The sequence below is a fragment of the Oreochromis aureus genome, linkage group 4, assembly GCF_013358895.1.
Source record: "Oreochromis aureus strain Israel breed Guangdong linkage group 4, ZZ_aureus, whole genome shotgun sequence".
Taxonomy (NCBI): Eukaryota; Metazoa; Chordata; class Actinopteri; order Cichliformes; family Cichlidae; genus Oreochromis; species Oreochromis aureus.
Genome location: NC_052945.1, coordinates 18,028,446 through 18,316,803, shown reverse-complemented (window position 1 = coordinate 18,316,803; position 288,358 = coordinate 18,028,446). Strand labels below are relative to the sequence as shown.

Genomic DNA, 288,358 nt, shown 5'->3' with positions numbered 1-288,358 from the left:
CTAACAGGTGCTACTACCTGGCACCTGCCTCTTAATCCCAACTCTGAGTACTGTCCTGGTTTGGGGGGATGGTTTTCATTGCCTATTGTTCTGTCTTTGTTGCACAGACATGACAAGCCATGGTTTCTCCTACCTTAGTAAGATTATTGTTCATGAAGCCAGTATCAGAAAGACACTAGACAAAAATGGATGGCAGAGTGGTGCGTTGAATTCTGCCAAAATGCATCTTGATAGTACTCAAACCTTGTGCTCTATGGAGATGAAATGAAAGTTCTTTGGATACGGATACGGTAAAAATAACATTTTGCTGGGGGTGGCACCGTAATGTTGCAGGGAAGCTTTTCTGCTTCAGAGCCAGGGAGACTTACTATATTTTGCAGAAAACATGAATTCTCCCTCCTGCCAGAAAATCCTCGAGGTGAATATCATGTCATCAGTGTGTGAGTTAAAGCACAAACAAGTTATATGGCACAGAAATAATCCCAAACACAAGACTAAGTACATGTCTATATGGCACAAAAAAAGGTTTAAACTAAAATTTTCAAACCGAAGAGTCAAAGTTCTGTCCTGAAGCTGGACCTGAAAATAACAGTTCACGCTTGCATGGCCCAAAACTCACAGCAAAGTCAGACTGAAAAGTGTTTTGTTTAAGATGGTCCTGCTGCTCAGTTCCAACTAAACAACTCATTAAATTAAGTACGTAAATAAGTTAAGGCGAACATAACTTTCTCCACAGCCACGATTTTGTATTGAGTTCACTTTTAGCTTCACTAAAATCAGTTATTATTTAAACCCTGATTTTTCATTTCCCCAGGTCGCCTTTGTTTTATGTCAGAATTTGTTTGAAGATCTGAGAGAATTCCCCCTTCACTACTCTCACAGAGTATTTTGGAAAAGCTAAACTCCTAACTATAAGAAGAGAAGTAAAAGTGACAGGTGTGTGCAGCTTTTGCTGTTGTTGTGTATGAGCTATAGTTTGTTATTGGGGTAAATAAAAGTAGGGTGCCAAAAAAGATTAATGTAAGGAAATGTGAACATCACCTAATGATTGTATTTTAATATGTAGATATAATTTAAAAAGTCCAGACGAAGCTACTTTTGGCTGTTCCCTTATGACCCAAGAGATCTCTGCTGCAGATGGATCCACATGTTTGACTTGGCACAGATTTTACATTGGATGCCCTCCCACTGCTCCAAGCTTGTGACAAGCACTGGGAGTACACTATTTCCTTTGGTCTCCTCTTTCGGATCTTTCATATATCAATGAAACCAGCATTAAAAGATCAAATGTGAATAAAATCAAGAAAAGATCAAGGCTTCCTCTGTATCAAAATCATTCATATATAGTTGAAATTACATCTAGAGGCACAGTTTCTAATAGATGTGTTTGTATGTAAATACAACTTCATGGATATAATAACCTGGCATATTGCGAGAAGTCAGGTATGCAGCCATTCCAGTCTACATTCAGGGCCGTTATCTTCCATGTCCACTTTCTGTAACACTTTAAGAGACAAGCATGTGAAATGATTCATTTTAAAGCATGTGTATTCAGTGATGCAAGAGCTTCTCAATCTGTGAGTCTCTGCAGCTGAAATGGCGGGTTCAGCGTTAGCGCAAACAGTAGAGCCACAATAGCCACATTTATGCAAAATACTGTGCGCTAAAATGAAACCTAATGGCAAGTGTGGAAGGGCAGAAAATAGTTCCTCAAATGGCTACTTGATGCAGGCTTCAAAGGCAAGTCAATACTCATATATTTCCATGTTAAAATGCTCAGATTTACCGAAGAAATAAACATGTTTACAGCCTGGTTGAAAAAAATAAAACTCAGAAAAAAGGCTGTGTGACAGGTTAATATTCTGACACCTGGCACATTTAATTTATACTAAGGTAAACAGTTATGTCTTATTATAGACAGAATCATAAAATCTGTGCTTCTGAATTGTTTCACAACCAATCATTGATGTAGAGTCCACCAGTCAGACCATTTCCTGGGTTTTCCGTTGGATTTTTATTAGTTTATTTTCTGCTGAAAAGTAAGCATTTGTGTATGTGAGCGGTGCATAATTGTAACGTTTAAGCATTTTTAAATACTTTGCAGTGCATTTTTATGCTACTGAACAGTTGCCTCAAGGTGTTTTATATTGTAAGGTAAAGACCCCACAATAATACAAGTTGTTGAGCTCCAGAGAATGAGATAAACATCTCTGTACTGTAATACTCAGGATTTTATGGATTTTAAATCTGTACTGTACATTAAGTCTAGGGCAACGCCTTCAGGTTGCATATAATAAGCACTCAAGCAGTCACTTTTCCAGGCCAATTCCCACAGCACCAAGGAGTTTGCTAGGTCTGTCACGTCAACGGTCACAGCTTCTGTCCTAATGTAGCCAAATAAAAAGCTTGACTGCTCACCAGTCTGTCCTCAGCTCATCCTGTCAATTAAGACTACAAGCCTCAGGGAACTCGTGACAAACAAAAGAATCTGTGCTGCTAACAGGCTGTCACTGAAAAACAGCTTTTTATGTAGCATCTCAATCAAAACGCACTTTAAATCTCATCTCGGCAAAAGTCTTCTTTTTGTCTTTTTTCTTTGTCACATGAAGCTTGGGTCAAAATGTAGTTAATCTTATCAGTGACTAAACACTCAAATTATCTTCTATTGTACCGACTGTAAAGGAGGTTAACAATGTCTGACATTTCAATGGGAATGTAATCATATATTACATATGTAAGGACAAATCAATCAAATTGTGAGAAATCTTTGGAAAAGTGATGACAGAAATAAGCTTTTGTGGGTCAAGAGCATATTTTGGGTTTCTCTCCAAAGTCTGTTATCACAATATATTATTTTTACTTGAGCACATCAACACTCAGCCCACATGAAACCTCTGGAAAAGATAGAGTTTAGCAATGTGAACTCTTCCTAGGGGTGCATTCAGCGAAGACAATGAAACCTCTGTTACACAATTGATGCTAAAATTGCAAGTAAAACAGTCATCTCCCTGAGGTATGCATACTTTCCAGTAAATTCAGCACTACAGCAATTATGTCAGATTAGCACAGTCCTTGAAACAGCTGGATATAAAACCTCATGAGCTTTAGGAGTTAAGTGGCTAGTTGTCCAGCACCATCTCACCCTACTACAGCTACCAAAACATAATTTAAACATAAACCTAATATGAAAAAATGCTTAAAAACAAACGTAACTGGTTTGTCTTCATTATCATTACAGTGGCTCATGTTGACAATGGGTTTATCTTTTTTTGTGGTGATTAACCCAGAGGTGATTAAAGCCCAACTATCAAGTTCTCCTCAACTCTGCAGAATGTTTTAATATCTTTTATCTAACTGTTTTGCTTTTCTGTCTCACAGCTTCTCTGTTATGGTTCACCTTTACCGCTCCCATGGCTGTATTTTCTACCCGAGCAGGCAGCTGTGTACACATCAGCTAACTGTCTGGAGTATTTAGCAGTTAAACCACCTGGTATTTTCTTCCAGAGCTGACTGTGACTAAAAGAGGATGAAAAGAAGGAATACTGTGATTAAATGTTGCAGTTAACTTGAATCTGCCCTGTAAATGATTTACAGTGTTGGTCTGTGATAGGATTTCTTTTTCTTTCTTTCGAGATTTTCTGCAAAATGCTTCTTGAATATCTGGCACATTTCCACAGTTTGCATCTTTGTTGTTAATTCTTTAACAAACTCAACATGTGACTATTGGCACTCATTGAGCTAATACTAAGATGCAACTGACTTTTGGATAAGTGTCTGCTCACTTTTGCAGTAATATCCAAGTGGGAAGAACGTGAAGCACCAGAGTGAAGTATTATTGTATGTAGTTTCCTCAGGTTACATTTCCCAAAACTAGCTGGAAGTTAACCTTAGCGAATCACCACCATATCGTGGTGGAAAGGCTTGTGTGTCACAGTGATCCCCAGGGCCTACAGTATGTTATTGGACTTCTGTGATAATCATGGCCATCTACTGATCACCACCTGGTGGTGATGGTAGAGGTGGTGATCTGGTGGTGGAGGAGGATGCTGGACAGGCCTGGTGCACCCAAACATATAGTGACTGAGCTGAGAGTGCCTGGCAGAGGCCCCTGTCTCTAAGATCTTTACTTCCCAACTCCAGCAGAACTTCAACAGTATTCCAAGAGAGGATGAGGACATTGCATTCAAATGGACCATGTTCTGCCCCTCCATTGTTGAGCTGACTGCATGGAACTGTGGCTACAAGGTGGTTGGTGCAGGTCGTGGTGGACATGAGAGGTGAAACAAGCCATCAAGCTGAAGAAGGAGTCCTACTGGCCTTGGTAGGGATCAGGTAACGGCAAGAAAAGTAGAGTGTTACTCTGGCAATAGCTGAAGCAAAATACTGGTGTATGGGAAGAGTTTGGTGTTACAATGTAACAAGACAAGACTTTGGTTAGCTTCAAAGCAATTTTGGCAAACTGTCAGGCAACTCAGGAGGGGGAAGTGGAGACCCACTTACATGGTGTGAAGTGCAGGTGGGATGCTGTTGACTTCAACTACGGGTATAGTCACGCTGGCAAAGGAATACTTTGAGGACCTCCTTAATCCTGCTGTGGTGTTATGCTGTACACACCTCTGCAGTATCTGGAGAAGACATTCGACTACCTTGGGGTATCCTGTGGGAGGTGCTTCGGCAATATGGCGTCTTTTACTGGTGTCTGACCCACTGTTATCAGCCATTTGGTCCCTGTACCACAGCAAAAGTTTGGTTTGAGTCAGACTGCTGGGTGACTCCGGGTGTGTGTGGGAGTGCCAGGTACCACTTGCCAACCAGTCAAGGAATACACAAATGTCCCTGCCGGTTGTTATCACATCTGCCAGTTCTGCTCTTGGAAGGCTGCAGAGTTCATTTGCTTGACTGTACCTTTGTTCACAAATCAGTGTCGAAAGATCACCTGCAGAACTTATTGCTCCTATTGTAGCATCATTGAAATTTCAACATCAGGCAAATTCAAAATGAAAATTCCATTTATTTGCTTAAATTAAGAAAGCCAGTAAATACCAAAACATATTTTTTTTCTTTTAAAATTGCAACACTGCCATTTTCATAGAAACTGGTTAGCAGTTATATTTTTTTAATCAAAATAGAGACCTTTCTCAAGACCTTACTACATGTCAGTGTAAGGTTTTATCTTCATTTTAATGTTGGATAGTTGATAATTTAGGGATCAGATGTGGTTGGGTTTTTTTTTAGTAATCATAAATTGCTGTGCCTTTTGAGGAGTGCTTATTGCATCTGCCAGTAATGACAGCCGTCACAATGCAATGCACAAGAGGGCCACTGGATTATTTATATACGTCTCTCTAAGTGGTGTACTTGCAAGTTGATCTGGTGGAAACTGACTTGTTCTGACAGCCTCTTAATGCGGCATCACTCAGTCATCAGGGAATGTACTGACCACATAACAACAGGACAACGCTGCCAGCAAGAACTTTATCCTTTTCTGGCTAATGCTATTTCTTTTTCTTTTTTTCTTTTTCATTTCTGACATTGAGTTGTTTTTGTTGTTATGCTATTGTTTTTGCATTAATACAAAACATGTTATAAAGTGCATGTACCAGACTATATTTTTTTAAAAAGAAAAACTTTTTTTTTTACTTTACAATTTCATTCTGAGCCAGTGTGAGTCAATAAAATGTCAAACTAGCATATCAGTCCCAAACCTATGTGTCCCTTGAGGAAACGCCTCACCTTTTATTTTGAGGATACACCTGAAGTGATTGGCATGTCAACACCATTTCCTGTCTCTAAAGACTCTGACTGACACATTGAGAACAGAGAGACATCCATAAATAAAACCTGGTCATCGTCACAATTGTTTGTGCGTATCACAGCAACTTCCTTTGTTTATAAAGACTGATTCATCTGATCTTCTCCCTCAGATCTCTTTTCAACTCTGTTGGTCTCCTGCATTGGTTTGTACATATCAAGGATGCAAGGTTCATTTATACCAGTGTGAATATTTGATGGAACTGATGAAGGAAAGACAGGAGAGAGCCAACCAAAAATAATGCAAACATTTAAAAATAGAAACGAGAGGTAACATGTTCAAGTTTCTGACATCCTTCAGAACTCAGCTACTTACTTTGGCTTTCATGGTCTAACTCAAACCCACATTCAGTTTATTTTTTATCATTTTTGTATTTACAGGCACTTTTACAGTTCCAGCTCTCAGAGGCAGAATTAATATTTGAACCTCTATGCCGCTGTTCTTACTTTACTGTATATGTGTTAGGCCATGCGCAGAGCACCCTATTTCTTTTGTGTTGCAAGGCCTTCTAGATGAGCTGTCGCCTCCAATACTATCAGAAATAGATGACAAGTTCAGTGGGATTGGTGTACTGAGCAAAGACCCGCACACAATTTCAAAGTACAGAAAAACATGAATTCATAAATGACTATCTGAGCCTGAGCAGGGAAGGAAATTTCCAGATTGTCAACTACTGTACATATGGCTTTTATTGCGCATTGGAGTAATTATTCTTTTTTATTTGCTTTTGTTTTTAATGAATCAACAGATGTTTACAACCGTGCCGTCACCTTTCCTTCTAGAAGAACGATTTTTCAGTCGTGCACTTCAGAATGTTGACAACTCTCAGAGAACACATTAACGTACAATTTCATGAAATTTAATAAAGTCTTCATAAGAAAAAAAAGAAAGAAACACATCCAAATCTTTTTTTGTTCATTGTGTACCATCTGAATGCAAATGAATAACCACTCTTTGGAGAAACAAAATAACTGAATAAATATTAAAGTACATGTAAAAATCTTTGTGAAGGAGGAGAGGCCCACTTCTAACTCGTTACACACTTTCATCATGCTAAAAATGCTACTTGACTTTTTCCAACCCTACATGTTGAAGCTGAAAACAATGACGTGGGCAATTCTTAATCACTGCTCACGCGTGACTGATTAGTATTTTTCATCAGCATGAGGTTGTGAAAGGTCTGATAAACAACTCCTTCAACAGTGCTGTCATACCTGCAGAGTCATATCTTGCATTCTAATTAATGGCACTGCAGTAGTCAGGCTGCCTACCAAGTACAGAAATAAAAAAGGGGCCAAAGTTTAGTTAACTGGGGTGATATCATAAACTGATATTCAGTAAATCAGTTGTACTTTCAGATAATTACTGTATGTCCACAGGCTGTTACTGGTGATCCATGAAATTAGATTTATCTTTTTAATTGACCAGTGAGCTAAACTAAGGAGTTTAATCATTTGAATCAGTGGGGTGGCAGAGAATTGTCATTTAGCTTTGAAGAAATTTAAGTGAAATTTGACTAGACCCCCACTGGCTAATTGAATATATGCTTCTGTTTAAGTGCATGTTAATACAATGCAAACAGTGCATTTAGGCATGTAGGCATGAAGTTCAAACTGAGCATCTGAATGGGGAAGGCTGCTGGCTGGTCTGTATTTTAGAGACTTCTGATCCATTGCACAGCCATCTGTAGGGTTTACAAATAATCTTCCCAAAAAGAGATGTACTTCATAAGGCATTTTCTCCAATTGTCTCCAGAGAGCAGCAGTTCTCTGTGAGAAAATATCTTGTTGATGTCAGAGTTCAGAGGAGAATGACTAGAGGGCACAGTAACCTGTAACACTCATTACAACCAAGTTAAGCAAAGGAGCATCTCTGAAACACAAAAGCGAGTAAGTAAGTAACTGAGGATACAATTTAGGCTAATCAATATTGGACAATAGAAGAGACAATAGACCAGGGGTGGGGGAACTCCGGGACTTAAGGGCCGGTGTCCAGCAGGTTTTAGATCTGTCCTTGATCCAACACAGCTGATTTCAGTGGCTAAATGACCTCCTTAACATGTCTTGAAGTTCTCCAGAGGCCTGGTAATGAACTAACCATTTGATTCAGGTGTGTTGACCCAGGGTGAGATCTAAAACCTGCAGGACACCGGCCTGGAGTTCCCCAGGCCTCAAAGGCTGTAACTGATAATAGAAGAAAAATGCTGTCTGGTGTAACGATTCTCAATTTTTACTGTGACATTAGGATGGTGGGGTCAGAATTTGCTGTAAACAGCATAAAAGCATGAATCCTTCCTGCTTTGTATCAACAGTTCTGGCTGCTGCTGGTGTTGTAATATTTTGGGGGATATTTTCTTGGCACACTCTGGCCCTCTTAGTACCAGCTAAGTAAACACCAAAGTATTTCCAAGTATTGTTGCTAACCTTCTGATATCTGTTTCCAACTGGATAATGTACTATGTCACAAAGTTCACACTATCTGAAACTGATTTCTTGAACATGACAGTAAGATCACTGTACTCTAATGGCTTCCACAGTCACCAGATCCAAATAGCACCTTTGGGATGTCCTGGAATGAAAGATTGTCATCAGGATACATTTGCCAACAAATCTGGAGTAACTTATGTGAAAATGGACCAAATAACAATAATAACAATAATAATAACTTATAAAATAGATATTTTTGCTTTCAACAGTTAGTGCATCAGTGGATATTGTTGTGCTAGTCTGCATGAAAAGTTTATATGCTTCCTTTTTTCTTTAATTCTCCAACAGTTTCTTTTTTTCTTAATGTGCTTCAGTCAAAAGCAGACAGGGGACTGGATAGAAAATGTAGTAATTATCCTTAAGTACATAGCCCCTATTTTGTGCTGATCAATACTGAGAAGACCAGTCATCCATTAGTTGATGGAAAATAGCACAATAATCAAGTAAAACCTAGAACATTTTACTCTGAATAAAGTGTATTATATAACATATAACGTATATTTCTCTTTAAATGTGTAACTTTCAAATTACTCTCCAGGTTTTCCCAGTGAATGTAAAGTGTTTTACTAAGCACAACAATCTACGAATGATTTTAAATAATGCTCTTCTGGTCAACATCAGTGGATTCTTTTAAATCTTCACTATCACTGTGCTACGGCTCTATACTTGCTACTCAGTCACTTTCACTATAAAGCAATAACTGTTCCGCTGAAGCTCTTGAAGGGTACAGCGTAGTACTTTTCATCTAGTGGTCATTAGACTTTCAAATAATGTGCTTGTTTATCATAATAGCCAAGGAGGACCCGGTCAGACAAGCTTGTTTATTTCTCCTTGTCTTTGGCTGAGTGTCCTCACTTGATAAATATCCCATTAACTCTTCTGTTCCACTTAGCAGTCTGGCCATGTGGGACTTCTGGTTGGCCACACACAAACACAAAGGCAGTTTAACATGTTCACATTTACGTCTGCCACATGGGCCAGCTGCATCTATATTATTAGCTTTTGCTAATGATATAGATATTTGATATTTGTTTTTAACCGCACAGCCACACCTGGCTTTGCTTAGGTATCTACTTTGCAGCATTGTGTAGCACCTCACAAAGGAACACTACAGCAGTGCTCTTTTATCATCTGAATGAATGAAAGAAAGAAAGAAAAGTGGTAATTTACCTTTCATTCTACCCACAGTTTTGAAATATAACGAGAAATTAATTTAGGCATTCTGTCACTTAAGTGCATCAAAGTCAGCACCAGCAGGAAATCTCATTCATTTATTCCATCTTTCTAGTTTCCATTGTGTTTCAAGAAAAATGTGTAGTTGTGGTGGGGGGGATGATTCCTGTCAGGAAGAAACCAGGAGTAGAAATCTTTAGTTATTAGCAGAGAGAAAACAGCACAGAAATGTCAATATTATGTTTCATAAAGAATGGTAATATATAGACATATGTTGCATAAACTCTACGGGCTGTGGGCTTGACTTGGGTGTGGGTTATTGTGTTCCTGATGAATGATTGTTCCCTGCTGCCAAACAGTAAACTCTGTGGCTACCAGACGCAAACAAGGCTGAGTGGGGAGGCTTTCATCGGACTGTGTGTACTCAACAAGAATCAACAAGAGCAGCATTCACCATATTTTACTGCACATGAACAAAATAACAAAACCACACTGGGTCATATACTGTACTGAATATTTGCACTGGTGCCAGTGCACCTGTGTGTATAAATGCAAGCTGTTCAACTCTTAATTTATGAACAACACCCATCACACCCATCTTATCTGTTCATCTTGAATGTTTTGGAGATATCAGTTGTTGAAATGTTTGCCTTCTCTTGGACATAATTGAACCAGATTGCACTTACAGTCAATATCACTAAAGCAGGAAATTTACACCAAAATAATCCAAATAAATAACTAATAATAAATGACTAACACTAGTGGCAAAGGAAGAAAATTTGATTTTAGGTTAAGCTAACCTTTTAAAAGTGAACCTCTTAATGACAGGAACCTCCTGGCTCCTAAACAAGCCAGATTCAGTCCGGAAATGATTGAACCGTATATAAATACAACAGTAAACATATAGGGTAAGAACTGTTTATGGTAAAAAATACATCTACCTTCAGTACATCTATTCGCTATCATACAACAGCACACGTTTTCATTTAATGCTAGGCAATGCTCATATATTACAGCATATTTTGTTCAACATATTCAAGTTCAATAAACACATAGTGAGAGGGCATATAAGCACATCTGACTACTTAATTAGACCATTTGTGTACTCACAGTTTAAATTTTAGCACCAGCTAAATACTTAGCTTGTTGTAGTAAACCTGCACCTGTCTCACAAACACTAATCTAAAAGCTTTACACGTTATGGTGGTTCAGATCTGGCTGTTATAGCTCGGATACCAACAACAGATTATTTGAAGGGTTGGGGGTGAGACCTGATTGCTAAAAGGAGCGCTGCATTGGTCTAAACCACTCAATTTAACACATGGGCAGCAAAAATGTGCAATTTGAGCTGTTTCACAGTGCCACTGTACCTGGTTGATATGACTACACAGTTATTGGCATGTAGTGCTGCATGCTGTTTTATGAACAGTAAATATTCTCTCCTATTTAATTAGTGTTAATCAAAAAAATTTGTAGGTGTTTTCACACTTAAAATGAGCTTAGACTGAGGTGGATATTTACATTTGGTGAAAATGAAATCATTGAAATGAAAAACAAAGCTCGACTGACAACCATCTTTGTCAAGAAACATCATAGGACAGTGGTGAGTTTGAACTCTTAGTACACATCACATGATCATGATCTCTAACCTGCAGGGATCTCTTTGAACTGAGTCTAGCGATTGGGGCGGACAATTCAAGTTATATAAGGGATGAAATATTTAGTATTCTGGGGATGTGCCATCGCAGTGGTGGTGTCATGCCCTGCATAGATGCACAAAGTTCACACAGACCCACACTGAGAACACCAGTGAAAATAGAAATGGAAATGCAATCCTACAGATCATCAAGTGCATTCATGTCTTCACTCTAGATGTGACTGAGCCGATGCCCATATATATTATTGTTAAAGCTGCAGCTGTAAACATGTAAGGATGAATTTGAAAGGAAATGAATATTTTAGTTCTGCTTCCACACTTTGTCAGCACAGAACCAACTGTGACATTGGCTCCTTGTGTGACAGTTCAGCCTGACAGATGTGGTCAGCATGCTCGGTAATAGTATTGATCTGATTGCATTTCCATTGGGCTGATGGCCATCCCAGTAAATGTGCATGTTTGGTTTTTTTCATGGAACTGCAGCAGCAGATCATTAGACCTCTCAGTGGGGCACCAATGCACACAGACTCTGCCAGCAGAAGATTCTGTCACATTTCACACCAATCAAAAGCCCTTTTTTTGTCAAATTAATTCTCTGACACCACACTGTCTTACCAAGTTTGAAGAGGTATGTGGACAAGGAGGCATCAAGATTAAATAAGAGAAGCATTGGCTCGTTTCAAAGAAAAGCAGGATACAGTACAAATCCATATTTAGGGACCCAAAATAAATCCATCAAGCATAGATTACAAATCTGCATTTAAGCACATCAGAGATTAATTTCATAGGCAGGTGCAATAAGGTAAAGAGATGTTAATTAGCTTCATGCTGCCTGTTCATACTCCTGAATTCATGTGGCAAGCTTTCCCTCCTGAGACATTTCAATGTGTTTTTTCCATGAGCCATAGGTATTATTAGTAGGTATTATTATTATTATTACAGGATTGCTAGTATTCCATTTATTGCCAGTAAGTAGGCAGGTTGATGGTGATATTCTGAGCGTGAATCAAGAACATGCCATCAATAAAGGGCAAAATGGTGTGCATTCTTAAAACACATAATTATCCCAAGTTTGCCTCATGAACGTATGATAGCAACTATATTCTTTAATGATCAATAAAGAACTGAATGCAGAAACACTTTATTTTTACTCTTTGATGTGTTAGTAATTTAGACAGTTGAAATGTTACTTAGCACAAAACCATGCATTGTGAGGCAGTCTAGTGCAGTGTATAAACTCTGAATCTGCACCATCTATGCAGAAAATGATGCACAGTGAAGTGGCAACCAGAGAACATAGAAAACTGACTTTAGGTCACTTTGAAAAAAAAACTGCTGGTGACAGAAAGTGGGCACATCCTGAGATGCATTTTGTCAAGGCAGGTGTTTGAAATGACCAATGAGAGCGCATGATAGTGTAGACTGACATACGACAGGGTGGCATATACATTACAGGGTTACCTAGACGGCTGGAGCCTAGAATATCTGCTGGCAACCAATCACCAAGTTCAAACAAGCAAATCACTGCCTTTGTGGACACAACTTAACATTGTGTTTGTAACAATTACAGTAAACATGTAAGTGCCACATGATTCAGCTGTGCTCTTCCCATTCAGTTTGTGTGAGCACTGTGCATGCTGTTTTGCAAATGTATACGTGGTTTATAACATTCACACTGCGGAGCTACAGGCAACTCAGAGAAGCATCCCTCCAAATTTTGGATATGAGGTGGTTAGCTCTAAACTGCACTTCCAGTTGCCAAAATACAGGGATGGCTGTGGAAATTTCACTTAAAGACAGGTTCCAATTACCAAACAATACTTTCAGCTCCTACACCCAATTGCACAAAAGGCAAACTGAGTAAACAAGATATTTCAGCTGGCAAAAAAACAGCATTTCAAGCTTTTCTATGAACTCTTTACATTCTGTCATAGCAATACAAAGAGTACAAAAACTGTGCTCACAGATAACAGTCAGAGATCATGCACTAAAACCAAACAGCTGCTGCTCTGCATGGTTGATTACAGAATCTAGTCCCAAATGTTGCTGGGGAATGCACATCTCCCTGAACCAGCAGCAGAGAACATTAAACACTGTTGCAGAGAATACTTTTCAGACAATACTTTTCAGAAGACATTTGTGAAGCACATGGAAGGTGTGCCAGCATGTAGCAACTCCAGTCTCATGGGACCTCGAGTCAACTGATGGTGCTCCATGTTTACAATGTAGACTGCAAAACACAACTGTTGTGGATTGAAGTGAAAAATCACAAGTATGGTGCAACATGGACTGTTTACTCTTTCACCTCGTGCACTGCCAGATGAATGTGATCAAGACTAAACTGCATAATGAAATGAAATATAATCTTTGAATAAATATACTTCAAATGTGGGACTGCAGAAGAATGGAAAATGCTGGTCACCTAAACAAAAGATATTGGAAATAATAAATAGTTCCTTTGAAATTAGTTTTTTTAAAGCATAATAAAAAAAAAAAGGTGGGGCACACCTAGACTGCTGACTGCTGACCCACATTTTGCCCTAAGACAACAGGGGTAGTCTCCAGATCCCCCACAGCCCTGAACTGGATAAGGGAAAGAAGGTTTGGCAAAGCAATGCTTGGACTTTGAGGGCAGTGCAGACAGATATTTCAAGTTCTGGTAATCAGCTTTGTAACTTGTAATGGAGAGCACTGTAAATAAATTATCTACCTGTGGGAAATCTTTATGTCTGCCTACCTGCCATCTTCTATGCTATTCAAGCCAGAATATTCTACACAAGCTCACAACAGGAATAAATACGATACAACCAATCCTCTGCACCAAATGCACACTTGTCACGTCCCCAACTACCATACAGTCTTGAGAACAAAAGATAAATTGGAGCAATTCTTCAGCTTGCACAGACTAGGTGTCTGAAAGAGTCAATAGCCTGCTAATTACATGGTGTTAGAAGCCCAGGTCTGGCACTGTGGGTTTGGCTGCAAGTCATTATTGGAGCCTCCATGTGCCACAGATCTATTGGCATGTCGGCCTGACATGGGGATTAGCTCTGAGTGCCAGAGAGCCTGTGAACACTGGAGAGTTGTAGGTTACAGGACTGCTATATTCTCTGGCTAGAAAGAAGGAAAATGTAATTGTGCTTAGAGGCAGTCGTACACAGGCTGTAAACCCCATTCACATGATACAAGGTATACCTTTAAGTCTAATGCAGTCCTGTACATTACTAACACATAATAATCCCCAAATGATAATGACTGTAATAACTGTAAATACTAAAAAAACATGCTATTTGTGATCTGATCACATTTATTATGTAACATAAATACTCAACACTAGTAGTTCCTTAAGAAATTGATTTAAAGATCTATATGTATCTAAAAGCCATGAATCATGTCTAGATCATGTCTAGATTTAACACATGGTGTGTGTCTTCATCAATAATTATGCACATTAAGTTATTTATAATGTGAAAAAGAAATGCATGCTGCTGCTGTTGCTTTTAATGTCATCACATGAGTTTCTGTAATGATTTCAAATCTCTTTATTTATTTTTTCTACCATTAGAAAATTTCTAAAAAGATTTTCAGCAAAACTGAAGCGATTTTTTTGTTCTTCTTCATCTTCCAGCAGCTTTACCTTCCACTACATTTTCTTTCATACTTTTGACTGTTGCAAAGAAATGCTGTTATATCCAGTGGGCCATCGTAAGTAATGTCAGTTAGACTGGTAATCATTTTCTCTGAAGTCATCAATCAGTGACCATATGATCAATCACATGTCAGCTACACCTTAGCAGGTGTCACCTTATTGGATCATCTATCACATATAATTGTATCCAGTGTTGTGGTCCATGAATTATCTGTAAAAAGTCCTCTGAGATGTGACAGAAAAAGACAAAACTCCTAATAGTGTGTTTTCTTTTATTGTTTTTTTTGTTGATTTTCGTATGGATATCGAGTGCTTTGGAGATACAGATGTAGATGTCTGTGTGCAGCGACTCCACCGCAAATCCTCTTCCACTGCAGGGAAAGTAAAGTGATCAGCGGCTGAAAGATGGAATACACTTACAAAAAAAAAAAAAAATCAAAAAAGCAGCAGTGGGATGGAATAAAGGTGGGGGAGGTGTGGGTTAAATTCATGCTCACTGCCCCAGAGAGTAGAGGAGAAGAAGAGTGGGAGGACTAATTGTCTTTGTAGAGGCTCATAAAGTGTAGGGTCATTAGTGTTAATCACACCGTGCTGTCACCTAGGCAGCTGTGATTATCTGACTTCTATTGTTGACGTTGCTGATCATCCTCCCCACACTGTAAGTACTATCTGTCTCTTTGTTCCCTGGTGTGCCTGGACCTCTCTCCTTTCTAACTGTCTGTCTGGCTCCCTTTGTTGTTTTTTTAGACTATCAAGTCTGTCCTTTTTTTCGCAGCCTCACTTGCCATTGTTACTTTGTGAGTTCTCCATCTCCCTTGGTGTAATTACATTTCAGCCTGAATGTCAGATAAATGCACAGTAGTTGTTAAACATTTGCATTGTTGGGTAGGTCCAAAAACACTTGTCTGTGGCTTTGTTTATTCTGACTTTCCAAGTGATTACACAGTGTGTTAAAGTTTTCAAATCTCCAAGTACGCAGGGGTCCATTTGGGGCTGAGTGATGTCAAATTCATCATTGAGCCCTCTAGTTTGTTGTGACTATATATCATTCCTAATTATCCTCAAGAAAGACTCAAACTGACTTGAAAAAGCATAAAAAGAACAACTCATAAGAATAAGGATAAGAAACACTTCATTTGTTCAATACTTTGGAGATTATTTTGTTGAGAATAGGCTACATTTTGTTCACTATACATATATATATAAAAATGCTAAAGTAAAAACAAAATGTAATTTTGCTTCTGTACACCACCAAACAACCAATATATGATTTATGTCATTTAAAAAAATTGCCTGTTTTTTAGATAATATTTTTAATATTATAATATTATTATAATATTATAATATTATATAATATTATAGACTTAATAGATAAGATACAACATCTCAAGTTGAAGGTCCTGAATGTATTTTATTGCCTTTCACTGACATTTTAAATGTGAAGCTCAAACATATATTAGAGCAAACAAAGGAGGCCATCAATAGGTTAAAAGAAACAAAGTAAATGTCTCAGAGAGATATCAAAAGTTTCAACAATCGGCATCAACAGTCTTTTACTTTCTTAAAAATAATCAGTGCAATGGACAGCTCAGCAAAACCAAAATTCCTGAAAAACCAGAAAAGGCAAAGAAAATGTTTACTGAGAGAATTATTTTCATGTTTTAGATAAACAACTTTACAATGAGTCAAGCATATTATTGCCAAAGTCCAGAATCAAGAGACGCCTCTATCAGTGTAACTACAAAGGGTTTACCGACAAGGTGCAAACCACTGGTTACACTCAAGAACAAGAAGGCCCCATTAGACAAAAAGACATCTAAAAGAGGCTTCATAGTTCTGAAAAAACTTTGGACAAATAAAACACATTAAAGAAGGGAACAGCTCATGATCCAAAGCACACAACACCATCTGTCAACATGATGGAGACAATCTTTTTCAATTCAAACACTGTTGTCACCATGTTGACAGATAACGTGGTGTGCTTCAGAACTTCACTAAACTGAATTGAATGTTAATGGCATGAACATGTATGGCTGCCAGTGGAATCAAGCCACTAGTGTTTATTGATGTTGTGACTCCTGATAGAAATAGCAGGATGAATTCTGATGCATACAGGGCTGAACTCTCTGCTCAGATTCAGCTAAATGCTGCAAAACTGATCGCACAGTGCTTCACAGTTCAAATAGATAATGACCCAAAGCATTCTGACAAGACCCACAAACAAGATCTGACTGAAGGCGGCTGCACTAAAGGCCTAGCAGTGCCTTTTAAAGGAGGAAACACAGCATTTGGTGATATCTATGGGTTCTAGCCTTTAGGAAGTCATTGACTGCAAAAGATTTTCATCTAAGCATTAAAAAAAAATCATTATATTTAAAATTATGTCAGTTTATCCGTACTTTGAGTCTCTGAAAATGAAGGCTGTAATTGTAAAACCCACTGAATTAGAGCTGAAACTGTGCACTTCAATTACATTTTGATTGCTTGATTTTAAAACTCACTGTGGTGGTGTACATACAGAGGCAAAACTGCAAAAATTATGTCTTTGTCATAGGTATTCAGATGAATTCCTAGCAACACTGCAGCATAATGTCTGCAGCCAATCTACACCACAATGACTGAATACAGATAAAGTCCACCTGTCTAGCGTGACTGAATTCCCATAGCAACAACTCATTATTTTAAACATATCTTCAAGCTGTCTACCTGTCCAAACTCCCTCCATGATGGTGTTGTAGTGCATCATCACGCTGTAATTTTTACCACAGCTTCTCTTACTGCTTTTTAGCCACAACTATTCCCAACTTGACTTTCTTAAATATGTTTTTATGAAACCACAATCACGTGTGTGCAGCACACAGCTTGTGTCACTACTTCAAAACACCCAATCCCCACAGCAATAACTGCACGCTTACATGTTATTGATGATGTCTTGTCTATTAGCAAAATACAACCTTAACGATATTGACAACCTTCTGTCTGAGAAACAATTAAACCACCATTCCAATCAATAATATTGAACAACAATAATAAATGTTTTTACCAAGTAAACTCTTCTTGTTCAGTTTGAACCACACTCAAAAACAGATTAGAAATAGCTTTTGTTTTTAGAATTGATTTAAAATATAGTTCTGATTTTGATTTAGAATTTGTGTGTTTTAATTTACATATAAGAATCGCCTCAGCCAGAGGCAAGAAACTCTTGGACCACGTTGTTGGAACTAGACCAATCTGCTGAGAGCCAAAACTACTATATGAAATAATGAAAAGTCAAATATGTTTGATTTGAGATGGTAAAAAGGAATATTTTTATCTGCTTGGCAAGACGTGCAAGTCACACAGCATGATTGATAACCTTAAAGTCCCTTTGGCAAAAAGACCTGAACCACAAACGTCTGCTCTGCTCCAGCAGACTCATAGTTCCTTTGTTCCTCTCCCCCGGCGAGAGAGCTATAAGCTGGAGACAATAGGATTTAATGGGATTATAAAGGGCATCAGAAGAGTTTCCATGGATCACAAAGCTCACAACAGATACACAGGGTGAGTACCAATTGAATCAGTCAACATGGTGAGATAGTTCTCTGCCTCATGTAAGAGTACGCTGACTGTCCATCTTGTCTGGCTGGAGTAAGTAGCCGAGGGATCCGGGGACCTGCACCGAGGGTCAGGAGGAGGGTCTGGGTCGATGTTCTGAAGCCCTGAACTGGAAACCCAATTATCCCTGCATTTCAGTCAGGCCTAATTAGGCTTGTCAGATGTGCTCCACATTCATTATGTTTCTAATTAAGTCTTTATCAGCCTCATAGAAAGAATGGCTTTTTAGTCCATCAAAACCAAGGTGCACTATGCTGACACGATTGCAGAACTATCCTTTGGCAATCTTCCTGAGTGGGTGGTCACATGGCAGTAGCTCCTGCAAGCGAGGCTACTAAAGACTGAAAGTGGTGTAAATTGCAACAGATGCCCTGATAGCCAAGGACAATTACATACGGAGATGTATACAATACATTTCAAAAGAGCTTAGGTGATGTTATGTTATACCTTTGTATCTTATAATAATAATATGACTTCTAATATAAAACACAAGGTTTAGCTGTGCATGAAAATGTACTGTTCTGAAAGTTTTCAGACAGATTTCAATCATTTCATTTTATCTCATGCATAATGAAATGTGATACTTGTACAAGTCTCATGTTTCACATTATGCAATCATTTTGAAAGTTTGCAACATCTGTATGAAAGCAGACATCATTGTGGGTTATGTAAGACAAAATACTCACACACTGTACAGTACAAAGCCTCTGAATTTTACATTTTAAAGATTGCACATTTTAAAAGCCACTATTCGACCCGTTACATAATGATTCTGCAACTGAACGGCAGATAGCTTGAAACGTTCGCAGGAGGAGATTAGTGAGAGAGGATAAGTCCTGAATATTTGCTTTATTTGAGAGCAACATATGAGATGTTTTAAATTTTAAAAAAAGATTTCGGTTTTACACTTCGAGGAAAAACCAACAAAGTGTTTGCAAAAAAAATTAATTAATTAAAAAATCACTGACTTTGAGTTTCCAACCTTTTGTTATTCTGTTCAGAACACAGACCTATTCATGTGCATTCACACTGAAATGCATTCATACCACAATGGGAGCCCCTCAGCAAAGATTTGAAGCAGTATTGGTAAACACACTGCAAAACATGTCACTACCACTCAAACAAAGCAGCATAGCTAGTGGGGCTTTTGGCCTTTATCTCCTTCATGAATTTATGTGCTACTCAAGAGAAAACAAAGAGAGAGTGCTTTGATTTAGTTAAAGGCTACAACCACAAGCAAAGCACAAGTTTCGGATGAAGAGCTACTAACCGATGATGATTTAAGAGGATGAGGCTTATACTCCAGGGGCAAGAGAGATGAGGAAAACATTTCGCTTGCAAACAGAGGGATGTGACATGTACAGATGCAGTTTATGAAAAAAATATTTGAGAACAAGAAAAGTAAGCCTCAAATTATAAAAACAAATCTCTCACTATAAGTGGTTTCCTTTTTTCATTTATGTATAATACCAGCTGGATTCTGAAGTCGCATTTGTGTTGAACCCAATACAACAGGAGGGTTGTGTTTTCTTTGTTTTATTTTTTTTTTCACCTGCACATCCTTATAGTTCGGTGGCTCTGTTGAGATGATATTGTCATGGTCTTGAACCCACAGTTTTCACTTTCTCTTGCACCCAGAGTTTCCTTTCATTTCCTATTTGTTGGTTTCTTTTTGTTTTCTTCCTTGTTCTTATGGTCCCTTCATATAGAAGACAGTATGTGCTGCATTGGCTGATAGCCTGAGCGGATGGCCCAGAATTTGTGCTGTGCTGACCGCTGCATTCTACCAGTACTGTGTCATTTATTGTGCTGCTCATAGTCTTTATGTGTACGATATGTACCTGGATGCACCTCACACTGACACATGCTCCCCTGATGGCATGTTTGTTCAACACAAACCATTCATGCATGAAGCAAGTCAGTGGTGAGCAATGTACCAAAACTGTATCACAATATTTTTTAAAAAATCTATAATAATATTTAAGAAAATATAGAAAAAGTACTAAATAGCATTTGTGCAGTCCGCGTTTATTTATTAATACAAACAAAATGAAGGGAATTTTACGTCATTTTACATGCAATTTTCCAATGAACCTACAGCAGTCTACCTAATGTCAATTGTGAATCTATTGTCACAATATGCCCGCAGCGGCAGCATTATAGTGGAATAGTGCATAAACCAAATGTAAGCACAAAAGTAGCCTAGGTGGTGTTTCACCTGGAAATTTCAAGTACAACATACTTAACACTTTAGTTTAATAATAATTAAAGTAAGTTAACCTTGTAACACTTCAGGAGCTGCACATATTGTCACATATAAAAACTGAAACTAAAAAAATTGAGATTTTGTATCTTGGGTAAGGTTTTTTTAACCAGCTGCTTTAAGCCAATGGTGTTCGATCAGGACAGCAAATAAACATAAAATATCAAAGTCTGTTAAACTCAGACAGCACTGTTATAAAGCTCCTCACCTGTTAATTAATGGGTGCATCCATCCTTAACATTACTGCCATCTTGTTCCTGGAGGTTTGCACATTATGCATTGTGGGTAAACCCCTGGTCTTTGACAGGGGAGACCAGAGTGCAAGGGCAAGCTTCTGGTGGTCTGCTTTCACTGTTCTGAGATCAGTTACTAATCCAGCTTCATATGGAAAAACAGCTAGCATTAGCAAGTAAAGGAGCTTCAGTGATTTAGCATCATAACATTTGAGTTTCCTCCTGCTAACAATGGTCAACTGTACTACATTAGCAAGGTAAGCAGTGATGATGATGGAGACGGGACAGCAATTTTAACCTTGTCCAGTCTAATAAAACAGCTAGTTGAGCAGATTAGAAAGCTAGCAGCACTTTCAAATTAGCATCTATGAGAATGTCTGAATATATTAAGCTTAACCAGTAGTAATATTTTACAATTCTTCAGCCAGAAAGGAGTTCAGAAAGGTGAAGATGTTCATGTAGAGTGCACAGACAGCACAGTCGGTATTTTTTAATCTGATCCAATTTATCTTTTAAACTGTTAAATTGTGGAGGAAGGTGTTTGTGTGTGTGTTTGGTGGGGGTGGGGGTAATGTGCACAGTCTTAGTACAAGCTAAAGGAAATATTGGAAATACTGATTGGTTGCTTTGTGGTTCTGAGTTCTGAGTTTTGTTTATGGTGTAGTTTTAATTTATGTTTGTTCGCTACTATCCTTTGTCTTCAGCTGCTGTTATGTGTTAATTAGTTACTGCTTATATTTAGAGTGTATCAATTCCCTCAGTGTTGCCAGCCATTTTATCCTTCAGTGTCCTTCTTTTGGTAAGTTCAGTCATGTTTCTGCATTTCTTAGTTTCAGTTGTTGGTTGTGATGTTGTTATCCACTTCCTGTTTAACTTTGACACTTCTTTATCTCATGTGTCTTGCATTTAGTTTTACTTCCTCTACTGGGCCATTGTCTTAATTAGGTTCAGTGGTGTCTCATTACCCTCCTGTGTACAATTCCCTGATTACCCTTTTGTGTGTAAATAGCTCTGTGTGCCATTACTTCCCTGTGTGTTTCCCTACTGTTCATTAGCAATTGCTCAGAGGTTGTGTTTTGCCTTTTGTACTATTTGGATTTTGATTAGCCTCAATAAATGGCTTGCTTTCAAGTCAACCTGTCTGTCTCCAACATCTGCATTTAGGTGCTCTCACTCCATACTTCACGACAGACATTGTGACTTTCATGCATGTGCTACTTTTCCGTTTAGCAGAGGAAAACCTTTCTTAGACAATTACTATGAAGTCAAAATTCATCTCTGATATACAGTGTCTTGCATTGTTATTGTACATAATGTATTCACATGTTGTAAAGGGTTGATGTGGTAGGCCTTTTTTCTTTTTAAACAGATCTTTGACTTTGTAAGGAAATAAAAGAGTCACTTTTCACATGTGAAAAATGACAACTTTATTATCTGTACTTTGGCACGTTGAACTTCCTTCCAACAAGAGGCTGAGTTCTCATAAACCTTCTGCTGTTTCCACCACCTGATAGCACCTCCTGATGTTCGTCACGCAAACAGTATTGGTGGCCAGAGATTCAATCCTATTAATTGGCCACACTTACTTGCTCTTGCAACCCTTGTTTGCACGCTCCTAGCCTTGCCTAAGTAAACCCTGTGGTGAGCAAGTGCTGTGTACTGTTGGCTACACCACTTTGGAGTCACCCAGTGTGGCAGAGGAAAATCAATAGTAATATGGCTCTTGCGATAGTGACCAGTGTTCCAAACAAGTTTCTAATAATAGGACCTTTTCTGTAGATCAATGGTACATAGTTATGACAAAAAACCTATTGTTTTTTAATGCCCAGTGGACATTGTGGTGGAATATACCTTATATTATTTACTATGATTTTTTTTTCTTCATATGTCATTAGTGTTCTTTGTATGATCACAAATATCACAATCAGCTACCTAGAATAACTGATCAAGGCCTCTGTCAATGTACACATACAAACATTCATTCATATTTATGGGTAACTAAAACACTCATGTCATAGCCCAGGTAATATATATATACACAATCAGCCCATTGTAATATATTTTTACCGTGGTCTGCCATGATGATTGACTGGTTCTTTCACACTTGGAGGGAATAGATCATTCAAAAGCTGAGTTTGGCATTCAGTGAGAAGAGTCACTGTGCCTTAAATTGTAAATCCTTCTTGCACTGCACTTAGTTCTGTATATCTGTGTGTACATGTACGTTTGTGTGTGTGCGGGTGTGTGCGCACGTGTGCAGCTGGCAGGATTTTATTTTACCGTCCAGTGGAGCAGAAATATGGGAGCCAGTTGGAGAGCAATGCTGCTGGGAGACATTTAGAGGAGCTCTGCAGGTTCCTCTTGGGGATAATAGGTGCTGGGAAGCAGGTGATTGCCTGGAGAGCCCTAAACTGTTTGTCCCAGTCGAATTATGCTTTCTTCCTCAGTGACAGCACTTGGTAAATGGAAGGACAAAAATAAGCTAATTCTGGGTTGTGTGGTTTATACTTAAGGGCACACAACACACAAAGGCAGTGCAACAAACTCTAACAATAACTTTTCTTTTGTAGCTAAAATATCTAATAGTGCTCGGTGTATAGTGTTGACAGAATATGTTCTCTTTGGTCAAATTTTGTATGTTCAGTAGGATGTCATCCTTCATTTTTCATCTTTTTGATGAAGGCCTGGCACTTTTTTGAGACATTGTTTTGAACTGTCACTGTCAGCATGCACTTTATTTGACAGAGAAACAGAAAATGCTGGAGGCAAATAAATAGCTTTTCAATGAGTCACACTCTTGAGAGGTAGATTTGATTGAATCACTGAATATTAAAAATGAATCTTTCTGATTTTTGACAATATATACCCATTTCAAAAACAAAAAAAAATTAAAAATAAAAATACAAAAACTATGGATGTCCTCAAATGGAAAAAATCTAGCTTGATATTGGTAGATAGTTCTAACAAGAAGAACAAAAATCTTCCTCCACTGTTTAACAAGACAAATTGGAACAGATTTTTAAAAAAAAAATTTCATGATTTGTTGCTGTCTGTCTTTGATTCTTTAATGCTGGCACATTTGTGCATCTTGATGCACTCTGCATGGATGTCTTCATCTTTCTACACTCCTTTCTGACTGAAATATTGTAAAGTATTCTACAGCTCTCATCCAAAGAAAATACTGGTGAGTATACATTTAGTCGTACCCAGTGATTTCTCAGAGGTGTTAATCTGAAATACATCCATGCACCTGTCCAGCTTGCCTATTTTATCAAATAACATATGGCAGGAATGCCTTTCTCCATCATCAAAGCTTTACTTGATAAAGGAGTTATTAAAGCCCACAAGTTGATCCACAGTGCACACATGCAAACAGCCAGTAAAAGCTGCTGACATCTCAGCTTGACAAGCTCAAGCTTTTGTTTAAAGTATACGCATAACAAAGCTTGAGACACTGCAGATTTCAGCAGAATCAGAGTTAACCAAATGTAAGTCTACTTCCACAAACAATAGCCAACTAATGCCACAGATGACAGTAATTTAAAGGATGGATACAAAAATGAGAGAAGCTTTATGACAGCATAAATAGAGTGGTTGATTTAAATTTGGTGTGTTTTAACTGATATTTGAAAAGTAAATATCTCGTTTTTGATCTATTTTCACTTAGGAAGCAGTGCCTGCCTTGTTTCCCCTGATGGAATATTGCTACGATGCAGTATTTGGGACACCTGACACTTTTAAGTAAAAACTTATATTAAACTTTAATTTATTAAATAAGAATTTACACAATTTGTTGCTTGCATCACTATTGCTAAATAGTGATGCATTTATTCCTAAATAGGGGCTAAGTGAAAACAGTCCCATTCTGAGGATGTAATGGAACTTCTAAAGCTCAAAAAACACAAATATGACATTGCCACATCCACTGTGGCCCCACACTAAGCCCTGAACCAGGCACTATTCCTATTTTACTACAGCATTTTTACAATTGAAGATTTAACCAAGATTTACAAAAAAAAACAAAAAACAATGTTCAGTAGCACTACATTGGTTGTTTTGTTTGAAAAGAAAGCTCATTCATGTTGCAGCAACCAAGATTTGCAATCTACCAGGGTTACATTTCAGGAGAAAAGCATAGCCTAATTGTTTCTTTTCAACATGTCACTGGTCCACATTTGCAATTTGTGGGAAGCTTTCACTCACCTTGGAAATCTTACCCCTGAAAGCACAGAAGGTGTTTCTCATTTTCTTTTCCAGTCAGCATTTGACATAGAAAAGAAAAAAAATCACATTTCTAGGTACTGACCACAGTCATTCCCCATCTAACACAAGCATTAAAGAAATCACAAATACATTGGAGCTTGCCAAGTTATGGTTTTTCGATAACAGCAATTTTACACCCCAGCCTTGGTACAGTTGTCCCTATTGATTTCTGTAATGGTGAGGGAAAAATGTTCCATTTCTTTAGAAATGATGTATTGAAGCTTATTAAATACGACATGACTTTTATGTTGTGGAAAAATCTATATGTAAGTACTGTATGCATTGTAGATTGACTGTATTATGTATTATATATATATATATATTACTTGCCTTCTGACATAGTTATGGCAGTGATCACACAAACCAAGATTCACTAAGCAAGCACAGCTGCTGTTTTCTCATAAAGTCGAGAAAACAAACCATATTCCATTTCATTTTATACCTCATTTAACAGACTATGCAGATAACCCATTATTGCCTGGTGGCTGAGGACTAGCAGGCCTCTGAATACAACACTGCTTGGATGCTGACAGAATTAGCACAGCTAAGTGTTTCACACTCGAAAGGTCAGGAGCTGGCGGTGATTGAATATTAGCTTGCGTAGTGCCAATGAAATCAATTAACTTCATGCTTCATGAAGGGAGATCAGAATACAGAGAGACATAGGAAAGGTAAATCTGATTATGAAAGCTTTTTAAACCAATCACTCCATCACACATCCAACATTCTTCTCAATGTTCTTCTTCATTCTTCTCCTCTTCACACTGATTACTCACAAACTCAGGTTATATGCCATTATTTCTGCTCACTGGTAGCTCTGTCTTTTGACCCTGCTAATGCTTGTCTTTAAAAACATGAAGTGAAATGGATGCATCTGATCTACCTAAAGCCATAAAGTTTGCACATTCTGTTTACCAGTATGTTTGCACCAGATCTGCTGTTATGCATTACGGCTTTTTAATTCAGAATTTTTGTATTTTTGATTGCCTGTCTTTTTCTAATAATTGTGGAGCTTTTGTGTTTTTTCTTCCCTTTTAGTTTTCCCGCATTCTTTCATGTCATTTTCATTTCATGCATTTTTGTGTTACCTTTAATGACATTTTTGTCTGCTTTGCCTGCGTGAAGTGCTATATAAATGAATGTAGCTTGCTTCCTTATCTGCTAGTCATCAAACTTTGAAAAAAAGCTTCAGAAATCCTGAACAACTATTGTTTAAGACCACCTCAAAAATTAGAAGAAAGTCTGGCTGCTGGCTGAATAAAGCTCAACGTTAAGAAATATGGGGTAGCCCAAGACTTTTGCACAGTGCTATAAATAAAAAACCATCTTGTTTTTAATGTAGATAATTTTTTAGTCTGTTTTTTAGTCAAGTGTATATAAAGTTAATGCATAGCATAGATTGATATTGTATGACATTCTAATGCTGTCGTAGTGCTATAATAGTGCACTAAACTGTATATTCGCTAAGGAAGCAAACCATGGTTTTTCAGCCGCCCTAACGTCAGATCACCTTCATCTTCTCATCATCCTCGCTTATTTCACAAATTGCATTGTTTAACTTTTGAGTACTTTATAAATATGTTTTAGCAAATCAGTTACAATTCAAAACAGCCCCCATGTTACTCCAAATGACCTACTTTGTTATATTAAGCAATTACCCTTGACACACTAGCAATTGATTCCAAATGCACTTTTTCGTGCTGTGTTCATTTGCTTCAAAACCGTACAGCTTTATTACATGACAGGAAAAACGAAAGCACACAGTGATGTAGATGTTTATTATGGGTGACATTTTCATCCACCAGCAGCAGTCGGGTTTTGCACACTTCACTGGAGATCTAAATGATCATTTTTATGCTCATACAATAGAAGCAGAATATTACAAATTGGTCAGAGCAAAACAAACAAAATGCAATGTGACATGGCGTACAGTTACATTGATTCCATGGTCTGTCAGTTACACCAGGTCCCAGCAAAGCTCCTCCACCACACTACAGACAATTTTATTGTATCAACCTACATAAAAATAATGTAGATCCATGTTTTTTTCACCTTAATTTGCCCAGCTAATCATTATTTTAACTCTTGCTTTCTTCTTGATTAACACAGTTATGATTTGAGCAAAGACATCTCAGCAAGAGGCAAGACATGCCCAGTATAATTTGCCAAATATGAGGGAAATATGAAATGTTCTGTGTTTTTCAGAATAATGATGCCAAAGATATTTACAGTAGTTTACTCTCCCACAACAGAGCAACACATTAAAAACCTCACAACTGAGAAGTTGAAATCTAAAGTTTTTTGGTGTTTCTGCTTTTAAGATGCCAAAAAATGATTCATCATTTGCTTCTAATTGACTTATTTTTCAACTAGTTGAAAGTAAATAGATATTTTCCAACAATTGGCAATGGTAAGAGCAGATTGTAAGACAAAACATGTACGATCTTAAATTTCACTTTCTTGATGACTGCGAAATGCCAAAAAAATGTAATCCACACTGCTGTGCTGTTGGTAGAGGGACGAAATTCCTTCATCTTCATAATAATCATGCTATTTGTCTCTATATATGTCACCCTCCAGCAGTGCTTTGTAACAAACATTACTGTGTTCAAAACATGCTGTTGTGACCTCATCAAAATGTTTTTCTCTAAATCTACCACATGCTATGGATAAAAACATTCCTGTTCTCATCAATACTTCATCCTCTCTTAAAATACAGATGAACAGCACATTGATGAGATCGACCTAACAAATAAAGACTATTACTTGACAGTTTCTCAACGTAATTTGCTGAGAATTTCATTAAATTATATAACATATACTACATTTTCAGTGAGCTAACAATTATCTTCAAATGTTGGCATTCATGATGCCATCATTGTTTTTCCTTTTTTATGGAAACACCTTTATGAAAACAAATGAGGGCAAAGCACAAATCAGCAGTACAACAACTGATTTGTTCATTATCCATTCATTGGTCATTGTGTTTGAAATCACTAAATGGAATTTAATTACACTTCTCCAGGCTCGTTATTAATTATTTTCTCTTTCTGACTTTTTGTGTAATTGAATATCTCTCTGCTAGTGTTGCTCATAAAAAGTAGCTGCTCAGTTCTCAAAAGGGTCAATTTATATCTCCAGATAACAGATCTTGTAAAGGCTGTGATTTTATTCCAAACCTGAAAATAATTTGTTACGTGAAAAAAAATCCTGATAAGTTAATTAGTCATAAGTTAGCCCAAAGATACACAAGACTACAGACTGGTCAGTGATCTCACGGTAACCACAAGCCACTAAGAAAAAATGTGTATTCCCTAACCAGTTGTTTAGTGTCACAAGATAAAATTGGCCACAAAGCAGTATATAGTGTAGCATTATCCATCCTTTTTTGGAAAAGACTTCACTGTAGAAACTTCTGTACATGTGTCAGTTTTTATAAATGCTTTGAGCTGTAAGACTACAACCAAAACTACTGTTACAAGCACCTTTATTAACATGGATGTATCACATAGAGTGTTTAGGCTCTCAGACAAGCCGCCATGCTGAGCTGCAGCACCAAAGGAGATGATGAGGCAGCCAAATATAGCCACTCCACAGGAGCTCCATTCTTTCCAGCTTCTCATAATGCTGTTTCAAAACCAATGAAGTGCATCGCATTTTTATTGCTGTATACTTTGACGAAGAGGCTAAATGTAATATGAAATCATTTATGACAGCAAATACTTTGAGATTAATGAACTGAAGACATATTAAAATGAAAGGACATCCATTTTTGTAGGGAAACAAAGTTCATATCTCACACAGCTTGAGTTAGTCTAAAGCAAAACATCTTTGGTTAGTGTCCGTATATATACTGGCCACTTCATTAGGTGCACTTTTTATTCAGTTCAGTTCAGTTGTATTTATATAGCGCCAAATCACAACAACAGTTGCCTCAAGGCGCTTTATATTGTAAGGTAAAGACCATACAATAATAGATATACATGTTCAAGTGCTAGTTGAGAAAACGATCTAATCAGCCAATGACACTGCAGGAACTAAATGCATTTAGTCATGTAGGCAACCTGCTGAATTTCAAATTGAACATCAGAATGAGAAGGTGATATAAGTGATTTTCAACATGGCATGGTATTGTTGGTCTGAGTATACTGGAGAAAATACTCTGGAGTTTCCAGATCATGGTCTGAAAAAAATAAAATATGCAGTGAGCGGCAGTTCTCTTTGTGAAAATGTGTTGTTGATGTCAGAGGTCAGAGGAGAATAGCCAAACTGCTCCAAGTTGAAGGAAGGCAACAGTTCCCAAGGTATGCAGAAGAGCAAATGACTACACCAGGTACCACTCCTATTAGCTTAGAACAGGAAACTGGACAGTAGAAGACTGTAAAAAACATTGCCTTGTCTGAAAAGTCTATCTCTGCTCCAACATTTAGATAGCAAAGTGAAAATTTGCTGTATTCCAGATGGATAGCGTCTCACAAAGCTCAAATCATCTTACACTGATTTTTTTGAACATAACAGTGAGTTCACTGCACTCAAATGGTCTCCACAGTCACCAGATCTCAATCCAACAGAGCACCTTTGGGATGTGGAAGAATGGGAAATGGATGTGCAGCCTACAAATCTGCAGCAGTGGTGATGCTGTCATGTCAAAATCTCTAAAGAGTGTTTCCATCACCTTGTAGAATCTATGCTATGAAGAAATAAGGCAGTTCTGAAGGCAAAAAGGGAATCAAGCCTGTTACTAGCAGCTAGAAACTGTAACTAACAGTGTGCCTGTGGATGTAGTTTTCAATGGTGAAGATGAGATCAGCTTGTTCTTCTTGTTTTTTTGTTCTTTTTAATTGCAGTATTGCTTTTAAAGTAGCAATTAGTTGCCCAAAATAGACAACAGTTAAATCCACTAGTGCACATCAAACAACTCGCAAAACAAAAAATGTAAAATACTGGTAAGTTCAAAGCAATGAAGTTTTCTTGAGTATATATAAATGGTAAATGTTACCTTTCACCATACCTAAGTAGAAATTACATTTCTTCTGTAGAAATATATATAGAGAGATGTTCAGGGTAATATGTGCATAACAAATTGCCAACATTCCTCTTTTATGAAGGTTGAGTACATGCCTCCTGTCTTCACTCCTTCCCCTGGAGAGTTAGGTCTGTGTACCTGTACTTGGAGGCGAAGTGGCAAGTGTTGATAGTCTGACAGATCTGATTTGTCAAGCCATTGCCCAGGGTATGTGCTACGCTGGCTTTGCCAAGCAACGCTACTCAATGAAATAAATACACATTAGCCTCTGTCTCAGCCCACAACATTTCTCTCATCGTTCAGCGCATTCTTGAACCATGTGCAAATTACTCTCAGTCAAAAAGGCACAGGGGAGAGCTCTGCTCAAAAACTGGGATGAAGCATGAAGTTGTGGGGAATCATGGTGAAGAGGCATTTTCCAGGAGTACAAAAATACTTCAGCTGTGATAAAAAGCATTAGTGTACTCAATGGGGCGGAAAAAATGTGCGCATGTGTGGAAGGTGTGAAGCCCATGGATGGGAGAGCAGAAAACACAGGTTAGGCTCACAGTCACATAAGGGCAACAAATGAACCACAACTCAATGTTATTATGCAGATTCAGAAATAGGTACTATACACAGACACACTATGTATATATATGTATGTATATATATATATATATATATATATATATATATATATATATATATATATATATATATATATATATATATATATATATATATATATATAAATACATAATTGGGAATATAGCACCACACATTATATTTAACCTAAATACTTAGTTGCTGAATTTGTCCAGCTTTAGGCAACCACACAGCAGTGAGCCTTGTTGGCATGCGTCACTGTCACATGGGCTCTGCTCTAAGTGAACTTTGCTCTCCATGTTCATTGAAACAGGAAAAACCACAAAACACAGAGTCTGTGGTGTCTCTTCTCCATGTGACTGATGGCTGTGAAACCACAGTTCTGGCTTGTGACACATGTCAAGGGCCTTAATGATGCTGTGTGCATGCATGTGAACAAAAAAAAAACCCTATGAAAGGAGGTGACAAAAATCTGCATGATCATGCCAGTTGTGATACATGGAAAGAAAGAGGAAAGAAAAAGCAGTCCCATGTTGCTGTTATTTATTATTAATATTAACATGTTATCTTTATATACACTGTGTATGATATAATCCCGTACGCTCATTTGGGGGCAAATATTTGTGAGGATGTGGTGCTATGTTTAGATTTTACAGGGCCTAATGAGAGCCTTGAGTATCTGGGATTGTGAGAGTGGCAGGTTGCTGCTATTTGTGTGGATGTGTGTGACGTGCAGTCACAAGGCTGTGCAGACTTGATGTGTGTTTGAAGTAAAGCTGTGGAATTCAGACGAGTGGGTGTGTGGTCAGCTGTGGTAAAACGTGGATTTCCCCCCAGTGGTTATGGCCAAACTGGGCTGCTCAGAAACCACTGTGACTGTTGTTGGACACTGGCCACTCAAAAGGAAAAGCAGAAGAAAAGCTCTTGCTGTGCATGAACAAATCAGAGTTTCCTTAAAGTCCCTTGTAGGTTGCATGGAAGGAAAAATGAAATCACTCAAACTGTATTACACTTAAATGCAGTGTTATTGCCAAATTCTATTTGAGGACCCATGTGTCATATGTAAAACTTGTTTCTGTGCTGAGTGAAGAGTTTAGTGTGTGGCTGTGTATCAGCTTATGAAATCAAAAATAAGAATTCAGTTTTAAGTTTGAGGGTCGGGAAGTCACTCCCACTCAGAGACAATAAAACGGTGAAATTGTGACGTACCACCTGACTGATTGCTGACATTTCCACCCTTCATTCATTAACAGTCCCTGGCTGGCTTTCACAGCTGACCCTGGGCCTGCAGAACATAGGGGCCTAAATGTCACGGTGCCTTCTTCTTCACATAGGTGAGACAGCAGGGCACCCTAAGTGCTTGCATACCCACTCAACATCCAACATTTAATGCTTTTAGAGGAGAGAATGGACGGTGAAATTATATGAATTAAAGCATTTTAAATATGAAAGTTTCAAAATGGCATTGTCCATAAAAGCCTTTTACCTAAACATGATGACACCAAGTGTCACGCAGCTTTTCTTGTGGAAAAAAAAGAAGAAGAAAAAAGACCTGCTTATGTTGTGTATTTTCACACAGACTTACTTTTTGATAAACCTTTTGAGCTTGGTAGAGTTCCAGTACATCACCACGGCTCTGCTGATCACAAAACATACACATATCATCATGTATATTGCCCCTGCTAACCTCTACAAAAACCTGCCTCCATTTAAGGTCCTCTTGGGAAAAATTGATTTTTGTTGCTCTGAGTTTTCCTCTACTACTACTTCAAATCCACAGGAAGACATTTGTGGATTTTAGTCTGAACAGCTCTTGGATGCATTGCCTGAAATTTGATGCACAGATTCAGGCTCTTTGGGATTAACATGTGCAGTAGCATTACCACTATCAACTTCACAGCAAGATTTTTTTGTCTGGGATCCGTTCTGTGTGGAGTTGCTTGGGGGTACTTGAGCATGAGATTCTTCAGGCTACACTTAGAGTCCAAAAAGATGAATGTAGGTTAATTAGCCACTCTAAACTGGCTGTAGGTGTGGATCTGAGCATAAATATGCTGTAATATACTGTCATGTTTGTTTGTTTTTTACTCTCAGAGTATCTATTAGGCCTATAGTTAACCCCAAAAACACAAATTTCAATTTTTTTACTGAGCTGCAGTATTTGAGAAAATAAATCATATTGAAATGACTATACGAAGCTACTTTATGTCACAGCAATATCACTGTAACAATGTTTACAGTTTTTCATTATAAATCAGATAATAACCTCCACCTACTGCAAGTGGCACCCATTACTTTACAGGTATTTTTGTTTGGCTGTTTTTTTTTTTTTCTTGGATTGATCTGTTTGGTTGTTTCTGAGTGTGTAACTGTGTGTTTTATCCCACTGACACAATTTTGTTTCCTTGTTCTTTTTTGGGACCAAGAAAAAAGCATAATGCTTTAATATTACTTATATTAAAACTTAATCTAATGTATTTAGAATAACTTTAAAAACTTATGGATAAACAAAAACATAGCTGTAGTGCTTTTAAATTTCAAAGCATGTTTTAAAGTTACATATGTACATATATATATATATATATATATATATATATATATATATATATATATATATATATATATATATATATATATATATATATATATATATATATATATATATATATATGTAACAAGATATATATATATCTTGTTATATCTTTTACTGGTTATATATCTGTCTGTGTCATGAACAGAAAATAATACATTATCAACCAACTAAAAGGTGTACTTTGAATAGTATCACATCTATTATTTATCATATGTTATGATGCTTTGCTTGCATCAACTTCAAAATATCCTTAGATGACAGAGACATTTCTCTGTAGAGTATAGGGTAGGGGTTCCAGTCCTCGAGGGCCGGTGTCCTGAAACTTTTAAATTTGTCCCTGCTGCAGCACACCTGAATAAAATTAGTAGGTCATTACCAAGATACTGTAGAACTTGACTGCATGCTGAGTTTGCAGAGTCTTGCTAATAACCTAATAGTTTCATTCAGGTGTACTGCAGCAGGGACACATTCACAAGTTTCAGGACATGGGCCCTCGAGGACTGGAGTTTGACACCCCTGCTATAGGCAGTCTGTTCAAAGTTCACAGTTCAAGAGTCCTAGTTTAAAACATTTCATATGACATATAAAATTAACATTTTACATTCATTTTTATCATTTAAATGTTTGTTTTTTTAACTGAATATGCACATGGAGACAGTAATTCTACATTTATCACACATTCAGATCAATTTTTACATGACGACATGGAAAAGATGCATATTTTTGATGATTCAGACTGGAAAAAGATTAAAAAATCTCTGAGAGAATCATCAGTGAAGACCTCAGAATATGGTGAAAACTGTGAACTTAGAGAGAAAACTTGATCTGCGGAGAAAGAGTGAGAGAGCACATGAGCCACGTAGAGTAAATAGAGAGCGGCCCAGAGAGACGAGACAAACCGAGTGGTGGAAGAGAGCAGATGGCAGGGTAATACTGCTCTGCTCTCATTACTTTTTCCTCCCTGACATTATTGTTTGGAAAATGGATATTACAGCGGACATAATAGCCTTTATCTGCAATTTTCTCCTGCATAATTCCCTTGCTTCTGCTCCTTCAAAGGGAGATAAAATACTCACCTGATGAAGGCAAAGAAGTGGCCTACAGTAATGTACTCGCATGGACAACACGTGTTTTATTTCAGCCACCTTAGGTGCACTTCATATAAAATCACTACTCTAAAACTGCATGAGAAATAAAACACTTCTCATGGATTCAAAAACTGGTCATATTCTTTACCGGACTGTTTGATGCCATAAATATAAACCCTGCAGTGCTCCAAAACGCTTATGACACCACACTGTCCACTGGTTAAGGAAAGCCTCGTCTTCTCCTGCATCATATTTTTCAACTTAATTACACCAAGAATATCTGAAACTCATACACTGTATCTGTGTAGATTAATGATAATCACTACGAGACTTCCGCTTCCGGCCGATGGAGTAAGTAGCAGCGAAAGGCAGCTCCGCTAAGATTTTTGATTATCCAAACCTCCTGGGACACATATTGACTTTGATTTGAACCAAGATTCAACTGTACAAACTCCTCCTGAACAAAGCGAGTCATGAAGAGTAGTCGGAAATACACGCAAAAAACTTTGTCGTCAATTTCTGCTACATCTAGCGGCGAAGAGCTACAACACGACATGGCGGACGAGAACTCACCAATCTCCGTGAGGATCCTTCGGAGCGAATTGCAAGCCTACCGAGACGGTATGATGAACGATATTAAGATGCAGATAGAGAATATGGATGAAAACTTACGTGAGGACATTTCCTCGCTAAGAGAAGAAGCTAAAGCAGACACCAATAAGCTTCGACATGAGTTATCACAGAAAATAGAGGCACTGCACGAAACTCATGCAGAAACAACAAGTATACAGAAGGACATGGAGCGGGCCCTCTGCGACACTACAGACAGGTTAACAGCCTTGGAGAAAGATCACGAGTCCTTAAAGAAAGATTACAACAAGCTGCACGACAAATCCCTGGATTTAGAAAATAGAAGCCGCAGAAAAAATTTGCGTGTGGTGGGCATTAATGAGGACGCAGAGGGGGGAAACCCCAGCCGTTTCATGGCAGAGTTTTTCTCAGAAGTGCTCGGGAAAGAAAATGATGATTTGCTTATTATAATAGATCAAGCCCACAGAACCCTCGCCCCGAAACCACGGACAGGGGAGCGCCCAAGAGCCATGATAGTCCGCCTGCACTACTACACCGACAGAGAGAAGATTCTGCGATTGTCCAGGGAAAAAGGCCGCCTCTTCTACAAAGTATCACCTGTACACATCTTCCCTGACATGAATCCCGAGGTCAGCAAACTTCAAGCGTCATTCAACCCCGTGAAAGGGAAACTGCGGAATGCTGGCATCCCGTACAGTCTGTACTACCCCGCGAAGCTGGCTATAACGGTGAACAACGTTAAGCACTCATTCACATATCCGCGCGAAGCAGAGAAGTTCATCAGTACCCACGTCCAGAGTCCAGCCACATCTACCGCTTAGGAGGGATAGTGGGTGCCATCTCTACAAACAACATGACCCAGGAGGGAATAGTATATAATAATAGACAATCTTAAGGAGTTTAGTGGTAAGTCTGATGTCTACAGCCTGTAAAAAGCTGGACAAAAATTGTTTTTCTTTTCTTTTCTTTTCCATTTGCAGCTCGTTTTTGCTGCAAATGAAGAAAGGGTTCTGGTTTGAGTTCATGAGGTTGTTCTTTAGTTTGGTTCAAGAAAGTTGTGAATTTCAGAGGATCACATTTAGAAAGCTCAGAGTAAGATCCATCAACCACTCAGTAACAGTTAATAACTATTGGCACCTCTACTGACAGAGCGCCACAAAATCTTGTCAACTTTGTAACATGGAACTGTAGGGGACTCAGGGGACCAGTGAAACGAGGAAACATTTTAGCTCACTTAAAAAAAGTAAATGCGGATATAATCTTTTTGCAAGAAACGCATCTAAAAGTAGAAGACCACAACAGATTACGATGCAAATGGATAGAACAATTATTTCACTCTACGTTTAATGCTGGAAGCAGAGGCACAGCCATACTGATCAAAAAATCAGTACCATTTACGGCAGCAAAAATACTACCAGACACTCGGGGTAGATATGCTATTGTAACTGGCAAACTTTATGGTCATTTAGTTATGTTAGTAAATATTTATGCTCCAAATGTGGACGATGAGCAATTTATACGGTCGATAATATCAAAGCTTCCGGATATCGACACTCATCAATTAATCATAGGAGGTGATTTTAACTTGGTGTTAAATACTAACCTCAATAGATCGTCGTGTAGACCAGCCAAAATATCTAAATCGGCAAAGGCCATCCAGGAATTTATGGGAAATTATGGAATAATTGATCCGTGAAGAGTTCAGAATCCTAATGTGCGACAATATTCATTCTATTCTCCAGTCCAACAGACATATACCAGGATAGACTTTTTCTTAATCGATTCTAAATTTCTACCGTCAGTAAAGCACTGTGAATATGGCACAATAATGTTGTCGGATCACAGTCCCTCCTTTTGCAACTAGCCCTCGGGTCAATCACACAACAAAGATATGGAGATTTGATAATAGTTTATTATCAAATAAACAGGGAATAGAAGACATTAAGAACCAAATTGATTTCTACCTGTCAATTAACAACACTCCGGATATTACCAAGTCTACCTTGTGGGAAGCGCTAAAAACGTACATTCGGGGGCAGTTAATTTCGTGGAAGAGTCTAATGAATAAACAACAAAGAGAAGAAGAAAGTCGTATAAAAGACAGGATACAGGAAGTAGACAGACAGCACACAGCGCGGCCCTCAACAGTCTTGCACAAGAAGAAACTGTCCCTGCAAGCTGATTTAGAATTGATGTATACTACAAGAACAGTTAAGCTTCTAACCAAGGCAAAATATAAATATTATGAACAAGGGGAAAGGATGGGTAAAGTTCTAGCACAACAAATCAAGAGACAAGCAGCAACAAGATTGATCACAGAAATTCGCACCAATACAAGACAAATAACGAGAGACCCAAAGGAGATAAATAGTATATTCAAAAGTTTCTATGCAGACTTATACACCTCAGAATCAAAAAAGAACCCCGCACTATTTGAGATGTTCTTCAACAAGTTTAGTGTACCTGTTCTTCAACCCAGACAAAGTAGAACAACTCGAAAAAGTCTCCGGGTCCAGACGGTTATACTTCGGAATTTTACAAGGCCTTTAAAGACCATATCTCACCCCGTTACAAGAAGTATATAATGAGGCGCTGGACAAAAAAGCCCTACCGCCGACTCTATATCAGGCAAGCATCTCTTTGATCTATAAAAAAGAAAAAGATCCTTTAGACCCGGCTTCATATAGACCGATCAGTTTAATTAATGTAGATAATATGATTCTTGCAAAGATTTTGGCAACACGCCTGGAAACGGTTCTGCCAACGATTATATCTCAGGACCAAACAGGATTTATTAAAGACAGGCAGCTGTTTTTTAATATTAGAAGACTTTTAAACATTATCTATACGCAAGACAAGCATAATCCTGATCCTGAAATTTTGCTTTCTTTAGACGCGGAGAAGGCCTTCGACAGGGTCGAGTGGGATTATCTCTTCTCGACCCTGTCGAGGTTCGGATTTGGCCCTAAATTTATATCTCAGGTTAAACTACTATACATCCAACCAAAAGTGTCGGTACAAACAAACAATGTCCACTCCGACTACGTCGATCTGAATCGCTCAACAAGACAAGGGTGTCCTCTTTCACCTCTGCTTTTTGCATTAGCAATTGAACCTTTAGCTCTTCTACTACGCTCAACAGATGAATATACAGGGATCAGAAGGGGAAAAGCAGAACACAAAGTCTCGCTTTATGCAGATGATTTACTACTGTGTATCTCTAACCCTGCAAAATCAGTCCCAGTCATCATGGCAATTTTGCAGAATTTTGGAGAAGTGTCAGGATACAAATTGTAAGTGTGCTGTTCCCAGTACACTCTAAAGCAATAGGTAACCCAAGTAGTTTCAATACCTTACCATTTCGGGTTTCTAATCAGTTCCAATATCTTGGAATAAATATCACTCAGGCTTATTATGGTTTATTCAAACATAATCTCTCTAAATTATATGATGAAACCAAAAATAACATAGACAAATGGATTAATCTACCAATTTCACTAGCCGGGAGGATAAACACTGTTAGAATGAATATTCTTCCCAAATTCTTATTTTTATTTCAGTGTATCCCTATTGATTAATAAAGCCTTTTTTAATAAATTAGACTCCTTAATATCCTATTTCATATGAAACAGAAAGAATCCAAGAATCAAGAAAGGCTACCTGCAGAGACCGACATGTCAGGGAGGGATGGGATTACCATGCTTCCGTCTGTATTATTGGTCATGTAATGTTCGTTCCATGTCATTTTGGTTGCGCACTAAGGGGGCCGACTGGACAGCGATGGAAAATGAAAGTTGTTACCCCTCTTCATTAGAAGCTATGATCTATTCAGCTCTCCCTATCCCTAAACATGACTTGCACAGTAATGACTTTTTCAAATACTTACAGATCAGAAGCTTTGTAAGGAGGCTTTTTCCATCTTTTCCAGATCAGCCCCCAGACTCTGCCTTAGATAACTTATTTCAGTTTGATCCACTCAAGAAAGGACTAATAACAAAATTCCACAATGCACTGTCACAACTGGATGGAACTATCACACTTGACTATCTGAGAGAGGCCTGGCAGTGTGACCTTGGTATGAGAATTACAGACAATCAATGGACAAAAGCCCAGGAAAGTGTACACTCTTCCTCTGTTTGTATTCGTCATGGACTCTTACAGTTTAAAGTGCTACATAGACTCCATTTATCAAAGTTGAAACTGTCAGAAATGTTCTCCAATGTGAACTTGTCCTGCAAAAGATGTAATCAGCAACCTGCTTCACTGGCGCATATGTTTTGGAATTGTCCCCGTATAGCAACATATTGGAATAATGTCTTTCATATCTTGTCTAAAATTCTAAAAAAAACCACTTAAGCCAGACCCAATCTGTGCTTTATTTGGAGTGAAGCCGGTTGTTGTAGACCTATCAGCCACCCAAACTAATGTGATATGTTTTGTGACACTGCTGGCACGCCGTTTAATTCTACTAAATTGGAAACAAAAGATGCCTCCTACCACATCAGCGTTAATACAAGATGTATTGAGACACTTGCAGCTGGAAAGAATTAAACTCCTATTAAGGGGGAGGTTAGAGGAATTCCATTCAACCTGGCAACCTTTTATAGATCTCTTCAGTACAGTACAGATATAAATGATCACTGAGCCTCATTGGTAGTTCGATCAATAACATCCTCTGTCCAACGTTCTTTTGTTGTTTGTTGTTGTTTTTTGGTTTTTTGGTTTTTTTGTTTGTTTGTTTGTTTTTCACTTTGTTTAATTTTTCTTGTATATATGTAATCATTTATATTTGAATCTGTGTTGCCTTTATGATGATGAAAACTGGAAAACCAAATAAAGAGATTTGGAAAAAAAAAAAGATAATCACTACTGGTAAAAGAAGTGACAAATGAAGATGCAACCATGCTTTAGAAACAATGGATATATGAGTAATGTTTATGGCTTTGCTACACTTCTCTTTAAACAGCCTAATGAATATGTATAATATACAACTGCAGCAGGTTTTTTTTATAAGGAGGTTGATAGGCTTCATAAGTTCTTTCATCAGCAGACTGGTGCGACCAGAACGCGCTGCAGGCCTAATTGGAATAATTTAACTGCTTACTTTGAAGTGTAAAATATGTGTGCTAGAGAAGAGGTTCCTAAAAGGTCAGCGCTAGAGGCGGTACACGTTGATGCTTTGAGCTGTCGAATGGAATGTAGAGATGATATCGTTATTTGTGTTTCTGTTTGATTTGTCAGTCCAGTTCCTGAAAAAAAGAGTGGTAACTTTTTAGGCTTGTTTTGTTGATGTTTTCATAATTCCAGCCCTGTCCACTGCTTTGGTTTCACTGTTAATGGCAATAAATAGGGGAATAAAATCAAGACTTGAAATCATTAGAGATATGACGTGAGATGTGAAAAGTGAAATATGCTGTTGTGCAAAAGTCTTGAGCCAATTCTTGTTTCATTATATTCTGGAAACAGGAAATAGCATCTACTATTTATTTAAATGTGTGAAATACTGTCATGATTGCAGACTGACAGAAAGACCAGACTCACCCTTGCAAAGCAATCTAAAGATTTTATTTCCAAACTTAGGATGGAGTAAGTCCGTTCAACTGCAAATGTTGATTTGGAGGAGTGGGCAGGCAGGTAAGTTAGAGGAGAGCTAACGGTTTTAAACCTGTTAAATTCACTGAAGCTGGAAGAGCAAGTTTCTGTGTCAGACTGGAGTTAATCCACGAGACAAGATTTCAGTGAAACGGAAAACTCAAGAGCAGCACAGTGAGGGAGAGGAACTGAGACGAAGGTGTGAGTCTCAAAAACACCCTGGAAATGATTCCAAACATTTAGATATTATCACTAAAGCACGATGAACAATTGGGTAATGAGTGGAAGGAAAGCCAGGACTTAAGAACTGTAGTTACAGTTTTTTTCTGAATGCTTAAACCCTAACTGTGATTCTTATAGCACAATTTCTAAAACTATTAATACTTATAGCAAAACCACTCACTGAGTTTGCAAAACTAAAAGCGCAAACACTGCTTTGCACTCAGTTTGCCATTTTGTAACACACACTTTGCAAACCTGTAGCTACAATCCACTGCACAGCACTCTTTTTGCAGAACTGTAAACACAACTCACGGCTTTACGCTCAATTTCCAAATGATCAACACACTCCTAGCAAAACTATACACATTTATGGCCATTATTTACACTATTTTGCCAACTGTCTGGCACACTGTCACATGTGAAAACTTCTTTAGATAATTAGTTCACTTTGCAATCAGCCTAAGCACTATAATGCAGGTAAGCTGTCTGTGTGGAGTACAGTGGAGGGAGCAGGAAGAGTGAGAAGTAGAGGAGGCCGAGGAAGAGGACGTGGAGGTGAAGAAGCAGGACGAAGAGGACAACAAGGACAAGGAGGAGCAAGAGGAGGACGAGGAGGGGGGAGAGGAAGGGTAAGAAGAGTAAGAAATAGAATTGCTGATGACATCAGAGCTACAATAGTGGACCATGTAATCAACCATGGAATGACCCTGAGGGAAGCTGGCCAACGGGTTCAGCCTAACTTGAGCCGCTACACTGTAGCAAGCATCATAAGGACATTTTGAAATGAGAGTCGGTTAGTACAGTCACTTTGCACTAAGATTTGTAGCACTGCCATGCTAATGAGAAACACAACAATACCATAGATGTAAAATTCCAGAAGATATTTTTCCCCGTGCCTTGGACTAGAGCAGCGCTCCCCAACCCCGGGACTCGGACCGGTACCGGCCCGTGAGTCGTTTGGTACCGGGCCGCGAGAGTTGAGGCTCAGGTGTGAAATGTATGGTTTTCAGGGTTTTTATCGGTTTTCAGCGTTACTTTGTTGTCGTTTTTATCGTTAACTCGCTTTTCCTGGGTCTTTTCGCGTGTGTTATGAATAAATCTTCTTTTTTTTGGTACCGGTACTAGTTTTATTTTGTTGTGTTTATCCGCGACACCTTAAAGGCCGGTCCGTGAAAATATTGTTTGGCATAAACCGGTCCGTGGCACAAAAAAGGTTGGGGACCGCTGGACTAGAGGACATTTCATGTGATGTAGACGAAATTTTGTGGCCAGATCCACAGAGACGACACAATGTAGACTGATTTCTTTTTTTTCCTCAGTGAAATTACTATTTCGTTTTGACTTGGAAATAAACACTTGTGTTTCTTTTGATGTGTGTGAATAAACACCAGTACTTGAAGTTTGGATCCCTCTATGCTTACGGATCTATGACAAAAGTATGAGCTCAAACTGACATAGCCTACCTTGTGCAGAGAAAGCAAAAAGCCAGATGTGTTTTCATTCATACCATCAGTGTGTAGTTGGTGCATTGTGTGCTTATTAATTTGATGGCTTGTGTTTACTGTCTGATACAAAATACCATTTTACAAAGGTGTGGTGAGTAAAGCAAAGGTTATTCGCTTTTACAAGAAAACTACAATGTTTTGCTGATTGGGTGAAGAGTTTTCTTATTTGTGTGTAGAGTTTTGCAAAAATAGCCAATAGTTACAAAAAATGTGCTCAAGCCATCAGAAAAAACTGTAATAAGGTAATGGCACACAGATGTGGCAACCAAGCTGCTGCACCACCTGAACACACCTCCCAAAAACCCAATCATGCAAATACTTACAGTTTTTTCTGATTGCTTAAGCACATTTTTTGTAACTATTGGCTATTTTTGCAAAACTCTACACACAAATAAGAAAACCTGTCACCCAATTATCAAAACATTGCAGTTCTCTTGCAAAAGCGAACACAGCTAGATTAACTCTTCACACCTTCGTAAAAATGGTGTTTTCGTATCAAACAGTACACACAAGCCATCATCTACTAAGCACACAATGCGCCAACTGCACACTGATTGTATGAATACAAAACACATCTGGCTTTTGCATTCTCTGTGTACAGATGTCAATTTGAGGTCACACTTTTGTCATAGTGTCATGTAAACATACAAGGATCCAAACTTCAAGTATTGGTGTTTATTCACACTCATCAAAACCAAGACAAAGTCAGAACACAAAATAGGAATTTCACAAAAAAAGGGGGGGGGAAAAAGACAATCAGCCTACATCATGTCGTCTTTCTGGGTCCGGCCAAAAAATTTCGTCCACATCGCATGCGATATCCTCCAGTCCAAGGCACCGGGGAAAATATCTCCTTGAATGCCGTATCCAGGCCTGACATGATGCCTGGTCAATATCTCCACATGCCTCCTCCATTGCCTGTAAAACGGCTACCTGTTGATGAGGATGACGGTCGTACACTTTCCAGCGCCAGGCAGAGAAGAACTCCTCGATGGGATTTAAGAATGGAGAGTATGGAGGGAGGTTGAGTGCCATGAAGGATGGGTGGTCTGTAAACCAGTTGCGGACCAAAGCAGCCCTATGGAAACTAACATTGTCCCATATGATGACATATCAGGTCTGCTCTGGTCTCTGAACAGTGAGCATGTCATGCAAGGTGTCCAGGAATGCAATAATGTGTGCAGTGTTGTATGGGCCTATGGTTGCATGATGGTGAACAACACCATTTTGGCTTATAGCTGCACACATGGTTATGTTACCACCACATTGTCCTGGGACATTGATGATGGCACGGTGTCCAATAATGTTCCTGCCACGTCTCCTGGTTTTACTGAGGTTAAAACCGGCCTCATCCACAAAAAGTAGCTCATGTCCCATTGCATCTGCTTCTAGTTCCATCACTCTCTGGACAAGACAAAACAAATGCAACACATCAGGCCCATGCACAGCACTACAGTTTGCATGTATGGTACTGTTGTGTTTCTCATTAGAGTATGGCAGTGCTACAAAGTACTTACCGATTCTCATTTCGAAATGTCCTAATGATGCCTGCCACAGTGTAGCGGCTCAGTTTAGGCTGAACCCGTTGGCCAGCTTTCCCTCAGGGTCATCCCATGGTTGATGACATGGTCCACTATTGTAGCTCTGATGTCATCAGTTATTCTGTTTCTTACTCTTTTACCCTTCCTCTTTCCCCTCCTCGTCCTCTTCTTGCTCCTCCACGTCCTCTTCCTCCAACTTCTTCACCTCCACGTCCTCTTCCTCCAACTTCTTCACCTCCACGTCCTCTCCCTCCAACTTCTTCACCTCCACGTCCTCTCCCTCGGCCTCCTATGATTCTCACTCTTCTCACTCTTGCTGCTCCTTCCATTGTACTCCACATAGACAGCTTACCTGTGGCCTGTTTATAGTGCTTAGGCTGATTGCAAGGTGGACTAATTATCTAAAACAGTTTTCACATGTGAAAGTGTGCCAGACAGTTGGCAAAATAGTGTTAATGATAGCCATACATGTGTATAATTTTTCTAGGAGTGTGTTGGAAATTTGGTAATTGAGTGTAAGCAGTGAGTTGTGTTTACAGTTCTGCAAAAAGAGTGTTGTGCAGTGAATTGTGCCTACAGTTTTGCAAAGTGTGTGTTACAAAATGGCAAACTGAGTGCAAAGCAGTGTTTGTGCTTTTAGTTTTGCAAACTCAGTGAGTGGTTTTGCTATAAGTATTAATAGTTTTAGAAATTGTGCTATAAAAATCACAGTTAGGGTTTAAGCATTCAGAAAAAAAACTGTAATATATAGGCTTGTACCATGTCTATCACATTTTTATATATTATTGTCAGGATTTTATTTAACATTCTTCCCACTCATGTTTAATGCCATATAAACAAACATCTGCACAATGTTAAAACACACCTTGACTAATATACATTGCAAAAATAAAGCATATAATTTAAAAAAGTGCCCACTGTCAACATTTCTATACATATCCTGTCAATCTCAGCATTGACAGCACCTAAAGTCATTGGCATAAAAACACCTTGCTGCACTCTCAGCTCTCTCATTTGGATGTGGTTCAACATTTGGAACATTGTCATGTTCACTGCTCTCTCACCAACCAATCATTACTACTGCTTTTTAATACCAATGTGTGAACTCATTTCATTCTAACTTTTAAAAAAACAACTCCCCTGACTATTTTGGCTGCCTTTAGCAAGAGAAATACAGAGGATTTGCTTTCTGTCAGCATTTCAATACAGAAATTAAAGGAATTAGTCAAATTATAGATATACTTAGCCAACCCCATCTTTCAGCACAGTTTTCAGCACTTGAGTCAAATATAGTCTGAGTTTATTAAATAACAAATTAAATGTAAATGGTACATTCTATCTATCGATTAGATCTATTAGTTAGATAAATAAGTCACAGTTGTGTGAGAAGGGTTGGTTTTTTGTTTTTTTTTGACAAGTCCTGTGATGCCAACTTTTTATAGCATTAATCAGACGCAGGGCTCTAAGAGAAGCAAGAAGAAAAGAAACAAGGACAACTGTTTGCTGGTGGTAGAAATTTCAATATAATTCAAATTTAATTCTACACTAATATTAGAGTCATGGCGCCCATACAAAAATATGACCAAAACCCCTAAAAGATATATGTGATCAAAATGTGAATTTTCAGGATTGTCAGTATCGGGATGGCAGAATGGCACTGCACTGCAAATACTAATGAGCCGCAGTAAAGTAGATGCATATAACATGTTGCAGACCTTTACAAATCCCCATGTGTGCTTTCAAAAAACCAATTCCACACTGTCCTTCAGAGGGTATTCAAATGCTGAACACGTCACTCTAGATATTTTCATTTTGGATTGCTCTGTATCTACAAAACGAGACTCAGTGCCATTTGGCAGATTGTCATTAATTCGATGTATAGTTTTATGATTTGTTAGTCTAATTTCATACAGTTAAGTACTTGATTTTATTGTAAAAGTAAACCATAAACATCCTCATGACACAGTTGCAATACTACACCACAGCATTATCATCTTCATGAGAGATTTTAAGTTAAAATGTTCCTCTTATCATTCCTCTCCTCAATACTGTGTGCGCTGTTCAACAGCTGTAGAGTCATGCACTAATCGCGTATGTAGTTATGGAAAGTATTGACATTGCCGTCACCAGTGTTACACCTGTAATTTGTTTTTATTTATGGTTTCTGATTTGATGTGGTGGTGTACAGAAAAAAAGGCAGAAAAACGCCTGACAGACTGAAACGGCTTGAATTAAAAACAGTACAAGTGATGATATTTGTGTTTTTTCCTAAGTATCATAATGCCAGCAACTCAGAGACCAGAACAGATAAGTTATTTCCTCACAGGAGCTTTGCAGGGATTTCTGCTAAAGAGGAGAAAACAAGTTATAGCTGATGTGAGGTCAGACAGAGGTCATGTAACAAAATAATGTAAAAATAAATTACAACTGGTTTATTTAGAGATGACTGTGATTTCACTGAGTGTGAGAAACACATGTACCACACAGACTATATTGCAGTAAGGTTTTAGGTTTAAGTGTTAGGTCTAAGGCAGGGATGTGAGACTCCTTTTACATCGTGGGTCACATACAGCCAACTTTGATCTGAAATGGGCTGAACCAAAGAAACTCCCATTTTTGTTGGTGTGAAGGCATTCAACCCTAAGAGAAAGAAATGTAGTTTTAACAGTTTGTCTCAGTTTTGCAGTTTGGTAACAAAATTTTGCTGATAAAGATAATGAAATGAAAGAAATCTGCCAGAATGAAAAAGTAAATTTCCAAATATACAGAAAAGATCTGGTAGCTCATTGCTCAGGCTCTCCTGTTACTAGTTTTTCATTAATTCACAAGAAATCTTCATTAATTTATTATTGTTTTAATGTGGCTCTCTTATAAAATAAATAAATTAATTAAGTAATTAAATAAAATGGGACTATCTATAGCCAATAGAAAAAGAAACTGATTCCAGGGTGATTCCAGCCCCCGGGGCTTATATTGGACATTCATGGTTTCAGGTCTGAGTGTTAATTAATGTTGAATAAATAGAATTACAGGGATTTTTTTTTCTATAATACAGCATTGAGGATATTTTTAAATTGTAGTAATGGTTATCGATGATTGCATAATAAGTTCAAGACCATTTTTACTTTCAATAAACTGTATTTTAATCATCATGGCTATTATGTTTTCATGTCTTGAATAAAGCAGGACATGATAATGTGTTGTAATTAATGTTTTTCTCCAAAACATCGAAAAATTAAAACCTCTTCCAGCTCTCTAGTGCGTTTATTGATGATTAATCATCCATGTACTAATGTGAGGTAGGTAGATCTGTTGTTCAAAACTGGGTATTGGGAAAAGTATTACCAGTATGTAAAGGTAAAGATTTTGGTATGATTTTAAATCCAGCCCTCAAAGGGTTGATGATTTTGGTTTCCATAGACTGTTCCATCATTTTGTTTTCAACAAATTATACAATGTATGTCAATAAACATTTTTAATGTCAATATATTTTTTGAGGAGTATATTTTATTCTCCAACACCTCATACCTGTTTAGTGTGAATACGTTTGTGTGAAAAATATGTGATATATTGGCAAGTATTTTTTTTTTCATTATTATTCTCACACAGTTTTGCTACAATATCCTTGAGGTGTTGTGCTGGGGACAATACAAATATGCTTTGAAAAGAAAAAGTAGCCTCTTTCTCCTGAACATTAAAGCAAACGAAGCTGCAAATTTACCTCTAGTCCAAGTATATAAGTAGAACAATTGTCAGTTCTTTCATAGCACATGATTTTCTGAAAGATTCTTGTACTGATGTTTACTGGGAAACTAAATCGAGCGAGAAGTTTGAAGCAGTGAATCATGTTGTCATTGTACGTTGTGTTCCAGCTGCAAACAGATTAAAAAATCTGCATTTTCCTCTGATGATGTGGTTAAAATACCGGCAGTGTTGACATCTGATTTAAATCTGGTAATAAAAGATATGTGGTGTGTCTGGGTCGCAGCTTCAAAAAAATACACATGCTGTAAAGTCAGGACAGAGCCAGACATGATAACACACATACACCTATAAAATTTCTCTTCCTGCCTCATCCCACCATTTAGCCTGATCACACTGCCTGTCAGACAGTTTCTTAAATGTGAGCTGCTTTATCTGTCTGACATTTGCAATGACTTTTAGCTGAAAATGTTTGCCGGAGCTTAATGGCTGACAAATATCCGTTGATTTTACTGAAATGAGCTCATCTCAAAATATTGACTACTGTGTTTGGGGAATATTCTGTATTATTCTTTTGAGACACGTTTCTCTTTCCTGAGCTGCGGTGTAAGGAACACAGGTGATGAGTTCAACCGTCAAATTAATATAATAAGTCAGATTGAAAGTTATGAAGGTAAGATTTCACCTCTGATGGACTGCCTGAAATAACTTTTGGAGCTTTGGAAAGGAAGAAAATAGAGCATTGAAGAGCAATTTCAGCAATTCTGTCCACTCTACCACAACCCTTGTAGTCATGTTTTGTGTCAGTATTTCTTAAGACTAACCCCTCAACTAAAGTTATCCCTGGCATCAATCACCCTCACTATAACAGTTTGTGTTCCTTCTTGCTTTTTCTGTTTCCTTCTCCTTCAGTTTCATCAGCCAAACTGTCAGTCATGTATCTGTTCAATAATTCAGAACTATATTTTTCTTTCTTCATCTGATAAAGAGAAACCACAGCCCACTGCTGCTGCGGAAACTGCCTCAACCTGAGACTGGGCCGTGAAATTGGAGTGCCAGACAGGCATTAACCTGGCTGGGTATGTACATATTAATATGCTCATTATCGGCAGCATGGGGAGACACGTGGTTTGTGGCACACCAGTGACATTGAAGAGGACACAATGCAAAGGCACACGCGTTTGCACTGGGAAATATGCTTGTGCCACCATACAATAAATATATTAAAGGCCCAACACACAAAAGACACACAACCCAGCCCAGTTTTACACACCCACATTCATTTTCAACATTTTTGCGTTAATTCCCTTAGCAGAAGGTGTAGGACAGCATTATTAATCATGTGCAACTTCCAACAAAAAGCCAGCCAAACAACCCCAGGAAACAAATTGTGACTTGTTTACGCAGAAAATTAATTCTCTGTCATGCGCATCTTGTTTAAGAATTAAAGAAATTAGCCTGGGGTAAAGACATATCCATGGTGCATGTTTGACCTTGTTCTCTGACTGCCTGTACAGGCCTATATAAGGCTGCTGTAATAGACCAAAGACAAAATGAGTGTATCATGGTATCAAAGGATACAAACTACTTATCGGGCATAAAGTAGCGTGGAATCGACTTTAAAACACAATAAATCATTTATGAATTCCCTTGAGTTTCCTAAGACACTGGTTTTTTAATCATCTTTATGTACTTTGACATTAATACTGTTATTAAATTTGTTATAGGATTATTAATAGCGATATTAATAATAGTAGCAGTTTTGAGGGGTTTGTTAAGAGTTAACACCATAAATGTTAATCAAATCATTGGAAAATGTACTCAAAATTCTGCAGTCAGAAAACACAGTGATCTTAGAGTTGATGATTAACTTCTGACTCATATCTTGCTATCTAGGCTCAGGCAATAGTTGATGTCCCATAGAAAAAAAATAGGTATTTTCTAGTTAAAGAGCACTTAGTTCACTTACAATTCATTCCACTATCATGAAACACCACTCATTGTGTGGCCGGGTTCTATAAGTACACACCGAAGGCTTTTGGATTAGCATAATGACCAGCTGCAGACTTTAAAAGCTGTAATCAAGTTCCTCAGTGAATCTATAAATGCTAATTAGACTCATTGAAAACCCCACATTCAAAAAAGAAAAACACAATTTAATGTGCCTTCCAGCACTGTTTAAGTGTCGAGTAAGTTGAACAAATGAATCTGAAGAGGCCGGCTTACTAGAATTCTCCTCTTTTATCTCACTTTCCCTGCATTTTCTTATTCTTTATTGAGATATTACTGCTCTCCAAAATGTCACGGAATACTTTTTTGATTATATTGACAGAACTGAAGATCTCTGGTTGTGTTCTCAGTGCATTTACAAAACACATTTTCTTATAGGCCAACTCTTAGTGCAGTCTATCAGATTTACTCCCAGGAGACTGGAGAAATATTAGTGCAGCTCACTCAGCTTTGGGCCAGGATAGGACGGATGGGACACAGTGCATGAGGGTAGCCTGTGGTGCTGATGAATAAATGTACTGAAAGATATATTTCTGTAAGAGAACCTGAGGGGTGGTTGTGGGTGGAGGGTATTTCACATTTTCTCAGCATGTTTCATAAACCTAACCTGAGACACTCCACATTAGTTGTATTAGTGAATGGTGTATATGAAATACGTAGGAAATTATGTGCAGTCATGTTTGACATTTTAAAACAAGACTACATAGCATGTGTTAAGCAGTGGTAACAGTGGCCTCTGTGGCTAAAAGCGCAACAAATGCAGGACTCTTAAAACCCTTTATTAGGCAGAGAAGGTAAAAAAAAAAGTCCACAGAATAAAAATGAAATCTGAATCCTAATTTTTTACAAGATGACAAGCATGAGGCTATGACAACATGAGGGTTTGTAAACAGACACTCTGACAAGATTTCAGGGGGAAAGCAGGACTTGCACACAAGGTCATTACAGAAGATCGATATGGGAGTATAACAAAACACAGCTGCTAACAATCAAGACCAGAGACGGGACGTAAACCTAGATCCAATACACAAGAGACAACTACTGAAGTCAAACAGGAAATAAGAGCCAAAAACTAACAATAATAAAACTCAGACATTGAAGAAAAAGAGAGAGAAAAACTGGGGACATGAATAAATTCAAATATAAGCTGTAACTGGAACAAAGAACTAAAGACTCAAAACCCAAAGAAAGTACATTAAGGTGAAAACAAACCAAAAGCCAACTGGAGGATATTGGATAACAGAATACAAAGTCCAGAACTCAAAACTCAGGATCAAAAAACCCAGAACCGTGAAAACAAGTGGGAATTACTGGATTCTGGTGTACAAAATTCTGCATTGCTAAGCAACCTACTGTAGTACATAGCAAGCACAAAATCATCATCTCTATAGAAACCAGCAAATCTACCACTCACATGAGCAGGTAACTCAGTTTTACATGTGCCTAAGCTGAAAAAATGTGTTAATTTACAGAACATTCACTCTCAACATTCCTCTTAACTCTAGGATGTTGAATAACAGCCATTCGCAGCAGTAAAATAAAAATCTAACACCCACACACAACTATCACTTTAAGCCAGTTAACAATATGTAGTAAAGGAAAATGTTAAAACTAATATTCTGGCTTGAGTAAAGCAGATTTTTTTTTCTCCAGTAAGCAACTATGGCAACGTCCATCCATCCAAATTTCTACCACTGATACAATTCAGGGTTGTAGTGGAGCTGGAGCCTCTCCCAGCTGTCACAGAGAAAGAGAGGCAGGGTACATTCAGGGCAGGTTGCCAGCCTGTTGCAGGGCTAACAGAGAACAATTCACATTCACACCTAGAGCCAACTTAATATCACCAATTTAACCTAACACAATCCATATCTTTGGACTGTGAGAGGAAGGTGGATTACCTGGAGAGAACCCACACAGCCATACCCACACAGCCATAGGTTATGACATGCAAACTCAACACAGAAAGGTCCCAGGCTGTATTCAAACCCAGGATCTTCTTACTGTGAGGATAAACGGCTAGCAGTACTAACCAGGCCACCACTGTGTCCCCTGCTGTGGCAACCTCCAGAGCTCAAAAATGAAGCTTTGGTAAGGTTCCAGTTCCTTAAATGGCCACTCGAGGCAGTAAAAGCAAGTTAACCCTGATACGGCACCACCTCAGCCTGGTACAAAAAATGATTTTGGTTTGTATAACTTTTTCTATTCTATGTATAACTTAATATTAAGCCTTTACAATTTAAAGGTAAGTATCAGGAGCACCGCTGCTTTTAGTGACAAGTGAGTGCTATTTTGTGTAGTGCTTTGCTGTTATAGGACAATCCATGAATAAACTGTTTAGTTTATTCGTTTTCTCACCAGCCAGAAGTATACAATTTGATCATAGTTGATAATAAAAATACTTTGCTTGTTCTGCCATTAATGAACCATTTCTACCTTCTCATTCATAGACAATTTATGAGCAGAATCTTTTTGAAATGGACTTGGCTTATCATCAAAAACTAACAAGAAAACTGGCAGCTGTCAATCAAATGAAACAATGTAAGACAGAGTATTTAGCATAGGATCCTATGTATTCAGTTCTTATGCTGTATTCACACTGGAATTGTATGTGTTTGTTCAACTCTTTATTCCCTACTACAAGGTCAGGCATATCCTGAGCTCTACTTTTAGAATCCAAGTTTGCTTGGATTGTATGTTTGGTTGGGAAGTGGGAATAAAAGAGATACCACTTATCCTGTGAAAAAACAATCATAATTACACAAATTACTGTAATACATACAACAGATTAGAAAGGAGAAATCAGATCCCTCTTTAAAGTGTATTAGTGGCAGCAATATAAGTCGGACTCTAAAGCAAGACCTAACAGGCATTTTTAGGTTGAACAGATTTCTTTTTACTGGAAAATTCTGCACAAGAGGTGATGCCAACAAGGAGTGTTCTGGGGAACTGCGCAGGAGACTCAGTGAGATTTCACTGGGAAAGTGCAGAGGTAGGTCAATCCAAGTAAGGATATTTGAAGATATGTCACAAAGTAGTTCCAAAGGTAGGAAGATTGAGTGACAGAGATCTCTTTTAGGTGTCAAAGAGGATACTCTAAGGGCCGCTGGTTACTCTGAGTTGGCAACAGGGGGCATACGAGGTTGGGCAGGCAGACGGGTGGTTATGGAGAGTTTTCCTATGAGGGATTCTAGGGGGAATTAAACAGCTCAGCATCAGCAGGTAAGTTGGTCTGGGAACAGAGCTACTCCATGGCTACGCAAGAAACAGTGGAATGCGGGGAGCCAGCGAAATTAAACTTTGGAAATTATGGGAACACAGGAGAGCCATAAAAAGCCTGATTAGTAAGCAGGAAATGCAGACAATCTGGCAGGGACTGGATACAGGAACTGTTCCTTAAGTGCAGGTGGATGACGAGGCTGATGTTCCACAGGTGTGGTGTCTGAAGAGCAGGAGTGCCAACAAGAACTCAGAGAGTTAAAGCATCAAAGCAAGAATAAACTATATTTCCGTGACAAATACAATGAATGTTTTAGTAGAATTTACTTGCAATTTTTGATTTTTTAAACTTAAAATATTTTTGCATTTACAGAGTTGGATCTCATTTTTGAAATAATTGAGAAGATTTGTAGAAAATCACCCTCCTGTGTATATATTGTCTGCATCTCTCTCTGTTCAGTGTTCTCCCTCATGGTCCACGTAATCTCTGTCATTCCTTCCCGACCAGGTAAGGTTTTGTATTTTGCCTTTTTTGCCAGCAATAAAGCTGTAAGTTCAGCATGTCCTGTCCTGCATTGGAGGCCCACTACCCATTCGCCACATGCCCCACTCTACATGACAAAAACAAAAGAAGAGCTTGCTCAGGGCTAATCATGTAGAATGCATGTGCATTTATTGGCAAATTAAATGTTACAATGAACAATTAAGCCCAAGTAATAACTGAAGATGTGTACATGACATGAAGAAAAAAATTTCAATATAAAATATTTCATTTTATATTTCATTACCACAAGTTTAAATTGCTAGCTAACTAGTTATTTTGACTGAACTAGCTAGATAGCTAAGTGAGATAGATAATCTTGTGAACTCTCAGGACTATTGAGCCTCTATTGATCCCCTTTAAGTTGTGGAGTAATTTCAAATCTTAATCTTATCACTCTGCACCGAGTGTATTCTATTGTTTTTGTTATTTTCAATTTTATTTGATGTTTATATAATTCAAGATGGAAGGAAAGGAACTTGAAATATTTGAACCATGGTTGTTTTGTGGAGACAACCAAGCCTTTGGAATGGATTAGAGGTAAATATTAGTATTTTGCTGATTAAGGCTTGAGTCAAAACTTATGAAATTGTCCATTTCCTTTTCTGCAACAGCATCATAAGCAGTTGAAAGCAGATGGATAGATTAGCTTGGGAGGAGATTGTACATTTGCTTAACATTTTGCTGTAGTCCTATGAGACCTCTGATCTAATGAAGACACACGATAAGCCAGGCAAAAGTTGGCATGGGACATTTTGGCTGAGAGAGGAAGTCAAACAGGGAGCCAGGCCCTGATATTTACTGTAGAAGACCAAATGCCAAGATTAAATGGATCGGAGCCATTTGTCTGCTGGATTTATAATAGAATCTAAAAATCCATCTTAAATAATTTACAACGTCCACTGTTCATTTGTTAATTTTAATCCAATAATTGACTGTAGTTTTATATTTGAGTTATAAACATTTTCTATACTAATTTGTCTTATTTTAAATATTCACCTCTTTTCTTTTTCTATGTAAAAACTGATTCAGCCTGTCTGAAAGATTTGAATGGAAACAACACAAAGCAAAAATCAAGGAGGCAATTCTAGCTCAGCTGTGTCAGGAATAAGGCTGCATGGAATGATGCCTGTTTGGATTGGAAAGCTTTTACTCATCACTTCCTGTCATCCTGATTGCATGTACCCTCATGAAATGTTTCTTGGGGTGGAATTTTCATATATAAGAGGAAGACACATGTCATGATTTTCATCAAGTTTTAACAAACAGATTGACATGGGGACACTCATTATGCAAATAAGCCACCATGTAGTAATTCCCTAAGTTGGCAGTGTCATACTTAAGATGATTATATCAAAATCATTCTGTCTATTTGAATTGCGTGTTAATTTGGGGATACAGAGCTCATTTCGTCCTTTGCCACTGTAAAATAAGAATATACATGGAGAACAGTTTAATACAGTAATATCTTCTGATAGCGCTCTAATGTGTGCCAGTGGAAGTGCTGAAAAATGATATTGATGAGATGTGCTTAAACAGCCATCCCACCCCCAGCACATAGAGGCCAGAAGACTGTCTCCAGTAATATTTCATGGTAACATATAACACAAAACATAGCCCCCAGTTGAAATATGAAGCAGTCCATGTTTTAAAAAAATAAAACGAATAAAAATAATTGAAAAAAAAAAACCCTTCAGGAGACAGAATACAATGGACATATCCAAATGTTTAAAACTTCTTGGCACAGACGCACGCATGTATGCCCATGCAAATACACGCCCTGCTGCTGGCTGCTCTGAGCCACCCCCTGACTAAAACCACTTGTTTACTCAGTGATCCCATGCTGGCTTCCAGACCACAGTGACCTGGGAGCAGGGCAACTTTCAGCGGCCTTGCCTGCCCCGTAGCCGCTGTCCCTGGCTGAAGATCAAGGCTGTCTGGGTTTGCTCAAAACACAGCCACTGAGAACCCAGACTATGTAGGAAGGAGAGAGCGAAACAGGCAGTTGTGTTGACAGGGCAATTAAAACACACAAAAACATGTCTATAACTGTGCTCCTGCCTCGTGAAAATCGATTGTTTCTAATGAATAATACACTGTTATTTAGTAGTGCTCCAAAGAAACATCCAAAAGCGATTGCTTGTTGTTGCTCGTTTTTAATCAGCATGTCTTCTGTTGTTTTTCTTTTTATTAATAATTAAGTCTTTTCTGCAGTTCAGTGCAAAACTGATTAGGTGCAGGATGATAAATATCATCAGCAGAACAGAGTCAGCAGAACAGCTATATTGTACAAGTTAGCACAAGGATTCTATCAATATTTCTCAAGAACAAAGTGAGAGATCAATGAATTCATAACACACAGGACACCACAAAATCAGCCCTGACATTGCAACTTTAAATAGGTACTGACAGTTGCCCAAAGTAACCCAAAGGTCACCAGTAAACATTCTGACCTTAATCAAATTTACACCTAATTTGTTGTGCTTGGAAAATCTTAAGGAGGATTCTCTGTGGCAGCTGCAAAATGTAGATAAAAAGAGTATTTAGCTTCTTAGCAAACTCCCATTAAACATAGAGACAAATTGCTCTTTTTTTTTCTTTTTTTTTTTACAGGAAACAGTGTTTGCATGTTAAGCAACTTTCTGAACATTGTGGTGTAAACAAGTTTCACACCTGACATGTTGCAGTCAGGATAGGGCCAAGTGGAGCCATCAATATGCAATTACTCTAATGCAATTAAACATGACTCTTCCTCTGCTCTTGTAATCGATACCGATCATTTCCTCTAATCACAGGAAATGTGTCGTCAAGGTCCAGCGGGGGTGTCATTCCTGTAATTAAGCATCTTGTCACAAAAACCACCGAGCAAAACAGGCCACTCGCTCCCACTCTTTAACCTCATCCTTCCTCTACAGTATCCGGTGCTGTCTAATTATGGGTTTCCAGGATGAAAAGTCTTGGCCAAAAAACATTTTCCACAAACAGGAGAGCCATCATCACAAACAAGGTGGCACTGTAATGAAAAGGGAAATGCCTGCCTGCTTCTCAATTAACAAGCCAAGTTTTGTATGAAACACATATAAACTGTGTGTTTTCTTATATTTGGATGTCTGCCATGACTTTTAACGTCTAAATTTTGGAGGTCTAGCCAACGCCCTACAATGACCCATGTGTGAACATGCGAGTGGGAGCAGAGCAGTAACAGGATGTGGCCCATGAGGGATTAGAGCCATGCCAAACACTTGTGTAACAAACAGCCTGTTAAACAGTCAGAGCCAAGAGGAGAGAGTGAGCCCCAGTGTCTACCATACACAAAACAGTGAATAGAGCCACATCATCATACTACCCGACTCTTGGTTGCCCTGGTGACCTGTAACATGTCATGCTAACCTTGCACTGTGGGTAAAATAATGTTGAGGCTGAGTCATCCCAATAAGAGGCAGAGCATAGCAAGTCTGTTTTATAAAACCCAATACACCGCATCAATTTAATGATCTTATGATAAATTATGATATAGGTTTGTCTCTTTGTCATCTTGTTGATCCATGTAGCAAAATTTGACATTGCAAACATTTATAATGATTTTTAGCGCCATTTTTAGAGTCATCTTCAAATTTGAAATAAAATTCAGCAATAGTTTGGAAATATTGTGAGACCCTGCTTCCTAATCTCTTAGGAGTGTAAAAATATGTATACATTTACTATTGAGTCATCATAAACAATGGGATGGGTGTGCACAGGTGTCACACCAGCTATAAGGGGAAATCATACTATACAACAGTTTTTCCATGTTTACCCTGCCTACCAGACAGGGTCATTTCTACTCGCTTACTTTCAGCCTGGCAAATGTGGGCTGACCAAGTCTTTAGTTGTATCTCCACAGCTGGTTGTGAGAATGCCAAAACAATCAGCGTCTGGTCTTGTTTACTTAAAAATTACATAAATTATACAATTTTCTCTAAAACTATAGTGACAGAAAGATTTCAACAAGAGCTTCATATTGCATGAAATTAATTTACTTAAATTCCTCTTAGAGTGACATAGAGCATTACAAATGACAGCTGAAAATACATGAATCTTATGATGTTTCAGACTGTCACTGATTTAGATAATGAAAGGTTTTTTGTTTTTGTTTTTTTATGTGAGGGAAACATCATACGTTGGGGTAAAATTGGTATTCGCATAGGAAAGCAAAACTGGCATTTTATTATGGATTTTCATCATTATTCTTGCGATGATAAACATTTGGTTAAGGTTCGCGGTCATGTGTAAAAAAAGTTACACCCAGAGCTGCCACCACGATTTGAGGCCCTTGCTGAAACAACTGCTTTTGCTGTTTTTCTTTTGGAGACTGTGGACTTCCTGCAGAGGTTGGGAAACAGCAGTCAAATATAGTACTTCGTGGTCCTGTACCTTGAAATTAGCACCGCTACCTTAAGTATAGGACCTCAATAGCCTTTGATTAGACCATGTCCCCAATATCAGGGACTGCACACTCTATAATGCATTGATCCATTAATTACCTGTATCTTACACTGACATCGATCTGACAACAATTTTCTTGCTGGCCACAGGGAGCAATTTATCTTTCTCTTCAATGCGCTGGATTTTCTCTCCACTGTATCCTAAACCAAGGCAGAAGTAGTTTGACTCCAAGGCTTTGTATGGCAAGCTAAAGGCAATATCCAAAGCTATAAACAAAAATATATTATTTGAAGTGACACTTCACTAACAATATCATCATTATTCACTTGTGCACATTACTTTTGTCTGGTTGAGCAGCGATCCAGCTTCAGCCCTGCTGGAGGAGATACAGCCCTGCGATATCCCTCTGAGGCATCACATCCCAATGTCCAGAGAGCTAATATGACAGCATATTACCACTGCTACATAGCTAACCAATAACCTTGCTGAAATATAAGCCTGTGCTTGCTACAGTCAGCAGTCACAGGCCTGTCCTCTTTCATTGTTAGGACATTGTTGTCATAGCTTTGGACAAGGTGTTAATTTAACCTTCCAAGCCACTGAATGTAATTTTCAGTGATTGTTATTTTTATGTTAACAATATGCATTATAAAGAAGCCACAGCTGCAACAACAATAAATCACATTCTCCTATGTCCTCAAGTGCAAAGACACAAAACAAGTCTCTGTGATAAGCATAATAACCAGTGAGTTGAATGGAAATTTTTTTACTATGTGTTCATATTTTTTTTGTTAGAAGCTTAATAAAGCTTCTAAAAAAGCTCTAATTTCTTTGTGGTGAGAAATAAGATTCATAAACAAAAGCATGCACACACACACACACACACACACACACAAAAGAGCCAAAAAGGGTGAAATCTGACCTCTGCACACCAAGAAAACAAATCTAACACTGTCAAAAGTTATAATGAGACGTGGCCTTCATTGTCATTAGTCTGCTTCTCCTCAGGTACTTGACGTCAGTAGAGGAAAGATGATCTTCTATCTCAGATCTTGGCATTGTACAGCCTCTGGGCCACATCCGCCCCTTTCTTTGTCCCTGACTGGCCCACATTAGGTCAATGAAAAATTAGGATTCAAGCGTAAATAACTGTGCTTAGTTTGTGCAGAGCAGATTGCTGTGTTTCAGGATTATACTTTGAATGGTCATTCTGAGAATAAACATGCAGAAAAATACAAGAACTTGACTGATAGAGAGCAGGAACGGATATCTGAACCTTTCCTACCAAAGCTTTCCACATTAAGGGATGGAGCACTCGAGACCAGCTTAGGTGATTTCCCACCGAATCACAAAAAAACAGTAAGCCATCCTCTGATGGTCTGATCATCTTTGTATTTGAGATAATAGGAGAGTTTTAAATTGCGAAGGAGCTGGAAACAATGCTCTCAATAAGAGAGACTACAACAGACAGTGAAGGCTGGGCCTGAAATGGAACAAAATACAAGGTGTTACAACCAATGGATTCCCAGATCTGACAAGGAAAAATGTCTTGTTTTTTGTTTTGTTTTGCTTTGTTTGGGGGAGGGGGGCCATTATAATGTACAGCTGCAGGTGTTGTGTAAGTTGTGTTAATAAAATGTATGAAAAAATGATAAACCATGCTGTTGATGTTGAAATTAAAATAGTTAACTTTAGCAGGGAAAGAGCACTGAATTACAGAAAGCTTGTTACACTTTTGGAGGAGCATGAGATTAAACATGATGACATAGGCTACCACACACCTGTCCAGTGGCTCAGCCTAGGCAAAGTGCTAAAGAGAGTATGTATCCTGAGAGCAGAAATGTGAGTTTTCTGAGAAGAAAGGCAAGAACATTCTAAAGCTCTCACACTAAATGTAATGCACTTGTTCAAATGTTCTGTTTTGCACAGGTCCAAAACAGAAAAAAAAATTCTCTTAATGAACAAGAATAAAATACTTGATAACTAAACTACAAGGAAAAATAGCAATTGCACTTTATATAAAGTTAAGTCTTTGAAATTTTGCAAAACCCTGTACATTTTGTTTATGATTGTTTTGGGGAATCTTAATTAAATTGTGATAAAATGTTTGCTACTATGGATTTTTTTTTCTATGGCTGTTTCATATTTGCATATTGCCTAATTGTGACATATACTCTTACCAGCAGCAGTAAAATGAATACTGAGCATAATAGAGTTCAGCTTATTGAAGGATACCTCCACAACACTCCCAGTGTCTCATGTGGCTCTGTGGGAAATGAACTGCCCACCCCTGCTCTACCTGGTAATTAATCAGGTATTGGACACAACATTGAAAATTAAGATCTTCAGTTGGGAAAACTCCAGCCAACAATTGGTCTTTAATTGCCAAGGTTGTGGGAAATATTTCAATTAAATTATTTATGAAAATAAGTAGGGTTTAAGTTATCAAACAGTGGGAGCAGAGGTATTGTACAACAACAAGAAAGAGCAATACAGTTTCAAATTCAACAGCTTTATTTGCACACTTTGATATGTGTGCCAGGCAGGGTCATGGATAGATAGGATGCATGCAAAGTACAGGACACCAGAGCTGGTATTCGTATCCTAAATGTAGGTTTAGACGGCAAAAGCTCTGTGGTCACTTAGAGAATGTGTTGAATCATCAGCAAAATATTTAAGCAAGCCACTGAAAAGAAAAGAATACAGTAGGCTTTCTATTTCTTGTACAGTTAGGCCCGGATTTTGTTATTTTTCTTCTCTGCATGCCGACAACAATTGTACATTACTGTAACATCAAAAAGGCCCGAAAGACCACATAAGACTACTAAACAGCATGATGACAGAATTCTTTTCCTGGTTAAGAAAAACCCCTTCACAACATCTAACTTGATTGTTACCACTGTTTACACTCAAGAACAAGAAGGCCAGAATAGCTGCCTGAAAAAAAAAAACTTTAAAGCAGTCTGCATAGTCCTGGAAAACAATCTTTGGACAGATAGCACCAAAATTAGTTTGTATCAGAATGGCAGAAAAGGTATGGAGAAGAAAACAGAGAGAAACAGCTCATGATCTGAAGCTTACCACATCACTGCTAGAAGCAGCAGAATGAATTCTGGCCTACAGAACAGGGCTATACTCTCTGCTCAGAGTCAGCCAAACTGATCGGACAGCAGTTTTTACTGATGACCCAACAGCATAACGAAAAAGAAAGGCCAACCCAAGAATTTCTCAAGGCAAAGAAACAGAATAGTTTTTCAAGAGCCTGCCAAAGGTGTTGGCAGCCTCGCACAGCATCTCAAGGTGGTGATGTCCACACACACACCTTTCATCAATTTGTGAAAAAAGGTCCATGAAATACTTTAGTCAATGACTTTGGGCAGTCCTTGATTAAAGGATTTTTATCCAATTATTAAAAACAACCCTAATATTTAAAATTGTTATTGTTTGTCATCTAAATATGAGGAACTATCTATAAAATGGCTATAACTCCTAAACTATTAATATAATACTTGTGTTAAAAATACTGAATTGAAACTGAAAGTCTGCACTTTAACCTTGATGTCTGATGTTAAACTACAAAAAGTGTGTCCTTGTCTAAAAGCCTATGGCCCAAACTGTACCACTGGTGCACTTCAAGAACATGCTTCAAAAGCATGCAAAATAACAATTATCATAAAAACTGAGTTTGTTTGATATTAATAAGTATAAAAAGTGGAAAAAATGGAGACCTGTCAGCTGGCCTTTGTATGAAGTGAGACCTTAAGTAACAACAATACTTTTTTGATCAACGATGGACAGTTGAGAGTCCACCGGTCAATCACTCTGATGACAGATGGACCAGTGGCTGTTGTTACCTTGTCAAGTCTATTTTAGGAAATCTATCCATGTACACCTACCAACTCACACAAAACATATATCCTTTCTATGACTCATTTTCAAGGTCACACGCTTTTGTTTTTCAAATTGAAAATCCCTGAGCTCAGTTTTACCCTGTGAGTCTTTGAGATAAAGAGTTCAACACAGCGGGACCACTGTAGAGCTGCTCATGGCACCAGTGGTCTCATTATTCTAATTCTGCAGCGTGCTGTGATTAGCAAAGGGTCCAAATGAAAGATGTAATGTGACCCGTGTGGTAGAGTAATGTTTTATATAGAAATCCTGCACATTAAAACAACCATAACATGAATGCATTCACTGTATTCCATTTGACATTATTTTGCAGTAACTGAAATTGAAAGCATGTAATAAGGTTCAATTTAAGGTCGCGTACTTAGACACAGACACACACAAACACCCTACAACAATTTATTACTGCTAAGTTAGAGCAAAAGAATTTTATTAAAAATGGGTCTGACCAAAAACAAGTTTTACTGAGTTAGTAGGTGGAATTATTTTAGCCTGAAGTACAGACGCCTACCCTCATTAATGGGCCCTTTTCACACAATTTTCCTCATATGTCCCCAAAGAAGACCATTTTCAACCTGTTTTCAGTCAAGTGAATAAATGTGCCATTACTCAGCACCCACCCTCACAATAATTTTCTCTCTTTCCATTTCTGTCAGCAGCGTTCAGATTCCCTCAGCCACGCCTTCCTTTCTTTTATCCTGGCAGCAGTGTTCAGTGACACGCCATTTGTCAAAACAGCACTTTTATTGCTTTTACTTGGTCACATTATTCTCTAATTATAATCTATACTTGTGACATTTGCACAGCCATTTCTCCCTCATCTTGATATTAGCTGTGTAACAAATCATCAGGCTCATATAACTGCCTACCAGGGTTATATGGGACTGAACCTACCTGTCCTTTTATGGATAGCAGTAATAAAAAAGATGTATATTTATATAAATGGATCAGAAATGTGTTTTGCCTTCATCCAGTACTAAAGTTATAAAACCCATGTTGTTAAATAACCAGATTAATTTGATGTCAGTATAGTCTGGAAGCTCAAGTTGAACTTTGGAAAGTCTACTTCCAACCCGAGGAACAGCCGAGCCCTACGGTCAAATATTCAGACACACAGACAGAGAAAAAAAATATATTCATCAGTGGATTCCAATGGACCACACTAGACCAGACTATGCATTGATTTTTTTTTTTCCATCTGTTCCCTCCCTCTCCTTCCCTTCCTTCATTTTAAACATAAGGCGATTCATTCTTCAATTCCCAGAGCTAATCAAAATGTTATAAGACCAGCTTCCAGCATGACTGTGGATCCCCATGTAACTGAACTTCTCCATCTTCAGTCACTTTTCCTTCTTTGGGTCAAAGGTTACCATTATTTCCACACTGTAAAATATAACTTGTTGTTTCAACTTAAAAATATGAGGTAAAGGGCTGCCTTAAAATTTTAAGTTAAGTCAAGAAATAGAGTTTGTTCTTATAACACAACCAGTTGTTATCTTAATGAAAAATCACATGTTGTCTAAACTTTCGTCTTAGTTTAGTTGACTGAGATTTGTTAGTCAGTTCAACTCCTTTAATTGTCCTTTTTACTTGGGAAAACATTTTCAGCTAAATTAAAATAATCTATTGTTTAAACTCTTGTCCTAGTTCAGTTGACTTGGGTTTTTTAGTTAATTCAAATACTTTAGTAGTTCTTTTAACTTAGGAATCTATTTTAGCTCAACTAACATAATCTGTTAGCTAAGTTGATTTAAGTTTATTAATTACCGGAGCTCCTTAAGGTAGCTGAGTGAACTTGTAAATCAGTTTCATTTTAATTATCAGAGTTGATTGACTGGATGTAAAGAAAAATGTGTATTAAACATCTTAAGTTTTGTTTTGTTTTTTTAGCTTTCTAACATCCATTTCAGCAAAACTACCTGTTAGGTTTATCTTAGATCTCAGGTTTAAATATCTACATTCCTTTAAATTAATTTTCTGTTGTTTACAGAAAAAAAAATAAAACCCCACAGATTCCATTAAAGTCTATCTGATCATTTCATACAGAAAGTTTGTTTTAAGAACATGACAAGACATTTACTCATGAGCACCCAACATTCACCATTTATTGTGCCATCTTAGTCATCTGAGAAACAGAAAAATCAGTGACGTAGCTCATCAGGCTCACAATCCATCAAAACTCAAAGGCTGCTCCTGTGAAACAATAAATTTGAACTTGGTCTTGAGCCCAGTTTGGGTGAAGAGTAAATTCTGACCAATACTCTAGGAGCAGTAGTGATTCTTGTGAAGTAACAACATAAAGTCTGCATTAATGTAATGTATCAACGGGACACTTGCTATTTTAGAAAAGTTATTCTTTACATTTGCAAAATTTTTAAACTTCATTGTGCTCAGTCACACCTGTTAGCATAAAACTTGAAATACTAAAATAGTACAAAACCTTTGATAAGTGACAGTAAAGATCAGTTTATGACAACTAAGACATCAAACTCTTGTATTTGTCTTCGTTTACAATTGCAACAAATTCCACAGAACCAATATCTCTGAAAATGAGTGCATGCTTCTGAAACATTTGATAATATGAATATTTCAGAAACATCAGTTTGAGTCTGCTCAATTGCAAAACAAAGGAAAAACTACTGACTTGCATGAGACAAGCATCTGCAAAGTCCACCATTATATTGTTGTTCACATAAGTTTCTTAAACCATGAACAAATGAGTAATTGTCTAATCTGGAATGTAAAGTGTAGTCATTTAGTGACATACAAAAGTGAGAATGAAAACTTGCAAGAATAAAAAAACAAACGGTAAAATAAAACTGTCCTTAACACTAAGGATCATACAATTACAGTTCTGCATGGCTTTCTGCAAGAGTCTGTTTCTTAGACCATGCACTAGTGAGATGCACTGACTTCCACCAATGTTCATTAGGATGTTCTGAATGACTTCAAAGATGTCCTTAAGTTCCTTTGGATAGTCTATGTTGAGGGCAAAAAGAAGGCCCATCAGCATGGAAATGGCACTTGAGACATTCCTCAGATTAGACAGGATTACTGCCGCCTCAAGGACAACCAACACATCGATGATGTCTTCTTCTTTCACCATCGCAATGCCAACTTTCATCCTCTTAGAAAACGTGTCTTCAATACCTGTCGGCTATAAAAGGGTTCAAAGACAAAAAAAAAAAAAAAAAAAATTACACAATTACAATTACACAATATCCCTTGTGCTTAACAATTCATGTCTTTCCAAAGAAGAGCCATACTGATGCCTTGGATGATGGTGATTGGCTTTGGGTAACACTTATTAGTTGTTAAAGTTTTTCAGAATGAGATATGCACCCCATGTTACAAATCCATTTCTTGCTTTAAACAAAGATCATGTTCATAAATAACTGAGCATGTCTTCAATTGCAGAATTCAAACAAAATTTTCAATTTAAATGGTAAATGGCCTGTGTTTTTGTATAGCGCTTTACTAGTCCCCTAAGGACTCCAAAGCGCTTTACACATTCAGTCATTCACACACATGGGTGGATGACTGAATCGTGACTCAAGAGTTGACAGTTCGTCTTATAATTGGAAGGTTGCGGTTCGAGCCCCGGCTCTGACAGTTTCAGTCGTTGTGTCCTTGGGCAAGACACTTCACCTGTTGCCTACTGGTGGTGGTCAGAGGGCCCGGTGGTGCCAGTGTCTGGCAGCCTCGCCTCTGTCAGTGCGCCCCAGGGCGGCTGTGGCTACAATGTAGCTTGCCATCACCAGTGTGTGAATTTAAATCTACTTATGCTAAATATTGGCTGTGCTCTAAACCAAATCTGGCTGAGAATACATGAAATGTGCAAACTGCAGCTACACTACAGGATCAGATTATGGCTCCATAGACAATGCTTCTTTAATCAGTTTATTGATTAAAGTTTATTTTTCCCCTATATTAACAGCATGAAAAAGAGCATATAGACATGGCTGAACAGGTTGCATAATTGGAACTGAATATCAACATCCACCTTTACCCAGCTGCCCAATGACTCTCGGCCAGTAACCTTTAATTACTTACCCAGTCTACACAGTCTCTTTTCCAGGGTCCAGGACATTTCACCAAAGTATTGCCCCCACAGCTGTAGCAGCCACTGCAGCCCCTTAAATATCCTAATATCTCTGCCATTACAATATACAATGTGAGAAATCAAACGTAAAGCTGAAGTGAACAGTACAGCAGCGAAATGTCAAAGACCCTGGTGAAGACATGAATAAACACAAGACACTAATAATATCAATGCTAGCTTGCCAGTTAGTTTCTCTGAAACCCAGACCAAATCCAGTGTCAAAGATCTTGTAATAATACATTTGGTGAGGAAAAAGTACATATGTTATCATGTGGCATCTATTGTTTCATAGATGCCACATGTTTCATTTAAAATCCACTGTGGTGCTGTCATTATTAAATTTACTAAAAGAAACAATGCTAACCTTCACAGTCTTGAAAGTGTGTGAGGGATCTTCCTTTAGAAAATGAGGTCCTCTGTCCTCTTCCTTTGTGTAGGGCTCTGGTCAAAGAAGTCAAAAAGAAAACAAAAACACTTTTTAAACAGTGTTTATAAAGCATGTAGACAGCTCCAAATTCACAGCTTTTTGATACATAATTCCATCAATATATGATTATCATTGGAGATTTTGAATCAGGCTTATCAGGACATTCAAGTAGAATATGATATCCAACCTACCATCAATATACATAGATTCTGTAAAAGTTACCACACTAAATGTCCAGTTGTGAAATATGATGACAGACTTTACTTATCAGCTTTCTTTCAATGAGTTCATCAGTTGAACTGGATAACCTAAAACTTACACAAAGGAGAACATTTCGCAGTTGAACACTTACATCATCACCGAAGCATCTTATGAGCCTAGTTAGCCCTCCTATGCTGCTCTTGATTTTGTACAGCTCCACGAACCTCTCCATAATGGTCAAGCACAGCAAAAGGAACCCTTTCAGGTCAACAGATGTAAGACGGGCAAATTCTGCTTCAACCTGAGCAATAGAAGAAGAGGGGTGGAGAGTACAGGCAGAATAAAAAAAAGATTCTTTGAGACCCAAATTTAAGCAAACGGTCATCTGAGGCCCATTAGAGAAAACACAAACACACAAAAGTAAACAAACAAAAAGATGCACTTTACCTGCCGTTCAGCAAACAAGGAAGTTCAGAGAACAATAAGCTCTGTCTTGAAATCTTTTAAAGTAGAATGATTGTGAAAATGACTTATGTGATGTAAAACTTTAGTAAACGTGCGATTAAAAGAACACTGAGTAAAAGGACAAGTAACAGTTTCCTTATTCCTCAGATGTTTACCTTGATGAGCAATATTGTTTTAGTCCAACTGCCTCATTAAAGTTACACAACAGGCTTTTTACATTAAAGCCAGCAAGTCCATTACATACTCCCTTTTTAGATCTGAAATACTGTGCACATTCTGTGTATATGTAGTGGACAGCAATTTACCCAAAAGAGTGCAAAGTTTGCAAGTCCACCTCATTTAAATGACAAAGTCAGATGTGATCATCTAGACCTGTGAAAATAAATTAATGACAAACTTGCAGTTATGGATGTTATTACAACCACAAGAACCTAAACAGTCTGCTCCATTGCTTTTGTTAATGAATCATTTGTTGGTAGCACGTCTGAATATTTAGTTTATGCCACCTGCATGCGATCATCAATAGTGCCATATTACTTCTTAAGAAGTACCCTGACACTACAATCTTTATATCATTTGTTCTACAGAGCTATTAAGTTACAATATAATCTGTGGTGTTTACAGTATGACAAAATGCACAAATTGTAACTTACCATTTGACTCCACTGACAAAAATAAATCCCCAGCATCAAGTTTTGGCTTCACAGACCTAAAATAAGTAAAATAAAAATATATGTTATAATTATATTGTTTTCGCCATTTATTCATGTTTGCTAATTTTCTGACATATAAACAATGTTAGTTTTGTTACAATACAGAGAATGCAGTTTAATTAAAAGGTAAATTATGCAAAAAAAAAAACAAACTTCTGCAGTATACCATGCCAAAAATCAGTGTCTCTGATGCCAATTATTTTATCACTACAGCTCTTTTAGTATGGAAACTCACACAATCTAGTCATACTGATCACAAGAGTTCAAAAATAAGTTAAAATGGTGAGCTGTTGTTAAGCATAAAGCATTTCAGGGTAACAAATAACTGCACAATATAATTAAAGCAAAAAATAAACACACTGGAGGACTATCTGATAAAAACTAATATAATGCTGGTTTGTAGACCATATTTTGTCTCAATCCTCAGTGCACTCTTGCAGCTTAGCATGCAGCAGTTAATAACAACTTAAGTGATTACATAGGGGTAAACAGATGACAACAAGCATCGGAGTCCTGCCAAAAGTTCTTTTGAACCCAGCCAGTTATTTGAAATATTGCCAAAATGAACTTCCACCAAAATACAACAGCCTGTGAACTTGAAAGAAATTTACAAGTACAGAGACAATTTGAAATAAGCTTTATTAATTAGCCGAGTTAGCTTGCTAATATCGCAACAGTGGTTGAGTGCACAACCTTAAAGCTAGCGGCACAATACTTGTGATTTAGTCAGTGCCACATTAAACCCATAAAAAAGGCCATGTGTCAGTTTATTAGGTCAAGTTTGGTCATGACACACAAGCTGGACCTTGTCGGCTAAAGTTACATTAGCTAAAGCAAACATTTCGGTAAAAGAGAAAAACACACATCATGTCATAAATTCAAAACATGTTCCAACTTTTGTAGCTCTCTTTCCTTATAGTTATAACCAATGTTACTCACCTTGAAAGCATATTCCAAAGAAGACGATTAGAAAACGTCCAAGTAAAGTGAGCATGTCGTTAACCGCCAATTCCCCATGATGCACCTCGGTAGCAGTCACGTGAGGCAGTTTTGAATCCTGCTGTGCTCAACTTACCCACATTGTCAAGTTCACATAAGTTGCTGATTTAGCTGGACTTGAGTTTTCAAGTTAGCTTTTTTTGGTGTAATTGGGACGTTTTTAACTTGTAATTCTATGTTATAACAACAACTTCAGTCATCTATCGTCAAACTGATATAGAATAATATGTTGAAATAACAAACAGCTAGAATTACATTTTACAGTGCAGAAACAAATTAGATGCAGAGAAACTGCACTGGGAATGATGCCTCAGGACCAAGAAATATTGTATGTGTAACCTGAAAAAACTGCTGCAATATTAGTAGCTTTAGGAATGAATTATTATAACCTTAAAAAATATATAACTATTATAACCTAACACAATAGGCCATGTGAAAACCTGAATAAATTGCTGCTAATTCTTATTATAGGTCATTCAGCTATCTTGCCTTTCCTTCTCATATCTCATGATATTATTGTTGTAGTAAGTATATTACTATCCTTCACTGTGAGTTATTTGAGAAAACTAATGTCACAAAAGCCTGGATGTGCTCGTGAAACTGGATTGTTTTATATAGCAGTACACAGACTATTGTTTGTTGTTGGCCATGACAATAAAATGGTGCAATGCTTTTATAAAATGTTCTAGGTGCATGAAAGCAAAAAACCAAAAAAACAAGAGGCACTCGTAGCTGACTGCTACTTACGTCATAATAAGCTGTATCACCTATTACTGAGCTTTTGTGGATATAAATGAGACGCTATTGTTGTGAAAGTAAAATGATAAGACGTTTTCGTAGGTGCTGTAGGTGCGTAAAAGCAAAAGAAAGGGAATATTAGCTTGTTGCTTCATGGTTGCCAGGCAACGTGATGGCATCATGATATATCATGAATAACTGAACTTTTGTGGATACAAATTAGATGTTCATGAATAAATGATATATGATATATGAAAAAAATGATACTGCGCTTTCATTAGGAGCTAGATATGCATAAATGCTAAAAACAGGTCTTTTTAGCACATTGTTAGGCGGTTGCTAGGCAAGATGATAATGTCTGATATAGCTGATACACTGCACATGTAAACCTTCAAGGACCAAAGATGTGCCTGTGTGCAAATTTTTCAACTTCTGATCATATACAAGGACCAAAAAAGCAAATAAACACACAGCCAAAGGGATTTCCTTTATTACACTAAGATACTGAACCAATCAGGCATAACATTATGATCACCTGCCTAATGTTGTGTTGGTTCCCCTTGTGCTGCCAAAAGAGCAAAAAAAACAACCAGCAATAATTTTATTTGGCAATTTAAGCTAAAGTCTTTTGGATCGGACCACAAGAGTCAGCCTTCGCTACCCACATGCATCCATGAGCCTTGGCCCGCCCATGAACCCATCCATAGTTGACCACTGTCCCTTCCTTGGACCACTTTTGATACATGCTGACCACTGCAGATTGGGGAACATCCCACAAGGTCTGCCGTTTTAGAGATGCTCTGACTGAGTTGTCTAGCCATCACATCTTAGCCCCTTAATCATACATATCTATATGCTTCCCCATTTTTCCTACTTCTAACACATCAACTTTGATGACGAAAATGTTCACTTGCCCCCTATTATATCCCACCCAATAAGAGGTGGAACAATGAAGAGATAATTAGTGTTATTTACTTCACCTGCCAGTGGTCATAATGTTATGGCCAATTAGTGTATAACACATCAGTGTGCATCAATTACTGTTTCTTCAAAAAAAAAGGTGGACATTTTATCTTTTTAATTAGTTTCTTGATATTATAATTCCACATAATGTCAGGTTTTAAAACGGCTTGCAATTTGAATATCTTCCTAATTTCAGTGGATTCTTATCATGTGTGCACGTGCCAATTTGTTTTGTTTGGAGCATGAGATGAACTGGGACAGCAGGCCTGCTTTGGGGGAACAATTTGTTTGCTTGTTAGCTTTAAGATCTTGTTTTATTTAGATGCACAAATCTGGCAGTGGCATGAACTCCAGCTCAGTGCCTCTGGGAAGAGGGGCACACGCCAAATGAAGCTCTTCCAATTGAGCCCGCTTGGTGAGCCTTCTACACCATTCAAGCACAAGCCAAAGAAATATGTTTAATTTGTTCAATTTATTACTTTGTGTATTTTTTACTGCTAAGGACTTTGCTTTTTGCTTTTTTTAAATCATATAGCAAGGTTAAATAGAACATATTTCTCTTTTATTCTGTCAGTCAAAAAGTACAGATTTTACAACTTGAACTCAATAGCACCTTCAAAGTTGGGGAGAAAGTCTAGTCCCAGATATAAGTCCCAGTTGCAGAAATTGCAGTAAATCTTATGTCCCTGTGAAATTATAAATAAAATATGTTTCACTAAATAGAAAAAAAAATCACCTCTGAGAAGACCAGCTGGTGTGTTTTCACTGCACAATTTCCACAGCTGTGAGTTTTTATTTCTGGACAATAAATAACCAAAACCTTTTTGAACATAACAAATTAATCAGGGGATGAAAATTGCTACTCTCTAAAATAGAATTTAAGGGAACATAATGGAATAAGAACAGGCTTGGTTAATCCTTTAACATCACAACTCAAAATTACCCCATTACAAGTCAGAATGACATTTACATTGGTCATCAAGGGAGGATCTGTGAGTGAGCCAGCAGGGATCTTCCACTGATCTGTATGGAGCCTGTGATGAACCAAGTGGAAATTTAGGTTAATTTCCTTGCGATTCATGATTCGTGTGGCTTGCATGTACCTAAATATGCATAAAAATAGATTTCTGGTAATCAAACAAACAATGCATGTAATTTGAAAGCCTAAAATGTCTGCAGCTATGTGCAGCGATTATTTCTTTCTTGTGATTTTATGGGTTTTATATATAGTATAATTTACAAATCCTGACAAACAAGCTATTACTTGCTACTTGCTGTTTGCTTCAAAAGCAACATGCTGTCAAAGACTCCAAATGTCCAAGTGCATTTAAAAAGAAATAAACAAGATGGTAGCTTGATAAATATGCTGACACATCTGGGCATTATGTGACTTTTCTTTTATTATGTGAGAAGTACATTTCTAGCAGATTTGAATCAGAATTTCGAGGAAGCAATTTGGGTTGGATTTTTTTTTTTTTCCTCTGATGCCCGTAACCAAAAACAGAGTTACAGTAAATGATGACTTTATGCTCACGCTTCAATTAAGGTTTCCATGGACACCGCTCCAGCTCCATATTACCCTATGACTCTTGGATGTCAAAGCAGGAATTTACAAGCACCTTTTCTTGACTGTAACAATGCCACTGCAAGACTTCTGAACTCAATGACAATTTTCCATATTTCTATCAATTTTATAAGAAATAACAAGGACTCACCCACTACCACCTCAACAATAACAACAATAATAGTAATGGCTAATTCACAATTAAAATTACTTTCTTGTATTCCTTCAGTTCGAATAATGTTTATCTAAAACACTCATTCCTTCATGCCTCTATTGAATGTCCCAGTTTAAAATACCCAATTCCTTATTTTGATAATGATCCAAAAGGACACATCAAGCACATGCAGTAGGAATACATACCCATTGCCCTCCGTGTGATATAGGCTACAATCTAGGAAGCACAATGTTTCAGGTAGTTCCAACGCCCTCTGGCTGTTTGCGGGAGACTTGCAGCCTTACAGGGTTTCAGCATACAGCTTTTTATCCCCGAAGCTCGCCTTTCATGTCACTAGTGCTACTTGTATGTGCAGACGCAGCCAATCTCTTCCTCATGACGCCACCGAGGTTGGGCTCAGAGGGCTTCGATCATAATATTTAACACACCCACCCTGGATGGACACTTGGAAGGAAGACAAGGCAGTGCTGAGAGGAGAAAGCACAACCAGGATCCCACACACCTGCCGGCCAGCCTGCCAAGCCAGTCTCTGATTTGACTTCAGCGACGTTTGCAGACAGCAGCAGCTTTGTGAAGAAGCGGGGCAGCATCCAGGCATCTTGCAGCGGATCACCTGTTATTTTGGGGGGGGTTTTGTTTTTGTTTTTTATTATTATTGCTATTATTATTCCTCTTTCTGCTTATAAATTAATCGTAAATGTTAGGAAACGTGTGCTTTTGTGGACTGCGTTATATCAGTGTCATGCTGTTACTTTCCTCTGAAGACAGTTATGACGCGGTTGACATCTCACTCCGTGCTGGCAGCGACACAGGGAAGCAGATTTGAAGAAGACTGTTGATGCTTTTAGCAGGACCCCACTCCCTTCTCTTAGCCTAGGATACATCTTCGGTGAGATTTATTTAGTCACTCGTCCTACTGACACTATAGGCTATCCTGCTCAACAAGGCGATGAATGAAGAGCACTTCCTGAGCCAGCAAAGTGTCCGGGTTTTCACAATGTGTTGGTCTTTCCACCTGTCTGGGAATTAATCGTCGGGACTGTTTTAAATATTAAACACCGCACATAAAATGGGCTTTTTAAACATAGGCTGACGCTCATTATGTGTGGAGCGATCATAGAGAATTCCCAAAGTAACATCGTTGTCTCGTCCTCAGAAAACAGTGTTAGACACTAATGTCGGTGCTGTAGCTAAGGTGCGCTTAAAGCTTGCTATAAAATATATATTTATAGAGGCAAAACATGATCTTGTTTCGCAAATTCAGAGTCCTGATACTTATGGTGTTTTTGGTTGCGTGCACCATGCACATCATGATAGACTTGTTACCAAAACTAGAGAAGCGGGCGACGGGAGCGGAGAGCGGGGACGGCGGCTGCCAGTGCGCACACCACACGGGCGGGGAGTCGCAGGGCTGGGGGAAGCAGCGCGCCAGGACGGCGGCTGAAGCCGGCTGGCCTAATAAGCACACGCTGAGAATCCTGCAGGATTTCAGCAACGAGCCGAGCTCCAACCTCACATCGCATTCCCTGGAAAAGATCACCACCGCCGGGGACAGGGCGGACTCTTTCCGGCGGATGAAAACGTCGGCGGGGAAGGCAGATGACCACAAGCCGCTGATGGGAGACGCAAGCGGGGGTCGGACCGTCCCTTCCCGAGCTGTCTCACGACTTTCTCGCCTGTTTGAGCATCCTCTATACAAGGTTGAGCTTCCGCCTCTCACGGACGATGACACTTTGTTTAACGTCAACAACGACATCAGGTTTTATCCCAGAGCAACAGGGAACCAGGGATGGTAAGCCGACGAGATTTAAATTAAACTTGTGTGATTTAAACGGGACCACGAACAGCTAGAGTGCTCTGACTTTAACATGTTTGCTCTATAAAGAAGTCATTTTGTCACCCAGGTCTTTTGCCTTTATATAACATTTAAAATGACTCCTGTTCTATTCTATGCTGTCCATTCAGACCAACAAATCTATTTTATTTCCTTATCAGTCTTCACTTCTCTCTATATCTATTTTCTTTGTTTGAGCACCCAACTTGGCCTCTGCTTTCCATCATGCTGGATTTTGTTTTCTTTTCATTGTCTTGGATTATCCATAGCCAGCCAGGCAGCATTTTTCTTTTTTGTTGTTTTTTTAAACCATCTGTTATAAGCTTGTATTGTTCTTTGTCGACTCCTTCACCATCACTTATACCTTCCCACTCTTCTCCTCACTTGCTTGTCAGGCACAATGAGGACGGAAACGAAGACGAAGAGGAGTTCTCTCCAACTGAAGAGGTGACGGCAGAATCCTACCCCAACTGGCTGCGATTCCACATTGGGATCAATCGCTATGAGCTCTACTCCAGACACAGCCCTGTGCTGGATGCCCTGCTGAAGGACCTGGTCACACAAAGGATCACCAGCGTAGGTGAGTCAGTCAACTATGCTGAAAAGGTGTATGTGTGGGTGTGTGAAGTTGAGGATTTGATGGGGTCTGCAGTTAAACTCTTTTATCTGGTCTGTGTTGATCAATTTCTAACTATTAGATTCTGGCCTGTCATTTTGGCCTACAGCAGCAATGTCCCAACTAACTTAAAGCAATGTCCAAACTAACTTCCCTAATTATACTCAAGGTTCAATATTATACTAATGTGTGAAAAATGCAACTTGAGAAGGCTTTTTCACCTTGGCATGAACAAAAGAAATAACTTTGGCATAAATTTGAAAACTGTAAAAAGTGGAGTGCCTCTGGACCTGCTTGTTTTTGTAATGACTGCTAAATTATTTGAAGTGTAACAATTATATAATCAGGATTTTTGATAGAAATTCATTCAACACTCTTACACTAGAAGGATAGTGTTTTATTCAAATTCCCTTTTGTTTTTTGTTCCATTCAATCACAGTATGTCACTGAGATCTGCATTGTGTCACTAAAAGTTAAAGTGGAGTGCCAGGAATTTTTTATCTGGGGAAAAATAATAAATAAAAAGTTGTAGTATTTTTTATCTTAAATCAGACAAGCTTAATAACTGGGAAAAACTGGAAGAAACATTTGAGGAGAACTTCCTCCCCATCAACTCTGAATGTCACAACATTGTTTTCATTTCTAAACACCCATTACTCTCTTTTGGAAATGCTTTTCTTTTAAAGCGGGTTATAAATGAGCACAACAGTAAGAGCTGCTAAAAAAATGGTTTTCTTTTTTTGTAATGAGATCAGATGTTATAAGGCAGATGTGCATTACATTGTTACCACTGTGGCCAAACTTCCTTTGAGTAGATGTGAGTAATAATCATGACCACAATCCCAAACTGAGACCGTTTGTTCCCTTTAGGATGAAAATTTTTTTCAAGGTGTTTCTGATGTTTTTGTTGTTGTTTTTGTGGGGAATGTTGGTTACTTATGCCTATTTAGCCTCCAGTACTTATTGTATTTGTCTGGTGTCTCAATATTACTACATCCTTGTTCTCTCACAGAAAACTCACAATTGCTCGCTCTACACATCTCCTTCACTTTAGCACTCTCTCTGCCTTTAACCATTTTTTTCTGTTTTTCAACAAAAAACAGTATAATTGCTAACGGCCAGACATACCTACAAAGATACTGTCTGTCTACAGCAAAGCAGTGCTGCATGTCTATGTGGCTTTATGTGTGTTAATATGTCTGTGTGTGTGTGTGTGTTAGCGTGCACGCCCTGGAGGCATGCATTAAAGCATTCGTGCCCCATAATTAGCACAAACACTTAGCTGTCTCAACAAAATGACAAATCAGACACAGCATTAGAAAGTTTTCTTCATCAGCATTTTCTCCCCACTAGCCCCCCCCTATTTTTCTTCCCTCCTTTGTCTGTCTCTCTGTTGGGGCAGGCTGTGGCCTTTTGTTCAGTCTTCAGCTGCACTCATAAATCATACGCACAGTAACATGAGGTGATACAGGTGAGAGCAAGATGGATTTATCATTGCCGCATGAGAGGGGGAATCTCAGACCGTTGGGCGAGGCCTGGAGCATATCTGAAAGACCTGCGAGCAGGAAGGTGTAGAGAATAAGACAGGGACATCGATTCATTTGTGGTCTCCTGGAGAAACAGAGCAAGATAGATGGTTAGATCAACACAAATACATACTCTCGGGCACAGCCACCGAGACAGATGGGAGAATCTTAAGAATGTTTTGTTGTGGGTTTGTTGCTGTTCAAGTCATGTGTGATTGCATGTCAGTGCAGAGACAATCCAGTGAAACAATCAGCCAAGCTTTAGCAGGATTTTTCACAGGGGATTACCTTTTTCTAGTTTTCGATTAGAAGGTAGATTTTTATGAAGGCCTGCGCTGAGCGATGAATTCAAGAATTGTGGCTTATGTGTTCAAGGTCATGGCATTAAATCATAGTTCAGTCATTTGCAATCTCTTAAAGGTTTTAGATTCGTTGTATAGCTGCACCAAGTTTGAGGATTACTCTAGGGTGCTATTCACTTGACCTGGCTCTAGCAAATCTGTCATATGTGAAGGCCAAATGCTCTCAGTGTATTTTTTTTTAGCTTTGCTTTCACTCAGCATTCATCCTCTGTCATAAAGAAAAGGCACTGACCTGAGGTTATGTAGGTTGTACTGTTGTGTGCAACAGTGTATGTAAAAATCCAAAAGCTTTTGAAAATGAGTCACGGTAAATGGGGAGGCTTGCCAGCACTGAGTATGATGAATTCAGACAGACAGAGCATAACAGAGAGAATGTGAATACAAGGATGACATATCCAACTAAAAAGAGAGGGAAAAAAGCAGAGGAACACACCGTGAGAGCTCTGAGAGAAACAACAAGAGAGTCAATGAAGACAAAAGACAGCTCGGTGCAGGGGGTAGAGTGCAGTCAGCTACTCAGCCAGCAATCCAGTCAGTAAGTGGGTCCACTACAGGGGGCTTATGTGGATATTGGGGTTAGGCAGAAGTGCTGTGTTGTGTAATATGATCAAGTTAATGCGCTGTAATAAATGGGCAAATACCCGAAAGCTTGTCCATTGTGACAGAAACACAAAGCAGTTGGACAGGCCTGGCGGTCTCTTTGTTTGAGTCGAAGGAAAGCAGGAATCTCACAGTGAGCCTCCATCACCCTCTGGGAGACACCATGGACATGACTGATAGTCAGTGACATATGCCCTGGCTCATCTCCCTGAGTACAGGAGGTTAATTTGTGGGAATGAAAAGGGAAGTTGCTGCAGTGAATCCAGTGTGCACAAGAAACTTGCTGACAATGTGTTCAATTCATGAAGGCTTACAGACAAACATCTGGTGAGACTCATGTTTCTTATATTATGTAGCTTGTAGCTAAACACACATGGATGGAAGTCTACATTTAGGTCACTTTATTGGACAAACAGACAGATAGTGAGGGGTCGATTGATATGGAACAACAGGTTCAGGCATCCTGAAGTCAAACCATAATAATGTGGTATGTGCCTAAACTATTCTCAGCAATGTGCTCCTGTTGAAGCAGCGTATGTGACATTTATGTACTAAAATTGAGGGGGCTTCTTTTCCTCAATCACTGATATTTTGTCATTCTCAGAGCACCATGTTCTTCTAACGTTGCATGCATGCTGCGAGAACACACAGTCACTCTTTTTCATTCAGATAAATTGTCCGTTTCATGTTCAACCCTCAGATGCTCTTCATGCCACTTTTTGCGCTCGGTCACACAGGCTCCTGACTGGTACGATTGCATTTACAGCGTCTAGGAAATTGGCCGGCAGATATGATAGCTCTATTATGCATTCATGCAAAATTACATTTTTCCATAATGGCAAATAACAAAACAGCTGTGCGTGTTTTTTTGTGTTTTTTTAAAGTGCATCCATGTATTTGTGCATGTATGCTTATGCCTCAGACAGTTTAGTTTAGATGCTGCTCTAACAGCTCATTTTGTTTCCTCCCAGCCATGAAATCTGGAGGCACCCAGCTGAAGCTGATCATGACTTTCCAGAACTATGGACAAGCGCTGTTCAAGCCTATGAAGTAAGTAACACAGGAAGTGACTGCATGAAAACACAGGTAAACTACATTAGGGGTAACAATTGTTCCTGGAACTTTCTTATTAAACATCTAAATGCAGATTATACTTTTATACAAGTTTTTCTATAAAAAGTCTGTTTGATACACTCAGTTTGATTTACCAGTTGCATATGTTTTAAAGAGGGCAAACAAAGTCTCAGATGAATAAGTGCCAAGCACTGTCATCGCATCTCGCTGCGTGTTCACCTACACATCTCCCTCCTCCCTCATTTTTTTGCGATCTTCTCCTGATGGGGAATTGTCTGTCTTCTTTTTTAATTAACATCAACAGGCTTATGTGTTAATTAAAATAAGCATTGAGCCATCGTGAAGGCGTCTTTGGGGAGGTATACATACTGGCAAAGACACATTGCGTTTGAAAAAGAAATACCCCCACCCCCCTCCCTCAGCTGTCTGAGTTTTGCCCAGTGAATTCCCATGGTGACATGGATAAACAGCGTCCAGGCCAACTGGGCTACGATCAGAAGTAATTGCTCACGAGCCAGGTTTGATTGCTATGAAACGCTGAATTGTTTTCTACATGAGAGCCTCAGTGGAGAGTATTAGATTTTGAGAGAGAGAGAGAGAGAGAGAGAGAGAGAGAGAGAGAGAGGGAGGAAGGGAGAGAGGTAAAGCTTTACAAGTTCATATTGTCATAACTCAACAAATCGTACGGGTGTAGATCGGGATAGTTCTTTATTTCAGTTGTACCAAGCCCTTTACCACATAAGCCAAAGTCACATAAATAAGAGGAACAGTGAAGGATTAGGATAGCAGACATGTGAATGCAGTGCTAGCTTGACAATGAACTGTGAAAAGTTTGGAACTGTTTTCTTGGACTGATTTATGGTGAGAGAGCCTGCAACGTGTTTTCAAAGTTTATTCAGCGAGTGCAGGTGTTCAAACTCTTCATTTGTCTTCTTTTTACATTAGGGTAGTGGCACTCTGTGTGCTCAAACAACTCGTCATTGTGTCCCAGCTTGCCAAATTATTTCAAGGTCAATTAGTGGGTGAACTTTAGAACATGTGGCACTGTTTGCAAAATTAGCCTCAGAGAATATGTGGTTCAAAGCACAGCGGTCTGAGTATGTATTTTAAACACAGCAGGAGCCAACACCCAGCAGGCATCATCTAGTCATAGTCAAGTAAACTAAGTTCAGTGATTACCCTGGGTTTCTATGTGTCTGGCTGGGTAAATCTGATATTACTGGTCTAATCATTCAGGGGCTGCTGCTAGGCAATACGGGCGCTTGCATGGGTAGTATCTAAGTTTAATGAAGTAATAAGTCAAAGGAAAGGGGAAGCTTAAATATTGTCAGCAGGGATTTGAAATCTAACTCCATCCACCAAACTTTAAAATGCTAAAGAATCTGTGATTTCTTAAAATAGATAAGTAAAGCAGTCAGTTGCCATCAGAAACAGTTTTCACAGTAAATAAATGTCAGTTTCGGAATCACATGCTACCGATTCCCACGGCTCCTTATTTAGCCTGTCATATTTTTTATTCAAGCCTCTTGCTTTGACTGTCACAAACTGTCTCAACTGTTTACAGATGTTATACAAAATTCCACAGAGCGGAAATACAAAAATATCAGTGCTTACTGAGAGTCGTAATGTAGAAACATAACCTTTGTCTCTGCTTTTGTTCAAGCACGTTGTGGCATTTTGTTGTTTCTGTCAGTGCACTGATGTGTCCCACTTTTATTTTAGGAACCGGTGCATTCTGGGTACAGTAGTTCAGTGCTTTCTTGTGTTGACTTGTTTTTCTTCACCTGTCCCTTTGTGCAGCATCAAGTGGTGCATCAGAGAGACTTTGATGTTTCAGGCGTCCTTTGAGCCAAATGCAAATTTCTACACTGCCATAGGCCAGGAGCTTGCACAAGCTGACAGCTTGCCAGACACCTCCACAAGATTTTTTTTTCCTGTGCAGAAAATTTGTTAGAGTTTTTTTTTTTAATCTGTCTAACTGACTTTATAATTATGTTTGGTGATTTAAAGTATGATCCCAGATTGGAGTAGAAGGTGCTAATTTAGTCTTCAAACTACAATTTGTTTTTCCCCACAGAAAGATATCATTACTTTTCCCTTCCAAGAATCTTTGACAAATGTGTGTAATATCCTGCATTACCAAGCATGTACAGATGTCTTTGGTTTGGGTTGTTGTAAATCATATCTAGAGCCAAATGGATATTTAAGGGCGGAGTTTTAAGGTCGATATTGATATTAGTATTGGGTGATTCCAACACATCGGGAAATATTTTATTCTTTAAACATAAACAGATTTTTGTAACATTTGTTATGTGTATTTATTTATTTACTTGTTTACACTCTGCTTGACTCTGCTGAGCTGGTTATTGTGGTTATACAGTAGCATACCAGGCAAGTTGCAGAGTGCCCCCTGGTGGACAAACTCTGCAACGTCAGCACTAATAACGTGGTTGAATGGTGTTTCTGCCAACTCATCTTTACTTTTTAAATTTTCATTTATCAGTCATTTTAAATGCCGATACCAATAGATCGACAAATATGGGTTGATAATGTTGGCTCACGTAGTCTTTTATCATATTCAAGATGTACTTGTCTCCAAACGGACATGTCTCCAAATAATTATGAAACGTATGAGTCAAAAAGAGTCAAATTTTGGTGGTGTAAATTTGTGGCCATCTTTCCTGTAGCCACTGAAAAATGATAGAAAATAGACTAAAGAAACTGAAGTTAGGAATATAAGATGGTTGTCAGAATGTTCTAAGACTGTTATGGAAATAGGGGAAACTGGCTTGTGAAAAGACAGAGTACCAACAATGGAAGACAAATGAGTAGTTGTGGTAATCCAGAGGGTTGGGGCGAATTTGTACTGCCAACCTGTCAAAGAACTGGGTCTTCCAGCTGGAGCCATGTTTACAGGCTGAGAGAAAATACTCCATGCCAAACCTCCATGTCTGTCTGGTTTATGTCCCTGGTGCCTATCCTTCCTATTCCCTGTCAAGATCCCGGTTACAGTGTGTATACAGAGCTATAATGTTCATGTAATGCTAAATAGATTTGTCAAATGGAGGTTTGAAAGTTTGAGAGAGGAGGTAAAAGCCTCTGATATGCAAAGAAAGAATTGATTTCTCCTTCACATCCTATCTGACAGCTCTGTTTCCACTCTCTCCCTTTGATGTTGTTGATAGTCTCACATTTCAGAATGGTTTCAGAATTGCAAGAAAGATACTGATTACCTTTGATAATGTACAAACCTCAGTCCTGTTGAGAGCTGTTTTATGAAGGCATAAGTTTCACTACATGTCAACACATGTGCTACAAGATACTGTATATAGGACAGGCATTCAGCAACCACGGGGAATCTGAATATGTCCTCATCTCCATGAACTGAATCAAATTTGACAAGCTTTGGCTCTTAGCGTTAGTAAAGCCAACATGGTTGGCTCGGAAGCCTGATAGCTGCAACACCCAAGAGGCTGTTTGGTTTTTATCATCCAAAGGCTGTTTTATAACCACAGGTTCATTGTAGGCCATCATCATCATCATCATAGCTGCTGTACGCCTACTGTTAAGTTATAACTGATATTTCTCTATAGATCCTCTCTGTAGATGGAGAATTCTATTAGGGCTAAATCCATTTAATGTCCTCTAAAGAAAAAAAAACTTCTTGCTGCTCTTGTTATTGATTTGACTGCAAAAGATGAATAATTTTACTATTGATTTACATGTATTCTTGTAAAGTGCTGAAGGGTACTGTTCAAAAAGAGATGGCTTGTCATTGTTGTGGGAGGTTTAATGCTGGACACTGCCTATAAATAGTTCCCTTATACAAACCCAACTATTAATAGCTATTATAGCTATTTTCTGTAATTTAAACCAAAAAAAGACAACAGTTATGTTCATTGACTCAGATAATGAGCATCTTTATACCAACTGACAGTTCACTAGCAAGGACCCCGACCACAGATGTGGATGACAAAAGTTTAATAATGATTGCAAAGAGCTAGGCCTGAAGCTGATGTTTGGGAAAGGCTTCATTGAGGATCGGGGCCAGGTCCTGATACATTTGAGAGAGTCTGACAATCTGATAACAAGGAGAGGAAGAGGGGACCATGCAAACAACAAGAAATGGGTGTGTGGTGTAAATACAAGTAGGAATTTGCAGACGCATACCCAGAAGGGGGGTTTTGGGGGTGCAGTCCAGCTCCTGAAATTCAGGTAAAGTATTTTCAACAAATGCAGGTTAATAGATTTGTTTATGCTTGCAAGCATGAAGTCAAACGGCACACCTGTAACTATGAGCATAAACACAAAAAACCTTCTGTAATTCAACACCATGACTTAACTGAAACCTTTTCCACAATTTTGGTGGAAAAGGCAAAAAACTACTTTTGAGATCTTATAAAATTTTCTTGGTCTTGGGTTGTTCCTTTGTAAACATATCCACTGTGGGCTCGAGAATACTGCTGGCTCTAATAAGATTGACAGATATTAAGAGGTGCCATCTGAGCTCAAGGTTGCATGAACAAACACAAATCAGGCATGTTACTACAGACAGATGTTCAGATAGCTGTAGCGCACACACACACACACACGCACATACGCATATTTACAGACAAGCTGCAAAGAGAAGGACTCTGTGGGGGTTATAGAGTTCGTGCTCCTGCCATCAGCGACGGCTGGTACTGGAAAATCCGCGAGCAGTGAGCCAAGCTGCAGCTGTAGCCACTCACTCAGAGCTGTGGGTATATTACAGAGAAGGTGATGACTGCAAGGCCACACTCTGCCTGCACACACAAAAGAAAACTAGCTCATTCACTTCCTACCACTCACCATTTAGCACTCCCCTAATGATTTTCACTGTGACAAGTCAAAAAGCCTTGAAGCACAAAGAGAGACTTTAAATGTGATGAAACGTCAAATCTTTTCACATTAACACCCCTGTCGTCTCGTCCGTGATGAAGTTTTCCATGATGATTCTGACCTCAATCTTGCATATTATGAAAAGCTTCAGCTGAGTTGTCAAATCTATCTTTTCACTTGCTGATAGGTTATGTAAACTTTAGCTGCATGATTTAGTGGCTTCATCAGCCCTTTCATATGAAGGGCGCTTGGCAGGGAGGGATTCATCAGGTTTTCAGCTGCCCCTGCAGCGCTGTCTTAGGTGCCAGGGGACAGAGCAGCAACTCGGGATGCCAAGTAATTTGTCTGACTGGGATGTTACAATCAATGAGAAACTGAAAAGAGCTACTGTGGTTAGATTATAAGGGAACAGAAATAGAGGAGGCTATACATTTCAAGTGATGTGTGACGTACGCCCACTATGTAGTTTGTTTTGGGGGTTTCTTTCTTTGCTAAGTGTGTGTATGTGTCATATATGTGTAATATTGAACAAACTGATATTCAGAAGTGTGTGTGTGTGTGTGTGTGTGTGTGTGTGTGTGTGTGTGTGTGTGTGTGTGTGTGTGTGTGTGTGTGTGTGTGTCAGAGGAAACACTATGAAAAATAATGTAAGATTTATGTGGAAAACCTGATTGCATTGTGTCCAGCCAAAGAAACAGTTATATGTTGCGCAACATTGTTTCCCAATGAAACCCACCCAGTTGTGTTGACATTTATGTTGACGCCATTGCTTTTTTTGTAATGTTGTGAAATTGGTTAGTTTTTTTTAAGACACATTGGAGTGCTATTAGTGTACAGATTAGTTTTTAAAGTGAAAAATTAAAAGCACTGAATCTCATTGTTCTGGTTTATTGTGCGAGTATTAGGCAAGAACTAGCTTCTGAAACAGATTGAAAAAACAGTAGTAACTATTTTAGCACTTAGGGTCTGCTGTAGTGAGATTTAACGATGCATGTAACCCAATTTGTGTATGAACAAAGTTCCATTTAATTTAGCAATAAATCAGCTTGCCTCTTGCTGATTTGTATAATTGTCCACGAAGAGGCACAACACAACACAACATAATAAAATACAACAATCACAGTGTTGCCCTCTGGCACATTTGCATGATCACAAAACCACTTAGCTCTTCACTAATTAAAAGCACAAGTAACTGATCAACTTTCTCCCACTTCAAGCACTAAATTGGAAGGCAAATGCAAAGCTCCACCTAGTGGTTGGAGGTATTATCGGAGGTATCGCTCCAGCTGCAAGCAGCCATCTACTGTAGAAGTGGCAGTAAGTGTGGTCTTGTGCTGCTGTAGCAAAACTCCATCAAGGTTCATTTAGAGATGCTCTTCTGCATACCCTGGTTATAATGAGTGGGTATTTGACCTCTGACATTAACAAGGCATTTTCACTATAGAACCGCTGCTCACTGGATATATTTCTATACCACCCTGACCGTTCTCTGTAAACCCTAGAGATGGTTGTTTGGGAAAGACTCAAACTCACCTGGCACCACCAACCATGTCAAAGTCACCTAAATCATCTTTTATCTTTTATCTAACTTTAAATATCAGCAGGCTATTTTAACTATGTCTGCATGGCTAAATAAATTTAGCTGCTGCCATGTAATTGGCCTATTAGACATTTGTACTAACAATCAGTTGAAAAGGTGTACCTAACAAAGTGGCCATTGAGTGTATATATGGGCGTTTAGGAAATAGTGGCATAGGACATTGAAAAAGATTCCAGGTTTTGCACAACAAGCAACGGTACTGGGAATAAAATGTACTTTTTAAGCCTATTTTACCATTAAGTGACTGTTGTCTAAATGTATGTACCACTGAAGTAGTAAATGTACTTGTAATTTCTTCTGCTGTTATAAAACTTTACATTATTCTGTGTCATAAGCTGAGGAACTCAAATACAGAGAAATATATTGTACGCTGCAAACGACATCTGCTATCAAACGTTATCTGGAGGGTACTAACTGTCTTTTATGTTTCATTGTCTGCACACACACAGATATACACACTCAGTATTACCGTGTCAGGCATTCACAACATCTGTTTTTCATGCAGCTTTGTACTCGCAGCCAGGCAGCCAGCAAGGGCCTGAACCCAGCGGCTCTTCTTTAGGCTCTGAGCATGTCTGACTCCTTCTGTAGGTCTTTAAGATTAATTTGTTCTTTAAGCCATTTTAATGTGGCTCAGGATTGCTTATATTACAGAGGTTTTCTCTGCTTTCCCTTTCTCTATACACCTCTTTTATCCCCTATCCCCCCTTTCTTCATTAGATGTTGTATCAAAAACTAGTCAAGCTTCGGGCTGATAATATCATAAAAGTTAATACTAAACACAGATTTCTACCTCATACATACATTTCCAGTATTTTTCTTTTGCGCTCAGATGTGCTCTGATTCATATTTTTCTTTTCTATGAAAGCAAAACCCCTTAAAGAAATTCTCAGTTTCTCAGCTACACACTGTGTTGAAGCAGAAAATGTGGGTTATTTATATTTAGACATTCGAATTCAAAGTCTCTCTCTGGATGTGTGTCTGTGTGCTGTGTAATCAGTGTGTGGGCTCTTTGATAGGTTGACCTTTTGTAGGCTGTGAGATGAGCTGGTTAATTAGTGCTGTACTTTAACAGCTGTACAGCCACCTGCCTTCAGTGATTTATCACATTTTCCTAGTCATCGGCACACACTATAAGCGCTGTTTGAGTTGGGAATGTAAGATAGCTTAGTGAGGTCTTAGCAGAACATTTACTGTGAAATGATTTGATTGAAGTGTCAATCATTTCTGTGTGTTCTGCTTATTATCTAACCATGTCCCACCATTAAAGGAAGTGTTTGGGTGCCACAGCACTTGCGGGTTTTCTGCATAATTACCACTGAGTCACTTATTTTTCCATTTGTTTGCTGGATGTTCTCAAAAGAATCCACATCTTTTCATCTCCCTCGTTTCTTCTCGTGTCTCGCTTACTTCTGGGTTCTGTCTCACTTCAGTGTCTATTCTCGATTCGAGAGGTCCGCAGTGTAGCAGCTGGCACCAAGCGGGCCTGCATGTCATCTCAAATCTCAAGTAACTTATTTATTTATTTATTTGTTTTGATAGGCGCACTCTTGTAGGCTCCCAACACAGACACTGAAACGCAGAGGACCGTCTTATTTTAGACTCCCGAGTCTTAAACTCCCTCCCCTTCACGTCCTCCCTGCTCACGCACACACACATCACATAAAGACTTCTCTCATGAATGTTTTACTAGGTCAACTCCTGAGGAAGTCTTGTTTTCATCACCATCTCTCCCTCCCTCCCCGTCCATCCCTCTCTCTGTTTCCACCTTCCATCCGCACTCCTTTTTGGACTTGTTTGTTTGATTCGCTGAGGCAGTACTAATCCTCGGCTTGTCACTCGCCTCTGTTTAGGGCCTCGCTGCTCTGTATTTTTAGGTTCTCTCCATTTTCTCTCTCCCTCTCTCTGTTTAACAAGTGTTTAGGCACTCACAGCGTAATGAGGCAGAGCTGCGAGTAGCCTAATCGTAATGCGATTACAGGCCAGCCGAGTTGCAGGAGATGACTGATGTTTGATTGCTTAAATGGTCATGTGTTGTTGTTTTTTTTAACCACATTGCAGCAACGGCACATTCTCAGCTGTCAGCAGTTAACTCAGTGACTACAATGCATTACCATCATCCAAAGCCACGCTGTGAACACATTTACTCACTGTTACACTTCCTCATGAGACAGACCCTTATTTTTGACAAATAGGTTTTAAATTTAATGTGTAGATTTTTTAAAAACAAAGTAAATATTTGAATTTCAGACCTACTACAAGTACTTCTGCATCCTTGCCTCTAGGTTCAGCCAGTGCATGTGCTATACCACATACAAGCATATCATATTTTTGTAATCATGTATTCTTGTTGTGGCTCCTGACATTGCCACTGCTGTGCATGGCTATGTTGATCATGTGTGCTAGCATATCATTATAGTCCAAAATACTAGATGGGGGGAATTCCTAAGCTTCCCGCTAGGAATGTCGCTGCCGCATTTGTCTGGAACGCTGGAAATTAATTTCCCTTCAGGAGTTGATTTCTAGACATTCCAAATAAACATTTCTTCGTGAAGGAAGAAAAGCGGGCCAGGTGCTGAGTTGCTGTCGGGGTGCTTATTGTGCTATGAGCAGGAATAGCTGTTGAAATTACACAAAATTGCATTGTTTATCTTAATGAGTATGCAGGAGCATGGTGTTTGATTGAGGGAGCTTTGCAAGAGCTGATTGTCAACTAAATGCTTTGGTGACTCCACAATCTGTGACTAAGACCCAGCATTTATCTTAACACAAAAGACAACCACTCGCTGTGTGACATAAAATCTTCCAAGCCTTAATATTTTTAATCTCTGGTTTTGCTCTAATAGGAGTAATTGTTCAGGCTTAGATAGAAAGAGGACTATTCTTCTTCTGTTGTTTTCTTTTTTTGTTACAGCTGTTGGTGAATGACAGAGAACACATGCTTCATTCTTACTTTGTCACTAACTCAACTGTTGCCCTTTAACAATGGGACCACATGCACCGCGCCACCCCTTACAACCGAGCACTGTGATTAGATAACGACCTTTCCCAGATAGATCTATCACAGTCCACCTGAATGCCTCTCCGAACTGAATGAATGAAACAGTTCTTCAACAGAGAGACAGAGAGAAAGCACTATAGCTCTGTAACTTGGGCCTTTTGTAATAGCACACACAGAGGTAATGCATCCATAGTGGGTAAGGCCTGTGCTTGTCTGGGCCTCTGCCATGCAAGGTGGCAATTAGACCATGTGTGACTCCTCTGTTCTACTGACAGAGGTCAGGAGAAGAGGAGGAGAACGTAATCATTGTTTATCAATTATACTAGAGGAGGGAAGGAGGGTTCTCCCTGCCTTTGCCCATTGTCAGAGCAGGAAGTGGGAGGGGCTACAGCCAGGTCTGGTTTCACCAAGAGGCAGGAATTTGATCCAGGGGTTTCCTGGGCTTCCTCCTCCCTTTTCACCCTCTTACCTTCCTTTTTGTAGCTTTGGCAGCGGTGATGCAAACAGAGGAGTCTCTGTGCTAAAGGTGCAGGGAGACTGAGGCAGTGCTGCTGCTAGAAAGATTATTCACACAATGACTGCAACCTTAGATATCTGAGATCAGTCACTCTGATGTTTGTGTATGTGTAAACTTTTGTATTTTACTTATTACTTATTATTTATTAGAAAATAACATTCGCAGCTGTTTAATCTCCTCATGTTTTACATCTTTTTGGGAACAGAGCATCAGTAAATATAGACAGAGACTTGATGTATCCACAAACGGGGGCAGACTGACCATTTATCATGACAGCTGACCTCCAAGTGGATCCATCAGCTCGTGGTGCTTTGAGCCATGTCAGCATCCTAACAAGCTCATATTGACATCATAAGATGCCGACATAAGCTGCTGATAATTGGCAAGTATGGCATGCAGCTTGAATAAAGACACTATGTAACCAGCACAAAACAAAAAATACAGTAGTGGCTGGTGAAGGTCATATTTTGCCTTATAATGGCACTAGAGAAAACCGAGTCCACCCGGAGGATGTGGTAATAGTCTTCACTATTAATTGTTTGGAATTATGTGGACATTTTGCTTATAATGGATGCAGTTGAGGAAGAATCCAGGGATAATCAGAGTGATTAGGATTCCTCCTTTAGGCACCTTCTGCTGGGTATCCCTATTATCCTTCATGGCATAGTATTGAGTAGTTCTTAAACAACAAAAATGTAAAATAAAATAAAATAACCCCTGATTATGGAGGAGCTGATTGACTTTGGTGTCTGTCTGGCCATAAATTTTGTAACTCTCTGCATTCTGTGCAGAAGTGTTTTTTCAGCCTGGGAGAAAAGTAAAGCAGGGTTCTTTATTGAACTTAGTAAAGGCTGTGTTTGGGGGTTTGGTGGTTGTGTTATTAAGTTAGTAAGGAAAATGTATTTATATAGCACTTTTCACGGATAAAAATCACAATGTGCTTCACAATAAAAATGAAGAAATAAAGATATAACATATCCTAACAATGTAAAGCACCAGAATACAACATAAAACAACAAATTAAAAGCTTTTCTGTATAAAACATTCCTTCAAATGCTTTTTAAAAGAGTCAGTGGAGTCTTTAAAGCGTAAAGCCCAATCCCCATGAGTTTTGCACTGAGTGTGTGGGGCCAGCAACAACTTTTGATCTGTTCTGATCTTTTGTACTTTCTTCTAAGCTATATAGACAAGAAAGACCAATTAATGCTCAGAGAACACATCATTATCACTAGATGTTGCATTTGAACACAACTTGCAAATAACACTCACTTTATTAAAAGCAAATATGATGCATGAGCAGTAATAAATAAAAAGAAAGTTTTAGAATATCTTGCTGTAATTCTTTCATTTTTACGTTTGAAGTCCTCCACTTCTTTTTTTCTCATTTTCATTAGTCTCATAAACCCATCAATGTCTCACTGGTGCACTTAAATATTTTGTTGTGTATCCTTTGAGCAATGTTTTCACTAGAAACTGAATATACAGGGGTCTATCCGAAACACGTCCTTGGTTTTAGTGTGACATCTCCGCCTCACTCCTTTCACATATAAATTAACTCTTTTTATCCTCAAGTGTTTTGGACTTGGGCCATCCCACTTAGCTCGTACACAAGGATAAAATGCAGCCCTTGGAACTGTTTTTCCAGTCCTTTCCCCACTTCCTCTTTTGCCGCTGTCACCCACTCATGACCACAATGACATCTCTCAGCCACCACTTAGCCTCTGATAGATGGTTTCTATTTAGGAAACGACATCTGACCACAAACCACTAAGCACAACAAGACTGTTGACAGGTCTAAATAGAAAAGTTCAGCTGTGGGAAAAACAAAGCACGCACACTGTTGGCTCGAATCGGGGGCCTCACCCACAAAATAGCTTTCCGGATAGACTTTTTTGATTGCTTTTTTCGGCGTAGGTATCAAAGTTTTTAGCTTTATGTAGTTAGGTTTCACTCTGTGGTGGAGAAAGCACTGAAAATGACTGATATGACCCTTAAAAATTGAGCTCTTTGTGATGGATGAACTGTTGGGGCTTGTAACTTTTAGCTCTGAACAGAACAGGTTGTTGTGAATCCCCCAAAGCTTCTCGAGTAATTAACAGTCACATTCATTGGGGAACTGAAAAAAACAAAAAACCATGAAAAAAAACCATGACACTACTTAATCAAATCACATTCACGATCATCCATCACTAACAAACCTCACATTGGACTAATTAGGAGAAATAGTACCAAATCCTTCAAGCTGTTATAGACCAAAGTCTTCAGAGATCATCAAAAATAAACCGATGCCAAGTTTCTCTGTGGGTCTGCTGCTGTGTGCATGCATGTTTGTGGCTGTTTTAGTGTGTGCATACATGTTATCATCCAACAATCTTTGTGGTGTGTTCACATTCAGTTTAAGTAAACACAGATGGGAAAGGGAGTGACTGGCCGGCATCCACAGTGTCCTTCAGGAGAAAATCAGAAGACGGAGGATGAAGAGAAAGAGAAGAGGATGATGGAGATGTGTTTGTGGATACATGGATATTTGGGTTATAGCCAGAGCACCTTAGAGGATAATTACATTTTATTTCAAACCCAAGTGTATTTCCCACTGCCATCATGTGGCTATTGAGCCAGCATAGCTAGTGTGTTCAAATTTAGCGAGTCCCACAGAGCCATAATATCTTGTGGGTCATGCCAAGTTGAAGTAAACTCATTACCCTTTAAGTAGAGATGGCACGATACCACTTTTTTATGTCCGATACCGATACCGATATCATAAATTTGGATATCTGCCGATACCGATATGAATCCGATATTGTGTTTTTTAATCAATAAAACTGTTTTTTTTAATATCTTGCTGCATTTTGTATAAGTTCATACTCAAGTTTAAATAAACAACAACACTAAAGCTATTCTGTTATACCTGTGTGTAAAAAATACACTGCACCCAAAATATTTCATAGTTCAGCAACACTGATCAATCTAATAAACCTTACCTAACTTAAAACCTAACTTAAACCTGCTCCATCCTCCCTATTCTGGTATTTTAAAGAGTGCTTAGCAGAAATATTAAGCAACCTAACTAATAGGGTTGCAAACTCCCAGCAAAAAAAAAAAAAAAAAGGGAACCACCCCACCCTCCACCTCATGATGCTTAATCGATGTAATCAACTTTAATTTGATGCAGGGTGAAAAAAAATGCACAGAAACAAATTATTTTTCAAGAATAATTAAATAGATTCAAAATCTTTCTTCTACAGAATTGCAGAATTCACAGACGGTACGTTCCCAAAGGAAAAAGTACTATAGCTTACTAGGGTATATAGACTTAAGAGTTACTATATATAGTAATGGACTTCTATACATTTTACATCAGATTAAAACTTTGGGTGTAAGATTCAGATAATTATTTATTAAAAGCTAGACATTTGAAATGAGAATAAGAAAGAAAAGTATGTCTTTGTGCCCCTTTTCCTGTTCATGCCCTATCGGCCCCTGGCTGCACTTTGCTAGATCCGCCCCTGCACAGTTACCAGCCGTCAGCTACGTGAAAAGGATCCTGGTGTAGAAAGTAATATTAAATAAATTCTAACAACAGCTTATCAAGCTTAAACGTGCTGCTGTTGTTCAGCCGCTGGTTTCCTCTTTCTGGCGCGAAGTGGGCCAAAAACAAAGAAGAGAGACAGACTCGCGACAGCAAAGCCGATCAGCTGATCGTTAAGCAGTTTCACAATTGAAGTAGCAGCAGGAGAGGGAGAGAGAGAGGCAGTCGCTCCATATATCGGTTGTTAAGCTTAACGCGGGAACGCTTTACAAACATTCAGAGATGAACTTACACACTTGCTTTACTTCTCTCTGGGATAACTTCCTCGGAGATGAAATGCTGGTTTGGTAGCGAGGCTACAAATACACACAGCCGCTCTATCACATGAGGCATACTGCTGCAACGTCCTAGGGTTATGAGCCGAGTTACGCCGTGTCGCAAGTTTTGTGAGATGCTTTTTTTGATATTTAATGGATCGGAGTACATTTTTTATTTTTCGCCGATATCCGATCCAGTAATTTAGGTCAGTATCGGACCGATACCGATACGTAATATCGGATCGGTCCATCTCTACCTTTAAGGTCATCAATTTTGCACTTTGACTGATAACAAGTAGAGAGGAAGATCATTTTGTGGCAGTTGAAGGAAGATCTGCAACTGCAGCAGGTGATATCAAATATAATTTTATACAAAGAGTGAGTATGAGTGTGTATTCTAATCTTTGGGTCAAGATAACGCGATTGTTTTGGATATCTCTAGATATTCACCCCTACAGATGATAAGATAGTGGACATCCAAAATGCTTAGACAATCCAATTAGCTTGTCTTGGCCAAGCCACACAGGCATGTCCTAGATGAGAGAGTTCGTGCGTGTATGTGTGTTTGTGTGTGTGTGTTGAGGGGGGTTGTGTGGCTTGAAAATTAATGCTTCCCAAGATTTAACATAATTTTCTCTAATTGCCATTTGCTGTTGAGCAACTACTTAGCAATAATCAAATAAATTCTTAATGGTTTGTACTGCAGGCTACTCAGGAGGATGGACCAGCTTGCCTCTAGGTGAATGATTTATTTGGTTTTGGAACGTATTCCTTCCACTGCACTTTTTCTGACTCCGTCACATGCCAGTTTGCAGTCAGGGACTCTGCCTTGAATTTTGTCTGTTTTTATTCTGTCAGAGACGTTTTCTTTCCCCTTAAATAACCTCAATTTGTTTTTATGAATGCTGACATGCAATCATCAAGACCTTTCCAGTAAGACGCAGCATCAGGCAAAGTAAATAGGAGATAATTCACATGGTGAATTGTTGCTGCTCCCTGTATCTTTCTCAGTCTTTCTTTTCGCTAACTCTGCAGTTTCTGCACCTTACTGACACTCTCAGACTTCAGAGCTCCAGCTCGTATGTCATGCTGAATACTGAGGCTTGTTACTCACTCCCTGTGAGATGAAGACTTGGTAATACCCATTGATTTTTTTTTTTTTTTTTTAGTTGCCAGCATAAACAAAATCTTGCGCACACATGCATACAAGCAAAGCTCATAAAATCCTCATCGATCCCACCAGGCTATCCAGTTTGTTTTGATTATAGAAGTAATGTTGGACTTTGCTGTTAGCTGACCTTTTTTTTTTTTGCTTTAGTAAGACCAGAGTGTCAAGACTTTACCACATCACAGAGTTCTTTGAAGCTTCAGTCCCTCCCTATTCTCATCTCCTCTTTCTTCACAATTTCTGAAGCTCTGAGGGATAGAGACAACTGGTAGAGGCTTGAGCGGGAATTTTCTGCTGGAAGACTGTAAAGGGTTTGTAAGAATGCTCTTTGTGACTTTTTAGGGTGTGTGTGTGTGTGTGATATTTGCAGTGTTGTGAAGGGAGTGTTCTTACTGTTCCTAGTCAGTCTTTACATAAATCATGTCATGGTTGATACAGATGCAGTTAGGTATAGCTGTCAGCGTCTTGAAAATGTTTTTGAAACAGGTGGTTTTGGAGCTGCCGTTCAATATTCAGCAAGCTTATTTATGTAAAAAACATACAGAGGAAGGTGAAAAGCAGATTGTCAGTATGCAGTATCAAAATACTCTGGCATATTTTGAAGCTTATTGTTCTAAACCTTCCCACGCTCGTGCTTTTGACATCTAATCACTGTTGACCCAAGAATACCCTTGGTGTTTGTGTATGTTCTGCATAATTCATACTTCATATTCTGTGCAAAGCCTGTCATAAATCGCACACCCCGTGAAGGATTGCCTCAGACTTGTGCTATTGAAAAGAGCTAATCCACTGTGGATGGATATGTAAATATAGCGAAGTGTGGCCCTGTGCTGCTGGAACACTGCTGATTGTTGAGGATTGTTGTGGGTGATGGTGTGGGAGAGAGACGAAGAGAGGGACAAAACGAAATGTAACTATAAGCATAAAGACCTGTCCTTTGAGTAAATAATCCACATAGCTAATATGCAGCCAACATACATAGTGTACATGAACAAAAACAGTCTTACTCCAGTATATGAATCTACAGTAAGAGCAGAGTAAATGTCATGTTACGCCATTAGATTTTCTCTTTATAATCTTTATATTGTTTTTAAAGACATATACACAGATGATAGTTGTATTTAGGTAGTTTTTGGTCCTTTTACTCAGTTATTCCATTAAAACAACTATGGAAATAAAATTCCAAGAAATGAGGGGAAGGGTGCCTCAGCCATAACAAAACTTGGACATGGTTACAGGATGCAAACATTACAACTGCTGAGCAAATTCTGAATACAATTTGAATGTGATAACTGATCAGACCCGGGTATTTTATAAAGCACGTTTCATACACAAATTCCCTCTGTGGGCCATAAAGTCTGTGTTGCCCTTTATTCAGTGTCTCTCCTAAATTTTAAACTCGTTTCCCTCAGTTTTTGGCCTTTTCAGTCCAAACTACACCTCATGTAAACAATACAAGTTGTCTGTTACAAGCTATGTTTGTATTGATAAAACTGCCTTTCTTGTGGGATTTGTGGGTTGTTTACTGTCAGTCATCATCGACCGGTTGTGTGTTGTGCACTGTTTGTACTATTGCAAGCTTAATGCTCATTCCTGACAGCAAAAGGTTTGAAGAAATGATCTTTGTCTGTCTTTTAGGTTACAGCTTCTCTTTGATTTTCTTTCAGATACCACTGACCAGCATAGCGATGTCACTAGAACTTTCTTTTTTGACACCAAAATTCCGAGAATGCAACAGTACTTGTTTTTAATAGGTCAGCAGCATATATACAGAGGTTGCAATTCTTCTTCTGGTGACTAATTTGACAGTCATGCAAACTAGAGAAAAAAATGACTTGACTAATCAACTCTCAGAACACATTTAAAGCACACACACACTTACTTTAAATGGATAAAAAACGAATGTTAGCTAAAGAAATTGGAGCTATATGAAACTGATTGGGTTTCTAGTGAATTCAATCATGTTTTAAATGTTACTGAAATATACACAGCGCAAAGTACTGTACAACGTAGCAAGCACAGTCAGATTAGTTTGCAGAGCTTTGCTAACGCTAATGCTGCTAGCTAAGTGCTAGCAGCAGTAGCTTGGTTTCTTTCACGTTGTTCAGTCCACAGGCCTGTACAGAACATGGTCACACATCTGCTTGGTTATATTCCAATTTATTCTAACAAAGCAGACATACAGGTGGTAATTCTTTAAAGAGTTGTAGAACAGCGCTGGTTAACACAACTGTCATCTGTTTGTTTTTTTCCTGACTTAGTTATGACTTCCATTCACAGACAATGCGTAAGAGAGGGTTGGTGTAACACCTTTAAACTGGTAACTGCCATCGTATATTAATAAAATAGCATTGTTTAACTGGGTATTTCTGGTGGTAGCTGGTTAAGGAGCAACGTTTAAAAATGTAGTCAAACAAACACATATATCTCTAGTCTATGCTTGCATGCTGAAGAAAAAAACGAAAGATGTCCACAAGAGGAGGAAAAGCTACTTGTGGAAAATGGGGACTAATTCTGCTACTGCAACAGCTCATCCCGGACTCATTGATAACAACAGAAAGTCAGGCAGGGAAGTACTTTGTGTTTGAGGCAGGATTAAAAAAGGCAATATGCAAACAATGCTTTTGTGCTTTTCAGAGCAAGGGAGGAAATACTTTCATATAAATATTAATGCTGATGTATTGCAAATATCATTATACCTTGACGTAACATTAGTCAGCTATTCAGTAACCACTCTCAGGTTTAGATCTGTTTCCTGTCAACAAAATATAAAATTAACATTTTTGTACTATTTTTTTTTTTGTACTGTAATTTTGCTGGTAATCATAATGACTGCTCAATTTCTAGTACTGTGACATCTGTTGTTCTCATCTGAAACAGGAGAACAACAGGCTATGGTATTTCAATGACAATAAAGCCTTTTTGTATGACAGTGACGGTTTTAATTTGCATATGGAGGTATCTTCAGGCCTGGATTTATGTTTTAAAAAGACACCACATATCTCTCCCTGTGTTCACCTACTAAGTATAGGTCATGATGCCGTGCATCATGCCTACAACACAACATGCAAATTTTTCTAAATCTGATGATGTCACCTGCCTTTTTTTTTTTTCAAAGCAAAAGTTCAAAATTCACTATCTCCACAATGAAAAGTAAAAACATTAACAGTTTTGAAAAGGTCAAATTTCCATAAATGATATATTTGAATTTACTCTGGTTATTTTTTTGGAATAAATTTGTTAATGTACAAAATCTACTTTGGGGCTTAAAGTATGACTTCAATAGTCTTTTTGTAAGTCTGATATGATTCATGTTCCTGTAGAAACTGGTATATTTGGTTATAAGTTCAACTTTAAAGTTTTAGAAGGGGCACTAGTGAGCTGTTTTGCTACATTTAACTAATACCCATGAAGCACTTCTGACATGTAAGCAGACAAACATATTCAAACATATTTCAATCAGTTTATTCAAGAGTAGAAGAGAAGAAGAAATCCTTCAGATACTACCAAAGATACAAAGGGAAAATGGCATGTGTTCAAATACATGTCTTTGACTAGATACTAAGAAATCTCTGAAAAGCTGTAAAAATCTGTTAATCAAAAAATCCTAACTGGTGTTTAATATTCATCGTGTAAAGTGATATAACGAAGAAAAAAAAAGGTGCCAATTATTGCTTTATGAGAGTGACAAAAATATTCTTTTATCGCCGATATCTGTCACTGAAAAAACAAAAACAAAATCTTCTTGATGTTGAGCTCTGTTAATATCATTAAAAAAAATGTACGTAAATTATTCTGAGCGAAAGAAATGCAACAGAAGCATTTGAGTCATCAAACATTTATTCCACTGATATCACGAAGCTGCTATTTGGTAGTTTTCTTATTGAAAAGCACCAGTGAATATACTTATCCATTAACAAGTACAACAGTCTCATTTTGACACAGAGAAACATTCCCCTAAAATGGATTTATGAAAACGAAAATAACAAAGTGATACTAATAAGATTTACTTTTCTTTCCATATATGTTCCAAGTCTGCTTACAACTCAGGGGAGCCCGTTAAGATGATAGTAGGGAAGTGATCCCAAAATGCTCAGATTTAGTTCTGCAGCTTTGCGTCGGTTCTTCAGTGATTTCAGCTCTTTAAACACTTGAAGCTCTATGAAGCAGTAAGCTCAGGGGAACAAGGCTGAATGTGTCGTGCCAGTCAATTAAGGTTGGCAGTTAAAAAAAATAACTCATGCCCAATTCAAAAATAGCTCTAAAAGTAATGTGGAGCAGAGTAGACACTGAGACTCAGAGACTAAGAACATGAGGAAAGCCTGAATTTTTTCAGGACCTTTTTCAACACCACAAACTTCAGAAGTCGTTTTGGTACCCCTATTGTACCCACTGGACCTTAGTACAGCAACAAAGTATTTTTCTGATCCCGTTTCTGTTACCAAGGTGTTTGTTAACCACACAGGGTTGTTGTCCATGAGCTGAATCCCTGACCTGGAGTTTCAGGGATCATTTTTAGTATGGCCTCTCCCCCCGGATCTATCCAACATGTATGACCCTACCAGGAGCACTAGGCTCCCACCAGTATAGCGCTCAGGTTCATCAAGGCATACGTGCCCTCTAACCAGCCCAAGGTTGCAATACTCTAGAGAAAGCAGCCCTAAAGGGAAATAACCCTAGAAAAGGCATGTAAGATTACTGATTGGTTAAACTTTGAGAAAGGCCATCTTTGTGGCAAAGAGCAGCAGACTGGTCTCTCAAACATCACAATCAGCACAGAAAATCTACTGTATAGACTAACAAAACAAACACTACTACAGCAACCTTTTTGAACGTCATTATTAGTGTCCTTGTTGACTTTTGGGGAAAAAGGTTTGTGTTCAACACTTGTTTCATATTGTCCTTTTATTGATTAAAAAAAAATGAAATAAAATACTGTACTTGATTTCGAAAGAAGTAAGAACACCGAAAAGGCCAAACCCCAGATTATTTTTTACTATCTTAGTGAGGGAACAAACTACAAAGGAAGCTACTCAGATCACAAGGTTTTAATGACATTAGGGGGTAGCAAGGTGAGGTTTTGAAAGTTTCACATATTGCATATTAAAACACTTTGACAGAATTTACATACATAAGCACAAATAGCTAAAAAATGTTGCTTGTATCTAAGAAAAATAGGCTCTGGTAATACTAGTATGTGGAGAAAACAATGTTTGGCTATCTTTATACAACAATTTAGCAGCCAGATTTGCTGTCAAGCAAATATGATTGTATCACAAAAAACAGACATGCCTTTAACTTGTTCATAATAATAACCTGATTGGTATTTGTTGTTGTGCCTGACTATGTGGAAACAGTGTCAACATCTGCCCATCTGCAGTTCAGTTTTTGATGTGATGCTACATCCCAATTGGGATTAGAGTGCAAGACCAGCTGAAGAATATCAACCAAACTGACTTCACATTGCTTCCAATACTCACAAACTTACTACAAATCAACCGGTTAGAAAGCAATGTGTGTTTTTCCAGGAAATGCACAAACCAAACGCTGGTAGAGAAAGGGAGAAAAAGTAAGGAAGTTGGAAAGCTGACTTTTTCAAATGTAACAGCAGTGCAGATCAGATATGTCTTCTCTGTGCAATCTATGCCACTGACATCGATTAAGATGAAGATTTCATTTCATCTATCTGGTGCATTAAAAAATAACAGTGATTTTGTACAATTATTGTTGGAGTCAAATTTAGCTCCATACAAATATGAACACTTGAAGTTCACTTTAATTTTTTTTTTAAATGGCACTAAATCACAAGAAAAGTCCCCTTGATGCACTTTATATTGTAATGTAAAGACCCTACAATAATACAGAAAACACCAATAATCAGACAACCCCCTTCAAGAAAACACTTGGCGACAGTGAGAAGGAAAAACTCCCTTTTAACAGGAAGAAACCTCCAGCAGAACCAGGCTCAGGGAGGGGCACCATCTGATGTGACTGTGAAGCGTGACGCATTGGGCTTCACAGTGGAATCTTTGATTTAACAGTTATACATTTGAAATGAAGAATGCTTAGCCATAGACCCGGCCTGGTCAAAGATGATGATGGAGTAGAAATTTGGGGGGAAATACATATCAGATGCAAAAGTAATATAGGTATGTGACCCATAGCAGGACAAGTGCTTAGTTTGTTTGTTAAGTTAATTTAAGCTGATGCCCTGATGTTTCCGGAACATTTTCCTTCCTAAAACCTCAATGCAAAGAAGTTTCCATTTGACATATTACAGTGAAAGAGAGAAATGTACATCATTTCTCTCTTTCACTGTAAAAAAAGTCTTTGAGAAGAGAAACTGTAGGAAGGGATTATGATAAAACTCATTTTAAATTGATGAAGTACTTTGCTGTTAATGTGCTTAATGTGCCCTTATTGTATGTGTACTAATCCTCCTCGGGGCATTAAAAGCTTTTCAATCATTGACTGTCAAATTTTGTTAAGAGCTTTTGTTATATATTAAAGTTGTACTCCAGTTGTTAACCCTGATTCCCAGCCTTTCACGCAATAGTTTGTGTGCTTTATTTACACGCATCTGTACTATGTTTGGCCTGTCTTGTTGAACTGAATACCCAGAAAGTAGTTAGAAAGCAGCAGGGCTTTGCAAACCTATAAGCCATGGTGTGATCCCTGACACATAAGCCCTTATCAGAGATGCACTCCTTTCTATTAATCTGGCAGCAACTGAATGTGTCTGCTTAATGTCTAAATGAGCAGCCTTTTCCATGTAAAAGTCACAGTAATCAGCAATTAGGTTTGAACAATATGGTCGAACTTTTTAATCAGTCCATCATTGCCGATACAGTCACAGAGGTGTGTAAAGCTAGGATCATTTTTGTTTTTACCAGGACAAGCCAAACTTCAGCAAAAAAAAATACCTTCTGCTATTTTAAAGAACTAATAGTTGGGATAATATATGCTATTATATAATCAGTGTGTACAGCCTGTAATTCGCAACGGTTAATGTAGAAAAAAATAGCAACACATGGCTAATTTGCCCAGCATGATATCTAGGATAGCTTGTTAGGTCAGTAAATTATCCTACACAGGAATAAAGATTTGCACATGGGTGCTTTCTTCTATGGTGCTTAACACTGATGTGTGAACTGCATCCACAACATGATTGTTTGCAGAATGCCCTTAAAATTAATCTCTTTTTAATTTGCAATAGACATTAGCCGTTGTGTGGAACATACAGAATGACCCTGTGCTTAGTGGCAATGTGCAGAGAACAAAATGTGGTGTACTTGTCTGTAGCACATTTGTCACATATTGCATTGCGTACAGTGGCTCTCTCTTTCAATCTTGCGGGCATGTCTGAATGAAAATGTCAAGAACATTAACGTGACAGTGACCTACGTCCGACTGATCGAATGCTGTCACTTTAACAAAGTGATGAAGCCAGCGATGTTACATATCCTCTGTCTGCAAAGGGCTGCACAGACAGAGATTTGCAGTCATCTGGTCAGATGAGATAGCCGGACAGACGCATTCGCTCCCTGACTCTCGGTCGTGACTCAACCGCACACTCATGCAGACACACACGCTCCCTCTAACTCACAGACACGATGTACACTGGTTCTGAGGGGTTCTGTCATCTATCTCAAGGGTTGCCAGTGAGCTCTGGTGGTCACAGATAGTGACCTAGCCCACAGCTATGCAGCTTCCCTCAAAGCCCCACATTTAGAGTTTAATTTCAAGGGCTCACTTCATGCTTGGAGCTTTTAATGTAGACAGAAGGTCAGACATCGATGAAAGAATGAGGGAACTTAAGGCAATTGAGGAAGGAGACATGACATAAAGTGAAGACACAGAATAATACACACTCTATAACTTTAAAAGGTTGCACTAAAGATGTTACGCTAACATTTGAAACTCAGTAACATACTTTAACAACATGCTTTTAGATAAGAAGGGATTTACTTTTGAAACTTAAATCACCTCAGTCAGTGTTTTTTTAGAAATGTTTAAGCATGTCATTTGAGAACTTATAAGTGTTCTGAGCTACGACAGACATGTATGCCTGCTAAGTAACAGACTAATAAAATATCAGCCTAAAGCACAAACTTCTTCCACAGCCCATACCAAACACCAAGCAATATTATTTGTAACATAAATCCAGTTAGCAGAGGTAAGGGTGCAGCTCCCCGTACACCTGTCACACGACTATTTTCAACCCTCACATATATCCAAACAGGTGAGTTCACCCCACAAACAGCTATTATAAAGAGGGAAGCTAAGCTATGGAGGCCAAACCATTTTTCCACCAGCTGTAAACAGGCTTTTTTATGCTGTGCATTTGAGCATTTTAACACTTGGGTCTACAGGGAATAGAGCCAGCTTTAAGTGGCCATTAGAGAAACTGCACTTTTTGGCACTTATGCACCGGCTTCATTTTTCTGCCCTCGGGGCTGCTGCTTGATGGCACATCAACTTTGCACTCCCTACATTTAAAAACAGAAGGGGAAAAAAAGACAAACACATACACAGTTTGAAATCACAATGGCTTGGAAGCAAAAATATTGAGTTTGATCAATCATCACTGCTGATACACAGCTAGGGTAATTAGGGTATTAGTATTCATATGACTTCTTTGCAAGAATTTTTGATAAATGTATAAATAAAAAAACAAATCTTAATAAATCACTTTTTTTTTTACAGCTGATAGGTTTAAACTCTGTCTAGTAAACCACAGGCTGAGGAGCTTTTGACCAGTTTTTAACCCTGTTCTCTCAGCCCACACAACAATACAAGTCCCATGGTAAACATTTTACAGACTGCAGTAGATGATGATGCATATTTGAGATCAAAATAGACCTTTAAAGGTAACATAAAGGGGGAGAAAGTATGCTGTGCATGCAAACAAGTCGATTTAAAATGCCTGTAATATATTTAAAGAACTTTTTTTTAAGAAGCAAACATATAACTGTTAATCATTAGGTTTCCTCCCGGTGAACAGCATACACCAGTTTGGACAACTTGACAAATAACATGCATCTTTCCTTTTGGTAGTTCAGTGGATGTTTAATAAAATGTCCATGTGTAGTAGAGTGTCTCATTTACAGCTGACTCGACTCCACTATTTGAATAACCTCTAACCCTGCATCAACACTTTGGGCTCCAGAAACCTAATCACTGAGAATTTCAGTCTTTGTGTTAATTCCACGCTGTCCCACCTTGCGAGTATCTAATAACTTTGAAAATGAAGCATTGCTTTCAGGGTATCATCCATCTTCTTCAAGTCAAGTCTTTTCCCCAGCATTCTTATGATAATACCACACATACCACTTCCCACACATGCAGATGACTTGCCTTTCCCTCCTGGCAGTGTCTCACCCTGTGTGTTGAAAATAGCTGAGGCTGGAACACAACTTGTGTAACATTGATTTGAAATTCAATCTCGACAGCTACCTTGGTGCCCTGGGCCGATTCTTTAGATCTCTCGCCGATAGCGGTGGTGGAGGAAAATAGAGAGAAAAATGCAGACACTGAGTCAGGAATGCACAGAAAATGTATATATACCCGCAGAGTAAGCTGCTGTTTGCAGATGTGAAGAACACACACACAGAGCTTCGACAGTGTTCTCTCTTCTGTGCGCAGTGCTGCTGACAGACGAGCACACTCTGACACAAATCACCAGGCTGAAGAGGTTTTATCTCCCAATCTTTCATTCTGGTCCTCCATTCCTCCACCTGTCTGTCACCTTGAGAGGCGTTGTGAGTACTCTTCAAGGTGCCATTTACCCAGGAGTGTCCTGAATACGTCACGCTAATCACTTGTATACCTCGAAAAGCCTCGTATACTAAAAATACTCTATGTGGACTGTTTTCATAGTGAATTAGGCATTCTGTAATGCAGCACTTTTTGAAAACATAATCCCAAGAGGGATGAAAAATAAATGTGATTTGTTCAAATTTGCTTGTGAAACATCAAAATAGGAGGAGAAAATAAGACAAATAGCAGAGATGAGATGAAACCTTAGACGTGTATGGGGACAAAAACATGTTAGGAGAAAGGAGAAAAGCTGCAGGATCCTTGATAATTGGAGTTAAGTAGGGTCAGGGTAGCGAGAGGGAATTGGATTTGGCTGCATGGTAACCAAACAATTGGTAAATGAAAGCAGGTTAGAAAACACTTAGCAGGGTCTTCTTTCTACTTTTCTTCTTTGAAGCACTTGAGATCATTCTCAGGTGCAGTGATTGTTAGGGTTTTTTCCAGTCTTCTTGGTATATCCACTAAACTACTGCAAATCCATATCTGACTTGGAGGATTTAATAGTAAGTACGCAAGCACACAAAAACAAGCAAAAAGCAGCAATAAGATTTAAAGTTAAATCCTTAGAACAAACAGGAATCTAATGAGTTAATAATTAAACCAACAACAGATCAGCAAAAATGTGAAAATACAGGTCTTAAAACCATTAAAAGAAGTAGAAATTCAATCTTAATAATAATCAGCATCACCTCCACCACTACTTATCATAACCACAAAATTAGAAATGTAGTTTTGGCTGCTCCCCTATTTCCCAAGAGGTCCAAATATTTGATTTGATAAGATGAAACTCTGAATGTCATTCCTGATGTATTTAATGCGGCTTGGAAGAGCAGTGGGAGAACAGTAGCTTGCAACCCCCTAAGAGTGTGTTTATGTCTCCCAGGGACTCTTTTGCATGTAAGGCAAACATGCTAACCTCACAAAACTAAACCAAAATTTATAAAACAAACAGAAATTAAATGTAATGATAATTAAAACTACGAGCTAGACTACCAGCCACTATGCTGGCTGTGGTTCAGGAGGTAGAGCAGGTTATCAACTAATCAGAGGGTTGGTGGTTTGATCCCTGGCTCTTCAGTCTGCATGCTAAAGTATCCTTGGGCAAGATACAGAACTTTGAGTTCCTTATGCTTTCACTGAACTGCGAATGTTAGAGTGAATGAGAAATGATGTATAAAGTGCTTTGAGTACCCACAGAACACCAAGGCCAGGGGATCTAGCTTGTTTATACATAACCTATGTGTTTACAGGTTACACAGATGTAAGAAGTATTTCTTAACCACGCAGAGCTTTAAAGATGACCTTTAAAATTTAACAATCTATTCTAAATGTAACTGGAAGCCAATATAATGAGTCAGTACAGATGTGGTATGATCATAGTAACAGAAGTAACAGAGTAACAGAAGTTGAGGTGCTTAAGGTGCTTTTTTTAACAACTTTTAAATATGCTGCTGATGCAGCTTTGGAAAGTGAGGTTAGCATCTATGATGACACCAAGGTTTCCAACCAGTGGTGTGGAACATTTACAGAGACAGTTGTACCAATTTATAAAATATTTCCAGTCTTCTGTATTGCTAAAATATAGCTCCGCTATTTACAAGGAGTCACCACCATGCTGGATGTCCTTCATGACACAACTCCAAAGGGATTCGTCTCCTCTCGGGATGAAATTGGGGAAGTATCACTCGTTTAAACCACTACATTATCGAGCTACTCTCTTTATTTCTTTAATAAAGATAGTTATTATCCATATAGTAACCAGTGTCCTTTATACAGTCTGATAGTATGTGATAGGGCTGGTACTTACATAGTGCCTTTCTACTCAATTTGAGAACTCGGAGTGCTTACTTACAAAAAGTCTCCTTCACCCAATCACACACACACACATTCATACTGCACTTTTATCTGTTTTTAAGTGTTTTTTAGTCTAACGTTCACACACACACTCACACACCAATGGATGCATCTGGGGCAACTTAGGGTTCAGTATCGTGCCCAAGGATACTTCAACATATACACTGAAGGAGTATCGATACATTGACCCTCTGACTTCTAGACAGCCCTCTCTACTACAGCTGCCCTAATTGAGTCTGTTGTGATCCTTTCTCGTTACACTTAGCAAGATATTTAATTCTGTACAGTTTGGAAATCTGACCCTGCTTATATGAATAAGGTAATGCTTCATTTGAAATTGGACAAACTCATAACTCAGTGCTCGAATAGTTAACTCCATAAAATGTGGCAACTTTTCCCGATAAACAGTATGTTTGCACTAAAACATGTATGTTTTCTCCTCCCACATAAACTGTTATTATTCATAAAGAATTCATAAAGAATGTGAGATATTTGAGCTTCACACGTACCTACTGAGGCTCCTTTCCTGTGTGAACTGATACTTTTTTTACTCTCATTCATAATCTGACCATTTGTTCTTTACTTCTGCACGGACCATTCACTCTGAACTTCCAGAGTTGATAGCCTCTTTAACTTTTTTCCATTCAGTAGTTTTTATTTTCTTTGTGAGTCCAGAAGAAAACCCTAGAATTAAATCACGGTTCTCTGCTTTTCACACTTGGCGATGTTGGGCTCCTGCTTCTTTGCTGTTTTTCCCACCGCCACATCTCATAACTTGTGATGTAAATAGCATCTACTTCCATTCATAGCTAAAGAGGGGAGGCCTGTGCATATGGACACAATTTCATGATGATTGAAATTCATAAAACCCAAGCGTCTGTAGGCATATTTAAAGAAATATGACCAGAAATAATATGTGTATGCACATTACTTGTCTGCTACCAGTTTTACTCATGAATTTACAGTGTTGTGCCCCTGGCCCTACAGTATAATGTTTACTTTGGGCTCTGCAAGACATCAAGTGTGTAATATAATTGACAGCAACATAAATTTCTGTTTTATTAAACATTAATATTGGAGTATTATGACATTTTTTAACATTGCATCTTGTGTGTGCTTGTATGTTTTAAAGCCATGGTCACTTTTCACTGGGATCAGATATGATGTAAAATAGAAACTTTAACACCCAGTGAAACCTTTGATTCAAATACAATCCAACTACTATGAATGTTTGTAGTCTGATGCTGTCGAATGCTTACATCTGACTCAAAAAAATACATACATTACATTCAATGTAATATGTGTGTGCTGTACCATTAATCCCAATGTGTCTCAATGGCAAAGCCCTGTCCATGTCTTCTTAGCCACCTACCCACAGGACAAAGGGCAAGACAGACAGACAAACAAGCCTGTCAGAGGAGGGCTGAAATCTGCTGTGGATTACCAATAGATGACAGATCTCCCATCCATCCTCTCTCTGTCTCTCCTGCTCCTTCTCCTATTCTCTATTTCGAATCAGAATCCAGCTAACATTACAAAACCAGATTAGTGGGGGTATATGTAACAGTTGCAGTTGTAAATACAGACAAGATATTACTGTGAAGTTGGTGTTTGTGTAATGAAAGCATACATATCCTTAATACCTAGATTAAGTGATTTTCTCACAGGCGTCTCACAGTCTCTCATACACTTTGCCATTTTACAGCTTATGTGCAAAATATTTGAGCTTATTAAATATTCTGTGATTTATGTGCTACTTTCTTTGAGTTTCACTGCTTTAAAGAAAGTGTGATTCAACTGTTCACGTAACAGTTTCTGAACTGAGATTTGGGTGACTTGGATGGAGGTTCGAAAAGCTTGTTTCACTAGAAAATTTAATGGCTACCATTTTCTTTACAAGTAACAAAGCAGAAGCATCTACAGCTGGACTGTTTTAACCTTATGAGACCCAGTGTCCTCATATGGAGACATTACATTTTGACTTTTCTACACCTTATAGTTCATTCAGCTCAGGGAAGTGTTTTATCCTTTATATGGTGCTGGCATTATTGTGTTGTGCTCTAAAGGGCATACTTTCTAGAAAAAAGGTCATGCTTAGTTTTTATACTTTATCAGATCCAGTTAATCCCAAATAGCTGGGAGAAATTAAAAATGCATCACAGTGAAGAGTGCAGACCTCAGGAGGATATAGATAGTTTCACAGAAACATTCATCACTCAAAAAGTTCTTAAATCTATCCCAGTTTTTTATGTTTTCATCAACTTTTAAGCACTTTTTCTGCAATCTGAAGTCTCTTAATGATTCTGTACTTTTTGTTCATGCCTTCAATGAAACCTTCTTTTTTTTCCTCACTTGTTCTTTTCAAACATCTGATTCCCCTTTGATAAATTTCTCATTCTTTCATGCCAAGAGTCCTACACTTGCATATTATCTTTTATATCTAAATGTGAATCATCTTGCGTGTTCTTATTTTAGCTTCCAGATACCTTTCAAATAATTCAGATCATGAAAGGTTAACTTGATTTTAGAACATTGCGGTAGCTTCACATACCAATAAGTTATCAAAAACCATAAAAACAGCTGTAATAAATTAGATTTAAATCATGACATAGCCATTTTGCAAACTTAGGTTTATGCCCATTTATTAATGTTCTTAGAAAACACTGTATGTGTAAAGCCTTACACATGTAAGTTTGAATAATTTTGATTGTGGCTGCATGTGGGGTTTTTTCTATTTGTGTCTGTAGGTAGGTGATGAAGATGAATCATACCTAAACATCCTTTTCACTTTGCCTACACCTGGCTTGTAAAAACAAGCTAAACACTCTTTAATCTTTATTTCACAGGAAAATATGAACAGAGCTGTTTATTTCCTCTCATCAGTTTAATGGTGCTCCAGGTGGTTGAGTTTCTGTCTGTGGGTTTGTCTCTACTGCCCTCTGTCTGTCACAAACATGCATCATCAGCCTGGCTCTGTCCGTGTGTGAGTGTGAGTGTGTGTGTGTGTGTGTGTGTGTGTGTGTGTGTGTGTGTGTGTGTGTGTGTGTGTGTGTGTGTGTGTGTGTGTGTGAGTGTGTACATGTTTAGACATCTTTGTGCGGACAGAAAAATGGCATGCCACGATACTTGTGGGGACCATCAGTCTCTTATGGGGCCAAAATGCCCGTCCCCAAAAGTTTGAATTCATTTTTGAGGCTCAAAATGTGGTTTTAGTGTCAGGGTTACAATTAGGTTATGGTTAGGTTAGGCATTCATTTTTGATGGTTAGGGTTAGGGTAAGAGGCTAGCGAAAGCATTATGTCAATTAAATGTCCTCACTAAAATGTGAAAATGTGTGTGTGTGTGTGTGTGTGTGTGTGTGTGTGTGTGTGTGTGTGTGTGTGTGTGTGTGTGTGTGTGTGTGTGTGTGTGTGTGTGTGTGTGTGGAAAAAGAGTCTGGGACACAGCTGTTCTTCTCACCCCTCCCTCTCCCATCTTCCTCTAATATAACCCTCCACTGTGCGGGCCTAAGCTCATGAAAGAGCATTAAAACGGTTGAGTCAGCACAAACTGAGTCCACATAGGCAAGCAGTTCAGCTTCATCATGCTCACACATTCTGCTGAACTGCATACAGTAGGTCTGCTGTAGCCTAATCACACAAGGCTTCAGATAAAAAGCCTTTTTTATTATCAAGGACACTCAGTGATAAAGGGTCTACACAAGTGTGAGAGGAAATTTGTTTGAGATTTTGAATACTGTTTGCGTATGCAGATCTGTATCGGTGTATTTGTGCCCTGTGTTATAGGTTTTCCATCACACACCTACCATAGCCTTTTATCAGAAATGGTTTTGCAACTCGGCGATGAAGTAATACCCAACAGTCGGGTTTATGTCACAGTTGTTTTTTTACACATGGCGGAAAATGAAACCAGAAGCAGAAATATTATGCATACTTAAAAAGCTTGGAGCAAAATATATCTTCACGGCTACTGACAGAAGACAAAAGGCTCCCTCGCTGACTGCCGATAGAGCAGAGCAACTTACTGTAGTAAAACTTATCATTTACATCTCTGAAGCGCAGCTTTCTGGGTTCCCAAGCTGTGTCCACAAACCTGATTATCTATGATTTTATTTAATCCATATTTAGCCAGGAAAAAAGTAAAACTGTTGAGATTAAAAATCTCTTTTACAGTAGTGTAAGTGTATGGATACCCATCCGAACACAGAAACAACCAGAATATACACTTGAGTATCAATAAAAATGAATACTTTTGTAAAAGAAATTGTCTAATGCCAGAAAAAAGGTAATAATATTATTACTTTTGGTAATTATAAGTGTATTCAAGTCATTTAAGTCCGCCTCAATTGCAAAATATTTAATTGACGTCACATTGAAATCAGTGTGATGACTCACAGGGTCACCTTTAAAAACCAAGACTCCTGCTGCTGTTTATTCAGCTCCCTCTCCACTTACACGGTATCTTTTATCCCCCGCCCTGCACCCTGAAAATGAAAACACCATTACTCCCCTCCCTCCTCCAGGTTGGAAAGAAAGCATTACAGTGGCAGCAATTGATTTATGGGTAAATGGCTGCTTCCCTGAAATGTAAAAGAGAAGGAGGACAGGTCATTTTCTGTTGTCACCGCTTTAGATTTTCAAGAAAATAGAAAGGGTGGAGCGGGGATAATGTGACACTCTGCCCTTAAGTCTGAGAGGAGACGAGAAGAGAAAAAAAACAACAAGGCAGGGCAGAGCAGAAAGTGGTAGCATTCGCAAGTATGTGCGTGTGTCGATTGTGCAAGCAGAGGAGTTATAGCACAGGCTGTTGTCAGGTGCGTCAATATATGTGTGGTTTGGGAGAAAAACAAAGAAAGTGAGTGAAAGTGGAGAGATAATATTCTTCTCCCAGACGGGTGAGCAGACAGTGAGAGCCAAAGACAAAGACCGGCACAAAGAGTCTTCTAGCATTTCCTGACTCAGATCCATGGCTTGCTTGGCAGAGATTACGAGTTTTTTGTGTTTGCTGAGAGGAACTGAAGGAAGCGAGGGAGAATCTCGTGCAGCTTCCCTTCAGCAGCCTTGTCCACACAGGCTTTACAGTCGTATGAGTCAGATTCTGGCCTAGAAAGGGATGCAGAGGCTTAGTTTGGCCCTGCAGGAAGCAAAAATCTGATGAAAGTTGAAAAGATTTGCATAGACGGGAAGAGAATGTCACGAATCAAAAGGCTGCATAATTCAAATTAAAACACATCTGATTCATAAACTGACTTGTTTATAAGATCAGCCTCCTGATGAATTATCTTGAAAAGAAATGAAAGCAGGGGTTGATTTTTTTATGCTATTTGTCGTTCAGAATTTTTAATGCACATCGTCATGTTCCTAAGCAAAAATTAATTATATATATATATAAAATATATGTGTGTGTGTGTACACATACACGCACACACACACATATGTATATACATATATGTATATATATATATATATACATGCAAGGAAATCACATTTAAAAAGCAACTGCTTTTGATTTCTCCTGCTGATGCGGTGCTTTATGCTATGTTTTATCTTTCAGGCAGACGCGGGAGCAGGAAACGCCTCCAGATTTCTTCTATTTCTCCGACTTCGAGAGGCACAATGCTGAGATCGCTGCTTTTCATTTGGATAGGTGAGTTTTCCATCTTTTACCACTCAACTATAAAAAAAGAAAAGGAAACATACATGTGGTGCCAGAATGTGACCCATGTGCTTCCCTACTGTGCCCATTTTCTAATCATCCCTCACAGTCTGTTCCAGAAAGAATGACGGGTCACACCAACAGCGACTTTTACCCCATTATAAACCGGAGGTGTGCCATAATGGACTTAAACTGTGAAAATCTGAAAGGGATTAAGTACACGAGGGATTAGATAACACGCCAAAAGCAGGGATCATCTCCTCTAGTTGGTGCTGAGTATATTGATTTCAGCATGATCCCTTGGCTCTGAGGACTTAAGCTGACAAGGTAGAAAAATATATCAACAGAAGAGCACTCAGATTTGATCATTTGGGATTCTGGGACAGGATGATAAATGGACTACTGGGCATCTTAGGATTTCTTGAGGGTGCGGTAATTATCTGACACATGCTCACAAACACGCAATCTCGCTCTCTTTCAGATGAGATCGCCAACACATGTTCATCTGGGTAGGCAGATAGAGCCAAATAGGAAAATCGCAAACATGCCATTACACCCAGAACATGGTTATTTGCTGCAGGGAGGTGGTGCCTGTGTTACCCTTAAAGAGCTGTTTGTTTTTAGGTCACATTCACCATGTGGGGCTGCCTGTGAGTTATAGTGCAGCTGCCCGACCACTGCAGCCTCTGGATACCAGACTGAGCTACTACTGTTATATTACTTTATATTGATGCAGAGTAGGAGGTTGTTTGACTCTGCTAAAACTAGACACTTCTTCCAATTTGTACCACCCTGTCTTGAAGATACTAGGAAAAGTAACCGCTTTCCAGTGATTACTTTCAAACCTCAGGGGGATTTGTCCACTGGTTCTTTGCCTACTGTCGTGCCATCTGTTTTGAACAATGTATGACTCAAGGGTGTGTAAAAGGTGGAGTGTACACGAATAAAAGCTTGAGTGTGCTCTCAAAGAGACTACACACTGGCACACACATGCATGTAGAAGAACAGGTGCTCTTTTGTCGTCACGGCCCAAAGTGACGGTGCATTTTGTCGCTCCTGAATGCTCTCCTCTGTGGGCTTAAGTTTCGCCAACTCTGTTCCACTGAGCCTGTCTGTGTGTGTCTGTCTGCTCCCAGGAGGCTTAGCTTTAGTTTCAAATAGATCAAGATCTATTAGACGGCAAACATATAATGGGAGAGGCTAAACAGGGGTTGAATAGGTGCCTTATGTGACATAATATAAGAAAAGAAGAGATTGAAAGGTGGAGACAGAAAGGAAGAATTGGGCCAAGGAACGTAGAACTACCCTGATCTGAATACTGGTGGTGAGAAAAGAACGTGATCATGTGAATGGTCTGTGTATATCTTGCATTGGAAGTTAAATAAAGACAAAAAAGGTGTCCATAGGTTTAAATAAAGTGATTTTGTTTTGGTGCCATTCACAGGGGGAAACAGATTGTACAGTAAAGATGATTAATTTATTGCTACATCTTGAATGCTGAAGTCATAAAAATGATGTCATGTAGTGTAAAATTTGACTGGAAGTCACTAAATATAATATCAAAATATAGAAAAACTCCTGATGTTTCACTTTGCCCTTTTTATTCATTCACAAATGGACTTGTGTGAAGGGACAGAGCCATGGAGTGTCTCTCACAACCCTCTGGTCAGCCCCACACAACCACAGGCCCATTAGGGACCTCGTGCATATTCATAGAACCAGAGTTACATCTAGTAACAACTGCTTTTTCTAACTTTTACAGTAGTTTTTGCAGCATGTATGACACATTTTAACCACCCATCTCAGTTGTGTTTAAAAACAACTGTCGCCATCTAAGTGTTTCTTATTATTATATATTAATATATATGAGTCTGCTTCTACGAGACACACCTATGTAAGCAAACAATAAGTGTGAGTGAGCCTTCAGCAGTTTGTTATGGAGACAGAGAAAGATTCTGGCTACACGTGTGCCTCAACTGCATGACAAAATCATTTCCTGTCCCCACACAAAGACGGTTTATGCACACAAGCTGATCCAGACTGGATGAGTTTTATTAAATTATAGTTTTTTTATGTGTTTTATGGCAGCAGTTTATAAATGTTTCAACCTACCTTTTTATTTGATCGAGCTCATAGTATTAATCTGCAGAATGACGCCTTCTTACATGAAAATATTTCCTTTTAAGCCTCTGTTGGCATGCGTGTATCAAAGATAAAGTGCAAGCAGGATAAAAGAAGAAGTTCAAAGCTGTTTGTTAAAACAAAGCAGGTGCTCAACGTTCAGAGCTCCCTTGCTTTGCTGGAAATACTCAGCACTGCCTGGAGCACCACAGGAGAATGAGCTGCAGGCTGAAGTTGCTCTGTAGCATCATCTGTTCAGCACAAAGTAAATTTTGTCAGATGGTTTAAAGGCAGTAAAATGTGGACCTGGTCTTCCAATTTGCCACTATAGCAAAATCTGCTTCTGTGCATCATCATTTGTGTTTAAATACTGAATGATTTGCTTTTTCTGCACTTCTTTCTTTTGCTTTATAGGATTCTTGACTTCCGGAGAGTTCCCCCAGTAGCAGGACGACTGGTGAATATGACGAGAGAAATCAGAGACCTGACACGTGATAAGAAGCTGTGGAGGACCTTCTTCATCTCACCAGGTAGAGACTCTGGTGGCTTCTGCAGCTTGGCAGAGAGATGCAGCTACTTGACTGCATCATAAATCCAACTTGGAAACAGCACAGAGCAACCCTAACTCAGTGACTTATCTAGTAAGACTTCAGTTAAACTGTAAACTGTAAAGTGCAAACTGGAGTACGTACTTGTAGCTTAGGGTAGTGTCAGTCACTGTGCCCTGGTCTGCTCTTTAAAGTAATGAAAATGCCAAGAGTGGAAAAAATAAAGTAATATAAAGCTATAGCCAGAACTCTCCACATGGTGGCACTGCAAGACAATACACAAACCTCATCAGTGCAGGAATTAGGATGTTTTTTTTATAGAAACACTCCAGCATCTAAAAAAATAAAATCTTGAAAAAGTCAGTTTTTATAATTTAATTTAAAAAGATAAACTTTCACATTTTCTGTGTTCATCACATGTAAAGACAAATATTACAAGACTTTTCTGAGATAGTAAGCTAGGTTTGGAGTAAGCTAGAGGTCAGTGCTCACAAAGTGCTATAGTGAGGCAAATTAAAGAACCAACACATGTGTACTTCAGATGTTTGGTCACCCAGAAAAAAGTAGGGTTTGTTGGTTCTTTTTTTTTTTAGTTTAATTTGTCAGTTCCCTGTATCTTGGTCATAGTCAATATTAAGTTATTTAAAAGTAAAATGTTTAGATTAGAGACCTTTCTTAAGAAACATCTTTTCAGTAAACTGTATCTAAGGCAAAAACAAAAACAAAAACATCACACTTAAGTGGCTAAAATCAGAAGTTGTGATGACAGAGCTGGCATTGTGTGTAACGTGTGATGTAGTGTAAGAATTCATTGTCTGTTAAACTGCAAAAAGGCTTTCTTTTGAAATGTAGAATGATTTATTTCTCCTGTTGTGTTCACTGAACGGCACACTTGGATACAGTGAAAGCAGAGTGGTAGCCTGTGGTCTAATGCTTATGCTTGTTTACATCCTCTCAGCATGAGGGCGTGAATAAAGTTTTCGCATGTTGTCTTTGATTGTACCGGGGTCAGCGGTTCCTTATCGCCGCCATTAATCATTTTCTCCTCTGTGTCTGCATGCGAACTAAATCAGCATTTCTAAATCTGTGCCTTCACTTTTTCTTTTGTCAGCCAATAATGTCTGCTTCTACGGTGAATGCTCTTACTACTGCTCCACCGAGCACGCTCTGTGCGGCAAACCGGACCAAATTGAAGGCTCACTCGCAGCCTTCCTCCCAGACCTGAACCTAGCCAAACGCAAGACCTGGAGAAACCCCTGGAGGCGCTCCTACCACAAACGCAAGAAAGCAGAGTAAGAAAACTATACTGAGGCACTACATTCATATATGTTTGTGATCACAAACATGCCTTTAGCCAGTCCAAACATATGACTAATTACTGAGTCATTAAAAACAATTACTCATTAAGTATTAAGAGATTTTCTGCATATTCACAGGTGGGAGGTGGATCCAGATTACTGTGATGAGGTGAAGCAAACACCCCCGTATGACCGAGGCACTCGACTGCTGGACATCATGGACATGACCATCTTTGACTTCTTAATGGGTAAGGGGAAAACCGAGTAAACATTAAAATGATAAAAAGGTGTATTTGTGACTTCTAATGTGTCATATCCCCCTGTGCAGGTAACATGGATCGCCATCATTATGAAACTTTTGAGAAGTTTGGAAACGACACCTTCATCATTCACCTTGACAATGGAAGAGGGTAAAGATAGTCAACTAATTTAAAAGGGTCTGTCTTGGTAACCGGCTTAAGTTTGATCTACTTCGGCAACAAATGAATGAAAATATCGTTGTTTTGCTGTTAGTAGCAGATTATAATCAGTAATTAAGATAAATTTGCAGTATATGTAACTTTGCGCATAAAGTTACATATATATTCTGCTTGGTCTTGTATGTGTGCAGTTCCAGCACACACACAAGTACTCAGATTTAATGCCCAGGATTATCACTGCTCATCAGAGCTGGGTCTGAGACAATGACCCAGAAACCAAACAGCAATACGAGTTCACAGCTTCCAAACCCGACAGTTGTGTATCAGGTCAGGAGCCTAAAGAGGAGGATTCCAATATTTTTTTCTGAATTCACTGGATCGTGAGCAGTGAACAGAATACATGCTGAAAGAGATACAGCACAAGTGCACAAGGGAGTCATCTAAAAACTGGAAGCAGTGGAAGCAATACAGCTCCACCTTCTGTGACTACCTAGGGTGTCTGCAGAGGTAGAGCAGGTCATCCAGTAATTGGAAGGCACCGGTCTGCATACCAAACTATTGTTGAGCAAGATACTGAACCCCAGTTGCTCTCCGGTGGATTCATCAGAGTGTAACTGTTAGATAGAAAGAACTTAGGCATAGAAAATAGTGCTTGTGTGAATGAGGCATGTTGTATAAATCGCTTGGAGTGCTCCAGTAGAGTAGAAAAGCCTACAAGATTTAAATCAAGTATGTTTTATTTTTATTGTTATGGTCTAGCTGCAGAACTTTGTGACCTTACCTCATAATCGTTCTTGTCATTATAGAATGTTTTTAAAACCATTTCAAGAGGACATTTTCACAATTAATAACGAAATAAACTCGAAATTTGTCTAACAGACAAAATCCACCGTTGTGATAATTCATTCTTTTTTCTTTATCCCCACACTTGCAGGTTTGGAAAGCACTCTCACGATGAGCTCTCCATCCTGGTACCTCTGAGTCAGTGCTGCAGGTAAGATTTTAGTTAGTTAGTGAATGACAGTCATTTTGATAGGTTCCTTCTTCTCCTCCTCCTAGCTTTAGGACTAAAGGGGGCTGATCGCCCCTTTAAACAGTCATATTGTGGATAAAAACAAACAGGTATTGAGGTCAAATCCAGAGATCCACGGTCCCCGTGGAATAAAAGTTCAGTTTCGGACACACCATATGATTTGGTCTAGTGGCACGCTGAAACAAATAGGTTTGTTAGTATGAAATAAACTTTTCACCTTTATTCTTCCACAGCATGTCTTTGGGTTTCTTCCTGTTAAAAGGGAGTTTTTCTTTCCCACTGTCACCAAAGTTGTTACTCACAGGGGGTCATCTCATTGTTGGGGTTTCTCTGTATTACTGTAGGGTCTTTACCTTAAAATATTAAGCACGATAAGGAGAGTGCTGTTGTGATTTTGTGCTATATAAATAAAAATCATTTGAATTAAATTGAGAAAAAGTACTAGTTGGTGGGTTTACTAGATTCATGTGTTTTATGATCATCGTGTGAAAGATAAAAAGTTTCTATTTTCTTAAGAGATGGACAATAACCCTTTTTTTCTTTTCCACCCTTTCAAGGATGAGGAAGTCAACTTACCTGCGTCTCCAGCTGCTGGCCAAAGAGGAGTACCAGCTGAGCTCCTTGATGGAGGAGTCGCTGCTGCGTGACCGCCTAGCCCCTATTCTAATTCAGCCTCACCTTCAGGCCATGGACCGCAGGCTCCGGCTGGTGCTGCAGGTCGTGGCTGGCTGCATAGAGAAAGAAGGATATGTTAATGTTGTGGAGGAAGATCTAGTTGGGGACACAGCCACCCACAGGGGCCCGGGCCACAGGTAGTGAGTGCAAGGAGCTGACACCAATGGACCGTGGCTGTTCAACTAATGGGATTAGACACACAAAAAAAAAAAAAAAAATCCTACTTCTGATATCAAGCTGAATTCAGTGAATTCCAAGACTTGCCATCATTGCCTATATGGAAAATGCTTTTGAGTGTGTTTATATGGAAGAAACTGTCTACAAATACCACAAAAGACTGTCCACACACAGCACTTTGTATTTGTTAGATACAGATGTATTTTTGTTCTACCAGATGTTGTATGAGACATCAAGGAACCACTGCTGTGTTCTGACTTTGTCCTGTTTGGCCTGAGTATGGAGGGCATCGGTTTGCTTTGTGTGTTTTATTATATTAGAACATAACCAAATGAGAACCTACACTGACTAGGGAATATATGGTCAGACAATAAGCTTTATGAGTTATGACGATGTATGAAAACGTTTCATTTTTGCAAAATGTGTCAGAATTCAGTGTTTTACATTGAATGTTTTCAAGTTTTAAGTCATTCCTGGCACAAACGACAACCAGGAGAATATCAAGTTTTCCAATAATCTATATTTATAAGGTTTTTGTCTTGGCAGAAGCTCAACAACATAAGTGCAAGTATTTCACACTGTAGTTCAAACAGTACCTTCACATTGCCTTATTTCAGCTTTGTGTATTTTTTGTCACCCCCTTCCTCCCATGAAAGTTAAGCTTGCACTACGTACAGCACATCACTACAACAACGCAATATTTACCAAAAAACTTCAAATGTTAAGACTCGGCACCACACTGACATGATGGTCACCTACATCAAATGAGCCATTAATGGAAGCAACATCACAGTTTCTGTAATGCAAACTTGTTACAGATTTTGTGTTCAAATAGCTCTCAGAGCATCACAAAAGCCTTTTTTTCCATCCTGGTTTTGCTTCCTGTTGCATTAACCAGGATACTTTTGCATTTGGATCCTATTTAAGTTGCTATTGTGTGGTTTTTTTTTTTATGTTTTAAATGATAGGAAAAACCAATCAAGTTGCTGACGTGGGACCAGTAGAATTTTCTCTTTCCTTCTAAGAGTCCTCTGTATTGGCTAACCCAGTACCTGTGCAATGACAGAAATACAGTACTTGAATGTTTTGGGGTTGGCAGTACGGACCGGATCTGAGTGGCTGATGTCAAGTTTGGAAAACGCTTGGCAGGGATAGCGACGTTAAAATGCCAGGGATAGACACGGGGACATCGAAGTCCTTTTTTTTTTGTATTTTCATTGTAAATACTTTGAAGATCTATCAAGCTGCACTGCACAGTGGTTTGCTTCTGTTTTCTGCTCTTGCATTGTTACTGTGAAGACCTGTTTACTAAATGATTTAAGTGTGCAATAAAAGCAAAAAGTAAGGACAAATCCCTGTGTGTCAAGAGTAGCAATGGTGAAGAGTGGACCATGAAGTGCAGGAGGACGAAGTAGAATGAGCTCTTATTGGCCAACAGCAACAACTACTAGTAAAACTAGTAAAACTAAACTCACAAGGAAACATGCAGAAGTAAAATAGTAACAGGGAGTAGGCAGCCAACTAACTCGGGTAGCCTAAGCAGAAATCCTAACAGAGGAAAAGACCAGACTATACACAGACACAGGTGGGGACACTTAAAAACAGGTATAAACAGTGAGGTAGGTCCAATCACAAAGGAGGCACATGCAAATAACAAAACAGAAAGTAACCAAAAGACTGAAAGAGCCAAACCAACTGGATACCAGGGTCATGATAGCGTGTGCATGTGTTTGCATGTTTCTGCAGGTGTGCAATTTATACTGCTCTTTATTTTACGCATGGGTGGATGTAAATATGTTTGCCCGTGAGGACTAACATCCTCATAGAAACAAGGCTGGAATTACTCAAGAGTTTCCAGTCAGAACTCTTCAACCTCTGAATATTAAATGAAAAACTGTACATTCATCATGGCTGTTTAACCACTTAGCCTTCAAGTGACCAAGTGGTGTCATTTAGGACTCGGGCTGTAAGGATATTGCCATATAAATAACTGGCTACTGTGATATTTAAATTTTAAAAAAACAACTTACATTTTTAATGTACTTCTACAAGTTGTCAGTTTTACTTTTACAGAAATTGGTGTGGCATAGATAACAAAAAGCTGTGCTGGCTCATCTATGAGACTTTTTTTGTTTTGTTTTTTTCAATATTTTCTTTGATTTAAATGTAATTTATCATTTCTAATAATGACATTTTAATGTTTGCAGTGAACCACAGCTAACAGACCTCGAATACCAATATTTACTGCTGCAGACGGGTTGAGCCAAGCTCTAACTAATCATAAAAATGATTGAAAACTATAATTAGAACCATTGGCACATTATAGAATATCTGTCACATGAAGAAAACAGTGTGACAAACACAAATAGAACCATTAAAAAATATTAATAGCTCATAAAGTGGGATCATAAATGACCCCACTTGGTCATTTTCATAATATAGGCTGGCAGCTTTAAGGGTGAGCAGAGTCAAATCCATACACACAACTACAAACAATTCAATTTGCATTTATGACGGCAGCATTTCACTTACAATATCCTTTTTTCTTTTTTGATACAAGTGGCAACACAATCCAAAAAATAAGTGCACAAGTGTTTGGGAGCTGAAACTCATTTGTGTAGTTTTGAAAGTTTAAAGGTTCCCCACTCGCACCTGATACATAATTCCAGCTGTCCATCTGTTGTTCGGGGCATGTTTTTTGTATTTCTTTTTTCATTGAATAATGCACCAAATGTTTTTAATGGGTCCCAGGACTGAACTCGAATCTAGATACAGCCTCTCTTACTTACAGGTTCATGCAGCCAGAGTATGTGTAAAGGTTTGGTGCTGAAATAGTACAATATATGTCCAAAACCTGAAAATAATGTTCACCAATAATGGGGACTTCACTTGCTACAGGCACTAGGTTTACCCCATACCCAGACAAATGCTGACTTATGAACTGTCCAGATTTCCATTTTATCTCAGTGAGTCTTAAACGAGACTTGGCACAGATCATGTTGGTACATGTTATGCCAACCAGATTAATAGTAACAGTAACAGAAGGAGGAGTTCTTTATTAGCATCTGACTACTCTTTCAGTCTTTTTGTTGCCCCTCCAGCAGCATTAAAAAAAAGTGTAACTGGCGCTAAATTCAAATTATGCTTTGCCTCTCTTTTTTTATGTAAGCTTCAAATAATCTGCAAATCATTGTTTTTCACGGCATCCTAACTTGTTAACTAAAATGTATATAGCTTCTCTATCTCTGATATAATAAAAGCAAACTTACATTTATTTAAGTGAGACAAACCCTGAACATCACATAATTTTATGTCACGTGTAAATCTCGGCTCAGTCTCTCATTCCATAGAGCCTGATTCTCAGCCTTTCATTTAAACCTTCAGTTAGAGAACGCTTTTAGTCTTTAAAGGCGAGAATATCGAGCTTTGCATTAGTCGTCCGAGCATACACAAACATACATGCACATATCCCAGAGCGCTGTTGGTGTTAAAAGGTACTAAATTAATGGTGTGCTTAATAATGGCGACTGAGGCGCTGTCCGTGGTGCTGAAATTACTGCCGGTGTAATCACAGCAGTGCGGCGAACAGCACCGCGGACAGCGCCTGGTGTTTATGTGGGGCAGCGGACGTGCAGCCACACTTTTAGGAGGCGAAGACGACTGGAGCCTTCTAGCGGCTGTGAGCTTTATCTCTGGACTTTTCTTTTAGCTGACGGTGAGTTTTTACTTTTGCCACATAACAGGTTGGTGTTTTTAAAAGTCGCAGTCAAAGGCAGATGATGGCTTCCGTGCCCGTTTTTTTCGATGGTTACTTTTGTGCGCTGCTTTCCTGCTTCGTTCACATTAAATAGAAGTACACCGATCACTCCCCAGCAGAGGGCGCAAGTGGGCAGTTTATCTAATCAGCTCTTCCCGGTCACATTTCAATAGGTGGCGCTCGAACCTCGCGTTCACGTTTGAGTTGTTTACGTCTGTGTCGTGGAGGTGACGTTATTTGTTGTCCTGGGTTGTGCACGCAGACTGTGATGTGTACACGCGTGCATGAGTGCTAGCTGCGCTTGATGAGCTCGGTTTGATTATAGCTTTCGTGACCTTCGCTGTCCCTCAAAGACACATAGGCTACCAACACTGGACAGCGTCAGTCGGTTTGAAGGTATAATGACACGCACACACACACACACACACGGTGTCGGCATGACGCCACTCATTTGTTTGTGAAAAGGGTTAAAGGAACAGCTCCCCCCAAAATTAAATATATCCGTTTTCCCTCACTCTGTGTCCTGTAGTCCTGTTTAACCATCTAGATTGGATTGATGGCAGCAGCCCAGTTTCTCTGCCCTTTCTTGAACAAAATCGCGTGATGCTACAAGTGTCAAAATTACATTTGAGGAGGGGCGGAAGAACATGCGTTAAAAAAAAGCACTGCACGAGTTAACTATATAAGTAATTAAATAATAAAACAAACATCAAAAGAAGACAGATGCAATTTGGGTGTGTGTGTGTGTGTGTGTGTGTGTGTGTGTGTGCGCGGGGGGGGCGTGAAAAGCTATTTTAGCCATGTTGTTGCAATTAATAGCACTGCCACTAGGCTGGGATTAGACTGACTCGTGTAACTGTAAATAGCTGTCTGTTAAAAAAAAAAAAAAAAAAAAAAAAAATCTCGAGTCTGCGTTTGAAAAGGTCAGATTCTGGGATTTGTTTATTTATTCATGAATATTTATTTAATGAAACATGGCACACACAGACATACACACACGCACTTTACCATATTACTATTTGCAGTTTCACTTGACCAGAGGGAAATAACCTAAACAGAAATATTTAATGTTCCCTCACTCTCAGCCCTGATGTTGTTTCCCCCTCCACAGCAGACCACCCCGCTTTCAGAATGGCGGCCTCTCCTGCCTAGTAACAGTATCCAACACCACTGTCCTCCCGTCTCTATGGCAACAGAGAGCCACCCCTTTCCTGTCCTCTTTCCCATTGATCCAAGTTGATCCAAGGTGTGTGCGTGTGTGTCGATGTGAGTGTGGCTGAGTCCTGGATGACCGTGACCCTTGCATCACCCGTGCTTTTCCCCCGTCAGTGAACTTGAAGTATGGCCGATTTGGCATTTCTTGAAAACCAAACTTTTGAACTTCTGAAAGGAGGAAAAAAACCAACCACAAAACTAAACAAAACGATGATAAACACCATTTAAAAACGCCGATATCCACCCGTGAGATCCACGGCTCAGTGCTGCAGACTGACTTATTATTATAAGCAAAGAGAGCTGCTTCCTCCCAGATATATTTGACTGGTAAACAAACACACCGCTCTCCCTTCAAACTGTTCACACAACCCAGCTCGCAAGTGTGCGTCAGAGCGTATGGCGAGCTGAGATGAGAGGCGCTTTCAAACGCGGCTTCAGAGGCACTCGTTTCTAACCCCTGTCCATCTCCACTGATGTCAGCGCTGTAGGCAAAATCACGCTCCACTCAGATCTGCACTGATCAAAAAAGGAAAAAAAAGAAAAGAAAAGAAAACAAATGCATCCCCAGGAGGATAAGCTGCATCGAATGATTCAGGGCCCTGCGTGGTTTGGTTTGGCTCTGCGCGTCCAGTGGCATCGCCTTAAAGGTGGACGAGGCCGAAATGTGTCACCTGCATGTCAGATTAACATCTCTGTGTCCCATTTCACCTTAAGGGAGGGAAGGAAGGGGGCATTGTTGCTCTGTGAGCAGCGGGGCCTGTCCACGTTGTTTTTCACTCGGCTGAACAACAGCCTGGCGGTAGCTTACGCGCTTGTGCCAGCAGCAGGAGGACGCTCTGTGTCTGAGCTCATGAATGATTAAAAGACGGCTATTTCGCGGCTGCAGCTAAAATTGGGAGTTAGCCCTGCCTTAGCTATAATTAGAAAGCAGATGGAAAGCGTTCATTTATAAAAGCGCATAGGACGGTTTAGACGTTTTCAGGTGACCATATCCCGTGTGTGTGTGTGTGTGTGTGTGTGTGTGTGTGTGTGTGTGTGTGTGTGTGTGTGTGTGTGTGTGTGTGTGTGAGAGAGAGAGAGAGAGAGAGAGAGAGTAGAGGGGTCTGCGTTGGGGAGGTAATGTAAGCGCGTGTCCCGAAACTTCCCCCACCCCCGCACCCCGTCTGCCGTCAAGGTCAGACGGAGGCGCATCCTTTTGCGTCAAGAACCCGGTGGGGAGAAATTAAACTCCAAATCAATCGCCCTTGAGCCGAAGGCGAGCACGCGGATACGCCCGCGTGCCACTGCGTCTCGTTTGTTTTGTGAACGTGTGAAAAAAAAGAAAGAAAAAGCAGCCGAGCGTGGCTCTTCTCTGCTCTTCTGCTCATCTGTCCATCCTGGCGCGTGCGTGCCAGGAGCAGATCACGGGCCATTGCCGTAATTGCACAGCGAGCGATATACGGAAGAGAAGGGTGGGAGGAGCAGAAGGAGGGGGCATTCTGAACCCGATGAAGCGCCCTTGGCTGCACGGGAGAAATTCAAGAATGACCGAAATAGGCGAAGCTCGAGCAAAGCGGAAAGAAGAGGAGAAGACGCTGATTACTGGCGCGCGCCCGGGCACGCTGCCGGCAGCGCCTCGTCTGTCACTCAAGAGGGAGAGGAAAGGAAAGAGAGGAGGAGATGGCTGAATGGGAGGAGAGTCACAGTCCCACTCCCTCCTCCCCCTCCTCCTCCTCCCCTCCCTTCCTCCTTATTTTCATTCATGGCACAATCAGTGACACATGCCTACACATATCTCCCCCATGCAGTGCCTGGCTCGCTCGCTCTCCATCAAAAGACCGCTCTGTCTCTCCCCTTTACACACAAGCGCACACACGCACACACCTTAGCATAGGGGAAAACACCCCTCCCCTTTTTTTCATTTGTTATCTAATTTTCTCATAAACACCAAAACACACTGCAGCCCCCCCCTCGTCTCTTCCTATCACTGTCTTTCACACTGGGATTTCGGTCATCTCTTTTCATACGTGAGTAAACACAGAGAGTATGTCTCTGTCCCCCATTCTCTCTCGCTCTCTCTTACACACACGCACACACACACACGCACACACACACACACATATTCCAGATAATAACAAACGACAACAAACACATCCAACCCAAACAGGCTAAACAAAAAAGAAGGACACAACAAAACAAACACAGACACGGGCAACTGCACACTGAAAATTGCATATTAAATTCTCTCTCCTTCCCTTCTGCACACACACACGCACACACATACACACATACACGCATGGTTGTCTTTCCAGACACACATGCAGCTTCCTCGCCACCCACTCAGAGAGAGAGAAAAGTGAGGAAGGGTGGGAGCGAGGGAGGGAGGGAGGAGAGCAGAGGAGGAGGGTGAGCGAACCTGAGAGAGATGGCTTTGAAGCTGCCGCTCGCCCTTTCTCTCTCCTGCCGAGTACCTCAGAGTGCAAGAGAGAGAGAGAGAAGCAGGTGGTCCCACAGCTCAACCACTCCTCTCCTTCCTCCCATCAGCACATCAGCAATCTCTCTCTCCCTCTCCCTCTCCCTCTCTCTTTCGCTAGTCCTGACACACAAACACACACATAGGACGATAGCAATCACCCCACATGAGCACACACACACACACCCATCTGCTCTCCCTTGCGCACACATTTCTGAGTGGTGACTGTCGGACAAGCTCCTGGACTCCCCAGCAGAGGCTGCAGGACCACGCACCCCAGTGCCCCTCTAACCTCCCTCCAATGCTCACCATTGACACCCCCCCAAGCTAATTCCATTATACATTCCTGACTGGAAGGAAGAGGGCCGTCTTCTAATTGCTTTCTTATCCCCCTGAGTCCCCCTCACTCTATCCTCCACCACCACCACTACCCCCCACCCCACCAGCCTCCCCCCTCTCTTCTCGGCCCGCCCCTCGCCCTACGTGCACTCAACATGGCAGCAGACAAGCAGAGGAGGGAGGCGAGCTAGAGAGCAGGAGAGAGAGAGAGAGAGAGAGAGAGAGAGAGAGAGAGAGAGAGGAGAGAGAAAGAGAGAGAGGCAGGCAGGCTGCTGCTATCAGGGAATACTGGTGCCATTTTCAGCATCGCAGGCTAAAAGGATTGAGCCTCGCCGCTGTACGCTTGGCTCGGCTCAGCTCAGCTCACCTCAGCTCAGACCAGCTGAACAAGAGGGGGACTGGAAGGGCCAACAAAAGAAGGAAAGAACGGCTGACCCCTAACACAGGTACCACGCTTTTCCCTGACATTTGCATCTCTTCTAAGGCAGGATACAAGTTAGAGCACAGCACAGTGCAGATGGAAGTGTGAGCAAGGTGTATTGGCCAAGGGGGTGTGTTTGTGTCTGTTTGTGTGTGTTTTGTCGATGTGTACATCTGTGTGTGCGTGTATGAGTGTGTGTGCCTGTGCATGCTGAATAGAGGACAGCAGGGTCTCTCGTGGGACTGCGTTCTATTTTCATTTGCTGGGTGTTTTTTTTGTTATTTTTTTCAGAGAGGAAGAACATTTGCCTCTCACATAAACACACACTCCCAACACCTGCTTCAACCCTGTTTTCCACCAGCATCTGTCCAAACAACAGGCACCAAAAAAAAAAAAAAATTAAAGCCATATCTGCCTGCAAAACACATGGATAACAAGCAGCGGAGGCATGAGCTGAGACCTCTCTTTCTGTTTGTCTGGGGTTTGTTTGTTTTTTTTTTTCCTCCCTCCCAAGCTCCGTTCAGCATCCTGCGCCTTAGGATGTGTTACGTAGTCTTCTAACAGGACGCTATGTCAGAGCAGCGATGTGTCATAGCACGCTGTTTACTCTGCCTATTGCATAAGGACAAATCCGAAATACACACATCGATATTAATCTTGTGAAACCAGTGATGAGGTCAGATTGTAAAATGTGTTTAGTTTGGCATACAGATTAATTTTTCTAGATCTTTGTATTTTGTTTGTGTGTCTGCGTGGAGCTTAGGCACAGCGTGTTAAAGCTCATATGCTATTTTTAGTATGGCATTGGCTATTTCCTGGCCCTGGATATATGCTGTACGGTAAATATGCACACTGCCTCTATATATGAGTGTTGCACGTCCAACATGCTGCATAAGCTCACTTCTGAGGTGCCTTTACTACAGCGTGTCATTAAAAGATGCACCGAGACTGCAGTGTCACTGCTGACTGAAAGTGATGCTACCGACAGCCTCGCTCGCCCCAAGGAGAGGGAGAGACGGGATGAGGTGGACAGAGAGTGTGCGAGGGAGGGAGGGAGGGAAGAGGGCTGAGGGAGAAGGTGTGACACACAGAGAGAGAGAGAGGGAGAGTAAATAAAGCGAGGGGGGAGGCGGAGAAAGATACGGCAATGTGTGTGTGTGTGTGTGTGTGTGTGTGTGTGCGTATAGGTCTGTTTGTGTTTATGTGCTGGGATAGAGAGGGAGGGAGAGAGTGCGCACAGCGGGGGAGGAGGGGTAACGACGCGATAACGCAGAGAGGGTGTAGAGAGGTGTCAGGGAGAGAAAACAGAGGTGAGATGGAAAACAGCAGTGGCGTGTGTGTTTGTGTGTGTGTCGGGAAATATAGTGACAATGTGCACACAAGAGGAAGAATAAGAGAATGATAGAGCGGGAGAGGGGAAGTGATAAGAGAAGGAGTAAAATATATGAATGGAAGATGAGGCCGATCCCCTATATCGATGCAGCGGCTTGATTGTCGTCAAGCCCGTAAACAGTGTGCGTGTGCAGAAATGAATTTTTCCACGTAAAAAAAGTACAATAGCAATGAATGCACCAGATATCTACAGTTACAAATCTCTTTTCCAGCAATACGTCTATAGGATTCTGAATGTGTGTGTGCGTGTGTGTAAAAGAAAAACGTAAGTCAAGAACTGACCCACTGCTTTGCCAAAACATGGCAAGGCACTTTCTCTCAAACACATAATCGCTGCTAAAGAGACGGTGGGCTGTTGCACGCAATATGCAGAAACACACGCGAAAGCACACAAATCGTCTGCTCTCCTTCTCCTCTGACTCTTTCTCCTTCACACGCAGACTATACAGTGGCTTTCCTGCATGATGCAACACAATGAAAGGAAGCTGATTATCATGGAGATTGGGAGGCATGTGGAGAGCAGGTTTCTGTGTGTGTGCGTGTTTGTGTGTTTGCGCGTGTGCGTAGGTGTGTGCATGATGGCCTGTAAAGGGCATACTGAAATTGGCAACTCATTGTTGTGGTGAAATGAAAGGTGAAAGCTTCCCTCTGTTCTGTGTCCCTCTTGCTTTCTCCTCCTCAGCCCTCCACCCCCCTCCCTGTCTCTCAGTCTCAGACCAACACAAATATGTGAGGTCAAAGAGAGGAGAGGAGACAGAACGGGTAACAGAAGCACAGATTAAAGGCACATACCGAGGACGACAAGACACCATCCTTGTTAAAGACTTAAAACACCCAGCGGTTGTCTTTCTCTTCTCAAAGTTTCTTCTCCTTAACTTTTAATCTTTCTATCTCGGCATTGATCCGTCGCTTTGTTTACATCGGATGTCTCAATTACTCCATAACACCATTTTTAACTAGGCTGTTTCGGTGTGCACGTGTGTCTCTGTGAGTTTCCAAGCAACACACTATAAGCCCCAAGTGCCCGTCTAATTGCCCCGGAGGCTCATGGTTATTTACTGTGAGGGGTTATTAGGCAGACACAGAGAAAGAGAGAGTCGGGGAGAGAGAGCGTGTTTGTCCCTCATTAAAGAGAAGAGGCACAAACACAAGCAGGGCTGTAGCAAGCAGCCAGACCACAGCACCATCATCAGCTAACGAATGTGGACACTCCACCTATGATTCATATCATGTCATTTGTATTCATACTGAGTGACAATTTCTGTTTTCTCATATGAAACAGCGGTAAATCTTCCCTTAACCTTCCCATTGCTGTCATGATTTCTGTCAATTATCGTCAATGATTTCTCAAACACGATGTCCTCTGTCAAGGTCTGCAGTAACTGTGTGTTTCAGCAGCACCTCGGCAGCTTGGCGTGAGCACAGTGCACACAGATGTTGTGCGCAGGGATGAAATTAAAAGGTAAAGCTAAAAAGCTAAAGGTCGCAAAAAATGAGCTGCAGGTCCCTACCCACTCTATCTCTCACATGCATGTTCCCCTACTTTGCCACTGTGTCACAAGCTATTCACCACACTGCAAGAACCGCAGGGTTCACTGTTCAACGTTCAGGTTTCAGACCAGGTTTACTTAATATGTAGTCGCACATTAAATAATCGCACCACAAATCGCATGTTTATGAAAATTAATACGCTACCTGGTGGCGAGTTGTTTGCTATTTTTTAATCTGAAACTTCATAGCATGAAATCACGCTTGTCCTTTTGTACACCTGATTTGATCCCCCGCAGGCTCTCTAACACATGAAGCACACACACGCAGAAACACACATGTGCTCATGAAAGTATAGACACACGGTGTGCAACACGACGCCGCTCTGAAAGCCTAATACAAGTTCAAACCCAGGCGTACGCTTCCTCTCATCACGTCTGTTTCTGCACTTACACACAAGCTTGAAAAACTCTGCCTGCGTGGACATCATTAGACCTCACAAACACACACAAACACACACTGTGTATTTCTAGGAGCTCAGTTTGAGTGCAGTTTGACGGGGTGGGTACATGCTGTTCCAGTGAACATTATACGACTGCTGCTAACCTAGATCTGATTACACACAGAAGCTCGCTATATTCACAACTGTGTGTGTGTGTGTGTGTCTGTATGTATGTGTGACTTACACTTGGGCCTAATGGAGTTTGCAGGTAATATGTTTTTATTGGAGCAGCAGCTAGGACAGTGTCAGTGTAGTGTGTTTGTCGAGCGATGGCTGATGTATTTCTCTCCACGCGAGTGAGGAGCATCAAGAGATAGAGATGGAGAGGGAGGAAGCTGGGGGGGTGGGGTGGAGGTGTGTGTGTGTGTGTGTGTGTGGGGGGGGGGCAAGAGGTTACTGCAGGAAGAGAAGACAGGGGTTGTGATGAGAGAGGGAGAGCGATGGCAAGGAGGAGGGGGAAAGGAAAGGCTCATCTGTATGCTGCTTACTGTGAGCTGCTTGTTTGATCTGGAGGGAGTACTTAGTGCTGGATGGTGGGATGCTGCAGAGTAGGGAAGGCAAAAATAAGGTTCCTGCAAATGCGTGTGTGTGTGTGCATGAGAGAGCAATTGAGATAGAGAGAGAGGAAGAGAGAGAGAGCGTGTAATTATGTGTGAGGTGTTGGGTGCAGCACTTTGCTCATTAAAAGGATCTGGCTGCTGTCCAGCTCCGCGCAGTTTATCAACTGTCCTTCATGTCTCTCATCCTCCTCCTCCCCTCTCTCTCCTTTCCTCTCCTTCCTTCCCTATCCATTTCTTTCCTGCTCTTCTCTTGCCCCTTTAGCTTTCTTCCTCTCCCTTCTCTGCACTTCATCCTCCTCTTCCAGGATTACTGCAACAAAACGCTGCTTTGCAATGGTGCCGCTGATAGCCTGAAAGGGGTGAGTGGGGGGGTGGGGGGTCTTTCATCACTGATGGATGTTTGTGCCTCATTAGAGATGAATAAAAGTGTCGGTGGAGCATCAGAAATGAAGACATTTACACATATAGCGTGAGAAACATATATAACTGTAGGAAAAAGCGTTTCGTAAAAAAGGTGAGACCGACAGCTTGTTAGCACAATACACCCATGGGGCGACTGCTAAACATTTAAATTCACATTCAAGAAAGAATCAGCCGTCTGCTGCAGTGAGAAATAAAACACTCTTGTGCGTTGGTGAACACCACAGACCGGCGCCACCTTCTGTACGTGCCCCACTAATGGTAAAGAAATGCATAATCAGGGCTTTCTCTCAGCATCAGCGAGGGTAGGGGTGATTCTGCTCGCGAATACAATGACTTCACTCACACCTTCCTTTCTGCAAGCATATGGAGAATGATATATATGCTTGTTATTATTAAAGTTTTTGGGTGAGTTTGCAATTGTGGGACTAAGTTTTCTTTGCCTGCACAGCTGTTCAGCCCTGTGTGTCCAGCAAGCAAGGCCTCTGTTTTGGCTGGAATGCATATTGTGTGTGTCTGTGTGTACGTGCAGGTAAACGAGTGCTGCTGCTGTTCAGCTAAGACGCGTAATGAAAAATAGAAGAACCAAATCAGGCAAATAAAAGATGACAATAATGCTGGAAAGAGTAAAAAAAAAAAGTGAAAGAGGCAGATTGAGAAAACAAGAAAAGAGGGAAACAACTGAAGAGTGATGCTAAAGCAGAGATCAGGGAGACGTAGAAACAGAGGAAGACAGATTAGGGAACGGTAAAATGAAATGATAACCATAACGCAATATGGAACACTTGAGCAAAGTGGAGAAACGGCTACAAGTCAGGCGGGGAGATCGGTCGCGTGTGTTATGCGAGAAGGAGGAAGAAAGCTCATGAGATGGGACCGGGCGATTGTCAAGTATTGTAGCGGAACCAGAAACTGTCACCCGTTTCTCTCCTGTGTTCTGATCAAGGAGCGAGAGACACACTTTGAAAAGTTTTCTACCCACCTACCCCCTTCCTGCGTCTTCAAACAGCTGCTGGAGTTACATAACAGCGAGGTGAGAAAGAACGAGAAGCGTGAGAGAGAGAAAGGGGAAGAAATGACTTACAACGCAAAACTCACACATGCTTACCTAATAGCCTGAATTAGGATTTATTTGTCACATGAACACAATTCTTTTCCCTTTACTGTTTTGACAGTTTCTGAAGTATCTTTGCTAAATTTGTGACAATGACAATTAAGAAAGACAAGGATAGAGAAAGAAAAGATATAGGAGAGAGGTGGATGTGTCTGTGAGCATACTGCAACTTGAGTATATGAACAGAGTGTATTTAGATTAAGTTGAATGTATCAGTGATGCCTGTTGTTGGTGGTAAATGTGGGTTAGAACATAGAAGATTCTCTGGGGTGAGAACTTAAGATGCAGCGCACCATCAGTCTGACAGAACTTCATTTCCCAACATTCAGTATAACAGACAGCACACAATCTAAAACATTACTTTGGAGACATATTCCTGGATCGCTGTGAGATGGGTAACATGAGCTAAATTCTTCGTCATCTTAAAGAACAGAAATAAAAGCAGCACGTTTAAAGTGTCTCAAAGTGAAAATAAACCAAACAGATCATTTTTCTTGCAATTCCTGCCTCTGTATAATGATAACGGAGGATATCTTTTATATGGTCATCTCACCTTGTGTGCACAGGGGCCCAACCCACCTGCTGCTCAAATCCTTCTGTTTATGCGAGGCAGCCAATCAGAGGAAAGCTAGCTTAAATATAGATAAATAAAGAGAGATGAGTGAAAATGGCTTAAGTAGCGGGGCGGGTGGGGGGGGGGACTGCACCGATTCGCCCATTAAAAGGTGAATAAGAATTATTTTGAGTTGTGAATCCTGCAGAGCTACTTTTGTAGAGTACTCATAGTCATACTGATTCACACTTGTATTTTATTGCTAAACCTCTTCAGTTCACCACATGCCATCAAACAAATAACCATGTGTGGCTGAGGAATGCAAGCTGAAGTGCCTGCATTCATCTACTCAACAGGGTTAGGTTCAGCGGGCTACATCACTTAGGTGCAAAAGCATGCTTCCCACACATATAGTACATATACTTATGTTTCAGCGATGTTGGGCCTGTCTGACTGATTGCAGCACAGCAAATTGCAAAAGCAGGTAAAAAATAATGCTGCGGCTCCTCTCCAGCGCCCGTTGAGTACATCAGCCATGCCCCGCATTCACTGCTGTTGCCAGGTTGCATGCTTGTTTGCTTACACGCACGTGTGCGTGGCTGCATGTGCCTGTATGTTTTGCTTGACTGCCTCTGTACTATGAACACAAAGTGAGTTCTCTGCCTGTGAATTAGCCTCCATAGCAACCAGTGCCACACAGTCAGCCAGCCAGCCAGGCGGTGCAGTGAATGAACGCCATTCTGCTTGCGCGATCAGAAAATGGGTACAGGCCTGGTGCCAGATCTGGGTAAAGCGGGCACGTCGGTATGCCGATGTGCAGAGACAATGGGCCATTGCTCTGGTGATGGGAAGGGCTGGTCGGGTAACAATGAGCACTGGTATGTGGATGACAAACAATGTCAACAGCAACTTTCAATCACTTTGTTTGTTTTCCTACTGTTTCCCTTTTCGTCCACCCCTATTTTTTGTTTGTTGCTCAGCATCTACCTACCTTTCATCCCCTGATCTCTCCCTGTTTGCTTTCCTCCTCTCTTCTTTCTCTTCTGTCTGTGTCTCTATGAGAAAGAGGTTGCGGCATTGCGGAGGTGGGTGTTGAGCGGGGGCATAGGAGAGTTTTTTTTTTATCAGTATGTTATTGTCAGAGCCGTCCCATCACCTTGGATACACACACACAGACATATATGCGCCCACAAATACAGACACGTGAACACACACACACACATCTTAGACGTCAAACACACGTCAGATGCTAATAACTGACAGTCAAGCTCAGAAGCGGTACACAACTCACATGGCAAGCTGTGCTAAATTGACCAAACTGTTCCAGACAAAGATCTAAGTATAAACAAAACAATCATGGCACACACGTCACACATACGCTTTATGCTGTTTCTGATCTAGATGGTAGCCACGTCCCAAGGTGCGCTGTTCAACCACCAGGACAGGATGAGGGTGAGCAGGGGCATAGTTGGGACCTGGCTAATTGCTGATGTTCTCATGCAGAGAAAACATGAGGGAGATGCTAATGACCTCTCACTCAGATGTGTATCGACTGGCCCAGGCGTAGCCATGGTAGCCAGCCAGAACACATACACATATACACACACAAAACGCAAAATTACCTGAGGCTCAGATGAGGGATAAGTGTAAGCCAAATTTTTGAAATTAAATTATAATTTGATATCATCAATTATCTGACTTGTTAGGATGTCTTACTGCTACGTCGAGCTAAACATAATGAGTGCTGAGAATGGAGCGACTTTGCTGTACTGCACATTGATATTGCCTTTTATTATTCCTACCATTCTGGAGATAAAAAACCTGTTTATTGAGCCCAAAAAAGGATAGAAAGAGAGAGACGAAGGGAAGGAGAGTGTGAGAGTGAAGGCTGCTGAACAGCCGACGCACCTGGTAGAGGATAAGACTAGTAATCAATCACGCACATGCACACGCAGAGGCAAACATGTACAGAGCACAGCTGGGCTGCAAAAAAGCCATCTGTATTACCACAATATAGCACTCAGTGTGTATGTACTGTGTGTGTCTCTGTGTGCATGTATACGGGTGCATGCAAGCAAAATCGAGATCAGCTTCCTATTCGCTCAACCGTGTCTGTCTTTACGATGGAGAAACACACTTGCACAAGCCGGGATTAACATGCGTGCTCACTAATATATGCAGACAACCCCGCCCCCCCAACACACACACACACACACACCTTCACACAGAGACTCAAGCGGAAGCACTGACTTTCACCTGCAGCCATAGGCTACATAGCAATGCATACTAAAAAGACCAGGATAGAAGAGGGGCAAAGTGCAAATAGAGAGATGGATGAGACAAGTAGGGGTGGGAGGGGTGAAGGATGGATGGGTGAAAGAGGGGAGGCTGGTGACGGGGGTTTGTCGAGCCGGGGAGATCTGTAATGAGATCTCGGTGAGTCAGACAGGATGCTAAACTCTTATTCTGACTGGATAACCAACAAGCAAAGCGGGAATGCATTAGAAAGCATTAGCCTAGCTGGCTAATAGCAAGATCTGTGTCAATGGTATTAGAATGAAGTAACATCCACGGAATCACTCTCGAAGCATCGATCTTCTTCTTTTTTCTAAAAAAAAAAAAAAAAAACAACGAGCACAGGCATCCGGGCGGTGGAATCAGCTAAGGCTGGCAACAATTCACAGCTACCTAAGCAGTTTTCCCCTCAGCATTAAATTAGAATAGCTTAACGTTGACCCACAGTTGCTTTTAGCGCGTTAGCTTGTATCAGAGTGTGAGTCATAAGCTTTGCTGGGAGAAGCCACAGCACAAATTTAAACATCAGAGCAGTCCACAAACCCTGGGCTATCTCCGTGGCCATATTTATTCATGCGGTGTGACACCCATGAACATGCGCGCACGCACACACAAAAACGCACACATAATGAAGGCACATGCTGAGCTTGGGTACAAACTAGAGCAAAATAAGCAAATGCATCAGATTTATGTAGGACAAAGACGGCGGTATTAGATATTTTTCTCACTGTCAACAAATCCTGCATAAAAGACCCGAGAATAACTTGGTCCAAAAGGCGAGCGTTTTCTGTGCACCCAACACCAGAGAGCTACGGTGGTAAGAAACTATTAAAAGCGCATAAATGAGCCACTGTGTTGCATCGGGTGACACTTTACTTCATTATGACAAACTCCAGGCTAGTTTATTTTGAGCGAGTCTTTCATATACTGTCCTGCTGCAATGAATATTAATGCGTATTAATCCGCAGCGGAAAATAGACCCGTGATAAATGCAATCTTTAGTTCCAACTGGGAGATATTGTGGAAAGGCTACACTGCCCAGCAGTTTCAGTAAATTATCTTTGCCTTTCTTAAAGAATAAAACATTATAATTGTGAGCAGCTTTAAAAATTTACATTAGCTGAAAAAAAAGTGCTGCCCTTTCTTATCCTTTAGGACAAGTTAGTAATTCAGAAGTGGCAGTAAGTTATTCTCTCTTTTTCCATGTTTTTCCTCTCTCTCTTCCTCCTTTGAAATTTCTCTCCATCCCTCTTTGTACCTCCATCTCTTCTCCGTAACTGCTCCATCTTTCAATAAAGCATTCTGCTTTGCAGCTTCCTCCCTCCTTTGAGTTATCCCCATCTCACTCTCTTTATCTTCTCTCAGAGCCTCCATCTTTCACTGTTTCTCCCTGCCTCTTCCGCTAGCCATCTTTCTCTCCCCGGCTCCCCTTTCTTTAACCTTTTATGCTCTCCACTTACTCCTCTCCACCTCTTTTCACTCTCTTTCTCTCGCAGCGTGTGTGTCAGCTCCCTGTTTCAGTCTTTCCATCACCCCCCCTCCAACCCCCCCACTCCATCAACATCCTATACACCACACCTCCTCCCCTCTCACTCCTGCCTCTTTCTCTTTCCTCCTTCCGCCTTTTTCCATCTTCAGCACACATCTGCTAGTCTAACACCAATCGTCTCCCTTTTCAGCATGCTATCCTCACACCCATTACACTTCATTATAGGGCCTGTTCTTTTTTTATCACTCTTCCCTTCTCCACCCCTCTCTCTCACTTTCGGGTTTATGACGTGTGATTGCATATTCCTGCCTCATTCAAGCAGCCACATGCTCGCACATAGACACACGCACCTTCATCCCCGTTAATATATTCAGTGTGTATAATGTCATCGTCAAGGTTAACAGCTGAGGTGCAGTGGTAAGAGGAGCCAAGGGTTACTGGCAATGTAGGAGCCACATTGTTGTTATGGGGTGCTCTTACTGATTAATGAGTTTCACAGCTCAATAATCAGCAACATCTAAGTATTTTAGGGTAGAAATTATGTAATCCAACGACCTTTCATATACATCATCAAGGAATGCATTGAAGGATAATTGAAGATCCTCTAATCAAATGGTAATTATTGTCATAAATGTTTGGAACTGAAGGCAATCAGAGAATTTCATGCTGTTTTAGCCTCAGCCCCCATCCTCCATCCCCTCATTTATGTTCATTAATATGAAGGACTGCCATTGTTCCATGGATAATTCATTGACATGCATGGCGGCAGCGTCCCCGTGTTTGTTTGTGTGTGCGTGCGTGTGTGTGTACATTCACCGCGGCGGGCGAACAGATGCAAAAGGCATGACAAGAAAATAACCTTCCCTCCTTCGTCTCTCGCGTTGACGAGACGCCTCTATTGCGCTCTCACCACCCCACCCCACACCCCACGCCCCTCTATTTTTATCATCTTTGCACGGTCTCTCCGTCTCTCGCGCTCGCTCTTTTGCTGTCTGACTCGCACTCTTTCAGCCTCTCTGTCCTTGGGTGTCTGCAGCCAGCTGTGTTTTCAGGCCATTAGTGCCCCCCCCCCCATCCATTTTCCCCATCACCGATTCCTCCAGCAGACCTCACTCTCCTCCTGCCCCCCCTCCATCTCACTCTCCCTCTTCCTTTCTCTTCCTCCTCCTCTTCCTTTCGCACTCCTCTGTCCCCGTGACCACTGGGGCTCCATTGTCAAAGCAACTGCTGATAACAGCCTCGTCTTTGGCCCAGCGTTCTGTTATGCCACTGCACCAAAATATCAGATGTCTGCGCACAGACACATCTGTAAACATCCACATCCACAAGATAGATATGAATGTGTGCTTGTAACAGAAAAAAAAAATACTCAATAAACGCCTGCACCAGCAAACGCACGCATTATTTTTATACATGCATGGCTGTTGCAACATTCACACACCCGCATACACCAACAAATCTACCCAGTCAGCACCTTCCCCTTTATGTAAACATCTTGTTGTGCTGCTAGCCTCTTGCGGCTGTTTCCCGTTATGAAAAGTTATTGCGCTGCATAGTGCCATTTACTTTTCTACACCCACCCTAACTCACTCATCATAATAAAAATGTGATTAATCTACTTTCCTGGTGGCTTGCTGATGCTTAGAAAGTCTGGCCTTCGAACGCACAGCGGAACAGAGGGAGCGAGAGAGAGAGCAGGTTGTCTTTGAGAAAGTGGGCCACGGATATCGCATCCCCGGTGGATCTGTGCGGTCAGCAGAAGAGGGCTGGCCCAAGTCACTCGTGATGCGGATGATGATTACTGTTTCATCTTCTTTTCCAAGTGGCTTGAAATTAGTACAGAATCCCAGTAGCTTCGATTCCTGGATCACCAAAGTAGGGCTGGGGTTAAGAAAGAAGGGCGTTAGTCTAGAATAGACATTACATGACACTATAACACATAACGCAGCTGACTCATGAGGCTTATATCACTAGTTTCCTATCTTTCTAACTTGAAGTCAGTTACAAATAAAGCTAGATCTATTTGCTCAGGTTGCTAATAATAGTCAAAGCAATATGAATGTTCCAACCAAGTAAATATAGCCTGGTAGAGCACACATATAAAAAGATTTACAGCATCACATCAAAATATACCATGCATCAGTAAAAAAATAATCTCAAACCAGATTGGATCGTCCTTTTCTGACTGAAGACAATCAAGGCACTTCTTTTTTGGCCTATGCTCATTTTAAGAGTGCCAAACTTTTGATCAACAAAGCGTAGATGACACCTTTTGGGTTTTCAAAAGGTTTTTGAATTTGTACTACCATGTTTCTGCTATGCCACTGTGTCTATGTGTGTGTGAATGTTTGGTGTGTGTGTCACACACACCAAACATTCTCACACACACACACGGAATCCATTTTCGGTTCCCTTTAACCACTAGAGGACAATAAAAATGGGTCGTCCTAAAAGAGGGGGACATGCACACACACACATATACACAAGATGATGGCCCGTTGCATCATCTGCATCTCGTCTTCCTGTCGGCTAACACTCCCTCCTCCTCCTCCTCGTCCTGCTCCTTCTCCTCAGTCTGTCCTTCCTCCCATCCATTATGCGCGCCCCCTCTTCCTCCCCCACCACCCCCACCACTCTATTGATTGAGCCATTCAATTTCCGGCCGTAATTCAACTACACTGTTGCACTTGAATATGTAAATGAGCCCATGGGGGTTGCTGGTGCTGTTGTTGTCATGGAAACCTCTCATCAAACGCGCATGAGAGACACGTGCGCACTCCCGCACGCACAACGGCTTCCTTCGGGGGTTAGGAAGGAGAGACAAGGTGAAATGAGTGTGTGTGCGCGCGCGCGCTGTGCTCCTGTGAGACCTAAACTTTGACAGGGGCTGAAATGACCTCACCGCACCCTTGCTTGTGTGTGTGCGCGCATGTTGGTAGGAATCCTGGATGTACCTGTAGCCTTACGCGTTTTAAGACACCCCCCCACACACACACACACACACACACACACATACACACACCCACCATCATCTCCTTCACCTCCCTTTAAATTCCCTGCCCTATCTCCCTCTCTCTCGCTCGCTCCCCCCCTCCCACCATGTTAGTGCAGCCCTCTAATCGCACTGACAGGAGAACAGCGCTCTGTGTGGCTTCTGCCACCATGCATGCACTGAAACACACACAGGGAGCATAAACACATGCAGAATTAATACATCCTCCGTGTTTTCTCTTTCTAGCTCATGCACGCCACCGAAAACTTCCAGACACGAACAACCGCGGTGCGCATCACTCACAGCCTCTCGTTTAGTCTCGTGTGTCATTAACGTGCTCCTCTCCCTCTGTGCTGCTTCCTGCTCCTGTGTGGTAGCTTTTGGGACGTTTTGGGGTCACGGGGATGCCATGCCGATCTCTCGGTGGGGTTTTTTTGGGGGGGGGGGGTTATGTGTGTGTGTGTGTGTGTGAGGGGGGTCGGGGAGATTCAGGGACAGTCTGTGATCATTGCGATATATCTTTGCATTGGTTATTGTGTGCTTGAGGCATATGTCTGTGTTTTTGTGCATGGAAGACATGGGAGGAATTAATTTTAAAGCCCCTGAAAAACACCCACAAGTTTTTGTTTGACACGGAATAAAACATTCAGATTTAACCGGCAGTGCAGCCAAAGCTGAGCAAACAATACACTTCAAACACTTCTGTGGCTGCTGCACTAAAGCATGTGACATCACCTTTTTCTAGATTAGCTAAGCCCACTTTAAACTGGCAAAAAAAGGAAAAACAAAACTCGTGTTTTGTTTTTTTGGTTGTTTTTTCCGTAGGTTTGGAGTGTGTGTTTTTCCTCCTTCCAAATTAGTACAACAAAATGAAGGCAGCTGTTCAATTCATCACTGCAAAGCTTCCTACAGATAAATTATTAATGCAAGTCACCCAAGCAAGGGCATTTATCCGAGCAATAATAAGGCATTTGATGATGTGGTCGGGGTTAAAGTGTTCAGCTGGCAGTCGGGCCGCATCCTTGTCATGAACAATGACACTTCAATTTGGCAATGAATCAAGAGGGAAGCATTTTCTTACCCCCGAAAAAAATACAAATCCAACAAATGTCTCCCACAGCGGTTTTGTTTGAACTCAATTTTGGTGAAAAGTGGAGGGCCTAGTGGGCATATATGAGTGAGGGCTTGCTCGTGTGTTCACGGGCATGTACGTGTGTGCGTATGCATGTGTGTGCACACTGCTAGGCAAATGAGCTTGTCAGTATGCGGCGCAGGCCTCTCTCTGGTGGCAGGCAGATGACAGTGCAGTGATTGGGCTGATTTCACTGAGGACGTGAGGGGAAATCTGAAGGCTGCCTCAGGGCTCAGGTGCTTATCACCTCCCCGCACACTGACACGCACATGCGCACACGCTCGTGCACGGATTCGGACGCGTGCACATACACACAGAGATGTGCGTACGGCTAACTTTTACAGCCGTCTCTATAGACACACGCGCACATACACAGACGCATGGACAGACGCATGAAACCAGAGACATGGACAAGTGCTCACCTGGGTGATACACACATGTATGTACTTACATGCACTCTGTCTCTTCTACTTTATTACAAAGTTAATTATCGAAATCTCTTGCGAGAGTGCTGCACCATACCGTCTGTGTGTCTGACCACCCAGTGCTAGCAACACACACACACGCACGCACACACACACATCTGCAGGATTCTGTGCAAGAGAGAGCAATAATTATAGCCCAGGGCAGGTGGAAAAGGGGAAATTAGAGTTTGTGTGAAGGTCTGCATGCACTTCCTAAGACAATAATTGACAATTTATTACTGCACACGTGGCAGTTGGCATTTTACAATGGATTTTTTCTTTTTTTTTCTTTTTCAAAGGAATGGCTTTTTAGATTTCTTTGCATGTCTGTTGATAGCATTATCTGATAATTACCTTTCAAATATTTTTTGTCATAGAAACAGATTGTGTTTTGACTGTTTTAGTCCCTTTCTAGTCAACGGTTGCAGTTCAGTGGTAACTGCTTGGTTTTGGTCATTTTGATTATCGTGTTGTGCCCAAGCTTAAATCCCGAGCATCATATGAGTCAGTGTATGTTTTGCATTTCACATTTCTATATGGTTTGTTCAATAAGACAGAGATAATGAACTTCAAAAGCAGCTGTAGACACAAATCACTCATTTACACATTTACAAAGGCCCTTTGCTAAACAGTATCATTCGATCTTAGTCAGAGTCTTGTTGGTTCAATTAATTTTCAGATCTGAACACAACATAATCCAGGTTGGTTAGCACTTTTGTCTCACAGCAAGAAGGTGCTGGGTTTGAATGGCTTCCTCCTACAGGCCAGAGAAATGCATGTCGGTTAATATGTGGTTTTAAAATGGTCATAGGTTTGAACAGTTGTCTGCCACTGTGTGCTAGACCTCTGATAGATTGGTGACCTGTCCAGGGTATAGCCTTCCTCTCACCCTATGACAGTTAGGATAGGCTCCTAACTGTTGTGGGATCTCAATGAATTGGGTAAGTGGAAGAAAATGGATGGTTGAACACAGCAATAAGACTAGGGTCTTGATCTTGTTACATATGAAATCTGTATTGGTTCATTTTATGATGTAATCTGCATGCTTGCAGCTCTTCTAGTCAAGCGTATTCTGCACACTGAGAAACAGATTAGCAAAATTAACAGCTGCCAGCAGCAAGCTGGAGAATGAATTGAGGTCTGACCTGGACAAGCAATGAAGTACGTTGCTTCCTCCATATGTTAGACCTTATTTGTGTGTTTATTCCTCTTCCCTCCCTCCCAGTCCCTAAGACACCGCTGCGTGGCTTTAGGTGATGCATTATGGTTCGTTTGAAGTCATTTCTGGTGCAATGCAAAAACTACTGCTGAGAGTGCACTAGCAGCTGAAGTTATTATCTCTCAGATTAAATGTCGTGCCGCTCTAAACTGGGTATGCGCTATAATTCATGTAGCATTGCCGAGATAACACGAGGACTTGCAAAGCTAGTAGCATTAAACATTACACGGTGTCCTCCTCTTCTGTCACCTGAGTGATTTTAGTGTTTCGGCGGATTATGTGCAACTATATCTGTTGACTGGGGGTTGTTTTTCATTCAGCTCCAAAAGCCATTCAGTAATGGTAACGTGCCCAAACCAATGCAACAATGCCATTTTGCTTCAGTTCACAGAGGTGCAGCAATTTACAATGAATTACCTTTGATAGTTCACAAAAGATTGAAATGGGAAGTGTGAAAGAGGGTTACGGGAAAAAAGTACTCACAAATGACAAAAGATAAATTGAGGGTAAGGGACTGTGAGAGGTTCAAGTCTTTGGTGTCACTCCACTTGGTAAAAAAAAAAAAGTGGCTCAATAGCTGCTGTCAAAGAGAAAGAGATGTTAGACAGCCTTTCTATTTTCAGTTTGTCTGTCTGTGTGTTCGGCTGTCTTTCTGCATGTCTGTCCATGTGCATGTTTGTCTCTACGTCCGTCCTTCTGTCTGCCTCTCTCCGTATATTTGTCTTTCTCCAACCTCACAAATCTGTCTGCAGCAGGAAAGACTGTAAATTAAACATCTGAGATTTTCTCTCTCTCTGTCCTTGGCTGTTATCCCTTTGCTCTGTTCCTCTCACCCTCCTCCCCTGTCTTATGCGCTCAATCGGCCCTCCCTGGCTCGCCCCCGACTGTATTTCTTCTCCTTCCTTTCATCTCTGTCCTTCCCTGCTCTTCTCTCTGGGCAAGATAGAGAGAGAGAGAGAGAGCGAAACAGAGAGCAAGTAAGGGATGGAGCGTGGAGGCGGAGGACTGGGGTGGGTGGAGATCATAGAGGCGATGAGGCCGTGTGGAGCGGATGGATAGACAGATGCATTGATAAGGGCTACCGACTCCACAGCGCACTTGCTGCATATCCAATCTCTCTCGCCCTGTCTCTCTCTCTCTCATCTCTCTTTTTCATTTCAGGACTAATGCTCCCCTAGCCTTCAAATGTCAGTTCAGTATGGCAACCTATTAGATGGTTAGCCAGAGTGGCTGACAGCTCTCTCCCTCCCTCCCATTCTCTCTTGGCTTCTCGCACACATTCAGGACAGAATTATTGTCTGAGGCTTTTGCAGTCTTTCAGAGCTGGCAAGAAAGACATGAGACAGACAGATACTGAGGGAGTATTTGCATCTCAGCCGCTACTCCACCTCCCCGCTGCTGGAGTACATTTCCTCATATAGGTCATTGTATTTAAAGCTATGATAATGAACATTAAATACCAGCCAGTGACGACATGACTACTTCCTTGTGAAAGAAAACGGCTGTCAACCCACCAGTTTCCTTCGGCTTTATGTTTGAAAGCTTATCGCCGTAGTTTTAGAGCCTGAACTTTACTGTTTGTTTCACTCCCATCATTCTAGCTGCCAAAAACTTATTAGGAGGGGTTTTAGTTAATGTGACTCTTTTGATATACAGCGCTCCAGCCAGGATCTGTTCGGCCATAAGTGGGAAGAGCCGCAGCAAGAATCCCCAAACACAGCAGGCATCAATGACCACAGACGTGGCACTGATTAAGTCAGACACAATCTGAATGGAGGGATGAGGTGGGTTGCAAAGCAGCTTACAGACCAACTGTAGGCTGGCTAAAGCAACGTAACGTAAACGTTACATGTGGAGAAGGGTGTCAGCTGTGCCATCAGCTGATGTGTGACGGCATTAAGATCAGCTTCCTGTCTCGAAATTTAGTTTCTTTTTTTCCTTATAATTTGCTACATTTTAAAGAAAAAAAAAGACATCTAATGTGAACTTTTGCTTTGGATCATTTAAGTACACCCAGTTCATAAAATTACAAATGAATAACTGATAAGAGTAACTGATATTTTCACTTATGTAAAAATGTAACATCTGAATACTTTTCTGAGCCATCGCAGCCCCACTGTGAAAGCAAGTTTCAGCAAAAGAAAGGTAGAGTGAGCGAGGGAGAGAGAGAGAGAGAGAGAGAGAGAGAGAGAGAGAGAGAGAAATATATAAATAAACCAAAAAAGAGAGACAGAGGAGAGGCATGAAACAGAGGATTAGGGGCTTAGTTAGCCTGCATGAAATCCCCTTTTCCTCTCGCGCCCTACAAAGGGAAGAAGGCAATTGGCCACATTATACAAAAAGAGAAGGCGAGGGAGGCGTGTGGGGGGAGTGAGGAGGGAGATGAAAGGGGGGGAGAGCAAAAAAAAAAGCTTTCTGAATACTTTGCTGTTTTTCACATCTCCAGTCTTTCCACAGTACCACTCGGCATGGCTGCCACCCCACCTGTGACATCACATATAGCAATACAGGAAGTTTTTTTAGGTTTGCCGTTTTTTGGCAAGGTGGGGAGGTGGGGGGTGTGACATTGGCCTTGAAACCTGCTATGGTCTTGCCTCCAGGACAGACAGCCAGGCAACTCAGTAAGAGAAAGAGAGAGTGATCACAGTGAGAATGACGGAGAGTTGGGAGAGCGGGGGGGACACGGTTGCCATGGTGACTTGCTGAAAGATGCGAGCACGCTTGTTTATCTGTGGGCCGGGTGAGCGTGCACGGCCGGCCCTCTAACCGAGCAGATGTGTGTGCGTGCACGTTTGTGTGTACATGTGTTTATCAGCATGTGGGTGAGGATGCTCACGTGCAGACGCACTCCAAGACCCATAAACTGACCCTTCCACAGCTTTCTTTGTAAACAAACCTGCATGGACAAACACACAAACACAGCCTCACTTAATAGAAGCCCACCTTACCAGCTCGGTATTATTGAGCCAACAGGAGTGGGCTGATAGAAGCTAATTGGTCTGGTGTGAGCCGAGACTGAAGATAAGAGGAGGGACAGAAACAGACTGAAGGGATAATATACAGGGTGACAGACAGAGAAGGAAAGAAAATGAGAGACAAAACAAAGGATGAGAGGATGTAATGGAGTGGGTAAAAAAAAGGAGAGGAAAACAGCAGATGTGTAAGACACATTAGAGCAAAACTGAATGAGTATAAAAAAAGAGATTTGGGAGTTTTCAGATAAATAGAAACAATGAAGATAATGAGGGAAAACAGATGACAAGTGATTATGAGAATGAGAGAGAGTAAATGTGACGTGATGAGACGTCTTATGATGTGACAAGATTCAATGCGACGAGTGCAAGCGGGGGCATGCTGCCATGCTAGCAGAGAGCAGCCCCAGTCCCATAGGGCAGGCACTGCAGGCGTCGTAGTATGTCAAATGTCACAGACATTAAGCTGCAAGGCTGCAAGACCACTGAGGCTTTACACGTATACACACACACAAATGCACAAACATCGTCGTATGCAGATTCCCCCACAGAGATATGGAGACTGCTTAAATGTTTGTAAAATTTGAGGTCATCACACAGAGGTAAAAACTGCAGACTGTGAATAGGCATAGCTGCACACAGGGTCACAAGCATTTACACATAATGTTCTCATGGGCTGTGTGACACTATTTGTGTCATCTGGAGGTTGATGTGATGTTGTGAACACGCGCAGTGTGTTGAGCTTGCCCCATTACCTGCAACAGATAGACCTATAAGGCACTGTGTTAGCTGGTATGCCATGTGCTGGCAGCTTAATTTGCACAGAGGTATAAAAAAAAACTTGTGTAGGTGTGACTGTGTCCCTATTTATTCTTTGTGAGGTGAGTGCCAGAGTCACCCTCCTTAAAATAACAAGCTACCCCTTTCCCTTAGGACAGCAGACAGCCATCCATGCAAGCTGCCTGATCCCGAGCCGCCCTAGTTCACTGCTCGATCCATCTCCGGCTTTCTCTTCCTGTCTCTCTCCCCCTTCTCTCCATGTGCCTTTGTCTCACTCTCCATGAATCACACACACATAGTCAGTGATGGTCTCATAAGCTGAGTTTCTCTTGGTGACTTTTTTGTCTTTCTCTCGCCTTGTGCAACATTGTGAGTGGAACAAACACATGAAAGTAAGGCCGGCGTAACCCACAACTCTGGCTGAAATTATCAAACACCCGGACGTGCACTGTTTTTAAGATAAGAGATACACACACACACATATCCTAACAAGGCAGACCACCTTCACCTCCAGCTATGTTTAATGAGCTCTCCCCCGGCTAACTGGCCAAGAAGAAGCAGCGGTCAGCTGCCCAAATCTATCCAGCTTGCTCTAATTTTTTATCAGACTCTGCACTTGAGTGGCTGAGCCCTTGGCTCTGTCTCACTAGCTTTGCGGGATAGGCTGGGACAGAATAGGCCTCGTTCACTCAATTAATAGCGCTCTGTGTGTATGAAATGAAGCTGAAATACATGCAGTGCCAAAACTGGAAAGAGTAGATAAATAAAGCGGCAAATGGTTTTAAGGACTTAGCAGTGTCTAATTTGCCACTAAAATGTGTTTTTATTGCATTTAAATAATGATTATAAACACATTTGTGGAGATATTCCACAGAAGATGGCGGGAAAAAAATACAGCAGGGGCAAAATCTCATTATACCCCAGATGAATGTGTGTCTGTTGCAGCGTGAGTGTGCGAGAAAGCAAGCGTATAAATTCTTCATGCGCCTGTCTTCCTTGACCTGTATGTTCCTAGATTGGGGAATGTATGTGAATGCCTGTGTTTGAAGGTGTGTATGCTTTCTAACCTGTGTTTGTGTGTGTGTGTGTAGATGCAGATATGAGGCAGGCTGCAGGCTGCAGGGCTGTATGGAAATTAGGAGATACACTGCTGCGAAGCAGGTGATGGAGGAGGGAGGGGGAGGACAGGGATGAGGGAGTGAAAGGAAGGAAGAAGAGGAGAGTGGTGCAAGGGGGTCGGATAATGAGGACTCTGATGAGAGGCAAGGAGAGCCCTGAATAGAGATGTCTCAGTGATGGCGAGAAGTTTAAAAAAATGGGAGCGCGAGAGAGGGAGCGAAAGGATGCAGGGGTTATGAATGGACAGGGAAATGTGAAACAGCTGCCACTAGTGGCGGATTGTGGAAGTAAATAATTGATGTAGGAGGGGGGGAGTAAAAAGGAGGGAGGAGATGAAAGGAGGATATGAAAGTGAACAACAGCCAGAAAAGCGGTTTAGTCTGAGGTGGAAGGGGAAAAAGGAGTGGGTAGGTAAAATAATAAAAGAGACAGACTGTGATAAAATGTGGTCTCAATAAGACAAATGGACCACATGAGACAAAAGGGATATGAGAAATTAGAGGAGGAAGGCAGGTAGAGGCTCAGCTATTAAAAAAATGTGAGGATGAGAGGGCTGGGCAGAGTGGTCACAGGCATTAAATGAGAGGAAAAAAGAAAAAAGGCTGCACGCTGGGGAGACAGAGCTAAAGACGAAGCAATTTATCCAAAACAGAGAAAACGAGAGATGGGGGAAAGAGCGTGAGCGGAGAGATAAAAAACTGAGAAAGGATGAAAGAGGAGGAGGAGGCGGAGGAAGGGGAGGCCAAGAGACTGATACAGAGAGAGGAGGGACGGAGACGCTGGCAGTAGGAGGACACGGGTGCAGGCGTGGAGACTGTGGCATGCAGCTCAAGTTGGCACGGACTCTATCACTCAGTCTCAGGCCTGGGCACGGGGCCCTCAGTGGCACAAACACACACACGCAAACACACACAGACACGCACGCATAGATGTACACGCACAAGCAGATCAAACACAAGGACGTTCGCTTTTTCCTGAGTCTCTTTATTATACACACACACACACACGCTCACAGCAGACGGAGACAGAGAGAAAAACACTGAGCTCAGACACAGCCTGATGCACACACGCACTCAATTAGTCTCAGCCACACACACACACATGTACACACGGAGGAAAAAGATGGATGGATGAGCGTGTGCATGAAGGTGTGTGTATGTGTGTGTGTGTCTAATTGTGCCACCGCTTGCAGAGCAGAATGAGGGATGGTGTCTCAGAGCTGCTGCTGCCGCTAATAGCCACTGACTAAAGGTGACAGGCTCTCTCTCGCTTACTGCCTCGCTTTTCCTCCCGTCTCTCTATCTCTCCCTCTCTCTCTCTCGCTTTCCTCCTGTTCTCCATCCAATCAGCAGTCAGCACATCTGTCCTTCCCGCTTTTCCTCAACCCAATTCGGCACATCCTCTCCCCTTTGTTTCTCCCTACCCATCCTCTATCTCATATGCCTTCTTTGCCCTTTTACCCCAAGCCCACCCCCTCCTCACACACACACACACACACCCACACACTGCTTTCATCTCCACTCTTTACCCCCTGCCACCTTTCATCACTTTCTCTCGCCCCCTCCCCACCTCTGTCCTAACCACCCAGTCCTGATAATACACAGGAGATGGCTCACGCATGAATGATCGCATTGGAGTGCGTGCACCGCACAAACAAACATTTAAAGACCGTTATCAGCGAGGCAAGGTTTGTGTATGCAGCGGGATGGGTGCTGTATTTTCTATGTGCGCATGTATTCGGTCTGATTATGTGCACTTGTGTCGTAGGAAAGTTATTATTCCTGGTGTGCTGCAGCATTTCAGGCCTGGGTGGAAAGATCAAACAAAGAGCAGAGGACGAACGCACACTAACAAATACACACAAACATACATACACATCTACGCCTGTACCCTCCTATCTCCCGCTGCCTTTTCATATCCCCGGCTTCTGCAGTTGCCTCACGTCTGGACTCTGTCTACAGAGAGACGAGAGACAAGAGAGAGCACTGTTCTGCTTTCTATCTCCACCAGGTTATTAGACGCATGCAATTAGCGAGCTCGATCAGGATAAATACGCCTGTTTGTGTGTGTGCGTGTGTGCGTGTTCGGAAGTGTGTGTGTGCGCACGTTTAGAGGGCAGCTGGAGTGTTTGTGTGCAATCAGGGACAGATTGTATGGGATGCATCTGGGTTGGCCTGATGTGGAGACAAGGAGGGGGAGGGATGGAGGTTGTTAATATGATAGTGGCTGCTGGGTGTCTGTGTGTGTGCACGTTTTGCGCCTGTTTGAACAGGTTTCTGTCGTCCCGAGTCGTACTTGTTTATCTGTTTTTAACGTCTGAATATGAAGAATTCTGTACACTTTTCTCTCAGTTTATCTCTAGCATTAAAGACACGAGGACGTCCTGCTGTATTTTTAGTGTCCCTGTACATATTTAACGTGTATGTGTGTGCACATTTGAAGGGGAGTGGCCTGTCATGGTACGTCCTTCCTAGAGGGAAAGAGCTGGCCCCGCAGGGCGTACAAAAAGGGGGGCTTTACTTCACAGCCAATCAGTTTATCTCTGCTGAGGGAACCAGCCATTGCCACCACAGCAACAACAACACCGAGCCAGGCTGCTGCAGGGGATGGATGGGCGATGTGTACAAGCTCCTCTGCTATATTTATCTATCAGTTATCGCTCGGTTGCTTTGTTTTTTCTCCTTCTTTTTCATCTTGCTTAGCCCACGTTTCATCCAATCTTTTACCAGTTATCTGCTCTCTTTTACCGTCTTGACTCTTTCTGTCTCTCGGCCTGATATTTCACGTTAATGGGGTCTTTGCGGGAGCTCTCTAAGGTGTGACCTAAAGGGCGAGAACAGAATTGAAAGAAAGAGGGTAAAAAAAATGAGGGAACGAGAGAGAGAGAGGGAGAGGTTGCGCTTGCAGTTTCCCACTGAAAGGGCTCTTTTTCATTTCTTTTAATCAGCGGCGGCCTGCCTGCATATCTCACCTCTCCTCCTCTTTTTTCCCTCGCACACAAATCCCCTTTCTCTTTAGCTCATATGTATGCAAATAAGGCATCCTATGCAAATGAGACAGGTAGGGATGGGCAGCAAAGAGGGGAAAGAAATGGGCAGGGGATGAAAAGAGGAAGCAGTGAAGGATAGAGAAGGGGCGAAAAGAGGAAGCGATCGCTGCTCACAGGCTCCGATCAGGCACTGATAAATCTGGCTTTAACACACGAGGACAAACATCTCAGCACTTTACTGGTTCATAGATTAAATGCAGAGGATCTCTAACAGCTTAAAGTTCTTACATTGTTTGCAGCATAACTTTGAGGCTTAAAATGTAATTGATGCATTTATGATCGAGTCTTTAAAACATCACAAAACCTCAAGCAGCCTTGTTCTCGTTGTTAGATGCACTGCTTTTTAAAAAAATATATCCCCACGTTTTCCACAAGCCCTGCTTATTCCGCTGACAAATAAGATGTGGCTACTTATACCTCCTCCTCCTCCTTTCCACCTCCTCCTCCTCCCTCCATATGCATTTGTTTTCTCTTTCGTTTTACTGAAAAGAATAAACATCTTGGAAGGGATTTTTCCATCAGCTCGTCTCTCTTTCCACCATCTGCCATTGCGAGAAACTCAGAATGCTTCAGTTCTCTGCTTCTTTTTTTTTTTTTTTTTTTTTTTTTGCTGGAAGAGGAGCAACTCTTTCTTGGAGTAAAGTGGGCCAGCACATTTTCTGTGAAATTCAACCCCGTTGCACACATTGGAAAATGCAGCCAATCTTCTCAGCAGTTTGTTTATCAGCGGTACACTAATGTCCCAGGATTAACATTTGTTAACGGTTTATTGATGTTGAAATGCTGCACGGAGCGAGACGCCTAACTGTCAAAACACGCTGATACTAGATGGCAAAGGCAGTTTTGTCTTGGGTGTTTACATGGGTCTACAATAAGGGGGCCAGATCTGTGTTGCAAGGAAGGAAAGCTTGGCAGTTACTGGCTGTAGATTAGTTGCTGGGTGGAGCAGATGATATAAATGTATTGATGTTGACATTTGAGCCAAAATCTGGAGCCGGTAGGTTGAGGAGAAACCTTTGAGTGTGCATAAAGGTGTGAACAGAAGGTGTTGAAGGGAAATGGCTGGAAAGCCCCATAAAAGTCCAACAAAAAGGAAAACTGAAAGTCAAGGAAATAACAGTGAGTGAATCAAATCAACCAGGGAAGGAGTGAGGACATGGCTGGAGAAGCGAACAGGTGGAGACACAAGACAAATAGACAAATGGATGGCTAAATACTCGTGAGGACCTAAAAGGTAAACAAGAAACAGGTCCCTATTCCAAGAAGCGTGTTCAACAAACTCATAGTTGTTAGCTCAACCTGCTTCCTGGAATAGGGCCCAGGTGAAACCAATGCGAGCGGGGAAGACAATCCCAAAGGAGGGGAAAAAGACAAAGATAGGAATTGGGAGGGTGGAATTAACAAAAATAAAACAGGAAATTGCTAAAACAACAACCGTAAACACAAACAAAGAGGCAGAGACAAGAAAACACAGGAGATGCAAATGGAAACTTTGACCAAATCCATATAAACAAATTCACTTTGTCTCAATGTCAAACCACTACCTATCAAATTGCATGCCCACATTCATCAGAGGTGGTAAAGCAACCAGACACCACCCTCTGTGCAGATGTACATGGGGGGGCCTTCTGCTGAGGGACTTGGGAAGATGCAATGGCCTCATTTGCTTTTCACGCTTTACTGGCGTGGTGAGTCTGCGTAGGTTCACTCGAATTTGCGAGTTTGCGCATTCACTGTCTGTGAATCCTCACGAGCCAAATGCAGGTTCCTAAAGGTTTCAAAATGTGCGTGTTTATGACTGACAGAGACCGAGAGGCTGATGCTCAGCGTGTGTGTGTTCAAGTGTTTCCAAAGCAGTGCGCATAGCTGCCACTGTATCCACTCACCAAACTGCTTTGTGGCAGAGTGTCAGCTCAGCTCCCAAACACACACACATACTACTAACACACTCATACTACTGTCTTGTGAGCTTAATGCAAAAGATTTAAGCTACTTAACATATGCATTTTGATGGATCATTACTAAAGTTCATATCTGGAGTCCATGAGTCAAACAGAGGCTCTGGGAAAGGATGTAGTGCAAAGCAAGCAGGCAAAATGAGCATAGAGTGTGGGTACATGCAGGTCAGAGGAAACTAAATGAGCAACACAGAAGTCTGCAGAGATTAATTTCTGTCATTCACTTGCTTTCAATGTTTTCCACCTCAGGCTTCGTTCATTCTGTGTCCATGTCTCTTTTTTTTCCACTCTCTTTCTCCTTTCCACAGAGCAGCATCCCTTCACACCCTCTAAGTCAGTCAGCTACACTTAGTCCCAAATCCCCCTTCTTTCTGCAGGAGGGATGAAGTCATGCACCGCAGGCATAGTGCAGATCCCTCCTCGCTCGCTGTGCCCTCCCCATGCCTGCCACTCAGTCAAAAAGCATATGGGCACATTGTTGTGCCAATGCCCCTCCCAGAACACCTGACTCTGTCTAGTCACGCATGGCGGGCACTGCACACACACACTCGCAGAGAGGACAGACACACCTGCTTGCCACAAAAAACACACACCACCATCCTTGCATGACGGGCATATCCTTGATTGTCCCCCGATGTTCCCTACTGCGAACCTCGCCACCAGCTGTGGGTAATACGCACTGTGAAGACACCCTTCAGTGTAGTGCGCCGAGACCTGACATAAACTGTGACACGTGTAGTTACTCTCTCTTTTGTTCCAGCTCTGGACATAACTGCACAGATGACACCAACAAGCTCCGAGTTTCGAGATTTTAATTCCCGCTGGCGCGAGCTAGGCTGAGGAATATATGCACTCTCTGGCGTCGTTAGGTAGTTAAGATAAAAGCGTTCGCCGCGTAGCGTATGCTCAGTTCCCTGGTCCTGCATTAGCGCTGCAGTATTTACTTAATAATTTCATCCTGGGATATTGCAGCAGCAGTAGCAGCAGTTAATCTACAAAATGGGACCTCTATGATGGCTAATTTGGTTGAAGTCAGCCCCACTCGCCACCTGTGTGTGGATTAAAGGAAAAGATCGGCCTTAAAACACCGTAACAGCGCTAAGAATGATCAATGGCGTTGTCACAGTTTGATGTTTCATGCATGGCCGCGCTCTTTACTGTTTTCAATGAAAATTAATCTCTTTCTGCATGTTCTGTCTTATCGCTTTAGCATTCTAAATTGGTTAGCGTTGCATATTTTTTAGCACATGTTCTACCTGACCGTCATGGTTCTTAGCTTATGAGGCATTCTTGGAAATGCAGCTATAGAGCAAATTAGACAGCACGTGAGACGTCAGCCTCACCAGTCATTAGTGAGTCATGTCTTCATTTCTCTGTCCTCTGTGACCTCAACTGTTGCTGCCGCTGTCCAAGCAGGCTGTATAGCTGCTGCTGCTGATAAGCGTATATGAACTGTAAATGTGGCACGTTGGAGCTGTTTTAGGATTTCATGTCAGTATTTTTTGCTTGCCAGCGGATCAGTGATGCCATCCACAGAAACACGCACGCACACATATATATGCACACACAGACTCGTAGGCATGCGTACACACACAAGCTGAGAGTCAGGCTTGGAAAAGAGGCAGGTAGGAAAATGGTGGTAATTATCGTTAGTTCTTTGTGATTAACCAAGTGACACACACATACACACACACGCACTGCTGTGCTGCCCTCTGCTGTGTGGCACAAAATGGCGGTGTGTGTGTGTGTGTGTGTGTGTCCTAGCAGAGGCTGCGTCTGTAAGAGAGAGATGGGAATGAGGCCAGGCAGAGGAGAATGCGAGGACTTGGCTCGCAACAACTTTGTGTGTCTGTGTGAGTGTGTGTGTGTGTGAGATAACATTCAGGTGTGAGAGGGAACATTAACTAGCTCAGAGAGAGAGGTCCCAGCTGACTGCTCCATTTACAGCCCTGGTGTCACGCACACACACACACACACATACACACATAAACAGCACGGGCATAGATGTGTGCTCATATAAATACACAAAATCTGATGACGGAGGCGATACAGGAGACAGAAATAGGGGGAGTGAAAGAGTTTTTTTTCTCCTACAGGTAGTGTGACCTTCACTCCAACTCTCCTTGCCTTCATCTGTCCATCCCTCCCTCTCTCCACGTAGCCCCGTAATTCAGCGCTCAGTTGCGTGGCAGGTAATATGTGCGCTATTGGAGATTAAAGTTTAATTAGTGAGCGAGGAGTCATTTGGGTCTAACTTGAGTGGAATAAGACAGCAGTGTGTGCGCGCGCATGTGTGTGTGTGTCTGTGTGTCCCTCCTCATTCGCTCACCCTAACACTTCAAGGCTCATCACCAAGAGAGAAAGCGTGAGTGGGAGTAGAGGATCCAATTCCTCCTTTCATCAACGAAGAACAAAGAAAGGAGTCTTCCCCTCTTCTCTTCATCTCCTCTTCCTCCTCCTCTTCTTCCTTTCTCTCTTTCTCTCTCTCTCTCTCTCTCTCTTTTCCTCCCTCCCCACTCCCATGCTCAGTTGGCAGAGTTCCAGAGCCATATTCACACTTCCCTGGTCCCTGGCGAGACACTCTCGCACACACACACGCGCACACATCACCTCTACTGCCACCATCACACTGCGCCACATGCGGAAAAAAGAAAGGAAGGAAGGAAGGGAACGAAAAAGACGAGGGCCCAACTTTGTCTCTCTCCATCTATCTGCGAGAAATGACCGATAGATCTGTCACCTGAAGTGAGAGGCGTATCACCTGAGACGTCGTGGCCAGATCACTTCTTTTTTTTTCTTTTCCAGCCTCTCTGTCTTTCCCCATCATTCAGTCTGCCACAGTCTGCTGCTGGTCTCTCCCTCAATATGTTTTCCCATCCTGCAATCTGTTTTTGTCTGTCTCTCTCCCCCACAAAGTGCTTAAACTTTGTCATCTGTCTCTCTGTTTTGCTCTTTACTATTCCTGGCCCTAATCATATGGGCAGCGAAGATGCCATATGGTCACAGACTAACATGGATGCACGTGCGTGCCGCACACTCGGGTGTCTTAAGAGCTCTCCTTGCTAATGACGCAGGAGTCTGCCTCCTTGTACCGCTGTTATTCCACTATCCTAACGCAAATCAATAGGCAGCACGGCCCCACGATAACAATCTCTCCTCCCTGCGTCTCTCCATCCCCCTCGTCACTCCACCCGTGCCCTCCTCCCTCACATCCTCCCTCACATCTGCCTTGATCTTGCAGCTTCAATCTATCTCTCCCTCCCACTCTTCCTCTCCCTTGTCTCTATGCCCTCAGTCTCACATCCTCTTCCCTCACCACTCCACTTCCTTCTCTACATCGCTCCTTCTGATTCTTCACCATGCGCACCTTTTCCTCTCTCCCACTTTCGCACTGTGTCGCTTCTCCTCAACTCTGCGCCTCCATTCACATCACCCCACTTTCCCCCCTTCGCACCACACAGCTGTCTTTTTACTTCCCCCTCTCGTACTCTCGTATCATATTCCCCCTTCTTTCACTGCCTCGCTCCCATTTTCCTCACCTTTCCCCCTGCTGCTCTTCCATTTCTTCCCAATATCTCCTCATTTGTGCTTTGCTCTCCCATATATTTGCCCTGCAGTGCTTCCCTCATCTTACTTTCTCTCTCTCTAACGATCCCTTCTCCTCTACCTCACTGCTTCTTCTTTTCTCTGCCCTATTGGATCAAACTCTTCTCCTTGCTCTCTGCATTGTATCCTCCTCTCATTTCACGTATCTGCAATCACTTTATCGGTGGCTATCCTGCTTTTAGTGTCGGCCTGTCTGTGTCTGCAGATGGAGGGAAGTATTCCCCAGTCTGGCTCTCAGGTAACAGCTGAGAGAAGGGGAAAGCAGAAGGAAAAGGAGAGCCGGCCATCAAGGACACCTTTTGGGAATTACTAGGCACAAGTACAGACAAGGGTATAAAAAATAAAATGAAATAATAAAAAATGATCCAGTAGAATGAATTCTGCCCTGTGAAACTTGAAGATGAGAGTAGATATAGATAGATATAGACAAACAGACAGTCACATGCATGCACACACATCTAGAACCCCTAGAAAGCCTGTGTCAGCCTTTAATTTCCTATTGAGCAGGCAGAGGGAGAGATGTGAGACAAAGATACTCTGTGAAAGCAACAAAACGTGGTTCCTATGAGGTGGTTTGTCCCCTGTCACCAGCACTGTATTAGGTGAAGATGGAGCAGTAGATGTGACAAACCTCACCGAGAAATTAAGCTTGCAAAGCAATAACGCAGCTTATTGATCATATTAAGGCAGTTCAAAGTCCTCAGTGTCACATAAATTCACTGACATTTTTTAATTGGCTCAAAATGAGAACCTTTTCTTTTTCAACCTTTCTTTGATTTGATTTGATATACCTTTATTAGTCCCACAAGGGGAAATTTCAGTAACAAACTAATCTGGTAGTATTTGTCAGTACAAGCACGGAGACCGATATTACAAATGAAAATTGCACATACCTAATTAGGCTCATTTTAAGCACAATTTGCCAAAATGAGATACAAATAGATGCATAACCTGAAGCTAAACAGGAAGCAAGTGTAGCCAAAAGGTAGACTGGCTTGCACAACATAATATTGGTGGTTCACATCCCCCAAGTCATTATGAGGACTAAATCCTGATTTTAAGCCTGCTTATATGGCGTTTCTTCTGAAATTACGAATGCAGGAACAAGTCAAAGAATTGGCTCACCACTGAATGCATAAGCTCTCAAATATCATCCCCACGTCACTCAAAAATAAAAATGAGTTACTGCTTAATACTTTGCATAAAATCGAGGCGACTGCGCACAAAAAGACACTCACTCCACTGCACCCAGTAACCCAAAGAGCAGTCTGCCCAAGCCTAACCTCAGACAAGGTCACGCACACACACACACAACGCAGGCAGGCAAATGCACACAGACACAAACAGCACCACCAGCAGCTGCACTGTAGCTAAAGGGCGAGAGCAGGGACAGATAGAGGACAATGAAGGACAGGGTACAACTTGGAGGTTACAGAGACAAGGAGAACAGAGAGGAAGCGTGTGTGTGTGTGTTTGCGTGTGTGTGTGTGCTAGAGAGAGACAGCAGGAGTGACACAGCATCATCAATTAGATGAACCGAAGTGGCACAAAGAGGGAGCAGGTGCAAATCAGTGTGTGTGTGTCTGCATGTGTGAGACCGAGCGAATTTGCGTACATTTACACATGTGTGAGTGAGCGCATGTGTAAATGAGCGGAGGGACCAAAGACATGGGAGTGGAACACATCACGAGCCCCAACCGGGATGTCACACCAGACCTGCTCCAACTCGGCTCCCTCTGCTTCAGTGGAGCACTCCACCCCATTACCTGGAAAGGACGGATGTGTGTGTGTGTGTGTGTGTGTGCGTACGTGTGTGTGTAAGTGTGTGTGTGTCTGTGGCAGAAAGATGTGCTTTGATGGGCCAAACCAAAATGGGTCACTGCAAAATATGAGCCGTTTCACATCTGTTTTTCAACCTCAGAAAGCAGCACATTCGCTTGAAGCGAAGGTACGTTACCTCCCTGCGCCTGCTTTTTGGGCGAGCCGAAGTGGATTTCAGCTCTCGTAAATGAGAAGTTAGCCGACGCGCTCGTTCTTGATTGCTTTGCTTTTGTCCTCTTCTCCCGTGTATCATCTTTCTCCTGCATCGTTTCTTTCCCCTGCTCCACAATCCTCCCTTGCTGGAGGATTCTGATGGAATACCAAGTAGCTCTGCGGCCCACTTTACAGGACCCTAACTCCCTTGTGTGTGTTTGTGAGTGCGTGAGAGGGAAAGGGAGATGGAGAAAGAGAAACCTGTAGACAGAAAAGCAGAGAAGTGTGTGGGCATGGGTGAGGTTACCTGCACTGTGGGAGCATGAATCCACATAATGCTTCTTTCTCTTTATTCCTTTTATTCTGTGGCTATATCTCTCACTCAATCTGCACCCAGGAAGGTCATTTAGAGTCCGCCACACACAGACGCATATGTGCACATACACACACACACACACACACACTGCAGGGATACTGCAGTCAATCAAGCCTGATCATTAAGCTCTATCCCTCTTTTACACACAAATGTATTCATGCTAAGCGCATATTAGTAAAGAGTTCCACAAGCCAACATTGACTTACGTTTGTTGTCGCCCACCTACACGCTGACAATGACTCGCTCACACAAGAGCACAAAAACACCAGGACACGGGTAACGAGCAATCAGCTTTATTTTTCCTGATTCTTGTCACAGGGCCTCGTATCCAAGACAACCTTTGCGCCAAAAACACACAGCCTACAAATGCGTGCTTGATTGCATGTGTGTGAATGTCGCCCTCTTTCGCTCATCCCTCTCTCCTTCTCCACCCGGATTCGTCTCATCACTCCGTTACCATGTCAACAAAGCCAGGTTTAGTCCTTCAAAGGGCAACGCACGGCAGCTGCCCGACGGAGGTGACCGTGCTGAAAGACGGAGCGAAAGAAAAGATAGATGATAGGAAAAAGAGATAAAGGAGAGTTGTGCAGAGGAGCAGGAAAAGGAGGGTCGGATGATTTTTGGGTCAAGGCTATAAAAAAAAAAGAAGAAGATATTAAAAGAAATAGGTGTCCAGGACTTATCCTTTCACAGCCTGCATGCTCATTTTCAGCCTATTGTTCAGCAGGGAAGTGAAGCAGTTTATTAATAATGAACAAAGTGATATAAGAAGAAGTAGCAAAGTCAAATCGGAGTTGATTTGCGAAAGAGCTCACAGAGCTGACTAAATGCTGCTGATCTGAGTCTGAATCATGTCGAATTGAGCACGTGGGACTCTCTTTGTTTTTCCTCTCTGTGAGGGATAAACCAATCAATATGTAGTTATCAAAGATTCAGTGCAGAACAAGGAAATCTCTGCACAACTTGTCAAAGTATCACATACAAACTGGGAGCCCTCTACTTTTCCAGGATGCGATTAAAAGCGAAAAGCCATCAGGTTATGGCTGCAAACAGAAAATAAATGAAGACCCTGTAAAGTGTAACTGTAATTAAAGATATCAGTGCACACGTGCCTTTATGGCGCGTGAATAAGGAGAAATGTCGGCGTCATAGTCTTTAAAATCTGATCACACAATATTGTATTGTTTTTATTGAAAACAAATGCACAAAACTAACATGTGACTAATCTGTGTCTGAGTGTCCGTTTCTGATGTTCAGTGCTGTGTACACACTCACAAGGAATGCCTGTGTGATTGCCTCATGCCACTCAAGGTTTTCACTTCTCTGATTGGCTCTGTGGTTACTATGGTGACTGCAATCTCTACTGTTGTTGTTGTTTATGGCCTAACACGTCCCACTGTTTAGTTGTTCCTGTCGAAAAGGTCATTGGCAATCACCAGCTTTTCGGCCAAATAAGGGAAATAGATTGACACAGATGCACATTTGGGCACCGTCCAACTGCTAATGAGTAGAACGTCTTTGTTTTCATGCCACAGACAGAGAGATAGAGGAAGAGAGAAAGAATAATATTTTATAGGCTAGTGGGATAACCTCTGCACCCTGCCTTAAGAGCCAGATAGGGATTCTGAGCCTAAACCTCCCAGTAGATTGCTGTGGTGGCTGATGCATTTCTCTCTCGCTTGCAGACAGACACATCTGCCTCGCTTTGTCTCTCTGACCTTTATTTATTCTTTCCCGCTGAACCTGAAGCGGTGTGCGTGTGTGTGTCTGCGTTTCTGCAGTCAAGAGCTTCTGCTTCAATTCTTCCGGTTCCAGGCATTTAAGTAACTTCTGTGACGAGTGCGTGCGCTTGCTGTTCACGAGTTCACGTGTGCATGCAGACATTTGTGTCTAGAGTCATGTCTGCGAATGCCGATGAGTCATCCCCAAACCCCAGAGACAAGACGACATCTTGGACACACATGAACTCCAATTACATCAAATGTAGACCTCAGATTAGCTGGATTCCTACGTGGAATCAAAGTCATCTCCAAGATCAACCTAAACAAGACTCACATTTAGATGATATGGAGGCCTTTCAGCCTTAAAACTTTGCTGGATATGAAATTGGTTAAACAGGGAATTTGGTGACAGACTAGTTAGGCAGAGCAGTCCAAGATGGGAAGAGCAGTTCCTGATCAGTCTGATACGTTTTCACAAGAACACTAAGATGATGTCTAACAGTTTTTCTTTATTTAAATGATCTGTATTTCCAATGTTTTGACATAAAATGCCACAAAATTTCTGGATCTACATGTGGATCTGAATCAACCGTCAAAGTTAATCGCATAAGTTTTGGTCAAACCATATCACTGGTAAAATTTCATTGCAAATTTTACTGTAATTTTTAAGTGATTCGATTTTAGGTTGTTTTTTTAAAAAATACATAAGAAAAATTAAATATTCATTTATTTTCTTCTAATTATCATTGAACTCCTTCATTGAACTTCTTCAAAAGTAGCAGAGGCAGGCGTAACCTCGTATGTCTACATTTGGCTGCTTTCGAACACTTACATGTAGCACACAGTGAACACTGCATTCATACATGTGTAAAACATGAATTTCAACAGGGTGGCGTTACACTTGTGGGAAGTGATGACTCCAACATGTGCAACGACTGTCTCAGTAGGTGCCGCTGTGCCACAATTAGTCCTACAGCACATGTAATGCTAGATTTTTCTACAGTGAATACTCCAATTTGCCTAAAGACCAAAAAAATGCCATAACACATGAAAGAACCACATCTGTAAAAAACACAAATCTGCCTCTGTTGGCTGTGTTTTCTGTGGCTCCCCCTCCTGGCTGAAACTTAAATTTGGGTTTGACGTGAACATAAACTCTACACTGCTAATTAGGAGCTTTCTTCTTGCTTCCTCTAAATCAGCCCTTCAAATTAGTTTATTTCCTGCCTATGTAGTGGCCTCAAACACTATCTATCCATCAGTCTGCCCGTCTGTCTATAAGTGTCAGTTGCAGGTCTCCGCCCCCTTCTATGTCTCCTCCAATAATCTATGTGACTGGCTGCGGGTGAACCCCTGTGACCTCCAGCTGTGTGTCATGACAGTGGGCCACAGACAAATGTCAGAGCAGATATTGGCTTCTTCCATCTTCTAAGCGTCTCCCTTGGGAAGGAACCCACCCACACTGTCTGGCCAGACACTGCGCAGGAGAGGAGGAGAGAGGCAGAGAAGCTGTCACTCAGACTGACCACCTGTCCAGTGTGTTGAACCTGAGGTGATCGAGTTAAAGGGCAGAGCATCCACAGAGAGAGGGGGAGGGCACACACAGGAAATCTGAAGAGGCCAAGTGATAGTTTGAGGCATCCGAACGCTCTGCGTCGTACTGAAGTGTGTGTAATTAGGGAGGGGATTGCGGCGTACTGATTGGGAGCAGCAGCCGAGTGGGTTGCTGTTTTATTTTGGAGCGTGCTGTGTTAAGCAGGGTGTTAAAGGCAGATGTGTTAGACATGAGTGTGTGTGTGTGTGTGTGTGTGTGTGTGTGTGTGTGTGTGTGTGTGTGTGTGTGTGTGTATAGTGCAGCGAAGGGAGGAAGGGGGTGCAGGGAGCATGGCATGTTTGGGTTATTTTCAAATGCGTTGTCAGGTTGTCGAGGAGCATGTGAGCCGAGCTTTGGCGTGCGTGGTGCTAGGTCGCGTTGTGATGATTCCGGTGGTGGTGGTGAAGTGTGACTTTTTGTGAATATCTGTGATGAGATGCGTGTATATGTTTGTCTGTGTGTGTGTGTGTGTGTGTGTGTGTGTGTGTGTGTGTGTGTGTGTGTGTGTGTGTGTGTGTGTGTGTGTGTGTGTGTGTGCGTTTCCTCCCAGGCCGCTCCACCTCCACAGCAAACTGCCTCTGCATGCATAATTAACTGAGATGACTGGGGAGGTAAACACACAGGGAGACGTCCCATCCCTCCACTCTTTATGCCGCCATTTTTTTTGTGTGCGTGTGTGTGTGCCTGTGTGTGTTTGTTTGTGTCAGACAGACAGAGTGCAAGGAAAAGATTTGAAGCAGAAGTGCTTCAGAGTCACAGTTGATGGAACGAGGGAGAGAGAGCTGTCTGTATCTCCCTTTGTGTGTGTGTGTGTGTGTGTGTACTTGTTTTCGTGACATCTGAGGACAATTTTATGATAACACACTCACAAAATGAGGACGCTCGGAAAAATGAGGACATTTTGAGGTCCTCATTTTCCCGAGCCTTCTAAAGTGTTCTAGAGGCCCCAACATGCTCCCAAACCAAAAATCTCGAATGTCCTGAAATATCACAATTTTATGAAAAAGTGTGTTTAAGTGTGTTTAGCGTTTTTGCTCACTTTCAGTTTCGCCGCCTACTGGCCAGTTTTGGAACAAAACACTTTTAACACACTTTCAGTGACGTCACTCTGTGAGTCCTCATTTTGTAGGTGTGTCAGACACAATAACACATTTGACCCAGGTTATAGTGACGTCACTCTGCGAGTCCTCATTTTGTAGGTGTGTCAGACACAATAACACATTTGACCCAGGTTATACCCTTCTTGGGGCTTAAGCAAGGGTAACAACAGTTAAATCAGGCAAATCTTGACAAAAATGAAGGTCTTTAGATTCAGTTATTAGTGCCTGCACATCTTGGGGTTTTTGTTGTTGACAAAATGTCTCAAAATATAAAGTTTCAACATTTGTGTAATTATATTACTGTTATTTAATGAGTCTTACTTCTCAAAATCAATGCACAAATTGTCTGACCTTCACTAAGCAGAATGATGTGTGTGCAGATTTTGACCCTTGAAGAGTTTATATTAATCTGCATTAATATAATTGCATCTGCAATCTGCAGTTGAACTTAGAGATTCCTGCCGCTGTCATGTGATTCAGTATGATCATCAGGCTCAGTCTCGACTCTGAATTCCAAGAGGGCAGCAGCATGTCTCCTTGTTGAATGTCTGCTTTGAATTTTGGGTTGTTTTTTGTTTTGGTTTTTCTCCTCTGCTACTACCAGAAGTTGTCTGCACCACACCAGGGCCTGTGCTGCTAGCATAAACCAACTGAGCCTCAACCAGGGCCTGTGCTGTTTTCTGAGGCCATCTGCACCGCACCAGGGCCTAGCTAGACCCATAGGCACCACACCAGGGCCTTTACTGCTGTGTAATCAATTACTGTAAATGTACATGTTATCAGGAAATGATCAGACGGCAGAGGGTTTTCAGGAAACACTGTTAAATGTTCAGTTTCTATTTCATATGTTAAAACAAGATCTAGAGTGTGATAAAAGTGGTGGGTGGGTTCTTTTACATTTTGAGAGAAGCCAATTGAGTCTAATAACAGATTAAATGCCATGTTGAGGCTGTCATTTTTAGCATCTACATGGATGTTAAAATCACCCACAATAATTATTTTATCTGAGCTGAGCACTAAATCAGATAAAAAGTCTGAGAAATCAGACAGAAACTCTGTAAGGCCCAGGTGGACGATAGATGATAACAAGTAAGACTGGTTTCTGAGTTTTACAGCTGGGGTGGACGAGGCTAAGCATCAGGCTTTCAAATGAATTAAAAGTCTGTCTTGGTCTTTCGTTAATTAATAGGCTGGTGTGAAAAATTGCTGCCACACCGCCCCCTCCGCCTGTGCTTTGCGATTTCTGGTAGTTAGAATTACTCGGGGTGTTGATTCATTTTAACTAACATAATCATCCGACTGCAACCAGGTTTCTGTAAGGCAGAGTAAATCGATTTGTTGATCAATTATTAAGTCATGTACTAACAGACTTGGAGGAGAGCGCCCTAATATTTAATAATCCACAATGTTTTACTCTTTGGTTCAGATGTGGATACTGTATTGTTCTTTCTTTTGATTTTTTTTATGTTTAAATTGTTTTTGCTGGTTTTAGTTTGTTTTTGTCTGTTTGGGAGCTGACACGGTCTCAGTGGAGATGGGTTTTGGGGGTAGCAGGAGGAGAGAAGCTGCAGAGAGGCGTGTAAGACTGCAACTCTGCTTCTTGGTCCCAACTCTGGATAGTCATATTTTGGGGCTTTAATAAATTTGTCCATATTTCTAGAAATGAGAGCTGCTCCATCCAAAGTGGGATGGATGCCGTCTCTCCTAACAAGACCAGGTTTCCTCCAGAAGCTTTGCCAATTATCTATGAAGCCGACATCATTTCTGGGACAACACAGACAGCAATTTAAGGAGAAATGCAGCTAAACAGGTCACTCCTGGTCTGATTGGGGAGGGGACCAGAGAAAACTACAGAGTCAACATTGTTTTGGCAAAGTTACACACTGATTCGATATTGATTTCAGTGACCTCCGATTGGCGTAACTGGGTGTCATTACTGCCGATGTGAATTATGATTTTACTGAATTTACGTTTACCCTTATGTGGTGGCGCGAATGAGGAATAACCGGGACGGTAACTAAGATGTTGACAACGCCACCTGGGGAGGGAGTTACACCCCAGGAAAGATATCTCTAGCCAATGTAAGTGTTACACTGGCAACCAAAGCCCACAGACTTGTTATTAACGGCAAAGGTGAGGCAGGTGAATTTTACAAATCAAGGTTTATTAAGAAGAACTACTAAAAACATAGAATTATAAAATCAAAGAGGCACCTAAGGTAGCAGGGTTGAGGCGGCAAAATAGTTAATTAAAACGACCAGACTCCCTACCACGATGCTACCTAAAACAATCACAACATGATAAAAGAGCAACTAAACAAAATGGTGGAGACCGGCCACTTGAGGAGGCAACCTACAGGAGGAGTGCCCAAGGGTGCCACCAATTACTCACCCATGTGATTTCACTGCAGACCTCACTCACACTAAACGGTGCAATCTACCTATGCCCGGTGTGTACACTCGCATGCATCGGGAGGGATTCCACCTCACGTGCCTAGCCCCTCAACAAGCAGCCACACCTCCACTAAAGCAATAAAAGAAAGCATAAAACATTAAACAGATTAGTAAAAGATCTACATAAAAAAAATACACCCCAAATTACTGTTTGTTATAAAAGCATTGCGTAACAAACAAAACAGCATATGACAAGACAGCAGTAGTATAGTGCAAGCCTGCAACAAAAGAGGGAAACAGTTGTCAAAGTCCACCCTACTATGCCACGTTATGATGAACACAAGAGTCCCACTTACCACTCTCTAAAGGGCAATACTAAACTGAGTAACTTTCCTGGAGAGATCTGCAGCGCTTAACTGCCTAATGCTCGCAGCCACCTTGGATGGACAAGACTACCAAATGACTCCTTCTGGTAGTGAAGCGCAGCTGTTTCTTATAAGCCTGCTAATTGTCAACTGGGAAGGTGTGGATGTTAGTGGTGCGTTTGTGGACATCATGTAAAATCCTACCCCAGAATCTACTTCACTACACTTAGCCAGCAGTTTTAAATTTCCTTCAATGTCGCCTGCTCTGGCCCCTGGAAGACAATTAACTATGGTTGCCGGTGTCTCTAGCTTCACATGTCTGAGAACAGAATCACCAATTACCAGAGTTTGACCCCGACGGTGTGTCGCCGAGTGGGGAAAAACAGTTAGACACATGTATGAATTTGAGGAATGGACCCAAAATGCAGACACAAAGGAACGTGAAAGAAAATTTTAATATTAACAGAAAGCAAGCTGTTTATTAAGGCTGGTAAAATAGGCAGAACCAGCTTCCAGTTTGGATTCGGGAGACAGACACTATCTCTACTTTTAAGATTAGGCTTCAAACTTTCCTTTTGCTAAAGCATATAGTTAGGGCAGGATCAGGTGACCCTGAATCCTCCCTTAGTTGTGCTGCAGTGAACGTGGGCTGCCGGGGATTCCCATGATGCACTGAGTTTTTCCTTTCCAGTCACCTTTCTCACTCACTATGTGTTAATAGACCTCTCTGCACTGAATCATACTTGTTATTAATCCACAGCATGTCTTTATCCTGTCTTCCTTCTCTCACCCCAACCAATCACAGCAGATGGCCCCGCCCCTCCCTGAGCCTGGTTCTGCTGGAGGTTTCTTCCTGTTAAAGGGAGTTTTCCTTCGCACTGTCGCCAAAGTTCTTGCTCATAGGTGGTCGTATGATTGTTGGGTTTTTCCTCTGTATCTATTATTGTGCGATCTACTGTACAATATAAAGCGCCTTGAGGCGATTGTTGTTGTGATTTGGTGCTATATAAATAAAATTGAATTTAATTGAATTAAAAGATTACAAAACAAAAGGCAGAAGTGAAGCTAAACAATAACCTAACCTGGGGACAAACCATGAAACCTGACATGGATACAAACATACCTGGAACATGGAAACGTGGCACCAAAGACAACAGATGACCTGACACTGAACAAATGAGGACAGGACTTACAGTGGCTTGCAAAAGTATTCGCCCCTTGAACTTTTCCACATTTTGTCACATTACTGCCACAAACATGAATCAATTTTATTGGACTCGCACATGAAAGACCAATACAAAGTGGTCTACACGTGAGAAGTGGAATGAAAATCATACATGATTCCAAACATTTTTACAAATAAATAACTGAAAAGGGGGTGTGCGTAATTATTCAGCCCCTGAGTCAATACTTTGTAGAACCACCTTTTGCTGAAATTGGATTCCATTAAAATTGATTCATGTTTGTGGCAGTAATGTGACAAAATGTGGAAAAGGGGACGAATACTTTTGCAAGCCCTTGTAAGTACACAGAGAGACAATGAGGGGATGAGGAACAGCTGGGACAAATCAGACCTAACAAGACAAGGGGAAACAAAACTAGACTCACTGCATATAGGACAAGGACTTTCACAATAAAACAGACATCACAAGGGTAATCTAATAAACAAATGAACTTAGCTAACCTAAAGAACTTATAAATAAACATCGACATCCAAACAAACTAAAACTTAAAATGCTGGGTCAACAAACCCAGGAAAGTGACAGTAAAATCATTTATTATACACATTATACTTATTTTCTTAAATTGCTTATCTATTATCTGTATTTTCACTTGAGGGTCTAGGGTACTGCTCTTCTTTTCATGACAAATTAGGACATGTTTATGATAACACACTGACAATATCAGGCCAATTTTGGCATTACTCCATCAGTGAACAGCATGCCCATGCTAACTTAAACTAGACCAGCAAGCTAACCACATGTGTATTTAAGTGTTACTTAAGAATAGGAACCAAACAAATTAACGGAACGAAATTAACTGTAACAGCAGTTTGCAAAACACTGTGACACTTCTCAAGTGTTCCTACCTCAAATACAGCGAGTGTTGCTGTGTTTTTGTTGTTAAATGGACGAGGAGAGCCCGTGGCTGGTGAGAGGATGCGGCATTTCGTCAGTGGAGCATAGAACGACGTCTGTGATTGGACAACAAGTGAGTAACGCTGCATCTGATTGTTCGAAAGCCTCAACCAAAGAGCTGCTGGTCACGGCAAGATACAAACTCGCCGGAGCTCTGAGTGAACTGCACATCCGGGACCTTCAGCACTCAGCAGAGATTTGTCTTGACGTATGTATTTACCTTTGATATCCATGACTCGACGCACATTTAGCAAGGTAAAGTTGTATGTTTAACAAGCTAATTAACGCTAGTTAAACGGAACTAAAACAATACACAATCGATTTGAACAAACTGTGTGATGAATGATGATAAATGCTAAAAATTACTTAAGATTTATCTTCAACAATAGATATTAGAAGTTTAATTTAACTGTTTTTAAATTCCCACTGGAGTTAAAGGGACCTGTGGCCTTGCACGTGTTTCTGCATCTTCAACTGCACAGACAGTCAGTCTAAGCTCTTTTAAGTGTAGCTAACTGCAACACACATTTTTTTTTTCAACACAAGATATGTTTGGGGATTTTAAATGTTAATAATAATGTTTTCGTATTTAGCACAAACCAATAGGGTCTGGGTCTCTGGCCCAGCGTTTCTGACGTTATTCTAAGGTTTTGAGTTTCTTATGTTTAGTGGCGGGTTAGTTGAGTTTGGCTTAACGTTATTAACATTGTTTTAAGGAGTTTATGTTAGGGTTGTATATTACAACGTTTGTATTTTCATGCCATTTTTCCTGTTTTATTTTGAAAGAGTCTGTTGTGTTCAGTTCATTAATCTCACTGACCTGTTGTGTCAATAGAATCATTTGTGCCAGCTACTTCCTGCTCTCCTTCCATCCTGTCTCAACCTCCAACAGGAAAGTAGAAGTCCTCATATGGTAGGACCAGTGATTGTAGTGTGTGTGTTACACTGTCCTCATATTGTTTTAAGCTGTGAAGGACATGAGTGTGTTTCAGTTGCCTTCCTCATGTGGTTGGATCAACAACTCTAGTGTGTGTTACACTGTCCTCATATTGTTGGTAGCAGAACTGTACAGTGTTAAGTTTCTTTAGAATCTGGTATAAGGAAGTCGGATCCTTCTGTAATAATGTTCACTGATACAAATATGATCTGTAGTTAATTATCTAGTCGGGATTTATACTAGAGAATGTTTCTGACGTTATATTGTTGTCTTTTGTTGCAGACACCAAGTGCTGAGGTCCTGTCTCAGCCTCATACTTACCCACTTCATTCTTCCAACAGGTTACACATCATATTTTTGTATTTGGTATCAAGTATATGTGTCAGATGGGCCTAGTGCATAAATTAAATGCACTTTAATTGTATTAAAACAATCAGTTTCAGTCAAAGTTAACCAAAATCAACATTAGCATTAGGAGAAAGTAATTGTCTATACCATTTGTTAGTCCAAACTTTCCCGTAAAGCATCAGCGTGATCTTTATTCTGACTACATTTGATATTTTTGTCCTTTTACACATGTTTTTGTCCATTTAACCTCCCGCTGATCAGTTTACATGATTTAATTTCTGGGGAAATAGATGCCTTTAAATCAGTGTTGGGTTTGGAGCTTTTATTGACAACAGCAGAAGAAGTTAGAAGTCAGGAACATGAACTCTACATGTGTTCAGTCGTCATGTCCTCATATTGTTTTAAGCTGTGAAGGACATGAGTGTGTTTAAGAAGAAGTCCTCATATGGTAGGACCAGTGATTGTAGTGTGTGTTACACTGTCCTCATATTGTTTTAAGCTGTGAAGGACATGAGTGTGTTTCAGTTGCCTTCTTCATGTGGTTGGACCAACAACTCTAGTGTGTGTTACACTGTCCTCATATTGTGTGTAGCAGAACTGTACAGTGTTAAGTTTCTATAGAATCTGGTATAAGGAAGTCAGATCCTTCTGTGAATAATGTTCACTGCTACAAATATGATCTGTAGTTGATCATCTAGTCGGGATTTATACTAGAGAATGTTTCTGACGTTATATTGTCTTTTGTTGCAGACACCAAGTGCTGAGGTCCTGTCTCAGCCTCATACAGACCAATCGGTGAGTGACTTACCCACTTCATTCTTCCAACAGGTTACACATCATGTTTTTGTATTTGGTATCAAGTATATGTGTCAGATGGGCCTAGTGCATAAATGAAATGCACTTTAATTGTATTAAAACAATCAGTTTCAGTCAAAGTTAACCAAAATCAACATTAGCATTAGGAGAAAGTAATTGTCTATACCATTTGTTAGTCCAAACTTTCCTTTAAGCATCAGCTTGATCTTTATTCTGACTACATTTGATATTTTTGTCCTTTTACACATGTTTTTGTCCATTTAACCTCCTGCTGATCAGTTTACATGATTTAATTTCTGGGGAAATAGATGGCTTTACATCAGTGTTGGGTTTAGAGCTTTTATTGACAACAGCAGGAGAAGTTAGAAGTCAGGAACATGAACTCTACATGTGTTCAGTCGTCATGTCCTCATATTGTTTTAAGCTGTGAAGGACATGAGTGTGTTTCAGTTGCCTTCTTCATGTGGTTGGACCAACAACTCTAGTGTGTGTTACACTGTCCTCATATTGTTGGTAGCAGAACTGTACAGTGTTAAGTTTCTTTAGAATCTGGTATAAGGAAGTCGGATCCTTCTGTAATAATGTTCACTGCTACAAATATGATCTGTAGTTGATCATCTAGTCGGGATTTATACTAGAGAATGTTTCTGACGTTATATTGTCTTTTGTTGCAGACACCAAGTGCTGAGGTCCTGTCTCAGCCTCATACAGACCAATCGGTGAGTGACTTACCCACTTCATTCTTCCAACAGGTTACACATCATGTTTTTGTATTTGGTATCAAGTATATGTGTCAGATGGGCCTAGTGCATAAATGAAATGCACTTTAATTGTATTAAAACAATCAGTTTCAGTCAAAGTTAACCAAAATCAACATTAGCATTAGGAGAAAGTAATTGTCTATACCATTTGTTAGTCCAAACTTTCCTTAAAGCATCAGCGTGATCTTTATTCTGACTACATTTGATATTTTTGTCCTTTTACACATGTTTTTGTCCATTTAACCTCCTGCTGATCAGTTTACATGATTTAATTTCTGGGGAAATAGATGGCTTTACATCAGTGTTGGGTTTAGAGCTTTTATTGACAACAGCAGGAGAAGTTAGAAGTCAGGAACATGAACTCTACATGTGTTCAGTCGTCATGTCCTCATATTGTTTTAAGCTGTGAAGGACATGAGTGTGTTTCAGTTGCCTTCTTCATGTGGTTGGACCAACAACTCTAGTGTGTGTTACACTGTCCTCATATTGTTGGTAGCAGAACTGTACAGTGTTAAGTTTCTTTAGAATCTGGTATAAGGAAGTCGGATCCTTCTGTAATAATGTTCACTGCTACAAATATGATCTGTAGTTAATTATCTAGTCGGGATTTATCCTAGAGAATGTTTCTGACGTTATATTGTTGTCTTTTTGTTGCAGACACCAAGTGCTGAGGTCCTGTCTCAGCCTCATACAGACCAATTGGTGAGTGACATACCCACTTCATTCTTCCAACAGGTTACACATCATGTTTTTGTATTTGGTATCAAGTATATGTGCCAGTTGGGCCTAGTGCATAAATGAAATGCACTTTGATTGTATTAAAACAATCAGTTTCAGTCAAAGTTAACCAAAATCAACATTAGCATTAGGAGAAAGTAATTGTCTATACCATTTGTTAGTCCAAACTTTCCCTTAAAGCATCAGCGTGATCTTTATTCTGACTACATTTGATATTTTTGTCCTTTTACACATGTTTTTGTCCATTTAACCTCCCGCTGATCAGTTTACATGATTTAATTTCTGGGGAAATAGATGGCTTTACATCAGTGTTGGGTTTAGAGCTTTTATTGACAACAGCAGGAGAAGTTAGAAGTCAGGAACATGAACTCTACATGTGTTCAGTCGTCATGTCCTCATATTGTTTTAAGCTGTGAAGGACATGAGTGTGTTTAAGTAGAAGTCCTCATATGGTAGGACCAGTGATTGTAGTGTGTGTTACACTGTCCTCATATTGTTTTAAGCTGTGAAGGACATGAGTGTGTTTCAGTTGCCTTCTTCATGTGGTTGGACCAACAACTCTAGTGTGTGTTACACTGTCCTCATATTGTTGGTAGCAGAACTGTACAGTGTTAAGTTTCTTTAGAATCTGGTATAAGGAAGTCGGATCCTTCTGTAATAATGTTCACTGCTACAAATATGATCTGTAGTTGATCATCTAGTTGGGATTTATACTAGAGAATGTTTCTGACGTTATATTGTTGTCTTTTGTTGCAGACACCAAGTGCTGAGGTCCTGTCTCAGCCTCATACAGACCAATCGGTGAGTGACTTACCCACTTCATTCTTCCAACAGGTTACACATCATATTTTTGTATTTGGTATCAAGTATATGTGTCAGATGGGCCTAGTGCATAAATGAAATGCACTTTAATTGTATTAAAACAATCAGTTTCAGTCAAAGTTAACCAAAATCAACATTAGCATTAGGAGAAAGTAATTGTCTATACCATTTGTTAGTCCAAACTTTCCTTTAAGCATCAGCTTGATCTTTATTCTGACTACATTTGATATTTTTGTCCTTTTACGTTTTTGTCCATTTAACCTCCCGCTGATCAGTTTACATGATTTAATTTCTGGGGAAATAGATGGCTTTACATCAGTGTTGGGTTTAGAGCTTTTATTGACAACAGCAGGAGAAGTTAGAAGTCAGGAACATGAACTCTACATGTGTTCAGTCGTCATGTCCTCATATTGTTTTAAGCTGTGAAGGACATGAGTGTGTTTAAGTAGAAGTCCTCATATGGTAGGACCAGTGATTGTAGTGTGTGTGTTACACTGTCCTCATATTGTTGGTAGCAGAACTGTACAGTGTTAAGTTTCTTTAGAATCTGGTATAAGGAAGTCAGATCCTTCTGTAATAATGTTCACTGCTACAAATATGATCTGTAGTTAATTATCTAGTCGGGATTTATCCTAGAGAATGTTTCTGACGTTATATTGTTGTCTTTTGTTGCAGACACCAAGTGCTGAGGTCCTGTCTCAGCCTCATACAGACCAATCGGTGAGTGACATACCCACTTCATTCTTCCAACAGGTTACACATCATGTTTTTGTATTTGGTATCAAGTATATGTGCCAGTTGGGCCTAGTGCATAAATGAAATGCACTTTGATTGTTTTAATACAATCAGTTTGAGGAAAAGTTTCCCAAAATCAACATTAGTATTAGGAGAAAGCAATTGTCTATACCATTTGTTAGTCCAAACTTTCCTTAAAAGCATCAGCTTGATCTTTATTCTGACTACATTTGATATTTTTGTCCTTTTACACGTTTTTGTCCATTTAACCTCCCGCCGATCAGTTTACATGATTTAATTTCTGGGGAAATAGATGGCTTTACATCAGTGTTGGGTTTAGAGCTTTTATTGACAACAGCAGGAGAAGTTAGAAGTCAGGAACATGAACTCTACATGTGTTCAGTCGTCATGTCCTCATATTGTTTTAAGCTGTGAAGGACATGAGTGTGTTTAAGAAGAAGTCCTCATATGGTAGGACCAGTGATTGTAGTGTGTGTTACAATGTCCTCATATTGTTTTAAGCTGTGAAGGACATGAGTGTGTTTAAGTAGAAGTCCTCATATGGTAGGACCAGTGATTGTAGTGTGTGTTACACTGTCCTCATATTGTTTTAAGCTGTGAAGGACATGAGTGTGTTTCAGTTGCCTTCTTCATGTGGTTGGACCAACAACTCTAGTGTGTGTTACACTGTCCTCATATTGTTGGTAGCAGAACTGTACAGTGTTAAGTTTCTTTAGAATCTGGTATAAGGAAGTCGGATCCTTCTGTAATAATGTTCACTGCTACAAATATGATCTGTAGTTGATCATCTAGTCGGGATTTATACTAGAGAATGTTTCTGACGTTATATTGTTGTCTTTTGTTGCAGACACCAAGTGCTGAGGTCCTGTCTCAGCCTCATACAGACCAATCGGTGAGTGACTTACCCACTTCATTCTTCCAACAGGTTACACATCATATTTTTGTATTTGGTATCAAGTATATGTGTCAGATGGGCCTAGTGCATAAATGAAATGTACTTTAATTGTATTAAAACAATCAGTTTCAGTCAAAGTTAACCAAAATCAACATTAGCATTAGGAGAAAGTAATTGTCTATACCAGGGTGCCCAATCCCAGTCCTCGAGAGCTACTGTCCTGCAGCTTTTAGATGCATCCCTACTCCAACACAGCTGAATCAAATAGTTGGATTACCAATTCGGCATGCCATCAAGTCTGGCAAAGGCCTGATAACGAGCCATTCATTTGATTCAGGTGTGCTCGAACAAGGGCGCATCTAAAAGCTGCAGGGCAGTAGCTCTCGAGGACTGGGATTGGGCACCCTGGTCTATACCATTTGTTAGTCCAAACTTTCCCTTAAAGCATCAGCGTGATCTTTATTCTGACTACATTTGATATTTTTGTCCTTTTACACATGTTTTTGTCCATTTAACCTCCCGCTGATCAGTTTACATGATTTAATTTCTGGGGAAATAGATGCCTTTAAATCAGTGTTGGGTTTGGAGCTTTTATTGACAACAGCAGAAGAAGTTAGAAGTCAGGAACATGAACTCTACATGTGTTCAGTCGTCATGTCCTCATATTGTTTTAAGCTGTGAAGGACATGAGTGTGTTTAAGAAGAAGTCCTCATATGGTAGGACCAGTGATTGTAGTGTGTGTTACAATGTCCTCATATTGTTTTAAGCTGTGAAGGACATGAGTGTGTTTCAGTTGCCTTCCTCATGTGGTTGGACCAACAACTCTAGTGTGTGTTACACTGTCCTCATATTGTTGGTAGCAGAACTGTACAGTGTTAAGTTTCTATAGAATCTTGTATAAGGAAGTCGGATCCTTCTGTGAATAATGTTCACTGCTACAAATATGATCTGTAGTTGATCATCTAGTCGGGATTTATACTAGAGAATGTTTCTGACGTTATATTGTTGTCTTTTGTTGCAGACACCAAGTGCTGAGGTCCTGTCTCAGCCTCATACAGACCAATTGGTGAGTGACATACCCACTTCATTCTTCCAACAGGTTACACATCATGTTTTTGTATTTAGTAATCAAGTTTATGTGTCAGTTGGGCCTAGTGCATAAATTAAATGCACTTTGATTGTATTAAAACAATCAGTTTGAGTCAAAGTTTCCCAAAATCAACATTAGCTTTACTTCTTTGTGAAGATCTTAGGAGAAAGAAATTGGCGTACCATTTGTTAGTTCTAACTTTCCTTTAAAGCATCAGCTTGATATTTATTCCTACTAAATTTGATATTTTGTGTTTTTGTGTTACATTGTCCTCATATTGTTTTAAGCTGTGAAGGACATGAATGTGTTTTTGTAGCCTTTCTCAATTGGTAGAACCAACAACTCTAGTTTGTGTTACATTGCTCCTTTAAAGTGCTCCAGTAGAAAGCAAGGTTTAAGAACATTTTGTATTCACATTATAAACTATAAACTAGAATATTTTCTATCTTTTCTTGCATTCACATTAAGATATTTTCTTTTGTTTCCATTTATGACAGCTGGGAAGGTGAGAAGCAAGTGGACAAATGATGAAGTAAAGGTTGCTGCAAAGTACCAGGTAAAAGGAATGTGACTGCTGCTTCCAAGCAGAGCCGGCAGCTCGTAAAGGCAGAGACTGGGTTGCCATAAAGTACTACATCCACAACAGGATCATTGCATTAAAAGAAAGATGCAAGGAAAAAAAGAAACAACCAAGAGAGATACTTTGTTGCTTCCACAGTTATGTCAATATTGTAGTTTTCTGTATTGCATTGTTCTTACTCATAAATCTGTGGTTTATGCTGGGTGCTTTTTCAATTAAATGATAAGAAAGGCAGATAATGTTCCACGTTTTTATTGACATGAACATTCACTACAAAATGAATTAATGCATTACAATATTAAGACTTAAAAAGTAGACTGACCACATTTGACCTATGTCTTTTTTAAGTCTCTACACAGCTCATATTTACTGTTTTATTAACACATAAATGTCTGATATTTCTGTCAGAAGTTACCCGACTGGTGAGCATTACTATTGTGCATCCATGCCTATTATATTGTAATCTCAAAAGGAGCCAAGCTTAAAAATACAGAACCTACCCTTACCTGGTCCTTATAAGTCATATATACTTGAAAATTATGTGTTTCCATGGGCTTCACAATTCACCTAAACATGAAATATCAGTGTGTGACCTTATGGTACTCATAAGTCACATAAACCTGACAGTGTCCTCACAAGTAGCATTAAATTCAGGTTTGACCAAAATTTCACCCTAGCCAAAATCTCAACAGATGGGCGTGTTCCTGGAAGCATGGGTCAAACTTTGTGTGATTCCCATGCCTCTAGGACCTTCAGAAAGGCACGTTCCCATTTGTCACATTTTTGTCATAGGTCCTGATATTTCACGAAAACACGTATGTGTGTGTGTGTGTGTGTGTGTGTGTGTGTGTGCGTGTGCGTGCAATAGAGAAAGGAGATAAATCCCATCTCAAGCTGCCTCTGAAGATGATGCGATGAAAGCGAGGGAGAGAGAGGATAAAAAACGAATGAAGGGGGGAGGCTGTAACCAGTCACAGCTCTGCACATTATGAACCATCCAGCGGAAAAATCCGATTCAGCCATCTCTCCCTCCCTCACGCTCTTTCCCTTCTGTCTTTCCATCCTGAATGTGTTTTATTTGGAGACCGACGCATTCTAATACTCGAGATGGGACGCTCCTGCTGTGTACGTCCTTTTAATGCATATGGAAAGTCATACACAAGGTGACTTCATGGTTTACAAATCTACAGTAACACACCAAAAAAAAAGAAGGCCTTGAGGGAAGCTGTCTCGATAAGAAGTGCTCCGTGGTAATCAATCACTTGTAGCAGCTCATGTTTGTGTGTGAAGCTGAAGCATTTGGCTAATTATGGACCTGCATAGTAAGTTTCCACACATCTACAATTTTGCATGCATTGGACCCCGGTGTGTATGTGCATCTGTGTGTGTGTGTGTGTGTGTGTGTGTGTGTGTGTGTGTGTGTGTGTGTGTGTGTGTGTGTGTGTGTGTGTGCTGGAGCTCATATTTCCCAGGAGCCCAGGTTGTAAAGCCCACTCAGTCAGTCATCGCTCCTCCTCTGTCCTCTGCATCCTCATCTTCCTCGTCCTCAAACTTATCATTCTATCACTCTTTTCCTGCTTTTGCATCCCCAACACTAAATTCCCCCCCACCCCCCGATTTTGCTCGGTCTCGTTGTCTTTCCCCTCTTGCTGCCATTCTCCTCTCTATTCAATGCGCGCGAGAGAAAAACAAAGAGAGAGAAAGAGAGAAAAGGAAAAGAAAGAAGGGAGAGATGATGGAATAATGGAGGAGATGAGCACCTTCCCAGCACAGATAACATTGTGTTGAGAAACGCAAGAAGACAGTCTATTTAATAAGAAGGAAGAGAGAGCAAAAGCATTTGCATGCCTCTCCGTGTGTGTGTGTGTGTGTGTGTGTGTGTGTGTGTGTGTGTGTGTGTGTGTGTGTGTGTGTGTGTGTGTGTGTGTGTGTGTGAGGGACAGCGGGCAGTACGTGTGTTTGCTTCACCTTCATCCTCCTTTCTCTGCGCTCAAGCACCAGCAAAATCAATGTTAGCACTACCTCACTAAACAGACGCAGGTGGACTGATAGACAGCTAAACCAGGAAGATTTGGTGATCTCAGCATGCGTCCTTCATTCCCTCTCCTCTCTGACCCCTACCGAGGCTGTGGCATAGCGCAACCATAAATACAGCAGTCGGCCAACTCCACAATGCCAGGGTTCTCTGTGGAAGATGGCTATGAAAGGAGGAGGCGCAGCACAGAGGTGGAGGAGAGACGTGCCTGGAATGTAGACACTGGCATATGCACGAGTGCATTTGGGTACAAGAGAAAAGACTGATGGAGGTGAAGTAAATTGATTGGGGAAGGCATTCTTTTGGTTTATTTGCTTCTTAGTGTGAGAGAGAGACATACACGCGCACACATTTGGTTAAAAGTCCAATTAATCCTTATTCAGAGTGGACTGTTGAGGAGACGAACAGAGACAGACAGACATCAAATGCAGTGTGTTTGAGGCCATCTTATTTTCTGTGCTTGGTAGGCTTGGTCCTTGTCCTCTGCAAGCATGTTATATAGGTCATTGTGTAAACAAGTGTCCTACTCACACACAAACACACATACACACCACCTCAGGTGAAGCCACAGTAGGCTGCAGGCAGAGAAGAAGGTAGGACAAAGAATCTCAACGGGAATCTGTATCTGTGTGCATTTGTGTTTGTGTATAATTAAAGCAGTACCAACATCTGTACACCTACACTGTACAGCACAAACCTAAGCCCTTAAAATCACTCACAAACATGCAAGAATGTACGCAACATTCGCACACAGCTTTCTCCTATCACACACGCACACACTACGTGTTTCTGTGATGAATAATGCTACTGTGCATCTGGTGGGATGCACCACTGTCCCCGGGGTGGGTTGAATGCAGGGATATTGTGCTGAAGCTCCCCAACAAACACACATATGCACTCAAACACATACACACACATTCACAGAGGCTCAGTGCTCTGTCTCCAGGTGACGCTTTTCCTTTTTTAGATCAAGAGCAAGAACACTTTCCACCCCTCCTTCTTCTTTTATATGAATGCAGGAAAGCACCTCCCCTCCTCCAAAAAAACAAAACAAAAAAACAATCACCACCCTGCACCTCTCCATCACACGCACACATACACACATTACAGGCAAACATCCCCTCATTCGCTCAGATATACCATACATAAACACTATAAAACCCCTTCTGGTGTACTGAGAGCATGCACACCAACACAGAGTGTAGCACTTCCTGCTTCCCCTTGGAGAAAATTGGTGTTTGCATCTGTGCAGGAGAAAGCAAGGAGAGACGGGGAGAAAAAGAGGGCTTGGATGTACCTTTCATGAAATGCTGCATCAAAAACAAGCCAGAAAATATTGCTTCACAATGCTTGTTTATGTAAGAAACTGTACTTTCTGGAAGAGGTTAGAGGAAAATAAGGAGAAGAAGAAGTTTGTGGATCGTGTTTTGAGACCCGAAACGGTTACAAATAATCTCCTAAAAACGTTAAACACACATCATTGTTATTATCCCGCCTACCTGCAGTCTGTGAACATGTGCCTGGCTTCGCTTATGCACGCCTGCATCTTCACACACACCCGTACAAACATTATTTATTTATATGATAAATAAATAGCGGATTTCAAAAGTTCAGTGCGACACCTTTCATCGTGAAAAGACTCAAAAAAGATCCAGGAGACACACAGACATACATGCACATTTCTTCACGTATGAACAACAGTTAGCAGCTGGTAGTACTCTAATAAATCTACAACACGGTTATTGTTGTGTAATCATGTTATGGTGATGAAGTGAATATATTTAAGGAGTGAACGGTGCATGTACCTGTGTGTGTGTGTGTGTGTGTGTGTGTGTGTGTGTGTCTGAGTGTTTGTGAGCCGGAGTACAAAAACTGTCATCATTAGTTTCTCATAGAAAGGGAGAATTTTCCTTTGACTCCAGGTGAAAGTAAAAATAGATTTAGACACTGAATATCAAAAGATGCAGGATAGTTAAACTCCAGGCTCAGCAGCACTAACCCTCATCATTTCTTCTTTTTCTCACTTTTCCCTCTCTCCCTGCCTCCAGAACCCCCAACCCCCCCTTTCCCCTTTCCCGTCTCACCTCACCTCCCCCTCCCTGTTCTGGCTACAGACGGAGAACGTTATGCAGTCCTTCCGTGAGCGCAGCGGTGGTTACCACAGCAACCAACCCTGCTACCAGCAGGAGCCCCATGAATTATCCCGCCTGGAGACCTACCGGCAACACCCGCATCATCCCCATCCACAACACCCGCACCCAGGCCCCGGTCCACATCCAGGCCCAGGCCCGGGGCACACCAGGTCAGGCTATGAGGCACATTCCTTGGCAAACCCAACAAGCATGCCGCCAACTGGAGGACCAGGAATTGGAGGCGGACCTAAGGACTGTTACAGCCAGCAAGCCTACACTGGTTACCCAGGAAATGGCGGAGGAAATGGGAGTGGAAATGGGGGCTCAGCACCCTCACAAGCAAAGAAATCATTCAGAGGAAGCAAAGTGCCCCCACCGAATCCCAGTCAGCACCTGCAGGGTCCCGGGGGCTACAGTAATCACATGGGCCCAGGAACTTATTCAGCCCAATATATAAGCGAGAGCCACCTCCAGCAGAAGTGGGAGGACCCAGCCCAGTTAGCACAGTATGAGCAGGAAATGGTAGGACGTTTGGAGTCTAGTGGTACTCCTGCACCTAGTTCCTCCCAGTACATGGAGCAGAATATGCTGGGCCACTCCCAGACCCAGTGCCACCAGTCCTCTACCCCTGTCTATACCAGCCCCCACCACCAGCCCCATCCTCCCAACCCTTCCCCTTCACCTCTCATGTATCCCCAGAGTCACCTGCACTACCCGCAGCACTCACCCTCTCCATCTACATACATGGAAAAGTGCAGCCCTATGCCCCACTGTTACAAAGGGTATAACTTGCCTCCAGGTTCTCAATATGGCAGACAAATGAGCAGCCACGGCAATCTGAAGCAGGGGGCCTACAGGTCGAGCCAAAACAGTTACGGATATCAGCAGCCTCCCTCCAGAGGTTACGAGCAGCAGCCCATGACCAACCCCCAGGAACCCCATCCAAAATACCAACACTATAGCCAAGCCCAACAAAACTACTGTCTCTCAGAGTTGCCTGTCAGGTCCCCAGAACAGTATTATCAGACTTGTAGCCCCTCCTCGAGCCACTCCCCAGCTCGATCTGTGGGGCGTTCCCCTTCATACAGTTCCACCCCTTCACCGTTAATGACCAATCCAGAGTCATTCCAGTATAGCCAGCCACCTATGACCCCTGGAGCAGCCTCCTCCTCTTCATCATCTTCAGCTGGCATGCAGGAACAAGCCAGTGCCAATACTATGTTGATGCCCCCACGCTCACACCCCTCACCCAGCATACCGCACAGCTATTCCACAACACCGCAGGTCCCCACGATGAAAGAACGCTTCTCAGAGAAGCTATTGTCAAACCCCAGCTTGTGGAGTTTGAATGCGCTCACCTCTCAGGTGGAGAGCATCTCTAATAATGTACAGCAGCTCCTGCTTTCAGAGGCCCTGGTTGCAAACAAAAAAGGCAGTAAGCGCAGTAGTGGCGGGAGCAACAGCAGTGCTGGAAGTGCAGTATCCTCCAAAAAGGGTGAGGAATACAAAAGTCCTCCATATCCAGACAGTGGTGGCAGTGTGGGTGGGGGACCTATACAGGATGCTTACTGTACCCCACAGCATCAACCGCTGCCCATGGAAATCCATGAGGGTGGCTACTCCAGCAGCAGCGATGAACCGCTGGAGAGGGGCTACTACTACTTTGGCCAGGGCAGAAGTCCAGCCCAGGCCCATAACAACACACAGCTCAGCGTCGACACAGCCTCTTCATGCTCCATGGCATCTCCCGATGACATGTCTACCAGGTCTGGCGACTCAGGTCTGCACAACCTCACCCCTGACCCTGCTAGATGTCAATCAGGGCAGGGAGGAGATGGCATGAGCACTCCAGTGAAGAGCATTAGTGACGAGAGATCTCCAACAAGCATTACAATCCCCAGTCCCATGAAGCAAGAACAAGATTCTCCCTCTGATATGCAGCACATCAATGAGCCTGTCAAAGAGAATTTTGAAGAATCGGCCTGGACAGAGAAATCTTCTGATAAAGATGAATTGACAACAGAGAAGACTCCTGACCACAAGAGTGAGAGAGATGTGGAGACGACAAAATGTGGAGAGAAGCTAGAAAAATGGTCAGATGAAGAGAAATGTCCAGATGTTTACAGCAAAATAAACAAAGAGGGGACAGGAAAAGCCTACTGCTATGAGGAGACAGTGTACCAGACTAAATATGAACCTAATGCAGGAGACTCAGTTGAACAGTCACCGGCAGCTCTGTCTGATTCCAGCCACAAAGATCATTATGGCCAGGAGATGAAATCAGAGACATACAAATCAGAGTCTCCAACTGCATCTGAGAGCTCAGTGAAAACATTGCCATTCATTTCCAGGGGTGACCTTGAGCAGGATCAATACTCCACAGGGAAGGAGGACAGCTCAGAAAACACGTCTCCAACTCCTCAAGTTGAGGCCTTGGAAGACTGTGTTTCAGACAAGAGAGACACCAGAGACCTGGACAATGAAGGAGAGGGTGAAGAGGAAGAGAGAGAAAAGGAGAAAACCAATGCAGAGGAACAAAAAGAAACAGAGAAACAAGAAAAATGTTCCCTTTCACCACCTCTGTCTGTAGAGGTTAGGGAGGAACTGGGGGAGGGCGGGGAATTGACCGAGTCATCGAATGAGGAGCACATGAATAAAAGAGATGAATTAGAAAAGATGTCTGGGGATATTGGCAGCAAGACAGAGAACCAGACTACTGAGCTCCATTCTGACAATGAGTTTGCAGGGGGACCTGCCCATCCAAACTCAGCAGCAGCAACAGCCGCAGCAGATGCCTCTGAAATGGAGTCAGCAATTGGTGACACTGCCCCTCAGCCTCAGTCTGCTATGCCGGTCTTCTCCGCTCTCAATGACAAGGCAACACCTCCATCTCAGGCCAGGGATCATATTGATCACAGTGATGCTAAAGTGCTGGAGCCAGACTCTCCTCAACTACCAGGGAAGTCAATACTTCCCTCAGCCCCCTCCTGGGCAGACACTCCACCTTCCCCGAAAAAAGGTGACGAGGACATGGAACCAGGCATCAGCTGTTCCAGCGCTGTAACCCCTTTGGCCAAACCAGAACCTGTGGCTCCATCTGCTCAGCCGAGGGCATTTGGACGTAAGCATGCCAGGGGCAGAAGAAGAATCATGCATTCAGGTGTGGGAATCAGGCGACAGCTAAGCTTGGAGAGGGAGGGGGAAAAGGAAGAGGAAGGAGACCACTCACATACACAGAAAACAAGCATGCCTCCAAGCAAAACCGAGCTATTCTCAGATCAAATGGATCTAGCCCATCAGGAATCTATTGTGAGTCAGACTCCCAAAATGCTAAGTGATGGTTTTCGTTCACGAATGTGCACACGCTCATTCAACGCACAAGATTTGCCACCTAAAGCCGAACCTCATGTAAAAAGAAAACCAGGCCCAAAGCCAGGTTCAAAGCCTGGTCCAAAACCAGGGCCAAAACCTGGTGTAAAGCCAGGGTCAAAACCAGGTGCAAAACAAGGGCCTAAACTAGCCCAAAAACCTGGCCCAAAACCAGGGTTAAAACCAGGACCAAAACCGGGACCAAAACCTCTGCCAAATGAACCAGAACTGCCACCGAAAATTGAGACTCCTATAAAACGAAAACCAGGACCCAAACCAGGTTCAAAGCCTGGACCAAAACCTGGGTCAAAACCTGGATTAAAACCAGGACCAAAACCTGGTCCAAAACCAGCTCTCAAGCCAGGCGCAAAACCAGGACCTAAGCCTGGACCCAAGTCTCCAGACATTTTGCCCCACACTGACACTGCACCCATCAAGGCCCCAGTGGGCCGACCCAAAGGTTCACTTACTAAACCTAAATTGTTGCAGCAAGAAGAAACCACTCAGCCTTTCATGGGACCGCAAAGCAGGAGTAGGAAGAGCCTGAAAGCTACAATATCACAAGTAAACCAGGGAGCAACACAAGAGGAGCAACAAGCACACCATGAGCTAAAGACGCCAGAGAACGAGTGCAAGAATATGGTTTTGAGATCCAGGAAGCCCTCCCAGGAAAAACTGTCAAAAGAAAAAGAAAAAATAATGGGTGAAGATATTCTCACAGAGACAGTCACAGAATTTAAAGCCAGCGATGTTTCTCTTAAAGAAGAAGAGCTCATAACTGTGGAGCAAATGCTCTCCCCCATTCAGACTGCAGTCACAGATAATGAAGTTACAGGAGACCCACCCACACCACCCACACCACACATCCCACCTGAGCAATCTGAGGAAAAGATCCCCCTTCCACTAAAACGGAAACCTACTTCAGAAGTTTCTACACCATTAAAAAAAAAGAGGGGTCCAAAACCCAAACCAAAAACGTTACCGCCTCAGCCCGCCCTGCTGGAACAGGCCGTCCTAACACCTAAAGAGAAGGTCACACGCGGCCCGCGAAGAAAGCGAGGGCCGCCTAAGAAAGAACCTGTGGTCACTCCCATAACCAAAGACATTCTGGCCAACACCAGTGGACCTGAGATCACTAGTGACCCGCCCGTGGTGCCTCCTCAGTGCCCCACTAAAACAAAAGTTCTCCCACCACGCAAAGGCAGAGGACAGAAATATGAGGCCATGGTGCAGAAGATTACATCTCCTAGCTCAAAGAAACACCTCCCAATTCCCCAGCTAGACAGCAGTCTGACTGATGACGTGACAACCAAGGCTTTGCCTGAGCGCATCTTAAAGGAAGGTGAGACGTCTATTGTGACGAACAGCACTGAGGTGATAGAGTCTCAACAAGATGGAGAGAAACAACTTGAGGTGGGAGAGAGGAAAGTTGAGGTGACACAAGACAGAGAAAAGCAAGACATGAGTCCAGAGGCACCAACACTAGAGGGGGTGAGACAAGGGCTGGAAGAGGTTGTAAATAAAAATGAAGCAACACAGGAAGATATTAAACCAGGGACAGAGCAGGATGTTCTAGCTGATAATGTCTGGAGTTCATTAGAGTCCGCAGTAGAAGGCAGCGCTCCAGGTGAGTGGATACCAGAGGCCTCAGAAGGTGTATCTACAGCTGCCGCCAAGTCTGTGAGGACTAAAAGGAAGCGATGGGCCATGGTGGAGAGTACAGATGCCTCAGTGGTAGCCTTGGAAGCAGGGAGTCTAATAGTTACAACACCAAGACTAGCAAAGCAAAGGGCCATCAAAAACAACCATGAGATGCACCTGAAACAAAGGAGGAAGAAGAGAAAAGGCCAGTCCTCGTCAGAGGAAACAGATTTAGTTGAGGAGGCTAACACTGAAACAGACGAGCAACAGGAGAGTGTGGAGGACAAGGTGAACCCCACAGAGCCCACAGTACCTCTACCAATCAGCACAGATGACATCATAGAAACTCCCCAGGTTACCAGTACAGACCTCATCCATAAACCTCGAAGAGGCAGAAAACCATCAGCAAGCCCAGCTAAAAGGAAAAGAAGCAAAGCCTCAACAGAGCCGATTCCTGGCAAGCCAATTAAGATCCACAAAAAGCCCGGGCCAAAACCCGGGATGAAAGATGCCATCGAGGTAATTGAGGCAGTAGTGAGGGCAGCAGGATGTGAACAGGAGGAAAAAGAGGAGAAAGAAAGACAAGAAAGGGAAAGAAGGGGAAAAGGAAACACAGAAACAGAGGAGACGTGTGTTGTTGGTCCTGTAGTGACAGTATCAGAAAAACAGACCGAGACCATTTCTGTGAAGAGGATCAGGCGTAGACGGGTCCATCAAAGGTCTAAACTGTCTTTCTATCCTTATGTACGGATTAACAACTCAAGAGACTTTTCTTCCTGGTGTGCCATAGTCAACAAGGCGGAGGATGCGGTCGTATTTCAGAGACGCAGAAAAAAGGGCATCCTCAGAATGAGGAATCCTTTCACAGTTGCAAAGGTGGTGCCACACACTGCTGCCATGCTGCAGGGACCCACAATAAATAAAGATCTTGTTGGGAGGTGTCTGACATGTTGCCTGTGTGGGAAACCGGCAAACTACAAAGACTTAGGTGATTTATGTGGACCTTACTACACAGAGGACGGGGTTCCACGGAAAATCTTGACGATTACACACACAGAAGCCTTCAGGGAAGAGTTGGACAAGACCAACGACGACAACAGCGGCAGCAGCGAAGAACCGGGCAACTCCTCAAAGAGTGAGACTGAGGGCACCCCAGAAAAGGAAGGAAATACAGAAGCAACCGCTCAAGAGGGCAGTGTTAGCAGTAGCAGCAGCAGCAGGCACCACTGGCGTTTCCGACGGGCAGAAAGAATGGAAAGGCCGGGTCGGGAAGGTGGCCCGCGAAGGTTAACTCTCCGAGAGAGGTTCAAGAGGATGAAGCAGCTACAAGCCGTCAACAAAGGAGCCCCCACAGACCAAGAGGGCAATGAAAGCTTGTTCCAAAGGCTACAAATGGAGGCAGAGGCTAAGGAGCACTGGGCCCATGAAAACTGTGCCATCTGGACCAAGGGGATAATTATGGTAGCTGGAAGGCTATACGGACTGAAGGAGGCAGCCAACACCTCAGCCCAAACGGTACGACAGCAGTTATCATCAGTGAATCTTTGACATGTGTTTGGAAGCTAAGAAATATCTTTCAAAATTGCTGCAAACTTTTAACATTTTCCCCTCTTTTCTCTCGCTTTCTGAATGTGCCTCTGTTGGTCAAACTGTTTGTTTCTTTACTGGTCTTGATCCATATGTCCATCTGTCTTACTAACCCCAGAGCTGCTACAAGTGCCAGATTGTGGGGGCGTCCCTCAGCTGCTGTTGGAGAGGCTGCTCTCATAAATACCACTATGTCTGCGCCAAAGAGATAGGTAAGAGACCACAGCGAGAGAGGGAGGGAGCAACAGGGGGATAAAAAGGCAAGAAAAAGCTAAGAAGAGAAGGGAGAAATGAGGAGGGAAATTGGGAATGTGAACATGAGTGTGGGATGAGAGGCCAATTGGGAGGGAACAACTGTAGAAAAATAGGTGGGAAAAAATGAAAAGAGAGTGCAGGGGAAGTGGTTGTGGATAAAATGAGAGCGAGAGGGGGAAAAAAGGAGTAGCATTATTGAGTGCGAGAAGAGATGTCTGAGAGTGTTGGGGCAGAGCAGAAGAGGAAAAGAGAGAGGGAATGAAGAAGGGAGCTTTGAATACAGGGGATGATGACAGGAAAGTGGGACCCTGGAGTGTGCAAAAAGGAGAAAGCGAAGAGATAGAGGGAGGAGGCTGAGCTTGCATGTGTGTGTGTGTGTGTGTGTGTGTGTGTGTGTGTGTGTGTGTGTGTGTGTGTATTGACCACAGCCCCTGTGGCTCCATCCATCCACGCTGCTGCTGTCTGGAGGCTGAGTGTGCATGTGTGTGTCTGCATGTTCGTGCCTTCCTCTCCAAATGCTTGCCAGAACGCTGCCATGCACACCTTATAACAACTTGGCCAACGTGCATTGCCATCAGCTCTCGTGTGTGGTTGCTGTTAATAAAAGAGAGTGTCCGTGTGTCAGCATATGTGTAACATGGTTTCCCCCTTATATTATCTCATGCCAAGGAAGTACAGTGCGAGGATTAAACGGTCTGCCACGTCTGCCGAGCCAGCACAGGGAGCAGAGCGAGGCCCTTTTTTAATCCCGCTGAGTGCACCAGCCATATCTGACTGCCTGCCTGTCTGCATTGCAACTTATCCACTCAGTCTCCCTCTTTCCTCTGTTGCACACCCTCGCTTGCATCGCTCTTTTATTTAGCTCAGTTTTTTTCCATTTATTTGTGCTTTTTGAGGAGAGCTGTGGGTTTGTTGTTGTTCTTGTTGTTGTTGTCAGGATCAGCCTCCTGGTATGGTTTTTATTCAATGTAAAATGTGAATCTGAGATTTCACACCTCATTCTGTTGTTCTTTGCTTTTTCTCTTTCTGCACAGGCTGCACATTCCACGAGGATGACTTCTCCATCAAATGTCCTAAACACGAGGTAAGGAGAAAAAACCCACTAAACTAGTGAAAGCATGCTTTATTACTTCATCCTGCTTTAACAGTTAGTTTAACAGTTCCCCAGCATTTCACAGGCAACATCAGATATCAGTGTTTGCACATATGCCTAAGCACACAAGTTCGGATTTTCTTTCTCCTCACCTGGCCTCCCTTTCCATTCCGAGGACCAAAAACACCAACGCCGCCAGCAACACCCCCCCACCATCCCCTGCCCCTCTCTTTATCCACCTCCTCAGCACAGGGATAAAAAAAATTGAATTCACACATTTCTGTCACAAACAGCAGCACCTTGGCTGAACAGATGATATGGTGCAGAACAAGAAACACAACCGTCAGTTCCTGTAAAGCAGAGAAAGAAAGAAAAAAACACAGCTGATGTTCATTGTAGACTGGCATAAAGTACCATTTTCTCCTCGCCACATGAAGACCAGTCTCTTCCTACTGATTCAACGTGTACCCAGTGTACCTCGGCGAGTTAAAGTCACCACATCAACCGCCATGAGTGCCCTTCATTTATTACCGTCACCTGCTACTGTGACTTCAAACTGCTGCATTTGCAGGGTCACTGTTCTCCGAGTTCATTCGAATGGTCTCCTCCACATCCCGTTTTTCCTTGTAGGGCAGACGCCATCTGCTGGCGATGTGTTTGCAGGGCAAAAAGAGGAAGGTCAAATGAGGGAGGGAGTGTGGAGGGGGAGGGGGTGCTAGAGATGCTGACATTCAGCAGGGAGCAGCGGTGCATTGAGGCAGCAGTGGCAGTAGCCTCCCATCCTCCCTCCCCGCTCTGCATCTCTCCCTCCCTCCCTCCTTTCCTCTTTTCCTCTTCCTTTCCTGTTCTCCTCTGTGCAGACTGACAGGGATGAAAAGCTGGCTGCTGATCAAAACACCCCACCCACCATCACTGCCTGCTATCTTCCCCACATGCTCTCTCCACCGTTTGCCTCTCTCTTGCTCTCCTTTCTCTCATTATTTCTCTCCCTTCCTCCTTTTTTCCCCCCCTCCACTCCCCTTATTTTGCTTCTCTGCTACCCTGCTGTTCCAGCTCTCTCCCCCCCTCCAGTCTCTCACTCTGTTCACCTCTCATCTCCTGCGAGCTCCCTTTTCCGTTTTCAGTCGTCCTCCCTTCATCTTTCCTCATCCCATTCTCCCTCATTCTTTGTCATCTTCTCCACTCCTCTCTTCACCTCAACTCCCACGTCTAAGCAGCAGAAATAGCGTGTGAGAAACGGAGAGAAAAGGAGAGCGAGTCAGAGAGGGAGAGATTGTTGTTAGCAGGCTGAGGCAGAGCTGTCATCAGCTGAGGGATCTGAAGGTCTGCATGTGTGTGTGGGGGGGTCTGTGCCGTGCCAATTTACGCCGAGCGGCTTAATCAAAGGGAAGAGCAGACACACACGTACCCACACATACAGACACAAGCACACAACCACCCCACCCATGGGTCCCCCTAAGAAATTCTCCCTTTCGCCTTCGTTCACTTGCTTTTAGGGGAAAAAATGCACACAAACGCACTGCCTGCAGCTGTGGATTCTCCAGTGCTAACGGACACACACTGTGAGAGTCCACGCAGATTCATTAACAGGTTGCCTGAAAGCTCGCACACATATACACATAGTGAACGCAAGACAGACAGGCAGAGAGAAAAACAGAGCGTTTTGTGCTGCAAGTGAGTGGGAACAAAAGACGAATGGGGGCAGTTACATCAGAGAGTGGCAGGCTGAAAGAGACGGAGATAGAAAGAGAAAAAGAGGGCAACAAGAGAGACGAGCAGCAAAGGGAGCGACACTCTGTGATAGAGAGGTGGGGAGAAAACAAGCGGGACTGAAGGTGTGAAAGAAAATGAGTTGTACCAGAGGAAAAAGCAAAAAAAGGAGTGAGAGGTAGGCTTTAAGGAGGGAGGAGAAGGGGGGGAAAGTAGAAGGATTGAAAGAAGAAAGATAAAACAGAGAGAGCAATGCTGCTGGTCTGAATCCAGGGCATAAGGATGGGCAGCTGGCAGTTCAGAGAGAGAGAAAGAGAGAGAGAGACAGTGGAAGAGATACCAGGGGATGCAGAAGAGTAGAAGGGGAAAGAAAGTGCTCCTCAAACACCACACCAGCACAATTTAGAGGTGTTCCTGCTGCGTCTTTCATAGGCGAGCTGGTTCACTGGTCAGCTGCATCCATCTCCCCACTCCAGCACACCGGAGCCAGCTTGCTTTAACGCCTTCACTCTGCAGATCTGCACAGAATCCCTTTCAGCATTGTATTATACCAACATCTGCACAGAAGACGCCTACGCTTGCAGTTTACCTGTCTGCACATTTACTGCAGCTTTTGAGAATTTAGATGCTTAAATTCGAGCACACAAAAGCCTCACAAGTCACAGGAAATGATGAGCATAAGAGCTCGAGAGTTCTGGGCGAGGAAGGAAAACTTCTTTCACACCTCACACATTTGTATCCCGTCTCTGTTTTTGACTTTGTGTTTACATCTGTGCACTTCTTTCACAGGACCTGTAAGATATTCCTGTGTATCACTTTCATCGCCAACACCATCACCGCTCCGCCAGACAACACCGATCCAGCGAGACAAAATCCACTCCCTATTCCTAAAGACATGGTGACGACCGATGACGAACAGGCACGCCAGCCAGTGCGGCTGAGGGAGGGTTAAAAGGCAGCGCTGAAGTGGAGCTAGGAGCAATACAAACCCTGGAAAAACAGCTCTGCAGAGAACAGCTGCTCCTTGAAGCCGCCCTAGAAATGTGCTTTCTCAACTGAGCCCCTGACTGCAAGGCAGAAGGCAGTGACACTGTTTAACAGGAGGGTAGGCTGTGCTTTAGAGACTGTGCGCCTAAGGCCAGTGCACATGGGGACCCGTTTGAAATGCAGAGCGAGGAACGCGTGTGTGTGTTCTGCCTTCGGATGGGTTGCTATCATATTCAGACACTCGGCGGACACTGATTGGACAGGGACATCCCTCTGGCCACCTTGTCTGTGGGCCAAGAGGTGCATATGTGCGTGTGTGTGTGTGTGAGAGTGCGCGCATGTGTTTGTATGTGATAACCATAGAATTGTCATTCTCCAGCCACACCATCAGTGTGTTTGTGCATATGTGTCTGTGTGAGTATGAAGAATTGCTTCTCTAACTCAAGATGTCACGCGTCAAAAAAAAAAAGAAAAGAAAAGAAAAGAAAAGGGAAAAAAAACAGCAGCCAACCACTGGATGTATCTCAATGTGCGCGTTTGTGTTTGAAACAAGAGACAAAATGAAACAGGTGAGGATGACGGAACCGTACAAGATGATGGTGATGATGATGATGATGATGTGCTTCACAGGCTCGAAATATTCTGATACTGAAGAGTTGAGAAAAAAATGGACGCAGTATTTTAATATAAGGCTCTTATCTCCGGAGATGTATTTTGATGTGCATTATGACTAAACATCATTGCGTCACCCTTGGTATATGTCAGGCTTTGTGCTATTCAGAAATTAAAATATATATATATATATAAATATATGAAAAAGAGGAAAAAAAATATGAACTCTGTTTAAGAGTTTACTTCAACTGTGCGCACAGTCAGTATGTACAGCAGACACCACCATCATCACTCGACAAGCTGCAGACGAGGGCTCAGAGGACCCACCGGGAGTCAGTCCATCCACTTCATATCTATGTACAGTTCAAGAAGTATTACCTGTTAACAACATTTCGAGATTATTTCGCACACCACAGCCGCGAGGAAAGACGTGCATTCAATCCTGATGTCATTAAAACACACACACCCATCTGTTCGTGTATCGAAAAATGTAGCCTCTTTTCACTCCGCCATGCTATATAACAATGCCCCGTGCGGGGCCTCAGTTAAAGTACCGGTCAATTTCAAAAGGAGACATATTTAAGTATTAGGGCATAAAAGAAAGTGCAAAAATGCCACACCAAACTTTCTCTTTTATGAAGCTCATTATTTAATGGTGTATATAGGTATTTGATGCTGTTTAAATGTAAAATGTGATGTACTAATATAATTGTGTATAGTATTTCCTAGAGATGTTTATTTTCTATAAAATGGAATATGTTATTGCTTATAAAATGTTATTAAAAGAATCCATTGATGAAAAAAAAACAAAACCTTTTTTGGGAATGTCACTTGTCTTAAGTGGGAGCATGCCGTTTATTGATTTTCATGTCTATTTGTTTGGACTTGATGACACAGCATCACTCTGTTTGAAATGTTTTTTGTAACGCCAATGTTAAATATACCAGCACCTTTCAATGCTGCTATGACCAATGCCTGCTCTTTTTGTCTTCACTCAACACACACTGACAGTAAGACACGTAAATTGTGGTTCTGTGCAGAGTGGCCACTTAAGGGCACAAATTAGAAAGAGGAATAAAGAAAATGCTTAAAAAGCCATATTTTAATACAACTAATCCTTAATATGATAAGAAATCATACAGAAACATTCTGCTATTTATTATAATTAACAGGACCCATAATGCTCATCTTCAGCTCTATATGTTTGTTCTTGGACTCTGCTAGAGTAGCTTTGCATCAGTCACATTTCAAAACATCATCTCAACCTCTCACTGAAACAGTACTCAAGTCAACTTTGTTCTGATTGGCTGCCCCTCACAAACAGAAGGTTTGAACACCATTTCTCTGGGCGAAAATGTCTTCTTGACGCTGTAGGTCAGAGTTATAGGATGGCACCACTAACTCAAATCACTCCTTCTTACAACTAAGTTATGCAGAAGAGCATCTCTGAATGTACAAAACACGTCGAAACTTGAAGCAGATGGGCTACAGCAGCAGAAGACCATACTGGGTGCCACTCCTGTCAACAGGAAACTGAGGCTACAGTTCACAAGGGTCACCTAAATTGGACAACAGATGCCTGATCTGATGGGTCTCAATTTCTGTCACGACATTTGGTTGGTTGGCGAAAACAGCATGAATTCCCCCATCCTTGTAATAATGATCAGGTGATGGTGGCGTAATCGTGTGGTGGAGATTTTTGTTGCACACTTTGGGCTCCTTACCAGCAACCATGCATTGTTTAAACACCACAGCCTACCTGAGTGTTGTTGCTGATCGTGTCCAGCCCTTTATGACCACAGCGCACCAACTCTGATGGGTCCTTCCAGCAGGATAACATACTGTGTCACCACCTCGAATCATATGAACCTACTTGCTTGAACATGATGAGTTCACTGTATCCAAATGATTCAACAAATCTACAGCAACTGCGTGATGCTATCACACCAATATGGACCAAAATCTCAGAGGAACCTTGTTGAATCTATGCCACAAAGTAATAACATGCGTTCTAACCCAGTATTAGGAAGGTGTACCTAATGACGTGTTCCAACACATTTATTGACAAGCTCAAGGTCACTGGTTCGATTCCAGCTGGAGACACAAATCCCCTTTGGGGTTATGTCAAGAAGGGAATTCTGCGTGAAACTCAACCCAAAACATGTCGAGCTACCCACAGGGACACCCGCTTTTGGCAAGGGAGCAGCTGAAAGTCATGAGTCATTAAATAATTAATCCGTCAATATTTAAGAAAATTCATTATTCAATTTTTTGAAGCCTTTGCTGACATTAGTCCATATCTGAGTTAGAATTTCAGCCAGACACAATGCAGACATCCTCTCAGGTTAGTGTAAGACCTTTAATTATTGATAAATTTTCAACCCGTATTACCCAGTTATTTCAATTACCACAGGAAGCGCTCATTTCTTCTTTACAAAATATTTTAATATTTACATGACGAAAAGGAAGAGATGAAGAACAAGGAAGAGATGAAAGCATGTCAGTGAAAGGTCTACATCAACATTACCTTCAGACATGGTTGCATCACTGTCATCTTAATCCCATGTTTTTAATTGTTTCACATTAGTCACATGCTATAAAAAAAATATACTGGTCCTGGGACATGTCAAAAAATTTGTTTAAAAAACAAACAAAAACAATCCTCTTAAAAATCAAAACATGGCTCTTTCTCTAGGAAAGAAACCAATAATTGAAAGAGAAAGTAACATTGCAGCTACAAAAAAAAAAAAAGAAAGAAGATTCCTCACAGGCTTTCTTTGGAACAAAAGGAAAAAACAAAGTTAATTATTTCGAAACCTTCTGCAGGACATATGCAACTTTTTGTAGTTGTACAAACTACAAAATGTTGTACCAACAGCTCATGTTTAGCTTGAGCTGTTGATTTACAACTAGCCAGTGCCTACGACAGTCGCATGGGTATGCAACACTAACCTGATACCGCACAATAACTAGATAACCAGATATGCGGAGCCTAGTTTAAAACTGCAAAATAAAGCAAGATTAAAAAAGGAAAAACAGGCATTAAATCACTCTTCTTATGCAAAATACTGCTTGATCAAAGATCATAAGATTATAAATACATATTAAAATATGTACACAGCAAAACAAGAAGGAAAAAAAACAAACAAAAAACACGACCTCTATGAAAATAACCTCATAAAGCCATAATATTACTTATCTCACTGAAATCAGCCTCACAGGCGTAGTGCAGATAGAGAAACGGGGCTCAGCTGGTGAGGCATGATTTTTTTTTTTTTTTTTAAATTTACCTCAACAGTTACTGTTTAGTGCTTTCCCACCACACAAGCCCACGCGCTCAGACCAATCCAAGTTAGGTCGTTTTTCTCCCACAAACACACAGACGCCTCATTCTGCAACCAATCAGAGTAGCCCGCCACTCCAGCCCACTAAGCTCTCCTGCCTATAGAAGGTGCATTGATGTAAAAGAAAAAAAAAAAAGTGGGGCGAGTGGGATACGCCAGTAAACGCAGGGCAAAAACCTCTTTCATGCTTCTCACCCTCTCCGTGTCCACCAGAAGGACACGACGGCTCCTCTTTGTGGGTAAACTGTGGCACTGCAACACATTCTCACCAAGGGATTCTTTTTTTTTTGACAAGAGAAAAATTGTTTTTTGATAATAATCCGCAGCAACAAAAGTGCGAACTCGACAAGTGCTTTGATGTTTGACTGGGGTGATGGGAGGGACAACGCATGAAGAATATCCAGTTTGATATGAATCTGTACAAATCTGTTCGATAGCTGCTCGCCAAAGAGAGACTGTATGGTTCTGTCTTCTGTGTGTGTGATTTTGTATGTTACAGATGTTTATATATATATGTACACATCGTCTATGCGTGTCTCTCAGCCCCCCCCCTTTCCCCTGGCTTTAGCTGTTGGTGACGGTGGTGCCGCTGCCCAGTTTTATGATCATTTGCTGGCAGTCGTGCAGGGTCCTCTTGTCTCCCAGCTTCTCCAGGGTGCGAGCAGCGTCGGCCAGCATGCCCACCCTTTGGCCCGGAGCCGAAAGAAAGGACGGAGGAAGGTAGCGACACGCCAGCATCACGGCCTCCGCCTGCTCCCGCTGGCCAGGCCGCATCTCACACTCCTCTGCACACACACACACACACACACACACAAAAACAGTTAGTTACCGTGGCATTTCGGGTGAGCTTTTTGATGTTGTTAACCAGCAACAGCCAAACAGAGTTTAATCGCACTTTAATGTGCGATTACTGATTTGATTTATAATGAAAACTGAAATGGCCTGCCCTTCTCCAAAAAGCCTCCCACCATCACTTATAAACACAATGATAAATCAACAGCATGTCCCAGCTTCTCTCTCTGCCACAAAACGAGCTAAATGAATGGTAAATAAAGCAAATACTAAAAAAACTAAAGTAATTAAGTCTAACAATCCATAGATTACTTTTAATATAAAATATATTGGATTTCACCTATTTATCCATTTATCATCTTTTCTAAAGAACCTTAGAAAATAATATAAAGAAATTATTTTCTAGCAATTCAGGAGGATCTCCGAACGTCTCAAACAGGTATGTTTTATTAAACTAAATATATAAGTCAAGAAAAAGCATCACATCCTCAGAATGTAGAAGCTGCACTTATTAAATGCTGGCCCTTTTTTTGACTAGACTTATTAAAGAAATACATTTTCAAAGCAGACAGATTAGATAAGGACCCAGTGACATAAACATTCAGAGCTTTCACTGTTACTTCACCAAATTAAAAATATCAACAGGAGTTAATAAAACAGAATCTTCCTGCAGACAGAATCACCAGTGGAGACTGAATGAAATATCAAATCCACAGTAATATTGTACACACACGCACACACACGCACACACACACACACACACCTGTCTTGGCTCCAGGTGTTGCTCTGCGCCGCAGTGAGCGATCCAGAAGCTGATGTGTGCGGGTGGGACTGGCCCCTGCCATCAGCCTGGCCGTAGCTTCATGGAGAAACAACTGGAAAGGGATGGAGTGGAGAGAGAGAGAGGTGAGAGAAGAGGAGGAGGAGGAGGGACGACAGCGAGTGATGATGACTCACACATAATGCTCGGCTCTACCTCTGAGAGACTTTGAAGTCTTGTGAACAATGCTGCTAAACGCTTGCCTCAGGGTGTGTGTGTGTGTGTCTGTGTGCGTGCATGTGTGTGCTGCAACACCTCCCAACCTCACAGAGAATTATATATACCCTGCACTGCCTGCAAATACATGCACTGGATTATATTTGTATCCATTTGCAATGTGCTTCTCTGTGCCAACGTGTGCCTTTATTAAGTAAAAACAATTCTATTCTTTTTAATTCACTCATTCACGACGCATATGCAGCAGATTTGTGTTTTACACGTGCATTAAAGAGCATTTTAAGATTCATCTTAACAGGTTTTGGTTTGGGATAGCATGCCGCACTCAGATCCATTGTCTTTGTATGTAAGTACTGAAATAGTTTTCAGTTGAGACAAACTTCAGATTTAGCACAAACTCTTCCCTCATATTAGGCCCAGCGCAGAGCTTTCATAAACCAAAAGGGAAAACTTCAAAGGCAGAATGTGGTGACAAGGTTTTACATACTCTTCGCATCGCAGGTCTGAAACTCTGTGCCAATTTGCGTAGCGAGCTGAGATCTTGCTGAAAGCCCACGAGCTCTGGTGGAGAGGCCTGCTGAATGCCCGCAGGGCCGCTGGTCCCCGCTGAGCCTTGCCCCGTGGGAGTGGCCCCTTGTTGCTGCAGACGCCAGACATTTGTCCTCATAACCAGCAGCAGATCGCACAACAGCAACTGGACAACCTAGCGAGAAATAATTAGCTTTAGTGCTCAAATATTCTCAACTTAAAAACGAAAAGAAAAAAAAGGCCCGGTCTCTACTGACCTCAGAACTGGATACTGAAGCATGATGAATATGTCATGTTTTGAAAAACACCAAGAATTAGACTAAAAAAAAATGTTTGCATGTTTGTCATACAACACCGCTTCCAGTTTATAAAAATAAGTAATATCCATCACATTTTGCTCAGGAAGTTAATCTACAAATAGTTTCAGTTGCTATTATTAAAACATTCACTTTCGTAATGTTATGCATCTCTAATTGATGCTGAAGGACATTTTCCACCTTTCCTACGCGAGTGTGTGTTCTGCTGTGAGTGGCCCAGCTCTGTGTTGCACTGCAGGTACATTGCACTCAGCTGAGACACACATGCAATGCAACTACAATGCACTGCAGCTCTGGCCATAAACATACACCCGCCGTGAGCTACCTATCCACCAGCATCACCATCTGCTGAGTGCCAGAGGGTAGGACACTGCAGCACCGCAGAGTGGAGATGCTGCGAGGGATTCGCTGTCTGGTAAAGTGTGTAGCTTTGTACTGTGACAAAGGTGCACGCGTCTGCGTGTGTGCATAATTTAATCACTTTATAACTATGTAACTATTCCCGACACTTTAAGTATTCTTGTGCATTTTTTTTTTCCTCGTGCAGATGTTGTCACCTTAATGAAATGTCCCTCATAGGTGTAAAAAACATCACTTACGTGCACAAATCTGGAAGAGTTTATGCCTTTCTTTGTGCGTACCTTGTCTAAACTGGAGCTATGACAGTGTGGTCCCAGGTTGAGGCTGTCTCGGAGCAGGGCGCTGGCCTTGTCACTGTAGCTCAGACTCAGTTGGCAGTTTTCTGGCTTGGACAGCAGAGCTCGCACTGCCCTGAATGTGTTCAGACAGGCTTTGGGCAGAAGACTCCTGATAGAACGAGAGTGGGGGGCGGGTAACAGACAAAGGACACAGGTTAAAGTGGTGCAAGTGTTTGAGGGTGGGTGGGTGTGTGTGTCCTTAGCCTGGCATTTGCAGGGCAAAGAGCCAAATTCACATATTTATATGTCTAACTTACTCTGCGTTCTGCAGACTGCGGGGCAGGTGCTCAACAGTCGGATACAGTCTCTCTGCTGCAGCATCATCTCCTTGGAGCCAGTTGATGATCACCACGGTGATTGAGGACCACCACTTAGAATGAGGGTCACAGCCTGGATATTAGAGGAAAAACAGTCAAAGCTGAGACACCCTCAGACAGAAACAAACATGCAGATATTTGAATCCCAGAGTGTCCACTTTCACATTTAGCATGCATGGCGGTGCACCCGTGCAGACAGCTGCTGTCTGCATTTTGACCTCTGAATCAATCTGTTTCTACCCTGGAGGATTTTGACGACTCCCTCACAAGGAAAAAGTACTCCATTTAACACAGGGGCAACACACACAGACTTCTAAAACATGTAGCGAGTAACCTGAGGCTCTGCCAAGAAAAGTCTCCTATTAAAATCCCTGCACAGTCTCTCATCCCTCCCGCTCCCTCCTTCCTCTCAAGGTGATCACCAATTTGACAGTGCTGAAGATAGATGAAGCAATCTAGCGAATGCCTCCCTTTCACCTAGCCCTCTCTCGCTCAGATCAGTGATCAGTAAGGACAAAGGAAAGCGGTGGGAGGATGGAAGTCAAAGGGAAATCAAGCTACTTGATCTCTGTAGTGTAAAAATGAACTTTGTCACACAGCTTCTTATTCTGCAGGCGCAGTACGGAAAGAGCAGTGTGCAGGGAAAGTTAATGCAATTATTTCAAGAAACATAAGAAGCATTGAATTAAGTAGTACGCATCTAGACGTGTAATTGCTGATGTACTTAAGCAACAGAAACATTTAGAGGCCAGTTCAGATTTTTCTAAAAGCAAATTTTAACCAGATTAAAAAGTCGGTACCATTAGTGATCACTAATGTTTTTAGCACTGAAGATACACTGTCAAAGATTACTTTTCAACAGAAATATTCTGCATATTGTGGAATTTTAACATATTACATAGAAATACAAATGAGACTGCAAACAGAAACAACAGTTGCCATAGCCATACCTGTGACAGTTGCCATGTTGGACCCAATAGCAAAGGACTGTGAGGTGGCACCAGCCGCATCTGAAGCGCTAATCAACAGCTGGAGGTATTCCAGGGCATCAGCATACTCGCTGAGGAGACACACACACACACACACACACACACACACACACACACAATGAATGATTATTTTGCCCCACAAATCGCTAAAATAAAACATACCTACAAAAAGCTTTTTTTCAAAGATCAAATTGCATTCATTATCCTCATTGCTTTCTTTGTATCTTGGCGACTCTATGAGAAGTAAACCGTAACTTGTCACCAAGAAAAAGGAAACAAATCAAAAGTTACAAGAATCGATTATATGAAAGCGCGTCTTGATTTCTCACCCGTCTCCCGGACTTGTATTTTTCTCTCCACGAGGCTGGGCCACACAGTACAGAGCCTTTTCCAGGAGGTGTTCTCTAAATGCTTGAGTCACCTGAGCCAGAGGATCCACTGCAAGGGAAACCATTAACAAATATAAACGTCAGAATGTGCCTGCATATTGTAGGCAAGAGGATTCCAAATTAGGTATTGTAAAAACACAGTTATACACCGAGTGCAAACTTTTGCTTTCACTGACCAGTGTTGCCAGCCTGGCTGTAGATGCTTTCTTTAGGGGTGCTGCGAATAGCCCAGTCCCCATCCACGAAGAAGCGGTGACCTAGTGGGTGACAAAGCCACTGCATGGCTGGGGGGACACTCCCGCTGGAAGATAGGCATGCTTGACGAGCACTGCTCAGGAACACACGCTATCAAAAGAAGGGAAAAAAAATGTTTTGGTTCCGTGTAGTTTAAAATATTTCACATTGGGACAGATGCCAGGATCTTTAATCACCTCATTGAATGTTTATTAACCATGAAAGATAAATTAAACAAAATGTCAACTCAAAACTGGTTGCTGTTACATCATGTGAGCACAAAAGAAAGAGTCGGGGTAAAAACACTGCTTATAAATGACTGAGCAAGACGCAAATGCTTGTGCAAACAACAGGGACTCACAGAGGTGAAATGCAGGATCCTCGGCAAACTGGCTTTGACTCGTAGAGCCGCAGAAACATAGATCTCAGCCAGCGAGGCCACAGGCAGGCATGAGCCGGCACACTCTGCCAGGTTCACTGCACTTAAAGACATGTGCACTGCTGAGAGGTGGCTGCCATTCAGTTTACCTGCAGGCACAGATCGAAGACAAGAAAATAATTACGTTTTTTTTTTAATATTTACAAAAATTATTTAAACTGGAATTTATCTTTAGACAGAATCTTCCTGCACAGCAAAGACTGCAATGCTTTTTAAACCTTACTTCAAATGTTGCTGAGTTGCTTTGAAATGAATGACAATTCACCTCCTAATGTCCAGTGTGTGATACTGATCTGATCTAAAAACGACTCTTATGCTGACCAACCTGTCATGTGAAGCTGATGCAAGCGATGGTAAACCAGGGCGGCATCACGGCTGCTTTTGCAGGCATCCTCCTGCAGGGGGCGATCAGATCGCAGCCCTCCTGCCCTGGCAGCAAGCCAGCGGCCAACCCATAGACGCTGGAGGCAGAATCTTAGCAAAGACCAGAGCGCTGCGCAGGCCAAGTCCAACTGGGAGGTGGGTAAGGGGCGACCGAGAGCCTTCAGACAAGTCCACAGGTTGTGACTGGCTTGAGCAAAATCTCCCTGTGAAGTGTAAAAGACATAAATGGTGAGAGAAAACAGACAAAGAGCCACTTTATAGATTCTGTGAGAGTTCAGAAGGATTTCTGATTTAAATGTGGTCAAATTCCTCCTTGTGGATTAGTACACTTTGTCAATTTGGCACACGTTTAAAAGAAAAGAAAAGAAAAAAGAAGCATACTCTTGCCAGGTCCAGGTCAGCCTGTTTGCGATGTCTCCAGAACAAGACGGATGATCCAGAATGTGGTCTGGTTACAGGTTCTCCATACACCAGCAGCCGGATTAGAACTCCTGATACCAGAATACCATTCAGTAGCCACACCAGTATAGTCGGGAGCATCCAATCCATCCAGCCCCATGAGTCAGCTATAGACAACACACAGAGTGTCATTTAACTGCAAAGAAAATCTATTTATTGAGAGCTAATTATGTGAAATTGGCATCACTGCCATCTGTCTCCCTCCCAGCATTTTCTCCACTCTGTACCTGCGACATCCACACCCAGGACGGTCCTGCCCGCGTGATGGGTGCCGACAGCTTCAGCATTTCCAGATGAGCTGCTACCCGATGAACAGAACAGAGCAGCCAAAGGGTTGAGGGAGAGGAAGAGAAAGGTAAAGGCACACAACGCCATACGGGAACGGTCCAACATGCCAATGGCACTGCCACCTGCTGTCGACTGGTCCGGCGTGCCTATAGTTGGCTGACACACGAGAGAATCCAGAAGGACACATTTGTGATTATTCAGTTTATTAATTCAGGCAGCAACATCAATCTGACAAAAAGTATGAGTAATCACATTTTTGAGGTGTTATAGTGGTTGATTAATAGTTGAGCGCTGTACACAAGCTGTCAAGCATCACGGGTGTTCATGGGGAATTTTTTCGCAGCCAAAAGAATCACGTTTGTATATTTTTTTTTTGTCCATTAAGACTGACAGTTGCAGTGTGGTCAAGGTTTCTGTTGGTAACAGTTTCCTAGATTGCTTATGGGAGCGCCTGTGAAGGAAGTTTACGAAGGTCTTCTTTGAGGTGCTTTGAGCCGTCTCCACGGCACCAACCAAACTCCAATTCACAAAAATCAGCTGATGCCAAATTTCATCACCAGAGCACATTTGGGTTAAAGGAAGAAATAGGCAGAGTCCGTGCGATGTCACTCCTGCCGTGACGTCACTCCAGCAAGCACACACATACAAGGCAATGGCGGTGTGACGAGCCAAAAACAGACTCAAGCGTGTTCACCCTTTTCAAAGCTCAGCACAGACAGTGGTTCTCTCCCACGTTTGTAGTGCAAAATGCAAAGTGGGAAACGGCAACGCATCTAATCTGAGGAAACACCTGGTCAAACACAAAACACAGCTAGAAGAATGCACCAGATCTGATCCGAAAGCCAAAATCACAATCACTGCAGCTTACTTTAGCACATCTGTCACCAGTGTACAAGAGTATGAACCAATGGATGTGGACAATGATGAAACATCTTCGTCAGGTAATTAATTACTAAGTTGGACATGTTGCACGCAGAAAAAAAAAAAACAGGACTTTTTTCACTGTGTTGTTTGACATTTTAACTCACATGCTGTTTACGCTAAACACGCACCTCATGTGAGATTGTATATCCAAAGCATTGGGAAGGTAACCATAACTAATTATAGCTTAAAATTAATATTAAATGTGTTCACTGCCAGATAGCGACCAAAGCATTAAATAACAAAATGTTTCAATTGAGAAGTTAGGACTTATTTTTGAAGAGAAATCTTGGATTTATTATGTCACAATGAGTAAAATACCAAAAAACGGTACCAAAGTCCAGGTACAGGTATCTGTATCTATTCAAATGTGAAAGGTAACCAAGGCTTGTTGTCCCAATAAACAAAAAAAATCCCATACAGATGGCACCATATGCTTATAGGAATAAACAAAGCACAGCAAAAACAGGTTTTAGCTAGTTTCAGTTAGCCATATCTCATCTTCTATTTTGAGAATATGCAAATCATTAAAGCAGTCTACAGAAAAAAACTGTTAGGGATTCATCACAGTGTGAATAACTGTGTGGACAAATACTTTCAACAATTTAATGTATCTTAATTTTCATTCCCAACCAATCAATTCACTGCATGGGCTCAAATGAGTCCACTAACCAGTGCTGTGCTGTTGTCCCTGCATCCATAAATCCAGAAAAAAACCTCTAAACATTTATTCAGAGCAGCTGCAGATCTTATAAAAGGCACCATTAACACTAACATATGCTACTATCAAGACAATGTCTTTTTTTTAATGAAGGCCTTGTCCACTTTGCCAGAACACTACCAAATCGCATGCATCCATCTGCAAAGAGCCTGACAAGGCTGTCACCCACAGAGGCGTCCCTTGTTGTGTTTTTCCTTTCACAATGTGCCAAATGTTCAGACTGCTGAGCAGCTGAAATCCTATATCAAGCAAGCACAGAAAAAGATTGTGCTTTCAGAACTACAGCAACTGGTCTCCACGGTTCCCTCACACCTGCTTACTGGTGACATAAACCAGTGGGAAACATGCCGGTGTACCTACATTTGTCTTTAAACGCTTTGCTTTTGCTGGTATCGAATTCAAAATAAGAAAGAAAACTTTCAAAATTTGAAATTTTCTTTTTTTCTTTGCATCGTTTTCATGTCAATGCAGGATTTGAATGATTTGCAAATTCTGATTTGTCAAATATATATTTTACAGAGTCCTAACTTTCATTCAAACGCAAACCTAATAGGAACAAACCGTCTGTCCTTGCATGTCTATCCTGATCCTCATCTCAAATGTTTAGTTTAAATGAGCTCTGTATACCTTTGTGTCTTCTCCCATTGGACTGTCAGGTTCTGAGTCACTGCCACAGTGAGAGAAGGAAGTTGGGGAACCCACGTCAGAGGCTGGCGGGGTGGGCAGCTCGCTCTTCACATCAGCCTGTCCATCCACCTCCATGGCAACCAGGTCCTTAAGAGACTCTGTAGAAAAAGGGTACAAAAAAAAGATGATGAAGGAAGTAGTTAGAGGGTCAATCAAGGGTACAAAAGAAAAGAAAAGCTTCAACCCTACAATACACTTCATTTCATTTTTATTTGTCTTTTCAGGATTTAATTTTTTTTTTTTTTTTTAACTCAGCAGTCATTGTTGTTAAAGGTTACCGGAATGATTGACTTTCAAAAAATTGAAATAAAATGCCAACAGGCTGTTGACGAATAAAGAAAAGAGACCATTTTAAGCACATACTGTTTTTCTGGGCTGCCATTTTAAGAGCCATGTTCTCTTGTTTGAGCTTCTGGTTAGTCTGCTGCAGGTAACGGATGTAATCGATGGCTTTCCTCAGTACTGCAGATTTATTGAGCTAGAAATGAAAGAAAAAGACCGACCGAATTATTAGACCTCTGCTGTTCATGAAAAAGACAAGTGGACAAAAAAGAAAAGAAAAAAAAGAAAAAGAATACGGCATAAAAAGCATGGGATGCTTGTAAATGAGTGCTTCTTACCTTTGCATCAGTGCCAGCCACCAAGTCTTTCAGCTCCACGATTTTGTCATTGATGGAGGAGCGGTACCGTTTCTCAATAGCGTTGTGGGCCGTGCGCTTCTCCCCTTTGTGTGGCTGGCCAGTCGGCTTACCACTGATAGCGATGCGGTTGATGGGAAGCTTTTCAGCATCCACCATGACAGGCACTGTAGTCAGGATAGTACCCCCACCCATGAATGCCTGAGAAAACAGGATGATGTAAGTGCCAGGGTTAACATCGTGGGTGTAAACTCGACAGCGGTGCACTGTGTGACTTCAGCATTAGGTTTGAGTTCATATTGTGCATTTACCTGCAGTGAAGTGCTCTGTGCTGGGGTGGTGGTGGCCAGGGACGTGGGAGCTACAGTAGTGACCATGCAGGGGTCAGGCTTCAAAGTGGTCAGCAGTAGACTCTCAGCCTTGATGAACTGGGGCTGAAGCAACACCTGAGGACACCAGGGCAGATAGATGCACCGAAAATTCATTTACGTAAACGAGGTTTTTAAGTCCATCCAGGCTCGCTCAGAGAGCACCTTCACACACTTACAGGTACTTGCTGTACGTGGGCTGCAACAGTTTGAACTGGAGGGCTTGTTGACGCGGTCAGGAGAGGAGATGCAGTTGTCAGCCCTTGGAACTGAGTCTGAATGGCCACTGGCTGAATGGTCGGCGGTGAGGATGACAAACTGGTGGCAGGAGTGCTCACACTGCTGGGACTGCCAGCTAGAAAAAAAACCCACATTGATGCCAAAAAGACTTCTTCAGACTTAAATCACGCAGGTAAAATTTGAAGAAAAATCCAAGCAATTCTGACTTGAATTTAACATTCTTTTTAAAAACGAATATGTTAAGTATGTGGTGGTTTGTGTTTAAATTTCCATAATCATTTAACGGTTTAGTAGCACACTACCCATTTCAACATTTAAGCTTCCAAAAGAACTGCCAACTTTAAAAGAAAAACACCTGAACTGTTAATTTCATCAAAACTGCATTAGTTTTAAGACTTTGTAGGCAAAAGGTGAACTATGGACTCATTATAAATGTGATATTCTCCAAATGATATGGCCGCTACTTTCGCTTATCTCCACCAAGCTTTAAGAGATATGGATAAAGATATGCACATGCAGTGGACTGTCTACTGTGTACGCACCGATGTTCCACGTCTTGTCCACACACACAAATTTCATTTCACTCGCAGACTCTTACGCAGCTGAGCAAAGTCTATTAGATTACGACATTAATTAGAAATCATCCGAGGTTAAATAACCTAGTGTCCTGATAAATGCGATGCACGTGAACAGTAAACTTGCAGGGCACTGGGTATCAGCTGCTAGATTCCATGGTTAACACAAATGTGCTTTATGTAATCCACTGAAAACATCCTCGGCATTTTACAGAAATATAAATAGACACTTGGAGTTTTTTTCCTCACGGATGACAATTTCTCATTCTCCACTTTTTTTCCTTTACAGAAAAAAAAAACGCTGGTAAATGAGGTTATATATTTCTATGAGATTCCATTTGTTTGTATTAGAAAAGTTGGTAAAACAGCAGTGCATGTATTGCTGAAAAGAAGTCTAACAACTGAAAGGTTAGCATCACATATTTTAATCAAATCACAGTTGACAAAAATTAGATATTAACATTTTCCTCAATAACCCATTTTTCCCCCTCACTGAATACCTGCCACAAGAGGTTTGTCATTTTCACCGCACAAAAAAGGTTCAAAAACCTTGAACTTTAACTGTAAATTACAGAACAAAATAAACTGGTTAAACCAGGCTAATGAAAGTTGTAAAAAGTTAAAGACAGCAGGAAGCTCGCTGTTGAGACCATTTTGTTCAGCGATGCAGACAGAATTAGATTAGAACGATCCAACATCAGACATTCAAAGTCAAGGAACTTGTCTCTATATGAAGAAACACGCTACAATAACATCACAGTTTTATTTTCATCCTTTCCTTTAAAGGTTTTATTTTTAAAGCACAGTTTGATACCCCCTACCATCTGACTCGCACATAATCTATGACTCAATCATCACCATCAGAGAGGGCTTACCTGTGTAGCTGTTTGGGCTGCTGTAGTTGGTCCGGGCCTGAGGCTGTGTCTGCGTCTGTGGTGGAGTCTGGGGTGCAGGAGAGGTGAAGAGCGCCTGAGGCGTTGAGCTGAATGCTGGGTTTGGTCCTGGGGAGCCATTAGGTGAAGCTGCTTGGGAAGGAGCAGACGGGCTGAGAACTGGTTGGGGTTGCTCCACTTGGGTCTGTCTGATGCTTTGAGCTTGTTGTGGGGAGGACGGCTGCTGCCTCTGGGTGGAGCTGGGTACCTGGGCCAGGGGAGACTGCTGGAAGGTGGGAGGCTGGAAGGCTTTGTCTGGGGTGGTTGAGCTACGAGTAATAGGAGGGCCCAGCAGTGCATCCAGATGGGGGTTACTGCTTAGGATGGAAGATGAAGATGAAGATGAAGATGGAGGTGTGGTAGTGGTGGTTGGGGGGGAGGCTGAGGTGATGGTCTGAGTCACCCCATGAATCTCTTGCATGGGAGGAGCAGTGGTGTATGGAGGGGCATCAAAGAGTCCTCCAAACTCCATGTCCTGGTTGTTGATGAGCTGGAGCATGTCTAAACAGGAGGACAAATCACAGCCAATGTGAATATTATTGTTCAAGTAGAAAATTTATAGCAATTTGCCAGCTTTAAACAATTAAATATAGACCAAGATCAAATCTATAGGAACTGTAAATTTCTCAAGAAAACTTGTTTAGAGTTTGAATTACTATCCATTTCAGTAGCAAACTGCACTTTAATTACCAATTAATCAACCCACATGTACTGTGACTGTTTATGATCAAACATCACTGGCAACAATTTCAGTCATGCTAAAGAAAATAAAAAAGGAAGTAACCAGATATCTAAGTATTATTATTAATATATAATTGCAGTGTAGAGGGGGAATGCATAAAAATGGATAAGGCCAATATGATGCTCAAATAGAAAGGAGCAAACCCTTGAAGTGTGTGTTGGTATTCGGTAAAAATGCTAAATGACAACAAACAAAGTCGCAAAAAGAAGGTTTTAGCGGGGCTTTATGCAGTCCTGTAAAAAAATACGTTTAACTAATGAATCATCATATTATCAAACCAACTTTAGCAGCAATAATAACTTGAAGTAACTGTTTTCCATTTGACTTTATCAGTCTCTCACATCACTGTGGTGGAATTTTGGCCCGCTCTTCTTAACAGCGTTTGCTTTAGTTCAGACCTTTGCAGGCATTCATTTATGCACAGCTCTTTTAAAGTCTCCCCGCGGCATTTTCTTACCGCATTGATGTCTGGACCTCAACTGGGTCATTGCAAGACCTTGACTGTTTCCTTTTTCAGTCACAATCTTGTACATTTACTGCTGTGCTTGGGATCATTGTCCTGTTGCATGACACAATTTCAGCCAAGCATCAGCTATAGGACAGATGGCCTCACACTTAACTCTAGGATACTTTGAAATACAGAGGAGTTCATGGTCGACTCAATCAATGCAGGGTTCCCGAGTCCTATGGCCGCAAAAACAACCCCAAGTCATCACTACTCCATCGCTATGCTTAACAGTTGATATTAGGTGTTTATACAGATATGCTGTGTGATGTTGTGCATTATGAATTATTGCTCTAAAAGTGTTCTGGTTTGTTTAGCTGCAACTTTGCTCCTGCATGTGTTTTTTAAAATTGAACCCATATTTGTGTTCAGTCTCTTTCTAACTTTACTGTCATTAATGTTAAAATTTAATGTGCTGTAGATTATGTAGCTCATGTGTTTTTTTGAGGTTTCTCTGACTGTGAGGTGAATTTGGACTTCCACAAACCTGTGTACTGCGAACCAAAAAAAAACTTCTGCTTTTATAGAGTCCATTCTTTTTCACATGACTGTAAATGTAGTACATCACATGTACTTATGACTACAGTGGTTTAAAATTGCTAAAACCTCAATTTTGTTTTGTTTCATCACATTTTCCATTAACACTCAATAAATTACTAGAAAACTACTTTAAAACATCCTAAGCAGGAGATAGGGTGTCTTACGCAGTTTAAAAAACACACTTTACAAGAAAGACTGCCAAACACAACAAGAAATACCGGGTACAGTACATTTCACACTTTCAGTTTATCAAGCCATTCATCATGTGCGTGCAGCTGTAGGTCCAAGAATCCAAGTGGTATATTATTAATGAATTATTAATCTTAATTTGTGCTTCTGCACATATGGACTTGTAGGTTTTCATTAGCATGATCTAAAAGATATAAAACATTTTAATATGTATCTTTTCCAGATGATTTGCTATATTACAAAGATTTAAAACTGACAAAAAACTTTACATGAACAAAGTGAGATGGCACGTGTTCACTAATCATTTTTTATTCTAGGAAGCAGTGTGCTCTTGAAAGACATAAGACACTGAAATAATTTTCACAGCATTTTACGAGGACAGTTCACCGCGTTTAATTTATCTGTCAAGTGATTCTGAGTTCATGTTGTGTCTGCAGTGCAAAAAAGAAAAAAACCCAGCAGCCTGGATTTGTGAAGCAGTGTTGTGTATGAGGTGATCGCTCTTGGCCAATCAGAGCGCATCTCGGAGACTTGCTATGCCGATCAGCCCAAGACAGGAAAAGAGAGGGAGAGCTGCCTGTGGCAATGAGTGTGAGGTTACCATCGAGCAGTGTCACAGAGGGTTACTGTCGGTCAAAGTCAGGGAGATGGAGAGCACGGCCGCAGGATATGAATACTGTTTACGCAGTGCGTGTTATCTTATTTACACGTCGACCCCTATCATAAAACACATACTGGCCAATTTAGGAAAATTTCCAGAAAACTCTAAATATTAACACTACTCGAAATACTCTTGTTATTTCGATGGGAGGCTTAAATTGTTGCACGAATTTTATATATGAATCAGACTATATATGCTGTTTATTTTTGCAGAAAACTGCACGTGGATAGCACTATATTAGCGAGAGAAAAAATAATGTCGTCCACAGAGCACATGGTTACATTATTTTTCAACCGATTAATTTGGCATACATAAATGCATTATATTTGTCAAATCGGTCAAGTGAGGCTCCTTGAACCCAAAAAAGAGGAATGAACGACAGTAACCCCGGTCTATGGAGCACGCTGGGGGCGGGGCGCACACGAAGCTAGCTGTGCGTTAGCTTCACATATTCGCCTCATGAAATGCGCTTCTATTTTTCTATTGCACAGTAAGACACACAGAAGACTTCTGATATTGCAAGAATCATCGTTATAAATTACTAACAAAACATCCCAAATATCACCTCCGGCTAACTGCTCACTGATAGTTAGCATGTAGCTAACAGTGGATAATGAAAGCTAGCTCTCAGCTTTTAAAAGCTTTTTTATTTTTTTAAAGGTGTCTTTGTATCGAATGTCGTTGTAAGTGATGTTGTTAGTGTGATTATTACATGCAGAACACTTAAAGAATTGATACGAAAAGGAATGATAACACGTACGGTGTTACCGGTTTTAGCAAACACAACTGTTTTAAGCCAGCAGCAGCCATTATATTTTCTTACCATCAATGTCGCTTAGGAGGGCCGTGTCAATATCACTGGGGTCGTTAAGCGACAGTGTTGGATCCAGATTATCCAACGAATGATCGTCAAAAGACAGGCTGTTCATCTTTACTGTCGTGCCTGGGCTTTCCAGTGTAGACTTGACTGACTGTCGGAGAAATCGGAAACTTCTGAGTCCTTACATTTGACAAAAGGACCAAGATCCCTGTCCTTTCGTCACACACGCAACTCGAGCTGCAACTTTTCTTATTTTTGTAACTTTTGTGTCAACTAACTGCTCGCTACTAGCCCCATCATCATCCTGGGAAACTTGTCAAACCAAGCCAAACACCGACGCTCATTCACTACTAACGTGCTTACAGCGGTAGCCGGAGAAACCCATCCAACCGATGATGATTGACAGTTGCGCCAGCCAATCACCCTCGTTTGAACTAGATTCCCACGTCCCTGTTTCTCAGGCTTGTTTTGATTGTTTGAGTAAATGAGTGAGGGCATGTGGAGTATACGGCCACGATCTAACACAATTTACACACAAAAATCCGATAATGTACAAAAAAACAACATATAATTGCAGTAATCGAAGAACTGATGCCGTGGCTAGAAAATATTTATATGGTTACATTTGATGGGTATGAAAAAATAGCTAACTACAGCATAAACGAGTTAAGTTCTGATTCCAGAGCAGCTTAATACAGTTCTGAATATCTTTTATAATGTTTATTATAAATAAATATTTTTTTTTCTCTTTGTATACAGCATGGACATGTTTATTGTGGGCTTGCCACCAATAGCCAATCATAGTCGTGTGGGGCGTGCGCTTAGCGACAGCCAAGCTTGTTTGACTCGAATTAGCGGCTCCTCCTGTAGAACCAGTAAAACCGTCCAATGAGAAGCTCAGAATCAGAGTGGGGTGATCTGACGTTGCATCTTTGGGTCTAGCGATTACATCATGTGTTTCGCTCCTGGAATGATGGAAGCAGGTACAGCAGGAGGAAAATAAACTGCACAACTACATGTAGCAGAAGGACATAAAAAAATGAGCACATGTATTTTAACAAAAACAGTTCCTGCAACTCTTCGTAATGGTGGTTTACATTACATTTTTTTCTCTCTCTCCTATAATAATTAGTAACGTAAAAACAGGCAATGTGGGTGTTTCACAATGTCTATGTGTAACGCACTGTTATAGTAACACAAAAGTAGAACCCCACAACGGTATTGTGGGAAAATAGGTCAGTGACCTAGAGTAGCACTGGTAAGTTGTCAGTAAAGTTGGGTAAGATTGTATAAAGTCCAGCATGGTTGGTGGTCAAGTGTGTAACAATAAGTCTTGTCCGTTTGTTTGCTGGAGTTTGTAAAGTTGGCTAGTCTTGGTCCTCAGGTAAAGGAAGGAAAAAAAGATTCTTTTAAGGATCTATGTTGTGCAAATATCCATAAACAAACACATGTGAGAGGGTGAAAGGCTCATTTCACAATGAATGACCAATACAGTACAAGATTGAGCCTGGGTTGCATCAGCATGTGCATGAGAAAAGAGAGACTAGTCACAGATCCCCTAAGTGTAAAATAACCACAAACAGTTATGAGGTAGAGGTCACACACTGCTAGTGTTTTATTGGGCAGTTACATACGTGCATTAGGTCAAATACAAATCTGACCATTAGTAATGGCAGCAGACGGCACAGCCAGAGAGACATGGAGCACCCACCGATAGAAAACAAGCCTCAATTCCATGTCCACAAAACACAAGCTTAAATATCCCACTTCGCGGGTATTAAAGACATTCAGTTACCACTTTAAAGATAGCCAGAATTTAGAGGAATACATGTTGCAACCAGGACTTAAGCTTCATAAGAGCAAGTTAACACAATACACTCTGTTACAGATGCAAAGATACAGAACACACAAACAGAAAACTGTCAAAGTTCCCTTTAAAGAATCTCCTGTTACATTTTTAGTAATCGTCCTTGTTCAACTTGCGTGGTAGATGTTTTTATATCTGCTATCTGGCAATGATAATAAACCCTCAAAACCAAGTGTAACCATACAGCATGAAAGAAAATTAAAGCTCATCATTATTATTATTATTATTTTAATCTAAAATACATTGATTACACAAATACATTTTTAATGTCACCTTTGCATCTATGTTAGCAAGAAGCTTTACAACTGAGGTGCAAATGGGCTGCCTCTGATTAACAAGGCTTTTGGTCTTAAATGGACTGAAAGGAGAAAAAGAAAATCTTTTTGAAGTGCAGAGCAGTGCTAAAATGAACTGGAAAAAGAGCTGCAAATAAGACGGGTTTTCTATTTTGCCTCAGATCAAAGACAAAACCTTTCTCGGCAGAGCAACTTTGCTGAAATCAGTCGGTCATAGAAATGCTTGGCAACAGCTCCAATGAGAGCAGATGAATCATAGCAGGTTGAAAATGCACAGGAAATAAAGTGTAATGTGTTTGACTGCACATAATCAGAAAGAAAGTAAAATCATGCTTGCTTCCCGCACGCTTCAACCTCGGCCTCAAAAACATCAGTTGTTCGTTTCCCTTTTTTGTTGTTTTTTAACCATGAATTATAAAAATACAGAAGGGGAAAACAAAATAATACTTAAACCTTTCAGTGTTCCTGATATTATTATGAGCCAATAGATTTTTTTTACAGAAACCACAGTTTCTGTATTTTGAGGTATATTGATTAAATACTATGGAGTATGTGAAGATTTGCCTGTGTGAATACATCTGTTACCACAGCACACTTGTCTTGTAGATGATTATGTTGCCAGTGCTAAGCTGACATTTAAATCTTTATTTCTGTGTTGCATCTTTCTGTAATTTCCAACAGTCCAATGGTCCATCTATCCACTTGTTAGGCAAACAAGCGCACTAATTACATAGTTAGAAAAGTTATGTGCAAAATGAACTCATTCTTAAGATCATTTCCCATCCCCTAGAAAAATAGTAAGCATCTTGTAAACACAAAAGGACAAAATACAGATTTTTTTTTTTTTTTGCTTCAAAGTGCACAGACATTAACGCGGCGGTGGAGGGGGAAGGAAAATTTTGACAATCCAGCAACTTATTTTGAGCATGTGAATGTCACTATTTTTCAATTGGTAAAATGAAGAACTAGTTGGTCATTAAAGCATCAATATTCTTTGGAATGGCTTAAAGTGTTTGCAGTTTGCGGCACTTTTCTACATTAACTTCTTGTAGCATCTTCCTTCCCCTTAGCTATCTGAAATAGATACGAGATAAGAGTGAATCCTAACTAGTACATTTTTTGATTTTTATTATTCTTAATTCCCTTTGGTTAGAGGAATGCTGGCATACACATTTTAAAGAGATTAGCTAATATTATAATCCTAGTTTGCAAAATTAGCCTGCTAACATGAAACTGTTCATTACAGTGCCTTAAGCAAACTGGGTAATAAGAGGTGCTGCCCTGCCACACATATCTCAGTATTAAGCATAACTAGAAATCTACAACTCTTAACAAATGCACTGATCGATCAGTATATAATACAGAAAAAATAAAACAATTAATGCATAAATAAGCATTTAGCTGAAATGTAGTAAAATAACACAATATACTCCTAGTTAAATGCTTCCATACTGACTCTGTGAGTAGACCTTCAGAGAAATTTCCCAGTAATCTCGCGGTCATGTGTCACATTTTTAAACCACACGACAGTTAAGTGAAGTTGTCCTCCTTTGGTGGCATGTTATGGAATGAGATGCAGGGCTGCGAGCAGTACATCCCACACTGACAGATTAATACATCCATATACAGTAAAACATAACGCGGTAATGCGCAGTAAACTTGTTGGACCTCTGATGGTTAGAGCGACACTCTGGCAAGATAACAACGAGGAGGTGGAGATCACTTGCTACACCAATGCCAGTCAGCAATGAAATAGGACTAGGAGGATTGTTTTGGAGGGTGGCGGGTGGGGTCATTTTGGGCCAAGACCTTTAGATGCCCTGGAGAGAAACCGAGGTCCTCTGAGAACAGTCTACAAGGCAAAGAGGGCATCTTCCGTCCGTTCAGTCTTCTTATGGGAGCCACTCGGGGCACGGGCGGGGTGGGAGAGGTTAGCAGGGTTAGGTCCTGGGGGAGATGGCAGAGTGTCTGCAGCCTTAGCTCGCTCCTCCAGGAACTTATCAAATTCTGAAAGAAACAAATTGATTTGTCAGAAACATGGAAGCTGAGGGTCACAGTGTTAAGACTCTCAATCATTCCCACACACATTTGAGCTAACAGAACACACCCATAGGTGTGAATTAACTGACTATACCTTCACTAGTTACCCCTTCTTCAGCAGCATCACCTTTCTATTAAGAAGAAGAAGAAGAAAAAACATGACATAAGACACAAATTTCTATAGAAAACTATCAAGAACGGAGTTAATTAATGTGAGTGTAAAATCGACAACACAAGCGGCACAAGTCAGCTGCCTGTAAAGTTCCCACAAACTCCAAACAGAGTGGCTCATGAAGGATCCGTCTGTCATGCATCCTCCCCACATTTTCCACAACGAGAAACCTTCTAGAGCCCCACCACAACCACCACATGCACAAGTTAAAGCAGACCATTGCAGCTGCTTTAGGTTAATTATCATTAGCACTGTTTCCACATATGTCTCACCTCATGGCAAACAGTTATGTAAGTGATTGCTGGAAATGATTAAGGTGAATGATTAAGGTAAAGATTTTAAGTAAAAAGAAAACCAAGGTCAAATGTATGCAGTTATAAGAAATGGTTGGATGAAAAGTGCTTTAAGGGTGGAAAAGAGGGAGAAAGAGAGGGTAGAAAAACAAAAATATTAATTAAGGTTAAAAAAAAATGAAAAATTAAAATCTCACCACGTCAGTACAGAGCCACTCCTCTATGTCATCCATGACAGAGGACTGCGATACTGGGATCTATGGAGCAAAGCCATGGACAACAACGAGGGGTAGCAACAAAGCCACACGACAACAAAAACAACGTAACACACGCACACACACAAAAACAAGAATCACCAGAGGCTCAGGAGAAAAGATAAAAAGAAAAACAATAATAATAATAAAAAAATGCTTGAAAGACACACTCAACCTCTCTTGATTCTGTGCCATTATTGTTTTATCATGTGCAACGAACTGCTGCCGAGCACTCCTCTGTATAAGAAGAGGACTTCCCGGCCTGTGTATTGTTCTCATTAACTCTGTACTGCTGACATGGCTTAACAGCTGCCGACTAATGTCACACACAGCCGTGCTAATTATTCCGCATCATTAGTTAATTAGCAAATCGCTTGAACGTGATTAAGAGATTGATTGGTTGGGAAAGGCTGAAAGCACAGGGAATGTCGAGAGGCACGGCAACCCTGCACACCCACCCACACACACACTCAAAAACACAGTGCGCACAGAGCATGAGCATTGCTGCATGGCATGTAGTGACACTGGTGATGGAAGCCATGTCAGACTGGATGGTGTCCATTTGTGTTCAAGGTTGTTTGAGCACCAAATAATCAGAGTGATTAAGGTGTTTGAGACATTACAGGAGGAGGGGAAAAAGTGTATGTTAACCATGACTCAAGAAACCTCCTCTGAGGAGTAACTGGTAAATTTTTTAAAAGTTACTTGAACCCTTTAAAAATTAAAGTCTCCAACATTAATTTCATCTATTTTGACAAAGTTAAAGACCATCGCCCAGTTTCAAAGTTAACTAGAGAGAACAAAACCCATTTCCTAAGGCCTTTACAGACACTAGAAAAACACTGGTGGGGTTTCCTTGTGAGATCACAGGTTATGCATATCAAAAGATAGGCCAAGGCAGAGTGGCAGTGAAAAAATGCATGCAGCTGTGTGAACAACGGGAGGAAAAAATAGAAAAAAGAGCACAAAAAGAAGTCTGTCCTCATTATGACTCACAACAATAGCACTGATATAACTTCAAAGTGTATAACATTGTGCTGAACGTTTATAAAATCAACATATCATCTTCTTCTACATCTACTGCTTCATCTGTTAGTTGGTTTATGAGTTAGAATGTGAGGTTATAGTGAACTGTATAATATCTAAGATCCACAGACCATTAGAGGACAACTGACAAAACACTCACCACTACACAGCAAACCACAATCACTTCTAATAATTCTCTTATGCTTGGCTGATATTTCATGAGTACTTGGACTCGCTGATTGGATTTTGCTGTGTAGCAGGAGCATCTGTACTCCTCCGCTTTTTTTAGTGAGTGACTGTTAAATGATGATGGAGCTTGGTCAAAGTTCCTAGTGACCCATCAGCCTCATTTTAACATCCATGGAGGGGTTAATGTGAGCACCAGTAATGAGTATAGTCTTTAAACGCTTGGGTCAAAAGAGTACAATAGAGGTGGGCAGTATGGGTAAAAAATTCTGTATTAATATGCCAACCAATTTGGGAGCTACAGTCAGGGTAAAAAGAAAGTACCCCTTCGTCAATTTTACGGTTTTATATACAAGGTTATGCTATCAATTTCAAAATCCTACATTGCCTTGTTCTCAAGTTATTGTATTCAGAAAGCTTACTCTGACTTTGAGTTCAAAGTCGCTGAGAATGAGTTTGAAAATCCTACGTCACCTTGTTCTTCAGTTATCGAATTCACAAACTTGGGTGCCCACGCCATTCTTTTTCAGTCATTTTGTTGTAGATCTCCTGCTATGCTTAGGATCATTGTGCAGTTGCATGACCCAATTTGGGCCAAGCTTTTAGTTGTTGTCCTCATATTTGACTCTAGAAAAGTGACTACAAGGTGTTTATATCCTGTGGCTGCAAAACAAGCCCAAATCCTCACCACTCCACCACCGTGCTTGACAGTTTATTTGAGGCTTTTTCGTTGATATGCTGTTCAGCACTTTGAATTATAGCCAAATATCTCCACCTTGGTGTCATCAGTCCAAAGGACATTGTTGCAGAAGTCTTGTGGTTTATTCAAATGCAGTTTTACAAACAGGCTCCTGCATGTTCTTTTTAGAAAGAAGACACTTTCTACTACAAGCCACACTTGTTCAGTCTTTTTCTAATCAATTTAACATGTTAACTGAGGCCTGTAGCTCATGGTTTTTTGCAGTTTCCCTGAGCATTGCACAGTCTGACCAAGAGGTGAATTTCCTGTTAAGTGACACGGTGTAATATGCCATGTTTTGTCCTTGAGGCTGCATTTACCTCATTTTAAGACTTGCTAAGAACCAGTTGTTGTTTTATGGCCTGTTATGTAAAAACTTCTAGCTGAAAGAAGGTGTGTTTTCTTTTTATCATGACTGTAAGTGTAACTCAGCAGAAGCTGATTCCAAAATAAGCCCTAGTTTAAATATCTGTAATGACATATTGCCCAAGACTACAGTACAATATCTAAACTAGGCATGGACATGGATGTTCTTAGAAGGAAAAGCCACTTGGAAGTAGGACTGTTGGGAAGATTTGGGAAAAAGGTGAGATGAGGCTGAAAATGAAGCGCAGCTCATGAGGATGATGGACAATGCCGGAGGAGGCTGACATGAGGTGGACATGAGGGAGGGGTAGGAGGACACACTGTGGATAGAGTCCTCACCATTCCTTGGGTAATAAGCCAGCTGTCTATGGGCAGCTCCTGATCTGCTGGGTTATCATCCCCTTTAACCCTCAGCTGAATCAACAACAGAATAACACCTTACACAAAAGAAGAAAGGCCCCACCACCACAGCATAGCACAAAGTGCAGAGAGAGAGACAGAGAAGAAGTCAAATGTGCAAAAGACGACTGAGAGAGGAGGGAATAAATGAGGCCAACATAAGAAAATGGCAAAGGATCACTGCATAAAGATGAAAATGAGGAAAGTAAAGAAGGAAAAAAGAAGAGATTTAAAACTCAGTGAAGTATACGTTCTAAACAAAGAATAAATCACCTAAGGCAACTAAAGAATGGTGCCACCTTTTTGTTTATGTGTGTGTGTTCCTGGAGATAGCCAAGCAAATATACTGCAATGTGTGCTCAGAGAGAACGACTAAAACTCTTGAAGCTAGTCAGTGATTTTGAGTTTCTGTGAACGCTGACTTTAGAGATGAGCAGAAACTGGATTAAAGGAAGAAAAAAGACATCTGCTTTGAAGAATGAGAAACCTAAATGCATGTTTTTTTAATAACTGGGAGAAGTGCTGACACTAATGGCTAAAAAGTACCAGTGGTTCAGATACAGTATAAAAACTCCCAGTTAGACTTTGCTCCCATCTTCTGTATATAAAAGTCATTTATATGCTTATGACTGGCATAGACACCATAGACAACACCACTATATTCTAAGTATTCAAAAATGAGAAAACCTCAGGCCTCTGTTTGGTCAAAGTTCAAGAAGCACTGCATCAGGACAAATGTCACTGTAAAGTATTCAGTGTTACAAGCAATCACATGCAGGGAGCTAAAAAAGCTTGTCTGCCATGCTTATTTGTACTCACCCCTCCTGTATTCTGTTGTCTAACACCCAAAGCAGAGGCCAGGCCACCCAGAGCCTGAGGGTCTTCATATTTTACACTGTGTACAAAACCAGAAACAGATTTAAGAAGAATTAAGCTGTATATAAAAAAAATTAGGAGCAGAGATTATGTTTGACAGCTTTTTTAAAAAATATCATCTCTGTCCAAATAGAAGACAAGCAAGACATTTCTTATTAAGTAAGAGAAGAATAAAGTGCAACAAAAGTCTTCAGTTCTGTCCAAACTAGGGATTTTGTTGATTCATGGCATAAACCCCTTGAGCCAAAACACACCCCAGTGGACCCCTTCGTTCACAACTTGCATAAGCAAAAAAACAGTAACATAAGTAGTGGAAAAAATGTGCAAAAATACTTATTTATTCACAATGAGTAGCCAAAAGTAACACAATAAACTAGCCGCAGGGAGAAAATACCAGATTAACATCCAGCCTGTCCCCATAGGAATTCAAAAGGCACTCCAGGAAACATAACCGGATATCATGCATTTCAGAAATGTAGTGAGCACATTACAAATAGCTATTTATCAAAATAAATTACATCAAGGGAGCTAAATTAAATGTAGACCTACTTTTTGCGCTGTTCAGCCAGAGAGCTCCCCCTGGTCTGTGCGAACATGTCAAAGTCGTCCGGGTTCTGGGCCGATTGAGATGGCGGGGTGCCGCTCGCGCTTTCTGAGCCTACATCTGGATCAAGAGGGTGGCAGGAGACAGCAGAACATGGAGAAGGGCAAGGATTAAAGTAAAATGAAAGAGGATGAAAGAAGTGGCACAGAGAAATGAATTTAAAATTAATGCAGCAAAGTTTAAGACTTCCTAATTATAGACCGGACTTCTGTTTCACCACTCCAGTTTGGCAATGTGTAATTACCATATATTACTGCACAAAATATAAGAGGTAATCCCTCTAAGGTTGAACCACAACACTTCAGTGAATTTCACTGCAATGAATTAAAAACAATTAGCTAAGAATTTAACTTTTGTCATGTAAGAACCAGCAAAGGTCTGCAGGGATTCGAGAGGACAGGAAGCTCCAACAATTTCTAAAAACATGCTTTTACTTTGTCTGTATGGATCTCGAATGGATTAATAGGAAAATTTAAATCTACAACAATATAAAGATGCTTCTTGTGCACCTTTTATTATCCTAAAAAATAGACTTTATTATATTTTATTCTTACCAAGTCCAGCTAGAGCACTGGATAGCGATGCTGCAGTGGGGTTGCGGGCAGGAGAAGCCGTGGCTCCAACAGTGGAGCTAGGTGGAGGGCTGGATGTGATCCGTGGTGTTACCACAGCTGGGGATCCTGGGCCCAGGTCTATCAGGTTGTCCTCTGTGGCTTCAGTTAACATCTGAAAAGAGGAGAGCAAGTGAAATATACTCGTTAACGACAAATATAAAACAATGCAACTATGCAGCATTTGTGACACCAACTAAAAGATGAAATAATTGTTTTTCCCCCATTTTTTAAATCAGAAGAAATGCTCCAAGCTACAGAAATGGTACACAATTTCAGACAACACTCTCAACCAGCAGTTGTAGATTGGCAGCTATGCAAAGGAGCAGTAATGGAGCCGAATAAACAGCTGCAAGAGATTACAGATGTGTGAGAAGGAACACCATGAAAGGTGGAGGGAAGGGAATAAAACATCTAGTTTCACACAGCAGAACCAGTGTTCACACATCACAGGGCTCTAAACACGAGATTCATATAACAGACGTTTTGACAGTCATCACTCAGTTCATCCCAGCACACTGGCTTGGACTGAATGTGGTCGTGGTGTTATACTTGCCTCCATCAGCTAGCCACAACACAAACAGACAGAGCACACAGAAAGATCAACAAGCTGCAAACACAAACAGCTATGTGGGATGTAGTGAGAGATGGCCCAGTCCACTGGCAAATGTCTCAAACTGGCAAATGTGCACTTTTTAATGGAAGTTTGGCAGCGCTCAGCTCGTTCAGTTTTACAAAGCACTAAAATGCATTCCACTTGCATTACAAATGAATGCGGCTATGGTAAACAGTTGAGAGGGATTATTAGTTCAGATAATGTTTGAATCATCTCTCACAGCATCCATAATGTTAGGCCAAGGTATATGTAGTGAAATGTGAAAAAAGAATATAATAATGATATGTGCAAAAAGAAAACATGCAATTCAGCCATTAGGCCTCTGTTCTTTGTTTCTAGTCTTTGTTGATGGTACTCACCCCATTGTTCTGTGCAGCTCTACCTGACCTGTACCTCTCATACCTGTGAGCAACATGAAAAAACAAAACAAAACAAAAATAAAACAATTAACGCTTTGCCACACGCTCTCTGAGCTTAAACGCTCTTTTAACACAAACATGATGAAAGAAAAGTTTTAGCATTTAGAGCCCACAGAGCACATAAACAATGCACAGTGCTTTACCGTGCAATATTTGGACAATCACAAATCTTGATTAATAATGATTCAGTTATCTTAGCTGATCTGACCCACTTATGTAACCTTATGAACTACAGTGAGTCCGTTTGACCTGTTATATCACGATCTGTGTCATGCAGGTTTTTCTTTTTTAAACCTGATAAGCTTAGTTCTAGTGATATCTAGAGTTTCATCTTTAAAATTGTGCTCGAGAGCTCGCCAAACCAGAAAAGCAAAAACTAACAAGCACTAGTGATCGAGGTAGTAACCAAAATACACGAACATGTATTCCTTTTTGTGACACAAATAAAGTTTGATTGAATTCACCTCTCGTATCGGAGGAAAATGTTGTTGAGGTCATCATTTGCGTGTAGGAGCTCCTCGGTCACTTCCTCATTAGAGACGCGCGAAATCAGCTCGACCACTCTCTGCTGCATAGCTCGGCATGTTCTGTTCAGCTCCTTGACAGAGTGTCACATGAACAGCTTGATCAATACATTAAGTTATAAATCAATTTGAGAAAAAGAGAGCTGCAGAGAAACTGACAAGCTGACACATACTCAGACAGTCAAGCGTGTGTTTGTCTGTCAACTGATGACTCAAAAAACCCTCTATAAACCACTCCATTTGCCAGTACATAAACTGTTACGCTACTTATTTATGACTCACGAATGGGTGGGGAGCATTCTATAAATATAATACAAAAGGCTTTTAGTGTTAAGCAAGTCAAAAATATTTGCCCAACTAAATTCTGTTACAGTTTTCTCTACATTACCTGAAACAAATAGCAAAGTGAGTCAGGTACTACATAACAGTTACACTGGCACAGGCTCTTTAGCCTGGGGCCAGACACTTGGAGCCGATACAAATACCTGAGGGGTTTTTGGCCTTCAAAGATTAAAATCTGCATGAGCTTGCATGAGAAAATGTTGCCATTTGACCTGCTTAATTGCCAGTTTAAGGAATTTTACGACAGAAAAATGGCCCTTGGTAGGTTAGCAAGAAAACTTAACCCATAACACCCCCTGGTGGCTGCACAAAATTACACTTGACAGTTAAAAGCAGTGTTGGAAAGAATTTGGCTTTCTGAATGCACATCATGCATGGGGGTGTACATAAAAAAGAATTCACAGGAGCCTATATTAAATGGTCTGATAAGAAAGAATGTGACAGAAAAATCTGTGATCTTTAAAGACTCGTGCTTAGGAATGGCAAATGTCTTCTGATATGCATTAAGAATTGAATTAAATTGATGCCAAGTTTGGTTTTATTTTGTTTGGATTTTTGTTCTTTTTAACTACAATGAAGTTGTACACAACACAGGCAACTACTGAATGCATTATAATGAAATTCATAGTGTATTAATCTAACCTGGAGCAGTTCTAGGTCCGAAGCCTCTTCCTGACCTGGGACCATCTCAGTTAGCATCTCCGACATGACTTTGACGTTTCCTCGCACTACGTCCAGCTCACTACGCAGCCGGGCAATCTGAACGCACACAAGATCAAAGGTCAATGAAAAACATTTGGACTAATTTGGTATCGGCAGCACAGCAGTGTAAGTTGAAACTGTATTTAAGTTTTAAACTCACTAAACACTGAATAAAGCTTTTTTATTTCTTTTCTTTTTAATTACAGAGTTAGAAAAAGCTATGTGAATTAATTTAGCTGAACAAAGGTTGGTGTCCCTCACCTGTTCAGGAGTTGCTGTGATGGGGTTGGGAATTTCAGGGGCCTGTGTGGCAGGGGGAACGGGTGAGGCAGGTTTAGGAGTCGTGGGATCAGGTGAGGTTGGGGCAAGGTACTTGACCATGGCTGGATCCACCTCTGGTGTGCCCTATGATAAAAATAAATACATAAATAAATAAAATTAACAAACTTGTTTGTTTGTTAATTTTATTTACCCCAAAAAGCAAAACTCTAGGCCAGTTTATTAGGTGCACCTGTTCAATGGCTTATTAACACAAATAACAGATCGGTCAGTGGCAGGAACTCAACTCAGACATTAAATCCAAGAAGGGATGGTCAAGACGACCTGCTAAAGTTCAAACCGAGCATCAGAATGGGGAAGAAAAGTGACTTAATTGACCTTGAATTTGACACGGTTGTGGGTACCAGACAAGATGGTCTGAGTATTTCAGAAACAGCTTATCTACTATCTCCGGCGTTTACAGAGAACGCTCTGAAAGAGAAAATATCCAGCAAGCGTCAGTTCTCTGGATGAAAATAGACGCCTCGCAGATGTTAGAGGTCAGAGGACAATGACCACACTGCTTTGACCTGATAGGAAGGCAACACTAACTCAGATAAGCATCTCTGAACACAGAGTACATTTAAACATGAAATTGATGGTCTACAATAACAGAAGACCAGTGATGCTACAGTTTGAATGGGCTCACCAAAATTAGACAACATAAGATTGGAAAAATGTTGCCCCTTCTCAGTTTCTGTTGGAACATTCAGATGGTAGGGTCAGAATTTGGGATAAACAACATGAAAGCATGAAACAGGAGATTCCCATCGTGGATGTGCAGCTGACAAATTTGCAGCAACTGTGTGATGCTGTGATGTCCACATGGACCAAAATCTCTGAGGAACGTTTCCAGCACCTTGTTGAATTTATGCTATGAAGAATTAAAGCAGCTCTGAAGGCAAACATTGGTACAACCCAGCACTAAAAAAGTTTGCCCAACAAAGTGAATGAATGTATTTGTGTATTTCTCCCCTACCCTCTGTGGTGTGTGAATTGGAGACAGTGCATCCAGGTCTGCCATTGGGAACTCAACGCCTTTCCTCTTCAGTTCCTCATAAATATGCACCACCCCAGTTAGATCAGGACTACTCCTGAAGGCATCAGCCCAGGCCTGTCAAAACACAGACAAATTATTTAGTATGTTCTCAATTCTTGGTATTAATAAAACCAACTAAAATTAAAAAAACAAAAAACAAAAACTGAATGAAAGCACGTAACATTACTAGTACAGACATTATTTTGTCCAATGCTTAGGGAATTTCTTTCTTCTTTTTTTTAAATTAGCCAAATATCTCTTCAAGAAGGCTATCCACACGACCTCCTTCAAAACGTTCCTATTAATATTTAAGGGGGCGCAAAGAGAGAAATGGAGAACACCATCTGTTGGCTGAGGTGACCTCAGGTAACCAGATAAAATCACAAAAGGCTGAAACTGTTGTGCAACACATGTGAAGAGGCACATGTTGTGCCCACCTGATTTAAAATTCTGCAATGGAGTGTGTTGGTAAAAGCAAAAAAAAGAAAATATGTAGCAAAAGAATTTTATCATTAAAAACAGCAAATACAGAGAGCGCTCCAATACCTGTATAAGAGACAAGACTTTGTCTTGTACGATCGTTGGGGGGTTGGCTTTGGGGGAAATGATCTTTACCAAAACACCATCAATAAAATCTCTGTTGGCCACCTGGACATGAAACCTGTGACCACAGTTCTTCACACATGTCTCCAATACCTACAGGAAGAGAGAAGATTAAACAAAGATGCTTGAAAGATGCTTAAAAAAAGTTTATGTGTGTGTGTGTGGGGAGCAGCAGAGAAAAGGCAGACTTAGTCAGTATTTTGCTGCACATAGGGCCTTCTAACTAGCAGAGCTATCAAAGATGTGGGAGGACATAACGATAGCTCAAAGGGCATGGTCACTGTAAACAAATGGAAAGAAGAGGCAGAAAAACACAGGCCATGCAGTGGAAGGCAGAGGAGACGCAGCAGAATAAAATGACCAGGAGCACAAGATCAGTAGTGTTTTCCCTTTAATGTGACATTAAAAGCCTACACACTGAAAAGCATCAACACCATGGGCATGGCCCTCTGAGTCATTTTTGTCTACCAGTGCCTTGCTCATATATTCAGTGACTTTATTCCTAGTTTTGCAATATAGTTCCAAGAACAAGTGTGAACTTACGGTTAGTGCGAGCATAACTTCTCTGTAGTTCTTGTTGCCGCTCAGTCTCTTCTTCAGCGCCCGCATAGCATCTTTTGGCCTAGACAGAAACAGCAGAAAAGTTACAGCTGCACACAGTACCCTCTGCTTATAGTGAGCGCAACGTCACAGACTTTGATGGAATAGACTCTCCTGTGTGCCACAATAACAGATGCGATTCAAGTCCGTCAGCATAACTATTTGACTAAAACAGAGAAGTACTGTCACACCATCTGCCTCACTCTTTTCTCTCTGTGTGACTATACTGTAAGTCTGTCCCACAGCAAGATCAAAAGCTGTCCATGCATGAAGAGTTCAGATTGGCTGTCGGCCTAACATTGTCCATCTTCATTGCAGATGAGACGGTACGCTTTTATGGACTACCTACTGAGCTACAGTACATTTACAGAGTGAAGGAGCTGAAACAGAGAGAAATGGAGGGAAGCATAAAGTCTTATATATATGGTCCCCAGACAGCCCTTTGCACATGACTGAGTTTAGTGAATATAATCTACCCAGCATTTCTGATTCTCTCTACAGTTCCCTGTTGTTTCCTGTATATCTATTTTCGCTATATCTTGATTTAGTCCTTACCATCTGCTGTCAAACTTTCATAATTAAATGCACACATTAGCATGTGTTAAAACGTTGCACAAATGTTTGTGCTGCATTTCAAACTCTGGAATTAAAGAGACTTGATCTACTAGCTGAACATCTTGAAGACAATAAGTTCTGTGAAGCTGAACTCCCTCTCTCATGCCTTCTGTTTTGCTGCATGTGTGACCCAGAGGGCCCCTGTGTCGCATGTCAAGACAATGAGTGTGTGTAGGCATGAAGAATGTAAAAAATAAAGTAAAAGGGAAAGCAAAAAAAGAGTACATATTCTTCCACAAAAAATACATTTTGCTATTTAACAGAAAATGGAAGTGTCTGATTATTATGCATCAATGTCTGTAACAGGTTAAGACTTTTTTAAGACAACAATGTGATTGGTCACTTGCAATGTTGAACCTGGAACAACATTTATTATGATGATGTGGGAACAACACCGACACAAGGATATCAGATCATCCAGAAAGGCACGATCTGAAACCTCAAATTATAACAAACCGGTTTCTTGAATGAGAACATGAGTTCTCTTTAGCTGAATGAGACGACAACCATGAGCGGAAGCTTGTCAAAAATGTAAATGTGGTTAGTAAGTATGGTTTCAGCATTTTTTGGGGGGAATCCTGGAACTTTCTGATCACACATTGTACATTAACTACGAGCCAGTGTTTTGTGGTAATTAATTCTGATATTATGGGCTTTACTGCATGGCAGTTATAATCATTATATTATGCAATGCAGAACCCAATTAATAACAATATTATTAGTGCATTCTGATTAAAACAGTCATTCAGATTTACTTATTTGTGGCCAAAGGTCTAACTGAATTTCTCCATGCCCAGATAAAGCTTTCCATGTTAGTAATAATAAACTCAGCTTTGTATAAGCTCAATAAATAAATGCCAATCATCTGGTTTTATGGCTGCAAATCTATATAATTTTGGAGACTTGTTCACCAAGTGCAGGCTGGGCATTTTTCAGTGTGGGAGGCTGACATGAGAATCTATTCATTCATTCACTCATTCATTCATTCATTCTGACAGTAAGACAGTCGGTCAGTCATACCTAAAGAAACAAAAGGCCATGTGTAGTAGAGTGTCTGTCAGCAAAGAACAGTGGGCAGTGAATTATTTGCTCGAGCCTCTCAGTTAGCCACTGTGTGATAAAACAATGAATGTTTCATTACAAACCACAGTAGGAACTTGAGTCTTTTTGGGTTAAATACCCTTGCTAATCCCCCGTGATAAAGCAAATTATAACCTAATAATAATAATGAAGGAGCTTACCCTTCATCGGTTTCATTTATGATATCGCAGATCTCCATGTTGAGGGTCCAGTCCTCATTCTGTAGGCCTCCATCTGTTGCCCTCTCTGGAGGAAAACACAAAGAGTTCAACTGTTATGTTAATTAGCTCACTGCAGTGTACGGTCTATGCAAAAGGCAAGGTTCGTGTGACACAAATTACAATTGTTAGGACGTCAGTTAAAATCAGTTACCACTCATAACAAGAGACACATCAGTATATGCAATAAGTTCAGACTCAGTTGTGCAACAACACAAAATGTGACTATTGCTGAATAATAAGTTGTGGACATTAACCAGCGCTGGGGCTTGCACTGAAGGAAATGTTACTTTTGATAGAAAAATCCATGGCTTGCACAATGCCAGCTGTCTCATGTGTTACCATGGTGCTGCATTTTAGCCAGGCTCAGTTGTTCTCAAGCTAAAGCACACTGATTAAAGCAACCCCTCATTTACATAACATCACAAGCACACTTGTGTAAATAAGCCAGCATGTGGTCAAAGACTTATCTATCCAGCCTTCAATCCATCCATCAATCTTCAATTGCTTATCTGGGTATGTCACAAAGCAGCAGTCTAGACATTCCTCCCCCCCGGGAAACCTCCTCCAGTTTGTCTGAGGGTTTCCAAGCCAGCTGAGAGATACAATCTCTCCAACATGTCCTGGTTCTGCATTGGAGCCTCCTCCCATGCTTGAAAGACCTCACCCTCCACAAGGCATCCTAGTCAGATTGCCAAAGCACCTCAACTGGCTTCTTGCAATGAGGGGAAGTAGGCCATATCCTGAGCCCCTCCCGAATGACCATGCTGCTTAACCTACCCCCAGCCACCTCGCTTGTATGCATTCAATTCGATTTAATTCATGTAGTGCTAAATCATTACTACAGTCACCTCAAGGCTGCAATCTCATTCTTTCATTCACTACCCAGAGCTCATGGCTCAAATGTGTCAGTAGAAACATAGATTACTGAAATAATAAATAGACCAATGGAAAATGTGACCAGATTTAACTCAGTACTACTTTTAACTGTTTGCTTTTGCAATTATAAATACAGATGAAAAAGCTTTTAAGTTCCCTTTTTGAGATGTAGGCACTCTGTGCAAGAAAGTGCCATAAATATAGCCAAACGGAAGAGTAATCTTTGTAAGAAGAGGTTTGGATGAAGTCTTGGGTCCATAATCATGAGACTACCATTCTATTTCATTTTCACAACGCTGCAGTTTCCAGCTGTCACGGTAAACCCAAACATGCTATAAAATTTTGCCAAACACATGCTCCTCCAAAGCCTCCAACTCTAGTAAATTAACTGAAAAGAGCCAAGGAGTCAGTTGGGAAGTGGAAAGCCGAGATCTCAGAGGGAAAGCCACACTGACTGACAGTGAGTGATCCAGCTGTGCACTCAGTTTTAACTATTACAACATCCAGAAAAACAGAAGTTCCAATGACCTGCTCTCGCCTTCACACTCCACCCTTCCACTTAATAGCATTTTGGCTACAAGGAGGAAATAAGGGAAGCCAGACTGTGAAAGCTGACAAAGATGAACTGGCTCTGCAGTCATCACTGCTCCCCGCTCCATCTCCTTCTTCCTCAGCGGCCCTCCAAATCCATCCATCATGTCTGTGGAAGCTGCCATTTTATAGAAACACAGAGACTTAGAGCAAAATTTTTAAAAAAGAAAAAAGGTTTTCTACTGAAGCAAAGTACGATACAGGTTCTGACTGCATAGATCGTCATTAGATGAGTCCTGAGTGTAGACAGGAGATGTTCCTCTGCGGGAAGCTCAGAGGCCCTCAGCAGGATGTCATGCCAGAGCCAGGGGTATCACAGGGCCATGCAACCACTGGACATGCCTCAAAACCATGACTTATTCATGCTTTAACTCCCCTCTCAAATCAACGTTTCACAGGCTGGGCAGCTTCAACAAACCCTTCTACAAAAATAAAAAGGCATGCAGTGAATTCAAACATGAATACCACTTAAAACACCTCTGAGTCCACCTTCTGAGTCTACAGCATCCAGAGCATGAGTTTGAAAGATTTAACCAGCTACTTCCTCTGGGATAACCCATGTAATCTCCTCAAGTGGATTGTCATGTTGTGGCAGGGCAAAGCACGGGCAGCAGAGGATAGAAGGAAGGGATGCCCCCCCTAAAACTCTGATCTATTCGTGTGACACACACTGTAAGGACACTGAACATGAGCCTACTAATGGAGTTAAATGCCTGCTAAGTGCATTAATTCATGGTGTTGTGTCAAAGCCCCCACCCCGGCTCTGAGAATTGACACCACACAAGTGAAGCCAGTCGATCACATGGCTTTGACAGAGGCAAGCTGTGCCATGCACTTGGCAACAAAGCCACAAAGTCCTTCTCTGGCTACAATGTGAACTTTTAAGACTCTTCTTTAATTCCTGCCTTTCGTTGTCTCCACTCTCACATATTTGCTATTTGTCCCATGCGTTTGTCTTGATATTATTTGATTGATTTCCTCTCATACACCTGCCCCAGTCATAGTAACAGCTGCCAAAGGTTGGTTGTCTTTATTAAATATGGACACAAATTGTGGTAATGCATCGGGCTCTTACAGCAATTAGATTTACCACACATCTCCACTGTCAGGCTTGAACTCTCACGTTCCCTTTGTGTCTGGTAAGATGACACTTTGCCCCTCCACTGAGGTGTACAGATCACTACCGCTGAAAATGACAGCTGGGTGTCAAGCCCCAAACAGTGCAGCAACTCAACCGGAGAGATCTGGCAGGAGACACGGCCAATTCTGTGATGGAAGGGGGGGTGGGGGTCCAAGACATGCTGCATGCAAAAACAAAAATGCATCTGGTTCTGCCCAGTCGAGAGCTTGATTAAAGCACTATATGGCTCTGCAGAAAGTAAAAACATGAATAATTCTGACACTTAACCAAAAATATAGCAACTGTTGCATTTGGTCAAAGGCAAGCACAAACAAACACTGGGAGAAATTAAAAGTCTGGCACACATCTGTTTTGCAGGAGTTTGCCAAAGCATTAACTCTATTTCACAAAAACGGCGAAAAAAAGTAAAGTTCAATGTACCTACGTCACCTACAGCACACTCCTATTTTCACATTCTTCAAGTAAACATAAATTCTTATCTTTATACTTCATAAAACAGCTGTTATCAGTAGCCGGCTCATTGGCAGTTATAAAGACATGGTCAGGCCTTGATACCAACTATTATGAATCTCAGCTTGTGTTGAAAAACAAATCGGAAAATGCAAATATTGATGCAACCACACCAAAGGGATGCTGCAGCTCACGTATATATCTCCCCTGGGGAGAAAAAGCACCACACAGTATCGAGATTGGAGGGGAAAAACCTCCAGGCTGACCGCACAGTTTGGTCAACTATTGTTCAGAAACTAAGGAAATATGGAAGTTATCTGGGTCTCTCTTGAAGACACTTTAAGTCATGTCAATACAATAGCGTCAATTTCAGTTAACCTGATTTGATCTTCTTAAGCTGCAATCAGTGCCTACACATATCCATGGTTATTTAACTTAATGCATTTCTTGTGATTACACCGGACTAAGTTATGGGTTAGCTGGCTAACATTAGCTGAGAGCCCATTCCAGGCAGATGACGTTTGCTACAATGACACCCGTTAGCTCGCTATTTCCACCTTTGAGCCCAGTAGTAAACAACATATGATGGCCCACATTCAAAGTACGTGAGGTGAAGGAAGCAGCAAGCCTTTAAAAAATAATTTCAGGTCTAACGTACCTATACACTGGCCCACGGGAGTACTGTACGGATTTCCAAGTAAGAACTCCATCTTGACAACAAACGATCCGCCCGGGAATGACAGGCTTCGGCCCAGAGGCAGTACTATCAAGTCCCGCCTACCAAGGAATTCTATTGGTTCAAAAAGTTCGACACGTACAGAGATCTTTGGACACGTATGGCTACAATCGATGTCAGTCACAGTTAGTAACTGAAGCTATGTTCAACAAACCTTTTCTACGTGCATGTATTTTATTCATTAAAGAGGGGAATAATAACTCTAAACAGCTAATAAAAAACAATGCAGACAAGGATTAAATCCTTGAAATATAAAAATTGAATGTTCATATTTGTTGACTATATATAGCTCATATCTTGAAAAAGCCACCTACCCCCCCAAAAAATACGCAAAATGTGTGATCCCAACTAAACACAATTTCGACTTGTGGTGCTTTTACGAATATAAGACATACATCCACATTACAAGTAAGTAAGTAAGTAAGTAAGTAAAGTTTATTTATATAGCACCTTTCACAGACATATGTCACAAAGTGCTTTACAAGGTAAAAACATAATACAGTCATAAAATACATCATAAAAACCCTGGTCTAATTAAAAGCTTTTTGAAATAAAAATGCCTTTAGCTGCTTTTTGAAGGTCTCCACTGAGTCCAAACCCCGTAGAAATAGGGGAAGTGCATTCCACAGTGTGGGTGCAACAGCTTGGAAAGATCGGTCCCCTCGGGTTTTAAAACGAGTGTGGGGGACCACTAAAAGGTTTTGGTTTGATGACCTCAGGTTACGAGTGGAGGTATGTGTACGAATCAAATCAGCAATCTGGGGGGGGCTTTCTCTGTAATGCTCTAAAAGTTAAAACTAGAATTTTAAAATGGAACCTGAATCTGATTGGTAGCCAGTGCAGCGACTTTAAAACAGGGGTCATATGAGCACCCTTGTTCGAGCAGGTCAGTAGCCTCGCTGCAGAGTTTTGAACAACCTGTAGGCGGGCTAGCCCTTTCATGTTTAGACCAGTTAACAGGCTGTTACAGTAGTCAAGTCTTGTAGAGATAAAAGCATGTATTATCATCTCGAGTTCACTTGTTGACACGATGGATCTAAGTTTAGAAATGTTCCTCAAGTGAAAAAAGCAGGTTCTTACAATCTGATTTAAATGTCCCTCCAAAGAAAAAGCTTCATCAAAAATAACACCCTGGTTTCTAAGGTTATGTTTCTGTGAGGAACCTAGGTCACCCAGTCGCCGTTTAATATCGGGTATTGCACTGCCTGGTGCAATAATCAAAGTTTCTGTTTAGGCCCGGTTTAACTGTAAGCAATTATTGTTCAACCATTGTTTAATGTTGGTTAAACAGTCAATCAGATTGGAGAGCTTATGAGCTTCAGCAGGCTTAAAAGAATAATATAGCTGAATATCGTCAGCAAAAAGATGATAAGATACTTCAGGAAACTGCTGTATTATCTGACTTAAAGGAAGAATGTATATTAAAAACAGAATAGGTCCCAGCACAGAGCCCTGAGGAACTCCACACAACAACTCTGTAGATTCCAACATGATCTGGTTTGCAGACACACTAAAACTCCTTTCAGATATATAAGATGAACACCAGTCTAGAACAGAGCCAGACATCCCAACCAGGTCTCTCAGTCTGTTTATCAGGATGGTATGGTTGACTGTATCAAAGGCTGAGGTAAGGTCTAACAAGACTAGGACTGTGTATTCTCCGGAGTCTGCTGACATCATAATATCATTAGTAACTTTCAGTAGTGCTGTCTCAGTGGAATGCAATTTACGGAACCCAGATTGACAACGGTCATGGATGTTATATTTCTCCAAGTATGCCGTAAGGTGGACAGCTACTGCCTTCTCAAGGAGTTTTGACATAAATGGGAGTTTGGAGATAGGTCTTAAATTTTGAAGTAGTGTTGGGTCCAGGTTGGGTTTTTTGAGCCTTGGTTCCATAATGGCATGTTTAAAAAAGCTGGGGGACAAGATAACATCAGACTTAAAAGACAGGATTTATAGTTAAAGCAAAACTCTTACAAAGTCCTGTCTCAGATTGATGCTTTTTTCAACGGGATCAAGTACTTGAATGCAGCTTAAAATGAACCTGTTGCTATGTAACTGAGCGTAAACAACAGAGGTAAGTAGCGGCATACTGAGTTTATCGATAACACCAGCTGGTTTTCTGTATTTTTAAGCATTTTGCGGTGACAAAAACAGCAGTAGGTAGGTTTGGCTTTGGCTAAATTCAGGTATTTATATCTTAGAGAGCCAATGACGGTGTTTGGCAGTATATTCAAAGCAATACTCTCAAATATGCATACAGTGATGTGGAAAAGCGTTTACCCCCTTCCTGGTTTCTTAAGTTCTGTTTGTTTTTAATGACATATTTTTCTTTTCTTTTTTTTATCAGAGTGTAAAGTGATGCCAAGTCTGTCTCCGGTCTCTAAACAGCAGCATGAGCTCGGAATATATTATCTCTGAGCCCACGTCGATGGATAAAGAGATCCTGCAGCATGCTGTGCAGGAGCTGTTTAATCCAGATCACGTCCTGCGTTTTCCAGATGCGAGCCAAATCCACTTTAATGAAGTCCAGAAATTAAGTCTGGAGTACAAAAGTGAGGGGAAAATCATGAAGGTGATGAGGAATGTAGCAATGTTTAGCATGCTGATTTTGCTTGAGTGAGATGATGTTTTTTTAATATATTTTCAGACATCCTGAAGATTGACCACTTATGGGACTTCTCATCTTTGTCCAAACTTGAGTTAAATAACAACACTATAGAGAAGATCCAGGGACTGGACCATCTGATTAATCTGACGTGGCTTAGTAAGATACAAAGTTTGTTCTTGTTGACCAAATGATGTGTAGGCACTGCCATCTTATATCAGCTCAGAAACTACTGGTAATGATGAGAGTAATTTCGAATGTGTCCCTCAGATCTGTCATTCAACAAGATTGAGAAAATAGAGGGTCTGGAGTGTGTGCAGAAGCTTGAAGTGCTGAATCTATCCAACAACAAAATCTCTGTCATTGAAAATATGGACACACTTGAGAACCTAACTCATTTCTTCATTTCAAACAACCTAATTGGACAGTTGGATAATGTAAGAAACTTTTCTGCATTTGCAATGCAAGTATGAGGAAACATTCATGTGTTACTGTTTAATTAACCTAATGCATTTCAAAGGTGCTCTACCTCAGGAAGTTCAAGAACCTGGCAGCAGTCAACCTGTTTGGAAATCCTTTCCTAAACGAGGGTGATTACAGATTTTTCATCGCTGCCTACTTTCCAAAGTTGATGTTCCTAGACTCCAGAATACTTGACCAGAAGACAGTAAGTGCAAACCCAATCTACGTTTTTATTCTACGCTTACCTTTAAAGTAGCATTTACATACATATTTACAGAGTATGAGTATACCCAAGCCTAGGACATGTATGAGGACAGTGAGACAGTGGTGAGGTGTGTAGAAGGAGTGACAAATGAGTTCAAGGTGGGGATGGGATTACACCTGAGCCCCTTTTTGTTTGCAGTGGTGATGGACAGGTTGACTACACTGTTTGCACATGAAAATGTGATCCATAGTGAGAGTAGGGAACAGGTGAAAGAGAGTCTGGAGAAATGGAGGTGTGCTCTAGAGAGAAGAAGGAAGGTCAGTAGAAGCAAAACAGAGTATGTGTGTGAATGAGAGGGAGACAGATGTAACAGTAAAGCTGACTGTACCCAAGCTTGTTTGAAAGTCATCCTCATGTGCATTTATGAATTGCTGGTTGATGCAGAGTAACTACATTTTATTTCTGTGTATGTACAGAGAAAGGAAGCATCTATCAAATATCACTATGTCCTTGAGAAAATGAGACTTGAAGAGCTGGAGCTACACCAGGCTGATGAGGCTCGACAAAGACACGAAGCTGAGCTAAAATTACATCGAGTACTATCTTTTTTTTGTGAGTCATCTGTTGATTTGTATACATACAGTCTGACACTTATGTTTTCTTTTTTGTTGTTTCTTGTGCAGGATGCCTTTGTGGAGTTCCTTAATGGCTCTTCTCTGTTTAAGAACATGTTTAAAGATGATCCAAAAGCACAAACACTGCACTGTGCGCCAGGAGTGGATTCTCTGATTCAAACATATCTTTTATCATCCTGGTTTCCTAATCCGTGCGTGCATTGTTATTATTGTCATAGTACAGGCCAAACCAATCATTCCTTTTGGTTCCTTGACCTTACACTTACATTTGAGCACCAAATGGGGGAGCTGTGTACACAGTTATTTGAAATGGGCTTGGCTGAGCACAAACGAAGGGAGACGGAGGTGAAGTCTTTCTTCAGTTGCCAAGAAAAGGCTGTGACAGACTGCCAGGAGAAGGCATCGCAGATTTTAGCAAAGTTTAATCATGAACACAAAGAGGCAAGCAAGGAGCAATCCCCTTTTCCATGTGCACAGTGATTTACATGAATGCAATGACTCAGCATGAGATGATCTCTTCTGTTTTCTCCTTTAAAGAGGACAGAAGAGTTTCAGCAGTTATCAGACCCAGAGGTACGCAAAGTCAAGATTGACCACTGCAATGATGAAATTAACCGGCTCTGTAAAAACCTCATGACACTGGAGTTTCAGCTTGTCAGCGAGATGGAGGTTAGTGTATGCTAGAGATTGTACACCTTGTATAATTTGTAAAATATCCCAATGAAATCTCATGAAATTTCTTACTTTATAAATAATGTTAAAATACTTGTTATGTCATGAGACTCCATGTCTGTGTTTCACATTTAATCACAGTGATGCTGCTTGGTCATTTCAGGAGAAGATCAAAACTTTTGACAGCAGCGTCTCAGACATGGTTAGACACTTCAGTGAAACCGCACAGGGGATATATCCTTTTTTTTTTTTTTACAGGAAAACAACAGAATTGCTTCAAAAACATTCTAAAAACACTCATTAATGTATGCTAATAATTATATAGTCATGAGCACTGCGACACACTGGTGACCTGTCCAGCACACCCTGCAACCTTGAATTGGATAAGCAGAAGAAAGTGGTTGATTAACTCACCAGCGTGTCATAGCATTTGATGGGCTTTAATCAATCAGATGTATTCCTGTGTGAGAGATTTCTTTAACAAAACCATACGTTCTCCCACTGTCGACATCTTGAAGATGACTATTATCAGAAGATGCAAAAAGTTGCTGCTGAAATCTTGCAGACAGTGGCCATTGACACCCGGAAGGAGGATTTGCCAGATAATGTTATAATGGTCAGTGTTGTCCTTTATAAGCCAAACTGGTATTACAAAATATATGGTTACAAATATATGGCTGAAAAAACCCCTGCAAGTTTCTGTCTCTATTCTGGTCTTTGTTAATCTAACAGATAACTGTGCATGAATAGAGGGTGCAGATCACTGCGTGGAATTTTCAAAGAGTGAAAAAAAAAAGAGAATCATAGAAAATACAAAAACTGCATTATAGTTTTTCAATTCCAGATCAAGTCTAATATAATTCTTCAGGTGAGTTTAAAACATGGTGTGCTAACAGTATCACTGGCCTCATTCTGTCACTCCTCTGTTTTATATTGTAGCTGTTTGAAAACAGAGATGCAGTGATGGATGCACTGGCCACGGCCCACGATAACCACCTCCTGAAGATCAATGACCGAGAGACTCAGCTGACTACAGGCATCAGAGCCTGGAAGGAGGCCCTCATTAAAGGGGTAGAGAACTGATATTACATTAAACAAACAGTCTAATGTAAAGTCGACACAAAAATCGTGTACTTACCCTAATTTCTTTATATGTTGCTTCTAAGGAGCCAAACCTTTTTGTATTTTTTTAAGTGATCTTGAGCAGTAGTTCTGTAGGGTTTCAAATGGTGTTTCTTGAGAGAATAGAATCCAAAGAAGACATCTGAATGTCCTTCGACTATTCCTGAAAACTACGACTAAGAGAGTTCAAACTGTGTTGAAGAATAAAGATGGACATAATAAATACTGATTTTCAGGCTCTGTTTTGTTTTCCAATTGGTTTTTTTACACATTTCAATAAATCACTGCATGCATTTCCAATTTTCTTAGCAAAATATAAAGAAATGAGAGGGGGACTCAAGACTTTTAATATTTCTTTGATCAAAGAATATTTCTTTGTTTGACGACCTTGTTGCTTTTTACAGATACAAGATGAGGAACTTAAGCGGAACCGCACGAACATCTCAGACATCCACAGATACATGGATAATTTGAGGGAGCAGCTGGAGGAGTTGATATAGTGGAAACCACTCGGCAGCCTCAAGAACACTTCAAAAACCACTGTCAGTGAATACAGTTGTTTGTTGTATTCACAAATGAGGGTTCAAACACTACCACTAAAAGAGAAAAAAAGACACAGAGCATGAACCTATACTCGGGGCATGAGCTACTGTGCTGTGAAAAAGTATTTAACCCCTTTCTGATTTCTCTGTTTTGTGTGTGTCTGTATTTATCACACTTACAGTCGCTCTGTGATGTACTTGCACACTCGTTCTGCAAATGAAAGGTTGCTGGTTCAGTTCCAGGCAGAGACACAAATCCCCTTTGGGGGAAGGAAGGGCATCTATACAAGCACCTCTGCTCACAACCAACAAAACTACAGTTCACTACAAACAAATTCAGATGAAGACAACATCAATTGCCCTGAATTTCTCTATAAAAGATTCATTTATTGGTGAAAAGGCCAAAATGACCAAGGAAAGATAAGCAAAACGGTGGAGTGTAAACAAGGAATCTTAAAATCCAAAAACCCTTGAAGAAGTGAAAAGTGAAGGTCGGAGGTCAAAGAAAATGAATAGAAAATAAAGAGAAGAAAGTTATAAGTGCAAAGCGGGAAGTGCTGAATGCCCACAAAGCACAGAAAGGGAAGAAAAAGAGAAAGCAGCAAGCAAAAATACAAAACAACTGTTGGATTTGCAGAAAGCATTTGAAGAGGAGAAAAGTGTAACACAGATGGCAAAAAAGAAACTTCAAAACACAAAACAGGAAGCAGAAAATGCCAAGAAAGAATTACAGGAAGTCCTTAAAGTGCTTGAAGAGGAGAAAAGTAAAAACCAGGAGGCAACAAAGGAACTGGAGAACGCAAAGACTGAACAGCTAAAGAAGGAGTTGTTGAATGTCCAGAAAACACTTGAGGAAGAAAAGGGGGTAAACAGGAGGCAAGAAATGAGACTGAAAATGTAAAGAAGGCATTGTTAGAAGCTCAAAACGCACCTGAGGAGGAGAAAAAAAATGCAAGAGACAGCAAAGGCAATGCAAAATACAAAGAATGGTGAAAATATAAAGATCAAATTACTGGAAGCCTGGAAAGCATTGGAAGAGGAAAAATGTAAGATAAGATAAACCTTTATTAGCCCCACACGTGGGAAATTTTGGTCAGTGTGCAATGCTTTAATGTATTCACATGTTTGTTTGTTGATGTTATGTTTTTTTTGTCAGGGACTGTTTGCAAACATCCCTTGCTTTCAGCCCCCTGACCCCACTCCTACTCCTGCCCCATTTCTTCCCACCACCCTGCATCGTCCACTGATATTCCTGACTTGGGACACACCCAAGTGGACATTTTTACATAGAACCAAATGTACTGATGAAGACATCATGGCCACAAGCTGCCCCAGACCATCCACACTACCACCACCATGTTTGACTGTTGGTATGAATAAACTAATATATTGGTATAAATCAGAAAGGAGGAAAATAGTTTTTCACAGCACTGTAAATGAGCATTAGTCTAGAAAAGACGGTGGTGTTTGTGAATAACGTGTCTTCTTTTTTCCATCATAGATGTTTAACCTGTATTTGTGGACGGCACAGCAAATTATGTTTTTTTGGAAGCATTCCTGAGTCCATGCACTGGAATCGCACCTGTGTGTAATGCAGTGATTTTGAGCCTTGTCTCATAGGCAGAGATTTTCTCTGAATCTTTTGTTGATTTTATGTGTTGTAGATGAAGAGATATTTAGTCTTTACAATTGCATGTTATGGAACTGAAATTGTAACGCAATTTGTAGACACTGTTTTTTTCCAGATTGGTGAACCGTTGACCATTCTGCTCTTTTGTTTACCTAATTATGTTATTGAACTGTTGTGAATTAACCTTAATTAATCTCAACACTTTCTAAAATATTGTATGATTCTATGTGTGATTTCAGCATTTCAGACCCATATTTTTTAAAATATACTAAATAATGCAAACGTGAGTTGGTCGCTGTCTGTGTTAAAGTGTATAAATAAAGCTACTTTTAAAAGAAAAAAAATCTTGACCTGCGTGAGATTTGAATACAATACCCAGAATGACTTTCGTCGCCTTTTCCAATAAGAGTCCAGCCGAAGCAGCCGCGCGCTAGTTCCCAGCCAATCAAATTCAGGGAAGAGGCGTTTGGCAGAAGCGAGTTCTCGGACTGCGTTTTCATTTGAGCGAAGTTTTGGAGCTCTGAGAATTTACGTAGCTGACAGGCCCTCCTCTGTCAGCACCCACTTTTTCTCTCTGCAGCTGCGGTGTTCCCGGTGACAAAGCTCATGACGGTTGCTGACGGTGGCACCTTATCGCTCGTCATGCCTGTCCGAGCAGAGTACCGCGGCACCACCCGATCGGCCTGCCTATCCTCGGCCTCTCTCGTCCCCCCTGCCCCGATCAACACCCACCAGCCGGGGGTGGCCACCTCGCTTCTGTACAGCGGCGCACAGTTTCGTGGATACCAGAAGAGTAAAGGCAACTCGTATCACGTTGAGGTGGTCTTACAGGTAATTTTGTGGTCCTGTATAGTTATATACAAAGTCTGCATATGAGTAGACTCTGTGCATCCATAGTTGCTAACTTGCTATCTTTCCAGACGTTAGCTGCATTAGCTCGTTTTTTTGTTTTTTGTTGCTTTTCGTACACGTTGAGCAAATTCTGAGCTAGCTTAGATGACCTTATGTCTTCTTTTGGAGTTTGAATTTGGGGCAACTTGGCTTTAAAAGCAGATGTTTCACAGACAAGTTGACGTTTAACCCCCTCTAAAAGCTACCTAAATTGCAGTATTAATGTAGCAGCTGGTGTTGACACAGCTAATATAATATTCCCCATCTCGGTGAGCTTTCCCACCAACTTACAGGCAGTTTTCTTGTTACCATGAAGGATTTTGTGCTTGTCATGGATCCATCCGTAAAATATGTGTTCTGTCTTTCTCAGCATGTGACTGTAGAGGACTCGTATTTGTGTGGCTACCTGAAAATCAATGGCCTGACTGAGGTAAGTCTCCCAGCTACATCATTAGTAGTTCTTTTGAAGTCGAGCCACTGACTGGTTTCCACTCGCTTTAAGCAGGCTGCAATGTGACAGAGTACGTTAGACCAGTGGTTCACAACCTTTCCACTTCAAAAGCCAAAAAATTCCCATTCTTAAAAAATGTAATCAATCAACTGATCAGTAATAGTAAAAGAAGAGCCAAGTTTAACTTTAGTTAAATAATGGCCAGCTTAGTTGCATCAGCCAACTCTTGTTTGTTTTTTACTTTCCCTAGAACAATCACATTCATTCAACTTAAGCAAAGTAGACTTTGCTAGATGTGAGGCCTTTAGGGCCAACCACACATGCTTAAGCTCAAGTGTCAGCTGTATACCCATTACATTATGTAACATATGGAAGCAAAAAGGTCGGGGGATCCTGGGTTAAAGTTCAGCTTAGGCAGAGTGAGTGAAAGATGAGAAGTCAGGTTGTGAGTAAAGTAGTCGTAAAGCTCACCAGGTATCCATGAGAAAATTAAAGCAAGGGAGCATTCCCCTTACTTTGTTTGGCACATTAATGCTGCTTTATTATTTTTTTTATATTTTATGCAGTACCATATTTTAAGAAATTGTGAAAACAGCCACATGAAAAGGAACAATGCACTACATCTTCTCTGCTGATCGTGAAGCTTAAGCCCTGCCCATCAACATGTAAATCATAGGAAATCTGAACATTTGAATAGGCAATTTGCATAGTGCAGGATAAATGCAGTTTTAAAATGAGTACCAACTCACACTGCAAACAGTCCCATTTTATCTTTTCCTCCTGATTCATTCTGTGTCTGGCAGGAGTATCCGACTCTAACAACGTTCTTCGCTGGAGAAATGATCAGCCGGAAAAGGCCATTTTTAACTAGAAAGTGGGATGCGGATGAGGATGTGGATAAAAAACACTGGGTAAGTCCTGCTGATTTTTAATTCACTTATTTTAACTGATGCAGGAAGTGCTGTTAATAATTTAGCAATGATCAAAGAAGTAGTAGTTGATCAATAAAGGGCACGTGAACCAACAACGTGCTTTTAGTTTTGTTCATCATTGATTTTGAAGTGTTTCGACTAGTTTTCTCTAGTTTGGAAAATTGGATACCATGACACAGCTTTTTCTGGAAAGGGCACAGTTAAAGTCACCACAGCGCGTGCAGCTTCTTATCTAACCAGTTTAAGGGCAGTTTGTGTCCTCATGTCTTCCAGGAAAGCCTTTTCTAATGTTGTGTGCGGACGTCATTGCCTCTCAAAGTTTTTCAGGAATGGCGAACTGCACAAAGGGAAAACATTACGCTCCACACCATGCCGTTTATATGAGTGATTAAAAGCAATTAAAAAAAAAAAAGACAGAGCGAGAATCCACGGTGAAGCTCAATTTTTCAACCAGTGGCTTCACGTCCCACAGTTTGAGATGCACTGCGATGGGGTTTTCTTGTGGGGAAACCCCCCCCATGTCTAATATTAAAAATTAAGTTTTTCAACTAACAATAGATGTTATTTACTACATGGCAGAAGATAAAGTAGGGGAATCAAACAAAACCTATTTCACAACAGCTTTTTGTTTTGACCTGATATTAAGGTGCATGAGTAGCACAGGTGTTACTAATGATGCAGTGCTTTAATTAATGTGACATCTGTGTTTAGCAACTTTTTTTTATATCCAGTTGGTTACTGTCAGAATATCTGTTGCAGATGTTGGTATTTATTTCCTGCTCTTCTGTTTTGTCACCAGAGCAAGTTCAAGGCTTTTTGCAAATATGCCAGGAACTTCAACTCTGATGACTTTGACTATGATGCACTGGAAAACAGTGACTATATCTTCATGAGGTGGAAGGTTGGCGCTCTGTCATTCATTTTAGCTGTGAAATTAATTTCTGCATGTTCTCAGCTTGGGGTCAGACTTTAACCTCCGCTCTTGTTGTGCACTCAGGAGCAGTTTCTTGTTCCAGACCACACGATCAAAGACATCAGTGGTGCCTCCTTTGCAGGTTTCTACTACATTTGCTACCAAAAGTCCACAGCCACTATTGAGGGTTACTATTATCATCGGAGCTCAGAGTGGTAATTACTAATCATTAAAACAGTTCTCACACATGCAACTCAGTCGTGTGACTTTGCATCCATGTGTTTGTTGGAATGTTGTGTAAAATTTTGCAAATCGTAAACTTATTCACAGTAGTACAAAGAAAACAGATCAAATGTACCATTTTAAGAAAAAGATCAACTCATTTGTAATTTAATGGCAAAAACACGTCTCAAAAGTTAGAAAAGGGCTGTGTTTACCAATGTGTAGCCTCCTATTTTCTTAATCTTCTGTAAACTACCTGGAACAGAAGTTCAGCTGCTGGACTTTTGTCTTCATAGATTTGTAGCTGCCCAACAGTCTCGAGTTGGCTTTGTTGTACGTTTTGTTTCACTATGTGCCAAATGTTTTCAGTTGGTGAAAGGTCTGGACTACAGGCAGGCCGGTTCAGCACCTGGACTCTTCTACTATGAAGCCATGCTGCTGTAATTGATGCAGTATATGGTTTAGCATTGTCTTGCTGAAATACTGAAGGCCTCCTGTGGGGAGAAAAGACTTGTGGATGCACCCATATGCCAGAGAAAAGCAGGCTTGTTAGAGTATTGCCAACAGGCCAGCTGGTCAATCTCCTTTTTAGTCAGAAGGACCAGCGTTCTCATTTTCCAAAAAGTATTTCAGTTTCCCTGACCCTCAACACAATCTGAATTGGAGAAGCAGAATGGGGCGATCGTGGCTCAAGAGTTGGGAGTTCGCCTTGTAATCGGAAGGTTACCGGTTCGAGCCCTGGCTCGGACAGTCTCGGTCGTTGTGTCCTTGGGCAAGACACTTCACCCGTTGCCTACTGGTGGTGGTCAGAGGGCCCGGTGGCGCCAGTGTCCGGCAGCCTCGCCTCTGTCAGTGCGCCCCAGGGTGGCTGTGGCTACAACGTAGCTTGCCATCACCAGTGTGTGAATGTGTGTGTGAATGGGTGAATGACTGGATATGTAAAGCGCTTTGGGGTCCTTAGGGACTAGTAAAGCGCTATATAAATACAGGCCATTTACCAATTAAATAGATTGATGATTTTTAGTCTTGTGTGCAGATGTCTTCAGATTCTGTCTTTGATATGATACCTTAAATGAGATATTCAGTCTTAACAATTCTGTGTTATGGAAAGTTTTTCTGAATTTGTTCAATAGTTTCTAGATGTGGTTTTCTGTCAATTGCTAAGCTCCAACCATCCTTGCTTCTGGGAAACTTTGCCTCGCTTAGATGCACTTTTCAGGCATGTTGTTACATCGACTTCAAAATGAGTTAATGTATTTAAGTGTTACACTTGTGCAGTTCAAACATGTTGTTCTGAAATTTACAAATCACTGTTAGTTTTGTTTTTTATTTATTTGTACAAATTTTTTGATATCGTAAAGGGGAAGAGTAGCAGTGGTAATAAATGCTCTGCTCCTGAAAGTAAGCCAGGAGTATATGGTGGCTACAATAGCAGAAAAATATAAATTGGGAGGTGTTGCAAAGTGGGAATAAATTGGAACAGTGTCAGGGTTATTATCCATCACTAGAGGGAGTCATGCCAATTTGAATAGGTGTACTCACACAAGATTGATTTAGTTCCTGAAAGTAATAATACGTCCTCATTTTTACTTAAGTTTTAAATTGCTTTCAGCAGTCCTTTGCATTCTTTTCTGTAACTTGTTATGGCCTCATATTGCTGTTATTTCACTTATGTTACTGCCTGAAAGCATTGTAAAACCTACACATGTTGTAATGTTTCTAATCTCTTTGTGTGAAGCACATTTACTTTACTTAGAATTAAATGTGCTATATAAATAAAATTGCCATTTGTACTATTAACTCAGTCAGCCAAAGGACTGATGAGCTTATTCCATGCCAAGGCATCAGTCATCCACAATTGACAAAAATGACTCCTCCTCCTACAGGTTTAGAAAGAATTTAGTCAAACATGCAGACAATGATCACTATACGATTCTTTACCCAAACCATGCTTGATGTTTAGGGCATAGCTGCTATTTTACAGGCAAAATTCTTAAACGCTGATACATTGTGGTATAATGTGGACAATGTTTGGCTTAATTATTGCAGCAGATGAGATTCTATCAGGAATGTGTTTCCAGAAGTCTTTCTCTTTGCCAGTTGTTTACTTTTTCAAAGTAAAACTGAATCTGCCCCATTTTCTGAGTCTTAAAGTACCCAAGTAGTGCAAATGTGGTAAAAGAAGGCCAGTTGCTCGAGCTGGATCCTGAGCATATAAAGGAAGCATGTTGGTGAGACCTCGTCTGATGTCAGGAAGGACTACTCGGCCGATGCCTGGATGATATTCTAACAACTTTATCTGGAGTTGTGTGAAAACAGTTTGCAGTTTTTCATATTAACACGTCTGATGGTTGGTTTTGTTTTTCCATCTTATTTTCTGCAGGTACCAGTCTTTAAGCCTGAACCATATTCGAGAGCACAGTATGCCTATTTACGAATTTCGGTGACATGGCTGCGCAGGGATGCAGAGTGACATAAAAGAGGGTTCATGCTGCCCTGTGCTTAAACCGGATGGAGAATCCTTGAATGCTAAGAATGGAGGTGACCCGTTTTCCTCACTGGCGTGGAAAATAACAGCTGGTCAGACACTCTTCTGCTGGACTGATAGAAAGAAGGCACAGATGAAGAACCGCAAGGAAGATCTGTGAGACGTCGAATTTTCTCACAGTTGCTGCGGCAGATTGAAATACAGAAATTTTTTTTTTTTTTTTTTTTTTTTTTTGCACTTGTAAAAATTTTTCCTCTAATTCAAAACAGATTTCCTCCATTTGCTTCTGTTAAGACAAAGTGTTGCTTTTAAGAGTTGGGAGGGGGGGGGGGAAAGAGTAAAGCTTAATATATTTATCTTTGAAAGATACAAAATCTTTGAGGACCTGTGATGATTATTGAGTTAGACACGCCACAAGCAGAGATGCATGAGAGCTTTTATGCAGGCTCTGTATGATCAGGGATGGTATGCTGCTGTAATGTTCAGGCAATATGTATTTAGTAATCCTAACTGATACGGATGAGCTGGAAATGAGTGAAAAGCTTGTTTGTAAAGAGAATCCTCTCAACTTTAACGTGTTTATCTATGCAAGCCAAAGATTAATAATGAATGAATAATGTTTCTTACACCACTTAATTTTTGTTTTTATTTTAATTTTCAGATCACTTCTGTTTAAGGGCGATTTATTTATTTTAAATCAGGAGTAAAACGTAAAGGGGGGGGTAATTATACTAACCATCAACCTGAAGCACAGCAACTGTAACCAGTGACTCATAATCTATTTGAGATTGAAGTTTTTTTTGGTTTTTTGTGCCAAGTAAAATATTTCTGGGAAGAGTTTGGAAAGCTTCAGATTTAACACGGGAAAATGAACACAGAGCTCTGACTGTGCAATGTAAGAAATTGGAGAATCAAGTAATGTGTTGCTGTAATGTTTAAAGCACCTGTGTGTGGTTGTGAAAGCGTGATGGAGAAAGAATAAAACCTCCTTTGATGCTTTAGGAAAAACCTGCTGCCTTACAATTTTAAGTGTAAAGCTCCTTCTGTTGTTTTTAAGATGGGTGACTAGTTTAATGTTGTTTTATTTGAAAGAAATCATGAATATTTAATAAGATGAGAGAAATTGTGTGTTATCTGGCTAAGCTAAAGCTCAAACCTCGGGTATAAGTTGATATGATGTGCGAATGCTATTCACACTACAGTCTTTTAACTCAAGCGAGTAGATCGCAGATATTACAATCCTAATGACTCTTGTTGTTACATGTTACAAGAAACTGTAAAATGTGCAATGTAAAAGAAGTGTTTATTTTGGAGTCTGTAACTAAGACATGACAGAAAAATCCTGCTTTATGAAAGATGGTGTATTATAACTCTGCTGTGAGAAGAAATAAATATAACTTTGATACATATTTGTATGGTTGGCTGTTCTTTAAAGAGCGTTTTATAATAACAGAGCGATTACTTGGTACGGTCTGGCTCACACGTCACAGAAGCTAGCAGTAGATGTCAGTAGCTGACCACAGAAACCAAACTGCTTTTCTCTTGTGACGATCTCAGCTGATATCAACACTGTTGTTTAGCTGTTTGGGCAATAGAGTCCTGCTTTGTAGTCCCTCTAACATGCTGGAAGTGCTGAAAAGTCAAAGTTACCCATTGTTTGAGTCTCCCCTCTGTTTCAGCCTGCACTGAATGAGGAAATAATCACTAATGCTAACTCTGTATCACCGTGACCATGAGAAAGCTATTTTTTTCAAGACTCGGTCAAATGAAAGAGTTTTGCATGGTTAAACATTTCACTGGTTTGATCTTCTTTCAGTGTTAAATGCTAAGAGAAATTAAACTGTAACTAAGTTGAGCTGCTTCAGTTCAACAAACTTTGGCTTTTTTCTTTTCTTTTTTTAAACAACATTTAACTGAATGAAATGGGCAAAGACTAAATGAATATTTTTGCTTTGGGGGTTATTCGCAGGCTGCTAAAAAGAACATAGAAGTCTAGAAAGAAAAAAATTGTCACCACGTTGGCCTACGTGCTACAGATCAAAATTCCTCAGAAGAGAGGAAGAAATATTTACTGTCCACAGAAGGAAAGAGATGTAATTTTTTCCCCACTAACTTCCTTATCTGGCTTTAACAATGGTGGTTTCTTTCTTAAGAAATAAGTTATGAGTAGTTGTCTGCAGCTACACTTTATGGTCTGTCTGATTTTAGACCAACAGCGGGAAATCCAATAACTACTCATGCAAAAAATAGAAATCCCATATAAAAAACCATTCGTAGGTGTGCATAATAAATCTATATTCATATATCAGAATTAAAGATGTATGGATTTAAAAGAAGTGGAGCTCTATATTCTTGGTATTCTTTGTAAAGTAATACATCAAACTGGCAACGCTACCATTACAAACACTAGTTATTCTTTTCATTACACCATATGTGTCATTTGTGCCACTTCATTATCTTCATGATCATGTAAATTGATCCTCTAATATATAAAAAAAATATTTTTTTTATCATTTCTCTGTTAAATTTATTCTACTTTTTTTCTTCTTGTAAAAAAAATTTCATCTTGCAAATAATGAGTGCTACACAGAACGAAACATCATACAACATATTATCAAACAAAATTAACATTTAGCTTTACATTTGGATTAGACAAAGTCTCCAGGAAATGAATGTAAGTCACTGTCATGGAAATACAACTATATGTGTGTGTAAGAAAGAGAGAGAAAGAAAATTGGGAGTAAATTCTATTCTTTTTCCAAAAATGAACCCTAAAAAGACAAAAAACTGCAGTTTTATATAAATAACAATATAAATTCGACTTTTTTTGAAACTGTATTGTGTGTAATATGCACCAAAGCTACTTTGCAAGAATTTCCAGCATGCACACAACTGCAGATTTTCCCCCTCTGGTTGCCTACGTAAACCAGAGCCACACCTGGTCTGGTGGAGGAAGCATAAATTCACCTGCAGAGCCTCACTGCTTCAGTCACATACCTTGAAAAGGCTGAGCTAGTTTCACTGCAGCTCCCAATCACCCATCTGTGCTGTCATTATGGAGGGCAAGCGGTATCCCATCAGCATCCATCTAGTTGGAGTACTGCAGAAGGAAAAGACCAAAGTAAGCAGCAAAGGATTTTTTACTTGCCTGGGTTTAAGAGTGGGTATTTTTATTAATTAAAATGTGTGCCTCTCCTGAGAAAAGCTGCCTTTTCTTTTCCAGTTTTACAAGACTTCTGTGCTTTGGTCAGACGAGAGCAATGTTGTGATTTACAGACGTTTTCGAGAATTCATGAAAATGCACGTGAGTATAAAACACCTTCTCTCTCTTTTGTTTTTTCCAAGTTGCACTAATCCAGATAACTTTTGTTTTTAATGTAATAATTTAATTTAATAATTGTTACTCAAATTATTTCTCACAGAAACAACTGAAGAAAGCATTCCCACCTGCAAACAAGCTGAGAAAATCTGACAGAATCGTCCCCAGATTTCGAGGTATGTTCGGGTTATGTAGACCACACTTGCTGCTTTACAAGAATCGCATGGTTCACTTACAGACTGATGGGATTGTAACTAAAATCGTTCTCTGGGATTTCAGAGGGAAGGATGAGGCAAAAAAGTCGAGGGAAAGCCCCAACCAAGTCACTGGTACGCCTGAAATATTTGCAGAAATATTGCAATGCAGTCCTGTCCTGTGACCAGCGAGTGTCTCAGTCTGTAGACCTCATCCAGTTCTTGAACCCTAAAGAGCAGGACCTGCAGCCGGACTTTGCCAAAAACGGGTATGGCTAAACTTTTATTACACAATGAATGTTTTAAAATAGCTTTTAGTTAAAGTTACCCACACAGATCTAATTTGGGAACTGCAACATTTGCAAAATCATGGATCTGCAAGGTTCAACCTTCTGAGTGCACAAGTACATAAATAAATATCTATAATGCAAGATGAATGCATGACTCTGACATTGTGCACGGCTGTGCTGCTCTTCCTCCTCAGCATCATCATCATGCCCCCGGAGGATGAACTCAGAAACGGAGGACTGCACGCAAATACCGGTGAAGTGACCCAGCCATTTGTCACAGAAGCATACACGTGTGTCGCCCCCTATGAGACCAAAGACTCAAAGAACAAACCTTTGAAAGTGGCCAAGGGTGACAAACTCGATGTGGTCATCAAAGACAAAGGAGGTGAGCTAACAGCTTTCAATCAGTTAACACAGATAACTCAAATGTGAGCGGTATAATGCATGTTTCTGGTGATTCAGGATGGTGGCTGGTGGAGACTGAAGACAAGCGGGTGGCCTGGTTTCCTGCACCCTATCTGGAGAGGACAAATGATGATAATGAAGATGATGAGGAGACAGATGAGATTCCTGAAAAAGGTGCCCTTTCTCATGACACTGCACTCTCATTATGTATTTCCTTATTCAGTGAATATCATTCATAATGCACAGCATTATTTATAATCCTTCATTCACTCTCCAGGAGCACTCTACACTGCAGTCAAGAGCTACAAGGCCACCAAAACTGATGAGGTGACCGTAACCATTGGTGCCGTGGTGGAAGTCCTGCAGAAGTCTCAAAATGGCTGGTGGCTCGTCAGGTATTTTAACCTGGGCTGAAACTTTTATATCAAGTTATTGTTGTTACGGATTGTTGCAGCCACCCAGATCTATCTCTGTGACTGCCAAAAAGCCAGAAACACAGGTTGGGTCACATAAACATTAGGATGCAACAATGAATAGCTGATAAAAGAAAAGACAGGCTCAGTGAGTATCACTGCCCTGTCAACCAATCAGCAGAGGCAAATTAAATGAATAATCTATTTTAAGCACAGACAGTTAATGACCGATTGTGTTTTCATGGTAACTTCCTTTCATGGGCTTCCTTTGAAAAATTTAAATCTCTTCCTAATTTAAAAAAGAATAAATAATTTTGTACTGTAGCACAGCCTGATTTAGCTGGATTTCTTTCATAACATCAGCTGTCATGGCTTCAGTAGCACAAAAGGCCTGACACATTAAAGCATGTATGTGGAAATAAAAGAATGATGCATGATTTCCAATTTTAAATGACTTTTGATTTCTTCATTCGTGTCATCTAACAGATCCAGTGGAAAAATGGGTTACATTCCCACCATGATACTGCAGCCCTACCGCTACCCTCATATTCATAACGCTTCCCATCACCTGGATCAGCGCAGCCACTCCTCCCTTCACGTTCGATCCTCAAACCTGGAGCAACACTCCCAACTGAGCCTCTCCCAAGGAAACCTGCTGCAACTTCCCCCCGTAAGGTCTTCGTCGCCTCTCCTGATCCTGCCGGAGAGTAGGCAGAGGTCCGTGTCTCTTGAGGTTTTGTCTGAACAACCTCATGCACAGCCTGCTGCAAACAGTACCAGTGCTGCTACCGATATCTCCACTTCACCCACCTCTCCCTCTTACCCTCCTCCGCCCGTGATCACTGTGGAGATGGATGGAGAGGACGAACAACGCATCCTCTCCAGGAGTCAGACGGAGGATAGTGAGAATAGCTTCATGACCGACAGCACCGACTTCAGCTTCAGCGACGACTCCAGCTTTAACTCGTCCCTGAACCTGAGCCCCACTGCCAGTGATGAATGGCTGCGTCTCAGCCGCACGCCTCCACCGGGGGCAAGCAACACCCTCAGCCCAACGAGCGGCCCAGGGGGGAGGCTGATCTCGAGTGTCTCTGATCCCACGCTCTACAAATCACCCAAAATACCCAAGGTGCCACCCAGACCGGGCGCCCAGGAGATCCTCTCCCGGTGTACCTCTGTCACCCGCAAGAATGCAGCAAAAGGTGCTCTGTCACCCACACAAGCTGAGATCATCAGCCGATAAAGTTCCTGTTTGAAAAATAAAGCTTTATTTTGGTCACTGTTGGAGTTATAAAAGTACAGAACAACAACTGTTCTTTTGTTTTAGATGATTAGATGAATATGTGATAGCTCCTGTATCATCACCACTTTGACCAATCGATCATTTAACATGCCTTGTTTTATTTTCCATACTGGAAGCCTTGTGTTGTGCCTTATATGCATTTAGTCTGTGTAGATTCCACAAACGGTGGCTCATCTGCTCATTTTGACTGCAGGAAATGTAAATGTTTGTCTGCATACCAGTGTGCGGAAGTTGTTTAAATTCCTGTTAAAAAACCGTTGCAGCCTATCCCGCCGTGTGCATGCATGTGTGGATACTCAACACAGAACACACACTTTGTTATCTGATCTGGGTGAACTCGTGTTACTGAGTAGCTGAGAACAAATAAAAGCATTTTGGTGAACTCAACCTGTTTGTTTTGGCATGTTTCACATCTAAACCTTGTTTCAAATGCATGAAGTTAGAAGGCTGATGATGCAGTTCGGTTTTGAATGTCATAAAATCAGAGGCTCAGAGAACAATCTTGGCTTTGCTTGGGTTTCCTCCAAGAGCGCCGGTTTCAACTGTCATTTAAAAGCACGACAGGTTTCCTTCTTGATTCCAAGAGTCAACTAGGGTTAAAACTCTAGTTCAGCTGGTTTATTCAAGAGTGACATTTCCCATAATGTAACTAATAATACACCTTTAGACATCCAGCTTTTGATTTCATACCTTCAGCTTGTTTTAAACTCTCAGGGGCCTGTGCTGCAAAAACCTGGATGAACCAGGAAGATAAAGCTCTATCAAAACTAAAGGACATTTTTCAGCTGTTTTCCATGCCGCACGTGAATCCTCAAGTACTGCAGTCCTTATCTAAAGTCTGCCAGCAAACCACAACTCACCCTGGCGCTCACTCACATCGCAGATGGACTGGTTCTTGTGCATTTCAGGCACTTTATAAAACATGCCTCATTCACCTATTGACACACATTCATCCGAGCACTTTTTTCTGCGCCTGTGCATCAAGTGAATGTGATGGGTTCAAATTTAATTGACTCCCTTTGTAGATATTTTATTTTATTAAAAATGTGACTCCTTTTAAATCAAACATTGTTTATTTTATTAACATTTGCAGTCACAACCTCTTTAAAAAAAAAACAAAATACTCCACGGTTATATGAGGAAACTGCTGTCTGGGTTACATAAAAGTGTGTTCATTTAGTTGAGCTGGTAGATCAGGACATTGCACTACTGCAGAACAACACAATGGCATGTGGTGAGTGTGAAGATGGTCCAGGTTTCCTCCTCCTGCGCGTCCCCTTTTCCTCTTTTTTGTCTGAAGAAATCAAGGTCATTAAAATCTGTATGGAGGAGCTGATGCTTTGGCACATGACTCAAAGTCTGTTGAGAAGCCGTCCTAACAAATGTTATCATTTCACATCTGAACTGTCTCCAGCTGCCAATAATCTGAGATAAGAAAACCTATTGTTTCTGAATTGATTCCTGTCAGCTGGCAAAAGTCTGGCACTGTTGAGCCGAAGAAACCGGGAGACCTTTTGTCTTTTTAACTGTTGTTTCCTCCTCCTGGTCTTCCTCTTCAGAGCTCTCCTCGCTCTCAGAGTGGTGCTTGCCATTAGTTTTGGGGCTTGCTCCGTTTTCTACTCGCCCGTTGTCGGTGGAGGCTTTGTTGGTGGCACTGACATCCTCAAGCTCCTCTTCATCTTCAACAGAGGAATCTGGATCTTCGTCTTGTTCACTTTCGCTGTCGTTGCCTTCGTCTCGTCTCTCGTCGCTGCCGCTCTTTTTCTCCTTGTCGATCACAAAGAAAGGCTGAGCCTGTGCCAGAGGTGTCGTATCCATGTCTTCATCTTCGTCCATGCTGCAGAAGATATAATAGCATAAATTAGTCTGCCAAACTAAAAATGTTTTCATTTAATAACCTCACATAGCTAATTACACAGAGCATGTTCCCAGCTATGATTTAAGGCTGCTCCTGCACTAAATTTGGAGAGCCAACAGTCAAATATGCAGTTAAAAGTTGACGCCTCATTTAGACAATTGTTGATGTCAGCAGTTCTTCATTCTAATTAGATTTTTTAAAAAAACCCACAAACTTGGCGACTTCCGGCTAATGGTGGCTTGGAGTGAGTAGTGTTTTGGTGAGCTCCTGCACGGTCGACCTTTTTTTTTAATAATTACTGGGCACTTTTTTTCCTGACTCGACCCCAAGCGATATCTAACTCGTTTTAAAATAGTACACTTTTTCATTTTGGTCACTAAAATGCCACCAAAGCCGACTAAAGGAGGAAGCTCGATTCGGCCTCACCTGCGGCCTGCTTCTCCTAATGAGCCCTTGACCCATCCCAAGTCGGGGACTGCGGCCCAGGCCGCCACCAGTAGCGATGTCGGCGCTCTCAAGGCGGAGTTGCTTTCGGCTCTCCACGAGGACTTTGCTGCTACACTTAAAACGGAGTTTCAAGCTATCCTTGGTGAAAGCCTTTCCTCCATTAAGTCCGAGCTTCTCTCCTTCAAAAAGGAATTGTCCTCTGGCCTGTCCGCGATGCAGGAGAGTTTCACTGGGCTAAAGGTAACGGTCGCCGAGATGGAGCGATCCCTGTCTACCTGTACCGATGACATCGTCAGCCTCCAGAGAAAAGTGGAGCATCTAACTAAAGCGGTAGCCAAGTTGGAGAATAAATGTGACGACTTGGAGTCCCGGTCCCGGCGTCAAAACATCCGCATCGTTGGGGTTCCAGAGGACGACCCATTGTCGGCATCCACGGCTGCTATTTCACGGTTGCTGAAGGAGGCCTTTGACCTCGCCGAGGAGCCGCTGCTAGACCGTGCTCACCGTACTCTGGCCCCCAAGCCTAAAACAGGTGAGCGGCCCCATCCCATTGTAGCGAGGCTACACTACTACACTGACTGTGTTAAAATCCTGTCGAGGGCAAGGGAGCTTCAGCGGATTAAGGTGAACAATATGACCATCTCCGTTTTCCCCGACTACACCGCCAAGACAGCCCGAGCTCGTGCGGCCTTCGCGGACTGTCGCCGTCAGCTCCGAGGAATCGAAGGGGTCCGGTTCGGCCTGCTCCACCCAGCCCGGCTGCGGATTACCCATGATGGGGTCACACGGGACTTTACCTCTCCAGAGGAGGCCAATACTTACATTAAGATGATAACCAAGTGAGAAAAAAATGTATATATACTATAATATATTTAAGGAAGCAATTGACGTCTCCGGTTTATATTTCACGGTTTGAGGAGTGTGTTTTTCTTCTTCTGGGGTAAGGTATTCTTTTAGGTTCAAAAATGTACGAGTCAGTTTTAAAATGTTTGTCCCTTACAGGGTTAATTTAAAAACAATATTTTCACTTAGGCATTCTTAGATTAGTGCCTGTCGTATATTTCCATTTTATACTGTGTGTCTAGTCCTGCGGGATTCACCCGACACTTAAAGGTGTTTTTGTTTTTTGTTTTTTCTTGTTCCTATTGCGCTATTTAGCTGAAAGTACAACTTTGTCAATGACTCCCAGAGTCTGCACCGCTCCTTCGTTTGGGGAAGGACAGTGCAAGCAAGGGAAGGGGGGTGGGGTGGGTGGTCTTTGTTTTGTTTTTTGTTGTTGTTGTTTTTCGTTCTGTTTTTGTTTTGTTTTTTCCGTTTTGTTTTCCTTTGGGAGGGGGGCGCCTACTTACTTCTGCTATAAATGACTGATCACATGTCCTGTGACATACAAGCCTCATCAAGTTCTTCCTCAGTTAGATTTTTAAGTTGGAACGTCAAAGGCCTTAACAACCCGGTGAAGCGTTCTAAAATATTTTCACACTTGAAGCGTCTAAATCCAGATATAGTATTTTTACAAGAAACACATCTGCAAGATACACATCATTGCAAGCTCAGGTACTCATGGGTTGGGGAGACCTTTCATTCAACCTTTAACTCTAAAGCCAGGGGAGTAGCTATTTTAATTAGTAAGAAGGTTGATTTTATGGTTTCCAAAACAATTGAGGATAAAAATGGTAGATTTCTTATAATTGCTGGTAAACTATTTCATACTCCTGTTTTGTTGGTCAATATTTATGCTCCAAATTTTGACAACCCTGATTTTACAAACAATCTATTTAGCACTCTTCCTTTTCTTGACACCCATTGCTTAATTCTCGCTGGGGACTTGAACTGTGTAATGGACCCGACACTAGACCGCTCCTCACCTCGTGTCTTTACTCAGTCCTCTATGTCCAAATCAATCTCTGACTTCATGTCTCAGAATGGGTTTGTAGATCCTTGGAGGACGCGTAATCCACAAACAAAAAAGTTTTCCTTTTTCCTCTCAGGTACACCAATCTTATTCCCGTATACAGGGAGTGCAGAATTATTAGGCAAGTTGCATTTTTGAGGAATAATTTTATTATTGAACAACAACCATGTTCTCAGTGAACCCAAAAAACTCATTAATATCAAAGCTGAATGTTTTTGGAAGTAGTTTTCAGTTTGTTTTTAGTTTTCGCTATTTTAGGGGGATATCTGTGTGTGCAGGTGACTATTACTGTGCATAATTATTAGGCAACTTAACAAAAACAAATATATACCCATTTCAATTATTTATTTTACCAGTGAAACCAATATAACATCTCCACATTCACAAATATACATTTCTGACATTCAAAAACAAAACAAAAACAAATCAGCGACCAATATAGCCACCTTTCTTTGCAAGGACACTCAAAAGCCTGCCATCCATGGATTCTGTCAGTGTTTTGATCTGTTCACCATCAACATTATGCAGCAGCAACAACACAGCCTCCCAGACACTGTTCAGAGAGGTGTACTGTTTTCCCTCCTTGTAAATCTCACATTTGATGATGGACCACAGGTTCTCAATGGGGTTCAAATCAGGTGAACAAGGAGGCCATGTCATTAGTTTTTCTTCTTTTATACCCTTTCTTGCCAGCCACGCTGTGGAGTACTTGGACGCGTGTGATGGAGCATTGTCCTGCATGAAAATCATGTTTTTCTTGAAGGATGCAGACTTCTTCCTGTACCACTGCTTGAAGAAGGTGTCTTCCAGAAACTGGCAGTAGGACTGGGAGTTGAGCTTGACTCCATCCTCAACCCGAAAAAGGCCCCACAAGCTCATCTTTGATGATACCAGCCCAAACCAGTACTCCACCTCCACCTTGCTGGCGTCTGAGTCGGACTGGAGCTCTCTGCCCTTTACCAATCCAGCCACGGGCCCATCCATCTGGCCCATCAAGACTCACTCTCATTTCATCAGTCCATAAAACCTTAGAAAAATCAGTCTTGAGATATTTCTTGGCCCAGTCTTGACGTTTCAGCTTGTGTGTCTTGTTCAGTGGTGGTCGTCTTTCAGGCTTTCTTACCTTGGCCATGTCTCTGAGTATTGCACACCTTGTGCTTTTGGGCACTCCAGTGATGTTGCAGCTCTGAAATATGGCCAAACTGGTGGCAAGTGGCATCTTGGCAGCTGCACGCTTGACTTTTCTCAGTTCATGGGCAGTTATTTTGCACCTTGGTTTTTCCACACGCTTCTTGCGACCCTGTTGACTATTTTGAATGAAACGCTTGATTGTTCGATGATCACGCTTCAGAAGCTTTGCAATTTTAAGACTGCTGCATCCCTCTGCAAGATATCTCACTATTTTTGACTTTTCTGAGCCTGTCAAGTCCTTCTTTTGACCCATTTTGCCAAAGGAAAGGAAGTTGCCTAATAATTATGCACACCTGATATAGGGTGTTGATGTCATTAGACCACACCCCTTCTCATTACAGAGATGCACATCACCTAATATGCTTAATTGGTAGTAGGCTTTCCAGCCTATACAGCTTGGAGTAAGACAACATGCATGAAGAGGATGATGTGGACAAAATACTCATTTGCCTAATAATTCTGCACTCCCTGTAGATTATTTTTTTTTTGTTGATGGTTCTCTGATGCCTAAAGTCACATCTTCTGAATACCACCCAATTGTTATATCAGACCATGCTCCACTAAGCCTTGATATAAACTTCACTGGTAGACCTCGCTCCTGCCCTTCTTGGAGGTTCAACACTCTCCTACTATCTGCTGATTCATTCAACCAGTTCATTCTATCAGCAATCGATGACTTTCTTGCCTTTAATAAAAGCGATTCAGTCTCCTCCTCATTATTATGGGAAACACTGAAAGCATATCTGCGTGGCCAGATTATTTCTTATTCAGCTAATCTTAATAAAAACTCCAGGGCCAAGGTAGCAGAAATTTCAGCAAAAATTCAGGACGTTGACAACCAAAATGCCATTAATCCATCACAGATGTTATTGAAGCAACGACAGGATTTACAGACTGAACTTGATCTCCTCACAACAGCTGACGCGGAACGTCTTTTGATTCGATCCCGTGCTACCTACTACGAGCATGGTGAAAAGCCAAGTAGACTTCTGGCACACCAACTGAAACGTAGAGCCAGCTCTCGCACAATTTCACAAGTTAAAGACCAGTCTGGCAATCTGGTTTCTGACCCTGTCTCTATCAGTGGGATTTTTAAGAGATTTTACTGCAATCTCTACAGCTCTGAATCACAGTCAGTTTCAGATGAGATGCTTGCCTTTCTCCAGAATTCTGACCTTTCCACAGTAAATAAATCAGTTTCTGATGAGCTCGATGCTCCCATTAAAATAGAGGAAATTTTTGGCTCAATCAAATGTATGCAGAGCGGTAAGGCCCCAGGCTCAGACGGATTTCCGGCTGAGTTTTTCAAAAAATTTAAAGACAAGCTGGCCCCTCTCCTTCTTGATGTATATAATGAATCACTGCGAAATGGCCGGCTGCCCCCCACTTTAACACAGGCATCTATTTCAGTTTTACTGAAGAAAGGCAAAGACCCTACGGCCTGTGAGTCCTACAGGCCCCTGTCTCTCCTAAATGTAGATTTTAAGATTTTGACAAAACTACTTGCAATTCGGCTCGAGGCCGTTCTTCCACAGATTATCTCACAGGAACAGAATGGATTTATCAAAGGCCGTCAGTTGTTCTTTAACACACGTACAGTGCTAAGTACAATTTTTTCTGCTCACTGTCCCTCGTCTCCTGAGGTGATCATTTCTCTAGATGCAGAGAAGGCCTTTGATCGGGTTGAATGGGATTATCTTTTTGCTGTACTGACTAGGTTTGGGTTTGGAGAAAGGTTTGTGTCTTGGATCAAACTTCTTTATACATCCCCTCAGGCTTGTGTCATCACCAACTCAGTTCGATCTGATTATTTTCCACTATGCCGTGGCACTCGACAGGGGTGTCCTCTTTCTCCCCTTCTCTTTGCTTTAGCCATAGAACCCCTTTCTGTTGCTCTGAAATCCCTCTCTTCCTTTCATGGAATTATCCGTGCAGGTGTTGAACTTAAGGTATCCCTGTACGCAGATGACCTTCTTTTGTATGTAGCTGACCCCATATGTAGTCTTCCTTCAATTTTATCTGTCTTGGAAAAATTCAGCTCTTTTTCTGGCTATAAAATTAATTTGCTCAAGAGCGAATGTTACCCTGTGAACTCTTTAGCGTTAACACTTGAGCAGTCTGACATTCTTTTTTAAGCTCAGCCCCTCGGGGTTTAGGTACTTGGGAATTAATATTACACGAACTTTGCCTTTACTGTTTTCTGAGAATTTTGCCCCCCTGGTCTCACAATTTGCATTCCCACTGTCACTAATTGGCAGGATTAATATTATCAAAATGAATGTGCTACCCAGATTTCTCTTTCTATGTCAGTGTATCCCCCTATTTCTGCCCAAACAGTTTTTAAGTCCCTGGACCAGATGGTTTCTTCTTTTTGTGGAATGGAAGGGCCCTAGACTTAGGCTCTCTTTATTACAACAGTTTACCTCTAATGGGGTCTTTCCTACCAAATTTTTAATGTACTATTGGTCTCCGCATATTCATAAGCTGACCTACTGGCTAAATTCGCCTAACCTGATTTGGTGTAAACTTGAAATTCAATCAATTTCTCCATATTTTTCACCTGCCTCCCTTATCTATTCATCACTGCCTGTTAAAACATCTTCTGTTGCTTCAAATCCCGTAGTGCTCTCTACACTTAAGATATGGTTTCAGTTCAGGTCGCATTTTAAATTCATATCCCCCTCTACCAGATTACCATTGTTAAGGAATCATCTATTTTCCCCTGCCACTACCAGCGCTGCCTATTTGACGTGGCACGAAAGAGGCATAAAGACCATGAGAGCCCTTTACAAAGATGATGTCTTTCTTAGTTTCTCAGAGCTATCCTCAAAATTTAACCTACCTCCCACTCACTTGTTTCTCTATTTGCAAATTAGACACTGTGTCTCATCACTGTTTCCAAATTTCCCAATTCTCCCTGCTGATCCTCCATGGGTTGACCTTCTGCTTGTTAGGCCTAATCAAAAATCACCTCTATCAAATATATATTGTATGCTTATGGCGACCGAATCTGACTTATCAGGTAAAATCAGAACCGCCTGGGAGCGTGAATTAGGTGTTGAACTGTTTGAATCATGGTGGGATAAGGTGAATCTCATCATGCGTTCAAGTACACCATGTGCTAGGCTACAGCTTATACAGTTTAAAGTGATAAACAGAGTCCATTTCTCAAAATCCCGTTTATCTAAAATTTTTCCTTCAATTATAGACCAATGTGACAGATGTCACACCTCCCCTTGCAATCTAAGCCATATGTTTTTTTCTGTCCTAGTTTGAACAAATTTTGGAGTGATTTCTTTTCTGTACTTTCGGGGGTTTTTGGAATTCAGATCCGAGAAGACCCTCTAATAGCCATTTTTGGAGTTCCAAAGACCCCTCTTAATATAACTCCCCAGCAAAATGAGACCTTGGCCTTTTGCTCCCTTCTTGCTAGACGGTGTATTTTACTTCTTTGGAAATCTCCCACGCCTCCATCTGCATTGCAATGGCTTAATACTGTCCGGACATTCTTGAGGGTGGAGAAGATCTCACTCACAGTGAAAGGTAGTTCTGCAAAATTTATCCACAAGTGGACACCGTTTGTGGAATATCTCAAATCTGTTCCTTAGTACAATGCAATTTTACCCATCCTGCGACTATATTGAAAAGAATTTGAAATTTACTCCTTTTTTTTTTTTTTTTTAAGGTAGGCATAGGATTTAAGCACCCCCCCTCCCCTTTTATTCTTTTATTTTATTTTTATTTTTTATTTATTTTTTAATGTTGTTTCTTCAATTTTCTGTTCTTCTGTTGGTATGATGTTTTTTTTTTTTTGTATTTTAATTGCTCTTTTGTTTAACAAGTTAAAGTTAAAATGATTGGGAAAGAAACGTTTGAGAAAATATGTCATGTAAGATGCATACAATACAATGTATATAAGTTTCTATAATCTCTCGATAAACAAATAAAAAAACAAAACAAAAAAAAAAAAACACAAACTTAAATCTGATTTTGTGCTGAAATTTTCCTTTAATATATCTGGTTGATTTGCTTTGAAACCACAAACAAGCAGCACGAGAGTCCATATTAGAAAGGTGCGAGTGTTGTTTCGTAAACACCGGGATTCAGTCACCATTCAGCGCAGTGATCTGTCAAAGCGTTCAGAGCACAGTCTCACCTGGACGGCGCTCCGGCCACTCTCATTTTCTGCCACATGTAGTTCAAGAACATGGAGGCCTGCAGCAGACGCCCAATCCTCTGCATGTGTCTCTCTGTGGGGAAAATGATCATAAATAAATAACTAAGAAAGTAAAAAATCTATTAATTTACAACAGATATTTTTCCATGTAGGAAAATTGATTGTACTCATGTATATCATGTTTAATAAACATGGCATAAAGACCAAAACATCCATTTTTCTATTGTCTATCCAGTTTCTCTAGTTAACCACATACTACAATCAAACCCCTGCAGTCTGAACTCTTTACATAATTGTCTGGCTGAACATTACACACACCTAATTTTCACAGAACGCTACAAGGAAAGCGTCACGCCTTGCAGATTCTTGTCATTGTTTTTTGTTGCTGTGGGAAATGTGCCAACACACACATATACATATATACATATATACATATATACATATACACACATACACATACACACATACATATATATAAAAAACACCCATCTCGCCCCTGCGGGCGGTTTATCCTTCAAGCTCGGGTCCTCTACCAGAGGCCTGGGAGCTTGAGGGTCCTGCGCAGTATCTTAGCTGTTCCCAGGACTGCGCTCTTCTGGACAGAGATCTCCGATGTTGTTCCCGGGATCTGCTGGAGCCACTCGCCTAGCTTGGGAGTCACCGCACCTAGTGCTCTGATTACCACGAGGACCACCGTTACCTTCACCCTCCACATCCTCTCGAGCTCCTCTCTGAGCCCTTGGTATTTCTCCAGCTTCTCGTGTTCCTTCTTCCTGATATTGCTGTCATTCGGAACCGCTACATCGATCACTACAGCCGTCTTCTTCTGTTTGTCTACCACCACTATGTCCGGTTGGTTAGCCACCACCATTTTGTCCGTCTGTATCTGGAAGTCCCACAAGATCTTAGCTCGGTCATTCTCCATCACCCTTGGGGGCGTCTCCCATTTTGACCTCGGGACTTCCAGGTTATACTCGGCACAGATGTTCCTGTACACTATGCCGGCCACTTGGTTATGGCGTTCCATGTATGCCTTGCCTGCTAGCATCTTGCACCCTGCTGTTATGTGCTGGATTGTCTCTGGGGCATCTTTACACAGCCTGCACCTGGGGTCTTGGCTGGTGTGATATACCCCAGCTTCTATGGATCTTGTACTCAGAGCTTGTTCTTGTGCTGCCATGATTAGTGCCTCTGTGCTGTCTTTCAGTCCAGCTTTGTCCAGCCACTGGTAGGATTTCTGGATATCAGCCACCTCCTCTATCTGCCGGTGGTACATACCGTGCAGGGGCCTGTCCTTCCATGATGGTTCCTCGTCTCCCTCCTCTTTCTTGAGTTTCTGCTGCCTGAGGTATTCACTGAGCACTCGGTCAGTTGGGGCCATCTTCCCAATGTATTCTTGGATGTTCGTTGTCTCATCCTGGACTGTGGTGCTGACACTCACCAGTCCCCGGCCCCCTTCCTTCCGCTTGGCGTACAGCCTCAGGGTGCTGGACTTGGGGTGAAACCCTCCATGCATGGTAAGGAGCTTTCTTGTCTTTATGTCAGTGGCTTCTATCTCCTCCTTTGGCCAACTTATTATACCAGCTGGGTACCTGATCACGGGCAGGGCGTAGGTGTTGATGGCCTGGATCTTGTTCTTACCGTTCAGCTGACTCCTCAGGACTTGCCTGACCCTCTGCAGGTACTTGGTGGTTGCAGCTTTCCTAGCTGCCTCTTTATGGTTCCCATTCGCCTGCGGGATCCCCAGGTACTTGTAACTGTCCTCTATGTCTGCAATGTTGCCTTCTGGTAGCTCGATCCCCTCAGTTCTGACTACCTTCCCTCTCTTTCTTATCATCCGACTACACTTTTCCAGCCCGAATGACATCCCGATGTCATTGCTGTATAGCCTGGTAGTGTGGATCAGTGAATCGATGTCTCGTTCACTCTTGGCATACAGCTTGATGTCATCCATGTACAGGAGGTGGCTGACAAGACCAGGCTGTATGTATGTATCCTGTTTCCATCACATCACTGTCACACAAGGCTTCCCCCAGGATGGAATTTATCTTCAATTTAGCAAGCTATACCAGTTTGTATTCTTTTATTTCCAGTGTTGTATTCCGTATATGAGGCACTTATTGTACGTTTCTGAGTGTTTCTAAAATTTAGATCAATCTGTGGCCACTTAATAATCAGAGTAAAAGCTTTTTCTTCTTTTTTGTCTGATGCAGTTTTGGTCTCTGTTTGTCAAAGCACTCGTCCCCCCTGCTAACCTGTGTATGGAATGAGGCCCTCAAGGTGTGATCGGGCTCCCTGGTATTGCAGCAGCTCTTCAGGCGGCAGGTGTGTGAGCAGCACCTGTAGGACAGCCTGGGCATTCAGACAGTTCCTGGCGTTGGTGTTCCACACCACACAATAGCGCAGAAGTGACTCTGAGTGGATTCGAGGAAACAGAAGAAAGAAAAAAACTTCTGTATTACTGTCTGAAATGACAGGTATTGGTATTGTGTAAAAACGCAGTCATTCTCTTTTTAACATCCTACCTTTTTGATCCTGTCGAAGCTTCAGCAGCGTCTTTTCCAACAGCTCGGAGCTATTCTCCCCTTCACGGATCGCTGGAAGCAACACGGGACAACTAGTCAGAGTCAGCAGACAGTCTGTTCATATAGAGTCTGACACATGGACTCAGCAAACTCTCCCCAGAGTCCATCCATTCAGCCGTGTGGATAGCTCAATGTTTGTCTCACTTACGGCTGTTCTTGGGAATGGCACAGTTTTGTCTGGTGCCATATGAATGTCATGATCTCTCAAAAAAACAAACTTGCAGTCAGTGAAGTGAAGACACCTCCAAAGCAAACTGTGAAACACCAACTATGAACCATTTTATTTTTGTCCAACTATCCTGGTGTGTTCAAATTCTACTATAAACAGTGGAAGGATTAAACTACCAAACAAACTAAAAAACTCCGTCTGTGGAAGCCAATCCAACATGGTGTGATTAATGAGCATTGCTGTTACAAAAACAAGACATTTCCTTGAATTTCTATGAGATTGCTTTGTATTAACACAAATAAGTAGTGCAGCAAGTCCAAAATACTGAGATGTTATAGCTTCAGATTAACAAAATGTCATTGCAGTTTTAACGATGTGTCACTGAACAAAAGAGAATGAGCGTAGAAACAAGGTGTGTGTTTTCATGTTCACAGACCCATTGTTTGCAAGAGCTGCATGCATCAGTGCTCGAGTGACTCAACGTTTAAAACAGAGCAGCCGTACAGAAAGAAAGATGACAACATTCCAGGTAACCACAGGTGAAAAGCTGAAGGACAGGCATGGATTGCATCTAAATTGCTAAGGAGGACTTTACATGCACACAGCTAATCAAAGTTAGACACTAAAGATCAAAGTGTGATAGATCTGTGTGACAGAGTCGGTACCTTTGATAACAGTGAGCACGGTGTGAGGCTGGTCCAGTGAGATGGCGAGACCCAAGGCCTTCAGATATTTCTTCCCGTGGAGCAGATTGGACAATTCTTGCTGCCTTCAGACACAACAAGCACACAGGTGTGGGTTCACACACAGAGACACACACACCTGTACATACAGGTGTATCGTGATCACTGATGTTTACTTCCCATTTATTCAACGACTGTGCTGATATTTATTCCAGTAAAATTCAACTTGGATTCTTTTTGTTAATGATTGTAGAAAAAAAGAGAAATGAATTGTCAGTGACCCCCTGACCAGCTTGTAGGCCTCTTCCCCCCCCCCATCATAACAGAAAAAGTTACTATAGCTCATTGCACAAACTGTCCTGTAATTATGAAAAAGATTTTGTTCATTTACTGTGGACTCACTAATGGTGGAAAAATAGGACTTTTCCTGTCATTTATTCATTTTTCTGTCAATTACTTTGGAGTAATATGAATGGAAATGAGGGAGGGCAGTCTGTATCAATAGGGAAAAACTTAATAAAGAAAGAAAATATAGTTAAAATGATTGTTTCAGATAGTTGATGAACTGTGGGCTGGAATTTGTGGGAATCATGCAAAGCTACTTTAGCAAGAATAAAAACACGGAGCTGAAGATTTGTACTCTTTAAAAGTACAAATTAACATTTAATACAGAAATAAATTCTTTATTGTTTCACATACTGCACACCTGAAACCCTAAAGTTTTTTGTGCTTATCAGAATACCAAAGCACGCACTCCCACACTCATACTTTACTGACAGCTTTGACCTGCGAACCTCCACGGCCAAGCAAATCACAAAAACCATCTGAGGGACTTGCTGACAGGCAGGATTTCAAAACAGATGGAAAAACAGAAGCAGATCATGTCTGAGTGACGCTGAGTGATCCTTTCAACAAGCCTAAAAGCACAACAAAGAGTGTGTCCACCCCTGCAGATGGAGTGGAGAGGAGGACGGATGGTGCAGGTGTGCCTGCTCTACAATAGTAAATCCCTCTTTTTGCTGTCAGAGATGTCGTGTGCAACTTACTTGAGTATCTGATCTTCCTGCTTCGCCTGCTCCTCTGCCATCTCTATTTCAGTCACATCCTAGATGTGCACAACAGAGAACACTGTTGATCTACTGAACACACATTTTTTTTTAAAACACAGAAAGTGATAACTGGAGGCTAGCAGCCGAATGCTACTTACAGACCACACGGTGATGTTAGAGTCCGCTGAGCCAGTAACCATCTTGTCATCTTTGCGACTGGCGTGGAGACCCCACACTTTGTCCTGGTGGGCATCCAGTGTCTTCACACACTCATTGGTCTTGATGGTCCACAGCTTCACTAAACCATCGGAGCCACTATGGAAAACAATAATTAATTACTGTGTGGAAACCAGACACAGCATGAAAAACTGACATAGCTACCATTATGTCATTTGTTGGGTTTCCACAGTCATGCTTTGAAGCCTTGAAATTAGCATTTCTGCTGTTGCCACAGTCAGACGAAGCATCAGGATGGGTCTGACTGTGAAACCACTGCCTAATGATTTGTTGATTACAAGTCATTCACCGATGTGTTTATAACATGCGATCCTTTCTGAAACATAGTATGACCACGATTTAAGAGACAAGCTAGATTTTTTTTAAATCAATATGACCCAAAACATGTGAGTGAACCCACCAGACCTGATGTTACTGATTTACAGTCCAGTTCTCGTGTAATTTGGCATATGTTGTCATTTTCTCCCTGTTTCCTTTCCTTAAAAATGGCTTCTTGACAACTATCCTTTGACTGACCATTTCTGATGAGACTTCAGTGAACAGATCAACTGAAAGGCCAGTGCATTTCACAGATCCTGTGTCACGTATTTGCTGAATTTTTCCCTTTTTTTCCCCGTATCGACCCGACTTTCAGATACTGCAAATCTGCTGTAGATAGATTCTTCTGTCCTCCACTTGCCCAGTTTCCTCATTTTTTAAAGACTCACTGCAAACCACAGCAAGTTTTCAGCTCATAGCACTTTGGAAATAATCTTGTCGGTGCAAAGGCACTTTTTTAAAAAAAACATGTGATATTATATAGGTTGTCTGTTATCTATTAGATATAAGTATGAGTTAGGTGTCGTTTTATGCTTGAAATATTCATAGGTCAGTGTCAAGTGACTTTACAAATAAGAAAAAAAACCCATTTTCCTGAACATGGTCAGCTACAAGGATTGAACTGAAAATATTGAGCCAATGTCCAAAGAAAACCTTTGAATGACGTTCAGAAAGCCTTTTCACTCTACTCTATTCTGATTTCTTGTATTCTTGCCAACAACAGTGAACAATAAAGATGGAAACAAAGATACAATTAATGGTTCCCGTAAGTTTTTCAATCTCTGCCGTCTATAAACACCAAACCTCTGAAAGATATTTCTCACTGAGGAAGCTTGGCAAACTACGACAGATTCATATCTGAGATAAGATCAGAAACAAACCCATGATTTTTAAAGTCTGGATTGGGCATTCACATTCATCCGCAGTGTGGGCGTGCATTTGGTTTCGTGTTTGGTGTGTTTACCTGGTGAGCAGCTGAGTGCCTCGGCTCACAAAGATGACCTTAAGAACCGATGCATCGTGGCCCTCAAACGTCTTTCAAAAAAAAAAGAAGAACAAGTAAGAACTAGGGGGGGAAAAAATGAAGCAATATAGCTACAAATTAGAGCTCACTAATGTGTGAACATGATTACTTTTTTGCAACACCACTGCTGTGATTCTGACACGTGCACAGTAAATGTCCCACCTTGAGGCAGCTGAAGTCTTGCAGGCTCCACAGCTTGGCTGTGCCGTCTGCAGAGGTGGTGGCCAGCACTTGGTCCACAGGGGAGAAGCAAACGGCCCAGACTCCACGACGGTGGCCCCGAAACACCCCCAGCAGGCCCACCGTTCCCTCCCCCGTCAAGGACCACAGCTTGGCTGTGCGATCCTGGGAACCTGAAGCCAGCAGCTTGTCATTGGGTGATACGGCAACACTGTTTACATCCTGGAGACATGACATGGCAGGGAGAGGAGAAAACGACCAGAGGTTTTAACAAAACTGATTAGCTTTCTATAAATGAGGGTTTGAATGAGTAAATTTATTTAAAAAAAAAAAAAAAGAAAAAGACTGGAGTAATAACTGAATTGGGATCAACTGATGCAATAAAGTTTCCAAAAAAATGAATGATCTTAACTCCTGTTGCCACACCGCCTGCAGTTCCACCTTACTCTTGAGTAACCGATATCCTACTTCGGTTTAATCTGGTATAAAGAAATATGCATAGCACACTATTAGCTGACTTTTAATTGCTCTATTATGCTGCCAAGTAAGATGAGGGCAGGTGTAGCAGGAAAGATTACTTTCCAGCATCGCACTGGAAATCAGATCCACCACCGAGTTTTTCTGCACGTCCTTGTCAGGAGAGGCCAACTTGCTTAAAGCCGTTTACATAACTGGTGGCTGACTCACCAGCCTGTGTATCTTATTATACACAACCTTCGTGGAGTTATTTAAAAAAGAAGCATCCGAATCTAAAATCTTTTTGTTTTAAATTATATTTAAATAAGGGTTACTGACTCGTAGTCATATGGCTCCTCTAACCTTACCAAGTCAGGTGTTTTGCAGAAAATGAAGATGCCACAGCGAAGCTGGCCTTTAAACAAAAAGAACTCAAGGGATGAGGACTGGTGAAAACTAAGGACACCCTGATTCAATAGCAGCAAAACTTTGGTTTAACATCACTGTTGAGGTTTGTGGACATTTGCATCTTGTTTCTTTTCTTTTTCAGCCATTCTGTTAGAGATTTGCTGCTGTGCATTGGATCACTATCCCGTCGCATGACCTAGTTTCAGTCAGCTGTCGGCCTCACACTTTGGAATTCAGAGGAGTTCATTCACTTTACAAGCTTATCAGTCCAGACGTACACTGTTTCAGTGTGATGGCACATCAAGGTATGAAACCAATGGTTTAACTGCTTGACATATTTACCCATTAGTCTAATACAGAGAGATGGGCAGCCTTTACTCATGTTTTCTTGGCTTACTGCAACTATAATATGAATGCTTGGAATAACTCACGTATTTGATCACGTCGACACTTTGGGTCGAGTCAAAATGTTGTGTGACTAAAGTTAAATTCGACTTTTCAGGGAACCAGATAAATGAAATTTTATTTTGGGTAGTCAGCAAACCCTTCAAGCATTTTTTTTTATAAATCAGATTTGACTGGTGATTCTTTACATGTGGTTTTTATATCCTAGAGACCACTGATTATAGTTCTCGCCTTCATTTACTTAGACCTTAGCTTGAAAATAGCTTCCCAGTTCCCAAGATGGCAGCTACATGGTGACCGTGAACCTATCCTGCAACTTTAATGTGCTGGACAAAATGGACAAAACCTTCTTGGACTGTGACCAGAACGTTTTGCCTTGTACCTTATCATGTGCTTTCTCTGTGGCGCGGGCAGTTAGCTGACGAATGCCTCCTTCTGCAGAGCAGTCTGCAGGTAGATCCCACACCTTCACGGTACAGTCCTGACTGCCAGTCGCAACAAATGATGCCTTCATTCTAGGCACAAGCACAAAGACAAGGGCAGATGCACATACAGTCATTTCCCCCTTCATCTTGTATCTGTGTTGTCACATGTGTAAAGAGAACCAGCTTATTAGACGGCTTGCAGGTGGAGCATTACCTGGAACAGGCGATGGAGCCCACAGCGTTGGTGTGGCCGGAGCCCTGGGCCACACATCGCACCTGACCACTGTCACTGTCCATATGCCACACACGCACTGACCTGTCCTACAGATGCAATATACAAATGTTACTGCTGACCTATAAAGGGGAGATTGCAGCTTTTCTATTATAGTTTCTGTTGGTCATATACATTTGTCAACCCTTATATGTACAAAATGGCAAATAATTCTTCTTTCTTTCTTTTAACTGTACCTTTGCACAGCTTGCAAAGAGAGATCCTTTTTTGAACACATCCAGTGTGAGGACCGTATCTGAAAAAGATAAGCAGATAAAAACAACATAAGCAGAGATAAAAATCTACCAACCTGCTCAGCAAGTCCCGAAGCTGAGACAACCACATTGTGTCACCTCTGAATTCTTTAGATTCTAGCTGCGCAAAAACATCGCAGGAACTTCATTTCTGCTCTTCCAACCTTAGTTTAATTACAGCTGTTCTTAGACTTTTTTTAAATTTTTACTTTCTTTTTATTATTAGATTTTGTGCTGTACTACATTACATACATTGTAAGTCTGTCGCAGTTACATCCCTTACAAATAACTATGATGACTTTTTAAAAATAAAATCCTTCCATCTAGTTGGTATACAGCAGAGATGTTAAACATAAGGCCTGGGGGCCAGAATCAGCCTGAGAAAGACTCCAATCCGTCCCACTGGACATTTTTGGAAAATGTGAAATCTTGGTCTTTTAACTGTATTTTGATACATGTTACAGCTTGTCCTGCTGATAAAGACCTCCCTCATTGCCATTCGTATTATACCAGAGTAACTAAGCAACAGATAAAAAAAAATTGAATAATCAACTATAGAAATGCCACAGTAAAAAAAAAAAGAAAAAAAAAAAGGCATTTACTTTGATTTAATGAGTCATGCTGACAGAATTCTTTTCATTTATTACATCAGCATCTCTTTATCATGTAAAAAACTGAGTCCTACAGTTGAAATTTCAATTATTTTTCCTGTAATAAGATATCTCAGGAATTAAATGTTTAGTTAAGCTTCTTTACACTGAGAGAAAGAGCCGTTTCACTACTCAGGCTCACTCATAGTGGGCTGTATGGCCCCACCATGTAAAATGAGTTCGACATCCCTGCTTTAGTGCTTCTCTAATTAAGCAAGAGGGGGTTGCTGGAGCCTATCACAGGCTGCATCCTGAGCAGGTCATCAGCCAATCAAAAGCTCAACACAGAGACCGACAGCTCCACACTCACACAATCAAACCTACAGCCGATTTAGAAACCCCATTTAAACTGACATGCATGTCCGTGGACCGTAGTTTGCTGTACATGAACACACACACACTGCAGGTGTTTCCACGTGTAAGCATGCACACACTGCCCTCTGCTGGCGACTCACCTGTGTGTCCGTAGAGGATCTGGCAGCTGTTGGTGAGCAGCTCAAAAACCTTTAGCTGGCAGCTGTTGGTGGCCACCACGATGTGACTGTCACCTTTTCCCAGGAACTTCACGTCCAGCACCTCATCACTGTAGCCCACAAACTGAAGCGGGACGGTGAATAGAGCAACAGAGGAGAGAGTGACCGTTAATTCTAATACGCAGATACACAGAACAGCAAAAAATAGAAACATAGTGTACCTTCTGAGATGATACCAATGCTTAAAATAACAATTACATATCTGGTGATGATATATTGTATTATTTTTGTTAGATTTTTTTACTTCTCTCTTTCTGTGTACCAGGGAAACAAAGAAATCTTCTTTAAAACAAAAAAAAAAAATAGCTGACCTGCTTTAAAAATCTTTTTGCTCTTCATCAAAAAATTCCATAAAACTGGATTTCTTTTTAATGTGTATGTAAAATTAGGGGAAAAAAACAAAAAACTAACAGATGTTTGAAGCTGTAGTGTGATGTCATGTAAGTATTGGATCTAAGCAATACACTAAGATGTGACCCCAGTACCCACTTGCTGCTGTGTGGTGAGAGCAGGCAGCTGATATAGCAGTATGTTGTGCTCTGCAGTGACTGTGGCCAGTCTAGCGGAGGCGGGCAGGTGAAACAGGTACGTCAGACTGCGGGGGTTGTCATTCTCATCCTCCTCAGAGGCAGAGGGGAGGGTGGAGGGAAGGGTCTGCGTGTAGACACAACGAGCCGTGCTGGCCTCCCACACCCTTAATACACCTAGAAGAAAGAAATGAGAACAGATGAGTGACACAGAGGAGATGAGACATTTACATAAATATTTGAGGTGATTTAGCAGCCAGACCTTTGCTTCCAGCTGTGATGAAATGCAAGTCCTTGCTCTTTACTCCAATCTCAGTCAAGTCTGTACTTCCAGGAAGAATAACAACACCCTCCACAGCCTGTAAGATCACATACACACAAATAAAGCTCCAGTTTTTCTCCCAAAATGAAGAGCACAAACTGTATTTAAGTTAAAAAGAATCTAAATTGACGAGCTCACCTCATAGACTGGAACAGTTCTCTTGGCTTTGCGAGTTTTCAGGTCCCAAACTGTGCAGATCTTGTCTCTGCCAGAACTGAAAGAGCACAGGACTTTAACACACAGCGCTACACGCTAAACAAAAAGGAGTCTGAGGTTGATTTAAAATATCACAGTACCTGACCATGGTGTTACCATCGGGACTGAAGCTAAGAGATGTCACAGCACTGTAGTGGCTCTGTAGGACAGACACACACTGGCTGGAGCGCAGGTCCCATATCCGGATGCCACAGTCCAAAGAGGAAGAGAAAAGCTGCAGCAGGTCGGTATTTGGGTGGAACTGGACCAAACTGCACAAAGACACACAAAATATTTCCTTTGTTTCTAGTTTCTTCATATTATTGTTAAATCCTGCTACATGTGAGCATTTGTAAAAATACTGGCAGCCTCCAGTGCTACCTCTCAACCTCCTGGTGGATAAACCCATTGGTATCAATTTGAAACTTCCACATTGCCTCTTTTAAGTTATCACATTAAAATAATTGTGAGTCCAGTTCATGAGAGAAGGAAGAGCTGAGTGGAAGACTGACAGATGGACTGGTGCGGCAATAGTGTCCATCACAGACACTGCACCAATCTGCTGTGTAAAAGAGTGCACAGAGTATAAAAGCCAGTTGAGGTGGTTTGGGCAACTGATCAGGATGTCCCACTGGGAAGAAGGAGCCTCTGAGACAGGCCCAGGACATGCTGGCTTGGAAGCGCCTTTGCACCTCTATTTAGTTTCCTGCCCCTGCAGCCCAGATCCAGATAAGCAGCAGAAAATGGTATGATATATGAATATACATCATTTTAAGATGAGAGCCTGAGACTTACTGTACAACACCAGATGACCCCTTCAGGTTATGAGTGCAATACTGCTTCACCACATCCCAAAGTTTTATTGTGCCATCACAGCCACCTGCAGGTAAATAAATAGAAACAATATATATACATGTAGCAGATATCAGGGAGAAGCTTTTCTTTTTAATAAATCATGTGGTAGCTGACCTGTGGCTAGGAGAGTAGAGGTGGAGTCAAAGGTCATACTAGCTACGGGAACAGTGTGAATAGCCCTCCAGGACCGAGTGCAGTTAGCCTGCCTCCAATCCCACTGCTTAAGCAGCAGCGCCCGGCTGGCTGTTACCAGCATCTGTGGAGAGACATGAAGAAAAGACCAACTGAGTCCTGCTGTACAGGCTGACAGCTGAAAATACTGAAAACACAAATGTGACTGATCTAATGAGAAGTGACTCAGGCGTTTCCGTACCTCATCATCACAGCTGAGAGCAAATGACGTGATGTCCTCTTGATCATCCTGCAGGAGAAATAAAACAACAACAAAATATTCAGACAGGAAACACGGAAGTGCATTTTATTCAGAAAAAGAAAGAAGACTGATAGATCACCAAAGGCTATAGTTAGAATGAGGTTGTTGATATAAAGACAGTAAAGATGCAGTAGCCAAGGGCTCATCACAGCAGGCAGTGCCGTTTAATTTGGCAGATCATTTGGGCTAGATGCCCTTCATGATGTGCCCCAAAACAATTTGGATCTCTTCCCAAGATGAAATTAGAGATTTTTCAATTGTTAGATGTGCATGAGAATGCAGATTCACTGTAAACGTATTAGAACAGATGCTTATGAAGGTTTATGAGATGTTTTACATGTCCAGCAGGGATGGAGCAATGAGGATCAACTTGGTGGTTTCTCACAAAATCGCAAAACAAACCCCAAAACACAGTAAGTCATTCTCTGAATGGGAGTTTATCAAAGAGTGTGTGGTGGACTGCTGTGCTAATATGCACTGAGATAAAAAGAAGCATTTGAGATCCATCTTGTTACAGTTTACCTTTCCAGGTTAACTGTAACAAGAGGGATTGAGGACACTGAGGAAAATCTTAATTTTTCAGTTAAAAAGGTAAGCGGACAATTTGGACTTTATCTCTTTGGCTCTGGTCGAGAGCTGGGATGTCTGCGACACAACCTGGTTAGTCTTCTTTGTATATTACAGAGCAGCTTGCCAGCAAAGTGCTCAAGGCACTAAGACAGGGAGTGATTTCTTGATGGAGGTAACTGCACGCAAAGGTTGGATCTGCCACGGAACAAACTGGCAGGTATTACAACCGATGGCTATCTAAATGTGACAGGAACAATGACAGCGAAGGAAAAGAGTGACTGAAATTGGTATTTTTGCACTGAATTAGACACCAGGAGGTGTTGTATAAGTCACAGCTACAAATTAACCATGTTGTAGATATAACTAAAATAGTTAACTTCAACAAGGCAAAAGAGCTGAATCACACTGTGAACAAAAATTCTGAATGATGGAAGTTTAACAAATCCAGATGGAGATCCTCTGTCTGCTGAGATCACCTGTCTGCTGCCCTTCACATTTCAACCTCGGACACAGAACTTGACTGTAATGCACTTGTTCAAGGACAAAACAAAACTAGATTTCCATCGCTGAACAAGAAATCAACAAATGCAGATGAAGTTATTAAACTACAGCTGCAAGTTTAAAGTCTTTTACATTTTGAAAAAAACATGCATATTTTGTTCACAGCCATCTCTGGGGATGTTGAATAAACAGTGACAAACTGTCAGTGCTTTTAGTTAACCTAATTCTCATCCTTATTGCCTCATTGTAACATCTACTTTTACTGGGAGCAGTTTATACAAAATGAAAGAAATGCCAAGCTGAAGTCAGTTCAACTTTTTTGGCGCGGCCCTCCACAACAGACACAGTTTCTCATGTGGCCCTCTGGTAAAAATGAACTGCCCACCCCTGATGTTAGATGCTGAACTCACATGCTCAACACAGTGAATGATCTTCCCGGTGCTGATCTCCAAAACATTGACTCGAGAGCCACAGGTGCAAAAGATGTATTTCTCATCTTTGCTGATCTGAAACAAAAGGGGAGAGGTCAGATTTAAGGTAATCTTGGTTATTGTCACACAGACTTAAAACAGATGTGTGAGACTCTGAAAATATCTGTTTGTCGTGATTATCAAGAAACAAAGTCAGGACTTTCTTGATTTTGCTGCACTTCCTGTTTACATTATGCAATTCGCTCAACTTTATACCAGCGCATTGTTAAAAAGTGTCACAAAAGACATTAATTGAAGCCACACACACACACACACACACACACACACACACACACACACACACACATATCAAAGCCGAGCACCCACCTGCACTTTCCCCCCTTTGTAAAATGGCTCGATCTTGCTGGAAACAGCATAACTGTAAAGGAACAAGAAAACGGCAACAGTGAATTCAACAACTTCATATAACACCTTAGCCTAGCTCGTGTTAGCCTGCTACATGATCTCCAGCTCACACGTGCAGCAAGCAAAACTCACTTGGTTTTGAACTGAAGGTTGGTATTTGCCATCTTGCCCGTGAGAAATGCCCCCAAAAAGAAGTGATGTAGCTTGTATAGGCGGCGTATACTACTTATTTCTCATGTCACACGTTGGCTACAGTCAACACCGCCATCCATCCCGCATGTTGACGGCAGGGTCGCACACGTTGCGCGTCATCTGAGCGCACGGCGCTGTGATTGGTCAGACTTCTGTTGTCAACAAATGAACGCATAAACGCTAAACTGGTGGTTTTTAAACTTTTAATTTTGACAGTAAACTTTATATAAAGCATTGGAAAAATAATCAGAGCGATATGCTTATAGTTTATTTATTTATTTATTCATTTTTTTATAATGTAGTTCCTGAGTATCACAACAATAGCAGCCGTGTGAACCATGAGTTTGGTGCTAGAACAGCAAGGAAACGACGCTCTCCCATTATGGCTCCGATTCTACAGTTTAGCCCACTGTTTTCATCTGTCGAGCGCGCGCACACACACGCGGTCCCTCCTTCGTTGTTTAGTCAGGAATGTTCACGTGTGTTGTATTGATAACGCGGGTGTGTGTTACTTGTGTGACATATGAGAGGATCGATATGGAGTAAAACCAGCCCCCTGGGTTATGGAAACACGCTGAGAAAAATAATAAAACAGGAGGTTGCCATGGTGAGTAGAGGGCAGCTTTTTGTTTTTGTGTGTTTTATATTTATTTATTTGTTTGATTGTTTATGTTTTAATCTAGATTTAGCATCTCAGATTTATGGACTGATGCTCAGTTGGTCAAAAACAGATTGTCTATATAGCCTGAATCAACTCTATTATTTGCTTGGTATTTGAATTGTATACTAATACATGAGTTTTGTGGCATTTTATTATATGTTGCACTTTAAAGAAGTAAAAATATCATTGAGGATAATTTCAGGTCTTTTTTGTGATTGTTTAATGTTTTGTGTGTTGGAAAAAAAAGATTTTTGGAAAGGGAGCAGACGTACTTGTTGTAATCATGTGATCAGTCAAATGGCTTTCCAGAACAGCTCTGTTTTGTTGTCTCTCTTTTTTTATGTTGAGAACACTGTGGAGAGGTTATAGACAGTCACAGAGCCATGGTTTTCAGTTTGTCCTCCTCAGCTATACCTGAAATATAAGATACTGTTTTTTCTATCATTGTAGGCAGACCCAGAGGTGTCAACACAGAGCGGGGGTTATGATGTGGAGCTGTTTGTAGACACTCCAGACTATGACCTGATCTGCACCATATGCCAAGGGGTCCTCAGATGTCCAGTAAGAGCTGCGTGCCACCACATTTTCTGCAAGAAATGCATCTTGCAGTGGCTAAAAAGGTACTGAATGTATCTTATCAGTATCCTTGGACAAAAGTTTTACCTGGCTCTTTTATTTGGCCAGAGACTCATTCCTAGTTGTCCTCTGCAGACAGGAGACCTGCCCCTGCTGCAGGAAGCCGGTGAACCCAAGCTTGATCTTTGTCATGTTCAAGCTGAGCAAATCTATTGGACGCCTGAAGGTCAAGGTAGGAAAGGGAACTTGAACACATTTTTACATGATTTTTTATGTAACAGAGCGGATACATTTGCATTTGCCTGATGCTGCCTGGCATTTTCATGTGTGAACCGCTTCATGGGACATATTCTATAATATCACTTTGATCTCTTTAATGTTTGGCAGCACCTAATGAATATTTTTTTTATTTTATTAATAACACATTTATTTGTGACTGATTTTATTAAGTTATTAATAATAAGGACACCATCAACACAAATCTGAGCCCAAGATGACTGATTTGAGATGGAGGAAAGCAAAAAATATAAATCCAAGCTAAAGCCACTGAATGTTTGACATTTCTGCTTGATAAATGACTGAAATGATTAGGTTATGCATCAGAATTGTTTTGTTTTCAGTTGTCTATGGTTTGGATTAGCTTCTATTTCAATCCCTGCAGACCGATTTATAGCACATTTATAACACAAGTCATTTTATTAACTATATGATTTCTTCTGTGTGTCTCACAGTGCAAGAATGAGATCCGCAGCTGTGCAGAGACGTTTCCCCTCTCAGAGCAGTACTGCCACAGCATGAGCTGTTTGTATGAGCTCATCCCCTGCCCCTACCAGGGCTGCAGGGTACAGCTCCTCCGCAGGGACCTCGAGACCCATGCGCACCACTGTGAGCACTGGCGCCAGCCTTGCCACATGGGTTGTGGGACGATACTCTCCCACCGAACCCAGGCTCAACACAACTGCTACAAGCAGCTGAGGCAGGAGTACGAAGCCAGGCAGAGGAATCACAGGGCCATTGCCACCGCCCTACAGCGGAAGATGAGGAGGATGCAGAGCACCATGGCCCACATGAAAAGGCAGATAGGGCTTATCTGTGAGAGTCTGGAGGTGATGGATGATCTGCATGAGGTGGAAGAGGAGGACCTTGGGGAGAGTAGTGGCAGCTCCAGTGGGACTCCAAGTAGCAGCAGCAGCTGCTGAGGAAGGGAGTTAGTTGCTGGTGCTGGTTGAGTTACTGCTGTGTATAAATTCAGTATGTGTTTAATTCTTTGAAGGTTTTTTTTTTTTTTGAGTATATGCAGTACTGTGAAAAAGTATTTGCCCTCTTCCTGATTTTAATATTTTTTGCATATTTTGTTTCCAATAAACAAACACATTTTTAATATTAGACAAATATAACCTGAGTGAATACAAAATGCAGTTTTTAAATGATGATTTCATTTTCTGAGGTAAAAAAAGGCCAAATCTACCTGACTTGTATGAAAAAGTAATTCTTCTCTTGTTAATTTATGAATTCACTGTGGTTAACCACATTTTTGTGAAGTTGAGGTCAATTTCAGCATTCACACAAATAAAGCTTGCAATGTAAAAATAAATCTGCAAGAACAGAAACAAAGTCACTAACATGCACTAGTCTGGAAAGGGTTACAAAGCCATTTCTGAGGCTTTGGGACTCCAGTGAACCACGGTGAGAGGCATTTTAGACAAACAGAGAAAACTCAAAATAGTGCCGAAAAATCCTGAATGTCTTGCCATCATTTCATGCCCTGAAGCCTAAGCGTACTTGGGTTAACCTGGGTCAGGTTATCGTTTATATAGAAATTAATGTTAAAGTTTGTTTGATGATCCGAAACATGTAAGCGTGACAAATATAAAAAGAAAAAGAAAAAAGAGAAATTTAGGAATGAGGGAAAATACTTTTCATGGTACTGTAGGCATCTGATCAGTGTTTTGTTTTTTGGGTTTTTTTGTTGTTTTTTTTGCCAGGTTGCAATGTAACCTATTTAACCTATTTTGTAAATAAAGCTTTTACATTGTTATTATTACCTGTGCTGGTCTTATTTAAATAAATCAACTGATAAAGGTATTTCACTGAAATCTCACAGATGAGCTAAGGCCAGGCTTGTTTTTCTAAATTTGACTACATAATGTGTTATTATTACATTTCACTAGATAATTAAAAATAATCAATTAAAGTATGTTTACAAAACAGATTAATTAAACGAACACTTAAAATGTATTTTAAAAGGGTGCGTTTTTGATTTTATTATAACTGATTTTTTAGGAACTTTGTTTTTAGTAAGCAAATATAAAATCTGCCTCAGTTATTCGGTAGAGGCGGTAGTGAGTAGGTTTTCTCGTGGAGGAAATCTCGCGATAACACTGTCACATATAACCCGGCGGAACCTCTCACAGGTCTTCTTCCTGTTTTATCGATCACGTAAGTGTGCTGTAGAGATTCTCTTCCTATTTTATATCCTTAAAAATCTCACGCATCGTTCAGCCAAACACTTCAGCGCTGATTATAAAATCATATATGAACATACTAAATTAAAATCACGCACGTATTTAACAGCGAAATTGAATACAGATGGAAATATTTGTAGTCTTCTTGTATGAGTATGGCGGCGATGCTCGTGTCCTGTAAGACTGAATTTCGGTAAGCATGTTCATGTTTTGGCGGATAAATAACTAAACATTTTTGTTGTTGTTTTGTCGTGTAGCAAATGGCGGACGACGCCGGTGGTAGAGGAGGTTTTCGCGGAGGTTTTGGCGCCGGTGGCCGCGGTCGGGGCCGTGGACGCGGCAGAGGCCGTGGCAGGGGCCGCGGTGCTCGGGGCGGCAAGTCCGAGGACAAGGAGGTGGGTTTTTGGATTAATAAGTGTCTTGAGCATAATCATTTAGTATTTCGGCTTTTTGTAGTTTACTTGAGTTCCTTTCCTGTGATAGTGGGTGCCAGTCACCAAGCTGGGCCGCCTGGTTAAGGACATGAAGATCAAGTCCCTGGAGGAGATCTATCTGTACTCTCTGCCCATCAAGGTAACTACAGTTCACATACATAAACCATCATATTTTATTAATGATGACTAGTGGTCTGTTATTTTAAAAGAAGTGTATTGGTGCTCTTTCTGTTAACTGGTTAAAGCCACCAGTTTGTGGCTCATTTTTAAGCAGTGCAGCTAGATTTGTATGAAAGATTTGTTAATGTTGGGTTGTGGTTGGAGTTTTTCATTTTAGAAGAGTCTGACATGTGTACTTGTCTTGTGGAAATGTCTGAATGAACTGCAGTTTCTGTTGTGATGTAAACCCATCAATGCTTACTCCTTTTCCTGTAGGAGTCCGAGATCATCGACTTCTTCCTGGGTTCTGGTCTTAAAGACGAGGTGCTGAAGATCATGCCCGTCCAGAAGCAGACCAGGGCTGGTCAGCGCACCAGGTTCAAGGTGAGTGTGGATTCCTTTGCAAAGGAGAAAGGTTTTTTTTTTTTTTGTTTGTTTGTTTTTTTTTCTCTTGTTAATCAGCGTTGTGTCTAAACCTAACACTGCGTGCCTTTTGCTTCTTGTCTACAGGCCTTTGTTGCCATTGGTGACTACAACGGCCATGTGGGCCTGGGGGTGAAGTGCTCCAAGGAGGTGGCCACAGCCATCCGTGGGGCCATCATCCTGGCCAAGCTGTCTATCGTCCCTGTCAGAAGGGGTTACTGGGGTAACAAAATCGGCAAACCCCACACTGTGCCCTGCAAGGTGACTGGCCGCTGCGGCTCTGTCCTGGTGCGTCTCATTCCAGCCCCCCGTGGTACCGGCATCGTGTCTGCCCCTGTGCCCAAGAAGCTGCTCATGATGGCTGGAATCGATGATTGCTACACCTCTGCCAGGGGCTGCACCGCCACCCTCGGCAACTTTGGTAAGCTTGTCCCAGGGTCATGATCTGCATACTGCATTTGGTGGGATGTTGTTTCTCCTCGCTCTGCCCAGCTTCACCTCGGCAGTGGTGTAGTTGTCGTTAAAAGGAGAGAAAGAATTGAGTATTGCACGGCAGGGAGACGTTTTAGTGGTCTTCCCTGTTACCCTTTTACAATGCTCGACATTTTTTATTTATTTTTTTACCCCCAACAAGACTGTTGTACTTTGTTACTGGAGCTCCATGCTACACACACTCACTCTTTTTAATTCCTTCCTCAGCCAAGGCCACCTTTGACGCCATCTCCAAGACTTACAGCTACCTGACCCCTGATCTGTGGAAGGAGACAATCTTCACAAAGTCTCCCTACCAGGTCCGTACAGAGCCAACATAAGCTGTTATGGTTATGTCAGGATTTTGTGTAACCAGGCTTTCTGCTTTTTGTTCCAGGAGTTCACTGACCATCTGGCCAAGACTCACACCAGGGTGTCTGTGCAGAGGGGCCAGGCTGTGCAGGCCGCTGCCTCCTAAACTTTTTGTATAGGGAATCGTTGAATAAACGTTCTGGAACACCACTTCTGTGTCTTGTGTGCTTAACTCACAAAACTATGCATGCTGCAAAAATGTGCAGACTTCGGTAACTGAACAAGACACAAGTGATATGTTGGGCAATAGGAGAAACTGCATCAGTTAATGCAGTCACCTCTACAGTAATACAGGGTAAAATTAACTTTATCTAGCCAATCAAAATACTTTAAAGATACTGAAACCTTTGAAATGATTATTTGGAGCAGCAGATCCCGTATTGTGTGCAATCATAGAATAAAACTAGTTTTCAGCTTCTGTGTCAAAATAGAGCATTGTCCACCACTTGGAAACTTTCACAGTATTGGGGTGATTTGTAGGAAGCAGGTGAAGGGGGGAGGTATACTCAGGAAAAGAATGGAAATCAGAAATGGGATGATACGCGAGTCACTGAGGAGGATGAGATTTGGAAGTTTAAATACTTTCAAATCAGATGAGACAAATGTTGGGTGAATTACAATGGGATATCAGCGTGAGCGAAAGGGAATAGCATATGTATATACATGATGCTATTCTGTAGTAGTTTGATTCTTCTTTGAGAGTTAATATTTTGGCTATGGTATCTTGAAAAGTACAAGAGTAAAAGTGCTTTTAGCATGTGCTTCAAAGCTAAGTTTGACTGGGAAACTCAAAGCTCAGTAGTGCATCAACAGAAATTCACTGCAGCCTGTGTAATATTTGATACGTCATAATTTATTCCAGTCTACCTTGCAAATACATATTTGTGCTGCAATGTCATGCACAAACACAAACTATGAGATCCTTAAAATCAAACTTGCATGATTACATGAAATTGCTTGTTTGGCCAAAAATGGGTAAATGATGTAATTTGGTAAAAAAAACCAAAAACATTAAAAACTATAATTTTCATGTGTTGAGTTTACAGTGAAAGCGATTTTACCTAAAGTGTCAATAACAAGGAATTTAAAAATGTTGTTATAATGGGTCAGTTGGCCAAAAGTTGCCATGATAGAGCCAAGAGGAACAATAGGATGCTTAGTGTATATATTTTTTATGTATTTAAAAAGCTGAAGTTGAACATTATAAACGCTAAAAACAAAATCTAGACCCTTGGGAAGTTTCATAACATTTGCATTAACACAGCAAAAATGGTCAAAAAAAAGTGGCCACAAATGGTCAGCATAGAGCCCAGAGGGTTAATGTGTAAAATGTATAAACATATTGATTACAAGGTAATACATTACTGTTAATAGCAACAAGCTTTTTATTTTGAAGTATGGACATGGAAACAAGTGAACAACATTTTGAAATAATTTTAATTGGAATTTTGTACACTGATTAAAAAAAACCCCAAAAAACCCAACAACACATAAAGAAACCAAACAGCCAGTGCCTTCATCTGTCCATTAAATGTCAAACATCGCATTGACCCGTAGTCCCTGCTTGTCAGCACATGCTTTTAAAAAGAGCTCCATGTCCTCTGCAAACTGAAAAAAAAAAAGAGGAAGAAGTCCCTTGTTCCAGTGTCTTCTTCCTCCGACATGTCTCTTAATACCCTCTGCTGGTCCTCTTTATTTAAGGACAGATATTTTGGCATTGTTACGTGTCCACGGAAAAGTGCCTTACTTTGGACAACCCACTGCACAGCAGGAGGCAGATCTTCAACAACTACTGGCTCCTGTGTCAGGCAAATGAGGATAAAAACTTAGCTATTCGCTGATGCAGAACAGTTATTTTAACAGTGAGTCACGTGTCACTAACCATGTAATTACACTAGTGTTTAAAGTGAATACTAGCCTGACCGACTTCCTGGAACTTGCGCTTTTATTAATCTGAAAATGGGCACATGTTGTCCTTGAAGCACAGCTTTGGCTTCCTCTCTACAATGTGCAAAAAGCTTAACAGAAAATGTTGATATTGTTAATGTGTCTAAACCTTGACACAACATAGTACAGAAGTCAAAATATAAATGCCTCCTGAGATCAAAGTTCTCCATCAATAGCAAGCACCACAGTTTCCACATGTACATGTCTGACTGTAAAATTTCAATATGAAACATATTTAACAACTTTCAAAAGATTCAAGACTCCATTGCTCTGAAATGAAATAGAATACTTACTATAGTATAAACAAATGGTGCATCCAGTGCCACGTACAGAGCAGACTGTTTTGGACAAAAAATACAAATTTCATTGTTTTGAAGCTTAAATTAAGTTTTGTATGAATCTCAAGGAACAGAAGAGAAAAATAACAATTAGCATGAAGATCCCACAGTCAATTCCAAAGTCTTGGTCTGGAAAACCCTGTATTACATTGAAAATAAAGACTTGTTAATAAAATCCCTTAAAAGAAGACTGGTGTAATTAATATCATTCACCATACACTCAAACTACCACATACTTACAAGTCAAAGCTATTTTTTACTGACCACTGCCCGGGAGAGAAGTTAAGTAAACAGTTAACCCGTCATGACGGGTGTGAAATCTTAATTGCTAATAGCACCAACTTTAAGTACAGGCCTGAGGAACACGACCTCGATGCAAAATGAAAAAGTACAGTCCCATGCTCACAGTTGGTCAAAGTGTGTTATACACAGCAGTTTCAGCTTTGTTTTCAGGTTGGCATAATTTATAAACTAACATTTAATGTTAGCGTTTTATGTTAAACTAGAATATTTTGAAGAGCCTACTTATGTCTGAAACTCTCATCTAAAGACAGCATCACTGACTTGATCAGAATGTGAAGATGAGAAAAAGAATCAAATGGTGATGCATCATGCTGATATAGTTTATAAGCAAGCATGTGAATGTACTCTATGTGTGAACACTTGAGATGAACAGAACATGATCTGGGATGCACTTAACCTGGAACACTGAACAGGTTCCTGAAAACTGTGGAACAAACCAAAAATGCTTATAAACATGTGACCTCAAAATTCAAACATGGCCACCAAATCCTGCCTTTGTGTATAATGGGTCAAGAAAGAGGATTTCCCTTTTACGTGGCTTCAGTACCTAAAAGACAGATCACTTGCAAACTTTGTCATTGCAAGTGATCATAAACAGACTTCTGAACATGTGTCACAAAAGTTTGAATACATCTCAGACACACAGCAAAATTCTAACAGTTTGTATGTGTCAAAAAACTAAGACTCACACACCGCTGGAAATGGCCAGGTGTTCCAGAGAGGGAGAGCTGTGATGTCCATCCTCTGAGCATCAGTCTGAAACAGAATTTTGTTTTTAAGTATTTAGTATATGAACTCTCATCTTTGGGTCTGCTGACGTCCAGAACATAGCTGAGCTAAAAACTAGCTAAGTATCATACACTGTGGAAAGAAAAACAGATACGGTGCACGGTGGTCCACACAGGTCAGCAAAAGTTGCTTTTTTGGAGTCGATGTTGCAGGCTTTGCACAAGTTTCTCATCACTCCAACCTGACAGTAATTAGGGAAAACTGTAAATGGAACAACCCCAGAGCTTTATGTCACATATTCTGGAAACTACAAAGCAATGTTACCTTTAGCTTGGTGAGTTCGTCAAACAGACGGTCTTCTGTGACACTGCTAAGCTGTGCTTCATGTGAAGAGCTCGTTCTTAATTTTTAAACTCTGTGTTAAGCACAATGTCACTTGTTCGAGTTTCACTCCCGATCCATGGAGCCCAATCCGTGTAACTTGGTGGAACTGAAAATGGATTCTTCACACTGCCTTCGGAAAATGGTATGCTTTGACTTACAGTCTAAATTACTTCAAAACACTGAATAACTGTAAATAAGTTTTTGCAATCACTCACTTGGAAAAAACCCATGGCTTATCATTTCCAGGTGAATAGAGTTCCAAAAACCTTCAATGTCGTGCTCAGCATTGAAGTCTTCAGGGGGGGCTTTGAGGTCACTCACTATGATAAATCGACTAATTAGGAACATGCATGTAACATACTCCATGAACTATAAACACAAATGTACATAAAACTTACCTGCCAAGTTTAACACCCCTTTTCTGTGTAAGTCCATAACTACCACAGGGGGGTGAAATCCATAGTTTATGCAGGACTACATGCATAGCTGGACTGGCCATCGGGCATACCGGGCATTTGCCCGGTGGGCCGCTGGCGATTTTTTTGTTTTTATGGGCCGATGGATTTTTTTTTTTTTTTTTTAGGAAGGGTATATATAATGAAAGGTGTTGGATTGGCCAATTGGTCATGATCGACTCTGGGCTGGACCAATTACAGCCGAGGAGGCCGGATGCACCCTCCCCCTTGTTTAGCAATCTTATAGACGAACTAAAGAAAATGGAGGACAAAAAAAGGAAAGGAGGTGTTTATGAAAATATCACTGAATCTATCATTTATTAATTTTAATTTTAATTAATGATCATGTCTCACCTCTAGTGTTCTTGGTCTTAATTTAAGGTTTTTCCTATAGCGATTGACAGATCACGTGACTTTCGCGCATTGCATGCCGGGAACTCGAGGCAAAACAATCCAAGTACCGCATCAAATGCAAGCATTTGCAGCACCGCAAAAAACGTTCATTCTCTCGTTCCAATACCTTCCTGGTTTTCTTTGCCCCCAAAAAGGAATGTACAAAACTAAGGAGAACAATGCCGGACCGTACAAAGACAGACTCGACGAAAAGGCAAAGAAAAGATACGAGGAAAAAAATCAAAGGAGTGAAAGGGTCAGACCATTAGGAGCACAGAGTGGACAAAAGATGTTTGCGTGCTGCCCAACTTTCACCACGCTCAGATTTACAATTATATGTTTTATCCTGTGAATAAAAGTATATGTTTTTGTCAATGTACCGTGGTAATAACAGAAGCGAAACGCAATATTGTGTCAGGACAATTCACTATTTATGCACAATAAATAAAGGAGCATAGCGCGACAATTTCTGTTCAGCGCCAGACTTGCTTGTAACCTATATCACCAGTTATGTTAAGAAAAATGAGGTATTAACTACTACAAAACACTGACCTTTGTGGGAATGCTTGGGGCAGACTAACATGTGAGCTGGAGTGTTCTGAGACGTTATATTTGGTATATCCAGGCCATCCGTCGGCTCTTACTTGAAACATGGCTTAAAAATTTCTCTTCAAGGACGTAATCCGATAAAAAAAATCTCTTTACCCGTCGGCTTCCGTGGCTGTCATGCGACCGGCTATTGCAGTTAATAATACAACAGCTTCTTGCCATTTTTGTGTTTCTTTTATCGCTGTGTAACTGAGTTCAATTGAAAGCCTGCGTGCGCTAGTACCTCTTGCCTCAAGTTCCCAGAATCCTTTGCGGGTTTACCCCTGAATGACGTCACATTTTCAATCTCTATCCTGGTGGTCCGGTCTCTAGTCAAAATGCCCGGGCCGATTTTTTGTCCCAGTCCAGCCCTGATAACTCATGTATAATGAGATTAACCTTTGCTCTTGGATTGTTTCTGGCTCCGCTACTGCTCTTCCCGTTTAAGAAGGGTTCCCCTTTTTAAAGTAGAGCCTGTACTAAACCATGCTTTTTAACAATTACAGATGGTTTATTCCAAGATCGCCAACAGGATCGCTCATTGTCGTCATCGTGAGAACTAATTAAAATAAAGGCAATTACATTTAGAAACATCGCTGTATCTTAAACATAAAAATATAATGCTACTTTAGCTTGTCTCACATATTCAGTGAAATGAAATAACTTAAACCATCATGTGACGTGGTCTGCAATAGCACTGTTATCAAAATAAACCCAGCAAATAAAAGTGTAGAAACATAAATATCTGTTTATCGGGTTTCATGGAAACTCAAATTAACAGAGACGCATTAAATTCACCTGATTACCTGCTGTAGCCAAACGGGAGAAAGGACTTTCTTCGCAGCTGCACTTCATCTCAAAGGCAAGTTAATGAATTGGATTTAACTTAACCACAATACTTTGGCATGGGTTCTTTACAAACTTGAGTCCAGGTGGCAAGATGCAGCAAAACCCGTGATGCAGCCTTGCTTTACTTGCTTTGTGTCACTAAAGAAAACAGGCAGTGCTGAGCATTACTTGCCCTAGTTTCAAAACAAAATCGCACAATTAAAGGAAAATGACAAATGTTTCTAACAAATACAATGAAGAACATTAAAATAATTCACTGTCAGGTACAGTCGGTATGGTTATGACAACAGAGATGCCACTGTGAAACCTGACAGCGGGTCATTTGCATACTAACATCTATCTTATCTTAATAACCTTGTAGTACCATATCACCCTATTAGAGCACTTCGCTCTCGCTCTGCAGGCTTACTTGTTGTTCCTAGAGTATTTAAAAGTAGAATGGGAGGGAGAGCCTTCAGTTTTCAGGCCCCTTTTCTGTGGAATCAGCTTCCCGTTTGGATTCGGGAGACAGACACTATCTCTACTTTTAAGATTAGGCTTAAAACTTTCCTTTTTGCCAAAGCATATAGTTAGGGCTGGACCAGGTGACCCTGAATCCTCCCTTAGTTATGCTGCAATAGACGTAGGCTGCCAGGGGATTCCCATGATGCATTGAGTTTTTTCCTCTTTAGTCACTTTTCTCACTCGACATGTGTTAATAGACCCCTCTGCTGAATCACACTTGTTATTAATCTCTGGCTCTCATCCACAGCATGTCTTTCATCCTGTCTTCCTTCTCTCACCCCAAATGGTCCCAGCAGATGGCCGCCCCTCACTGACCTTGGTTCTGCCGGAGGTTTCTTCCTGTTAAAAGGGAGTTTTTCCTTCCCACTGTCGCCAAAGTGCTTGCTCATAGGGGGTCATATGATTGTTGGGTTTTTCTCTGTATCTATTATTGTAGGGTCTACCTTACAATATAAAGCGCCTCGAGGTGACAGTTGTTGTGATTTGGCGCTGTATAAATAAGATTGAATTGAATTGAATTGAATACAGATGCCTGCCAAATACTATCATCCTCATTTTATTTTTGACAGCATTTCTAGTAGATAATGGCAGATGGCTTGAGATTGAATTGAGGCTGTGGTTTGGGGAAGGCCTCAGAGGAGACTGGAAGCAGGTCCCAGGCTGTGCAGATACTAATGAGAAGTGAAAGACTTGAAAAGGGGAGATGGGTGTGGCATGGAAACAATAATGAACAGGTTATAGTGCCGGCAGGTGGGGGGGTCATATATAGACAGAGGAGTGGAAGTGGCGTGTATGGGGGTGTGGTCCCACTCCTGAAATTCACATCAATTATAACTGCAGTGTTCAGTCTGGGTCATTATTATGTATAAAGTCTGAAGTCACATATAAATGCTGGATCTGGTAACATTTTAACAGGAAACCACAATTCCAGTTTCTACCAGCACACTTTATCAGCAAAGTGACATTAACCACTGATTTCTGGACTTTACAGTTTTTCAAACCTCAACCTTGACATTTTGTTTTGTTAACATTTAAAGACTAACCACCCCTGCATTTTTAAAACATGCTGACAGTTATATTATACTTGGCTTCTAGTCTACTTCCTTAAGCAACATCTGCCTTTAGATGAACTTGTTCTGCTTCTCTGCCTTTCCAATCATATATTTTGTGTTCTGGTGGTGGATGTTCATGTGAAACATGGTTTAACATTCTTAGTTTTACATTTTTAATAATAATGCTAATGTATGTAAGCTAAAAGCTCAGGCTTCAGACTGCTCAAAACACTCAATTTTGCAGTTTTTTTTTCTTGGACTTTAATGATGTCATACAGAGCAGATGTGAACAAAGAAGCCCCATAACCTACTTGTGACACAAAGACCTAGAGACCTGTAGGAAACCATCTAACCACCAACCATTCCCAACCTGTTGTAAGTGCTTGGTAATTAGCTGCTATTGCCCAGTCATGCTGGCCTAGAGACCGGTCATTAACCCCTCGGTAACCGCCCATTGCTATGCCAACGTGTAGATTTTGCAAACAGCTGATGAATGGTTTCTGGAGAGTACTGGTAGCTGTCAGTATAATATGTTTCAATATTTTTAAAATCACCATCACATATGTTATTGTTTTTATGTGTTATCAAACTGTATCAATGCAGTATACTGTGGAAAAAAAACGTGTTAAGATAACTGATCGAGTCTGTTTGGAAAAGCATCACAAAGTCTTAACATGATTGTTTCTAATATTTATTCATTCAAGGAGAAAGAACCATCACTGCTTTGAATTCGTTCGTGTCTGCCGTTCCTCCACACAAATCCAGACATTTTTATTTTTTAAATTCTTTTTCTTTTGGTTTTCGTTTGAGTCTATCAGCACCGAGGCTTCTCGCCCTCTGTGCCGGTATTGCTGACAAAGAGGCTTTTGAGGAAGAGTAGCCGCAGGTACCCAGAGGTGACGATGAGGAGGCTGAGGGCCATCGACCACCAGGTGATGTACTTTGAGTTGGACTGCAGCAGGAAGTAGTCGACGCTCTTTCTCATCCAGCTGAAGCCGTGGTGCCGGAACATATGAAAGACGTGGGGTCTCCACTTTGTGGGTCGTAGTCTGACACAGCAGAACAGACGCAGGTATAAAAATCTGTTTATTCACTTTTGATGTGTCAAACTCCAACAATCCCGCCTCTGCTACCAGTTACTGTTTTTAATTCATTATGTGAACCACTGAAACGGAGTTTGTCCTTAATGTTTCCATAGGAATTAAAATCAGTTGTATTTGATGGGTGTATCCAACAGCAGGTGTGAGAACCTTTGCAAATGCAGACGTTTTTGCAGTTTGCTGGTCTGCAGCATTCAGTTGTGTGTTAACACAATGCTACAATCATCTCAGGAGTGGATGTTCCAGCAAATTCAACCTAAGACCATCCAAACGCTCAGAAAAGCTGCAAAAACCCAAGAATTCTCATTCTCAGACTCTACAGGCCTCATGTTAAATGTTAAAGTTCATGAGAGTACAAATAGAAAGAGACTGAGAAGTGTGACTTGTTTGGAAGGGTTACCAGGAGGAAGCCTCTTCTCTTTAAATGAACATTGCAGCAGGGCTCAGGTTCCTTTGGACAGAAAAAAAACCAAAGTGGGCATGTTTGTCCATAAAGGAGAAAACGAAACACATCACACCAGCTGTCAGCACGGTGGTGGAGGGATGATGATCTGGGCTCCGTGCAGTGACTCAGTAAACCATGAATTCCTCTGTATACAAATGTATTCTAGAGTCAGATGTGAGGCCATCAGCCCCACAGCTAAAGCTCAGGCCAAACTCAGTCATACACATGACAGTGATACCAAGAACAGTGCCAAATCTCTAAAAGAATGGCTGAAAAGAAAAGAATCAAAGTGGTGCAATGCTCCAGTCAGTCCAGACCTCAGCCTGACTGAGAAGCTGTGGTGGGACCTTCAGAGAACAGTGCTGAAACTGACTGAAGAGTTGAGACTGAGGAAATTCCTTCATAATGATGAAACTAATAACATCTACAGGGTGCATGCACGAGGCATTGACGATGACGTGACCATCAGCAGAGACAAACAAATAATGAGGCGATGAGAAACGGGTGAAAACACGGCTGGAACAAATCTAACTAATGAAACAAGAAGTAAACTCAACATAACGAGCACAGGACAAAAGACTATCATAATAAAACAGGAAACAGACACAGGTAAACTAAACACCGACAAAATGTCCAAACTTAAAACACTGGGTCAACCACCCAGACACCATTACAGAAAAACATGATGAAAATTAGAAGATTTTATTAAATATTTCTGTAAAAATCCTGCAGGGTGAGATGCAATTGGACGACATGTATCATGAGAATAAAAGAGGACTGAAAATTGAACCTCGCTGTTCTCAATGGAAATCTCAAATGCTAATCTACCTGCTAACTCTAACAAGCTGTTTTTTGTGTTGTTTTATAATGTTTTAATAATTATTTGGCTGCTCACCTTTAAAACATGTATCTCTCTGACGAGAGTTTGTGTTGTATCAACATTTAATGTTAAAGTGAATTACTAGTCATAATTTCCTACAATCTGTTCATCGCATTCAGCTGAAGTGAAATAACAGCGTGGAAGAGCTATCCCAGAACCGCTCCTGGTCTGTGACGTTGGGGCTGGCGTTTGCCTGGGAACCCCATGAGCTGAGCCCCAAAATAGTAGATGCTGTGTTGCAGTGTGAATAGATCAAAAATGATTAACCAACCCTGAAATGTCTCCTCTGGTGGGAAAACTGGACGGGCTGCACAGATGGAAGCACTGCTGATAGAGAGGAAACCCCTGCAGGAGAAAGGAGGGAAACTCTCCAGGTGATCCAAAACAAATGATCCTTGAAACTATTCCACAGACAGATCCTGACTGCTTAAAGGCATCCTGTGGAGATTTGGACCACCAGTTCAGTAATATTTGACCATGTGGTGGATGTACATTTAGATTATTCTCATGGCCATGATTCATATTTCAACATTTACATGAATCCATTGATCCACTGGTGAACAGGAAACAGCAGAAATATGCCAACAGGAGAGTGGGTGTATAGTGCTGGGAAGAAGGTTTTTTCTTATTGTTGCATATTTGTCTGTTTGATACATGTTTTAGAAATGAGAGGAGACAAACTAGTGAGGAATGCTGGCTCTATAATTGGAGCTGCCACACACACACACACACACACGCACACACACTAAGGACAGACTCTGTGTGAAGCCCGTCTATATTACATTTTCTGATCTATCACACAGGTTAAACTTATTCCTGGTTATATTCTGATCAGTGCTGAGCAGTTAAACATAATTAACTATCAATAAAATCATATATGAATTATGATTCTGTGATTAACAATGAATATACTTAATATCACTTCTCATTTTCAAAATCATGTCATTTAGCTTTGAAATGTCTGCATTTGAGAATAAAAAATTTTCTTAGTAACAACATTTGTTAAGATCCAACCCTGCAAAATATGATTTTTGCCAGTTTTCAAGTGGTCTTAAACCTTTTAATCAGGACTGTATCTTATATCACTTCCATTTAATGTGTAAAAACTGCATCAGTGTTTTGCTGGGATGTGTCTGCTCCTCTGGCTTTCCTTTTAGCAGTGAGTGCAACTATGTCATAGAGGTTTTAGTGCAGCATAAACTCCAGCAGATATTTTTGCAGGAGGTACAGTGTTAACAGGCTGCAAGAAATATAAATACAGTCGAACCCCAGCTAACGAAGACCCCATTTAACGAAAAATTCAAGTTACGAAGGCACTTCACGGCAATATTTCTGCCCGTGGTACAGCAAAATGCCCGCGTAACGAAATCCGCTGGCTGAGCCCAGAATGCCTTCCGAATCATGTGATAAC

At 41.0% G+C, this 288,358-nt stretch overlaps 10 protein-coding genes and 1 long non-coding RNA gene across 24 annotated transcripts; 7 read left to right on the top strand and 4 right to left on the bottom strand.

The window, feature by feature from the left end:
- Window positions 1–72,413: 72,413 nt before the first annotated feature.
- On the top strand, window positions 72,414–117,978 carry fam20ca (FAM20C golgi associated secretory pathway kinase a). Its single transcript, XM_031730104.1, has 10 exons — window positions 72,414–73,815; window positions 74,253–74,437; window positions 77,933–78,011; window positions 110,254–110,346; window positions 112,891–113,006; window positions 114,136–114,316; window positions 114,461–114,570; window positions 114,651–114,732; window positions 115,676–115,735; window positions 116,332–117,978. The coding sequence occupies exons 1-10, from the start codon at window positions 73,265–73,267 to the stop codon at window positions 116,588–116,590; spliced, it is 1,716 nt and encodes a 571-aa protein (XP_031585964.1). The 5' UTR covers window positions 72,414–73,264; the 3' UTR covers window positions 116,591–117,978.
- Window positions 117,979–124,654: 6,676 nt separating this feature from the next.
- Window positions 124,655–188,597, top strand: LOC116312631 (retinoic acid-induced protein 1). Of its 2 annotated transcripts, XM_039611511.1 has the most exons (5): window positions 124,655–124,835; window positions 177,403–184,011; window positions 184,202–184,295; window positions 185,373–185,422; window positions 187,931–188,067. In XM_039611511.1, exons 2-5 carry the CDS (start codon window positions 177,481–177,483, stop codon window positions 187,937–187,939), a joined length of 6,684 nt encoding a protein of 2,227 aa, XP_039467445.1. In that variant the 5' UTR covers window positions 124,655–124,835; window positions 177,403–177,480; the 3' UTR covers window positions 187,940–188,067. The 2 variants fall into 2 exon arrangements, with proteins under 2 accessions (XP_039467445.1, XP_039467444.1); XM_039611510.1 differs by lacking the exon at window positions 184,202–184,295 and having other exon boundaries at window positions 187,931–188,597.
- Window positions 188,598–191,163: 2,566 nt separating this feature from the next.
- On the bottom strand, window positions 191,164–207,827 carry srebf1 (sterol regulatory element binding transcription factor 1). Its single transcript, XM_031730105.2, has 19 exons — window positions 207,458–207,827; window positions 203,941–204,498; window positions 202,430–202,605; window positions 202,194–202,328; window positions 201,865–202,083; window positions 201,608–201,722; window positions 201,185–201,342; window positions 198,855–199,071; window positions 198,550–198,734; window positions 198,110–198,371; window positions 197,707–197,873; window positions 197,288–197,456; window positions 197,052–197,160; window positions 196,684–196,793; window positions 195,674–195,806; window positions 195,360–195,525; window positions 194,361–194,576; window positions 193,640–193,751; window positions 191,164–192,869 (listed from the first exon to the last, which is right to left on the bottom strand). The coding sequence occupies exons 1-19, from the start codon at window positions 207,561–207,563 to the stop codon at window positions 192,649–192,651; spliced, it is 3,534 nt and encodes a 1,177-aa protein (XP_031585965.1). The 5' UTR covers window positions 207,564–207,827; the 3' UTR covers window positions 191,164–192,648.
- A 1,218-nt stretch (window positions 207,828–209,045) lies between these two features.
- Window positions 209,046–228,063, bottom strand: LOC116312656 (TOM1-like protein 2). Of its 2 annotated transcripts, XM_031730106.2 has the most exons (15): window positions 227,979–228,063; window positions 224,203–224,287; window positions 222,290–222,368; window positions 221,690–221,839; window positions 221,084–221,218; window positions 220,048–220,191; window positions 219,727–219,843; window positions 218,683–218,816; window positions 218,159–218,201; window positions 217,127–217,298; window positions 216,518–216,632; window positions 215,912–215,987; window positions 212,320–212,379; window positions 211,752–211,788; window positions 209,046–211,624 (listed from the first exon to the last, which is right to left on the bottom strand). In XM_031730106.2, the coding sequence occupies exons 1-15, from the start codon at window positions 228,028–228,030 to the stop codon at window positions 211,470–211,472; spliced, it is 1,554 nt and encodes a 517-aa protein (XP_031585966.1). In that variant the 5' UTR covers window positions 228,031–228,063; the 3' UTR covers window positions 209,046–211,469. The 2 variants fall into 2 exon arrangements, with proteins under 2 accessions (XP_031585966.1, XP_039467184.1); XM_039611250.1 differs by lacking the exon at window positions 212,320–212,379.
- Window positions 228,064–230,122: 2,059 nt separating this feature from the next.
- Window positions 230,123–236,252, top strand: drc3 (dynein regulatory complex subunit 3). 6 transcript variants are annotated; one of them, XR_005612749.1, is made up of 13 exons: window positions 230,150–230,222; window positions 230,410–230,614; window positions 230,710–230,826; window positions 230,938–231,104; window positions 231,188–231,334; window positions 231,811–232,130; window positions 232,236–232,410; window positions 232,507–232,638; window positions 232,805–232,875; window positions 233,134–233,257; window positions 233,581–233,712; window positions 234,168–235,351; window positions 235,462–236,252. XR_005612749.1 is itself a non-coding variant. In XM_039610806.1 (13 exons), the coding sequence occupies exons 2-13, from the start codon at window positions 230,455–230,457 to the stop codon at window positions 234,261–234,263; spliced, it is 1,554 nt and encodes a 517-aa protein (XP_039466740.1). In that variant the 5' UTR covers window positions 230,150–230,222; window positions 230,410–230,454; the 3' UTR covers window positions 234,264–236,252. The 6 variants fall into 6 exon arrangements, 4 of the variants coding, with proteins under 4 accessions (XP_039466738.1, XP_039466740.1, XP_039466739.1 ...); XR_005612748.1 differs by having other exon boundaries at window positions 234,168–235,675; window positions 235,807–236,252; XM_039610806.1 differs by having other exon boundaries at window positions 231,811–231,930; window positions 232,018–232,130; window positions 234,168–236,252.
- A 108-nt stretch (window positions 236,253–236,360) lies between these two features.
- Window positions 236,361–243,239, top strand: gid4 (GID complex subunit 4 homolog). The gene is made up of 6 exons (XM_031730108.2): window positions 236,361–236,766; window positions 237,197–237,256; window positions 238,081–238,188; window positions 239,009–239,110; window positions 239,207–239,337; window positions 241,728–243,239. Exons 1-6 carry the CDS (start codon window positions 236,542–236,544, stop codon window positions 241,789–241,791), a joined length of 690 nt encoding a protein of 229 aa, XP_031585968.1. The 5' UTR covers window positions 236,361–236,541; the 3' UTR covers window positions 241,792–243,239.
- Window positions 243,240–244,832: 1,593 nt separating this feature from the next.
- Window positions 244,833–248,143, top strand: noxo1a (NADPH oxidase organizer 1a). The gene is made up of 8 exons (XM_031730128.2): window positions 244,833–244,953; window positions 245,056–245,136; window positions 245,255–245,327; window positions 245,431–245,614; window positions 245,830–246,020; window positions 246,098–246,214; window positions 246,318–246,435; window positions 246,940–248,143. Exons 1-8 carry the CDS (start codon window positions 244,888–244,890, stop codon window positions 247,694–247,696), a joined length of 1,587 nt encoding a protein of 528 aa, XP_031585988.1. The 5' UTR covers window positions 244,833–244,887; the 3' UTR covers window positions 247,697–248,143.
- Window positions 248,144–248,810: 667 nt separating this feature from the next.
- On the bottom strand, window positions 248,811–271,543 carry tbl3 (transducin beta like 3). The gene is made up of 23 exons (XM_031730112.2): window positions 271,360–271,543; window positions 271,189–271,240; window positions 270,802–270,897; window positions 269,261–269,308; window positions 269,002–269,143; window positions 268,828–268,912; window positions 268,134–268,304; window positions 267,976–268,051; window positions 267,778–267,874; window positions 267,478–267,692; window positions 266,911–267,052; window positions 265,749–265,807; window positions 265,495–265,601; window positions 265,238–265,370; window positions 263,569–263,808; window positions 263,347–263,417; window positions 261,986–262,142; window positions 261,825–261,883; window positions 260,761–260,864; window positions 259,867–259,938; window positions 259,597–259,755; window positions 257,321–257,414; window positions 248,811–249,593 (listed from the first exon to the last, which is right to left on the bottom strand). Exons 1-23 carry the CDS (start codon window positions 271,389–271,391, stop codon window positions 249,221–249,223), a joined length of 2,784 nt encoding a protein of 927 aa, XP_031585972.1. The 5' UTR covers window positions 271,392–271,543; the 3' UTR covers window positions 248,811–249,220.
- A 76-nt stretch (window positions 271,544–271,619) lies between these two features.
- On the top strand, window positions 271,620–274,682 carry rnf151 (ring finger protein 151). The gene is made up of 4 exons (XM_039611452.1): window positions 271,620–272,026; window positions 272,531–272,700; window positions 272,792–272,888; window positions 273,388–274,682. The coding sequence occupies exons 1-4, from the start codon at window positions 271,943–271,945 to the stop codon at window positions 273,853–273,855; spliced, it is 819 nt and encodes a 272-aa protein (XP_039467386.1). The 5' UTR covers window positions 271,620–271,942; the 3' UTR covers window positions 273,856–274,682.
- Window positions 274,683–275,356: 674 nt separating this feature from the next.
- On the top strand, window positions 275,357–277,130 carry rps2 (ribosomal protein S2). The gene is made up of 6 exons (XM_031730113.2): window positions 275,357–275,516; window positions 275,605–275,694; window positions 275,991–276,098; window positions 276,225–276,558; window positions 276,837–276,928; window positions 277,006–277,130. The coding sequence occupies exons 1-6, from the start codon at window positions 275,382–275,384 to the stop codon at window positions 277,084–277,086; spliced, it is 840 nt and encodes a 279-aa protein (XP_031585973.1). The 5' UTR covers window positions 275,357–275,381; the 3' UTR covers window positions 277,087–277,130.
- LOC120440056 lies at window positions 277,053–281,226 on the bottom strand. Of its 7 annotated transcripts, XR_005612935.1 has the most exons (4): window positions 281,080–281,226; window positions 280,622–281,001; window positions 280,262–280,324; window positions 277,053–279,404 (listed from the first exon to the last, which is right to left on the bottom strand). It is a non-coding gene; the product is annotated as an uncharacterized LOC120440056 (long non-coding RNA). The 7 variants fall into 7 exon arrangements; XR_005612936.1 differs by having other exon boundaries at window positions 277,053–278,998; window positions 279,221–281,001; XR_005612931.1 differs by having other exon boundaries at window positions 280,262–281,001.
- Window positions 281,227–288,358: the final 7,132 nt, after the last annotated feature.

Coding starts and splice junctions, on each gene's coding strand:
- fam20ca (XM_031730104.1), top strand. CDS start 73,265: ATGATCTTGTTTCGCAAATTCAGAGTCCTGATACTTATGGTGTTTTTG. Junction 78,012..110,253: donor GCGCTGTTCAAGCCTATGAA/GTAAGTAACACA, acceptor TTTATCTTTCAG/GCAGACGCGGGAGCAGGAAA. Junction 114,317..114,460: donor CACAAACGCAAGAAAGCAGA/GTAAGAAAACTA, acceptor GCATATTCACAG/GTGGGAGGTGGATCCAGATT.
- LOC116312631 (XM_039611510.1), top strand. CDS start 177,481: ATGCAGTCCTTCCGTGAGCGCAGCGGTGGTTACCACAGCAACCAACCC. Junction 184,012..185,372: donor CCAACACCTCAGCCCAAACG/GTACGACAGCAG, acceptor CTTTCTGCACAG/GCTGCACATTCCACGAGGAT. Junction 185,423..187,930: donor TCAAATGTCCTAAACACGAG/GTAAGGAGAAAA, acceptor CTTCTTTCACAG/GACCTGTAAGATATTCCTGT.
- srebf1 (XM_031730105.2), bottom strand. CDS start 207,563: ATGAACAGCCTGTCTTTTGACGATCATTCGTTGGATAATCTGGATCCA. Junction 202,606..203,940: donor CAGCCCAAACAGCTACACAG/GTAAGCCCTCTC, acceptor TTTTTTTTCTAG/CTGGCAGTCCCAGCAGTGTG. Junction 202,329..202,429: donor CCCACGTACAGCAAGTACCT/GTAAGTGTGTGA, acceptor TGGTGTCCTCAG/GTGTTGCTTCAGCCCCAGTT.
- LOC116312656 (XM_031730106.2), bottom strand. CDS start 228,030: ATGGAGTTCTTACTTGGAAATCCGTACAGTACTCCCGTGGGCCAGTGT. Junction 218,202..218,682: donor ATTTTCCTCCGATACGAGAG/GTGAATTCAATC, acceptor TGTTGCTCACAG/GTATGAGAGGTACAGGTCAG. Junction 211,625..211,751: donor AGAAGGGGTAACTAGTGAAG/GTATAGTCAGTT, acceptor TGTTTCTTTCAG/AATTTGATAAGTTCCTGGAG.
- drc3 (XM_039610804.1), top strand. CDS start 230,455: ATGAGCTCGGAATATATTATCTCTGAGCCCACGTCGATGGATAAAGAG. Junction 232,411..232,506: donor TTAATCATGAACACAAAGAG/GCAAGCAAGGAG, acceptor TCTCCTTTAAAG/AGGACAGAAGAGTTTCAGCA. Junction 233,713..234,167: donor AGGAGGCCCTCATTAAAGGG/GTAGAGAACTGA, acceptor TGCTTTTTACAG/ATACAAGATGAGGAACTTAA.
- gid4 (XM_031730108.2), top strand. CDS start 236,542: ATGACGGTTGCTGACGGTGGCACCTTATCGCTCGTCATGCCTGTCCGA. Junction 236,767..237,196: donor ACGTTGAGGTGGTCTTACAG/GTAATTTTGTGG, acceptor TGTCTTTCTCAG/CATGTGACTGTAGAGGACTC. Junction 239,111..239,206: donor ATATCTTCATGAGGTGGAAG/GTTGGCGCTCTG, acceptor TTGTGCACTCAG/GAGCAGTTTCTTGTTCCAGA.
- noxo1a (XM_031730128.2), top strand. CDS start 244,888: ATGGAGGGCAAGCGGTATCCCATCAGCATCCATCTAGTTGGAGTACTG. Junction 245,328..245,430: donor AATCGTCCCCAGATTTCGAG/GTATGTTCGGGT, acceptor CTGGGATTTCAG/AGGGAAGGATGAGGCAAAAA. Junction 246,436..246,939: donor AATGGCTGGTGGCTCGTCAG/GTATTTTAACCT, acceptor GTCATCTAACAG/ATCCAGTGGAAAAATGGGTT.
- tbl3 (XM_031730112.2), bottom strand. CDS start 271,391: ATGGCAAATACCAACCTTCAGTTCAAAACCAA. Junction 268,305..268,827: donor GGGTCATCTGGTGTTGTACA/GTAAGTCTCAGG, acceptor GTCTTTGTGCAG/TTTGGTCCAGTTCCACCCAA. Junction 265,602..265,748: donor TCTTTGCAAGCTGTGCAAAG/GTACAGTTAAAA, acceptor TTGCATCTGTAG/GACAGGTCAGTGCGTGTGTG.
- rnf151 (XM_039611452.1), top strand. CDS start 271,943: ATGAGAGGATCGATATGGAGTAAAACCAGCCCCCTGGGTTATGGAAAC. Junction 272,701..272,791: donor ATCTTGCAGTGGCTAAAAAG/GTACTGAATGTA, acceptor TGTCCTCTGCAG/ACAGGAGACCTGCCCCTGCT. Junction 272,889..273,387: donor TTGGACGCCTGAAGGTCAAG/GTAGGAAAGGGA, acceptor TGTGTCTCACAG/TGCAAGAATGAGATCCGCAG.
- rps2 (XM_031730113.2), top strand. CDS start 275,382: ATGGCGGACGACGCCGGTGGTAGAGGAGGTTTTCGCGGAGGTTTTGGC. Junction 275,695..275,990: donor TGTACTCTCTGCCCATCAAG/GTAACTACAGTT, acceptor CTTTTCCTGTAG/GAGTCCGAGATCATCGACTT. Junction 276,929..277,005: donor TCACAAAGTCTCCCTACCAG/GTCCGTACAGAG, acceptor TTTTTGTTCCAG/GAGTTCACTGACCATCTGGC.